Genomic DNA, 206,475 nt, shown 5'->3' on the forward strand with positions numbered 1-206,475 from the left:
CAGATTTCATTTCATGAATATGATTTTAAATACAAAGTAGCCTTTTGACTTATCATTAGAAAATTTGAGTTTGTTAAAAATGGAGGGACTAGAAATTTACAATTATTATTAAACATTTAGTAACTATCTCTCGTGATTTAAGAATTTTTTCTCACGCGATTATTTTCGAATTTAGGCGTAACAAATGTCGCTAAACCTGAACAGTGGCTTGTGAAAATGTACCGTTCAACGTTTCGACGATCCTCGGTGGAAAATAATGCTCGCAGCTAACGTGGAATATTTATTTGTTTCCATAGTCGAGCAGCTACAATGCCCTTTGAATTTCAAGGAGTACTTTGAACAAATTACAGCTGCAAACCCCGGTGAGTGTATGAAATTAATGTTGCAACGACAGAAAACAATTCTCTAAAAGCCCCGGCCGGGCTCCTAAAAATCGTTTAACGGGCGTTTGCAAATGTTTACGCACGGTAAAAGACCGCGTTAATAACCGATGGTTTCTCTTTGACGCTTTTCTCGGTGGAAACTCGTGGCACCGCCATATTGTTCGCTAAACTTTCGAAAAAAAAAAAAAAAATAAACGAAACTAATTTCGTTTCGTAGGTGTTTAAAATTTCAACCGAAATCGACACGTTCGAAAGTTATTAACGTTTCTGTGAAACTACTTCGCCGGGTCTCGTTAAATATAGAATTCTGTTTCGAACTTGGGAAAATGGCTGACCGTACGCACAATAGAAATATTTAAAGGTTATGGACGCTTCAAAGACGGCTAAGAGGATTTAAACTACCAGCTATCGATTCGATCGTGATTATGCGATCCATACAGGGTGTTCTGCCACCCCTGGGAAACATTTTAATGGAAGATTCTAGAGGCCAAAATAAGACGAAAATCAAGAATATCAATTTCTTGATTGAGGCTTCGTTAAAAAGTTATTAAGAAATTAATTGAAAAAATTTCAAATCACTATGGAAAAATTATTTTTGGTTGCGGGGATCAATCACAACCATTTTTGGTGAATAGACATACCCTCGAAATCCGAACCATTTTCGAGAAAAAAATTTGAGTAAGTGGACCAATTTTTCAACAAAATTAAAAAATTTCAAATCTTTCTGGAAAAGTTATTTTCCGTCGAGGGTGTCAATTACAATCATTTTTGGTGAATAGACATACTCCCGAATTCCTACGCACTTTCGAGAAAAAAATTCTTTACCGAAAATATACTGTGTGGCCAGAAATGTTTTCTACAGAAATGTCTGTAAGGGAACCTTACACGTTAACAACTGGTTAACAGAGTCCCAATCACCAAATCGGTATCCTTGACTTTCGTCTTATTTTGGCCTCTAGAAATTCTCATTTAAGTTTTTCCCAGTAGTGGCCAAACACCCTGTATGTATAAGCGATGGTGTTGGCAAAAATAGATTACAGAATCGTTGAAGAGATTAACAAAATTTTCAATCAAAATTATCCGTGTGTGTTGACTTTTTTAATCTGTTAAGAAATTTCAGAAATTAATGTCCAAAAACGTAACGAATTTAAAAAAAGGAGACGATTTATAGCGGGTCGTTGTTTCGTTTATTTTTTCCTGTCTAACGTACGGTTTTTTTATTAGACAGATGATGTGTATCGAGCAGGAAGTCGAAGGATCGAAACGTGGGCGTCGCGACGACACCGAGGCCACTCGACGCCCGGCCGTCAAAAGAGAATACTCGAGAATTTCTCGAGAAGGGTTGTTCTTTGAGGGAAGAATTCCTTCGAGATCGCTTCGCCGTTTGTCTTTGACAATAATCAACGGTCCCATGACCTCGACTGTCCCGTTTTCCGAACGCTACTCGCCCTCTCGACACGACGCTTGCCTTCTCGCTTCGATAACTTTTTCACCTCTGCCACGAACGCTCCACCATTTGGAACTTCGAAACTCGCGTTAATCGTTCGGTGGTTCCAGACTCCAGTTTCTGGTTAAAGGGTAAACGAACCTATTTCTAAATTGGATTCATTCCGGGACGATGGTTTTCATTCTATATACAGTTAGTGTTCTTTTTATTCAAGTGATATGTTAATTTTTCTATTTCGAAATTTTTTAGGCTATTCGTGCGGTGGTGGTTCGTACAATATTATTTATTAATCCCAATGTTTCGATCCTTCGTAAAGAAAATAGTATCTTGCAATTACTAAATTTATAAATCACTTCTTCAGTTTGAATAACTATAAAAAATTAAACGATTCAACTAAGAAAATGTTCCGAGAAAAGAATCTGTCAAAATTGTTTCCGGCGAAGCGAAAGGCTCACATAAAAGTTCGCGTTTCGAAAATCAAAGGTACATTTTTCCAATTTTTCACTCGAAAAGCTATAAAAACTGTTTTATGTGAAAAATATCGGAATCGTTCTACCGAAAGAAAACCGATATAAAATCCAGCCGCGTAAAAGAAAGATCAACGCGAGGAGATACTAATCTCGGCAAAAGTTTCAGAAAAATGCCAACGATATAAAAGATATACGCGTATGAAATTGCATCGCTTGAAACGTAGAACCACAATAAAAGGAGAAATTCCCAACGAAAGAGCATGAAAAGACGCGTTCATAAAATTCTTCGTAAAAGTCCAAGGACGGGATCTCCCTTCCCTCGACCGACCCTCGAGAGCTGCAATTGGTTCGCGTCCTTGTTTACATTATTTCGGAGACCAGCGCGGTCGAGGACGACCGTCGACCGCCGACCCCTCAGTCTTTCGCGGCTATTCAGACGGAAACGAACGCGTCGACGTGTCAGTGTTTAACGTCTACGAGCCTCGCGAAACGGTCACAAATGGTTTATCGAGTGCTTTTCTCGAATAGTTCGTCCTTTGCGACGGTAAAAACAATTGGGACAGTGTTTAGAAGACTACGAACCTGGCAACTTTTGCCAGAAAGGCCTTCGTTTCAGTAGGAATCTGTTCTTAGTTGTTCTTTGAGATTTTCGAGTTTCGTTATTCTTTTCAAAAAATTGTAATAACTAAACTTTTAATTATTCTTATTTCAGATATATTTTCATTAAAATCTCGTTAGATCAGGTTATACAGGGTGTTCGGCCATCCCTGGCAAAAATTTTAATGAGGGATTCTAGAGGCCAAAATAAGTTGAAAATCAAGAATACCAATTTGTTGATGGAGGCTTTGTTAAAAAGTTATTAACACTTAAAGTTCCGCCCGTACTGAATTTTTTTCTCAAAAATGCGCAGGATTTCGGGGGTATGTCTATTCACCAAAAATAATTGTAATTGACCCCCGCAACCAAAAATAATTTTTCCAAAACGATTTAAAATTTTTTAATTTAATTGTTAATAACTTTTTAACGAAGCCTCCATCAACAAATTGCTATTCCTGTTTTTCGTCTTATTTTGTCCTCTGGAATCCCTCATTAAAATTTTTCCCAGGGGTGGCCGAACACCGTGTATCAGTTTCGAAAGATATTCTCGAAATTTATTGTAATGTCTCTTACCTTCGTTCCATTCGTTGAATAATATTTTTAGTCTCATTATCTCTAGTTGGGGTTATTAATTTTCCATTCAGGAGTTATAGAAATTAGTATTCAGATTTTGATTAGTGTCCAGTCTAAAACGAAATAACCGATCTCGTAGAAAGAATCTCTGGTCCGACATGACATTTTCCGGCCCCGTTTTGTTTCTGTTCCTCGATCAAACGCGTCTTTCGCAGTCCCCGGGGCGAAGGCCGCGCGAAAAGCAAATTTAACTCCCGTCCTTGACCCAGTGACGCGTTTAACGATCTCCCGGCGAGCCAGATTAATGCGAAACACCCTCGTTTCAGCCAGGACTCGGCCGAAACGGACCGAAGAAGGCGCGACAGTGGGGGGGAAGCACGAACAGGCTGAAAAAGGATATCGAAACCTGTTCGAATCGCGTGGTATCGAGGAGACATGACCGGCGAGGAACGATAGGTCGATGATAATCTCGAGTTAGAAAAGAATCGAAGGGGCGGTGAACGGTCGAAGAATGAAAAGTGACCAGTAACAGACTTTTCTTCCGGTTTCACTTCGGTTTTCGATCGCGAGCGATGACGTTGTGCCGTGTGGTTTTGTGACGTGCTTGTTTCTCAACGAGTGTCCTCCGGGAGAAGAGATCCTGTTCCCCTGGAGTCTTCACAGGTGAGTTGTGTCCTCAAAAACGCTTTAAAGTCGACGAAGCTTCGATTAGAACCGACCAAAGTAACCGTAAGAAAAGCTTGTCGTTTTCATGTCTCTGTCAAAGAAGTTTTCTCGTTTTTTAAGAGGTCGCCTTTCAAGGGGTTTGAAAACCACTGGTTTAAACGAACTCGTCAAACCCGAGGAAGAGTCCACGTTTCAACTAAAGGCTCTTTGCTCGGATTGTAGATTCTGTTAACGGGGTCGCTATGAGCTTCTGTACATTGTTGCTCTGAATAAAAGAGAAGATCCAACTAACGTCGTGCATTCATAGGAATCCTGAACCGCGGGCAGACGATACAGCCAGTTAAAATTTTTAATTGAAAAATTAACTCTAGATATTGTGAACAATTTCATAGTTTATGATGAATATTAAAATTTTGTTATTTAATAAATCCAAACAAGGATTATTTCCGTACTCGTAAGACAAAAGGAATCGTTGTCGTAATGTGGAGGTCGCGAGATCAAAACCCCAAAGTTCGGTTTTTCTTCTCTATTCTTTACGTAAATGTTGAAAGAACTTTTCCTAAGATTCTCGTGTCGAGTTTTCACGAAAAACAGTAAAAAATAATAAATATAAGTCAAATGTCACAAAAGTCGTAGATAGTTAGTTTCTCTAGGAAATAAAATTGGAGAATGTTGGGTGTAGCACGGATGATATATAATAATACCCCAGAGACCAGGAAAAATACAGTTTCCTCGACTGCTATCCACGGGGTTCCATTTTCCTCGGGGAATTTAAAAAATTAATACCGAAATCCCCCCCGGCATGCATACTGCGACAGGGTCCCAACGTTTCTACGTTTTTTAAAGTCGATCCGTGTTCTCGAAACGCGTACGAAGTTCCTCCGGACTTGGAAAGAGCTTAAAGCACACCCGGAAGGAAACATCGTGCCACCTACTTACGGTTCCCGTTCTTCGCGTCTCCTCCAGGTATTTTTAATATCAGAACGTTTCGAATTGCAACGAAAATGGAGATCGAGATAACTCTTTCTTGTAGAATGTGGCGCGTGTAGTCTGCTCGAGATACCGGAATAAATACACAAAATTGTTGCGAACCCCAAAGGTACGCGATTTTATGGGGCTCCTATTTTATTTTTTATTTCGTTCGCCAAATATCTGAGATTCGTATAAAGATCGATGCTTGGATTAAAACAATTCGAATGTTTAATATTTATAATGATTTCTGAAATACTTCTATCGTAACAGTAACGTACGAGTTTCAGGGTTGCAGATGTTAATTTTGAAGAAGGCACGATTTTTTAAAATAACCTTTGCAAGCCTTTTCTTTTTAGACGATTTCAGGAATATTGTGGAGACGTTGTATAGTTCCTTGCTAAAAAAAATGATAAAAATGTCGTCTTACGGCTTACCCTTTAAAAAAATCGTTTCAGGGGATCGTCGATTAACGTGTTCGTCGAAGTTGTTTCGCGGCTGAATGTATTTAAACATCGAGGAGTAGGAGGGGGAGGAAAAGACTGGGATTATAATTTAATCGCACCGGAAACAGGGACTCGTGAAACGAGTTTTTTTTTATCTAATTACACGCCACCGTGTAGATTTTTGCAAAACAAACGGGGAAAAGAGCGGCCGGCAACGCTGTAGATAAACATAATTGTAACTCTGAGTAGAAACTATGGTAATCTTGATAATAGGTTTTCCCTTCGCGCCTCGAAATTCAGCCGCGAATGTGAAACGGAAAAAAAAGCTCGGGCACGGGTCCGTACTTGGCAATTTTAATTGTACCGCCGAGTAGATTACCAAAGCAATCTACCAAATGGGCTTTCTTTCCAATTAAAAAAAAATATACTTCTTAAGAGTGTATCGCGAAAAGACTTGGTCACTTTTTTGTATTTTATAAAAGGGAAACCTCTTTTCTTGAGGTTAGGAACTTTGTTCTGTAGATAATATATATGTATTTTGGTTAATTATTTAGATTCTTTAAGTAAACATATTAAAATTAAACATTGTATTTTGTGCAATTTCCTAGAATTTGTTTGAATCAGATAATAGACGAAGATATTGTATATTAAAATTGTTAGAAGAAATTGATGTAAATCTCAGATACATGGTGCACTCTATCGAACATTCGAGAAATTATGGCGTGACGACGAAAACCGTTGACGACTAATTAGTGTGCTCGGCGGGATCGTAATGGAAGGATTATTTTAAATATATCAGTTATTTTCGTAATCATTAAAGAACATGCCCGATTATTTTATTCTTCCAATTGTTTGACAAAAGTGTAGCTAACGTGTAAAAAGAGATCTGAGGTTTCGCAAATACATATATCCGTTTAGGTTAGTCCGAATAAAAATGCTATTATATTTAGAAGCACCGTGAGATATAACGCGGGCAAGTATGCAAATTTTGGTGGTTTAGTAGGTAAAGAATGGCCACGGTGGTCTGGGAAAAACTACACCAGCTGGTGGATTGACAAATCACCGTCATTAGCAAACGAAGCGGGAGGAAAATGGGTCCGAAAATTGCTAGTAAATTAAATAGCCAGCGTGCATTTGAGCTTAGGGTTTCCACGGTAAATGGGAGACTACAAGAACCAGGCTAGCTTCGCCATTTCTACGGACACGAAATAAAGGGTAACGTACGTTATAAAGTTGACAAATCGACCATATTTACGGGACAAGTACAGCCAATGGAACGGGAATTTTGTGAATTATAATATAATGAATTACTTAAACGTGGAATTATTTTTTCTTTTTCGTAGACATTGTGTTTCGTAGTGGTTCTAACCTCAATTGTAAACGATTTTGCGATACGTAGCGTCGGTCACCGGTGACCGGTAGTCCAGCAATCGAAATTTTCGTATCGTTTAGTAAATTTGTAACTTTCGGTTGTTCGCAGAAGTGTTTGGTGTTCCTGAAGCATCTGGCCGATCAATAGTGCGCGAAACGGGATCGCCAGTGATCGTGTAGTTTCGGAAGTTGTTCCTCGAACGCGTGGACGGTGGTGCGAGCACGATCGACGGGAAATCGATCGCGGAAAAGTGTCCTCCAACAGAGAAAGTTGCTAGTCCTCGGCATGAAGGGTAAGTCCTTTGAAATTCTATCTGCATGCTGTTCTCTTCAGTCTAGATTTTCGCAAACAGTCCTCGAACCTCGTCCCGCGGGCTTGACGAATCAATTGGCGCGAGAATTTCGCCCATAACCTAAATTGCTCGACATCGGTGCTTCAATCGTATTCCTTAATATTTCATAAACTTTTATTTCTTTCTATCTCGAACTCCTCGATTCTCAATATTTTTCATTCGTTATTCAATATTTATTTGTATACCGTTTATATTATACCTTCCTAACGGTTTTGTAATGGGATATTACTGTTAATATTACAACAAGAATCGCAGTTATTTCAAGCGTATCGAAGTATCGAGTTTCGTCAAATTCCTTGAGCATTGTTATTTATATTTACAATTAATTTTCAATGTTCTTCTTCGGTTCAGCGATCCAACAATCTTTCTATCGTAATTACTATAATGTATTAGTCAGTTTCTGCACTATTTGTTGTATCTGCTAATCCTGTAGACGGTTACATAACCTCAAAAAAAAAAAAAAAAAAAAAGAGTTCGCCTTGAAAGGTGTTCCCGCGAAACGAATAACTTTCTCGAAGCCAAAACGATCGAAAGGTCGAGATTCGAAGGATTTCAATTGCAATTTTAATTCCGACGTGGAGGCGAGGGTGGCTGGCTAAATAGGTTATGCAAAGCAGCTGTTACGCGCGGACCGGAAGTAGGTTGGTAACTGGCGCTATCATTCGCCCAGAGATTCCGGAAATTTTCGCCGGACCCGGGCGATTCTACCTGCTGAGTTTTCGCGGCTACCTACGAAACTCCGTTCCCTCGATTTGCATTTTCAATTTCGCCCCGCGCGCTTTATTACTCCCCTTCCCCCTTTCCCTCTTCGACAACTCAACTTCCGGGAGAACATTTCGAGTGCAACGCAGCGTTTCGCGATTTGTTTTCACGCGCAATTTGTTCCTGAAATTCGCAGACATATTCAAACTCTTCCAATGTTATTATTATTATTATTGAAATAGGAGGCAATTATTGGTGATTTAAGTGTACGAATACTTGCTTAATTCTTGGATCAATTTAAAAAATATTTTTCTCAGTTTTCATTTTGAAAAACATTCCTATCGAACATAGGTATATTGTGTCCGACCAATATTTGCTATTTCCACTTACGACGAACGTTAAAAACAAAAACATCCTCCAACGCATAAATATTACTATTTTAGTATTTTGTATTGTATTTTAGCTGTAAAAGTTTGTAACAAAGGTCACTGCCTGTTAAAATGTATTATTTAATAATAATAATAATAAATATAATAATGATTCGTCGTATCGAATTCGAGACGAAATTCCACAAATTCCAATAATAAATAATACATTGAAATTCGGAATAACGCTGAATATTTACATTATTCCGACTCTTTGTTATTTCATCAAATTGAAATAATGAATGATGGCCAGACACCATTAGTATATAACTCGATACCGCGGAATTAATATTATTGATAATGATGATAACAAGTAATAGTAATGTCATTATTGTTATCAGAATAATTGTATGCTTGGTAAATGCTGCAATTAAATCGTAAATGTTGGCCAATGCAAGCGATCGTTTTTTCCTTTAAAAACTGAAAGTCCCATTTCGAAACAAGGAGCTTTCCTTGAACGGACCTTGTCTATGAAGCTTGCCGAACGAAGATTCCTCCAAGTTCCCGAACATTCTACAGCGATCCTACCGTTCTCGGGGTTCCCGAGAAGTTTCGAATTCATTAAACGCCATAAAATTATAGCTCGCTTAATAAGCGTGGCGCAAAGGCCCTGTTGCGTAGCAGACCCTCGAGCGTCCCGTCGCGACTCAATATAATACGTAGGGTAGGCCCAAGTGTTAGGGCCCAACCACTTGCTCGCCTGTTCATTAGGCAGTTTTCGTCGCCTGGGCAAGTGGTACCCTCAAGGCCAGACGTCGGCTAGGTGGTTGGAGGCGCCGCTCGACCACCCATATTTCCCACATGTTTTCACTTACCCTGGTGTCCTCTTAACCGACTTTCCTTTTCCAGAACAGCCCTATGCATACCTCCACTCCTTTTCCTAGGTCCCAGCCTACATTTTTCCCAATTAGCCAATCCTGATAAACCACTCCCAATTTTCTATTCCGACTCCGGCGTCTCCACCCACCAAAATTAGGTATATAAGGTAGCCCGCGAGCTACGACCACAGCACACTAAAAAATCCGAAAAGGATTACTTCACGCAATAAAGAATTTAAAAAACCAACCAGCAAAACTTCTTCGTCGTGAGCCAACCACAACAGTGTTGTCGCGACGATCACGACAGGCCCAACGAAAGCCACGTACGAACGCGCGACTAAGATCGTAAAATGTAATATTTATGATCCTCCGTCGACCCCGGGAAAAATCAGAGTGCTTTTTCCCCCGTTGCGGGAGAGGCGAGATTAATAACTCGATGGCCACCGGAGACTATCTTTGCACCCTAAATCGATCGCCTGCACCTTTTCGTCGCACTGAAATATTCTCCCTTTCGTTTTAATTCTCACATCGAAATTAAAAGTAACGATTCATAAAATCGTGTTAAAGCGTTCGAGAAATAATTAACGCTTGGTCCACCAGGGCGCTCAACGGTAGCACCTCTCGGGCACCGCTCATACAAAGATGCGCTCAAGACCGAGATTGGGCATCTGCACATGATTGACGTGCGCGCGCATTGATCGTGGGCCTGTGGTCGATGCATCGTGGTGGCCAAGTTCACGGCCATCTTCCCAGTCTCATTCGAATCGTGTTAAAGTGATCCTGGCAGTGAATTGTATTATCGTGCTTTCTCTCATTATCCCTTATGTAACGTTTTCGCGTTTCTCAAACATAAAGGAAACCGTGTAATTTGTAAAAACAGTCGATTTATTGCAAACGCCAACGTTTCCTTTTTTCCAATACGGCGGAACGAGATGAAAGTTATTCGGTTTGCCTAATGCGTTAACATATTTAATTTTAATTCAATTATATAGGCTTTGCTTGTTTCCGCCCCTTCGTAAATATGTGAATAATTAAATGGGCTGGAGAAACTTTCGTCGAGAAATGCGAGATATAAGAACGGCGCGAGTCGGAAAAGTGAAATGGAAAAGGAAAGAGAGTGGGAAATTTTATGTGGAAGTAACAGCCGATGAGAGGACGGAAACAGAAGTGCGAAGATGAAGTTCACGCTTCCTCGAGCGCTCAACATCGGATACTCGTCTCGAGTGGCGTTCATTATTAACAAAGAGTCCCGGTCGAAGTTACGCAATAATTACCGCGTGGTTTCCGGCGGCAAACTTTTCACCAGCGAGTTCAAGTTCCCGCAAACTCTGACGGCTCTCTCCTCTCGCGAACGCTTCGCTCGAAATCCGCGAGAAAGCGAGATTTCACGCTAATTTTCGCGTCATTTTCCATCGAGGTTCACTCGGTGATTCACCCGACCATCTTCGCGAAACTTCCGAGGGCCTTCTCTGTCTCGCGACGCCATTTTCTCACGGGCCTCGAGCCGCGAACAATCGCCAACCTCGTTTCTTTCGCGTTCGATTTACGAACTAAGGGGGCCGAGAAAGTTAATGAGATTAAAAATTTATTAATAAACGGAAACTATCGGTCCCAAAAAATAATTCTCCGCATTTTAAAAGTATCTGCTCGTAAGAATAAAAATTCGCCAAACACTATAATATAAGTAGTCTTTATTATATATGGAAGGTATATGTTTTCCTACTTATCTACGAAGATTGATTTCTGTATACGTGAAATTCAACACAATATTTTTAAAGGTTAGATTACAAATATAAATAATTCTTCGAACGACGAACGAAAACCGTCGAATGAATAAATAAATGAAGTCTCCCGGAGCGTCGAATGTATAATTTAGAGCCGGAAGTTTCGTAGCTGGCAGCAATTTTCGTAAAATAGTCCTCTTTGGACGCTCGGAGACGGCGTCTCCGTCGCTAATTGCCTGGTCCCGCTTCTATTTTCCGGGCGCAGGGAGGGGGTGAAAAAACGTGTCGCGAGAAAAGCGAACCGGTGAATTTTTCCCCGGCAAGGTCAGCGGCCGTCTCACGAGAGATGGAATTTTCATTTCGTCCCGGCGCGTGTGGAGGCAAATATAAAAAAAAAGGAGCCGCGGGAGGAGTGGTTGCCAGGTTAAACAGCCACTTTTCTGCTTTCAAAGAGCCCGCTAGAGGGGGTGGAACAGAGCTGGAGTGGGGGGGAGGGTGACGGGACAAATATTTGCGCGACCGCCGCTTCGGCCACGTCGTTGGAAAATAAATTCCAAACCTCCTACAATTAACTTCCTATTAATTCAACGTAGCCCGATCCTCGCTGCTAATTAACGAACCCACCGACGCCGTTAATTAACAATTAATCGTTTGCTGGGAGGAAAGGGGGAGGGGAGAATTTGGCCCGGGATCCCGGTGTCTGAAAGAATTTTTTCTGGAATTTCTTGTCGAATTTAATCTTGATTTAATTAATCCACGACCCCCGCGATGGAAATTATTTTATTCGTAATGAAGAGAAATTCTTCATTGTTACGGGCCTGTGGCATTTTAAACAATTTTTGCATAATTTTTTACCAACGCTCAACGGTTCATAGAAAATATATTCTCGGTTGTATCGTTCTTGGAAGATTGGAGGATCGAAATGAACTGTCAACTATGAATTTATAAAGTCGAATCGCAAACCGGTGCTAAAAAAGAAATATAAAAAAATTAAAGTTCCCGGTGAAAAGAAAAATTTATGAACAAAGACTAGGTTGCTGTTAACCAACCTTGAATATTGAAAAAGATCAGATTATTTGGAGAATGAAATAATCGGTTATAAATTTCGTTTATCCGCCAAAAATTTTGCCCAATTATCTCGACGCCATTCTGGCGGGGCTAATTAAGGGGATGGTTACGATCTCGTCAGAAGCGATGGCGACCTATTTATCGTGGCCGCGACAGAAAACGATACATTAAACGGTCCCCGGTGATAATCCATTATCAGGGCTGCGATCTCGATGCTTGTTTTCGACTGAACGCACGGTTACTCGCAAGATCAATCTCCGGCCTGCCGATTTTATTGGGCTATTTAGCCGCGCAAAAACCGTCAGTTAACCGAGAGTCGCCATGGCAACGGGATGATTAAAAACGAGACGTTTCGTTAATGGACGCGTACGGTACTTGAAACCTCGCAATAAAATAACCAAAATTTCGATCGATTCCATATTTCGTTATTCGCGATAAATAATTCCCACGCCCCGTTATTCCCTTTACAAATAATAGAAACGAAAATAGTTAATAAGTTAATAGTTAATAAGTTATTCGGCGTTCTCAAATTTTAAGTAGTCGAGCTAAATATGTAGCCGATCAGCTGACGGTCTCACCGGCGGCCATCTTGATGACGAAAGCGTCTTGAAAGCTGGCGGAACGTCTGATTGTAAATACATCGAGAATAGGGAAAATTATCCATTTCACATACTTTTAATTACAATGTCACTGATAAAATTGTTAATATAAAATTCACGCACAAAATTATAGAAAGAGTAATTCTAAACCTGGACGACATTGTTAAATAACTGTACGCAAAGATTGTAATCATCCAGTCGTAAGGAACGTGTAGTTTTCCTATATAAACGTAACAACATGTTGTTTATACTGATTAAAGAAACGACGGATCTTGTTTGTATGGCATCGTGTAAACATCGTAGCTCGTAGTTTCCTCTCGAGAACTTCACGTTTCAACAATAGATACTTATTGTTCGCGACATCGATACGGTTGCAATTGGGTGCTTGTATTTCATTCGATTCTTTTCCAGATAGAAATTCTTGTCCCTTACGATCCAATATCGACATAGATTGGTCGTTTGGCTTCGCATTTTTCCTCCGAATAATAAGTGGATTAATCGAACAATCGAAGTTAATTAAACCTTATGTTTGAAAACCAATCTGAACTTTACGATGTTTTCGTATCCGATTTTCAGGAGTATTTTTATCAATAAAGAAACAACGAATACGCATCAGAAAATACATTCTAATATCATGATAGACCGTCTCACTAAATTTATCGATTGAAAATTTAAGGACATATCCGTGTTGTGAAAACTATTATCGTCAAGCGTAGGAAAACATTTTCGTTCGTTATCGATTAGCGTCCGGCACGAACGTGTCTTTCTCACGAACCTATTGATTCAAAACACACGATGCTTTATTAAATTTAACCAATTATTTACCGGGGCCACCTATTTTATCTCCTGCACGAACGCGATTACGAGGCCAGGTCATTTATTAGAGTTTAACACCTTTTTCCCCCCTCCTTTTGGAATCAAATTATCACACGCTTCGAAATTAAAAGACTAACGTTAGAAAACGTAATGTAAGCGATCGTTGGGGCGATCGCCGCAATTGGGCGACGAATGTGTAGGTTTAAGAAATAAGAGGTGTCGAGTTCGGAAATGGGAGGAGAGCGAGCGGAACGTTCTCGAGGAGGAGCGAGCGTTCTGCTGAAGGCAGTCGTATAAAAACCTTTACGAAAGAAGCAGCTCACCGCCTTTAGTTTTTTACCCTTTTGTCCGCTATAATAAAATTATTTTTCAACCAAAAACCAGATAATATTTTACTCTTCCGAGAGCTGCGATTTATTACTAAACTTTAAATTAAGGAAGAATAAAATAAGTATTACGCGAGTGAAAATATTATTGCTTGTAAAATTTCGTAAAATAATAAACGTGCAATTCTTGAGGATCGTTCGATCGTATCTGTTTTCGTTGAAATAGAAATGAGTTTGGCGCGTGGTAGGAGGATAATTGGCGGCGTTGCGTGTTCGTAGCGATTCGTGGCGTTTCGATTCCGTCGGTAAGGTGTTGCATAACTCGCGCTGGCCGCGATTAGGCACGTATCGTGGATCGTCGAATCTCGGCGCTGCCCCCCCTCCAACCCCCGCGAACGAGAATCGATATCGATCGATCGATTGTTTACCGACTCGCGTTCGACTCGGTTCGCCAAGAACCGCGATGCATTACGCGAAACGTTCCTCGGTTTCCCGGCATGCATCATCGTTCCCGGGATTTTCATCGGGTTTATCGATCCGACAAGCTCGAAAATGGAGCGCGAAAAAACACGTGCGCGAAATCTGCCAACCGGTAATTCCCGAACAATCGCAAATTATTTCCTATTCACCGACGTTCGACGGTTCAACGATAATAATATTTATTTATTCGTTTATAATCGTAGAATCGTGGTTTTCAGAGCTCAACATTTTTTTTTTATAGCGGTTTTTCGAAAACTTATAAACGTAAATTTATAAAATAATTGTATAATCTAAACGTTTCATGCTTTATATTTCTCTGCACAATTAACTGTTGCTTTTGTTTTATTTTAACGCAGTTTCAGCCTCCAACTTGTACGAAGAGTTTAGAAATAAATAATAATCGATTAACTTTTTCTTTATATACAGGTTGTTCGACCACCACTGGGAAAAATTTTATTGGGTGATTCTAGAGGCCAAAATAATACAAAAATCAAGAATACCAATTTGTTGATGGAGGCTTCATTAAAAAGTTATTAATGTTTAAAGTTCCGCCTGTAGAATGGCAATCTGCAAACTGTGATAATGATCCTCACTCAGAAAATTATAAGACTGTCGATACGTCACGAAGTAGAGTTTCTCATGCTAGGTGAGAACCACTATTGCGCGCATGCAGCTGTACGTAGATTGCCGGTCTACAGGCGCAACTTTAAACGTTAATAACTGTTTAACGAAGCCTCAATCAACAAATTGCTATTCTTGATTTTCGCCTTATTTTGGCTTCTAGAATCTCCCATTAAAATTTTTCCCAGGGGTGGCCGAACAGCCTGTATATATGTATATAAGATAATTTAATCGTAAGTTGTCGATTTTGGAACGGTTTTAATATTCGTCGGTGAACGTAATTATATTGTTTCATTATTTTTCAATTTATTTTTTCTCGGTTATTCGTCGATTAAATTTCGAGCGTGGATCGTGAGACGGAATTATATTTCTCGTCGGGATGAGCGAAGTATAGAACCAATCGAATCAATGTCGGAAATTAACTATTTTTTTCTATCCTTTGTTCGCTATTTTTGTGCAATTTTTCCTGGCTGCGCGATTTTCGCGAGTAACAGACGCACGAACGTTATACAAAAAAGAAAGGTTAACAAAGCTCTATTCATTCAGAAAACGTCCGTCGATGACGAGCACAATCGACCAATCCATACGACCAATTGCGCATCGTTTCCCCTTTATGTCAAATTAATTTTACGCGAGTCGCCCTTTTTTTTATTGTCTTTGAATTTTTCCCGTTTTTAAATCGCGGCAAAATGGTGGATCGTTCGGTTATAAAAATTACCGATTTTCTAAAATTTCTAAACAGTTGTTAACACGGAGTAAATAAATATTTTATTTACAATTCGTGAGGGTTGAGAGTCTGAAAACTAAAATGGTGGAAAGCGGGTCCGAAATTATTAGGAAATTGTGCCAGAAACGATTAGCCGCGTCCAGACCAATTGATCCGTCGATGTTAATTAATCGAACTTATTTGGTAGGGCAGGGATCGACAGTTCCCGGGGTAATTTCTCAAACGTCAGGCTCGGTCTTTCCGCGAGCGACTACGTTCCAGTTCATCGCGATAGATTAACGAGGGTTCGAGTGGCTGGGAGCGTTTTAACGCGATTATCCCGCAAGTTCTGGGTCCGTGACCAGTCCCGAACTAGTTCTAACGGTTATGGCCTCGGGCCATTAGATATCGTGACATTGTCGCAAATTTCGGACCATAATATCACCTGGATTCCCCTCCAAAGGGGCAGGAACTCTACGCCAACTATTTCGAATTTCCCCGCCCAAATAACGACACAATTTTTGTCTATCAGTAATTTAGAAAGCAATAGAAAATTTCTGGGTATTTTTCTTTATTTAAATATGCAGTATTTTCTCTTCTATACAGAGTGTTCGGCCACCACCGGGAAAAATTTTAATGGGGGCTCCTAGAGGGCAAAATAAGACGAAAATCGTTGATGAAGGCTTCGTTAAAAAGTTATTAATGTGTAAAGTTCCCTCACAGACATTTCTGGCCACGCAATATATTTTCGGTAAAGAATTTTTTTTCTCGAAAGTACGTAGGATTTCAGGGGTGTGTCTATTCACAAAAAATGATTGCAATTGATCCACACAACCAAAAATAATTTTTTCAGAATGATTTGAAATTTTTTTTTCGACGAAAAATTTAGGCACCTGTCAATTTCTCTTAAAAATTCGTTTTTCATTTTTAGTAATTTTGTTTGAAAATTGGACACTTTTTATGGGGGCTTTCTCATTTTACGTGGTTAAGTAACAATTTTTCGAATATTTCTGGAATATCTACATATTCTTCACCAAAATACGCGTTGTTTGCAGTTTGAAACATTAAAATCGTCCAATCTGTTCTGGAATTATGTTGTTTTAAACTTTCCCATGAAATTTGGGGGTAACATTTCTGGCCACTCATATTTTTGGTAAGGAATTTTTTTCTCGAAAGTACGTAGGATTTCGAGGATATGTCTATTCACCAAAAATGATTGTAATTGACTCCTGGAACTGCAAATAATTTTTTTCGAACGATCTGAAATTTTTTAATTTCGCTGAAAATATCAGCATCTACTTGAATTTTTTTCTCGAATTTGCGTAAATTTTCAGGGGTTTATTGATTCACCAAAAATGATTGTAATTGATCCCCACAATCGAAAATAATTTTTTCAGAACGATTTGTACATGTACTAATTTCAGTCTCCCAGTTAACGACACGATTTATAAAATAATAGGATATTGGTATTTCTCTGTGTCTAGAATTGTAGTATGAAGAAGATGGAGGCTTTATTGACTATAAACTATACTAGGGACTTAGGAAAAATCCCTGGGACATGTATCTTCTTATATGAGGGATTTATCGAGTGAAGCGTCTTTATATAAATTTCTATACGACACGAAAGTCGTAAAAGACTGCACGGGAAGATCGAGTCGGAGAATTCACATAAAATATGAAACGTAAGCCAGAATAACCACGGTATTCCATATGGCAAATCAGTTACAGTAAACTATAATACTACAATGATTCTTTTCTTTATCGATGGGGATATCTACCGTTCTATTTTATATTTAAAGTTGTATGTTTAAAATAATACTATGTATCACGTTTTCCAATTGGACAATTTTACATCATCCAGTCTACTGAAAATAGAAAATAACACTTCTGTCGGTTCGTTAATTATCACAGTAATGAAACAAACGGAAAGACGTTGCAATTAGGTGCACCGTTGTTACGGGGCACGTAAAATAACGACGATTTATCGCAAGAACGAAGCATCTAAATTGCTCAATTTAATACGTTTGTTATTAAATTAGCTTATAGATTTACTCAACAAGGATCTCGTTGAGTTCGGTTGGAACCGTGATACTGAGCTGACGTGTTTGTCAACACCGAGCGTGCTGTGAACGCGAGTGCCAAGTACAGTGCCAATCAAATCTTATAGGTATTCATGATAGTCTGTGTTACTGTTGATTAGTGAATATTACTAAATTGTTATAAACCAACTTCTTAACCCATTTCTACGCCATTCTCGGTGCAACCTATTCACCGAAATGGCTTCTGACCACGGAAATTTGGTACCCCAAACTGTTAATAATGATTCTAACGCACCACGACGAAGCTACAATAAGGTAGTACAAAGTGATTGCTTCCCCAAAAAAGATCAAGCGATCATAATCGAAGCCAAAGATGGAATTCAACTAAGAGATTACGCTCATGCATTAGGCAGAATTACCAATCCAGCGAATATTAGATTTATGTCAAGAGTATCCAACGGTAGAATTTGTGTCTTTTTGGCGAGTAAGAAAATCGCGGACGACCTCACCGATAAATATAAACACATTAAAGTTAACGGTATCGATGTAACCATAAGGCTGTTAATCAGCAAAGCTCAACGTATAATACTTTCAAACGTTTGCCCAACAATCCCTCACTCAATAATTGAAGGAATACTTGATGAAATTGGAGTAAAAAGAGAATCAGCTGTATCATTCCTAAGAGTTGGCATGGCAGAAGAGGGTTTTACGCACATCCTCAGTTTTCGTCGTCAATTATATGTCCATCCAGATGACACACACAAAATCCCAGACTCAATCAAAATTGAATATGAACAAACCACATACTGGATTTATCCTTCCACAGATACATTAAAATGCTTCATATGTAATAAAGAGGGTCACGTCGCAAAAAACTGCAAAACCGAAAAAAACCAACCCTTGCTATCTGAATCTCCACAAACAAGTGTCTTTATAAAACCTCAAGACCCCAAAATAGCGCCAATAGTATCAAATATTGATAGTACAAACATGGCAAAAGAATCAGAAAACCCTAGGGACAATACGGCAACAGAAACCATGGACATAGATCCATTGATCAGAACCTCAAAACGCACAAGATCCGAAATGACCGACGATTCAAGCCTCACCACAGAAGGAACCAACGATTCAAACCATGCCACAGAAAAATCAATCAGTCTTCAACAAATCCTGGAAACTGAATCGAAATGCAAGCAGCCAAAGAAAAAACCAAATGTTGCAACAAAGAGCGATAAAAGCATAGATGACATGTTGCAACCAGTTAAACACGTACTAGAAGAACCTGGTAAAATGTTAAACTTCTACCAACTTAAAAGCTTTATTGAAAACACACTTGGATCTCCCAACACTAGAGAGATTGCAACAGAATACACAGACGACGTAGAAGCTCTAGCGAATTTTATGAAAGAGATATACCCTTACCTCACAGACCGTTGCATCAAAAACAGATTCACAAGAATCACGAGAAAGCTAGTTAAATCTACCAAGGCTGATCACTCAATGAGCTCTCCTACTCCTTCGGATTGCTCAGATACTCCTCAGTGCTCCGAAGACGAACACACCAATTAAATATCAAACAAAAAATACCGTTAAATAAGTATAAATGCTAAGGAAGATTATACAATGGAATCTTAATAGTTTCAAAGCACGTTTTGAATTCTTACAAAAATTGCTCCAGGATCATCGGCCATGTGTATTATGCCTGCAGGAAACCAATTTCAAAGCAAATGAAACTATCAGTATTAAAGGTTTTAAAGTAGTCCAAAAAAATAGAAGGAATGCCTTGATCGCGAGCGGCGGAGTAGCAATCTACATGAAACAAAGCCTAAATTACACAGAAATACCGCTAAACACTAATATTGAAGCAATTGCGGTCTCAATCATTCTATATCAAAAAGAAATATGTATATGCAACGTCTATATTCCAAATAACCACCAATTTCAAGAAGCCGAATTAATCAACATTATAAAGCAACTCCCCAAACCTTTCTTATTAATGGGAGATTTCAACAGCCATAATACAATGTGGGGATCTGCAAACACAGACACTAGAGGAAAACTAATTGGAAATATAATACTCAAATCAGATATCATCTTGTTGAATAATTCCGAACCCACTCATTTCAACATGTCAAATGGCTCTTACAGCTCAATAGACCTAACCTTTTGCAGCCCCAACATTTTCAACAGCACTAAATACGAAATTTCAACCGAGTTATATAACAGCGACCACTTTCCCATTATCATTGAACTAATAGACAATAATGCTGATAACCATATAATACAACCTAGATGGAAATTCAAAAAAGCCGACTGGCCGCTATACCGCCACGAAATAAATCAAAACCTTCCATCATTACAAACGCCTGATGCCTCAAACTGTTCGGAAATAAACCAAATATTAAAAGAGTTTGAAGAATTAATCATCCATGCTGCCACAAAATCCATACCTAAAACATCAAATAATACAGAGAAAAAAAATATCCCTTGGTGGAATGATGAATGCTGCAATGTAATTAAAGAAAAGAAACATGCCTTCAACGTATACAAAAAACATAAAACCGATTTCAATTTAATAGAGTTCAAGCGGGCAAGGGCCAAAGCAAGAAAAGTCCTTAAACAAGCAAAAAAGAATTCGTGGATAAATTACATCGCATCCTTAACAAAGACCACTCCATGTGAACAAATATGGAATAAACTGAAGAAAATTAATGGCCAGAAAGTAAGTTCCCAAATTACTGCAATCAAGAGTTCTGAAAACTCAATTACCATAGACGCTAAAGAAATTGCCAACCTTCTAGCTACTACTTTTGCAAATAATTCGAGTAATAAAAATTTCGACCCAAACTTTCTCAAAATTAAAGCTAGAGTTGAAGAGAATTCAAGACACGAGCATATCATCTCTCAGACGAGAAACCACCCCCTTAACATGAAAATTCTGCCTACAGAATTAAAATCGGCGCTAAAATCTGTTAAAAATTCCAGTCCAGGACCCGACAACATTCCAAATATTTTTATACAACAACTACCAAAAGCAGGAATAAATTATTTATTAGATATCTACAACTGCATATGGCTGAATGGTGTCTTCCCTACCAAGTGGCAAGAAGCAATAGTAGTGCCCATTCTAAAACCTGGAAAAAACAAGCTTCGAATCGACAGCTACAGACCTATCGCCCTGACATGTTGCCTATGCAAACTGCTAGAGAAAGTAATCTGCAAAAGACTGCGATGGTATTTGGAGACCAATAACCTACTAGGAAAAAATCAAAATGGGTTTAGACAGTATCGTTCGACGATGGACAACCTTGCAATGTTAGATATAAACATTTGCGAAGCCTTCCTTAGAAAACAACATCTAATAGCAATATGCTTAGACATTGAGAAGGCTTACGACATGCTTTGGAGACACCGAATAATACAACAACTTATAAAGTGGAACATAAGTGGAAGCATGATACAATTTATATACAATTTCCTAAAAAGCAGATCTATATATGTCCGTGTCAACGGCAATTTATCCAAGAAAGTTGAAATCTTAAATGGGGTACCGCAGGGATCTGTACTAAGCGTAATTTTATTCTTGATTGCAATAAACGATATCGCTGAAGTCTTCTCTAAACCAGTTAAATACACCATATTCGCTGACGACTGTACCTTCTTTATAACCGGGAAAAGTCTAAGCACCAGTCAGCAAATCCTTCAAGACAATTTAGATAGACTCCAAAAATACGCCCTACAAACTGGATTTAAATTCTCAAAAAACAAAACCACCGTTACAGTTTTTTCAAAACAAAGAACAACACAAAACCACCAACTACAGCTACACTTAGGCCAGCACCAACTCTTGATAACAAGCACTCCAAAAATCCTCGGTCTAATTTTTGATAACAAATACACTTGGACGCCATTCCTTAAAAAGCTCAAAGAAAAATGTGTCAAGAGATTAAATATATTGAAGGTCATCGCTTCGAAAAACTGGGGGGCTGAATTCCAAATTCTAATTAATACATATAAGGCCTTAGTTCTGTCTAAACTAGATTATGGATCAATCGTCTACGATTCTGCAAAACCACGCGTTCTAAAATTATTAGCACCTATACATAATGCCGGAGCTAGAATAGTCACTGGAGCTTTCCGAACGAGTCCGGTAAATGCAATTCTATGTGAAGCTGGTCTAATACCACTGGAAACTCGAAGAAAACAACTGAGCTTATCGTATGCAGCAACCAGATTATCAACGCCTTCAAATCCTATCTACGAGAAATTAACTAACATCGCCCATTTCAATGAATTTAAGGAAAAACCCAAACTTCCGGAACCGTTAAATAGTAGAGTCAAAACATACTGGCAAGAACTAAATATGGATACACCAAAAATCATATCAAGAATACAGTATCAAATTCCACCATGGACGATAGATCCTCCTTCCATACTCGATAAAATTCTGAAAGCAGGCAAACAAATTAACCCAAACGTTCTCAAAAGTCTATATACTGAATTATCGAATGAATACCCGTACCATACGCAAATTTTCACTGATGCTTCAAAATCAGGACAGGGGACTGGATGTGCGGTATGCACTCCCGAACATGAGATCCTATTCAGGCTCCCGGAAACATTCACAATATTCACTAGTGAAGCGTTAGCTGTTCTACAAGCCTTGAAGTACATAGAAGAAACAACACACAATAAATCCATCATTCTAACTGATTCTAAAAGCGTCCTACTCGCCCTACAAAATTTGGAAACAAACAACACTGTAATCCAAAACATTATTGAATTAAATGAAACACTTAAGCGAGACAAAAGAGAAGTGTTATATTCCTGGATCCCCTCCCATATTGGTATTGAAGGTAATGAAAAGGCTGATACAGCAGCAAAACTGGCTAGCTCCAGTACAGCTATAACGAAATGTGAACAGGCAACTCATCAAGACATCCAAAAGCATTGCACCAAGGCGCAAACGGAAGTGTGGAATGAAGAATGGAGAAATAGCAGACCAACTAAGCTACATAAAGTTCGAAATAATATACATGACTTCAATCCGGCGCTACTACTAAATAGAAAAGACCAAGTGAAAATAACCCGACTAAGAATAGGACACTCGAACTGGACACACTCATACCTTATCACAAAAACCGAACCAAATTCCTGCGACACCTGTAACGTACGAAATAGTATTGAACACATCTTGACAATCTGCCCTAAATACAATATGAAGAGGATCCAACACAAGTTACAAAACTCACTAACGATCTTACGAGAAACAGATTCCTGCAGAAAAGTTTTAAACTTCTTAAAAGACATCAATGTATACCAATTGCTCTAAATATGATTAGCCCCACTAAGTAACCCAACTGTGGTCACTAATAACCTAAAAGGTGCATGTGACCTAAAACGCTCAATAAAAAAAAAAAAAAAAAAAAAGGATCTCGTTAAACACTTTCATAATTCCCTCGATCATTGATCCAAAATATTCCCTGTAAACAAAATTGATACTAACCATATTAACTCTGTGCGGACGACGACTTTTTCAGCCGGTTTCTGCAAATATGTCGAGTGTCTTACATGGTACAAAACGTTATATTTCTGTTGAGAATAGATATATTTTCAATGTCTAGCATTGCGATTTTTCTCTGCTCGACGTCGACCCAGGTCGGGTCATAAAACCCATAGGTCTGCCGATCATTTGGCGACGCCTATAAAGCCGGGCTTTTTTTACGTTTGGAGTTAGTTGTGCGACAACCCTGACCGCGGAGAAAGTCTTTCACTTAGTTTTTCGCCTCCGTGTCTTGTAATATCCATTATTATACTTTTCAATAAACCATTTTTTCTTCTGCATGTAAGCGGTTGAGTTCAATCTTTCATAACGATAGATCCTCAACAGGTTATGGGCCCAGCACGCTTCCACTGCGCCCGCTAGAAAGAATTTGTTTGTTGATAAGCCACGCTGTCTAAGTGAATAAAGGTATATTTTTACTGAGTACCAATTGTGTAAGTGATTTCTTCGCAATGTCCGACAAAGAAGTTGGAATGGAAATCGTGAAACTGGACGGCACCAACTACTCCATGTAGTGATTGCGCTAGAAGCAAAAGGTTTGCTTGGTTTCGTAGATGGTACGATAGTAAAACCTGCAGAAGACAAGGCAACGGAGCTCAAAGTGCACGGTCAAAAATCAGCGCAGGTAAAAATGATTATACAGTGAAAACTCGATAAATGTCGCTACTCCGGGTCCGGTCAGCAACACTTACGGAATAGGAGAATCGTCTTTCGAATTTGATTGTAGTTTGCCGACGCTTCGAACGTAGAAAGAGTCAGTAGCTAAAGAAGAAAGAGGGACTGAAACTCGGATTTATCGCCCCAGTTTAAATATCCGCGTCAGTGTGACCACACTACTGCACAGAAGAAAGTTTTTTATTTTTTACTTTTTGTTAATAAAAATTTCACTATCATGTTGGGGAGATTTCTCTGATTAAAATGAGGCTAAACACGATATAAATCGGTCAATATTTGGTAGCATAATATTGAATTAAATATTGTACTTGCGAGTCTTTCTCTCTTTATTTATCCTTCTTGTGCTGTCCTTTTCTATGTTCGGAAATATCAAAGAACGACGCATCGAGGTGCTGGCTACATTTATCGAACGGGAGGTAGCTATTTTCAAACGGAACAGTTCCACCGTTTCGTAAGTGATCAAAAACTGCAACACTTATGAAATAGGGGGTTTCGTTAGCTACCACTGTTCGATAAATGTACCAATCCACTGACCTTGCGAAGATACGAGTACACAATATTTAATTCAATATTATGGTAACAAATATTGGCCGATTTATATCGTGTTTAGTCTCATTTTAATTAGAAAAATCTTCCCCACATGATAGTAAAATTTTTATTAAAAAAAAGTAAAAAATAAAAAACTTTCTTCTTGTACAGTAGTGTGGTCACACTGACAGGGACATTTAAACTAAGCTGACGAAGGCAATAAAGATTTTTAAAGAAAACCGCTACGTCTCCGGTTACACTTCGCCTCACTGGTTCAAGGGGGATCCCCCTAGTGGTGGGGATAAAAATGTATCATTTATGGAACAGCTCTTGAGGACATTTATCGAGTTTTCACTGTACTGAGTACAAGCGCCCCAAATCTTCGCCGTAATTTGTACAACTGCTCCACTGCGAAGGAAATGTGGAACAAGCTGAGGGACCTGTACGGAGATGCAAGTGAAGACGCTGCACAAACTGCCTGGGAGCAGTTTTATAACTTCCGCGTTAATGAAGAGGAGCCAATTGCAGATCAATTGGAGATACTGGAGAGCATCTGTAGACGCTTGCAAGATGCGAGTGAGGAACCGTCGGACAAAGCTGTCATGACAAAACTGCTGCGCAGTTTACCCGCGAAGTTCTCCATTTTCCGCCACACGTGGGAATGCATTCCTGCTACGGGAAAAACAAAAATGAACTTGATCAGCAGACTGATTAAGGAAGACAGGCGTTTTGCTGAGGATGAATTGTCGACGCTCGCACTTCATGTCCAAAAGACGTCTCTGAACGACGCAAAGAAAAAGAAACGCTCCAAGAAGGATATCGAGGAGCTGAAAAAAACGAACGCGGTGTGGAATCTGCAAAGAAAAAGGCCACTGGGCACGTGAATGTCCGAAAAATCAAGCTGGAAAATCATCGGACAGTTCAGCGAGAAATGCGCCGGCGTTGGTGTGTGACATTGTTGCAACATATAAATGCACCCGCGAAAGTGACAGTGACGTGTGGATTGCGGATTCGGGTGCGGGAATGCATATGTCTTTCCGCAAAGACTATTTTTCGGCATTGCAGCCGAATTCAAATGGTCATGCGGTTAAGGTAGCGGATGATCGCATCATCTTAGCGGCCGGTATCGGAACAATTAAAATCCAAGAAGTGTTTGAGGGAGTGCTATACGAACGCGAATTACAAGATGTGCTCTATGTTCCAGAATTAAAGTGTAGTTTGTTTTCTATAGGGTCAGTAAATAAAAAACGGTACTCTTTTCATTCGTTTGAAAACAAATGTGAAGTTCGTGATAGTAAAGGAAAACTCGCCGCACGTGGAATACCGCACGGAAAACTGTTTAAAATGTGTTTTAAAGTGAAAGTGCCCATTGACTGTAAAGTGTTGAAATTAGCAGATGGTCAAGAAAAATTAAAACTTTGGCATGAGCGGATGGGGCACGTAAATGTGCGCGCCGTAAAACACACGTGTGAACAACTCGGCATCGACGGAATTGAAAAGGACAATTTGACAAAGTTTTTTTGTGAAGGATGCATTATGGGCAAGCAGTCCCGAAGGCCGCACCCAAGCATTGGAGTTGAAGGCAATTACGAGCCAGGGGAGAAAATTCATACCGATGTCTGTGGCCCTGTAAACATAAACTCACCAAGCAACACGCGGTTCTTTTTACTGTTTAAGGACGAGAGCACCAGCTATAGGAAGGTATACTTCATGAGCAATAAATCAGAAGTGTTCAGCAAATTTAAGGAGTTCGAGGCATTCGTATCGACCCAAACAGGAACGAAAATTAAAGTCCTGCGCTCGGACAATGGGACGGAGTATACCTGCAGCCAACTCCGGGCCTTTTTAGAGGAAAAGGGTATAATCCACGAATGCTCGTCACCATACATTCATCAGCAGAATGGTCGCGCTGAACGCGAAATTCGTACGCTCATTGAAAGTGCACGTTCTATGATTCACGCAAAGAACATGGATCAAAAATTATGGACAGAAGCAGTAAACACCGCGTGCTACCTGCTGAACCGGACCATCCTAAAGCCAGGGGAGACAATTACTCCGTTCGAGAAGTGGTTTAAACGCAAACCTGAAATAAAACATGTAAAGGTTTTTGGATCCGTAGCCTACCTGAACGTACCGAAGGAAAGACGGCAAAAATTCGACCCAAAAAGCAGGCAGGTCATATTCGTCGGTTACGATGGAGAGTCTACTAATTATAGACTCTGGGACAATAGAATGAAGAAAATTTCTATAAGCAGTGACGTAACCTTCAACGAAAGTGCCCTACCAAGTGCCGAAACGCATGCCGAAACCGATATAATCATCAAATTCGGAATTGAAAACGAAGCAGAGACGACTCCTACTCCAGAAGATGCAGCCGAACACCAAGCTCCAGTTGTGGAAGATGTCGCCGAAACACGAGACCTGGAAAACAATAGAAATGAAGAAAACGCAGTTTTGCCAGAAATAGAGCAGGTAGCCGCCAATGAAAATACTCGGGAAGGTAGAAAATTGCGCAATAGAAGCACGTTACAAGCACTTGACCGATACGGCGTACCTATCGCTTTTTTGGCTGATACGGTGCCTATGACCTACACCGAGGCAATATCCAGTGACGACACCAGCAAGTGGAAGGAAGCCATGGACGAAGAGATGCTGGCTCTTGAAGAAAATCGCACATGGACCATATGTGCATTGCCGCAAGGAAAACGTGCAATCGGGTGCAAATGGGTTTTCTCAATTAAAAATGATACAGCTGGAAATCTGAAGAGATACAAGGCGAGACTTGTAGCGAAAGGATTCCGACAACGAGAAGGAATCGATTATTTTGACACATTCGCACCTGTTGTTCGCTACGAGTCCATCAGAATTCTTCTTGCAATAGCTGCGAAAGAAGATCATGAAATAATGAAGTTCGACGTGAAAACCGCTTTTCTATATGGCGATCTTCAAGAAGAAATTTACTTGGAGCAGCCTCCAGGATACGAAATTGAGAGCAAACCGGATGCAGTCTTCAAGCTACATCGGAGTCTGTATGGATTGAAGCAGTCACCCAAATGCTGGAACGAGAAGTTCACGAGGTTTCTGAACGAATTTAATCTCGTGAACATCGCAAGTGATAAGTGCGTGTTCGTCGGTGTAGTGAAAAATTCAAAGGTGTGTTTAGCCCTGTATGTGGATGATGGTTTGATTATGAGCAAAAGCGAGAATGCAATTAAGAGCGTCTTAGATTATTTGAAAGGTAATCTTAAAATCACGGTAGATCGGGCCGATGAATTTCTCGGTTTCGAAATTAAACGCGATCGCGAACGTCGACTCTTAAAAATTTCTCAATCGGGCTATATTAAGAAAATATTAAAGACTTTTAACATGCTTGAAGCAAATCCGTCAAGTGTACCTGCGGAGCCAGGTATGCTCTTGCAAAAACAAACACCTGCGATTGACAGTAAAATACCGTTTCGTGAGGCAATAGGCTCTTTATTGTTCGCTGCACGAGTTTCTCGCCCTGATATCGAATTCGCGGTCAATTACGCAAGTCAATTTTTGAGCTGTTACGATGACACTAATTGGCAATCGGTAAAGAAAATAATGCGTTATTTAAATGGAACACGTGATCACGGAATAGTTTACGGAAACAGTGGGAGTTCGCTTGATATTGCGGGATTCACGGATGCAGACTATGCCGGATGCACAGAGACTCGGAGATCTAGGAGTGGATTTGTCTACATTTTGAATCGTGGACCAATTTCGTGGTCCAGTCAATTGCAAAAGGTTGTTGCCCTTTCGACTGCTGAGTCTGAATATATCGCATTAGCTCACGGCGTGAAAGAAGCGGTTTGGTTACGTCGTATGTTGAATGAGTTGGATATTGTGTGCAATATTGTCCCTGTTTTTGTTGATACCCAAGCGGGAATAAAAATTGCTAATAGTTCCGAAAACCATAAGCGCTCGAAACACATTGACATAAAGTACCATTTTACTCGTGATGTCGTTAATCGTGGAGAAGTAGAAATTAGGTATGTTCAATCGAAAGAACAATTGGCTGATATCTTCACTAAGCCTTTGCAAAAACAGCTATTTGGCTATCTGAGAGAAAAATTAAATGTTAGCGGACATTCAAAATAAGTGGAAGTGTTGAGAATAGATATATTTTCAATGTCTAGCATTGCGATTTTTCTCTGCTCGACGTCGACCCAGGTCGGGTCATAAAACCCATAGGTCTGCCGATCATTTGGCGACGCCTATAAAGCCGGGCTTTTTCTCTGTTTGGAGTTAGTTGTGCGACAACCCTGACCGCGGAGAAAGTCTTTCACTTAGTTTTTCGCCTCCGTGTCTTGGAATATCCATTATTATACTTTTCAATAAACCATTTTTTCTTCTACATGTAAGCGGTTGAGTTCAATCTTTCATAACGATAGATCCTCAACAATTTCAATAGTTTATATATATACACACCTTTATGAATATAATTTTCGCTTGGTACTGTGGGATCGGGAAGATAATGACTCCGCTCTGTTCCGTTCCGCACAATTGTATAGTTGCTGTCGTACAACGACGTGACTCGTGATGCGGGTTACGCTCGACTCTCTGGTACGATCATCGCCACCGTACCAAGAGGCCTTCAAAAACAAAAGACGGTCAGAGACGACGACAACGGCTTTTCGGCTCACGCGGCTCTGGTCGTCTCGTGTGCAACCATCGTCTCGTGTGCAACCATACATTGTAGCGGCTTCGAACGGCTAAGGCGTATGTGGTGCCTTGGCCGCCACACTACCCCCCTGCCAGTAATTGGCACAATTACGAAAAATTGAACGACTACATTACCACTACCATTTACTCTATTATATAAAATACGTTATCCTAACTAAGATTTACATTACAGTATTTGAACACAGTTGAAAAAAAAAAGGAATTTACATGGAGTTTAATATATAATACGTAATACCTAAAAATACATGAAAGTACATAAAAGTGATGGATAAAAATAAATGGTATATGATACTTATTATAATAATGCGCAAGCCTTAAGTACTACCGCGTAATTTGAAATCGATCGGGAAAACGTACGCGTCTACCTGAACGCGTGACACGTTGCTGTATAACCGGCGCATTGTCAGGTACGTTTGTTTGTGTGACCGGCTGATTTTCTATGCTCACGGGATCCGGTCTGTTTTCTGCTAGCATATAAGCAGGCTTTAGCCTTTCAATTGATATATTTATTTCCTTACCTCTAATGTTTATTGTAAATGTTTTTTCGCCTCGGCGCACTACGGCGTATGGACCTTCATAAGCGGGTTGTAAAATAATTTTGGCTGAATCTGTTCGGATGAAAACATGTGTTGAACTGCTAAGATCTTTGAAAACGAATGTACGATTAACGGAATGGCGTGATGCATTAGAGGGACTCAATTTAGAAAAATGGTTGCGTAGTCTATTAGTAAAATCGGAAGCATTTTCTGTGCCTTCCGCTGAATGCGAAGACAAGAACTCTCCCGGTAATCTTAATGGCTCGCCATAAACTAATTCCGCTGAGGTAGCGCCGAGGTCTTCTTTCCAGGCGGAACGAATACCGAGTAGAACCGTCGGAAGTATTTCTGTCCACCTGTCGGATCCGTGGCACCTTATAGCCGACTTGAGCTGTCGGTGAAAACGCTCTACCATCCCATTGGCCGCTGGGTGATACGCCGTTGTGCGAAGGCGTGTGGATCCAATTCAATTGTTCAGCGCAAAAAATAATTTGGATTCGAACTGCCTACCCTGATCGGTGGTAATCCGTACGGGAGCACCAAACCGCGCTACCCAACCGTCATAAAAGGTTCGAGCTACGGTTTGGGCCTCCTGATCGACCATGGGGAAGGCTTCCGGCCACCGCGTATATCTGTCTACACAGGTCAGACAATACCTGAAACCTTCGGACACCGGTAAAATTACTATGTCTAAATGAATGTGTTCGAATCGCGCAGAAGGTTTAACAAATGTAGCCAATGGTGCAGTCACATGACGGGAAATTTTTGATCTTTGGCACGGTATACAGCAACGTGTCCACGTGCGAACATCTCTTTTAATCGACGGCCAAACATAACGTTGCGTTATGAGCTTGATCGTCGCGTTAATACCTGGATGTGATAATACATGTAACATATTAAAAACTGCACGTCGGAAAGGAGGGGTGACATAAGGTCTTACATTCTTAGTCGAAATATCGCAAAAAATTTCGGAAGACGTGCCAGGCAACGAGACTTTGCGTAATTGCAGGCTAGATTCGCTATTCAACAACCGCTGCAACTCCTCATCCTGGGCTTGCGATTTTGCCAATTCTTCGAAATTAATCGAGTGGTTAACCGTTTCCACTCTGGACAGTGCATCGGCAACGACGTTGTCTTTACCGGAAATATGTTGAATATCTGTAGAGAATTGCGCAATGTAATCTAGGTATCGGAATTGTCGAGGAGAGCATTTATCTAATTTCTGTTTGAAAGCGAAAGTTATGGGTTTATGGTCTGTAAAAATCGTGAAATGTCTGCCTTCGAGCATATGTTTGAAATGTTTTATTGCTAAATAGATAGAAAGTAGTTCCCGGTCGTAAGCTGAATACTTCTTTTCGGCAGATCCTAATTTCTTAGAAAAGAATGCTAATGGTTGTCGTTCGTTGCCGACGCACTGATGTAAAACAGCTCCTACGGTGTAATCAGAAGCATCGCAGGTAACCGACAATGGAGCGTTGACCGCAGGATGAGAAAGCAGGGTTGCGTTTGCTAAACTATTTTTGGTATTTTCGAAAGCCTGACGCGCTTCCGAAGTCCAGGCTATCAGGGTCTTGCCCTTTAAATTGCCGGCTAGAAGGTCGTTCAAGGGTGCTTGAAAGCGAGCGGCATCTGGGATAAAACGGCGGTCAAAATTAAGCATTCCCAAGTACTGCCTCAAATCCTTCGCGTTTTTCGGAAGGGGAAATGACTTTATGGCTTGTACCTTGCCGGGCAAAGGTTGAGTGCCGCTTTCATTTACCCGATAGCCTAGAAATTTAACTTCTTCCTGTCCGAACGTGCATTTATTCGGATTAACAACAATGCCATAATCTTTTAATCGTTTAAATAATAATTCTAAATGGCGCAGGTGATCGGCTTGGGATTCTGAGGCGACCAAAATGTCGTCTATATACGCGTAACAAAAATCGAAACCGCGTAAAATTTCGTCGATAAAGCGCTGAAATGTTTGCGCGGCATTTCGTAACCCGAACGACATGTACGGGAATTCAAAAAGCCCGAACGGCGTTGTAATGGCCGTTTTTCCGACGTCTTCCGACGCAACCGGAATCTGATTATAAGCTCGGACGAGATCTATTGTGGAAAATACCTTTTTGCCACTCAGTTGTTGCGCAAAATCCTCAATGTGACGCACGGGGTATCGGTCGGGAATTGTCCGTGCGTTTAACGCTCTATAGTCACCGCAAGGCCTCCAAGCTTCTTCGCCCTTCTTCGGAACCATATGAAGGGGTGCTGACCACGCGCTCTTCGAAGGACAAGCGATGCCCATCTTCACCATCGCGTCGAACTCCTTCTGGGCAGCCCTGAGCCGGTCCGGTGCAAGCCGCCGCGGCTTGCTGGAAACGGGTGGTCCAGGGGTTGTCTCGATGTAATGCACCGTTTGGTGCGTAGTCCTCATCGGGGTGCCGCTAGGCCGTGTAAGTTCCGGCATCTGCATCAGGAGCTGGTGGTAAACGGTAGTCCCTGCTACTGTCTTCACCGACGGCGTTTCATCCTCGGCTCGTGTTCCGCGGACCGTTAACGACGTGGTCCGATCGACGAGGCGACGATTGCGGATGTCCACCATAAGATCGAAGTGATCGAGAAAGTCTACCCCGATTATGGGTTTTGTAACATCCGCAACCACGAATCGCCACACGAAATCCCGTCGTAGGCCGAGGTGCAGGTTTAACGACACTGTCCCGTAGGTGTTAATTACACTCCCATTCGCCGCCGCCAGCTGGTACTCCGATCTTTCTCGCAATCCGCCTAGCAGGCGGCGCGGAAAAACGCACAAATCGGCCCCGGTATCTACTAAAAATTCCGTCTTCGAGCTGTTGTCTAAGATGAAGAGGCGGCGTGATGCTGGATTTGTGTCGCTGGCCGCCATCAACGACTCCCCAGGTCGTTTCCCTGATCCGTGGCGTTCCAATTGCACGGTGCAACGCACCTCTGCGCGACCGGACCGAGCCGCCAATGGTACCAGCATTCCCCTTGATGATCCATTTGTCCTCCCGCGGGCCGCTCTCGCGATCGCGATAGAGATCGTCTGCGGTAGCGCGAGTTTGGATGATTTCGGTGGGTCCACCTGCGACGGGAAGATTGCCCCTGGTCCACCAAGGATTCACGGATGGCAGAAATTTCCTACCTCAAGGAAAGAGCCAATTGTGACATCTTAATGTTTAACATGGCCTCGATGCTCGGGCCCGGCGGGGGTATTTGGCAGGATGAAGATACGCTCGTAATCGCGGCCTCCGTGACGTGTACCCGCGGTGTCATCGTATCCGCAACAGCGTCTGCCAACTCTGCCACCTTATCCAGCGGGGTGTCCCGCTGCGTGGCTAAAATCACCTGCATATTAGCAGGTAGTCGGCCCATCCAAAGCGTCCGCAATACACCGTCCGAAAAAGCCGTACCGGCCAATCCGCGCAGGTGACGAAGAAATTGGGACGGTTTTCTGTCCCCGATTTCCTCGTGTTCCAATAACCGCCGCGTTTTCTGTTCCTGCGACGCACTAAGCCGGCGAATGAACTCATTTTTTAGCGTCGTGTACGGATCCACGGCCGGGGGATTCATGATAATGTCTCTTACTTCCGCGGCGTGTCGCGCACTTAACGCGCCGAGAATGTACCCGAATTTCGTGGTCTCCGACGTTACATTGGATACCTCAAAACTTCTCTCTACCATTGAAAACCACATCTCCGGGTCTCCCGGACAAAACTCGGGTATCCGTACAGCGACGCGATCAACTGCCAACGGCACACCCGCGGATGTCCCTGCGTTAACGTTAGGGTCAGTCATTTTACCAGTCTTGGTCACAAAAAAAAAAATAGTTTCACCGCACACACACACCGCGCATACTATTTGTCAGACCGTGTGCTTTTCTTATGTCCTTAACACTATACACTTATTTCTCTATCCTAACTAATATTGTCCGTATACGAAAAATGTCCAAATTTTCTTTAAAAAACTTTACTTGCGCGGCGAGATCACGTCGGGGTCACCAATGTGGGATCGGGAAGATAATGACTCCGCTCTGTTCCGTTCCGCACAATTGTATAGTTGCTGTCGTACAACGACGTGACTCGTGGTGCGGGTTACGCTCGACTCTCTGGTACGATCATCGCCACCGTACCAAGAGGCCTTCAAAAACAAAAGACGGTCAGAGACGACGACAACGGCTTTTCGGCTCACGCGGCTCTGGTCGTCTCGTGTGCAACCATCGTCTCGTGTGCAACCATACATTGTAGCGGCTTCGAACGGCTAAGGCGTATGTGGTGCCTTGGCCGCCACAGTACGATAATTTATAAAATATTGACCAAGATGCATTCTTGGGTTATCTGGATATGTATCGCAGAAATAGGTCGTCTCATGTCTTCCCCCTGGTTTATTTCAACTAGAACAAACTTTGCAATCCTTTGTGCCAGTAAGAATTACATGAAGCTTTCCGTTTAGACGAATTTCTTCAGAGTTGGACTTGAAGATCTATCTCGTGGTTGACGAAAATCTCCTCTCAATTTCTTGACCAAAATTTAGCGAAAGTTCGAATGTGTAACTGGCTGTTCGTTTCTCTGCCTTTTTACATGTTTGTAGAGAATGTACGAATTAATTAAACAGATTTCCAGTCCCCAGAAAAACAATTTTCTCTCACTCGCCACTCGTCCTGCCGCGCGAAACGTCGTGGCGACCGAGAGTCGCCTCTCGCCCGCAAAGGGTTAAATTCTTCGATACCATTAATAATATTTCAATGAAAAACATACAACCAAAAATGTATATTCTCGAAACTAGAATTTTATTCAAAGACGAAATTAAATCGAAACGTCGACAAAGGAATAAAAATAGGTTTGTAATTATTTCTGATACTCGATTCCTGCGAATGGATTTTGTTAAATAATTACTGGTAATTTGAAAGAAATTTCTATCGAGAGGGCTGAAGAGAAGAATTATATTCTTGGAATCGCGAAATGGTGATTTGGTTTCGGCCAATCGGCTCGAGCGATTTTCTTCCGGCGGGCATCCAATCGGCACTCGAATCTCCTTCATGGGACATTAATTAGCCGAACGATCGATGCTCGAGCGGAAAAACTCGCGCGTTTTTCTTTCGTTCGTCGGTCGACGCTCCATCGTGTCCCGTCGTCGTCGTCGTCGTCGTCGTTGTGTTTTCCCCATCGGCGGTCCTTTTATTAAGCCCCGTTGTCCGAGAGTGGCTTTCATTCCTCCGCCATCGTCCCCTCCGTGAGTGCTTTTTCCACGGAGATCCTCTCACGGCTGGAAAATGCGCCTCGTGGAAATTTTCGAGAAAATCTGCGCTCGACTTGACCGCCTTAAATCGCTCGTTAACCATTTATTCTGCGAAAAGAACGCCACCCAACCGTCGAACGCGCCTCAAAAGAACGCAGAAAGTACACAGAAACCGCGGAAAACATACCAAAAGTTAGGAAAATATTTTTGGATTTACCAAGAGATCGATACAAATTTTTTCCCGTGACTTCTGGACGAAATAAGCGTAAATATATTTTACAAATTTTTTTACTCGGTATGTTTGAAAGAAATATGTGTATTAAATTTATAGCTTTATTTTTCTCATAACTTTGGTCAATTTTGTTTTTCTGTGTATCTTTGTTATGTAACTATCTTCTATACTTGTATTCTTAAATAAATAAATAAAGTATCAAATTTGATCTATTGAGGACAGAAAAATTTATTTGAAAGGATCTGAAGGGGATCTCGAGGATGAAGAGCAAGCTCTCGATCCTGGAGTCTCGAGAAAAAAAGGAAACGTAGGTTTTGTGGTCTTTGACGGACGTATTTAATCGTCGAATGGCTGCTCGAAACCACAATCGATCGTTCGAAAAATTCAATTCGAGGACCTAAATATCCCCCAGTTTCTTTGGTCGTTTGCAAGGAAAGAGATCAGCGATTTCGTCGAGCCTGTTTCCTTCGTGAAACAGTAACGAGTTGCCGATGTTGCGTGTATGAAATTTTTAATCAAAAATTAATCCGTCGGACGCAGCCACGTTGATGGAATCACCGAGCAAAGTGAATGCGGCGACGAAAATACACCAGAGGGCAGAAAATGCAGGACGAGTCACGTAACTGACACCCGACTTCGATAACTATACGGGGTGTTCGGCCACCCCTGGGAAAAATTTTAATGGGAGATTCTAGAGGCCAAAATAAGACGAAAATCAAGAATATCAATTTCTTGGCTGAGGCTTAGTTAAAAAATTATTAACAATTAAATTACAAAATTTCAAATCGTTTTGACAAAATTATTTTTGGTTGCGGGAGTCAATTACAATCATTTTTGGTGAACACACATACTTCCGAAATCCTATCCATTTTCGAGGAAACAAAATCGGGCAGGGGCAGAAATTTTTCGAAAAAAAAAAAAATTCAAATCGTTCTAGAAAAATTATTTTCGGTTGCGGGAGTCAATTACAATTATTTTTAGTGAATAGACATACCCCCGAAATCCTACCCACTTTCTAGAAAAAAATTCGAGGTGCGAATGTTTACGATGAAAAAATAAAATTTCAAATCGTTCTGGAAAAATTATTTTCGGTTGCGGGAGTCAATTACAATTATTTTTAGTGAATAGACATACCCCCGAAATCCTACCCACTTTCTAGAAAAAAATTCGAGGTGTGAATGTTTACGATGAAAAAATAAAATTTCAAATCGTTCTGGAAAAATTATTTTCGGTTGCGGGGGTCAATTACAATCATTTTTGGTGAATAGACATACCCCTGAAATTGTGAGCGAGGTTCTTGGCAGGTTCGTCAGCGTATACCAAATAAAGAATCTCGCATCTGTTATAACCGTTTTATTATATGTAGTTTAATTTACAACGAAGCAACGCGTGAACAAGCAAACTACGTGAACGAAGGGATAGACAATCGTGACAAAAGATAAGAGGATGCGCCCCACGCCGGTGGCGCGTTAGAAGTCCGCGTATCATTTATCCTAACAGAAATCCTGCGCATTTTCGAGAAAAAAATTCAGTACGGATGAAACTTTAAACGTTAATAACCTTTTAATGAAGCCTCCATCAACAAATTGGTATTCTTGATTCTCGTCAAATTTTGGTCTCTAGAATACCCCATTAAAATTTTTCCCAGGGATGGTCGAACACCCTGTATAAATAATAACTTTAGCGAAAATTGATTCGGTAGAATTTTCCATGATTTGTCAGTTTTCTTGTCGGCGAATTGTTTTTTCTACTCGTTATTTGTTCTAAATAAATTATAAATGTCAAATAGTCATTATTTTATAGGCACAATGTTCATCTTTCAATTTACAACATTACGAAATTTGAAAAGGTCGAAACAACGATTTTCTATATCACGAATTAGTAAATTCGAAGGAAAAATTAAACCTATTGTTGGGTTTTGTAATAAGCTGACACATTCGATATAAATGTTCAATATAAATTTATATTTAGAAGTAAGTTAAAGGAACACGTGTGCGTACTCTCCGGGAGACATATTCGGACTGAACAAAAGAAAAACAAAACAATACATACACTGCATCGCGACACCTCTGGACATCGAATGCTGTCGGATCGATAACGGCCATCATCGATTCTCTGACACCTATAAAAAGTGTCGTTATAATTCAATAAAGTTTCCGGTTGGTAAAATAGTCGAAGTAACGTTCGAAATAATGTACGATCCACCGAATCGCGATGTTAATTGCGTTAGATGACGCGACGGTGGCGCTGCGAGAGAATTCGTTAGTTCGGAGAAAATGACGGCCAAGAAATGCGTAATCTGGTCGGGCGCACCGTAAATCGGTCCAACGAGCGCTCGATTAAAACGATCGTCGATGAAAAGTGTCGTCCACTCGATGCGGTCCATTCGCCCCGCGTCACCATTTTTTCCAATTTCCTTTTTCGCTTTTCCGCGATACATCCGCGGAATTATGGATCTCCTGACCCCGGATTAAACGCCCTCTGCATAGTAATTGCCGCTTAACGGACAGATCCGATATCCTTCCGACCGAATTGTCGTGTTCGTTTTAAAACGAAAACAGTTTCCTTCGATTTCACCCGATTCGATTACTAATTATTTTGCTATAAATTTCCAAATTGCGTGAGAAATGGACCCAGAGCCTTTTAAACGAGGATCGATAATAAAAATTTAATAAAAAAACCCATCCTTCGCCTCTCCTGATGGAAGAAGCCCACCATCTTCCCGTGGTTTCCATCGAGCAATGATACTTCATTTAAAAATAAGCATGAAACGATCAAACTGGTACTTAAAAATGGGTTTATTAGAAAAAAGTATCATTGGCAGAGAGTGGGTTAATAGATTTGGCGTAGAATGGCCCTTACATGTCTACGTTAGATACTGAAGCCGTAGCAAACATTCATATTTATCACAGAAAGAGAAAAAGAAGGAAAGATCTGCTTGATCGAAGGGCGAGAAGAAGTAATAGTAAGCCAATATACAATCTTCTGCGCCGATCCATTCACAATAGTCAAAGGTAAGAGATTTGAAAACTAACATTTCACATTAATTTCAGTGTAAGAGATGTTAAACAATAATCGTGGTTGACAAAAAAAATAAAAACGCAAAAAACACTCCAAAACTATATTTATACATATTTCAGTTTAAAATATTTGTAAAATGCTTTCAGAACATTTATAAATAAATATAAAGCATTGTTATATAGTTAGAATTTGAAAAAAAAAATACTAAGTCCAGAAGAGAGACTCGAACCTACGGTAAAAAAACTTCCAGCGGTTCAGCAGTCGGAAACTCTAACGCTTTTAACGAACGTTTATTGTGCCAAGAAAACAGTTATAAATATATATACAAAGGGGTACAGTAAACCTAAACGTACAAACGGCTAACTTATAACTAGGACTACTATTTAGACTAATGGCTGAACATAGAGCTCGCGTAATCTTAACATTAAATAATGTCCGTCGCACTTAATGCTACTTTCAGGATATTTTTAAGAATAGTTCCTTATACTAGGGGCAAGATTTAATATTTTGTATAGAAAAATGGCACCAAAAAAACTATACAAAGCGAAATTAAATCCAGTTACATCCAGAGGGAGAGAATGTTTACGATTAAATAAAAGATAATATACTTAAGATACTGGGATCATTTAAGTTCCCTGCAACCACCAGTACTTGCCAATGTTGAGTCTATGTTTATCTTTTTCGTCGATGCTTGAGAGTCTGTAGTGGTGACGTATGTTTGCGTTATCTTGTGATAAGTTTCTGTCGTAGAGTATTGTCTTGTCGTTTTTGTTTCGTCTGGCGTGGTATATTAGTGGGATGTTGTCTTTATTCTGTATATAGCCTTCGCTGTCTAGGTGGATGAATGATTCTGGGGGAGTGTAGCCTGTCAATCTTGTTTTGTCGAGGTATATTCGGTTTGGGTATGTAGAGCCAAAGATTAAACTATTTAAATGGATTTTGCGGGTGTTTGCCCAGTGGTTTCTAATTAATTTTAATATAAACATGTCAATTCGTTTGATTTTAGCGTCTTCGTAGAGTTTGTAGTTACTGTATAGTTTTATGAAGTTCGATTCGGGAGTTCTATATTTGTTTAAGCATGCTCTTAGGCATTTTCGCTCAAAAAGTCGTAGTTTTTCCATCGTTCCGGCACTGATATTAAACCAAATTGGGCATGCATATGTTAAAATAGGTCTAACTACGGATTTATAGCAAAGGATTTTAACAGACGAGTTTAGATCCTTTGAATAGAAGAGACGTTTGTGGGCGAAAAATGCTTTTCGAGCTTTGTCTAACTGTATCTGTACATGGTGGTTGTAGTTTAGCTTAAAATCTAGATGTATGCCTAAATAGCGAACAACGTCTTTGTATGGGATTTTTCGATTCTGGTCGTTATTGTCGTGCAGATGAAATTTCGTCCTGTGCTTCCGTACGTCTTGGTTTGCATCTGAGATTTTAGAAATATACGGTCTGAACAGAATTGTCTCGCATTTATTTACGTTGATTTTCAATTTCCAAGTATGAAAGTAATCCTGAATTTTGCTAAATGTCGTTTGGAGTTCTGTCTGGATTTTAGATGGTTTGTTGTGTCTGCTGTATATTAATAAGTCGTCTGCAAATGCTATTGCTGATTTCACGTTGCCGCTATTTAGGTCATACATTTGTAGGAGATCGCTTAGAAGGATATTAAATAAGATTGGTGAGTTGACTGTTCCCTGCTGGAGTCCGTTGTGAATGTTGTAGCTTCTTGTGGAGGTAATTTCGCCATCTACGACAACAAATTTTTTCTCGCGTAGCATGTCCCATACCATCTTGACGAGTTGTTTTGGGAATTTGTTTTTTAGGAGTTTGAAAAATAGTCCATCCAACCAAACTGTATCGAATGCTTTCTCTAGGTCGATGAAAATCGCACCTACACATTCACCTGCGTTTCTCGCCCAGCAGATATCGGAAGTGAATTTCGATATTGCGTGGACGGTCGAATGCTTGTGTTTAAAACCGAACTGGGTCTCTGGAATAATGTCTCTGGAGATGCAGAATGCGTTTATCGCGTTATTGATTGTTGTTTCGAAGACTTTACTTATGTTAGGGAGAAGGCTGATAGGACGGTAGCTAGAGGGATCGCTGCAGTCCTTTCCTTTTTTCTTAATCGTTATTAGTTTCGCGGTTTTCCATATCATAGGGAAATATGCAGAATTTAAACAGTTATTGAACAGAATTGAATAATAATGAAAGTATTGACATGGTAAGTTTTTTAGCGCGATATTTGGAATGCCGTCGAAGCTGGACGATTTCTTATTATTTAGACTTTTGAAAGTGATTTTTAGTTTGTTGTATGAAGTGAAATAGTTGGATGGGATAGATTCTGGGTTTGGATTGTCTGCGGTGTTCGTGTCTGTAAAGTTGCACGTTGTTCTACCGTCGAGTCTGTCGTGTTCTATTTCTTGTTTTAGTGTCTCGATTTTACGTTTGATTATGTTTGAATGTTGTTCTTTTCCCATGTGACTGTTTTGTGTATGGACCGTTTCAAAATGGGCTCCTAGTATGTTTAATTTGTCTTGTGTCTCGTAAATGAGGGCATTGTTCTGTGTGTCTGTTTGTAAGATGTTGGGGTTTATGTTTGCTTTGTGGAAAATGTCTCTGTTAGTTGTCGGAATTTTGAGGGTTTTGATGGTGTTGTATTCTTTAGGGCGGAATATGCTATTGATGGATGGGAAGAGTTCTTTGGGTTTGTTTTGTGAAATGTTGGTAATTTTGTTTTTCCAAAAGGTGTTGACCGATTCTTGGAAAGCTTTTCGAATTTCTTGTCTGGTTGTTTTAAGGGCTTGTTTGAGAGTTTTTATTAACGTGTCGTTTGCCGGGGTGTAATTTTGTAAACGAAGTAGGTTGTTTAGATGAGTTAGAAAATGACTTTTTTGTTTGCGGAGTTTCTTTATTTTTGGGTTAATGTATCTGTCCGTGGAATTGAAATTGTTGTTTACGCGTGGTACTGCGAAGTCTATTGCTTTTGTTATATTTTGATTCAACTTGTCAATATGATCGTCAATTTCGGTTTTCGTAAGGTTTCTGTTGTTTGGAATATCGGTGTCGTCATTTTCAGTCAGAGAAGTTTTATATTTTGTCCAGTCTGCTTTATTAAAGTTGTATTTTACGGTAGTATGCGGTTCGTCTATTTCTAAATGATCGAATGTCGGGATCGATATTTTCAAAATGGCTGCTCTATGGTCGCTGTCGTATTTGAAGGAGTCGAGAGCTTTGGGAGCACATAGGTCATGGAATTTGATTCTGTTATCCGCGAGGCAGAGGTCTATAAACGCTCCGCTGGACGGAAAGGATGGGACTGCTGTTCTGAGTAGTGAGATTCTGAAGGTTATTTGGTTCTCTGAGTACCATTTGTTTAGGTAGATGCCCCGTTCGTTATTCGAGACATTACCCCAAGAGGTGTGTTTCGCGTTAAGGTCGCCAGCTAAGAGATAATAGTTATTTGATTTGTCGAGTTCTAGTGTTGTGAATAAGTTTTTCAGTTCTGATATGAATCCTCTCTTTTTAGCTGCGTATGCAGCTACAATGTAGATTTTACAATTATTCTGTGTTTTGATTTTTATGATTGTTGTTTCTAAGCAGATGTTGTTATTGATACTGTTTGGTTGTATGGACTCGGAGGATATGGGTTTGCGGATTAATATGCCGGTTCCTCCGGCTTGTTTTGCTCCCGGTCTATCGGTTCTAAGGATATGATAATCTTGGAAATTGATGCGGTGGGTATGGTTTAATTTTGTTTCGGAGAGTAAAACTATGTCTGGGTTGTGTTTGTTTAGGGTGTCCAGGAGAGTGACTCTTCTTTCGTTTGTTACTATTGAGTTTACATTTATCTGTATTATTTTGAGTGAATCTAAGATTATTTTTCTACTTGTGTTGTTAAGTGTGTTAGCCATTTGCGGTTTTAGAAATCTATGTCCAGAGCTGCTGCAATGATGTTAATTTTATTAGAGTTGGATTCTATGTTCTCTGATATACGTGTGAATTGAGCGTCTAGTGAAATTTGTATGATTTTTTTCACTTCCTCTAGGAAGGAAGTCTGCGTGTTGTGTGGTTTTGGTTCTTGAATTTGTGTGATTATGGGGTTAGTGACTTTAGGAGCTTGGGTATGGGTTTTTTTGTTTGAGGTTATCGCGCTGTATGAAATGTCTGGGTTCACAAGTTTATTAACTAACTGTGCTTTTCTTTCTTTTTCTAATTTTATTTCCGTGTTTCTAGCTTCTATTTTGGCCTTGATTTCTTTCAATTTCGGGCAACCTCTGTACGAGGCAGGGTGTCCGAAATTTTTGCAGTTCACGCAGAAGGAACGCGATTTCTCGTCACCTTCCGTGCTGCTTGTTGTTGTTGGAAGAGTACACTCTCCTGGGTTGTGCTGGTTGTTGCACTTAACACATCTGCAGTTTAAGTTGCAGTTAAGTGCAACGTGGCCAATTCGTTGGCACCTCTTGCATTGAATCCTATCCTTTTTTATTAATTTTTCCCACTGTATTAGGGAGTGTAGCAAGATTCTAATGTCTTTTAAGTTTTCAGTTTTACTGTCAGGAGACAGTTGAACCAGGTATATAGGAAGGCTTTTGCCTTCTCTTTTGGAACGCTGTGTTGTGAATTTCTTCACTGCAAGGAATTTAACATTTTCTAACTTTTTTTGTTGTAATTCATATAAAACGGCCTCGGGTTCGTAGTCCCCCTCGAGGTTTTTCAATAAAATCGTTAAGCCTCTATCTTGTTTAGGTGTGTAAGTGAAATATTCAATAAGGTTTTCTTTTAGTATATTACATGCTATTTTGAAATTATCTATTGTGTTCAGATGCAAGAGGTGTTTCGAGTTGTTTATTTTTTTAATATAAAAGTCTGCTATTTTGTTTGAAATTATATCTATTGTTTTTTTACTGTTATTACTGTAGACTACTATTGGGGGTGGTCTCGGGTGTTTGTTATTTGTGCTGTTGTGGTCTGATACAGTTACCTCTTCAGATATTTTCGCCTTTTTCTTCGGCATTGTGGTCTGAATGTCCATTGGGGGCTGTCCGTGCGATGACGTCGGTTGGGGTTTTCCGACCTTCGTTTCTGTGGCCGCTCGTGGGCCACTCTTCCTCTTTGACGAGGCCTTGTTCCATCCGCCATCTTCGTCTAATTCCTCGTTGGGGCTAGCGCTAGCCGTTGCAGGTAGCGTTGGTGACGTCACCGGTTTTTCCGTCGCTGTCTTCGGTTCCGGTATCGACAATGGCGGCCTTTGGCTTTCTTCTTGCTTGCGGGCATTTCTCTCGTCTTGTAGTTGGTTGGAGAGATCTTCAATTGTTTTATTCAGACTTTTTATCATTTGTATAAGGTCGTCGTAGCTGGGTGTGTTTTTTGCTGATTTTGCCTTCATTTTTAAGGGAGTAAATAACAGTTCCGGTTTTAGGGTTCTCTTTCGGAGAGTTAGGTTGGGTGTCGGATTTAGTCTTTTCACATTTGGCGATTGTTTCACTGACTCCCTGGTATGTGATTTTAATATCGTGTTGTTGAGAATATCTACACTTTCATTCGTTAGAATGCACACACTCGCGTTTGCACGTTTTTTTTCCGTCGCGTCGTTTATATCGTCTTTGGCTACATGAGTAGCCTTATCCGGGGGTAGGCCCCCCCTTCGTTTACACTCCGTATCTATTTTCCGCGGTTTTCTGAATTTTGTTTTGTTATAATAATTGCTAATATATAACTATCGTTATTCCGGTTGAACTGGTAATACGGCTCCGGTAGCGTCTACGTTTAGCTGCACTGTCACGGCACTATTTATTGCACTCAGGTAAGAGCTCGTTAAAAATACGTCCGTCGCCTTCGAAGGTCGAGGGACGAATCGGGGAAACTCTAACGCTGCGCCATCGACGCCGTTGAAAATATTGTTGATTTTCTAGGATATATTCCGCTCAACGGTTGGCTTTATTTTATTTGTTTCAATTGTTATGTAATTCTGCTTAGTGTAGAAACATTAAACAGTCTACAAAACACTTATATATTGAAGGATGCATAAAAATTCAACGTGTAAGTTACTCTAATACGCAGAAAATGAGGAAAAACTCTGTTTTTATTTTTTTTCACTGCGGCGCACCAAAATGAAAAATCTGAAAAAAATTGAGAATAATAGTAATAGTAATACCTGTTTACTGTAAAAGTATAAAAGTAGTTCCGGGCCTCCTTCAATACGTAATCGGCATTTTTCGGCATTTTTTGCTGTTTTTTATTTTTCACTACCTGGTTCTTCAATCAAAAAATCTGAAAATCTCCCAAAGTATGTGCCCCGGTACCCGAAATGTCTCTGAATTTTTTTACATTTTTTTACTCAATAGGTCAAGAGAAATTGTACAAAAACATGATTTTCGTTTTCACCCCATTACTACCCCCACGGTCGAGATTTCAAGTTAAAAATTTGCACACAGGGGTTTTTTTTTTTGCTATCGAATGACCCGTGGCTCGTTCCATTCGGTCTGGGGGCACATTTGACCCCCTTATTCGGCTATACCCTTTGTTTCAGTACGTATTTTTGTGACCTTGTTGAAATTCACAAATTCTGTCTAAATTTATTTTTTTCAACGTCTTAACTTGAGAATTAATATTTCTAGTATCATAATCGTAAATCCTGTCACCCATATACGGGTGACGTGACAGTGAAAGTGTTAAAGGACGCCAAAAAATATCCAACGATCGTTTGGTGCTCGATTCCAGTGACCCAGTGTCTATCGTGGCTCTTCGTCTCTCTATCGAAAATCAACGAACGTTCGACGATCGATGAAATTAGTTGGTGGATTTCATTGTTCAGCGGGCCGCAGGCTTCAATCCGATAAATTCAACACAAAATTCGACGGTGCCATAGTGTACGGTTAATCGCCGGAACGGCGTTTTAGCCTATTGTTCCCGCAAAGTGGCCATCGATCGTCGAATATTTTGCGACCGTTTCCACCGCTGTCCCCGTTACCCATTAACGACAATTTTATAACGCACGTCGATATTAACATAACCCGCTCGAGCGTGTTTCCACGCGTGATCGAGCCACATGGAAAATTCAACAGCCCAGTATATCTGATTAAAGAACGAAACGCGAGCGACGGAATTATCGCGTGCAACGTTACAGAATTCGATATAATCGCTTCGCCGCCGTCCCTGTTGACAGTGTGCAGCCGTTCCGTGTATATCGCGTGAATCGCAAGTCGTTGTTCCACGAATAAGATTGATATAAACGATAAATCGAAAAGGCTCGTAACAGGAATTTCCTGACCCAAGATAACCCTCGACCAATTATTCCCGCAATTTTTTACATTTTTTATGAATTATTCTTGATGGGAGGTAATTTTTTCACCGGTTCAATTTGAATACCTACCATTAGCTCTACGTTTTGAGGGTGACCACAATTTTTTCGCGAGGAAATATTAAAAGTCATGGGAGTTACGATTTTAATTATCGTTAAAGAAATTTTTGGTAACGTAACCTACATGTCTAAGAACCTAAAATCAAAATTGCTTGGACGATGGATCTGTTCCGTTAGAAAATCGTTGGTGCAAGAACTGGCTACTTGGCCGAAATGGGACCGCGCACCGTCATGCATAAATTACTTGCAATTTATTATACGTCCGAGCAATTAATTGCCTACTCGAGAAACGGTTGTTAGGTTAACCCGTTAATCTTCTAACGACGCTCTGTGGGCATTATTTCTGATCCACATTGATCCCGGCGACGAGCATAAACAAATTCGGTAATTATTTACTTCAGGGGACGTGCGGCGGTTATATGTATATGAAAAAGTTATTCAGAATCTTATTTTCTATAACATATTTCAAAATCATTAAAATCGAGGTGCAGGTCTCCTAAAGTAAATAATTACCTTTTTATTTTTATATAAATTCTAGGAATCCTGACCAATCATTAATGGTTGTTTTTGCTTGTAGGTCGGTACATACAACCGTGTTCGTGAATTGTAGCCCGTTTATAAGTGACTTTCGTGCTGTCCAAACGCGTAATAACGTTAATATTTCTCCGCTGGAAGATTACTCGACCGAAAGCCCCGAGATATTCTCCCGTGGTGGTTTCTTTGTCTGAAACAAGTACAAGTACGGGAGTGGCGGGGGCGGCCGGGACAAATTGGCCGCAGTTGCGACAAACACGCGCCGCCGCTCGGGCCGGGGTATGTAGGTCGACAAACAAAATAAGCGTCGCAGCTTAGGTTGGCCAGTCAGTCAGCGCGGAAAGATAAAGGGAAACCGTCGGTCTGGCCGGCTCGAGTCGATCGGTGAAACGTAACGCGAATCCATAAGTCATGAGGCGGATCACATTCAAACGCCCCTCGACACGTCGAACAAGAGTAGACCAAGAAGAAACCGCGAGAAGAGAAGTGTTTGCTTCCACCGACGAACACCCCTCTCTCGCTCTCTTTCTCTGGCCACACGGCACACCCCTTGGGTTATCCACTTCTGCACCTTCAATTACCGTGATCACTTAACCCCCTTTTTGCCCTCTGGGATTCTTCGACTCCACACACCGGGCCAAATGTCCCGCGGGAATTCGGACGAGTTTCGCTCGAAACCTCCTGGAACCGAAGCATTCTTCTATCGAGTTCTTGTTAGGGTTGAAAAGCGGGGAAAAACATATAACAACTGATATCATATATTTTTCTCGTATTTTCTCATTTTATTTACTTATTTTATATATCAAATTTAATTCAGGATAACAACATCGATACCGAAATTTTACAAATTACAATTGTGAAAATTTGTACGTTTGTAGCATCGGAGATTTCATAGAAAAGGAATCCCTAATATTTCTGTGGTAGCGGTACAGAGATGGCGCGGTTGGTAGGACAGATGGCCAGTCGATCTTAAAAGTGAAGGCGCGTGGCGTGTCACGTCCACGGCGAGATGGGTGACACCGGGTTTTTTTCTCTCGAGTTTACGCATTATTTACGGGGATAAAGTAATTTATTCTTAATCTTAGTGTGTTTATGGAATTTTACGGTTGAAATATATAATATTTCTGAGTATAAAAATTTAATACAATAACTTTAATAACTAAAGTTAAGAAATAACAATGAAATATACTATGTATGGTCGGTCTAAGTATGTGTAAGTGTTACAAAAAAATTTGTTGAAGGACACAAGTTTGCTATTCGAAGAATCCTCCTCCTTCTCCATACCTAACATTAAGAAATGAAATTACTTATAAATAATATCTCTATAAATATTCTATGGCAAGTAGAATGTGGGAGTCCGCGGCATGACGTACAATTTAGGCAAATTAGCAACGAGCTGGGGTTTTGGACATAGTGGGGAACTATTTCGCGGGAAATTTAAGCGCTTTAATAGTAAGATTTTAACCTGAAGGGTGTGAAAAGGGGGTCGAGATAAGTGTCCCCATGAAAACGGGTTTAATATAACTGGGGGTCTAAAGCCTGCCCTGTAACTTAAACCAAGAATTATCTAGACCTAAGATAATTTAAACTTCGGTTAAACCCAGGTCTCTTGAAGCTTCCTCGTAGCCTGGGTGTTGAGATCCTTAAGTTGAGGATGAGCCCTAGATCTAGGGTTATTCCGTGGCTTATATTACACGTTTGAGGAGTCCCCTTAGGTGTTTAGTATAGTTTTTATCTGCGTTTAAATTTTGAATTATTTTCCAGAAACTATCCACCATCATTTTCGTTATCTTCGTATGTTTAAAATGTCGCTTTAAATTCTAGTACAAAGATCGACACGAACCAGGTTGTACAATTTCCAGTTTGACGCGGAATACTTGCACGCGACCTCGTGTGACGTAACTCCATTGTAGTCTAAATTGCAGTTAATTGTTGGGTCCTTTCATCCCTTAAAATGTCCATAGCGCGACAAATCGTACATTCGCCTTAGACTCCCTGTTCTAACGCGACGCTTTTACTTACCATGGCGTCTACCTTCCACAGCTGGCTAATTGGAAATTATGTAACATCATAACCACGACACGGTGTTCCCGGGGCAACGAAACGGGCAGAAATAATGTCGCGGTCGTTTCGCTTCGTCCACTGTTTTCTCCGTCCACATTCTTTTGTTTCTCCCGTTTCACCGTCGTCGCTCGACTCGCCCGCGAGTTACTACACGGCGTATAATTAACTTTCCCAACGAAACCTCTTATTCATCTTTTACCGCGACGTTCGACGATCGAAGTTCTCTCGCGAAACAAATTCTCGATCTTACGCACTTTCGAAACGCGCCCGGAGAAGAGCAATTAATTATCGGTACACCCGCCTCAGTGTCGCTTCAACTCGACTTCGTTAGAACTTTAGCCAATACTTGGTCTCGGCAAATTAAAATTATTCCTTAGAGTTATATACCGTTCACAAACTTTTCCACTGACTCGATACATTGTCGGTCCTTAACACGTTAACTGCTATGTCAGTTTTTCATGTCCAAATTTGTTCAAATTACAGCGTGAAATGTAGAAATATTCGATAATTTATTTACAATTTTACAACATTGCAAACACGTATCAAAGTTGTCGGTCACCGCAGTGACCAACCGTTGCCAATCAACATGTTAAGAAATAACTATATTTCAATTATAATTGTACCAGGATACACATGTGACTAACTCTGTATTGCGGATCAAGTTTAAGGATAATTACTGTGTCTCTGTAAATAATGCGTAAGCCTCGAGAAAAGAGCCCGGCCACCCATCCCGCCGCGGACGTGACGCCATGAACCTATACTTTTAAGATCGACGGTCAGCCGTCCCACCAACTGCACTATCGTCGTGCTGCTACTTAACCAATGTTAGCGATTCCTTTTCATCAATTTGCAATTTTATCAGGCTGTTGCATTTGTTACAAAAGAGTCGACACATTCTTACAAGGCAATAATAATAATTTAATTCCACGTTCAATGAGTTTCTGAAAACGAATTCCCGACACCGAGATAATCAATTTCATAGGTTGTCGCGGACCAGCTGGTGGATATACGGAACACTGGAATTTCCATCAAACGTCGAGTCTCTCCTGAACCTAGTTCGCCTCTGGTTTTTGGGGGGAGGTCCCTGTTTCTGATCGAAGCTTGTCCGTCATGTTTTCGGTTCGGTGATTTACCATCGTTCAGGGTGGGTGTTTTCCATCGTCCTACCTGGCGGCTACTGGTAATCCAGCGTTGCGCAAAATGTACACACGGGCCGAGAGGGAACGCGTACGAGCACCGCCGATACCCCGTTATCGATCTCGATATTCGAGGGGCGAGTCGAGTGGCCCGCTGGCCAACAAGTATTCGACAGGATATCGGGACATGAGTCACCGGTATTCGAACCGATCGGCTCTATTTGCGAGTGCAATAAATACACCGACCTTCTACGCTGTGTTTGGCCTTCTTCGTGGCCAAAATGGATTATCGATGTGCACCGGGAATATCGAGCAACCCGACGGGAAAGCTCGGCTTAACGCCGTCAAACTTCGACCTCGGCGTTATCTTCGCTTTACAAAAAGCTAAACCCCCAACTTGCCGCGAAATTATCGTCCATATTTCTTCCATAGATTAATTACGGTACAGCAAACTCTCGTATAATACAGTAGTAATCTTTTATTTATTTATTTTATTTTATATATGTTATACACACACATTTAAGCAGAAATTAAAAGTTTTATAACAAAGGTCCCTAGAATGAAATACTAATGTAAATATATGTATAATAATAAAATGAAGGATGACGACTATATGGCGTATAATGACAAAGGGTTAAATTAAGAACATAAAATAGTTTTATTTTCTTAATAACAGTCGTTTTACAAGTAAAAAAGTTGGTAATTTGAAATTGGTTAAATTAAATCTTTCTGTCCACCCGTTACATTCGCTTGCCTAACGGTCAGCTCGATGTAAACAGAAGACGATCGGAGACCCCTCACAGACACAACACGCGCTTACGGACACGTACAACCGGAGGGAATGTGCAGTGTCGACGATTTCAATGTAGTAGTTATCTTTCCTGGAAAGAAGTCGAGGTCTTCGGAGGCTCGAGAAAGCAAAAACGTGCGAACATTTCTCGAGCCCCGATATTGTTAGAGGAGTCGAGACCGTACGGATACAACGCGTGAAACTTGAGGGTTCGACGAGAGCGCGAAAGGCGACGCGATTATTTCCAGCAGCGTTCAATTACCGATCACGAACCGACGCGTGCAAGGGAGGAGGGGAGAGAGGGGGGATCCTATCATCTTTCCCGATAGCAATCAGCCACCTTTGTCCCCTTGATACGTTCCATTCGCCGAAAAGCGAGGAGATCCCGTGGACGACTTTAATCCGGTCGCCGACGAGCGGATTATTGGAACGCAGACGTTTCGGCTCAGCTGGCGCTGTCGTCGCATCGTTCGTTTAATCTATTCGACCGGCAAAAAATAAGAAATCACGGGAGGAAGACGGGAAAGAACCGACACAAACTCACCGACAACCCCGAAAACAAATAACGTTCTCCGTATGATGGCCGTCGATTCTAATATTTTCAACGATTCGTATTACATTTACGCGTTCGAAGTTATACGAGCGTTTTATTTAAGACGTTTTAAAAATATTACATTTTGAATTGGTTAAATCTAAAAATTCTATATATCTAGGAATGCAAAAATTCTGCATTAAAAAATGATTAACTGTACAATTTCAAATTCCATAAATTTATTAGCTGAATTTTTGCGTAACCACGCCCCGCAGAGATGGAGGGAGGTTAACGTTTCAATGATTTATCGGCGACTTATTTCTCTGTGGAGAATCGGAGCGTCCACGGAGGATACGGCAGCCATTTTGGCTCGGTTCCTTCGGATCCTCCGCAGAGCAATATTTCCAAATGCTGGGAGAATAAAGGAGCAAAATGACAGACCATTACCGCCACCGTGGCTTCCGGGGGCCCAGACAAGCAGATATGAAAAGGTCTTTCTAAATGCGGCGGACATTACGGGCGATAATTAATGAAACTGTACACCATTTTACTGGCATTAACTCGTTAGGGAGAAGCCTGGAAATTGTGTCTGCTTTGCGGAGAGTTAGGGCGTAAATGGTAATGAGCGACCAGGGGAAGGTTAGTGTAAGTTACATTCCCTTGGGCCGTGTATTTATGGCTGTTCTTGTTAACTTTGACGAGGGTGTAAACGACTTGCGCGATAGAACTTGGCCTTAGGACGAATTTAGGCGCGAACCCGGGCTCCGCCGATACGAATTATAGAAATTTCAATCGGAAACATTATGGTCGTTGCGTCTTGAATAATAATAGTTTCCATATAAAATAATCTAAAATAGCCACCGAAGGGCAAAATTTGTTGGACAAATTAATTAAAAAAAAAGGGAGGCAGATAGTCGATATTTCTATTTTTGAAAAAAATAAACAACTTGTGCCACTTCGTAACCATTGCATTTGCTAAGGCTTAAATAAGATTTAACATTTGTTTCTGTCAATCTTTTGTATTTTTAAAGAGATTTATGTCAGTTTCTAGAATCACCCTGTATACGGGATGTAGTAAAGTTTTTTTGAACAAAGAAGATGCTGACGACGTATCGATCGTGAAATAGGATCAGTTAAATATTGCACGAACCCATTATTCGTCACGCTTTAAATATTAATGAACTTGCTTCGCTTTTTACCGGTTTTAATTCTCTCCGCCAGATGTATTCTTCTCGTTCTAACAAGGATATTACGACGGCAGAGTAGACCATACGGAGCGTAGCAGCGGCAGCGCGATATTATATCGGAACAAAGAACGGGGAAGGAAAAAAGGGAACGCAACAACGGACCGGATGAACCGCCATCTTTGCGTCTTCGCGAACGTTGGACGTTTCACAGAACGCGGAGGAATTGTTAAATTTGTTTTCCGTTGCTTTGAATCGCGTTACTGTTTGAAAATAATTTTCTATCACTACGGCATCGAAAATATATTTCCCAAATAATTAAATAAGTTCATGGTTGGCTAGTAAAACTTTAATTATTTTAAAATACCAAAGTGTCCAATCGTTCTTCTCCTTCGATTTCCGCACCATTTCTATTTCGCTAAATATTACAAATACTACATTACACGTATTGGGCGGTATCAATTGCATTTAATTTGCTGTTTGGAAGTCTAAGGGTCTTAGACTAAATTGGCCCGAACCGTGACTATAGTTAGTCTGTTCGCGACAGTCGTACCAGCGTTGTAAAGCAATCGTCGTCTCCCGCGTCTCTTAATTGTCCCGTAATCTTCCAGCACAGTTTCAGCGAACGAGGAATCAAGCCGCGCGTATCGAGGCAGCCATCGACTTCCGATACTCGATAAAAGCGGCCCAGTTTTCCAGCGTGATTATTCGCGGCGGCGGGCTAATATCGTTTCTAGCTTCCCTCGAAACTAGTTTAATTTCCGTCGATGATAAACTGGATACGCGGTATCAGCTCGCATTGTCACTTTGCAGGATAGATTGCGCTAGCGAGCGCGCATGCGCGCGTGCCCCGGAAACGCGCCGAAACCGCACGAACCACCGCCAGAGCCTGGCCAGGAAATTTAGATTGGTTTTCCCTCGCCTCCTCCTCTTTGCATTCGTCTTGACGTTATTAAACCGAAATTTTCGTCCGTTTATAGTCGTTTATCAAGCACTCGTGTCCTGCAAACAAATCATCGAACGAAATTTATAATTCGTATTTGTTAAAAGCCAGTAATACTTGCGATTGAAATATTTTTGTTATTTTTTAATGATATTAACAGGCAAATAATATGTAATCAAGAGACTAGGAAAAGAGTTTTGATAGTTATTTAACAAAATCTCGCACTTTAAATAAGAATTTCCCCGTGAACGAAACGTTATTCGCGAAGAATGAAGCAACCTGTTGTTGGTCGCCATCTTGAAAGTAACCCGAACGTCGGAAAATTGAAGAACGCGTGACCCTTTGCCTCAGAACATTGGAGCCCGGTTACTTTGAGACGAGTGCCTCTGTTTTTCCTATGGTCGCAACAACGGGTACGCTGGCACAGGAGCGGACGAGTTAAATGGGACACCTTGTATAGCCCGGGCAACAAGGACAAACGGAACAAAGACTACTAGACGCAGAAGAAAAAAAATATTGTAAGAATAGTGTCTCTTCCTATGCGCCCGGTTCTCGTCAAAACGGCTAACGTTTCGTTTAAATAAGACAGAAACAGAGAGAGTCTTTCGCAGACGCGAAGAAAGGGGAGGAATTGAAAAAACGGGAACCATTTTACGAAGACGAACCGTACGCGGGACAATGTTTTGCTTGAATGCGAACGCCAGAGACACTTTTTCCGTGCACAAACGGGAGAAAAAAAATTCCGAGGGGTGGAAGATCGAAAAGGGGTGGACCGCCGAAGACCACCAGAGTCTAGCTTTTGTCGTGTACAACTTTCTTTAGCGATTCGAAACGGTCGACGATCGATGCACAGTGGGGTATTCGTACCGGAAAAGCGGTAAAAAACATAACAACCGAAATCATATATTTTTCTCGTATTTTCTCATTTTATTTAGTTATTTTACATGTTTGAGATTACTTTAGTATAGGGCACTAAAAACAATATTATGGTTTTTTAAGTTTCGTTTACAAAAATTACAATTTTCGTTTAAATATTTAATTCCATTCTTCGTCGCGTATTTCTTTATCTGCTTCGTGAGTATTTCGAAGAAAACGAAGAAGGAACGCTCGTCGACTTGGCGTCACGACATAGCAGGCGTAACCCGATACCAAGCGTGGCCGTGATACAACACAATGCTCTCGTCGAATAACTTGCCCAGTAGCAGCTAGTAAGTAGCAGCCAATTCTTTCTTTATAATACGGCCAAAATGGAATATATTCATTTAGGTAAAACTCAAATGGTATCAGATATATAAAATTAAATAATGCCCTGCATGTTCATTTAGATATTTGTGAATAAATTTTTCATTATAAGGATATTTTGTAAGGATTGTCGAGGATGGTCAGAGGCGTATGGTCGGATTCAAACACGTGGACAATAAACGTAACTATATAAACTGTATAATTTAATATTTACTAAAACTATTTAACATAAAGAACATAAAACGTAAGGACATAAAGCGTGAACATAAAAAACCATAAATATAAAACTGAGACTGCTCTTGACTAACGTTCGATACAGAGTGCCGTTCCTGCAGTCAAAGTCGACCCTTCCTTATTTCTATCTTATAATAATGATCTAAACAAAACGCACGTTCGAGGCGCAGCCCCCCGAACATATTTCAGCTTAAACCTAAACACCTCACTCGATACCTACTCTAGCTTAGACTAAACATGATCGATGCCAACGGTCCCACAGTCCAAACACATACACTTCTTACAATTTTCATAAAATGACTTTTTTCCGCTTTTTCGGTGAGAATACTCCACTGTGCGACGGCGTCGCTTTCAAGTCGGCAACGTCCACTGGAAGACTCATCGTTCGCAGAAGTCACGCAAGTTTCTACGCTTCACGAGTAAACAGAGACGTATTTTTAAACTGTCGCGTTCAGACTACGGGCTCTATAAGAGAAACCGACAGATGAATTATTCAGAATTATGTTCCGTTTTAAGACGAGAGAGGACGGTTTCTTTTTATAGACCGCGACGCGTCTGGTATTTTGTCGGTGACTTCTCCGGAATTTCTCGAGAAGAGACTATCGAACGAACATTAAATTTATTTCGATTTATGATTTTGTCGTACCTTTAAGTATATTTGGTAATTTTTTTGTTGATTTTTCTCGCATTGGTGTGAAGATGGAGAATCTTTTACAGAAGATTTTTTTTTTAGACCCAAGATCCGTTTCTTCGTACTTATCCGAACTTTGACCGTTTAAAAACACAATGGCGTACTATGGTGAAATTCGAAAAGTTTGCAGAGTTATAGGATTTTGAACTGACCTTCTATGTACTTAAAAACTGTTGATTTATTAACAAAAATTATCGACCGGATATCCTGGTATGTATTCGACTCTCAAGTTTCGAGTCGAGAGCATGCAGCTGTGTTTCTTTGATCACAGTTGCTGTTTAGTCTAAGCGAGATAGGGCCCAAGAGGGTCTACGAATGCGTGACGAATTTTCGTTCACGACGTTCAGTCTTTTAGTTTCTCTCGTTGAGTAAAGACACAATCTCTGTCTGCTTGAAATAAAACCAATCATAAAGTTTTAAATAATAATAGTTTTACTTCATTTCTCCCACCATATCCAACAAAAACTGCACGGCAAACTTTAAAGCCGTTCTCCGAGAACAAGCGTACCGATTGGCTTTAAATTTTACACACCCTTAAAACGAGTCGCTCCACCATGCTGGCCAAAATCAACTTATTATATACAATATAATAAGGCAACATATAAGATCGAAAATGAAACAAATGAAACGCAATAATTTATAATATTTTCCCAAATATAAATAACATTTTACTTTTGCGAATCATTGAACGATGAAAGAGTCGATATCTCGATTACTATCCATCCTATCGACAATTTGTGTACCGGCGAAAAGTTTAGAAATTCAATTTCCAATCGCATCGGTTATACGCGTTTTCCCTGTAAAGTCAACGGTTCGCGAGATATCGTCGAAGAGAAGGAGAAGCGTCCGACGACGCGAAAAGTCGAAAGTCGTCGGAATGGCGGCGATCCTCTTTTTCCCGATTTTTCTTCAACTTACGCGTTCGAGAAACTTCGACGTTGAAGTTCCCGAGTGGAAAGTTGTAATTGAATCGACGGTGACGCGAGGTAAAGTTGCTCCTTTGTTTAAATTTTAATCGATTTCCCGGCGAGGCTCGCACCGTCGCGAATCTTCCTCGATGTTCCGCGTCGGCGAACGAATTATTAATAGTTTCTGAAGCTTAATGGACTCGATTGTCCTGTGCATAAATCGAAAAACGGAGGCACCGTTCGCCGGTCTATACCCGTTGCATAATAAAACGATCACATAATTTTTTTTTCCACTATGCCGAGATTCCAATTTTTGCGTTCAACACCCCACCATTTCAGGGGCGTTCAGGTCCTCTGGCGACCGTTTTAACGAGACCGTTCGCGGCTAACGGGCCAGAAGTTAATTCTTCGACGAGGGAAAGCCCCTACGCGGCCCTTCTGGGAGCTTCTCGAGCTTTTCTCTTCGAGTTTTCTTCCTCTTGTCCGTTCGACCCCTTTTTTTGCCCTGTTTCGATGGCACTCTCGTGGCCTAGACACGTGCCCATCGCGAGATAACTCCGTTGGCCCTTTTGCAGGCTCACAAAGATGGCGGATGATGACTCTTTGCATGATTATTTTCTTCGTTCGCCAGTATTATTCCGTTTCTGTAACTATTATTCCAAACCGAAACACCCCCATTACAGGGACATTTTTCGATGATCTGTAGTTTCTAGAACTCTCGTTATTTTTAGTCGAAAAAAATATAGTGCATGCTCGAAACGTCAGTTAATATTTGTGCAGAATTCCAATAGGAAATATTCTACGGTTTTCTTTTTGAAAACTAACAAAGAAGATGTAAAAATAAAAATCGTACCGTATAATGCTGAAGGTGTCGATTCCGCAATAATTGCTCGAAGAAAAAGTTAAAAATAGATTTCAAATAAACGAAAGTCTTGTCGTTCCGTTCTGAAACGGCCGCTCGTTAAATATGGAGGCTCGAGTTTTTGCCGCATCGAAGCTGCGGATCTCCGTCGTCGAATAATTCATTCGGGAGCATTCGAAGCTGGATGGACTGCGTTTCGTAGATATAATTGCGAAGCCTATGAAATATTCAGACATTTATGAAACTATTTATAAACCGGTGGGGGAACGAGTAACTCCCGAATGCACTGGCGTTTCTTTTCGCAGGGCGAAGTCAAAAAGAGGACGACGAAAGTTTCGCGACTCCGAGAAGCCTCTCCGACGAATTCTCTCCCGCCATATTTCTTTCCACCCCCGCCCTCTCGACCATTGTTTCGCGCGAGATAAAATAGCGAAAGGGACCGGAAAAAGAGTGGCACGGAAATAACGCGGAAAAATTTCTGGCGCAATGTTTTTCCGAGTGGCAAAAAAAATAAAAAATTACAGTCGATCAAAAACGTCAAGAAATTTGGATTTTTGCCTGTTTTGTGATCGTTTAACGTGTTTTCTTTCGCTTTCGAAATAGTTCTTGTTTTTCTTAAAATATTCTCCGGTTAAAATATCGAGATACATTTTTGTTCGCTCGGGGCACCGTATTTTATTTTTCCAGTTTTCTGCAAAATATTTCCGGTTTCATTTTTAGATTGTTCACTTAATAATTGTTAATTCTCGACTCTGTTTATAAAATTGTTGCTCGATGCAAAAATAATACCGAATTAGATGATATTAAATCGACGATCGTACGGACGTTGGCGAAGGCAGGCTCTCGTCCGATCTCTGAGGTGGCAGCATCAATCGAGCGAGATGCAGCGTAGGATGGGTGACCGCGGTTTTTTTATCTCGTCGTGAATAAAATTCAGAAAAAAAATACTCAATATCTCTACCTATCTTTTTCTATGGTGACGTTTCTTACAAACCCGTGTTAAATTATATTATCTAATAACAATGTCCAGTTCACACCTATAAATAACAATGGATAAAAAATTCCCAAATGTCTCCAGAGAGTGAGGGACGCCCTAGGAATTCTCTTGACGAGTTCGACCGATTGGAAAAAAAAGGATGGAGGTTTCCGGAACACTGTGGCAGAGAGTGGAAGGGGAGGGGGGGGGGACGAGGACAGGGGAAGCTTGTCCCGAGACAAAAAGGAAAATGGGGGTTGGCTCTGGAAGCTGGGAGAGCGGATCGTTCGCTGATAATGCGCGATAAGCGGTGACACGGGACGTTATGAGGACGGAAACGATAACGCCCGGCACATTTCCAGAGAACCTCGGGCTTCCTCTTCGCTCTTTTCGAGCCTAGAAACCGGATACGGGGTAATTGAATGTGTCCGCGTTCGCGCTCGGATTAATCCTTTGCTCCGGGCTTGTTTGGTTCGTCCTTCGCTACGAATAGACGCTCGAGCTACTAGCTTTACCAACTTTAAAGACCCCGAAGACCTGGGAAAAGGCCGAGTCAAGTACAGTCGGGGACAAAAGTAAGTGGACAGATGCTTGTAAACAGCCTATCGGTGGAGATTAATCGAAATAGTATTATACTAAATTTACGTATGGTATTATTTGATAAAGAATTGAGTAAATAATTAATATTCTTTATTAATTTCGATATTGAAATTGTTACGTTGCAAAATGGTTCGTCGAGAATCCTTCTAGAATCCCTATCGACCGACCACGGTAATAAACGTGGATTAAAGAGATACGAACAATGTGTATCGAACAACCAAACGTCAGCATTTTTAATGTTACTGCTAATTATGCGTTTTATTCATAAGAATACAAATATAGCGTGTATTTATTTCGAATCGCAGAAGTTGTCGTATTATACGAAACGCCGACTTCGAATGGTACCTCCTTAAAACATAATATCAATAACCTTGTATACCATATTCATTAAGCTTTCTATCGATATAACACGTTTTAAAAATGATGCAATTTAATTTGAACTACGAGGACAGTGAAAAAATTAACAGCGAATTACTTTTTGTATTTGCACGTGTGAATCCAAATCGAAAATTATTTGGATTTGTAATTTTCGATAGACGATCTTCGTGTTAAAAATTGCACGATTTAAAATACGCACACGTATCCGCGAGACATAGTCATTTAGCTCGAACGGTCTCTAATGCGACTTAATAGACGGCTATCGAGCTCTGACGGAATTTTAATTTCGAGCCGCATCTTCGATGCACCGTTCGTTATTAATTAAAATGTGAGAGGCTGCGTGCGAAACCATGAATATTTTATCAGTCGTTTGCAAGCAAATTTAGACGTTTAATGCTGCCAACCCTCGAATTTCAGGGTGTTTTTCTGTGAACCACTACACGTTACAACTAACGACAAATTAATGTCCCGCCGTGAAAATTAACACGAAAGCATCACGGTACATGACGGTGAAATTTAATTCTTTCTGACGCCCGTTCGGAACGTTATTCACAGTTTTTACGAATATCTAATATAGGGATTTTTTAGACGGAATAAAAAAATAATTGTTTCTCGTCGAATTTCACGTGTTTGTATCCACTGTGTCGCGTTAGAAACGAAATATTCTATTGTGTCCAAAAAGTAAGGTGACTTTTCAATTTAAACTTCGTGGCTTTATCCAAACTGATAAACTTTTTTTCTGTAGCTTGGTAGCTCTGTTACTGTCATCTATTTCAAATTTCACCTCATTATCTTCAGTTGTTTTGAATATTTTAGTTGAGCAAAGAGTTTGCATTAAATTTTGTTTGTGGAATGAATATTCTACCGCGGATACTTTGGAAATGCTGCGAAAAGCCTTCGGCGGCCAGGCTATGCCGAAAAAAAATGTTTACAAGTGGTACAAAGAGTTCCAAGCTGGACGAGAAAGCGTTGAAGACAAAGAGCGCCAAGGACGGCCATCAACGTCTACTGATCAAAGCCACGTCGATGATGTTACATATCATTCATGCATGGGGCTGAAACGTTTGGTGACTTGGGCGTTGGCTCGAGCATCTAGCGAGCAACCCTTTGAACGGGGTTGACTCATGCCGTATGCGCACACCCGGCCCAATTTTCATTGCCTTTTATGGTAATGCCCCGCCTTAGTACTGAGCATTTTCAACTATATAAGGGCCGCGGTTTCTTACTCGGGGAGCTCAGTTTTACCTAAACTCTTGGCACTCGATTACTGTGACACTCAGGGCAAGATCGGGCTATAATCCCCTTCAAGCAACTATCTACGACTATCTACCTTAGCGGTTTATCAGTGAGTGTCCATTAATCGAGTAGAGCTCCCGCGAACGCGCCGCGTAAAAGCCGATAACAAATCTTTCGCCTTCGAGGCAATTTAGCAATTGTACAACTTCTTGTAAATCCATAGCTGTACTTGAGCATCGTCAAAAATATATATTCAAGTTATTATTCCTTACGTGTGTTATTCACTCAAAGCAACCCTGAACCATATTAACCGTAAGGCTAGGGGTATCTCACGAACCCGGTACACCTTTACCGCTCGAGGTGTACCATCACGACAGAGAGCAAGATCCTAAAACATCCTAAAAACCTACGTGGCTCCCAGGGTATAAAGCCTCTGGTTCGTCCACTCCTACTAGCGGCTCCCAGGGTATAGAGCCCCTGGTTTGTCCGTGAAACCATTCATTTTCCCTATAAATCTAACCCCGTGGCTCCCAGGGTATAGAGCCCCTGGTTCGTCCACGTAACCTCCACCTACGGCTCCCAGGGTATAGAGCCCCTGGTTCGTCCACGTAACCTCCACCTACGGCTCCCAGGGTATAGAGCCCCTGGTTCGTCCGGACCTCCTTTCTTTTCCTAACCATACCCAAAACCACCGGTCGAGTACTGCCCCTCGACCGAATCCAGGATCTCGCGCTCCCGCTCGTAACAATGAAATCAAAAAACAAGTGCTACAAAATCGTCGACTGGCAATAAGAGACCTTTCAGACACTGTTGGCATTTTAAAAGGGTCAGTGAATACCATTCTGAAAGATGTTTTGGGCTTGAAACGTGTCAAGTCTCGATTGGTACCGAAAGCACTGAATTTGTTCGAAAAAGAGCGTCGTATTAACATCTGTCAAGAGATGATTTCCGGCTATGAACCAGTCATGAAACGAATCATTACGGGAGATGAGACTTGGATCTATGCCTACGACCCGGAAACAACTGACCAATCGAGCGAATATCCTGCTAAAGGTGAAGAAAGACCGAAAAAATCGCACCAAAATCGTTCAAAAATCAAAGTAATGCTAATAGTTTTTTTCGATTATCGTGGTGTGGTGCACCATGAATTCCTCCCGCCGTGCCAAACTGTTAATAAGGAATGCTATTTAAGTGTTATGCATCGTTTGCATGAAGCTATTCGCAAAAAGAGGCCGGAATTATGGCGAAGCAACTGTTGGTTTTTGCACCACGATAACGCGCCGTCTCACACTGCGTTGATTATTCGTGATCATTTGGCCAAAAATTCAACTCATATCGTTCTACAGGCAGCGTATTCGCCTGATTTAGCACCATGCGACATCTGGCTATTCAGTGAACTCAAAAGACCACTCCGGGGACACCGGTTTGAAACTATTGAAGAGATTCAACGTGAATCACTGCGCGCTTTGAAGGCCATTCCAGAAGAAGACTTCTTCAGTTGTTTCGAGGAATGGAAAAAACGTTGGCATAAGTGCATTATGTCGAATGGGGATTACTTTGAAGGGGACGAAATTGATTTTAAAGAATGAATAAAGATTTTTCATTTTATAACAAATGTCACCTTATTTTTTGGACAGAGTAGTACAACGTTGCAATGAATGAAATCGTGGATCTGGTATACTGTGACATTGGGGGATGACCTTGGAATGATATTGGAATGACTCAGAGTCCATCATCCCCAGGCAGAATTCCAGCCACCTAGCCTGGTATTTCGCCCCGTAACGTCGACTGGTCTCCATTTGGGCGAAAACAAACGAACGTAAACATTATGAATGCCCGTCTATGCAACCGTCGCCCTGTTATTATTATCGTCTTCGTCTGAATGGGAGGCGTCGATGCTATGTATAGTCGAATTAGGTCGAATGTCGCGGCAATCGATTCGTTACGTCTCTGAATTCAAGGTCGTCTGAAGATCATAGTATACTGGGTCATTGAATTCGTCTTAATTCGCGTTAATATAGAAAAATAATTTGTTAACGTACGTTCAAAAATAAATTAAAGCAACCGGCCAGCTATCTTGGTTATTTTAATCGATATAAAACTCAATAGTTAACGTATGAAAAATATATTTGAGATTTTATTGTTTCTTTTTTTTTATATCGGTCAAGTTTCTGGCATTGTATTGCATAGAAATCATTTGCAATTAACCTTGATGCAATGTTTGTTAGATTCGGGACGAGAGACGTCGATGATTTTTATTCCCTATCGTGTATCAAATTAATGGTTACACTAATGAGTTCTATACTAATTAAAATTACCGGTGCTATAAACAACAGCGCCGTATACATAATTTGAATAGCCGTGCCTATTCATGCTCGTGCCACCTGACCTCCTTTTACATTTCAACAAGGCCTCACAACACTAGCGATGGTAGTTGTTAATTAAATGCTGCTTCGAAGAGGAACACGAAACCGAAATGTTCCCAACGTTGAATCACTATTTTTGTGAAACGTTCGCGAATCATGGTGTACATTATTAATTTCTAAATTTAATACAAAAATAAAATAAATTCTGAATTATCGTTCTCCGTCTGTGTAAATAATAGTAACAATAAGTCTTTGTTGCATAGAGGATTACAATAAAATTGAAATAAATTAGCGGGAGGGATTCAGTCATAAATTGTTATTAAATTTATTCCAATATTATCAATTAAATTAGTGACTACTGAATATGTAACGATACGTACCGATACCGAGACTTATTAATTAAAATCGACGGTAATTATTTTATCCATCGACCCAGCTGTGAATCGATACACTCGAGCCCAGAAGAGCCAGCCCCTAATATCCTTATTTAAAATTTCAAACGGGAAGATCATTGTCCCGAGTCGCTTGAGAGAATTTCTATAAATGCATCGTCGAGATAAGTGGAATTCGCCGTATTTTATTTTCTTTGTATCAATTAGCGTCGTTAGTTTGTGAACAAATTGAAAAATAAAAATATATTTTGCGTGGAAAGCTTCCTCGTATCTCTAGTGGTACTTAAGATAGTCTCGAACGAGTAGAACTTGGAAGGGTAGTTTCACCCCTTAAACTTGACTTATGGCAGCTTCCGAGGATACTGTCTTTTACTCTTACTCTAGAAACTAGGAAACTTTTAAAAAAAAAAAGCCAACTTTTTGTACGTTTTGCAGATGTTCCAGTAAGAATTATATTACGTTACAGCGAACCCTCGTATATCACGGCGTTTCCATTTTAATATCTTTATAATTTAAGTTCAATTGTAGTTTTAATTTAGTCACCGTTTTAGCAATTTTCAATCCTGACATTTTTTTTCGAAATGCGTCGGAAGAAAGATATTTATTTCGTTGTTAATTCGAAACTGGCTACGTTTTCGCGCGATTTTACCAACGAGAACCATCGAAGGCTCGATTTATGCCAGCGGTCGGACCCCCATGAATTAACCTCGCGACTGGACAGGGTCGAACGAATTGGCCCGGGCAATTTGCAGAGCGAGGCCTCCGAGAACGAAGGGCCAAGAACGCCTGAAACTGCTGGCCATAAATCGGACGGTCGAAGGCACCGCGATACGCGGAGTCGATTTCTACGCTCCCAAAGGGATCCTTGAACGTTCCGTCGGAATACATTACTCGCTTCCGGGCCAGGGAATCCGGAAGTCGACTGTCACCGCGGCCCGTTCGCATATTTCACGCCCGATCGGAACCACCGACCGTCGCTAGAATACCAACGAAAGCCTCGCAACTTGGACCAACCTTACGCAAACGTTTGCAAATCGACGCCAATATTTCCTCTGCCCTCGCCACCCCCCCCCCTTCCCCCGCACTTTTCGGTGCTTTTCAAAATCCGGCGAATTTGTCAGCGAGAAAAACTCCATTTTTAATCGAAAGATCGATCGAGGCATTTATTGAATATGTGGCGTCGCCTCCCATGTTCGCCTATACATATAACAAGTCCGAGAGCAAGTAACCGAGGGATCGGTCGAGCGCTTGTGAGAGCGCGACCCCTCTGGTGACGAGCATGGGAGACGACTCCACTAAATAAAATTGGGAGTGCTGACGGGTGTATGTGAAAAATAAAACAGTACAAATATGAGATGATTCAGTCACGCTTTATTAAAATGAAGCACTTAAGATGCAGTTGCGTTACGTATTTTTAACGAAAATACTTGGCCATCGATGCGCATGCACGTCAGTTATGAGCAGATGCCCAGTTTCGATGTTGTGCGTATCTCTGTTTGAGTGCACAAAGCGTGCGTGACAGGTGCTGCCATTGAACGTTGTGCTGAGCCAAATCTCAATCGTTTCTTAGACACTATTCTGTTGAAGTCCGGGTTGAAGAAATTAGTACGCGGGTGAAATATGAATATACATATATATTTCAAGCGAACAATGGCGGATATTAAAACGAGCCTGACAGTCAGACAGTCAAGAATGTAATGCTGCTTTTTGCATACTTTCTAAATCTTATGTACGAAAACTAAAGAAAGGAAAAAGGGGCATGGTATGACGAACTTTAGGTGAACTCTACCCTTGTTGACAAAATGAACAAGGGTTTGTCATCTAGGCGACTAAGAGGCGATGTGCCAGAATACATTGATAAGGAGGTTGGTCATCCAACAATTCTCTCGACAGGATTTATTTTATTTTAAAATATCAATTATAAACAATTAAATGAATCAGTGTCTTCGAAACTATGCCTAATTTTAACATTCGATAATAATTAAAACGCTCGAGAGTAAAGGCTGAAGAAACATCGTCGCGAAACAACAATTTTAACCCTTTTTTTGAAGTCGTAATAATCCAGAATCGTCTGGATGGAGTAAAAATCGTTTTCAGGCGACGATCGAAGGAAAGCCCAATTTCCCGTCGATTCGTCCGCACAAAAGCCGATCTTGGCACAAAAGCGTCTCGAGGTTGGTATTGTTGTCAGCCCTGGAGGCCCTCTAATGATTCTGGATCACTGTCGGTCGATGATATTGGTTGTCTAACGACCAGGAGACGGCGGTTCCCACGTCGCTCGCGATCCCCCATCAGTCTACATCATTTTCCGGGGGATGTGTATCGCCAGAAACGTCGTTGCGGCGCCGTGGAACTGGCAAGTTTCTGCCTCGTTAATTATGGCAGCCTGGCGCTCGTCTTATCGCGAATTGGAGGCGATGGACGATAGACGGGCCGTAATTAGCGCGGCGTCAATTAAGACACGGGTTGCGTGCTCGTGAAAATTTCATTCCTCCGGGGTGGTGAAGAGGTTAGGTCTGGGTTTATGGGTCGTCCTGAAACCGCGCCAAGGCGATTCTTTTCCCGACGCAAATTGGGTCGAAAATTTCGAGTTGGCCCCGGTCGGAAGGAAATCGAGATTTCTGGGACACCGGGAATTCTGGGTTACCACCACCCTTAGGGTATTTTTCGAACCTTAGAGGAAAGCTAGAAAAGATCCGTTTAAAACCAGAACCGAGGGAACTCCTTACCCCCACTTCGACGTTTCACGGTCCCCCACCACTTCTAGTGATCTAATAATGTTCTTTCGGTTTAGCTAGTCTCACTTTGATGGCACCATTGGGCATTGTGTATTTACGTGTCTGGAAGACATTTAACATGGCGGTCGAGGAGTGTACATGTAGCGTCAGCGCCTTTTGAAAAAGTAACGCACGTGGCGTGACCGACTTATCTAACGGCGTAGGCCTTTTCTTTGGAATCCTTTATCGCGAGGAGACGGAAATATAAACGTGTCATCGAGGTTAGGTTCGACAACGGCCCAAGTGGCGCTACGATAAGCCTTGTCCGTAATATGTAGTACGCATTGCTTGTATTTTGAAAGTTTCCAATCCTCCAATCCGTTCAAAAGTTATGATGTTTTAAATATACCCATGAAATTTCAGGGGAATATTTCTAACCTCAATTTATGTTTTCAGTAAAGAACTTTTTTCTCGAAAGTGAGTAAGATTTCGGGGATATGTGTATTGACCAAAAATGATTGCAATTAACCCGTGCAACTAAAAATAATTTTTTTAGAACGATTTGAAATTTTTTAATTATGTCGAATTTGTCCACCTTCTATTATAGTTATTCGGATAACCGGGTGCCGGATAATCCGAACAGTACTGTATACTAGTTTTCTTGATTTCCCGATAAACTGTTCCTGGCATATAATGCGATACAGAGGTCGACATTCGTACGTTCTGTACTATGTATGGGAATAGGTGGTCGCTTGAGCGCTTGTGAGAGAGAAAGGTGAACGTAACCCTCTGTCAGCGAGTCCAGGAGGGTCTCTTTAGTGTATACATATAGTGTAGATAATATTTTTAGTAATTGGTAGACGACAATGAGTTATACAGTTACATTGGTCATTATTGGGTGCGGTGAAATTCCTAAAATTAATTCAAATTTATAAACGTTCGCGATTTTAATTTCGTTCGGTCTTCGTTTTTTTTTCGAATCAACGGAAGAAAATTGCGGTCCCCCTCCTAGCGGGCGCGCAATTACCGGAGCAATTTTGCAAACTAGGGGAAAAAAGGGCGGAGAAAGAGCTCGAGAGAAGGTGGAATTCGCGTCCAATCGGACGGGCGACGTTCCCGGGGTGAAAACGGAACGTTAATAATCGCACTTCGTTCCCGTGGGGTCTCTGACAGAGGGGGGAAGGAATCCTCCCGCGCGAGCGATATTTTCATCCCTCTTGATACTCGAAGCTATCTCGGATCGGAAGTAAACCGAGCCCGAGGGCTTGTAAACGAGCACGAACAGGGAACCGCGGAGCGTGGACGAACGTCTGTTCGCCGAACGCTCGACGAACGTGCAAGCAACGGACGAGAATCGAAAAATGATTCGCTGTCGATATGTTTATGTCCTATTGACACTCTTCTTGTAGCGACTTGAAACGCTATTTCTCGCGAGATTTCATCCACCAGTTCTCCAGTTCAGTCTGCGGAGCTTTAACGCGTTCACTGTCAAAAGCATGGCGCTATGACCCATATACAGGTCATAGACAGTAAACGTGTTAAGAAAAAATTTATATTCCTTTTCAAGATGGCGACCCTCTAACCTGTTTGGTTCGTTTGTTACAGAGAGCGTTCTATGTTCCTGCGTGTATTCCTGATCGAAGTAGACCCTACGAGTGATCCCGGACATTCGAGGTTGTTTCTCGAGCGTATCGATAGCGCGAGCCGGCGAACGACCAAGGACCAAGCACAAGGAAAGTGTCCTCGACTGGAGGAGAGCGCAAGTACTCGGTATGAAGGGTGAGTCCTTTGAAAGTTCGCTTGCATGCTGTTGAAACTATCCCCGGAATCGATGACCAACCCTCTCGATTCACTTTTTCCGGGACTACCCTAACGAATCCACCCCAAAGCGAATTATTTTCTAAATTCAATCTCTGGGAACCTTTGGACTTTTTTTTTTTAATTATTGAATCTATTAATCTCAGAGAAATAGTTTTTCTAAGCTAGTTTTTTGTATTTTGAAGCGCAAAAAATTCCCTTTGGAAAAATATTTTTAGTATTTTAACTTTGCAAATTACGGTGACAGGAATATTTGACGATAAATTGCTCGTAAAGTATTTGTTAAAATGGTGTATTTTTAAATATACCATTCTATCCACTTTAATATTTAATCCGCTTTCGGAACCGAAAGATTTTAAGCCGAAACACTGAAAATTCGATTCGTTTAGCGTGGAATTTAATTTATTCGGTGTACGATCGAGCCACGTTAAATTTCTGAAAGAGAAATGAACCGTGGAACGCGCGAAACAAAAGCAAAATATTCCCTGTTCGTTACTTTTTTTTTTTTTTTAACCAAGCACCAACGTATTTTAATTTGTTAGTGAATATGTATCGATGACGGCATGGTTAAGACAACGACATAACGCAGCGTGTCGATTGTCGCTTGTCTTGCATTGTGTCCGGTGTGCGAGTCGAGTCGCATCCATGCGTTGGTGTTATGTTCTTGCATTATTATACGTATCAAGTAATACAGATACTACTTTACAAACCCACTTGAATTTTGCCGCGTAACTTGTCGGTAATAGAGACCACATAAGACAATTGTAAGAAAACCGAGTCGGGATTAAGAGGAGAAACACGTGCACGAAGATAAGTGAGAATTCGAGACAGGAAAGTTATTAATTAGTATAAGAAGGAAAGATCGGGAAGAATAAGCTGTAAATGCCGTTTCTCTATTTATAGGTAAGGGATCTGTAAATAATGTAAATAATGTAAAGAAACTTTAATTATTGCTTAATAAATATCATCTCTATTTATAGTGAAACCCAGTTTGGTTTATTCACCCACAACACATTATACAGGGTGTTCGGCCACCCCTGGGAAAAATTTTAATGGGAAATTTTACAGGCAAAAATAAGACGAAAATCAAGAATACCAATTTGTTGATGGAAGCTTCGTTAAAAAATTATTAACAATTAAATTCAAAAACTTCAAATCGGTCTGGAAAAATTATTTTCGGTTGCGGGGGTCAATTACAATCATTTTTGGTGAATAGACATACCCCCGAAATCTTGCGCATTTTCAAGAAAAAAATTCAGTACGGGCGGAACTTTAAACGTTAATAACTTTTTAACAAAGCCTCCATCAAGAAATTGGTATTCTTGATTTTCGTCTTATTTTGGCCTCTAGAATCCCCTATTAAAATTTTTCCCAGGGGTGGCCGAACACCCTGTATACGTGTATAAATACATATACATAGCTATTCTTATTCTATGAGTGTGTTAGTGGTTGCATAATGTATTAACATCCCGAGCTAGAAGCAATCTGACACAATTTAATCACACGACGTTACATTACTCAAATTAAAAAAAAAAAACAAAAAATTCAATTATTTTTAAAAAAACATTGTTGTCGAACGTAAGATCTTTTGGATAAAATTCGAGAGTCCAAGTTCTTTGAAATATTACGATTCGATTTAAAGGAAAACAATGGCTCTCTTAAATTTCTCTACTCTATTTCGGGGGAATAAAGTTGATGAAAGGACCGGATTACCCTCGGGCTAGACTTTGTGTATCCGTGTCTTATATGGTATCGCTAGCACAGGACCTTCGGGGTTACGAGTTCAGCATTCTTGACCTACAGCTACTCTTGATATTGGAAATCACTTGTATTCTAACATAGTCAAAAATACGCAAGACCTCAGGAAATTTGATTTCCATACGAAAGTGCTTCGGGAGAAATTGGACTCTTTCTTCCGGACTTGTCGTGGGCAAAATTGAGGAATTAAATTTAAAATTCAAATTTAATTCGAAACGTTTCCACTATAGCAGCCATCTTCGTCGTAACGGAATAAAAAAAATATTTACGATGTAGAAAACCGAGAATAAATTCGAAACTAAATTATTTCCTCTAAAAATGTTAGTGTAAATAGGTACTGTATATTAGAATATAAAGGGTGTTCTGCCACCCCAGGGAAAAATTTTAATGGGAGATTCTAGAGGCCAAAATAAGACGAAAATCAAGAATACCAATTTGTTGATGGAGGCTTTGTTAAAAGTTATTAACAATTAAATTAAAAAATTTGTCAATTACAATCATTTTTGGTAAATACACGTATTCGAGGAAAAAAATCGGGTAAGTGCTGAAATTTTTCGGCAATAAAAAATTTTTCAAATCGTTCTGGAAAAATTATTTTCGATTGCGGGGGTTAATTACAATAATTTTTGGTGAATAGACACACCCCTGAAATCTTGCGCATTTTCAAGAAAAAAATTCAGGACGGGCGGAACTTTATACGCCAATAACTTTTTTACGAAGCCTCCATCAACAAATTGGTATTCTTGATTTTCACCTTATTTTGGCCTCTAAAACTCCCCATTAAAATTTTTCCCAGGGGTGGCCGTACACCCCTGTATACTACAGTAATAGTAAGAAACATCACGGACAAAACAATTCCGCCTTTTCTGTTCGTTTCGAAGAGGCAAACTAGATCGTTGAAAAGATGTTTGACGAAAACTGGTGAAACGAGCGAAACTCTCTGGTAAAGTCACCTTGAAGCGACCAGTATCTCGCGACAGCAATCTCCAAGACGCTGATCCACCTTTTATTAAAAACTCCCATCGACCCTTTATCTCCTCCAACCGGTGGACGCGTTATTTTTTAATCGGTCGACCCAGATAGCGAGAAACGAAAATCTGTGTCCAATCTATCCAAACGCGGAAGCTCGTTCGGTTAACTGTAATGAAATATTTCCGCCATAACGGTTATCTTCCGCGACGTTCGGGCGTCCGATTCGTTTCCATTTCAATTCTCGCCCCGAAACGACCCACTTTTCGACAACTTTCGAACTTACGAAAAGTAGCGAAGGTGTTGATACGATTTATTCAACAGGACGCAGAGGGTGTCCAGTAACCGTGTAAATAAATTGAAAATATGAAACGGTTTCAAGAAAATTGATATCGATAATTCGCGAAGCGAAATACAACGTGTCTAACGCGTCGGACCGATACTCGTTATTTCCACTCGCCTTCGGTGTTTTTAAATGTTACCGTCGTATATTATAGTATTATTTATTTTTCATCGATGGCTTTTCAAGTAATTGGAACCAGTTTGGTAAATAAATAATACCGTTTCCACGTGGAAGCTTTAAAAGTTTCGATCCAGTAGAAATAACCAGTAATGGTCAGACGCTTTAATCGTATCGAATTCCAAACGAATTATCGAAGTTACATTTGTACGGGAGTCTGTTTTGTGCTTAATAAACAATTAACGTACAGTAAATATTCTATAAAAATACTTACACTTGACGTGAAGTATTAAAAAAAAAAATAAAAAACCGAATCGAATAAAATTTGCTTTTTGCAACATTTTTATTTTGTGCACCGTAGCGCATAAGTAAATATTCTATAAAATATTTAAACTTGACATGAAATGTTTAAAAATAAAAAATAAAAAATTCCCATTTGAACTCTTTTGTGGGTGAAAAATCGAATCGAATGGAATTTGTTCGGTGCAATATTTTTATTTTAAAATTTATTTTTATAAGTAAATATTCTGTGAAACACCTACACTTGACGCGAAGCATTGAAAAACAAAAAATTTGTATTTGTAGGATTTTGGGGGACAAAAATTGATTCGAGTGTTGCGATATTTTTCGTTTGGGCACCGCTGTGCCCGAAGGAGCAGTCGCGGGCTTATCGCGAGCTTCGGGGCAGCGGAGGGGCGTCGCGAGTATTCTCATTTCCCGAGGCTTGCACACCGACCCGCCCACGCGTGCACGGACGGCCGACGCGTAATGTATGCGGTGACGCGAAATACGGTCGCACGATCCGCATGAATTTTCAAATTCCACCGACGCGGCGTTCCGTAGTCGCACGCGTTCTATTTCGCGCAGAATAGCGAGCTCGCGCGAATTACTCTGATACCCCCGTACGCTATTATAGCGGGACTTCCATTATCCTTTGTTTATCACAAAATTCCATATACTCCATACACTGTATTTTCGGGAATGGAAGACCCGTGTTGTAGTACAATTTCCCAGATATAACCCATCGAACTTTTACTATTGTAAAAATGCGTCGAAACTCGCGAAACGCAATATACAGTCGGGGACAAAAGTAAATGGACAGAATAGTACTATTGTCGTACAAACTAACTTTATTCATTACGTATGGTAAGTACGTAGATTATTTGATAAAGAATTGAGAGAAATATTTTCATTTTTGTGCAGCCGAACTTTTTTTAATTACTGCTAATATAATCTTTAAAATTCGCACCATATTGCAAACGTCACAAATATGGCGGACGTGTCTCGAACCACTGCGTAACCAAGACGACAATTAAAACGATTCCAACCTACTCTGAAGCTCGGATGATTTATTTTTATTTTATTTAGACAAATTAACTTGCAAACATATTAAGAGATTCAATTTTTTCAAAGAGAAACAATAGCGGCTGACTAAACTGTTCGATCCAATGTCGCCCGGCTGTTTCTATCCATCGGAGCCTTTCTTCTATCCAGTAAACCGATCCCTCTATTTCGAACGTAAACAGGCGACAAGCACCGCTATCTGACGCTTCTCTGGGAAACATAGACTGCGAGTATCGCGAGAAGACGTGTCGGGTTTCATCGCGTCTCGACCAGTCTGAATCGAAAGAGTCTTCCAGCGTGGAATAATTGGAAAGGAACGGTAGCGAAAATGTGGAACGAGCCGGTTGATGGTTGCGTGCAAGCAATCTGCGTGGTAGGCCGATCTGGGTCGCTGAAATCACTGGAAACGTAATTCCAGGATACGCGTTCGACGCCCTTTTCTCGCGCAATTTTCGCGACCCCCTTTTTTCGCAATCGTTGTTGAAACGCGACAACTGGTCGCGGTTTGTCTCCAATCAAAGCCAGCATTTTCCATCGTACTTTGACACGTCTTACCATCCGATATCCATTATTTATTTTCACTCCATTAGTCCATTTGTCGATTTTAAACGAGGTCTTCCGGTTCATCAACTCTTGGGGCGATCAGAAAAATTCTCACATTTATTTATTTTCACTTCCCCCCTCCCCAAAATTTGGAAAAAGGGATGGATTTCGTTGATTTTAAACGAAGTCTTTCGGTTCATCAACTTTTGGGGCGATCAGAAAAGTACTCAAATTTATTTATTTTCACACCCCCCTCCTCCAAATTATGGAGAAAAGGGGGGATTTCGCCGATTTCAAATGAGGTCTTTCGGTTCATTAACTCTTGGGGCGATCAGAAAAATTCTCAAATTTTTTTATTTTCAGTTTCACCCCCTCCTTTCTCATTGGTCTATCCCTATAGACTCCGAAGAAAATTAATACTGGAAATATACAATATTAAAAGCAAGTTAATACGGGAAAAAGGGGGGGATTTTGTCGATTTTAAATGAGGTTATAAAAAATTTTAAAAATTTTGGAGCTCATTTATTTCCGAAATTGAAAGTGAGGGGGGGGGGGGGGAATGATTTCGAATAAATTCGATGAAGGACGAGGTCTCGTTTTTCTCGAAAAATGGCGGAGGAGGATACCGTAAACCTCTGTGCCAGTTTGGCGTAAAACGCGCGTTGGAAAATCGACTTTTTCCCCGAGTCTCGGTTGTTTCCGTGGTCGGTGACACAAAAAAAAAGGGGAAAAAGTAACGAGAGTACGTTCGTACGATTCAGTGGGGGAATAAAAGGTGCGCGAATTTTTATTTAAACGCGGGCCAGATTAAGAGGAGTTGTAATGGGTTTCGATCGATAGAACGTCGAATATAATCATCGTTTTGATCCTTTTTGGAAATTACACCGGTGTATTATCTCGTTATTGAATTTAACGTTACAATTAAAACAGGCTGAAAAGGGTTCGTTCGAGTGGCGAGGAGCGGCGGAGGGGTAGGAATGGGGTAGTCGAGGGAAATGAAACGCGAGAGATGTCTTTCGCCCCGGTGTTACTCTTACCCTTAGGAAAATTGGATTCCTTTCATGATCGATTCCGGTTAACGACAGATTCGATCTGTCCGGGGTTTAAGGACGTCTGAGGGAGTCGCTGACAAAAAAATAATCGGTGGAAAGAGACGGGCTGGTCGGATTTAGAACCCCGGACCGAATAATCTATTCTTAGAAACGATGGGAACGCGGTCCAGACCCAATCGAATTCACTCTAATCTATCATCGTCAAGATTTACGGGAAACCCAGGACTGTCTGGACGGCGGAGAATTTTAGAATTGGTAAAACACTTCGTAATATAGAGATATAAATGTACTTTAGGATTGTTAATAATGCGATAATAGCGAAATAATTATTATAAATTTTTATGGAGGTTGGCCTTGCAATAGCTGTTATCTAATAGATAGATAGGGGTAGTTAGTAATCGACGTAAGGGTCGAATAAAAATTTTAGTCCCATAGGAGATATGTACAATAGTTCAAACTTAAAAGAGAAAAGCTATACAGCCACGTTTCTACCAGAAAAGTGCAAATTTTTGTACAAAATACAGATATAAGGATAGCTGGCGTAAGGGTTGAATAAAAATGAGCTTTCAATAGCTCAAATTAAAGAAAGAAAAGCTTCCATAATGATTCTACCAAAAATTGCAAATTTTTAAAAGAAATATATATAAGGGTAGTTGGTAATCGACGTAAGGGTTGAATAAAAAGTCTGGTCCCATGGAGAACTCAACATGTCAAATTAAAAAGAGAAAAGCGACTCGGCCACATTACTGTCGGAAAATTGTACGTCTTTAAACGAAATATAGATGTAAGGGTAGCTGGTAATCGTCGTAAGGGTTGAATAAATGTCCCAGTCCCATAGAGGATTCAATGATTCAAATTAAAAGGAAAAAAGCAATAATCTATTGTTTCTATCAGAAAATTCCACGTTTTTTAACGAAATATAGATATAGGAATAGTTGGTAGTTGATGTAAGGGTTGAGTAAAACGTAACTTTGATCAAAAAAACCAAATCAGCGACGTGACGAGCAGAAAATTGCACATTTTTGGAGAAAATACAGATAAGGGTGGTTGGTGATCGACGTGTAAGGGTTGAATAAAAAAGGGCTAACAAGGGAGGGGAACGATGGAGAGTGGGGATTTGGTCCGGCTGGATATCGGAGCGATTTTCCAGGCACGCCGGGAAGCAGAATTGGGGTTGGCCAGGGGGCTGGCGGGCGTAGAGCAAGGAGTAGCACTGACACCACGACCCAGATACGGGCCATTGTGCACCCCTATACTGTATACTCGGATTGCGTCATAGCTCGAGCAGAGCCGCAACGTCGGCTCCGGATTCCGGCCGAGTCTGGCCGAACCCCCGATCGTTTTCGAGCGACGCCAGTTCGCCGCGCTCGGCGTTTTTCAACCCTCCTGTCTCGTGCACCCTATTTCCCCTCTCGGTCAATTCTTGACCTACTTGGCGGACCCGGTTCTCCCGATAACCGCGACCCTTCGGGAACCGCGAGCTTGTTCTCGGTTTAACGACTACGATTTCCGGCGTATTTCGCGGAGCTGAGGGAGAGGGAGGGAGGGTGGGCTCGATTCGCGAAAAGTTTTCAGGTTAGGGGTTCGATTATCCGCGAACCGTTTGTTGTCCGTCCAACGGATAGCGGGAGGCAGGCAACGGGGACAAAGAAGCTTTTTATTTTACGTCAGTTCCAGAGTTTTTGTCCGGGAGTTTCTATAATACACCCTCCGTCCCGGTCAAAAAATCGGGTCTCTTTCGTGTTTTCCGAAATGCGTCGATTTTTATTTGTCGTTGAAGTCGCAACAGCGTATGGAACACCGTTATCTCAAACAGTGCTAAAATTGTATATTTTATTACCAAATTACCTTGTACCAATTTTTTATTTCCGGGTCGATCCGCCATTTTATCGATAGGATCCGAAGAAACGAGAAAAATTAACGATGATAATAACCACGGAATTTACGAATACGGCGACGCGAGAATTCGATTAGAAAGCTGGTATCGCGAGGGGATGAAAATGGACTCGTCGGAGGGTTGATTATATCGCCGTGGAAATTAACGTATTAAATCGAGTACCGTTTCCCGCCGTTATTGTACCGTAAAAATGAAACCGTAGTAATTATGATAATAATAATAATTTGCAACGAATCGAAAACTCCCAAGCCAAAGCAAATTTCCGCATTTATCATCCCCCCCCCCTCGGCCCCTTACGGAGTGCATTGTCGGGGGTCCAGCCGGTATTTAGGCAGCGGTCCAAAACCCGGGCGAGGAAACGACCTACCTAAAAGCATTCACGGCCTCCGTGCAGTCGTTTAACCGGCCGAAAACTGGAGGTTTCTCTGAGAAAAGCGTAGTCCCGAGCTCTCCATAACCCTCGGCCACGTTCCAACCTGACCGCGGCCATTAGTGAACTTGAAATTGAGTCGATTTACGCCGATGCTCGCTAAAACCCCGACTTCGTCGACGTTGAAGACGAACTGCGGGGCTGGAAAATAGACAAACTAGCCAGAGTCAGGGACCACCTCGAACTTCCTGCCTTTCCGGAAACGTTTCGACAAAATGGCACCCGACGTTCCCCGACACCGCGTTTCCCAGTTTCGAGAAACCACGACCTGGGAAATACAGGCCGCGTCACCTAAACTTCGAAACTTCGGAAATAATACTCGATCTCAATTTTTTACCCACGCGTAATGGCCTTTTATTAGCTTATCAAATTTTCGTAAACGTTCTAATATTATTGCAAATATTCTTTTTCGTATCACCAAATATTCACATGTTTTAAGGGCTACATTATTATTTTAGGTCTTTCTCGGCAAGAAGCTATAAAATTTTATAATATAAATTTATTTATTTAGCAATTTATGTTCTAATTTAAACAAAAACCGCATTTTAATGTAACCGTGACCGTTTAAAAAATATGTGCGTAAATCTAGCGTTAATAAAATACGTAGAAATTCTGTCTACCGCGTAATAAAAAGCAAGACGTGTCTCCTGGATTCCCCTGGTTATTTTTGTTATAAAAGCGAAGGGCGTGAAACTTTCGTTGTATTTACTACTGTCGTCGCGGTCGAGCAAACAGAGAGGCCAGGGGGATGAAAACGAACGCTCGAATTCGCGGGAACGATTTAAACAGACCGAAAACTCCTTCCCCCCTCCCCCCACCACCCTAGTCGTCCCTTAACTTTCCCCATTCTTTCGACGGCCCCTTTGCAATTCTTCTTATTGTCTACTTTTTCTTTGCCCCAACCCTCCCCGGTGTTCCTCTTTCTCTCGAGATCCTGTCTTTATTTCGTTCCTCCGGTTTCTCCGTTTCTTCTTTCCCTCTGCGATTCCTCGACTCCAACCCCCTTCTCCTCCAGTCTCGACACGCTTTAACGCAGAAAGCTGGAAACTCGTGTTCCCCTTAAGCGCTCCCTCCGCTCGGAAGCCAGTGTTTCCACGGGCGTTCTCGTTGTACTTTCAATGGAATGGTCCCGTTTTCCCCGCCCCCAACCCTTCTCGTTCGCGTCGATATCGCTGGACCACCGCGTCCAGGATCGCTCCGAGCTTTCTTATTTACGAGATCCTCGAACACGGCGAACCTCCTCCGGCTGTTGTTTCGTTTGATCGTCCGGAGTGTTTGGCCACCCTGTTCCTTTTCCGTCTTCGTTCGAGGATCCTACGATCCTCAGAAGCGTCGACGCTGCCAGGACTTCGGTAAATTGTGTTTTCAACGTCCCTGTCCAGGATAACTTGGTCGTCCGTCGCGGAACATGACTTTTAAAACATTCTACACAGACGGAAAGCACATCGTTGTTCGTATAAAACACAGAGTCGAACAATATTACGTGTTGGAATTAATTCGTAGCGTTTTATAAGAGATGGCACAGGTAGTACACTATTTGGTTGTTACCTACACTAATGTATACATCGTAAACAGCTATCGTAGGACGTCGTCCTTGCGGGGGACAACAAAGTGTTCTTGCGGGGAGTTTTGCTTCATTATTTTAATATGAACAAAAGTGCAGCTGAGTTGTTAGTGGAAGTGTAGTGGAAGTGAACATGCTCTAGCTGAGCAAACGTGTCGGAAGTGGTTTATACGTTTTAAAGTTGGTGATTTCGACTTGGATGACAAGGAGCGACCTGGTCAGCCGAAAAATTTGAAGATAATGATTTGGAAGCTTTGCTCAATGAAGACTCATGTCAAACACTTATCCCTCCGTATCCGGAGCCTGAGTCAATTTTGACCCACCGTTTTAGAGCGCTCACGCTCACAGTGACAGAGATGTTAATATTATTCGCAGCCAAGCGGGCATTTGGTTGTCCTCAAGGAGGGCCTCGCGCTTGGGGGTGTCATAAACCGGGGTTTTCCAGGGCCTAAAGAGTCGGAAGCTCGAAGCGACTGCGTTGCCTTGGGGCATTCGCGAATGTATAGCCGACAACGACGCTTCGCTGCTTTCTCGTGTTTTTTTCTAGGATTTTTGTTAGCTTTGTTGTTTTTATTATTATCATTGTTATTAGTGTTATCGTAGTGGTGTCGTTTTGTTTGAATTGATATAATGTCTCTACTACCAAACGACGAGCAATCTCTTTTTGCGGAAGACGACGAAGACGTTCACAACTGCGAACAGTCATCGGATGGTAGAAGTGCTTCAAATAGCGATTCACAAACGTGGTAGATGTTGTTTCTGTATAGGGAACAACAACAAATATCATACTGTATGCGATTCCTGTAAAAAACATGTTTGTAAAAACCACTTTACCGAAAACCGCACACTTTTATGTAATACATGTAGTAGGTAATATAAATGTTGAATAAACATAATTTTTTTATAATTCACAAATCGCAACCCTATTATTGTTTCGTATAAGTACACCAAATATCCAAACGTAATCCGAAACCCCTTCCACCACTTTGCATAGTATTTCGGCGAGGATCTCGAGCTCGAGCGACCGTCCCTACCTGAGTACAGTATCGTTGATGGTCTCGAGCCATCGTGAATATATATTAGTGAACTATCGGTGTGGGGTCTGCAAGGACCCAGGCTCAGAACTCGAAGTCCCGTACTGGGAGGGTTAAAGAGTTGTCTACGTCATTGGGAGTTGACTTATCAATAGTAGGAAAACGTCTTAAAAGTTTGGGCATGATCCAGAAGGAAGGACATTGGGTCCCACATAAATTGAAACCATATTGAGAGACGTCTTTTCGCGTGCGAACTGCTGCTTCAACGGCAGAAAAGAAAAGGTTTTTTGCATCAAATTGTTACCATGGATCCATTATGACAATCGGAAGCTCAGAAAGTGATGGGTTAAGCCCGGCAAACCATCAACATCAGTGGCAAAGCTCAATATCCATGGATCAAAGCTTCTGCTCTGTATTTGGTGGGATCAGAGGGGTGTCATTTACTATGAACTGCTAGAACCGCATGAAACCATAACTGAGGACCTCTACTGACAGCAACTGATGCGCTTGTGCCGTGCATTGAAGGAAACACGGTTGGAATACTCCGAAAGACACGAAAAAGTCATTTTGCTGCACAACACTGCACGCCCACACGTTGCAAAACCGGTAAAAACATACCTGGAAACTCTTAAATGGGAAGTGCTACCGCATCCGCCGTATTCTCCAGATATTGCTCCTATCGATTACCACTTGTTTCGATCAATGGCTCATAGCTTGTGTGAGCAGAAGTTCACATCTTATGAAGATTGTAAAAAATGGGTTGATTCGTAGATTTCATCTAAAGACGAAGAGTTCTTCCGACGTGGTATTCGCTCACTGCCCGAAAGATGGTCAAACGTAGTAGAAAGCGATGGGCAATACTTTAATTAATGTATTTTTTGATTTTCATATGAAATAAATAATATTTTTTCATTAAAAAATCGCTAGAACTACCGAAGCAAGAAAATAATAAAATGAGTTTAGTATGGTCATTTATTTCTAACGGAAACACGTGAATACTTTAGCGGTTAGAATGAGACGCGTCGTAGTATTTTTAATCGAAAGATTCTTCGATCGAGGTATTTATTAAATAAGATTGGGAATGCTGGTTGGGTGTTGAGCCCGTGAACAATAAAACAGTACAAGTATGAGATGATTCAATAATGCTTTATTAAAATGAAGCACTTGAGATGGTACAGAAAAAAGGAAAAAAAAGGAGTTATTTCTAACGGAAACACGTGAAGACGTTCGAAGTTAGAATGAGATTGGAAAGATGGCCGTGATCTTGGCCATCGATGCGCGCGCATGTCAATTATGAACAGATGCCCAGTTTCCGTGTTGAGTGCATCTCTCTTTGAGTGCATAAAGCGTGCCTGACAGGTGCTGCCATTGAGCGACGTGGTGAGCCAAATGATAATTATTACTTAAACGAGCATAGGTTTCTTCGACTATCTATCGTGTTAATTTCTTTGGTGCAAATAAATGTCGGTAGTTCTAGCGTTAAGAAGTCTAAAACTATTGCAACGTATTGTATATTAATTATTCTATCAACTTTGGTGACTTCGTTCTGCGCTATTTTGTACAAAATTCTCTATCGTTGGAGGAATATAAATTACCTCGTTTCGACAAGTGTCTATAATATGGGAACGCGTTCTTATTACATATTTGGCTTTTAAAACGATTTCGCGCGGCTTCGATCGTCGACGAAAGTGCAACATCCGGCGCGTTTCGACGACAATCGTTCCTTCTTGGCGTCGTTAATGCCCCGGGAAAATACGAAGCGACAGATCGCGCCACCGTAAACGCCATTAGACAAATGAAGGCGAAGAACAAAGACCGCGAAACGCCGAGGAAATAATGCTCTGTTTTCATTTATCGAATGCTTCTGCTTGCGCGGTCATTAAACGCTACGTACCGGGTAGCCTGGAATTATGCATACCAGAAATTCGCGATTGTAATCTGCTTAGGCTGACAATATCACTCTTCTGGAATTTGATACGTTGTTTAAATATATCTAATTGTAAATTAGGTTACACAAAATTAAAATAAATTTAAAGCATAATATGTACTCGATCAGGGTGAAAAATAAAATTTAACATTAATATAAATTGATATGAATTAAAATTATCTGTATTCTCTGATAGAATTTTAATTTGCTATTTTTCTAAGTTGCTTAAAATTTAATGTTTTTTCACCGCAACCTCTCCGAATGCTCTCGTGCACAATACTTAATATTGTTATTTATTCTCCCCGGGTAGGAATTTATTGATATTCGATGCACGGTAAGGGCTGATTCCAGAAACGGGGTTGGTACTGTACAATGGTAGCTCGATACTTGCATAGCATTGACAAGTGGAAGGGATCGTTACTTAGCAACAAATGAGATTGGTACGCGACGTGTCTTCCGTTTGAAACAAAAGCATATCGTTGACGAGAAATCGACGATTACACGAGAGGTCAAGCTCGGGTCACGCGTAGCAGGTGGTGAGGGGGGGGAGGGATATAAAGTGTAAGTTAAACGCATTATCGGATTAGTTAGCTCGGTAATCGCACGAATCTCGGCTGTGGAAAGTTTCGAGTCGCGTTATTCCGCCATCGAGGATCCACCCCTGAGCTTTGGCTCCCGTAATCCGTAGATCACGGACCCTCGCAGAGATTACGATTATATTTACTGAACATTTCAAAAGTTTAAATGCTTTTTCTTTAAATGAAATACAAGTTGATCGAACTGGGGAGGAAAACAGAATCGTAATAAATAATGAAATAATTATCCAAGGACCCGACACCTGTTACACAAATTTTCCGTTGGCTCGAGGAAATTTCTCGGCGCAGACAGCGGCTGGATTCAAGAGTCCAGGAAAAGGCTGGAACTCGATTCGAGATAAAAGGGACTCCGTCGAAAAGAAGGGGGGGGGGGGGTTAAAGCGTCCGCGAAGGAATTCCATGCTAAATGAAACATTTTTCCCCGCCAGGCGATCCTCTTTTCCCTTTCGACCGTCAGTCAACGAGAAATGCCTGGCATTTTCGATCGAGCCTCGCCGAGGGACATCGAAATGGATAAATAAACGAACAAATGGCGCGCGAGGAGATTCAGCCCGCGGCTGGCCGCGACTCAAAGGACCGACAGGGGGCTAGCATTCCACGGGGATGCAAAGAGCATCGAACGAGCCCTCGGTCGTTGCGTTTCAATGGGTTGCTACGCTCCTGGATAACGAACAGCTCCCGAGACGTTATTCTCAAAGCGGCCGTGGAATCCCTTTGAGCCGCGTCGAGTAGTCGTTGGTTCCTGCCATAATCGCGTCACGAACGCTATCCTCGATCCTTGACCGTCTTCCCAACCCCCAGGTACCTTCGAATTTTCGAATGCTTCCGGACGAGAACATTCTTTCTTGACAACAAGAATTTTTTCCCGGTATTGTTTTACTCAAAATTTTTGATACCCTTTCACCGTCTATGCTTCTTTGTCTGAAATAGCAGACTACGCTACTGATACACTACGCGACTGATTCTTTTATTTAAAAATATGGGAAAAACGATCCACATACGAAAAGTTTTCTGACAAAATGTATTTCGGTTATACGGTTATACGAAAAGATTCTCTGATTAATATTTTTCGAAATATTCGTCTTTAACACGTTGACTGCCAAACCTTTCAAATGGACCACGAAAACTTTCTGTTTAAATAATTGGAAACTAGCATGCCCATAATTTGTCATAGAATTCAAACTCGTTAAAATTCAAGAGTCCTATCCAGATTTATTTTCTTCGACACCTAATCTTGAGAATTAATTTTTATAACTTCATAGCGAAAATTCATGTCACCCAAGTATGGGTAACGTGGCAGTGAATATGTTAAATAGCCGTGTCGACGTTTTCTTGTGTCGACGACCAGATGACTGTGAGCGTAGACACGTTCTTGTCAGCGGTTAGGATAGGTGATCGCAGTTTTTTCTCGTTGCCAAATAAAATCTAGAAAAAAAATAATTCCACGATACCCAATAAATCCCTGCTACACGTATATTTTAAGACGTTTCTTACAAGCCCGTTAACCGCTTCCCGTGCTTTAACGAGTCTGACTCGTGATGAAGATGTTGGTCCAACATGAATATCACGAACCAGACTCGCGAACAGAAAGTCGGCCCAAACGTAAACATCACGAGCCAGGCTCGCGGACAGCAAATCACGATCGTGATTGAGTTTTAGTTCCTATCAGTACGCCACAAGAGTCGGTCACGATTCTTATAATCTCTGTTACAAAGAAGTTTAGTATCAGTCTGGTCTGTTTACCGCGCGTTGACGCCTATAGTTTGGGCCCGGATTTCGTCGAGGTAAATGGCACGGGAAGGGGTAAAATTGTATTTTTCAATAATAATAGTAATAATAATAGTGCCAGAGTTCGCCTATAAATATCGATGGGATAAAAAATTCCTGAGTACCATCAGTGAAGAGAGACTTATAGGAATTCTCTGACTGGGTTTCGACCGATTGAAAAAAAAAAGAAAATGCAAGTTTTTCGGTTATGTCTCAAGTTACTCCGTCATCAAATAAAATCCACAAACAAAAAATCTACTACCTATCTTCCAATGTGACCGGCGAATTTCACAACTCCCAGCATTTTAAATTATGAAAAACTCCCCTTTCGTATATTTATTCTCCTTGTTTGATCTATAGAGAATCAACGAGCGGAAGCGGAAGAGCCCAGGCGACGCCGGTAAAAAGACGCGCGCAGCCTTTCCCCGTAACTAAAAGAAACATACGCTTGTTGGAGCGGTGAGGGGGAAGGAGGTGTGGGAAGAAGAGAAAAAGGTTTTCGATCCCGTTCGTTAACGAAGCCGTCGGAAATTCGCCGGTTTTTCCTCCGGGCTGCGAGTCGCCGGGTGTTCGTTACAGCACCGACAGTCGGATGAGCTTGCAAAAAGCGTTCACCTTTGATTTCTCGATGCGCCGCGCGCTTCGATGTACTCGCAAACGAGACACACACCCGGAGAGTCGATACTAAACGCTTTGTGCGGGCACGATGGCAGCACGCGTTGCGCGACAAACGAACATACAAAGGCAAAACGGACGAAATAAAAATGGTATCGCCTTCAGTCGACGCCCCAAGAAGCTTCACGACCGTTTCTGAGAATTTCTCGTAAATGTTTCGGCCTGATTTCAGCAAACTTTTCAACGCTTGTAATTACCGACTTTCGTTATAAAAAAAAATTCCGTCCAACCGTCACTGAACGTAGTTATTTTTATAATTTATCCTAATCGTCAACAAAGTTGTTCTCTAATACGTTCTTAATATTTATTATCGGTGATGTAAAAATTGTATTTGTTCAAGAAATAATTAACACTTTACCCACCACGACGCTCAATGACAGCACTTTCAAGCCGTTGCTCAAAGATGCGATGCTTATGATTGACGTGCGCGCGCATCGATCGTGGGCCTGGCAATCGATGCCTCGTGGTGGCTAAATTCACGGCCACCGCCACAGTCGTCTTCAAACCGCCAACGGTTACGGTGTTCAGTTACGACTATTCTTGCGTTTAGACGTTCTTCTCGGTCACGTTTTACCGAAAAGAAAAAATTTACCCGGCGCGAATAATGATTATTTTCGAAAGTGTCGTCCCTCTCGTTGGACGATTATTCGCGTGTTTGGACAGCCGGTAATCGGAGCCGGAATCACGACGCGTAAACAGACGCGAAGGGCCGGACCTGCACGAACCGTTTTCGACAATGGCGTCCACTTTTCCGAGTTGTTTGAGCGTGACGCGGTTTCGAGTAAATTAAGGTGGGCCTTTCGCGAAATTACGAGGCCGTCTCACGGTACGCAAACACTCGACGGCAATGATTCCTCGCCGGCGATATGTTTAATTCGAGTGTAATTAACGCGGCTTAATTGCATGCAATATGTGTTCGTTCTCGACGAAATCTGTTTCCGACTTTCGAGGAACCGTTGCCATCCAGGATTCGCGGCATTCTCGTCCTTTGAAGCCACTCCGATGTTCTGTTTCGTCGATTACTATTTATTCCCACGCGTTCCGAAACGTGTTACCTCAAAGTTGCATAACCTCTTGACGTACGAGTTAATTTCAAATTATTTTTCAAACGTACGCTGTTTAATTTTGTTCGACTTTGTTCGTACAAGGAATGGCCATGAGAAAGAATAGATTTGTTTTACGAATACCTTGTGAATGTAAAAATGTCTTGATTTTAGTATACAAGACTCGATGACGAATGAGTAGCTTCGCGACAATTTAAGAGGTTGGGTAGATGAAATTTTCTGTTCGTTATTCCTTCGAAGAGTTTAATTTTTTTTTACGTTGGAAAGGAAAGCGACATAACAACAGGACCATTTTACTTTTCGTATCATTTTTTTTTAAATTGTTTAAAAATTTTTGAATTAATTTAGGTCGAAACAAAATCTAAACGAGATTTCATGGAAAGATATTTTTGAGATGTATTATTCGTACAAATTATCTATTTGGCGAGGTAAATGCGTTAATTTAGAATCCAATTGCAATGTTTCCAATAGCCGGTTACAAAGTCCGGTTACGCCACTTTCCACGTTTAATTATCGATCCATTTCGAACGTTTCTCCGGTGGACTGAAACAGCGTATATCTCGTTGCTATCGTTCTGGCATCGTAATAGTTATTTGCACGGACGAATAAAGCCCTTTTCGATGAAACGCGATATTTATTGGCCCCCGCTGTCGACAGCCTTTAAATATGTAAATGGTACACGGCGCTGACTCGGTCGTGGTACAGAAGAACGATCGACGTCCCGAACGCTTTTTCCAATTAAAATCTATTCTTTCGTCGGCGAAAGAGCAAAACGGTATTTATCATTGTCAGCGAGTATTTCTAACAGAAAAACTGACCGCCCTAGAAAAATAAAATAAATTGCTTGAAGAAGATAATTTGATCTAATAATTTCAATAAGAATCGTTTATAATTACGATCATTATTGATTGAACTGTTTCAAAGCTTATTAAATTTAAATAATTTTCTTTAAAACGTTGGAATATTATTTTAGGTTCACAGAAAATACCCAACAGAATCATATGATATACAGGGTGTTCGGCCACCGCAGGGAAAAATTTTAATGGGGGATTTGACAGGTCAAAATAAGACGAAAATCAAGGATACCAATTTGTTGATGGAGGCTTCGTTAAAAAATTATTAACAATTAAATTTAAAAATTTCAAATCGTTCTGAAAAAATTATTTTTGGTTGCGAGGGTCAATTACAATCATTTTTGGTGAATACATATACCTCCAAAATCCTATCCACTTTTGGGGGAAAAAATCGAGTAGGTGCTGAAATTTTTCGGCGAAAAAAACATTTCTCAAATCGTTCTAAAAAAATTATTTTCGGCTGTGGGAGTTAATTACAGTCATTTTTGGTCATTACACATATCCTCGAAATTCTACGCACTTTCGAGAAAAAAACTCCTTACCGAAAATTTAATTAGGTGCTTAAATTTGTCGACCAAAAAGAAAATTTCAAATCGTTCTGGAAAAATTATTTTCGGTTGCGGGGGTCAATTACAATCATTTTTGGTGAATAGACGTACCCCCGAAATCCTACCCACTTTCTAGAAAAAAATTCGAGGTGAAATTTTTCGACGAAAAAAAAAAATTTCAAATCGTTCTGGAAAAATTATTTTCGGTTGTAGGGGTCAATTACAATCATTTTTGGTGAATAGACATACCCCTGAAATCCTGCGCATTTTCAAGAAAAAAATTCAATACGGGCGGAACTTTAAACGTTAATAACTTTTTAACAAAGCCTCCATCAACAAATTGGCATTCTTGATTTTCGTCTTATTATGACTTCTAGAATCACCCATTAAAATTTTTCCCAGGGTTGGCCGAACACCCTGAATAGAAAAAGATTTAAGTTGAATAATAATATTTTATATAATCTTCGTCGTCGTGTATTGGTTACGAGTTTGGAAGGGGCAAAATTATAAGCATCCAAACTGAAAGAGTTTAGCTTATCAACACTCGGTGTTTTGCAAGGATCCAATTTGCTCCGTTGATCTTCTCGTTTATTAATGATATATCCGTTGCTATTGTAAATAGTGATTTTCCATTATATCCCGACAGTAAGAATATTTGTCATCGTTCCATTGAAATTGGATCTCGTTATATTTAAGTTATAGCGAGTTCTATGTCGGAATAATTCTTTCGAAAAATGAGGATGGTTAAACCAATTCCTTGTAATACATCATTGTGAGAAGAAAGTGACGAGTCAAAAGTGACTCCGGCACAGTACTTGTAGATTTAATTAAACTGAAACGACATTAGAGTTGATATATTCGGATATCGACACCCGGTCTCGATGATTTTTCGTTTCCCTCGTAGCGCACGATCTCCGAAAACAACTCGTGAACAAACGGAGGAGGGGGAAATAATATACTTCTCTTCGTAAGAAAAGAAAAACACGAAGAATCCTGAGCCAAAAGAAGATTGAAATCACCTACGGAAGGGGTTGGAAGGGAAAACAGAGCTTCTAGAGTCTCTCCCGTGGGAGGGTACCGAAAATCTGTTGGGTGGGGGTTGGAACAACCTTCTCTGGTACTTCGAAAAGTAACCGAGCGTGGTCGTTTCACAAAGAGCCCGGCCCCGGGATCGCGTGTAATTTAATTCGCGGCTTGCTGGAAACGGCGTCAAGGCACAGGGGTGGAAACAACGGAGAAAGAGGGACGAAGGGGGTCGGGGAGGAGACTGTCGGAGGTTGGAGGTGGTTAAAGGTAGATGTCGTTGTCAAAGTGCACCTAGCCGAAAGACACACAACCACCATTCTCGCGTGGCTGCTGAATCCTCTGCATCGTCGCGATTTCGTTGATGGTGGTGGTGTGTATTGATCCACCCCCGGAGCCGTGACCGGGGTTGCTCTCTCCTCCGCTTATCCTCGCCCCCCTCCTCCCTCCCCCCTGTATATTTGTGTCTCTGCGTATATGCGTCGCTCCTTCTTCGACGCCTCTCCTTCGATGGGGTTGTTTGTCTACCTTCTTGTTCCACGGATTTCAACCCCCACCCTCGCTTTCGCGTTTCTCGTTTCTCGTTTCTCGTTTCTCGTTTCTCGTGCTTTTTCCTTTAACCGTGTCTCTCGTTGTTTGCTCGACTTTCTCGATCTGTTCGAGACGCGTTCCCTGTTTTTCTCAGCGATCGACATCTTTTTACCGGTGACCTTGAAACTTTAGAATCGCGGATCCAAGACTATTCGCGCAGTTTTTTTGTAAAATTTTCACCGTGATAAAAATATAGACTATTAAGATTCTTTTTATAGTTTGTCAAGGTCATACAAGGTCATACGTAGTGTCCGCCATAACTTGATTTCAAACTTACGTAGGATGACAGAAATTTGATTAACGAAACAACAGAAATTTTAAGTTACAGGCATTTATAAATTTTTTTGGGGAAGAAAGACAATTTTAATTTCCCAAAATGGCGTCACAAAGTTAAACATACTATAAGTTTCCAAATAATTTGCAAAACATTGGCGTAAAAATATCTTCCCCGAATATCGGGGATTGTTTTCACCCTTCCAACATGGCCGATCGTCGATAGAAACTAAAAACTCGTGGAATAAAAGTGGAATATGGATTTCAGGATTGTCTAAAAATTTTAACAGCGAATATCTATAAATTTGTATCCGGAAGGATGACTAACTGGGGCATCGGAGGTTAGGGGATGTTTATACGCGTTCCGATATTCACGATCGAGAGGAGGCGAACGTCGAATCACTGGAGTCGGACGATTTTGGCCAGACCGCGTGCAGACGCTTGCTCGACAAAGTAGTTTCGAAACTTTGCGGCCAGACATGCTGATGCGGTCGCTCGTTTAGGTCGAACGGCGATGACTTTTTGATCGGTCGGTTAATGGACGCTTTGGAAATCCTAATTTCCCCAGCGACTGCGGATATTTAACAAATTTATCAGCCATTCGCGTCGAACGAACGAGATTTCCACGAGATCGAAGAAAATATTTAAAAAATAATAACGTGGCTTAAAATTTAATCAAAACGATAATTCTCTCGACAACGGGAATATAATTTGTTAATATCGCTTAATAATTAATTTTGGAAACGGTGAGATTCTCGACAACGGAGATAATTTTTAAGTGTTAAAGAAAATTTTGAAAAATTTTTCTTTTCCTTCGTTATATTTTTGAGGTTGTAATTCGGAATTTCCGGCGCGTTTCAATAAGCGAATATTACAGAAATTTAATCGGGTTGCTACTGATTTAATGGACACCGAGTAAATGTCAATTCGATAAATATTGACTGTAGCGAATGAGAGACGAGTGTATCGAACTCGTTCGAATGTACAGAGTGACTCTAAAAACACCTACATTTTTAGAGATCCAAAGGCTCTGGCTTTCGAGGCGCTATTTTGTAAAATACTTCGAAGTAACCGTTCGAGACTAAATTTTTCTTTGTAAAAAAAAGGTATATTTCTTTTGAAAAATTATCAGATCGTTAACCCTCGAGTACCAACGTTGGTTCTATATTTATATTTCTTCGATTTTCTAACCCCACTGTACTTTGTCAAAGTCCCGGATTCCCGCGAGTCGAGATCGCGAAAAAAGACAAGACTGAGAAATCAGAGATGTAAATTATGCCACGTTTGTTATTCAAACGAGTACGGTGAAAATTGCATATGCATGTATTATGTGCCAACAACTCGTTTGCTTACAGTGCTCTGAAGTGGTACTCCCGCGTTGCGTTGAAACTGTGCCAAATACATACGATCGGGAGTAGCCATTGTTAATTTCCGATGCTTTGGTTCGACGTTTAATGTTTGTTTTCATTCGTCACCGTGACCCATTATCATTATTTTTCCAGGTAATTTTGCCCCCCACCCCCTCCCTCGCGATAAGATACAAGATAAACGAAACTAGTCGACGTAAATTTCGCTTTGCGTCGCGTTTACTCACGAACAGATATTATTATGACATTATCCTTTTCGATATCGCGAGGCTGGATTAAGTCTTCGTTCCGCAAACGCGATTGCAATTTAACCGGCGGCTTATTATGCGCTCGCATCGGTAATTAATACCGATGATAAGGCGACGGGTAGCCCTAATTAATGGCTCGTTGCATAAAGGAGCATAGGAGACAAAGAATCGCTCAGACGGGATTTACGTGCTCGCACCCGATAATCGCTTTTCCGACCTCGCGTTTCAACCTGCTTCTGCGTTTCTCCAACCTTCCTCTCTTGTTTCTTTTACTTCAACATGTTTCGTGGAGCGCTTCTTCAAAGAATCGTGCTATACATATTAATTCCCAACGTAAGGCAGTAAAGAAAATAAAATTTAAATCGAGTAGTTTGCAATTGTTTGAGAACGAAGTATCGACTGGCGCAGCTTCGTGGAGCACTTCATTACAGAATCGTGCTATACAAGCTATACATATTAATTCAAAACGTAAGGCATTAAAACATATAAATTTTAATCGAGTAGTTTGCAATTGTTTGAGAACGAAGTATCGACTAGGAGGGTTCGTAGATCACTGTCTTAAAGAATCGTGCTGTACATGTCGAGGACTTTGCACTAAGGAACTCTAGATACTAATTCCCCACGTGAGACATCAAAGGAAAATTGTAAATTCTGAATTTTGGATCCAATGAATTTTAAAATGAATGCTTTGCAATCAAATGGGAGGGCAGGTGGGGGGAGTCGTGGACCACCTTTTTGAAGAATAACGCTATACAGGGTGTTCGGCCACCTTTGGAAAACATTTTAATGCAAGATTTTAGAGGCCAAAATAAGACGAAAATCAAGAATATCAATTTCTTGACTGAGGCTTCATTAAAAAGCTATTAAAAAATTAAATTAAAAAATTTCAAATCATTCTGAAAAAATTATTCTTGATTGCGGGGCTCAATTACAATCATTTTTGGTGAATAAACATACCACCAAAATCCTACGCACTTTAGAGAAAAAAAATTCCTTACCGAAAATGTAATGGCTGACCATACATGGATATGTTTCCCTGAAATTTTTCGGCGAAAAAAATTTCAAATCATTCTGGAAAAATGATTTTTGGTTGCGGAGGCCAATTACAATAATTTTTGGTGAATAGACATACCCCCAATTTCTACGCACTTTCGAGAAAAAAATTCGAGTAGGTGCTGAAATTTTTCGATGAAATTAAAAAATTTCAAATCGTTCTAAAAAAATTATTATTGGTTGCAGGAGTCAAATACAATCATTTTTGATCAATAGACATACCATCGAAATCCTACGCACTTTCGAGAAAAAAATTCCTTACCGAAAATGTAATGTCTGACCATAGATTGACATGTTTCCCTGAAAATTTTCGGCGAGAAAAAAATTTCAAATCATTCTGGAAAAATTATTTTCTGTTGCGGGGGTTAATTACAATCATTTTTTATCATTAGACATACCCTCGAAATCCTACCCACTTTCGAGAAAAACATTCGAGAAGGTTTGAAAATCGACAAAATTAAAAAATTTCTAATCGTTCTGGAAAAATTATTTTCGGTTGTGGAGACCAGTTACAATAATTTTTAGTGAATAGACCGACCCCCGAAATTCTACCCACTTTCTAGAAAAAAATTCAGTACGGGCGGAACTTTAAACGTTAATAACTTTTAAACGAAGCCTCAATCAACAAATTGGTATTCTTGATTTTCGTTTTATTTTGGCCTCTAGAATCTCCCACTAAAATTTTTCCCAGAGGTGGCCGAACACTCTGTATATGACGGGTACTTTTTACCATAAAAGGAATTCGTAAGTTTCAGAAAATTTGCAGACATTTTTTTTCTTTTTTAAATAATAATGGTAGAAAAATATTGAGATTGTAGTCGAATTTCCTTCCGATTTCGTTTCGTAGTCTTTGGTATTGGAAATGTGTCCAGCTGCGGTGATCAATACTTTGAAGGAGATGGACCATCGTCAGAAATGAAGCCGATAGCCGAGATTTTGCCATTCGGGGGCAATGTTTCAGAAGCAACAAATATTTTCCGAAAGCAACGTTTGCCCCAGAAGAAATATTAGGGTGTTCCAAGAAATGTATCGGTGCTCTCGAAATGGCCGCTGTTCCGAGGACAATTTTATTCCAATATTTCTCAGCTTTCAAAGAATAAATATTTCTTTCGAGGTTCGCCCAATTTATTTAGATATTTGCGAAAATTTTCGACGAGAAGAAACGATAAGTTTATAAAGAGATCGAAGCTACGAAATATTTAAGAGGGATAAAAAAATTCATAAGAGGTCCCTTTAGACCGTATTATATCGCACACAACAAATTTCAATCAATCTCCCGACATCCGAATAATCTACACTATGCGAAAAGAAAAAGTAAACTTAAAATTAAAAACAATTTTCCAATGAGCATTGATCTATTTATAAATTCAAAGTAAAGGCTTGTAAAATTAATGTTAATTACAAATTTAAGAACCCTTTATAGTATATGATTTAAAAAAGAAGATATAATTCCAGAGAAAAAAAATTTGAAAAAGGGAGTATTTTATGAAGCAGAACATATGTTACTTATATTTATCGAGTATATTGAGAAAGTTTGGTTTTTGAACCCTGTGAGAGCTTGCATGGCGTTACAGTTACAAGATTTCTGTGGCACACATTATACAGAGTGTTTGGAAAGAAACTAATTCGCTGGCCACGGATAAATATGAATAGGTTATCCAGAGTAACGAGCGGGCTAATTCAAACAGGATCACAGAGTGTCTTGGCCACGCGATCGAGCGTACAATCGCATAAATCACGCGTGGAATCGCGTGGCTGTTAACCCAGCCAAACACACTATCGCAAGACCGCTTCTAATTTACACCGTATACCGGCAAACGGAATCCCGCTAATCCCTTAATTATCCGGCTCGATATCACCGGCAATTAATGGTAATAACTCTATATGGTATTAGTTTTAACCCGTCTAGAATACGCGAGCGTTTAGACGTCGCTACAATTACCTAGAAACATTACAAATCTAAAACTAATTTAAATTTTATTGCAATTCAAATAATAATTTATTGCTCCTATAATTTTCGTTATTTTCACTCGAAAAAATTATTGTGAATACTCGAAACATTGATAAGTATATGTGAAAAATTCCAATGTAGAACAGTGTTGGAAATGTTTCCAATTCCCACGTTGGCAAACATGCGCATGTTGGAGGTATTTCCTTTTACCTCGTTGGCAGGCGTGCGCGCCGTCTTTTTGTTTTAGTATAACAGAACGCAACAGTAGTACGATGTATGCAACGATACGTATCATATGCATTAAACGTCACCTAAAATATATGTGTCGTTTATTGTCCATTTCTATAACATCTGCTACAAGCAGTCTACGATTCTCACTCTAAAAAATCGCAATCAATACCTAAAGATTCTGTGTCTTCCTGTAATTGTAGAGGATGACCCGGTGATTCGAGGAACGAATAAAATAAATGGTAAAATGTATTTATAGTTTGGCCTCGTGTCCCTTGTCTCGTCTCCTCTGAAATACGGCACCATCTCGAAGGTTCGAGACCATTCCAGAATGCGATTAATTACAATTGTGTTGGTGGTCCTCGCTGAAGCCAGTGCGCCGCTTACAATGTCGCGTCGACAGATAACCCAGCAGCGAGGTGACATTAAAAATATTCGCAGAGTCCTACATAATAATTTATAGCTCCTATAATTTTCGTTATTTTAGCTCGAAAAAATTCCTGTGAATACTCGAAACATTGATAAATATATATGAAAAATTCCAATATAGAGCAGTGTTCGGTTCTCTTTTTAAAAAATCACAAAGACGGAATTAAATACGTAAATAATTGGAGCATACTTACGTCGACGAACATAACGGGGCAGAGATTCGGGCACGGAGTTAGGCGAGCGAAGTTGTTGGGACCGAATAATGTCGGGAACGCCTCACGGGTGGAAATTCCAACCACCGAGGAGGGCAGGGTTGGAAATTACTTAATTTCAAAAGTTGCCCACGGTGGGGAATAGCGCTACAAACGACTGGGAAATTTGTACCTCCGGGCCTGGGACTATAATGTTCGTTGACTAGAAAATTAGGTCACCAGTTGAAAACAACTCTTACGATTATTATAATGAAACATAAGAGGCCCATTACCAGACTTATAACGATAACTATTCTAATTAATTGTCCAATACCTAAGTTTGCGAAATTGATTATCCATCGTTGTTACATGTGTATAAATTTTTTTGATTGTTTCAAAGTATGAAATAAACCCCATTCACCCTAATTCTATATACGTTATTATATTTAACTTCGTATACATTAATTTTAAAGTCTTGAATTTTCTTTCAAAAATGTTTATAATTTAATTACTTCGCCATTGGGTCTTCTCACCCCTTTTTTCCATTTTATTTCCGACGACAGATCGACGCTAGAATAAATTGCGGACGCCGCTTGTGCACGCGTCGATGTCTATCATCGAGTGTCACGGAAGACAGGGCTCGTGGAATATTCATGCGAGTCGCATTATGGCCGCTCGTTGGCAATAATGTGACGCAACTGCGCCGCGGGTGCCGGTGACAGCCGATCGACTGCACACGCGTATGCACAGGGTGGGCAGATTCGACGGAACCCGCGAAAAAAAATATCTTTTCGTTAAACAAAAATTCTCCAACCACCGATCGACTATCGTTTTTGCGAATTTTTTTTTAGCGAACGGTACGCTGTTTCACGTTGAGATTTTCCAGGCACGTTCGTCCATCTTACCACTGTCTAGAGTATTTTTTTTTATCCAAAAATATTGAAAATTGCGGCAGTTATAATTTCTTTTTGTTCAGAGCGTCACGTTTTTAAAAAGTGGAGGACGGAGATTTGAAAGACGACAAGCGCGAATTTTGAAAATTTGTAAATTTGAATATTCATAAACGAGAGATATTAATGTACACGAGTCCACTGGGAGGAAAATGGTGGTAAAGGTCTCACAATGGCGCTTTGAATGCGAAGACGGATAGGGTGCACGTTCGTTCGATAAAATTCCTCGATCAGGGTGCAAGCGCGGAAAAATTAATTGAACTTTCGAAGAGTTCGCGGCACCTAGGAGATCCCCGGGTCTCTTTAATTTCACCTAAGTGGAATAACCGTACGACTGGCCGGACAGGGAGGATTTATGGCCGTGAAACTCGTTTCAATATTCTCGGTTCCGAGGGCGCCACCCCACTCTTCTACCTAAACTTTCTTCGATAAATATTAGCTAGCGAGTACAACTCTTAGAACTTTTTGGAACTACCTTCTACAGCCTAGATGAAAATTAGCAAAATAAATTTTTCCACTCGAATTTCTTATTTCCATTTTAGAATTTATTTCGTTCAAATTTTTCGGATTAATTTTATTGCTGGAATTTGAGTTACCATAACCGAAAAGAAAAATATGTTCCTTTTTGTTGAATATTTCCTCCATAAAAATTGGAATCCGACATTTCGAAGATTTAGAAATTTAAAATTTTGCGCACCATTTACGAAACGCAGCTTTATTTATTTATCGACAGTCGCGCGAACAATCTAACGATTATTTACGCAACGCGTGTTTCAATATACGCTTGCAAATATCTGGATGCAGGTTGCTATCAAAAAAATGAAACAAACACTGGTTTCTAGCCAATTCATCCAATATAAATGTTACGGTATTGGATTCTATTTTAGGTCCATAGCAGTAAAAATTCTATTGTCGATCAAAAGTATTATAAAACACGTTTTTGGATTCGCGTCTTCGAAAAACTGTCGAGATACAATTCTGCTCGATATTTGTGTCGTTGATAAAATTGTATTCTCTTGCTGTTTTTATAAAATTTCGAAACGAACTCGACGGTCACCGGTGACTACCATCGATAATCGACATTTTAAGGAATTTCTAGAGATTTTGTAGGGTATTTAATACGCAATATTATACCCTTCTTTATTTTAGTCACTGTACAGGGTGTTCGGCCACCCTTGGCAAAAATGTCTAAATTTTTCGGCGAAAAAAACAAAATTTTCAAATCGTTTTGGAAAAATTATTTTCGGTTGCGGGGGTCAATTACAATAATTTTTGGTCGTTAGACATACCCCCGAAATCCTACCCACTTTCTAGAATAAAATTCAGAACGGGCGGAACTTTATACGTTAATAACTTTTTAACAAATTAGTATTCTTGATTTTCATCTTATCTTGGTCTCTAAAATCTCTCATTAAAATTGTTCCTAGGGGTGACCGAACACCCTGTAGATGCTATATTTACGTACGTTTGTTTTTAAATTCAAAAAAAAAAAAATGTTTGACAAAGACTCATCTACGATGAAATTACGTAGAACGCGAACAGGTAATTTCTGGCATTGAATTTTAGTTAGAGAGGCTGGGAGAGGGTAATGGCAAGTAACACGGGTGGATGTAATTGATTCATGCATCGTGGAACGCTCGGAGTCGCGTCTACGGTTACGCAATCTTTAGCGTTGGGTTGTCAAGCGTGCGACTCGAAAGGCATCCTGTGAAACGCGACTCTGTTATATCCGAACGCGAACTCGAGTTATGTATACTTCCGGGTCTCCCCAGGCTGTTTGAAAAGGATTACGCAACGCGCATAAATTACATTTAGCATCTCCCTGACAACCGGAACAGCAATGGCGGATCGCTTCCGATCGACTGAAAAATACCTTTCTTCTATACTAATCGAATAAGATGATATCACGAAATATGGAGTCTATACCTTCCACCGTGAAAAACAAAATGGCCGAAAACGGTCTTCGAACTTTCGTCTTTTTAATAGATTTAAATTTTATAATTATCAAATTTATTAAGACGTAAATTTCAAAAACGTTAATTGTCAAAATTCTTCCCATCGTAAGTCGATCAATCGATGCTAAATTTTACTTTTGCTAAAATCTCCCCTTCCCCACTATTTCGAAAAATCTTTTGTTTTATCAGAGATAGACCATTTACAGCGTCTAAAAGAGATTCGCGAAAACAGTGTGTTTTTATATCGACAGAAAAGGAAACCAGTGTATTAAATATTTTTAAATTTATTTTTGAAAAAATCGCAAGTAATTTTACCGTCCCCCAAATGCTGGGAACAAGCGTATAAATAAAATTTACAAACTTCAGGGGTAGATAATAGTGACAATTATTAATTTTAATCGAAGACAGTAATGGCAGAGTTGGTTTTCCCGCGGTTGAAAATCTTCGCTTCCGGTGGATTTCTCACGCGACACCGCCGGTACCGCGCACTTTGAATCTTAATGGCTCGATTTGTATTCACAGCGAGGGGATGAATTTTTCATCGGCTCGCGCGAAGGGAGGCTGGGTCCGTCGCGACGCCCACGACGAGCTTCGACAACCAAAATGACCGATGACGAGCTCGCTGGCGCGTTCTTTGGTTCCGTGTCGGTCGACCTTGATTCGATTTCGCGACTCCCCACTTCACGCCGGGAGAATCGACGCCCGGAAACCCCACCCGGAAGTTGAGGAAATTCGACGCGATTCGAACTCGTTTCCATACCAGGATACATTTATTTATTTATCTGACCACCATCGAACTCTCGAAACTCAATTCAACATCGAAAATTAACTCTAGTTACTATCTCTTTTTTTTAATATTAAAAATATTTTGCTTCTCCCCCTTTGTTTCTTTGGTCGATTAATTTCACTTGGAAACAGTATAATCGGTGTATTTGTATTCGTGGGGACTCTGCGCGGGAGTTTCTTGCATTCCCATCGGCGCATAGTGCTTTGGAATTTATGGAAATCAGCCGTGCAACAACTAATTACTCCACACAGACTGTCCAAGTCGCCCAGTTTATGGCGTCCTAGATAATATTCCAATTTCCAAAGTGCAAGATTATTCGTCGTCCCTTGTATTATACTTTCATAATTCTAACAGGATTACGAACACCTGAAATTCGTTGGAACGTTTTCCAGTAACTTGTAAGTAAAGAAACTTTATTTTTACCGAGTATAGATATATAGAGAAATAGATTTATTTTACGAATTTCACAATTTTCGATCGTCAATCCTATAAATAATTAGAAGAAAGTCCGAACGAGACGGACATATTTCACTGTTTTAATCGAGATCACCAAATTCGTAATTGTTTATTGCATCGCGGTTATTCGATTCGACCCGCGGGATAATCCACAGAGACGACTATAATTATTCGAAACGATGCGTTCCACTTCGATCGAGGCCACTTTGTTTGATTACGTTTAACGCGACCGCGGGATCAAAATATCCGAATTTCAGCCAAGTTTCATCGAACTGTAGCCCCGTTCGGTTAATTAAATTTATAATTCGGCTACGTTTCGTCGAACAGTATGAAATTAAACGTCGATCCGTCGCGATCCGGATCCTCTAAATGTTTTTAATTGTGAAAGTGATTATCGTATCCTCTATCCCTTTAAAGCAACTTTCCTTAATAATTTATAGTTCCTGCAATTTTGACTATTTTCACTTGAAAAAAATAATGTGAATACATGACACATTGATAAATATATTTATGGAAAATCCCAATATAGAGCAGTCTACGGTTTTCTGTTAAAAAAATAACAAAGAATACCTAAAGAATCTCCATACCAAATCATCCCCTTAGAAGGTCTATCTTTAGGTATTTATAGCTCCCACAATTTTCGTTATTTTCCATAGAAAAAAAATTTCACGAATACTCGAGACAATCATAAATATTCGTGGAAAATCTCAATATAGAGCAGTCTACGGTTTTCTGTTAAAAAAAATAATGCCTGAACATTGCAAATCCAATGTTCCTTTAGAAACGCTGAAACCGTTGTTCTCGACTAATCAATACTCGGAACGGATTAAAACGGAGACAAGGCATTTGTAACGGCTGAAACGGCAAAAGTTTGAGTTCTCCATGGAAATCTTTTACAAGTTTTCTCTTATCCCGCCCGGGAATCGATCCTGGTTTATTAGGTTTCTAGTAATTAGCCGATAAAGCAGTTTTCCAAGGGTTGGTTCGGGGCTCCATGCTATAGCCAAGAGTTTATCGAACGGCATTATCGTGGATGGCGAGGATTCGTACGGAAGAAGCATCTTTCGGCACGCATGCGAAAATATGCGGACGTACAATTTGAATAATCGCATATTCATGCCTCGAGTTGGCGAATCTTTTGATCACGGGAGACGAGCCATTCAATGTCAGACGATCCTGCGAATAATTTCCGTGAGTTTTACCGTTGTTACGCGCAGAACGAGCTTAATCGCCGGGCTTGCTGTTTGAATTGCACGAAACAATGTTAAACTTGAACCTGACGCAACGTTCTACGGATCGTTTGTAATTTTTATTCGATAAATACAGTTGCAATTCTTAGAGAAAAATAGCTAATAACGCTTAAAAATACAACCAAAGGACCCCGCACAGATGTTATGGAAAATGGGCCCCGGTTAAATTAGCTGAACTTTTGATATGATGTAGTTCATGATGTCTTGATGAAAAGTTCCAATGGATCCAAGCTCGTAAATTGAACAGTTTCCGAGATACGGGGGATCAATAGTCAATAATAGTGCGTCTTATTCTAGACTACCACGTTCGAGCATATTTGAGTGTAAGAAGCACTGTTGTGACCCTGTGGGCCCTTAACACTATTCCTACCACGACCGGTCAAATGACCGTTTTTAAAATGTCGTTTAGAATTTCCTATATACAACGTAATTGCATCGTCTTTAAACTTCACGACATTTCTTAAAATATACGTATAATACTTTTTTCAATATTCACTTCTTTTTTTATTGTTTATTTTCTGAGAAAAATTTGTAGTCTGTCTTACCTACCACGACCGGTCATTTTGCCGGTTGAACGATTTATATTTTTTTGTAACAGTATTATCTCGAAGACTCAATTCAGAAACAATAAAGTCGTTACAAACGAAAGATAATGCAGTTGTGGCATGATTTTAGCTGAAAAGTGCCTTTCAGAGACTGCTTTAGACACTTCCAAGTGTTTATAATTCTCACTCGTCTATCGGCCTTACGGTGTTTATTTGCCAGACTGGTATTTGAAGTGGTCCAAAACCTCGGATTTTCTTACACCATCTTATCTATTATAACTGTAAAATAAATAAAATCATAACTGAATGGAATGCCTAGACGAATTCAAATCAGTAAAGTCTTGTGATTCGAACAGAGAGCATCAAAACGTGAAAGTTGCCTGGAGCCTATTCGGTAGTCATTTATTATTTTATATTTTTATTCTATCATTATTCTACTTTTATTTTATCTGAATAAAAGAAATTATATTTTTATACTGTAAAATTGGCTATTATCTTCATTCTATATTAAAAAATGTAAGTTGTGCTGAAAACCGGTCATATGACCGGTCGCAGTAGGAATAGGTATTCGTGAAGTGTCGGTAGGAATATTATTAAGTATTACCCCTTGACCCCCTGACCCTCTGACTCCCCTTCAGAAGTCAAAATAAAAAAACGCCAAAAAGGTAAAAAATGGTTCTCTTTTTCATTGTACAAACATGAAGCACCGTCGACATTAGCATTACGCAGTGTGCGCCATGAAAAGGTTGCTCGATCGGATTTTGCACACCATGTGGCCCTGAAGAGGGCCGTTTTTATAGTTCTCTCTATTTGTCCATAACAATCTCAACATTCATATTGTCTTGATGCCCTGTATTAGCGCAGATTGACACTTCGCTGGTAGATAACAGCCTTAGAAGACTAAAAGTTTATTCACGATTTCGGAATCGTACCAAACATCAAGTTCTTACTTCTCACATTCCCAAAAATGAACTGGAACTAGAAAAGGAAGTAAGAAATGGTTACTACTGCATCTATCAATTCGGTGCCAAAACATTGGGTACATGCGCACATATTGCAAGTGTTTTAAGGTTTTTAGGATTTGCTCGTCATCAGAGGCATGTCAAATATTCGGATGGCAATCTTGTAAATATGACCAGAGATGCCGCTAATAGAGACCATCAAGACAATATGAATGTTGAGATTCTTATGGTCGAACAGAGAGAACTATAAAAACGGCCCTCTTCAGAGCCACATGGTGTACAAAATCCGATCAAGCAACCTTTTCGTGGTGCACACCGGGTAATGCTAATGTCGACGGTGTTGCATGTTTGTACAATGAAAAAGAGAACCATTTTTTACCTTTTTGGCGTTTTTTTATTTTAGCTCCTGAATGGGAGTCAGAGGGTCAGGGGGTCAAGGTGTAATATTGAAGAACCCTGTCGTGTACGTCGCGACAACGTTGAAATTGTTGGCTCGCGACAAAGTATAAAATGCTGGTTGTTTTAATAAAATAATTTATTAATGAAGTGCGATTGATGTAGTCCACGGCGAGGACCTTTATAATATTCTGTGGTCGGATTTGTACAATGTTCTATCCCGGATTTTTACAATAATCTCCCGTCATTGCTTGCAGTCCACCCTATATATATAATTTTAGTGGGTGGAGACGTCGGAATCGGAAAGGAAAATTGGGAGTGGTTTTATCAGGCATTGGCTAGTTGGGAAAAATGTAGGCTGGGTTAGGTCTGGATTAGGTCTGGGTTAGGAGTGGAGGTATGCATAAGGCCATTTTGGAAAAGGAAAGTCGGTTAAGAGGACACCAGGATGAATATAAACATATTAGAAATATGGGTGGTCGAGCGGCGCCTTCAACCACCTAGCTGACGTTTGGCCTTAAGAATACCACTTGTCCAGGCGACGAAAAATGCCTAAAGCTGCGTCCCCACTGGATCGGCACGGCTCGGCATTTGCCGATAGCTGCGTCCCCACTGGGTCGGCACGGCTCGGCATTTGCCGATCGGCACAGCGTTCGGCAAAAGGCGGCACGGCCGTGCCACTGCTATGCACCGCGGCAAAGCCATTTCAGTACACAAAAAATGTACAGTGACGACGAAGTAATAACTGGTGCTGCTGCAGTTATAGTAATAGCAAATGCAAAAAAAATGCCTAAAAAACGAAGATTTTGGATGCGTCCGAGTTTACGTAGCAGAAGAATATACAGGGTGTTCGGCCACCTCTAGCAAAAATTTTAATGAGCGATAGTAGAGGCCAAAATAAGACGAAAATCAAGAATACTAATTTGTTGATGGAAGCTTTGTTAAAAAGTTATTAACAATTAAATTCAAAAATTTCAAATCGTTCTGGAAAAATTATTTTCGGTTGCGGGGGTCAACTACAATCATTTTTGGTGAGTACACATACCTCCGAAATCCTATCTACTTTCGAGAAAAAAAATCGAGTAGGTGCTGAAATTTTTCGGCGAAAAAAAATTTTTCAAATCGTTCTAAAAAAATTATTTTCGGTTGCGGGGATCAATTACAATCATTTTTTATCATTACACATACCTCCAAAATCGTACGCACTTTCGAGAAAAAAATTCCTTACTGAAAATCCAATTAGGTGTCTAAATTTTTCAACGGAGAAAAAAAATTGCAAATCGTTGTGTATAGCCATAAAACAGCTGTCAAACACGCGCGGCCACTCGTCGCGTCCTAATCCGGAGTCCCGTTTTTTCTTCGATAAATTAACGTAGCCTTCGACTTGGGGAGAAAACCTCGGGCACCCTCGTTCTGGGGGTGACCTGGAAGTCTTCCTCCACCACGTTCAGGTATGAGGAAAGAGTTTTCCTCCCAAACGGGGTGTGAAAATGGGTCCTCCTTCCCTTAGTCGATGACCAATCGGTCGAGCTAAAAGTTAATACCAAATTCGGTTGACACCCCCAAAATCGCGTATCGGAGGAAGAAACGGGCTCCGGAAACATCGACTATGCAAAAATATGGGCACGAGGAAAAAATCTTTCGCCTATGACCATATTTGGTTACAAGACGGGGCTTTATGGCCCTGCCTGGGCCTTTCAGAACTGGAGGTAGCAATCGTCGCGCTGTGAAATTTTCCGTTCGATCGCGAAAGAATACCAATTTGTTGATGGAGGCTTTGTTAAAAAGTTATTAACGTTTAAAGTTCCTGTATCTTTGTATCTCGATGATGGTTTTGGAACGAAATTGACATGAAACTTTCGTGCTCTCGTGTCTTGGCACGATCTCTTTTGATGGTTACCGACATCGTGCCGATCGACTCGTCGGCATGCCGGTCGGCTTTTCAAGCCATGCTATCCAAGACGATGCAGTGTTTGGCTTTGCCGAGAAGTACTTAGGGTGCCGATCGGCCGTGCTAGATGACAGATGCGGACGCAGTGTAGACGCAATTCTCGGCTTTTGCCGATCGGCCGTGCCGAACGGCAAAAGCCGACCCAGTGGGGACGCGGCTTAATAAAGAAGCGAGCAAGTGGTTGGGTCTACCCTAACACTTGGGCCTACCCTAAGTGTTATATTGCGTCGCGACGGGACACTCCAGAGTCTGCGACGCAACAGGCCCACAGTACAACTACTGAGTTTTAAGGGGTCAAATAAATGGACAATGTACAACAGTGCTTCTTACACTGAAATATGCTCAAACGTGGTAGTCTAGAATAAGGCGTACTATATTGACTTCTGATCCCCCGTATCTTGGAAACTGTTCAATTTACGGGCTTGGGCCCCATTGAAATTTTTTATCAAGACATAATGAACTACATCATATCAAAAGTTCAACTAATTTAACCGGGGACCATTTTCCATAAGATCTGTGCGAGGTCCTTTCATCGGGCAATATTAAACCATCCATAAAGGTATTTTGTTTGTCCGTTTAGTAAATCAATAAATATTTATCAATGCCCAGGAATCAAGCACATTTGCATTATATATTTTCGGATAGGTCGATTAGATTATCGTAATTAATCCGATTACAATCCATTTAATATTAAAATAACGCTTTGTGCGTAATACCTTATTTATCGTGCAATTTGCTGAATAATCCAACAGATAACACTTCGATTATTGCGATTTAAATAATTGATTAGGTTATGTACGTGCTAAGGTTAAAACCGTTGGAGCGTTTAATGGATTATGTGTCGAAATAAATACATTTGTATAAAATATCTTTAATCAAAAGAAAATTCAAGAAAGAACTTATTCTTTTCTCTGTGTCTTTCTATAAGTCGGAAAACGTTTGACAAGGGAAAGTGGGGGATTCTATTGGACGATAGAAACGCGTCGCGTCGGTTCAATGGCCGGAATGTTTCCATCAAAATTCCACACCAATCGATTCCCGTCGTGGAGGGTTTCAAATTCGACGCCCACCAAGAATAATTGCGGTTTGCCAATTAAATTAATTGGCAGTCCCGAAGGGATGGATTCGATCGTGGGGTAAATAAAGTTTCGAACGAAAAGGGATGCCGACCGCAAACGTAAATCCCCTGATTTAAAAAGCCTCGTCGAACGTTTAACTTCGCGCTAAATTTCGAAAAATCTCGCTTTCCAATTCGTGGAAGCGTTCGCTGTTTTTATTTTGTAGCAAATCACGCGATCGCTTGTAGGTTAGTGTCACGAAAATTCCTGTCTCTTTCTCTTGCGCATCCGTTTCGCACAGCCACGGCAGCGCTACCTGGCGTTCCGTTCGAGAAACAGCCGAAAGAAACAACGACGAACAAATAGTTTATTCTGTTCTTATTATTATCCAGAGAAGAATATTGTCGATTTTTCATCCAGAATAACCTGTATTTTCTCCAGGCGAGAGCAGACCGAACTTTTATTCGCACGATCGACGCGAGCTTTAAGTGGATAACAGGAGTAGCGTCGAAAAGCTAGCGACTCGAAGTGCTAGATAAATCTTGCCCAACTCCGAGCACCGTGCCAGCCAAATGGCTGGTCCACGCTTGTAAACGAATCGGTAAACTGCCAATTATGGATATAGTTTCTAGTCAAATCCAACTAGGTTCTTTTAGATTTCCAAATTATATAACGACTACGAAAAACTTTGCGATTATACATTCTTTTCAAATTTCAAATTTCAAATTTATATAATAAAATTATACTAACGGGCAATATAGCTCCTACTTTCGGTTTTAAAGCACATTTTAAGCAGTAATCTTTTATAGACGAGAACGTAGGCTGATATTACATTTCGTGTATTTCGTTTTTATCGAGAATCGAGCGTAACGCTTTGTATTCGTCGCTTTCTGATTAACCTCTCTGTGAAAATACAACGCGTCGTGGCTGGTAACAAATAAATTGTAGCGAGGTTTAGAGTGCACCGGGGCACTAGCAGTTGCCACGGGCGCTTAATACGAGCCTCACAATTTCCTGCTTTCCCTCGGCTGGCCACGTATTTGCCCGAACGAGCGGCGTCGTCGTTGTCGTTGCGAGACAACAAGAATCCTCCGCGCGGGAAATTAGAGACTTGGAGCGGTCCCTTGAATAAAACATTCCATTTACAAAAATTATCGAGAAAGGAAACCCACGACGAAAATCAATTTTCTCACACGGATTTTGTTATCGTGAAAAATATCTTTCGAGCAATACCGTTACTTTGTATTATGTAATGTTATTCGTCTCCCGATCCACAGAAAAGGGATTGCTTACACGATGTTCGTAGCAGCAGGAGGACGGCCGAGTCGGTAGAGGTTAGTCAACGCGGTAAATAAAGTGAAGCCGTGCGACCAATCGCGTTCAAGGCAGGATGATGGGTGACCGCTGTTTTTTCCTTCTTTTTCGATTTCTACATATCCGTGACGATCTATCCTAACCCTCCTATCTCATGAGTTTTACGAAGACGATATATTGTAGGTTTTAGTCTTAACAAATGGGAACACTATAAATATACACGGTGTGCTGAAAAAAATCAACAACAAAAATAGTGTAATTAATTCGAAAACCCCGGTTTTCAAGCCGTCCCCGTTTCTTCCCAATCTCCATATGTGCCTACGTTGTCGAGCCTCCTCGAAATCGAAACTCGCAACTGGCAAAACTCTCGCTCTAGTCTCGGCGTCGACTTCAAACACAGAGCACAGCCGGAGACCGGGGTTTTGGATTACAACTCAAACGCGCGCGGCGAAACTCGAGACACGAACGGAGGTTTATCGCGGCAGGCGAATAAGTTTAAGTTTCGCCTTTGTATCGGGAACACGGCACGCCGAAAATTTCGTGACTCTGTTTGCACGAGCTCGGGGCCAGACTTTCGCCTGTGGAGAGAGACCGGGGAGCAGCACGCCTCGAAAGCAATTTCCCGCGGCTTTCGCGTCTTTGTTTGCTCGTTGCATCGCTCACGGACTCGCGCCCGCTCTTCGCTTTTACCTTTTCGGAACGGATCGAATCGAACACGCGTGCGGCAACTATTCCTCGATGGACTCCGACGCCTCGTAATTGAAGCAAATATCTGGTAGCGGTGATTCCTGCCTCGAAAGAGGAGAACAGTAGCGGTAGATAGATAAATAGAGAGAAGTCAACCAGCTTCTAGGAAACGCAATACAGTATTTTCTCTATATGTGTAAGCTCAGAACTCGTCCGCGATATAGACAAATATCGTATCCCCTCTACTTATCCCCACTGCGTATCGTTAGAACTCAGCACTCAGCACTCGTACCGGCGAGTGTGCGTTCCTATGGGCGGTTCTCCACGATGGCGGCGCGCTTGACGGTCGGTCGTCGAACATTGTCATACGATACGGGTTCAAATTACTCAGGCAACACTAGTGCAATAATACAATTTTTTTATTTTTCAATTTCTTGTTTTGAAACTTTTAACATGTCTGTGACAGTTTTCTGATTTAACTAAGATCAAGTATAACATAATTTTTATTATTCTTTTTCATAAATTATAATATACGTTTGTCCTTTCTTTAAAGTGTATCCTCATTTGAAAAAAGGAATTGTAATTTAATTGACCTATCATTTATTTGCTGAAATCGCGAGACAACTCAGAGTAAAATAAGTTGGTTAAACAGTTCAAATTCGCAAGTTGTATCTTTTTGAATCATATCACTATTGCAGTAAACGAGCGATACATACATATATGTATGTACTGAAGTTATGACACGATTTAACTAGTACATATACAATATTAACCCTTTGCGGTCGGTGCCGCCACTGTGGCGGCATTTCAAAACTGTCGTAGAAGTCGGTGTCGCCGCTGTGGCGGCATGATCAAGAATCCAGAAAAACTGAGATTAACAGAATTCTAGCCATTTCGGACGTCTCACGCGTTATTTTACCATCGAGAAATATATGATAAGTAAATAGAAATCAATTTATAAATAAATAAAAATATAATAAATTATAAATTGAATTTCAAAGTTTAGTAAGAAATAAACATTCCAATTGTTCTGGATTTCCAGGTAGATTCATTGGCGATATTAATATATTTTTACTAAAAAAGATTGTGCAGTATGTTCCGACAGGAAAACCCCCGGCAAAAGGCGAGAAACACGAACATATTGTGATACATGTATTCGGAAGCCAGGGCTTCATATCGGCGATTGTTTTGAAATATATCACACGTTGTCAAATTACAAAAGCTAAATCTTTCCGTTTTTATGTAGTTTAAGCCCTATTAACCCTTTTAGTGCCAGGCATTTTACGGAGTACATGCGAAGAATGCCACGGGCCGATTTGATATGCGCGCTTATAAAATTCACTTTCGGATGACAATATTCTTCGTCTTCTTGATGAAGTAAGTCCAACAGGATGGATGAGCGAGTCATCACTATTCGATGATGCATTGCCGTTGTCAAAATGTGATGGCATCAAACTTTCTGCAGTATCTTTCTGAACTTGCTCTGCCATTATTGACCGAGGTATTATTTCAAAATAATATATGAACTGACTACAACCAAATATTGGAATAGAAGAAATCAGGAAAACGCTTCGACTTTCACTAACAGACGCCAGAGAAAGACTGAAGAAAAACCAAATGAACTGAAGCATGGTGTGGTGTGGTCTATACTATTGGCATCGGAGATAAAGATCAAGTGTAAACGAATGCCACTTGACACTCAGAGAAATAATGATCTGAACGTAAACAAGCGAGGGCCTCCAAACGAGGCACAGAAAAAGTCCCTCAGCATGTAAGCGCGCTGGGCGGTCGGTCCGCCACAACGCATCGGCCCGCTGGCACTAAAAGGGTTAAACATTACAAATCAGCATCAACATAGTGTGTGCTTTTAAATGTAGATATATCCACCTTAAATTGCTTAGGGAACAATGAATCCGAAAAGCTAAATTCGCCCCGACTTGCTGGTAGTCCCAGCCGAAAAATCTGCCGACCGCAAAGGGTTAAATCAACAAGGAAATTTATCTTTATTTTTGTTCTTTCTTTTTTCAAACTTCATCAACATATTCGTGACACTTTTCTAATTAAAATGACACCAAATACGACATACAATTTAGATCATATTTACTTACGCAATAAGCGATCAAAGGCATACATCTTTCAGGTGACTCCACGTTGGCTCTATTGAAACACAGGCGATGTTTACGGGAGCCTATACAGAATCAGTATTTCTTTCTGCGACCTCTACCAAGAGAGGTAGAGGTCGGAATTAGAACACCGATTTCGTATAGGCTCGCGTAAACATCGCCTGTATTTCGTTACAGCCGACCCGAAGCGAAGGAAGCGATAGCAAATTCGGCGATGCTCGGGCGCTCAGTCCCTCTTTGTCATATGCTCGCTGTTCTTTTCTACACTCGCCGCCTCCAGTAGGCGTCAACAAAATCAAGAATCGTTTCTCGTCCACGCTATAGCCGAGCGTTGAGCCCCGAGAGCGTCGCTTCTATGGAGACAATACTGTATTCGTATCCGTCAAAACAACTGCTATAATTGTATAAATCGCATGATAATTCGTGAATGAGTGGAGATACTTGTCACTTTTTCAAAAACAAGTTCATTAAATTGTTCAAACGTCTTACAACTGTAAAAAGGAAAATCCCCTGGTGTACAAAGATTTAATTCAAATTAAATTAAATGGATTAGTTCTTTGTAAATATTTATTACAATATTGTAAATATCGTGAACCAACATTGTTGTTAATTAGAAAATCGAAAATGGACGAAGTTAAAGTAGAGTCAGATTAAATTACGAAATGGTGTCCTGTGCGTGAATTTCTATCGGCGAGCATCGATTCGGTAACGCAAAATGGACTCTCGAGCAAACGCAGGAGAGATTGGACAGCGACCGGGAACAAAGGACCGTCGAAACTAACACCTGTTCCCCAAACACTCGACCCTTTCCCGGTTCCCAAGCAACTCGGACGTTCGAAATATTTCGATATTTCGTTCGTCGAGCCGGTTGAGCAATTACGCATTTAAACGGTTGTATTTTATCGAACACTCGATGCCCTCCGCCCGGTAGGAATACGCCCTCGACGTTCTCCAAATATTGATGTACACTAAACGCTTTCAACGGAACAGGACGATCCCCGATGGCGTTTCTGCTTTTACCTTTTCTGAAGCCCCCTTTGGCCTCTGTGTATTCGATTTTTCAATTCTCGTCGATTTTCGACGGCCGTATCCGTTCATGGACTTCTTTTATTCATTTTATCTAATTTTATTTATTATTCTAAAAGATGCAGTCATGATGTCTTGTTGGCAATTTTGCAGTTTAGTGACTTAACTAAATATGCTTATTTTTACATTAAAAAGAAACGTAAATGGTGGGAGCTTAACAAAGTAATGTGCTTTTGCTATTTTTGAGTACGTTATAGAGGACGAGATTCTGAGCAACTGGTATTTGAACAATAATTGCCGTTCGGCCTTAATTCTCAAAATATTTGCAGAAATAGTTTATATTATCGTATTCGCTTCGCCTGCACGTGTGCCGTAGACGCGTTGCGCCTGCAAGGTCATACTGCGTCGTCGTTCGTCTTCTGTTTACATCGCGGTGACCGACTGGCAAGCGTATTACAGGGTATTCACCCCTGGGAAAAAATTTTAATGGAAGATTCTAGAGGCCAAAATAAGACGAAAATCAAAAATATCAATTTCTTGACTGAGGCCTTATTAAAAAGTTATTAAAAAATTAAATTAAAAAATTTCAAATCATTCTGAAAAAAATTATATTTAGTTACAAGGATCAATTACAATAATTTTTGGTGAATAGACATACCCCTGAAATCCTACTCACTTTCGAGAAAAAAATTCAGAACGGGCGGAACTTTAAATGTTAATAACTTTTTAACGAAGCCTTCATCAACAAATTGGTATTCTTGATTTTCGTCTTATTTTGGCCTCTAGAATCTCCAATTAAAATTTTTCCCAGGGGTGGCCAAACACCCTGAATAAGAGGTGGGCAAAAAGTTTTAATTTAACCAAGTTGAATAATATACTAGCCCAGTATATGAAAGTCAGTCTTAGTAATCGGGTGATTATTATTAAATCCATTCCTTTTTTGAAGAGAGAACTCTGACCGAGAATATACAATAAAAATATTTATACGCGGAAATTAGGAAGGAAAGAAATATAATAGTAAATATTGGATATAAAAGCGATCGAAATAAATTCCCCGCGGTGTACAGGCTGAAGAATCGCGAATAATCTCCGGGTAAACGCACGGAACGGTTCAACGACGCCTCTAGACCGGGTCTGATCGATGGTCTAATTTCTATTCAATTAAATCCGGCCACGGTACAAACTACCATTGTTCAAAGTCTGTCGGCGCATGCTGGCTCGAAAGTCTCGCGAGTCAGCAAACTTGTAGGGGTGTGTGCCTTTCGATTCCCGAGAAAAAGTCGTGCATGTCACCGTCGGCCCGTGGAAAACCATCCCCGCAAATCCGTCCAACACTCGCATCGTCGAGTGGACCGAAGAAACGCGCCAATAAACAGTCAGGGCGTTCGATTTGCCCTGAAATCCCTCGAGATACTCGATATCTTTAATTGGACGTGCATTCTTTCCTTTGGAAACTTCTCTCGCCGAATTCGAGAGGAAAGCGAGTAATCGAAACGCGACGAGGATCCGAGTCACGAAGTATTATATAATCGAGAACCCCAGGAATCGTTTAATTCGTTTCCGTCTTGACACTGTTTCGTGGTTTTCGAAGGTTAATATTTATTTTTATTATTTAAATTTGTAATATTTATATATTTTAAATAATGCATAATTATAAAATCTATAGTGAGATATATAATATAAATAATTAATGCCAACAATGATAACATGATATTCGCAAACGGGTCACCCACCCCAGTCTGCACGTGGCCAACCGTTGCTTAACCTCGTTGACCGTACAAAAACTGATGTTTTCGATGCGCCATGATCGTTGACGAAATTTTTTTAATCGAGCTCAATACATATTTTGAGATTCTCATAGCGTCGAGCGAACGTACAAGCACGAATTTTATTAATTCGATCGATAAAATCACACAACCCTCGTACAACACGGTATCACCGAAACGAAATTATAGTCTTATTATTCGGTGTCAACCGTCGTTTCTAGAAGAAATTTCTTAATATTGCATATAACAACTTTTTCCAACCGTGTTATATGAGGGTTCGCTGTGTTCATTGTCCAGAAAAAACGAGTCTCGTTCGACGTGAATTTGAAACACGATCGTGGAATTCCCCAGTTCTGTCGTTACTGTTTACTTATTTAACGAAAGAGGAAATGTCGTGTTTGATATTTTGTATAGAAAGGGGGAGGGGGGTGTCAAGAGGGGCACAGCCATTGTCCCCGCGGCTCCGATAACTTTGCCAGTCAGCAGAATTCCTTTAATTGCTCCGGAAGCCACGCTCGTCGCGTCGCGCGGGAAAGCTCGAAAGCTTGAAAGTTCGGACCGATCGGCCGTGGAAAATAGCCGAAAGCAGCTGGATCGAGAACTGGCAAGTATTAGATATCGATTGCGCCCCGAGCCGACCACCCTCGGAACACCAAGAGTGTGCAACCATCCCCCAATGGGAACGATGAAATTGTTCTGTCAGCAACCACCGGGCTATACCCTGCCTTCGACCCCCTTTATCGCCGCTACCCTCCCCACTTTCTTGCATCATTTTCATCCCTTACTTGCTATCCGTTCTTTCGAATATACGGGGTGTCTTCGTCGAAGAAACTATCCTCAAAGAATCAACATCGCCAAAAAAACTCCCACATTTCTCTTTACTCGATAAATAGAAATGCAAATCGAAAAAATTGAATCCGAGGTCGAAGGAAAAGCGGAGACTTTGCCCTTTAAAATGAGCCCAGAAAGACGTTCGTACGATTTTTTTTTCGCCAAGTTACAGCGGTTCGAAGATCGACAATTTTTCGGGCCTCGAAAATGATTCCATAATTTCACGAATCGATACTTCCCCGTTTATTTCTCCATTTTTGTCCCATTTGTGGCATTCCTCTCGTTCTTCTCTACGAGACAGAGCGGTCGTTTTCTCTTCTGCGTTGAATTTCGCCGCCGGACCGATGCTGCTGGACCCAGCGGACGCCGAACCGATCGTTCGGAATGTTTTTCGTGATTATCTCGGAAATCAGCACGCTTACCTATATTTTCACGTATCACCATTTTTGTTCGTTTTAATTTTCTCTACAAGATATACCCGTTGTTTTTTCTTCTGCATAAATTTTAAGTTCGAGTTCATTTTTTCGAAAATCACCACGACGTTTTCCGGTTTGTAATATCGTAATATATATTTGTCTCTTATCAATTTTGACGAAGTCGAATGGAAACGAAGATCAAAGATCGGTTTTCCAATGACGGAAGGTTACAGAGACCCGTTGCAGGTTTTATTTCACGGTTTAGTTTTTCGACGGTTCCGCCGTTGGCCTTTTTCCGCCTCGGTTCAGCTCTGTTCTTTCATCCACTTATCTGTCTGTGTACTTCGCGACTTCGCGTCGCGGGGATCGATCGACTTCCGGGTAAAGCTAATTACCGTTCACGCCGGGATCGATCCTTTCAGATTCCTCCTTCCTTTTCAGCTTTTGTTGCCAACCCTTCCGGTGTTTCTCCGCTGTATCGGGGGTCGGTTCAGCCGCATCATCGATACCAGTTCTTTTGTCTTCCTTTATCGCGGCTTTTTTTCCGGCTCTGGCCGCCATTCGATATCCGTCGCGTCGCCCTTTGAGCCTCGCCATTCTCGCGTTAATCTACTACGGAACGTTACATTTTTAGCAATATCGCGCAATTAAATCGCTAATTCGATTAAATTAAAAAATATGATGGACGAAAGTATTTTTTGATAAGTTAAATTCGATAAGTGATAATTAAATTTGAATATTTATTAATTGCCGTTTCTACTCGCATCTTGTATAAAAATATTAAATTTTGCAATTTTGCATGAAATAACTCCTTGTCTAGTATTTCAAATTCAATAATGTGCTTGCACGTAAAAGGAGATATTGCGCATTATATCCGTAAATCGAGAGGAAATAGGGTCGGAAGGGGTTCGATCGAGAAAGGAATAAAGTTTCAACGTAGGTGGGGGAAATATTTGCTCGAGTCCTGGGGAATTTTTCCCCCGTACGTTTCGATGGTATCGAGCGTTTCGAAGCGAATCTCCACGAAATAAACTTCTGCCGGGCCGATAATTCACTCCTCTGGACGTCCGCCATTGTCCGGGACTCATTAAATGTTCCCTTTCGAGCGACTCGAAAATTCCATCTCGATAATGGGACGTCGCTGTCCCGTCGATTTTCCTCGGCGCTGCGTCGGAAGAAAAGCCCCCGATCGTCTAAGGTGAGCGCTCCCGGCTTCTAATTTCTCCTCGTAAACTTCGAAATTTAATCTCCGGGAAAACTCCCGTCGCGAAGAATCGAACGGCCCTCGAAACTCGCCAACTTTCGAACTTTGCCCTTTATTACCGGGCTACATTAATTATATTACACCCGCTATTATATTACGCGATGATTCGAGCGCTTCCTTTAGACCATAGTCTTCCTTTTTGATTAAAACAAAATTTCATCACGGGTAGTTTCCAATATTTAAGTCTTGTGGTTTCGCAAAATAGTTTCGTATCGTGGAAAGTGTTGAATTCTCTTTGTTTATAATAAAATATATTTATTATATTAGAATACAAATTAGGAGAAAGCAAAACATTTCGACCGTAACATACGTACATACTAGATCGCCACGCAACAACAAAAAAAAAAAAGACTCGCACGCACACTGTTCGCCACGCCATCCAGCGGATACATTTCCAACGTATTATACAGGGTGTTCGGCCTCCCCTGGGAAAAATTTACATGAGCGATTCTGGAGGCCAAAATAAGACGAAAATCTAGTATACCAATTAGTTGATGGAGGCTTCATTACAAAGTTATTAACGTTTAAAGTTCCGCCTGTAGAATGGCAACCTGCGCACAGCTGCGTTCGTGCGGAAGGTTGCGGCAGGCCAGTGCTAGTGGTTCTCACGCAACATGAAAAATTCCACTTACCGACATTATCGACAGCCTTAGATTTTTGTCCACTTATGGAAATGCGAACACCTTACGTTGAATGAGATTCAACCTGTCTTATGAAAATCCAGAAGGGCATATCAAAACTCGCGCGACGAGATTTTCACAGAGAAAGGGCGAATGCCAGTTCCAATACACAATGTTGTGAACAAAAATCACCCACACGCGATTATACACGCCCCGCGATTATCCACAGTGTTCGCAAGTGTCCACAAATAATCCTTTCAGGCACTAACCACTATGCAATTAAATAAGCACGCAACGCGATTATGTATTCGAGAGTGTCTATGTGTACGTGTATCACGATTCTTCCGAGTTACTTACGAATACAACTGTTATTAATTTTAAAATATACTTTAATTTAAAAATGTAAAAAGGAATCGTAGGATAAATGAAATTTTCGCATCGATTTGCGTTCACGTCGAAGAATATAGCGATACTAGCAGCTGACTGTGCCATTGATCGACGAGATTTTAAAAAAACAAATGCCGAACAGGACCCCGACTCAACGTCACTCGCCTCGCTTATCTCACTCGCAGCGCACGCACACATACACACACATGCACTCAAACTCAGCGGAGACAAAGGGCAGCATCGGCACGTGTTCGGCCAGCTAGTCAGTCCTAAAGAAGTACCAGTCAAGACAGTTCACGCGACACATTTTAGACATATTTGATTCAGTTATGTATTAAGTAGCATGTAAGAAATACAATGACACAAACAATCAGCGAATACTTATTAAATTCCGTTTTACATTTTTAAATTAAAGTGTATTTGAAAAATTAATAACAGTTCTATTCGTAAGTAACTCGGGAGAATCGTGGTGCACGTACACATAGCCACTCATGAATAACATAATTTATTTAATTGCATAGTGGTTAGTGCCTGAAAGGATTATTTGTGGACACTTGCGAACACTGTGGATAATCGCGGGGCGTGCATAATCGCGTGTGGGTGATTTTTGTTCACAACATTGTGTATTGGAACTGGCATTCGCCCTTTCTCTGTGAAAATCTCGTCGCGCGAGTTTTGATATGCCCTTCTGGATTTTCATAAGACAGGTTGAATCTCATTCAACGTAAGGTGTTCGCATTTCCATAAGTGGACAAAAATCTAAGGCTGTCGATAATGTCGGTAAGTGGAATTTTTCATGCTGCGTGAGAACCACTAGCAGTGGCCTGTCGCAACCTTCCGCACAACCGCAGCTGTACGCAGGTTGCCATTCTACAGGCGGAACTTTAAACGTTAATAACTTTGTAATGAAGCCTCCATCAACTAATTGGTATACTTGATTTTCGTCTTATTCTGGTCTCTAGAATTGCTGATGTAAATTTTTCCCAGGGGTAGCCGAACATCCTGTATAAGGTTAATACAGTGGGTTCTCGCGTATACAGCGATATAACATTTGACTCCGCACGTGGTGTTGTTCTACGGCTCGAGCGGAACGAACTGACGAAAAAAGAAAATGAAAGGCTGTGCAACGCTTCGTCGCAGATCGATAACTACGTCACTCCACGTGCCTCTACCACACACACACACACAAAACACTCACTCATTCTCAAAGATATCGTTGCCCTCCAACAGAAGGATATATTATTTTATTTGATTATTTTCGAAATCTCGCTGCTTTGAAAGCATTTTAAAAATATATTTATTCTGTAATGTTCAAACGGGGTAAGATATATTCTCGATAAAAATTGACGCAATAATCTTTGGACAGTCTTGAACTTTTTTTTCTTTAATTTCCACACTTTTTGCATCTTTTCCCCTGCTTTTGACCATGTTAATGCAATGTATAATGCATTTGCAGCTTCGAGGCTTTGCGATACCCTGAAATAAATATTCAAATATTCTGTCTTCAGGCTCCAAAGCCATTGGGTCACTTAATATTAGTAAAGGGCCCGGAGATGATGGCATTCCTATGATTTTTATTGAAAACTTTCGATATACTTTAGCTAACGCTTTATGGTGGATTTTAATAAATTCGATCCGTTTCTATCCTTAACACGTTCACTGTCCATGACCCGTATACGGGTCATAGCGCCATGCTTTTGGGTACGCCGCTAAGAGACCGGACAGTGAACGTGTTAATATATTTCCTGAATTCAGACAGTTTATAATTAGAAGTCTTCTCAACGACACAGATTCTTATTTAGATACAAATTTCGAATAACGAATAATAGATAAACAGCTTTCCACTCGAAGCTTGCAGAATTTAAATAAGAATTTGTATTTTATTTACGCGTCGAAGAAACGTACAATGTTCGCTCGAATCGCGAGTTACACGTTCTTCCGGAAACTTTGGCGAAGTATTCCCGGGTTTCATCTTCCATACATCTATTTCACCCTTTCGGTCGTCCCAAGTCTGATCGGAAACAACCCTTCCAAACACCGTGAAACCGTGTCGCGTCGAGTTTGAAGAACTCCGAAGAGGAAGGATAAGTTCGGAAGGAAGGAAATCGAATTCAGAGTTGCAAGGAGGGAGTTAACAAAATCGAGAACAGCCAAACTTTCGCCACGCTGGACAGCCTTACTCGATTTTTTCGTTGGAAGAAGCCAGAAACCTAATTACAAACTTATTCTTTTAAAAAGCCACCAAGTTTCCATCTAATAATACTTTTTATTTTAAAATGGGTGACGTTCCACGTTTAAATAAGCAAATTGTCATTAAATATTAGCCAATTTCCGGTGTCAAAAATCGTACTTGTCGACTCTCGAGGACGACTTCTAGAGATTCCGGACAACGCGTCAGGAATTCTAAGCGATTCTGATACTTGCCGAGAGAACCCGTCCATAATTTGCTAGTGTGGCCGCCAGAGGCGTCCGTGACGAGGCTTGCAGCGAGTTTCCTGCCGGATAGAGAGAGCCTGTCAAACAGAACTTGCGTCCTATCTCGGTCCTTCGGTTGATCCCCATCTCGATGACGTCAGGTTAAATTAGTCCGAGAAGTCAGAGTCAGTCAAGTCAGGGCTTGGTTAATCGAATCAATTTCCTTCCGGCCGGGCTTAGACGCGACGCTCTCCCGGCAGCCGATGATCATCTCTACTCGACGGGGGAGATTCCTCCAGGAGGTTTCAAAGTCGTCGGAAGTCCTCGACGGAGCCTAAGTTCCGCGCGTTAGAACCTCGGGCCTAACCGACAAGACCAGCCTCCGGCTCGATCTAATTGCTCGCCGAACAATGCTCGCTGATAAGACGAGAGGGTTGGGTTAGCCATTAACCTAAAACGATTGATTATTCCATTCCGATCCCTCGGAATCGATAACCATCGATCGAAACTCTCTTGTCTATTATAGCAATTCGTCAATCCTTCCGCTATAGTTTGTGGTGTTACACCCCCTTTTCATTGGAATAAGTGAATCTTTTTTAATGATGTAGAAATCGAGGAAAAAACCAGGACACGGACATTGAGGATTCGAACCCGCGATGATCTTTGGGATTACTGGTCAGTCGTTCTACTCGCACAGCCAACGATGCACTGTTACTTTCTTGGTTTCACTTAACACATTAATGACGGAGTATTTTTTATTAAAACTTTTCTATACGACGAGTGATATTAATGTTATAGAATTCCTTTAACATGTGTATACTAAAAATGTGTTAAGTATTTTTGTAATTAACCCCTTGACGTACGATTTAATTCCATATCATTTTTCAAATGTACGTTATTTAATTTTGTTTAAATTTGTTCGTAAGAGGAATGACCACAAAAGAGAACAGATTTGTTTTACGAATACCTCGCTAATATAAGAATGTAATGATTTTAATGTATGAGACTCGATGATGAGTGTAGCCTCATCATTGTGAAACTTGGTATCGAGAACATGTGACGAGTCAGACTCGTCATTGTAGGGCAAAGGGTTAATATATTTTATTGAAATTTTCGGGAGTTATATGTGGATAATATTGGAACTTTTTTCTTGTGTTATGAAATTACTAGAAAAACACACACTTGTGAGAATACTCGTTTCCCGTCGGTAATGTGTGTTCCGTCCGGTCAGCTCGGGTTTTTCCTCTCTTTATGGTGCCAGATGCGGAAACTTGACTTTGTCGAAAAAGTTTTCGAATATTCCGCATCTGGCAAATTTCATTGTAAAACATTTAAACACTTTAGCGTTCCGAAAGTGCTAGGCTCGAGTTGACCGACGAAGGGCTGTATTGTTCCGCGGGTGGCACGGTCCTCACGTGTAGCGACGCGTCTCAATCGGAGTCCCGTTTTTTCCTCGGCAAAATTAACGGGGCCTTCGATTTGGGGGAAAAACCTCGTTCACCCTCGTCCAGGGTGACCTGGGACTTGTCCTCGACCACGATCGGTTGAGGGAGGAGTTTCCTGCTCAACGGGGCAGGAAAATCGATCCTCCTCCCCCAAGTCGATGGCCAATCGATAAACCCGAAAAAATCAACGCGATTCGGTTGACAAACCCCCGAAATCGCGCTTCGGAGGGGGTTCGCGCTGAAGAGGAAACGGGCTCCGGAAACTTCGGACACTCGTCTTTCAATTCTCGTCTTTCGACTCTCGTCATTCGACATTCTAAGCAATCATATCGCAAAAAACCGCTACCGGCAAAACAAACTATGTAGTCGTTCAATATTAATTTGGCGAGCGACGGCCTAGGAACCCGCGTACCACGGCGGTTAAGAGGGCCTTACAATCCCTTCGAATTTAAAAGAAATTCACGCGGCTACCTGGTCAGTACCCGACGCGACGGTACGTTTCAGTGTGTTAATAATGGATTTCATGTATGCATTAATAACCCGTAATTCTTGTGTCGATATACATGTTCGATTTAGCAATAATAAAAATTAAGTAGAGCCAATCGTAAAATAGAGAAACGTTACGATCTTCCGTCTCGTAGCATTGTAGTCGTGGGCCTTTTCCCCACTCTTCTGTTCCGCGCAGGCGTAGAACTGCCTCCACAGCTACACAGAGTCTCGACGAAGGCTCGCAGCAGAGCAGCACTAGTCTGAAATCTAATGGTGGGAGGATCGGTTGTTTCGTATTGAGTTCCCCGTGGCCCTCCGTGTAGTTCGTAACCTGTTCTAATCGCACAAACTGCATAATACGAAACCTAAGGTAAAGGAAATATTATGTTAAATAAATTAATAAATTGGTTACACTTTGGTTCGGGGAAGAAATTGAATCGATAATCTTTCACCGCTTGCAACGTATCGTGGTGTACTTTGGGAGATGTCTGATTAAAAATTTTACTTGGAAGCGTCTAATTTGCCTAAGCCCGATCGTAACTTTAACCCAGAATGGAATAGGTACGGAACATCTCTCGGGGAAGATTCTTTCTCGTTTATCGGTAACCGGAAGATTTTCCCATTACCCTTAAAACGTCCGAACCGCAATTTTGCCCCTCCAGAAAGCGTCGATGAATCGCCATTCAGAACTAGGTGTAATCTGGAATCTTCCTCGAATCTCGATTAAATCGACCTTCCCTTATTTTTCTCCCCAGAGGTAACAGACTCCCCTGCTTTTCGACTTTCATTTTCGCGCACGATCGCGCGTAACAAAGTACTCGGCCAGATAATGAAATCCTGGCTTCGACTGCGCTTGGAATCACGGACGACACTTGCATTATTAACGAACTGATTTAAAGGCCCGCCCGGGGACGAAAATGGAACCGGTTAAGTCGGTGGTGTCCATTATACGCGAGACGGTCGTTTACGAAATTAGGCACCAATAATTTTCTACGTGATATTTCCTTTAAGAACAAATTCTTCAACTCCAGAACGGGGAAATCGTAATATTTCGAGAAAGAAAAAATTGATCGTTCTAAAATATACGAAACGAAGAATCAATAAGTGTTCTGCGATCCATAAATGCAAAAATTTTAAGCGACTCGATACCTTGATATTTTTTAACTCAATATCAGTTTTTTTTATGTAGACTATATATTTATATATTTTTGTAGTATATACGTAACTTTTATATTTGCAATGTTATTGAATTTTGTTGGAAATACTACGAATGAAGTTTCTATTTTTCGCAACAAATTTGCCTTCGACGAGAGAGACAATTTGACAAGTTTTACCATCGTTTTTTATATTTTTTCCCTTTTTTTTGTGCTTCCCGACATTCCAGCGATGGTGATTTATTCCCCGGTCGTCGAGGAAGTTTTGTAATAAAGAACCACTTTGTCCTCGCTAATGTTACGAGAGACCAAGCCCGTAGCTGATTATTGGAATTTGTTTTATTAGAGTACGTATCGCCCGGCGCAATTTATTCATTATCTATGCAACTCTCTCCGCCCGTAGTCATCCACGGAGCATTGTTTCAACTTTGGAACTCGAGACTGTAATAAAATTCCAGAAGATGGCCCTCCCGGTTTTCCGTGGGGACAATTCCGCGACGATGGCCCCTCGAAGTTAATGACAGTAATTAAAACCTGGTTTGCTTGAAGAGCAGAATCCGATGCAGCCCGGAGACCGAACGGCTAATCGAAACGCTCATAAGCGCGGAATATTTCGATGAACCTCGAAATTCTAAATCTCTCGGTCGAAATTTAAAATAGTCTTCGTTTCTATACTCAACGAGCTATACGATTTAATATTTTTTTTTTTGATAATAATGAAACATACAAAAGAAGAATAATTATAAAATAATTTTTATAAGTTTTAAAAAGTAAACAAGCTGCAAGAAAAATTGATTTGAATAACATTGTTTCTAGAAATTTCCACCAAAAAAATATATCATTGTAATTTAATTTAAATACAAAAATATTTTTTGTTAGTCAAATGATCCGTTTTGAACGAAACACCTATTTCATATCCGGTGTGCAGTATCAGGAAAGTCAGAATTGCAAAATCGTGAAACAGAATGTAATAAAACACTATAATTCGCGGAATCTAGATGTTCCAATATAAGCATTACTGGACAACGCGATGTAAACGAGCAAAATTTTGCAAAGCCGACGCGCTTTATTGGCAGCCAGGAAATGGAGAGTCTCTCTTGCGAGCTTAATTGCCCGGGGCACAGTCAATATGCAATTTCAGAATTAATTAATGTCAGAGAGGCACCGTTCGATTCGCGAGAATGGTTCATCAACGGAATATTATTGTAAAGTGCTCGTTGATAATTCCCGATTTTAACAAACTGTCCGAAACTCTAGGTCGAGAATTTCTTCCGATTTGTGCGAATACGATACAATTTCGTCTTTCATTTCTCGATTCTGGAACACCCAATTCGCCTGCGTTCGATTTACGAAATATTGCTATCGAGTTTCCATCGAAAAACATGAGAATAAAATCTGTGATCTTAATTATACTCGCTATTTATATTTGGTTCAATTCTATTATGTGATTAAAAACATATCTTTGAGAAAGAATATTGTTGGAACGAATGCTTGAAATGTAACGATGATGTTAGACGTGTGACAGACAGCGCTAGCCGTTAGCTGGTGTCAGTTTCAAGAGGTTTGTTTGGGTTGGATCAGAGGGATCGTCCGCCTAGAGGACAACGGTTCGTTTCTTGCCAGTTCGGTTCAGTGTTCAGTTACAAAGCGTGAGCCGCGAAGAATACACAGCACTGTCGTTATACAGACATATTCTTAGTCGTCTCATATTACATTTAGAACTATGTATATTATTGGATACGCGAGATCTCTGTGTGACAATAAACGTTTGTATTTATTGTAAACCTATATTTTAAACTGTTTTGTAACAACAGAAATTATAAGAATTGATAGAAGTGAACAGGAATGGTCGGGGATCAACAGGATCAGACAGGAATGGGCGGGAATCAACAGGAACGGACATGAATCGACAGGAACAGACAGGAATTGTCGGGAATTGACAAGAATGGACAGGAATAGACAGTAATTAACGGGAATCGGCCAGAATTTGAAAATAACAGCGATTGAAAGTTTATAAAAATGACAAAATTGTCAGAAATGGACAGGAACAGACAGGAATCAACAGGAATGGTCAAGAATAGATCGAAATGGACGGTAATAGACAGGAACAGACAAGAATCGACAGGAATGAATAGGAATAGAAAGGAATTAACAAAAACGGACAGGAATGGACGGGGACGAGCGGGAACGAGCGGGAACGGACTGGAATGGACGGGAATTGACAAGAATTTAAGAATAACAAACAAGTAGCTTGTATAACAACAAAAATGTGCAATATGTGAAGGTGTCTTCTCGTTTGTGCGGTAAAGGAACGAAGAATAAAAATATTGTCAAGATAGCGAAAGATTGTGAATGCTAGTGGATTATCGATAAATGATCGAAAAGGAATGATTTGCCGTGTTTTGGGGCCCGCGCTAGACAATTAACTCTCGCTTGGATTTTCCAGCAATTTCCCGATTCGATTAATCACCGCTGGTCGTATCAACGCTCATCGCTCGGAATTCAGAACGGCGCCGGTTAAACGCGAGAATAGATTCGGCGACGTAATTGCCGCAAACCGGCTCAGCGAATAGATTATGCGCCCACCCTGTATATACTCGTGTATCCCGCTTTATTACCCGCCCACGCCACTGTGTACATTGATTTTATTGCACAACGAACCCGAATACTGTTGGCCTTATCTCGCTATAAACTATCCTACGGAGGAAACAGGCTTCCAATTTAGGCTACTTTCGCTCCTTGCGTCGCCATAATCGCACGTCGAGGTAATCATCGTAGCCTCTGTTCGTTAACGCTACGTTTGTGGAATTTTAATTTCTTATTTAAAGTTACAGAATTCGTAAATATTATTCGTTAGTAATTTATATCGAATTTGAATTTTAAATATTAAGTCTAAAGATTCTTGGTCTTTTATGCAAAAGAAAATAATACGTTTCTATACCGTTTAATAATCATCTATATTTAAGATGGTATTCCCACGATTACTCGTCACTGAATAATAGAGAAGAGAGTTGACTGCATAATTGAGAATCACCTTCAATCAACAGGTTACATAGTTGTAAATATATTTCAATAGACGTTTGTAGGACTTCATGATAGATATAACGTTCGTCGACTATTTATAAACTATAATAATATAGCTCATTAGTGTTTTAGTATCTAAGGTTGGCTATTTTTATAGACTACCAACCCCCCAAGATACATATTATTGTATATACAGGGTATCCGGCCACCCCTGAGCAAAATTTTAATGGGGTATTCTAGAGGCCAAAATAAGACGAAAATCAAGAATACCAATTTGTTGATGGAGGCTTCGTTAAAAAGTTATTAACGTTTAAAGTTCCGCCCGTACTGAATTTTTTTCTCGAAAATGCGCAGGATTTCGAGGGTATGTCTATTCACCAAAAATGATTATAATTGACCACCGCAACCGAAAATAATTTTTCCAGATCGATTTGAAATTTTTTTTTCCGTTGAAAAATTTCACGCCTTCTCGAATTTTTCTCTAGAAAATGCGCAGGATTTCGGGGGTATGTCTACTCACCAAAAATGATTGTAATTGACCCCCGGAACCGAAAATAATTGTTCCAGAACGATTTAAAATTTTTGAATTTAATTGTTAATAACTTTTTAACAAAGCCTCCATTAACAAAAAGTATTCTTGATTTTCGTCTTATTTTGGCCTCAAAAATATCCCATTACAATTTTTCCCAGGTGTAGCTGAACACCCTGTATATTCTCTATTTATGGTTAGGAAAAATATGGAATTCACCCCTAAGCTTGGGGTGAAAAATGTATCGTTTACACGATAATATCGAACGGAAACGCAAGTTATAGGGTGGAGTCGTAATTATTTGGTAATTTCCAAAACATTATCCATGACACCGGCGGTGGTATCCATTTAGCGGCAGGTGTATAGCAATAATTAATGATTATTTTTCATATTACGGGCCAGCGAGCGTGTAATTGGAGCGTGTGCCGTGTTCTGAATCATTTTGATCCGTGATTTTCCAACGCGCAAACACTTCCTCCGGAATTTTCGATCCTAGGAACTTTGAATGTTAGTAAAAATCTTTCTTCTTACTCTTATCAATTTTTATTATTCAAATATTCATTCAATCGATTGGTTTATAATCGAACCTAGTGAAATTACAGTAACATTTAAAATTTTGTTTAACATTTGAATATTTCTTTTTTTCGCTTAGCAAGACATATACTTTGCAATGATTAAAAAATTATTATCGTCATATTATAACTTGCTCGACACCGGACGAATTTTACAAATAAGGATTTTTCGAGTCTCGAAAAATAATAGGGATATTTAAGGCGTGGAAAGTTCTCGGGCCCACCCTGTATACTGCGATGGTGGACAGAGGATTTGGTGAAAAGGGATTGGATGGATAACGATTCGGTGTCGAGTAGGGGAGCTGGTGCACCTATTATTAAAATTATTTCTTGCTTTTAAAATTTCTCGTCGAACGCTATTATTGTACCACGACGTCGAGGCGTCGCTCGATCTATTATACTTTCCGACGCGGAGGCAACACCAATATTTCCTCTACGAAAACTTCCGGTTTGGCCCAATTTACCGGCGATCCGAGACCGCGACTATCGGCGAAAACTCTTGCAAATTATTTCCGGTATTATTAGTTATCCATTTGTTCACGGATGCGTAATTACGATTTACGATCGCGGGAAATGTTCGACGATCTAGAGAGAGATTAAATCGACGTTGTGGGGACGGAACAGAGCTATTATAATATAGTGTTCGTGGACAGTGCATTCGTTAGATTATGGCCGCATAACGAAGCCTTTTTCGCGGCCAAAACCGGCGAAAATCAGCCTCATCCAAGGGGTCCAGTCGATGTATTTTCCATGTCGTAGCCCCATTTCCACGATGGAGACACGATCGTTCGGTTAATGGTTGCTCCCTTGTTAACGTTATCGCGTCATAATCGATAACGAGTCTTCGAATTCACGGTCCGAATACACGCAGTTAGGCTAATCGTAACGCGTTCGCCGATATTACGTGACGCCGACATAGCGATCGATAATTGAGGGGCCACACGATTCAGCCTGGACTCGAACAAAGGGTATAGCCGACTAAGGGGGTCAAATGTGCCCCCAAACCGAATGGAACGAGCCACGGGTCATTCGATAGCAAAAAAAAAAAAAACCCTGTGTGCAAATTTTTAACTTGAAATCTCGACCGTGGGGGTAGTAATGGGGTGAAAACGAAAATCATGTTTTTGTACAATTTCTCTTGACCTATTGAGTAAAAAAATGTAAAAAAATTCAGAGACATTTCGGGTACCGGGGCACATACTTTGGGAGATTTTCAGATTTTTTGATTGAAGAACCAGATAGTGAAAAATAAAAAACAGCAAAAAATGCCGAAAAATGCCGATTACGTATTGAAGGAGGCCCGGAACTACTTTTATACTTTTACAGTAAACAAGTATTACTATTACTATTATTCTCAATTTTTTTCAGATTTTTCATTTTGGTGCGCCGCAGTGAAAAAAAATAAAAACCGAGTTTTTCCTCATTTTCTGCGTATTAGAGTAACTTACACGTTGAATTTTTATGCATCCTTCAATATATAAGTGTTTTGTAGACTGTTTAATGTTTCTACACTAAGCAGAATTACATAACAATTGAAACAAATAAAATAAAGCCAACCGTTGAGCGCAATATATCCTAGAAAATCAACGATATTTTCAACAGCGTCGATGGCGCAGCGTTAGAGTGTCCCCCATTCAGCTTCGTACCCTCGGAGGGGTAGGTCGTTTTTCGGCAGAGCTCTCCGATTAGGCCGCAAGCAGGAAAAAGAGAAAGTGAAAGTGAAAGTGCAAGCGGAGACAGAAAAGCGAGTTGCTTGTGAGCTAGCCAGAGTCAAGTGGTGTCGAAGTGTTAATATTAACTAGTTAGTAGTTATTAGCCACACGTGGTAAAGTGCAGAAAAATAAATAAAAATAAACAACCGCGAGTTCGATACCCCAGCTGGGGCTCGGCCTCGCGTTGAGTGCGTACCAAGTGCACCAAAATCCCACAGCGTGGGAAAAACAATCACAAATGACGAATCACCAACGTCCTGCACAGTAAAAGGAATATGCAGTGACAACCAAGCGAAGAAAAACATCCTAATCCTTTAGGCAATTGAAGAGGATGCTTTCAACCCGGAAAAATTGGCAAAACAGCTGACCGGAACCAGAACGGTCAAAAGACTTAGCCCAACGCCGAATTTAGCGCGTAGAAAATCCCTCGTACTAAAAAATACCCACATAGACGCAATGCAAAAAACCAAAAATCAGAAGAACGTGACGGAAAACACAATGGATTGTGACCGACCACTGGAAGCAGAAAAACCAAAGACATCACACGAAGATCTACTAAAAATTATAAGCAGCCTAAATAGTACGATAGAGGATTTAAAAAAACAATTAGAAGAGGCACGAAAAACCAAACAGAAAAAACCAAGCCAACCCCCGTCCGCTGTGCCGACGGGCAACAGATTCGAAATCCTGCAAGCAGAGGACAAAGGATCCGACTCTCCGACCGTGGACAAGAAAGAGAGTACGACAGGAAGAAATACCGAAAATATATCCAACAATGACGACCACACTGGGAAGAGAAAGGAACCTGTAGCAGAAACGGCAGCGACCCAGGTCAGGCCAGCAAAAAGGAGAGACTTCGGGACCCCTTCAACCCCGAGCGCAGCGGACAATGGCGGCATCAAACCAGCGAGGCAACCCCCGATCAACATCTTCGACCACTCACCAAAAGAGACAATAGAGATAATTAAAAAAGCAGGTATTAACAATAACTTCTACGTCAAAAAAATCAGTTCTAATAAACACCTCCTGTACATCGAAAATACAACAGACTTCAAGAAAGCCTGTTTAACTTTAAAAAATAAGAACGTGCAATATTACACATATACCCCAAAAAACGAAAGGCTAATCACATTCTTACTTAAAAACTTAGACGGAGATTTTGAAGCTGAGGAAGTTCTCTCAGAACTAAAAAACAAAAAGATAGAGGGGCTGAACTTCCTCAGTGTCATTAAATTCCAAATTAAACGCTCCATTCAAGAAAATAGGAATCTACCAATATTCTTGGTCAAGCTTTCTCCTGAAAGCAAAATAGAAAAACTAAGCTCAATAAAAATTCTGTTATACTCGTCAATAAGATGGGAAAAACTAAATAAAAAAGATCAAGTACAATGCAGGAGATGTCAACGGATAGGACACGCAGCGATCAACTGCAACCTAAATTACCGTTGCGTCAAATGCGAGGAAAGCCACGAACCAGGAGAGTGTAAGCTGCTCCCACTTAACCATAACGATAGATCAGGGAACTTAGACAAACCATATTGCCTTCACTGCAAAAATTACGGTCAGCCGGCATCGTATAGAGGATGCCCTAAGCTTGTAGAAATTAGAAACAAATTAGCAGAGAAACGGGAACAATTAATCACCTTAAAAGAGAAACGCCTTAGAAGCGTTAACAACACAGTAAACCCAAAAATATCCTATAGTGCGATGGTCACGGGAAATAAGACCCCTAATCCGCCCCAGGTAAACGACGCAAGAACCGACCACCCGTTGACCCAGGCATCAAGCGAAAACTCAAACGCGTCATTACTAGAAGAAGTCAAGAAAGCAATAAACGAGACGCTAAATATTCACATTGAAAAGATTGCAGAGCAAGTTCGGGCAAATGCAAGAAAAATCAACGCAATTTTAGAAATTCTGGACATTGACATTTAACAAAATTCGATCAGCTTGAAAACAACAAAATCTCAGTCAAAACCCTAAAAGTAATAGCCATAAACGTCAATTCAATAATAATGAACGAAAGAAGAGCCACGCTTACTGAGTTCCTTAACCTCAACAATCCAAACATTATGCTTCTATGCGAAACAAAGCTAAATCCATTCCATAAACTTTCGTTCAAAAACTATAATTTAATAAGAAACGACAGACCAGGTGCTAGACAGGGTGGGGGAACTGCCGTCCTTATCAGAGAAGACATTAATTTTAAAGTCAGACACGTAGATACACAACAAACAAACCCATGCCTGGAATACACTATAATCGAAACAAACCTACCAGACAATAAAAAATTCTTTTTTATAGCAGCGTATGCAGCGGGCAATCATAAGAAAGAATTCATTCAATACCTCAGAAACTTGTTCGAAAAATTAAAATTAGACCACCTAAACAATTATTATATTCTAGCAGGGGACTTGAACGCCAAACACACAGCTTGGAACAACCAAGTAAATAACAAAAGAGGCACTGCCCTGCGTCTATGGTACCAGCAAAACCAAATCCCATACAAAGTCACAATACGCAGAACAGCAACTCCATCGTTCCCGAAAAGCAGCGCCTACATTGACTTATGTTTAGCCGACAACCGACTAACATTTCACAACCTGTCTTTCGGAAATATTAGCTGCATTGATTATAATAGCGACCATAAGGCAATGCAAATGCAGATCTCGATCGACCCCGCACCGCTACTGACGTTCGACAGGAACATCCCCATAAAGACGAGGAACCTTAACAGAGCAGACTGGACGAAATATAAAAACTTCCTATGCACAGAAAACACCGACATATTAATTCCTAACGACAGAGACCTCTCAATACAAGAAATAGACACACACTTAGAAACACTAAACAACAACATTCTCAAAGCAATAGATCACGCGGCCCCTTCAAGCGACAAAAAACAAAACTCCACTGACAAATACATTACGCCCCGTATCAAAAAACTGAGGAAAATAAAAAGCCACATACTAACTCAATTAAACAACCTCTCCAGACAAAACAATAAAACAGACTTAATTAAACAACTAACCATAATACACAAAAGACTGCTTAAGGACATCAGATATAATATAAAGACTGCATTCCAAGAGTCAGTTAGCAATCACTGGAGACAAAAAATAACAAGCATTTCGATCCATAACACAAAAGACACTTTCCCTAAAATAAATAATATCTTCAGACAAAGAAAATGCAATAGTATAGAGTCATTAAAAATTCCTAATAGCGCAAATAATATAATCCATGAAGCTAACATAGACATCAACTCACTTAAAAAGGACAACAACGACAACTTCATCATCAGTAATCCCACAGACAAACTAGACATCTTAGGTATCCATTTCCAAACAGTACACACGCAAAATGACCACCTCGGCAAACCACAACTCACCAACATTATTAACCAAAAAATAGACGATCTAAAAAACGAAATAAATACCGATAAGCGTTGTGACGCTTTGATCTGGAATTTCTCAACGACAAACCCAGCAGACAACCCGAACGAAACCGCTATACCACCAAGATATTTCACTAATTTTAACAAACTCACTACCATATTCCAAAAACTAAACAACAAAAAATCGGCCAGTTTCGATAAAATTCCCAACATCACTTTGAAAAAACTACCCCCCCGCTATATTTATCTTTATACAATATTATTTAACAATTGCCTAAACAGGATGTACTTCCCAACAAGCTGGAAAACGGCTAAACTGATCACAATAAAAAAAAAAGATAAAGATGGGAGCAACCCAGTTAGTTACCGACCTATCAGTCTGCTACCTAACATAAGCAAAGTGTTTGAAGTTTTAATCAATAAAGCCATACTAACCCATTGCGAAGTAAACAACATAATTCCCGACTACCAGTTTTGATTCAGATACAGACACTCCACAATTCACGCGGTGACAAAATTCATATCGGACATTTGCTGGGCCAGGAATGCAGGTGACTGTGTTGGTGCTTGTTTCGTTGATCTGGAAAAAGCTTTTGACACGGTATGGCTTGACGGTCTATTCTTCAAGTTAATTAAAAAAGGCTTCCCGAAACACCTGATCAAAATGATCTGGAATATGCTCCATGACAAACGCTTCTACACAGTGGATCAGGATAGCAGATCTTCTAGGGCATTTGAAATTAAAAACGGGTTACAGCAAGGAACGGTAAACTCCCCCATCCTGTTCAATATTTACACTAGTGACCTCCTCCAAATGTACGGGCTGAACACCAAGTCAAATAAATTCGCATTAGCTTTCGCAGACGATCTGCTAGTATACATAAGAGGCAATAAACCCTCCGAAATAAAAATTGAACTGCAAGAACTATTTAATAAAATTCAGGACTACTTCAAGGTCTGGAAATTAAAAATTAATGCACAAAAATGTGAATCGATTCTGTTCAGACCATACATTTCGAAAATCTCAGAGGCAAACACAGATGTTCGTCAAAAATCCAAACTCTTTTCATTACACGTTGCAGACAACATTAATCTCAAGATACCCCACAAACAAACAGTTCGATACTTAGGAATTCATCTTGATTTCAAATTAAATTACACCAATCACGTCAACATCCAGTTAGACAAAGCTAGAAAAGCCTTTCTAGCACACAAGAGGCTGTTTTACTCTAAAGACCTTCATGGGTACAGTAAAAATTCTTTGCTACAAAACACTAGTTAGACCGATCATAACTTATGGCTGCCAAACATGGTTTAACATTAGTGCAGGAACCATGGAAAAAATTAGAGTTTTTGAGCGAAAGTGCATCAGGGCATGTCTTGGTAAATACAGAACGGCTCAATCAAATTTTACCAGAATGATCAGCACTTACAAACTGTATGAGGAAGCTAAAATAGTTCGCATAGATTTGTTCATCCTAAAATTAAACAGAAATCACTGGGCTAATATTGACAGAAGATCACCAAACTCATTAATAGCACACTCCCTTTACCCAAACCCACTCTATTTCGAACAAACAAGATATACAGGCTATACCCCTCCTGAGTCATTCACCTACATGGATGGAGAGGGTTTGATACAGAACCAGGATAATATCCCATTAATTTACCATATTAATAGGAAAGCGTACAACAAAAAACTAGTCTACGATAGAAATATAGCCCCTGACGACGTAAACCTAAGATTCATGTACAGGTTATCTAGTATTGATAGAAACGATAAACATAGAAATAACGTTAGAAAGTACTGGTGGTTACAATAAGTAGTGCAAAATAAGACCAAAGTTATATGTCCACCGTATCAACAAGTACAAATGTTAGTAGGGTAAATACATATATAACAATAGTAGTCATTTGTTCACTTCACTATCGTTTAATGATATTATTTGTTATCGCGCATAGGACTTTTTTTTTCGTGACTTATTTTTGCTTTTCTTCTTGTATACACTGTTCTACTCAACATAGAAATGTTTAAAACCATACAATATAGTTATCTATTAAAGAGAATACAAAAATTTAAAGTATAAGATGCTTTTTCACGTGAAAAACGTCGAAAAAGTCGGTTTTTGATTTTTGCTACTACGGTGCACCCTACCAAAAAATCTGAAAAAATTCAGGGAGATAACCAATGACAATACGCATTTACAGTAATTATAGAAATCTAGTGTCTCGAAAGCTTCAATACGAAATCCGTATTTTTCTGTGTTTTTTCGTGTTTTCAATTTTTCACACCTAGGATTTGGAATCGAAAAATCGGAAAAAATTCTCAAACACGTATCTCAATAACCACAATGCACCAGATTTTTTTCATAATTTTTGTACTCGATTAAATAGGGAAAATAGGCACAAATTCGTTAATCCGAATTTTCTCAATAACTACCCTTCCAAACAAGATAGAGGGTTAACATTTGGCACAGAACGTTTTTTCTTGATTCTCTATCGATGGATCCATCGTATGTCACATTTGGTTCAAGGGCACATTTGACCCCCTTATTCGGCTATACCCTTTAATAAATCTAGTAAATTTTTGAAACATAATACCTGGGCTTCCCCGATAATGTTTTGTTTACGTTGTTATGACGTCGTGATTCAGTTAAAAAATGTCTAACAATCATTTAGCAACAATGAGTGCTTCTAGGGGAGAAACAAGCGTTGAAATGCAGGAATTAATTGTTAAATTGTATGAGAAGAAATCTTTACGTGAAATTACTAACATTATGGGGAGAAAACATTCTACTATTCAGTACATAATAAAAGAATTTAAAATAACTGGTAAATATAAAAATAAAACACGTAGTGGTCGTCCTAAAATCCTAAGTAATAGAGATGTTCGATCTGTACTGGAAATTATTCGCCAAGATCAAAAAGTAAGTGCTCCAAAAATAGCCGCAGATGTAGAAAATGATTTTGGAAAAACAGTACACCCTGAAAATATTCGAAAAATTTTAAGAAAATCTGGATATCATGGTCACGTGTCGCGGAGGAAACCCTTAGTCAGTGATATTCAACCGTTCTAAAAGAATTGAATTCGCAAAAAAAACATGAAAACGAGAATATACAATTTTGGGAAAGAGTATTATTCACTGACGAAAGTAAGTATAATATTTTTGGAGCAGATGGAAGAGGCAAAATATGGAGAAAAATCGGTACATCATTTGATTTGAAAAATCTGGTACCAACTTTAAAGCATGATGGCAGATTCGTTATGGTTTAGGGCTCAATGGTAACCTCGGGAGTTAGAAGATTAGTATTTATAGATTCTGTTATGGATCGATGGGTATATTTAGATATACATACTTAAAAGCCACTTAAAAAATGATGTGGCAAAATTGGGACTGGAAAACAACTGGATTTTCCAAGACCCAGGTCCTAAGCATACAGCTCGTATTATTCGGGAATGGATACTGTACAATGTCCTGTAACTACTTTTTTCACCACCTCAGTCACCAGATTTGAATGCTATAGAGCACGTATGGGATTATGTGGAGCGCAAAATTAGGAAGCATAAGATAATAAATAAACAAAAGCCTTAAAACTGCATTGGAAGCGAAATGGAAAAAACTCCGTCTGATTTTACAACTAAATTAGTCCATTCTATGCCAAGAAGATTAAAAGCAGTTTTTGAGGCAAAAGAAGGATCAACAAAATATTAATGTAACAAAAATTTACTAGATTTACTAGATTTACTAGATGTACTAACCTCATATTTTAGTGTACGAACACTTGTGTGACATACATATTTCGTTTTTTTCTTATTGCATAAAACATTCTTAAAAAATAATACATTTTTATATAGGTTAATTAATAATATCGTACATATTAATAAATAAACATAGTATTATGTAAAATTGTTGCTTATTTTTTTTAAAACGATCGTTTTAAGGGGTGTACGAAGACTTTCGTGACTGACTGTATATTATTATCCAAAGCAGCGATGGTTAATAAAGTGTAATTTACTGGGCAAGTTGTGCGTCTGTTTCTTATTGAAATTCTCACGATACGTGGGGATATCAAAGTGATTCTTCGTTCGTGAATGTGTTACGATGAAAAATCTCTGAGTGCAAATATTTCACGCATTCTTCGAGAAAAGTTTGATCCCATAAATTCATGATTCGCGTGATTTTGGAGATGAGAGTCGTCCGCTTTACAGCGTCTGGCAGCCCGTTTAAACGATACACCCGCAAGATCGTCGGTGTCCCTTTGTCGTTTCGAGTAACGCGGTCTCGCGGTAACTGTCGTATCGTGAATCGGATTAATCGAATTCATTTTCGTCCCGACCTCGAGGCTCCGCGGTTGTCTGCAGCCAGCTTCCGGCACGGCACGACCGCGGAGGGCTCGTTTACGGATGTGCCCCAAAATCCCCGGTTCGTTCCAATTCTCGTGAAAGGAACCTCTCGACGCCCAGGGAATTCCCCCATTAAACAAAATAATACACCAAGGTACGAGAAAGTCGCGGCTTCGATGCTATTATTCGATGGAAATTGGAAGTTCGTTCGTATTATTTGATTCATTTATAATTCCTATTTATTTTATTTTGATAAATTGCTAAATAATTATGTATCTCGAGCAACATCGGTTCGGTTGGTCGTCTTGGAAGTATTTCCGCGCGAATCAATCTCCGGTGCTCACAGGAGACGAGCATTTTCTTCTGGAATATGTCCATCAAGAGTATCTGCTTTAGCTTCGCTTAGATACGGCTTTCAGCCTCCTATTTTCTTCGGGAGTCTTTTCCACCTCGCCAATCTGTCTTTATCGCGACGAAGAAAATTCCTCCCTAGATTACACGACACAGAGCCCATCTTCTGTCGCGGTATAGAAAACTTTTCTCGGAGGGTGGACCCATTCGTAGCACCGGAGAATCTCCTTTCTTTCGCCAGAAGGTCTCGATCAATTTCAACCATTCTCCATTAAAGTCCCGGGAGGTTTGAATTTTCGATATCCGCCCGCCCTCCGGTGTTTAATCACTTTACGTTACCCAAACATATCTTTTCCCGCTAGTTTTTTTCTCGACAATCGCTTTATTCAAGATTTTAATATTCTTAATTATTATTAATTTTTATTGTTAAATGATTTATTATTATTATTAATTTTTAGGATTAAATCTTACATTCTGTATAGCATTTCGAGAATCGAACCCTGTTAAAAGGGATTTTTTTATTTTCCATCGTCTCTGGCGACACGGTTTCTCGATGGACCGAAGTGGAAAAAGTTTTGTGTGCGTCGTGGGAAGATTCCAGCGGGTGTATGCTCCGGGCTAGAGTATCGGGAACCCCGCGTCGCGACGCCACGCGTCTTTTCTCTATATCGGCTCTAAACCGCCCACGGGACTGCGTTTCTCACCCCCTTTTATTTTTACGCTCTTTCTATTACTGTTCCATGCTTTCAAACCCCTGTTCGCGGGGAAACACTCTTTCGACGAGAACGACAGATACATATTTGTTTCTTTTTCAAAATAAAGAAATGAACAAAAAATTCTAAAATAACAAATAAAATTATTCTAAATGTTATTATACTTAATTCTTCTAGTGCCGAACGACGATATGTCGTCGTTTGCTACACTTGCGAAAAGTGCCAACGACGATATATCGTGGCGTATGCGATGGTGCCTTATTCTTCGCATTGGGAGAAAACTCTGTCTTAAAAAAAATTTATAAAACATTATAAAGGATCTAATTTAATTGCACAAGTATTTAAAAAATTATTTTTGGGTTTAACCCTTTGCACCAGAGACGTTTTTCGCCCGGGCGAACCAGTAACTCAACACTACTTTGTCGTAGAAACGTATATTCTGGAGTCGTCATATTATACAGAGTGTTCGGCCAACCCTGGGAAAAATTTTAATAGGAGATTATTTTCATTTTATTTCTTACTTTCTTATTTTTATTTTAATAGGAGAAAAATTATTTTCGGTTGCGGGGGTCAATTACAATCATTTTTGGTGAATACACATACTTCCGAAATCCTACCCACTTTCGAGAAAAATATTCGACTAGGTACAGAAATTTTTAGACAAAATTAAAATATTTAAAATCATACTAAAAAAATTATATTTAGTTACAGGGGTCAATTACAATCATTTTTGGTCATTACACATATTCCTGAATTCCTATGCACTTTCGAGAAAAAAATTCCTTACTGAAAATCTAATGTGAGGCAAGAAATGCTTCCCTGAAAATACGAATTTTAAAATGTCATAACTCCAGAACGGATTGGAGGATTTTAATTTTTCAAAATGCAAACAACGCGTATTTTAGTCGAGAATACGGACAAATTCTAACGGTATTGAAAAAGTTGTTCCTTGACACCGTAAAGTGAGAAAAACCCCCTAAAACTGTTCCAATATTCAAACGGCCATAACTCTTACAGTAGTAAAGGTATCTCATTGAAATTTTTTTCTGAAGCAGAGCCCATGGGCACCTACAAAAAAAGGATTAGACAACTTTTCTGTAGAGCGTCAAATAAATTTATTAAAAATGAAAAACAAACTGTTAAGAAAAATCGACAGGGGTTGGTGTCTAAATTTTTCGGCGAAAAAAACAAAATTTCAAATCGTTCTGGAAAAATTATTTTCGATTGCGGGGGTCAATCACAATCATTTTTGATGAATAAACATACACCCGAAATCCTGCGCATTTTCAAGAAAAAAATTCAGTACGGGCGGAACTTTAAACGTTAATAACTTTTTAACGAAGCCTCCATCAACAAATTGGTATTCTTGATTTTCGTCTTATTTTGACCTCCAGAATCTCCCATTAAAATTTTTCCCAGGGTTGGCCGAACACTCTGTATAGTATAACTTTGGAGCTAAGTAAGCTATTGTAATGATTTTTGGTTTATCTGAATTTGTGGACATCGAGAAACATATATTTGCAAAAAAAATCTAAATTTATATCTTAAAATTGTTTACAGAGTAATAAACTCTGAAACAATCCCTAATATACATTGCTTGTTATATTTTCATATATCTTTGTAATTATATCATATTTTGAATTGATTATTTATTAAAAAATCATTGAAAATCAAATACTTATACTTTATAGTACGTGACCTACATAAAACTGTGATCAAACAATGATTATTGTTATGTGTAAATATTGTTTGTAGAAGTTTATTCTTTCTTTATTTCGTAATATGCTGCTTTTTGAATTTTGTAAATATCATATTTAGTTTGGCTTTTATGAGCTTTTTCTCTAACCATAGCAAATTCGTCAAATTGGCTCGGTATTCTTCGCATAGGCACCCGTTTTTCGCTCGGCACTGAAAGGGTTAATACTGTTGATGTATGACATCCTGGATATGTTCTTTCACGTATAATATCTCGCCATCATAAAAATATAAATATTAATAAATTCGATTAATTAGTCGATAAAAAAATTAACTTATTTAATGCAAGCGTACCATCTTCCTAGCTCTGGCGTTTTATCACCTGTAAAAAGGGTCGAATTAAACGCGGCTGTTCTTTCCATCTTTCGAAATACCAATTCGCATTTTCGAAAATGAATTATTTATATCGATGTTTATTAATTCAATACGAATTATTCGCACGATCTGCCGTAAGAATCCTTTTTGCTCGTCCTTTTGATTCCCCCGTCGTCACGTGGAAACACTCTATCGCGACAGACTCAGCGGCGTGACAGCGTTCCCGGTTACGTGTGCCACGAACAATGCAGTAATTAAGATCTCTCGCCGACTCTGGCGAATATGCGGCGGACACGAAAATTGTACGCAGATTTCATAATGGATCCGGGAGAGACGTTAAGGGCCGCCGGATCAGATTATTACATTAATCGTCGTCGTTTCTGAATGAATGAATCCTAGGAAGCGCCCCCTCCTTCTTCTTGAGCTTCCTTTCCAATTATTTCTGTTCCGTGATTTTCCTCGACGCGATCGACACTTTGACCCTCGAATGGCGGATCGTCATATCGAGCAATTATAGAATCTTAATTTTATGCAGGTTTTCAAATTGAATCGTGAAATTTGGTAAATGCTTTCTATTTTTTCTGTAAAGTGATGGACATATGTATCCAGAGTATAGATAAAAAAATAAAAGATAAATTTCCATTGGGATTTTTTAATAGCAACATATATAGTTAATAGACGCAGAGTAATTTTTGTTGTAACTTAAACTTCGAATAAGATCGCAGCGACATGTTTGATCCAAAATATATTAACAGGGAAATTGGATAATGAGTTTCCAACCGATGGATCGAAACCTAACCTAGTTTCGCGACCGTGGCGCCATTGGCGACCGTACGGGTGAACTTAAAGTTTCCGCGTCGTGCCTGGAACACGATCGAACTTCGAACCGCGACGTTACGCTTGCAGGAAAATACGGGGAAACTTGGAGGCGTGGGTGGGAACCTTCGGCCATTATGATGCTCGTGACATTCAGATTCAAATGACGTTCGAGTTGCCCGGGAAGCTGCATTATGGGGCTCGTAACGACTTCGAACAACGAACAACTGCGTCCCGGTGGCCGTTCTCGAAGAGTTCTAGAGTCAGCATTACTCGGTTTTCCACGGATTTCCATCGGAAGCGGCGAGAAAACGTATTTCCGTTGCGAATAAAATAATTGGCACCCCGTTTCAAGGGAAATTTGGTTCGTAACAGTCCGAATTTCGTGCGTTTGAGATACTTTGAAACGGTTTGAAGCGATTATTTTCGAAACTAAACGAAACCCAAGCATCCACCGACAGAGGGAGACCCAATTGAGACCCGAACGAACGCTCACAGATCGTAGCAACTTCTCGAAACGCGAATCTTCGATTTAATTTCCTCCTGGTCTCGCACGAAACTCGATATTACTTCCGATTAGACGATAAAAATTTTTTATTGCCCTAAGAAACGATTTACGCGAGAAGATTTCTACTTTGGATATTGCCTGAGCAATCCTCGTCGAGATGTCTTCCGGATGGATCGATCCTCGCGCGGAGTCGTACCGGTTGGCAGCCGTGCGACGAAAATTTATGCCTGGTTCTATCCGTCTCTTTCCCGGCCGAGTTCTCGTGTTCGAAGACGCGTGGGGGGAAGTCGCGATAAAAGCGTCAGGACGCTTTTCGTCACGGACCACGGGACAAAAAGGGCCACGGAAGCTGGTGCTGTATCTCCTCCAAAGCCCCGACGGTCGGCATTCTTTATCGTGGAAACGATGACAAAAGCTGGCCAGAGGCTCGAGCAGCGTGGAAAAAGTCGTCGTGAAAAAGTACCCGCGGAGAAAAGGAGCCGGGGAACCACCGTCGCGGACCGATTCTGATCTCGAACGCGTGTATACGGGGTGGAACGGTTAAACTGGATCGTTAAAACCTGCCTCAAATCGAATTGTCAGAACGCTATTTTCCACGAGGTTTCTTCGTTCCCGTCTTCGGTGACTCAGAATAAAAATAAAAGGAAAATGGTGGAGGGTAGTTCCACCAACCGAATGCGAATTATTTCAAGGCCCCTGTTGGATGTGGAAAGGTGCGGGATTAGTTAATACACACATATGTTTATTCTCTACTAGCTTTTGCCCGCGGCTTCGCTCGCACAGGAAACCGTTTAGTTCCCTCGGAAATAAATATAGTTTCTCCATAAAACCTTTTAAACCCCCATTCATCTCTATAGAGTTTTAATTTTATGTCATCTCGTCATCTTACATTTCAAAATTGATACCATTTTCGTAATTAACGCCCCAAAAGACCTTCATAACGACACTCATACCGATATTTAGGCGTATTTACACCATTGCAACGGTTTAGTGATAAGATAATAATTACGTACTTACATGTTAAATTTGAAGTTTCTAGATCCATTTATTGAAATAAGGCAACTTTAATGCGAAATAAGTGTATCAATGAGCATTCAGACCAAGTATCAGGTAAATCCGACCACGAACAAAATATGTCCCATACAAACGTTGCAACCCCTTTTCACCCCTTCAGAGGTTGAATTTTTTAAACAACCGGAATAAGAGTTTGATTAATTATATCAAAGAGTATTAAGACCAAGTATGAAGCAAATTCGACAACGAACAGAATATGTCCCATACCAACGTTGCAACCCACTTTCACCCCTCTAGGGGTAGAATTTCTTAAACTGCCGAAACAGGTGTTTGATTAATTATGTCAAAGAGCATTAAGACCAAGTTTCAAGTAAATCCGACCGCAAATAAAATATTTCTCATAAAAACGTTGCAACCCCTTTCCACCCTATTAGGGGTTGAATTTCGGAATATCCTTTCTTATTCCTTATATACATCATGAAGGAAGCCTCTGTGCAAAACTTGAGCTTTTTATGTCCAAGGGCTTAGCCTGGGCGGTGATGAGTCAGTGAATCAGGCCTTTCAATTTATATATATCAAAAATAATATAGAATAGATAACCTCTTACATTCCATCATAATCGCGTGGCTCGTAGTACGACGAACCGATTGTCATGCGGTCGGCGCACGCATGTGCGTTTGCAGCGCCTTCTGGTGATACTTACTGTACCCAACAATCCCTGATTTGGAGGGTCAGTTTTTTTCAGTACTTTTAATCGATTAATTTTAAGCATTTTAGAAAGGGAATTATTTTGGCGTTGCGATTGAAACGTCCCACCCTGTGAGTTGCGTAGGAAGAACGACCGTACATGCAACCTTTTTTCCCCCGGAGTACGGCTTCGTTTCCTTCCGTTGTCTCCGATTTATGGCCTTCTTCTCGATGAAACTGTAGCCCGTAACTCGCGATCATTCAGAAACAAGATACTCGTCATTTTCCCTAGTTTCTGTTTGTATTTGGCACGGGCGAGCGAAACTTTTGGAACAATATGTTTAAATTGAATAAACAAACTGCACGTTAGGAGGGGGCATTGTTTGACGCAGACAGAAACGTGTTCTTTTCTATTGTGTTTTTAAAGTCGAATTAAATCCTTAAGCGTTGTACCGTTCATGATTTTTTATTATTAAGCTACGACTATTTCTGACATTACGTTTCCTTTGTTATTTTGTTCCAAACCGGTGAGCAGAAACTTTGCGAACTTTTCCCCTGGGGAATTCCTGTGTCACTTTCTATCCAACAAATTTGTCTCTCTGAGTAAGGTGTTAATAGGATTCGGTAGGCCACAATGTGGTCCCGGGAAAAGTTCACTAATAAATGTACAGAAACGTGAAATCCCGGTTCGCCAGTATTTCTCAACCTCTTTTGGCTCGTGGCCCATTTTCAACCACTATTTATCTCTACAGGGTGGTAAACCTAAAAGTCTACTCTTTCATCGATAGATAATATATATGTACAATATACAACGAGATTTTTCGTAGATCTCTAGAAACATGGCGGAGCTACAGGGCCCTACACGGCCGTCATTGAGAATCCCTGACCGATAGACTGGTTGCTCGGAACTTGAAATGAAATCACCGGGGACCGGAAATAAGAGCGACCTATTTCTTTACGCGGATATTGATCAGCAGGGGAGGGGGGCATTAGAGGACGTCTGAGAATCGACGACGTCGCGTTAAGTACTCTCGTGTCCACAGACGTTTCACGATTTCGTCGAATCTCGAAACTCGACAATAAAATCGAGGTGCGACTGCGAATTTCAAACGATACATCAATTTCTTGCACGCGATCCCAACGCAATACGGACTTACTATTATTTACATTTCCCCACCACTAAGCTGCTTGGATCAAATTTTTTAATACAATTCGGGTAAAATATACGAGTATTCGACAATGAATGGGGTGTACCAACGGTGTTGAAACGATACATACTCGAAGGAACGTATAATGCAATGGAAATAAATATTTGTGAAATAAAAATGTAGACTCGACAGAAGTGGAGAGGAACAGATAGGAATCAGCGGAAATGGATAAAACGCGAGTAGACGCGAGTATACACGAATCGTCAGAAACGGACAAAAATCAACAAAAACAGGGAATGGACTTGAATAAATAGGAACAGACAGGAATGGTCTAGCTAGAACAGCCGATAATGATGATGTACCTAACAAATTAAAAGCGATAAATAGTCGAAGAAACTTATAATGGAATGGACTCGAATATATGCAAAAATCCAGTCGAGTAAATTTTTTTTGCAATTTTTATTAGAAATTATAAATGCGTCCCGGCCACTTAGGTAGATCCAGGCGTTAAATACCGGCCGTCCGTCGAAAGTTGAAGTATTTCGCGATATGATACGCCAGAAGCAAGTTGGAAACTTGAGAAAATCCACATGGTAGTTCGAACGAATTTATAATAGCCGGCGGGTAATGAACGTTAGAGTATAATCACCGACGCCGCGTCGAGGTATCGATTGCCAAACGATTCCTTCATCCGCACCGTTAATCCCGGCGCACACCGATCGGGATCCTTTTGTCCCGCGATCGTTCGGCGAGGAAGAGTAACAGAGAGAGAACTGGCAGGAGGTAGCCCAGCTTAACCGGGGAATAAACTCGAAGCCGCGGCGCTCTGTGCTTCCGAATATGAAAATTGGCAGGCTTCCACGAATGGCGGCTCGCACGGACATATCGATTCATATCGGGTTAACACCCGGCCACGATAAATCCGCCGGCTCGGTTATTACCGAACTCGGTAATAAGTCACGACACCGAATGGTAATAAACGTTGTCACCTGTGTCGGGACGATCTCTCTCGGAAACGACGAGCCAGCGAATTCGCTAGTTATTGCGCGACATTTTCATCGTATTTCGTTCCGCGACTCGACAAGATTCTATAATCAACCGGCCCGCGCGCAACCAACCGATGCGTCGCGACCGCTGGTCTCGATAATTCAGCCTCCACGGCTCGATATTAGCTTGGCCTGCACTCTCAGACGCTCGCGTAAACTAACTTTACGAAATTTACGAATTCGGTTTTACCGTATGGAAGAAAATTTCATGGAAAAGTGTCTCCGCAATATTGTTCGAGGAAACTCGAACAAGCAGGCACGAAGATTTCTCGACCGTCAGGCAAAAACACGCGGCTTCGAGAGAAACGCGAAAGAAGTTTTAGGATAACATTTTTCTTGGGTGAAACAAGATTTTTAAAATTTTATCTCGAGTCAGCTGTTCCGGCTTGGAGCAGTAATCCCTCTGCCCGAGGAAAACTGTCGGCTCTAAGCAGTTATCGTGCTGTTTTAGTATACTCTTCGTCTTTACTGCAGGCTTGCTCAGCAGTTGCCCGTCCGTTATTTCACGGAAACTGTAACTGTTCGTTCCGAAACTTAAACACTAATAGTTGCATCGTTGGTACTCTATTTGTTTCAGTACTTAAATGCGAATATTTGTATTCTTAACACTTGGATTATTCGAAGCTCTCGTTAAACTTTCGAGTAAATTAAACCGGGCATTTTTTTAACGTCTCATCGAGTATTCTCGTCCCGAATTCTCCGACAGACACAGTCGTACCGCATCAAAACCTACTGCAACCCGATGAAGCAGTTCGCGTTACGCGGGTAATTGGGTCGCTCGACGTTACGTCACCTCCGGACTTCGAAGACATATAGTATTACGTTTCCGTTTGTGCCGTCGTGCCGTTACCGACGTCACGCTATTCCTGAACTGACAACCGTGATGTTTCTCAGCAGAAACGACGATTTTAACGACAACCTTCAACTTTAAAGGATTTGTATTTCTCCCCATTTTTAAATCCGAAAGAATGATCATTAACTTTCCAGTTATACCCATTAACACGTTCACTGTCAGATCAAAACAGTATAATATTCTGCGAAAGTACAATTTTAGACCATTGTAAGCTACATAATCTAAAATTTGTTTCAATACTTAACACATTAACGACGGGGCATTTTTATTAAAACTTTCCTATACGACGGGTGATTTTAATGATACAGAATTCCTTCAACATGTATACTAAAAATGTGATAAGTATTTTTGTAATCAATATATTTCATTGATATTTTCAGGAGTTATATATAGATAATATTGAAATTTTTTTTCTTGTATTATTGGAGAAAGTACTAGAAAGACATACACTTATCATAAAACGAGAATACTCGTTTCCCGTCGGTAATGTGTTAATTCTATCTAAATTTATTTCCCTCATCGTCTTAACTTGAGAATTAATTTTTCTAGTATCATAGCGGTAAATCCTGTCACCCATATACGGGTGACATGGCAGTGAAAGTGTAAAGAGTCCAAGTTAATAAGAATTACAACTCTTAGAATATCACATTTTTCTCTTTTGTTAATAACTTTTCACCGTCGAGTATACAAATGTTACTGGCGTGCTTGTTAGACGTTGGAAAACGTTCGAACGAATAGATTTTAAACTTGCCAATCTGACCGTTACTTTCGTAACTTTTGTTTGCGTTAAAGGTCAATCGCCAGACAGTACGGCGGGCGGGGGTGTCCCGTTTTTTCGACGTCTGGTCGAGGCACGAGTCTCGACAGCCGAGCGTATTAAATTTCCAGTTCCGAGAAACCAACGGTGGTCTGGAAATAGAATAAAACGTTATCTGGTTGAACGACTCACGCATTCGGCTCCCATAAGGCAAGAAACAAATGGTAATACGAGCGGTGGAGGACGTTCCCGCGGGGTCCTCACCGACATACATTACGAATGCGCTCTTTAAACCGGCTGCTCGGAACGTTTGCTCGTCACGGGAAGCTGGTAATTGAATCTCGCGAGCTGGTCGAGGGAATGAAAATTTCAGCGATCACTTTCCCCGAACCGTATGCCTTTTTCGGTGCTGCAAACCGTCTGGAACGTGGCTCGATGAATTTTTTAACAAAAGGGGATTGACAACACGGAAACCTTACTCGATTCTTTGCAAGGATTGTGGGTGCTCTCCATTTTGCTGGCCACTTTTATCATTCTAAGCATATTCTTAATATAGAATATTGATTAATAAGAACCAAAAATCGGCATTACATAATTGTTAGGAATAGATAGGTGTCGACAAAATTGAATAGGAATGGCCATTTGAGTTCGTTGGTCCATACGTAATACTATGTACGTTGGCTTCTATTTTGCTTCGTATTTCAAGAGTGACTTGTCAAGAAATTATGATATTCCAATCTCTACGGAATATTTTTAAATTAAAAAGGAAGGAAAATGGAAAATTAAAAATATCTATTTCCCAATTTTTCGTTCATCTAAAATTAACAATACATTTTATAATAGAAAAATTACGTTTTTGCGTTTTCGGGAACAGAATCAATCTTCCATATTTTTCCTCTGGAGCATTACAATTTTTAGTTGAAAATATTCGCAATTAAAAACGACAAAAATTGGAACGATGTTAGTTTTTTTATTTTTTTTTAATTCTATTCAGCGACGAAATGATTTTTAATAGCTATGGCCGGTGCGTCAACCGTAACAATAACGCATTATTGAGCCTGAAAACTTCTGGTTAAAATTGTTAACTATTAAAAAAGGATCCGGATTCGATTGGTTTTATACTCTAATCGGGAAAATATTGCAAAACCCCCTCTCCCTGCCAATTTTTTTTTTGTAAAGAGTTCTATTCAACGACAGAACGATTTTTAAGAGCAATGGCCGCATCAACCTTAACAACAATGCATTATCGAACTGAAAATAAGCCACCCTGGACGATGCAAGTAGGTCGACAAAGAGTTTGAAGTCTCATTGTTAGATGCGGAATTGTAGACAATCGGATTATTGGTCCATATTTTTTCGGATGGCCTGTTTTACGAATTGAGCCAGCGATTGTTTTAAAACTGACAGAATTAACACACAGTATATGCTTAAATAAGTAATATATTTAATACAACAGGAAATATATAAATATGAACGAGCGCATGTTAGCTGTTGCAGCTCGAGATGCCAACCAAACAACAACCGAGTAACGTCGTGTGAACGCATCTCAAAGACGAAAGAAACAAAACATTCAACGACATGAACAACGCCCATCTCGACGGTCTATTTAAATTAAACACATATAGATCGCTTTCTCACACCCCCTCTATCGATATGTGTTCTAAATTAACTAAAACTAAACTTTATTTTTAACATAAGCTCAACATTTCAATACAACGTTCGTGTTTCGCTCTACTTAACGCCTTGGTAAGGATATCGGCTAACATAGAATCTGTGCTTAAATAGTGTATGATTATTTCGTTATTTTCCACCAACTCACGCGTAAAATGAAATCTAATATCAATATGTTTACTTCTCTTATGGAAAACAGCATTTTTTGACAGTTCAATAGCGCTTTGGTTATCGCAATAAACATCAACGGGATCACTTATTAGTTTTTTAAAAACCATGTGATTTAGCAATCTTTTAATGTAGACAATTTCTCGCGACACTTCAGCAAGAGCAGCGTATTCAGCCTCCATCGTAGATAGAGCGACTGACGATTGCTTTACGCTTTTCCAACTTATTGGACCGCTAGATAGCACTAGTAGATTTCCCGTGCACGACCTTCGATCGTCGGTGTCTCCTGCCCAGTCTGAGTCCGAATATGCTTTTAATCTTTCGTTACTTTTTACGTAAGTAATGCAATATTTCGATGTCGCTTTAAGATAGCGAAGTACACGTTTCGCGAGGATCCAGTGCATTTTTCCTGGGTTGAGGCAAAAACGACTTAATGTCGCGGCTGCAAAGGCGATATCAGGACGCGTGGCATTTGCGAGATAAATTAGCGCTCCAATCAATTCCCGGTACGGTGTATGTTTCATCTCGTGTATTTCTTCAGGCGTCTGAGGGCACATCTCCATTGTAATTTTTGTATTTGATTCGATTGGCGTTGACACACTTTTTGCTTCTTGCATACCGAATCTTTCAATCGTCTCTTCAATGTATCGCTCCTGGGATAGCCGAATTTTTCCTACTTCTCCATCGCGTTTAATGCTAATCCCTAATACATTCCTCGCTGGTCCTAGATCTTCCATTTTAAACATTAATTTCAACTTAGACTTAATTGCTTCGAGTTCTTCTATTTTTCTAGACGACAAAATTAAATCGTCGACGTAAATAATAAGAATTACACGGTTTTCTCCCGCTCCGAACACATATACGCATGGATCTGCAATTGTGCGCCTACCTCCACTACTTAATATAAAATTATCTAACTTTTTATACCACTGGCGCCCGGATTGTTTCAAACCATATAATGGTCTTAATAATTTACACACTTTCTCTTCACGTCCTTGACTAACAAACAATTCCGGCTGCTCCATATATACTTCTTCAATTAGTTCGCCCTGTATATATGCTGCCACAACATCCATTTGATGAACGTGCATTTCCTCTTGCACAGATGCAGCGAGCAGGGTGCGAATAGTCTCATACCTAGCCACCGGAGCAAATACTTCAGTATAATCAATACCAAATTTTTGTGTGTGTCCACGCGCAACAAGTCTGGCCTTGTATTTTTCAATTTCCCCTTCTGGAGTCATTTTCTTTTTAAAAACCCATCTGCTCGTCAAGACTTTTTTATCTGTTGGTCTGGGTACGAGTTCCCATGTTTTATTTCTTAGCAAATTTTCATACTCACTTTCCATTGCTTCTAGTCACGCTTTTTTGTCTGACCGACTTAAAACGTCTGACACAAATATCGGGTCGAAATCTTCAACGTTGCTTTGTTGATATATTTTTCTAGGTCTTCCTGGTTGGCCCGTTCTCTCAATCTTTGGGCGACCTGGCCCATGTTTTGCCACACGATTCTGTGTTTCATCCATCTTACCATCATCCAATGGTTGGTTAGATTCTAGGTTTTCATCATCTTTTTCTGGCGACTCAGGATTCTTATCATCTCGTTCCTCGATAGTAGGATCGGGAATAATAAATAATTCGTTTTGCTGTCTTTTACCTGTAAGTATTTCAAAAAATTTAATATCTCGAGCTTTAATTACCTTCCTCGTACCTCTTTGCCACAAACGGTATGCCTTTGACTCTTCTGAGTATCCTACTAATATGTACTCATCGCCCTTTGGCTGAAATTTACCCCTATTTGGTCCCTTATATAATGCAATTGCTTTGCTTCCAATAATTCGTAAAAACCCTACGTACGGTTTCCGTCGTGTCCATGCCTCATATGGAGTTATTCCATCAAGCGCCTTTGTTGCACTTCTATTCCTTAAATATGTCGCTGTATTAATGGCTTCGGCCCACAGAGAGTCAGGTAAACTAGCTTGTGTCATAATACACCTCGCCATCTCCACTAGCGTGCGGTTAGCGCGTTCCGCCACGCCGTTTTGCTGTGGCGTGTACTCGACACTTAATTGATGGACGATTCCCTCTTCTTTAAGAAAGTTTTTAAAATCCTTTGAAAGATACTCTTTCGCATTATCCGTGCGAATTTTCTTGATTTTACGACCCGTTAGTCTTTCAGCTTTTCTTTTAAAATCTTTAAACGCTTGGAGTATGTCCGATCGGTTCCTAAGCACTACTGTTTGAGTATATCGCGAATAGTCATCAATGAACGTTAAAAAATATCTCGCGCCCCCGAGAGATTCGCATTTCATAGGCCCGCAAATGTCTGAGTGAACTAAATCGAGTGGCCCTTTCTCGCGATTTTCGGATCTTTTAAACGGTAGTACATGAATTTTACATTTCGCGCAAATTTCACAATTTAAATTAGTAGATAGTGTCGCAAAATTCATACCATCGACCATTTTGCCATCTTTCATATTTTTCAGATCGTTAAAATTAATATGTCCGTATCTTTCATGCCATCTTATTAATTTTTCATTAATATCAGAGCTTGTTTGCATCGCACGCTCATTTTTTTCGTCTACGATATATAACTGATCACGCTTTATGGCTGTCAACACCTTTACATTATTTTTATTTCTAACCGTCGCGCGATCTTTTTCGAACGTCACTGTATAGCCGCGATCTGTGGCACGAGAAACTGACAAAAGGTTATTCCGTAAACTCGGTACATACAACGTGTCCTCTAACTTAATAGATTTTGGCGAGTATCTACCTGTTTTCGCATTTAAATTTACATTACCTATACCGGTTGATTCTACCCATTGATCGGCGGCTGTATACACCTTGTATTGCTCATCATTGTTTACAGTCTCGAATTTATTTCGCTCGTTACACATATGCCTTGTCGCGCCACTATCTAGGCACCATACACTCGACCTTTTAACCGGTTCCGTATTGTACGCAATCGCAGTCATCGCTTCGCTTAAATAATACGAATTTTCACGTTTCTCGATTGATTTTGATCTACATTCTATAGTTTTATGTCCGTATCGCCCGCAACTGAAACACTTACCATTAAACTTTCGCGGCTTCGCTTTATAGTCTTTCGCGTACGCTCGTGTATATTTTTTCCGATCGAAATTGTCCTTTACATGTAACGCATCACTTTTGTTTTCTCTCTCACCTGACTTCACATCGCGTTCATTCTGTCTAGCCTCTTCTTCCTTTATCTTCGCCATAAGATTATCCAATGTAGGTATATCGTCCCGCGATTCAATTGCGATGCTGAAGTTTTCAAATTCCCTCGGTAACGAAATCAGCAGCATTATGGACAATAATTCGTCCGAAATTTGAATACCGGCTTCCCTGACTTGATCTGCTTTTTCAGAAAACTCGTTTAAATATTGAACAATAGTCGTACCTGGTTTTCTTTCCATTCGTAGAAGTTCTTTGCAGAGAGTCGCCTTCCTCACTGGCCCACGAGATTCAAAGACAATTTTCAACTTGTCCCATGCTTCCTTTGATGTATTCGTTTTTTTTATGTGAAGAAGCTGACCATGCATAACACTTAAATTTATCAACGCCAAAGCCTTTCCGTCCTTTCTTAACCATTCTTGAGGGTTTTCAACAGGTTTTACTTCACTACCGTCGACGTATTGCCATAAGTCGTTATACGTTAATATGCTTCTCATCTGTATCTTCCACAAATCATAATTGTGCTCCTTTAACTTCTCGATGCTCGAGAACATACTAGATGCAGCCATATTCCAGTACGAATTTTTACGTATTAAACACTTCGACACTTATTTTTTCCTTTATATTACTTAAGAGGCATGTCTGGGCCCATAACCTGACAGAATTAACACACAGTATATGCTTAAATAAGTAATATATTTAATACAACAGGAAATATATAAATATGAACGAGCGCATGTTAGCTGTTGCAGCTCGAGATGCCAACCAAACAACAACCGAGTAACGTCGTGTGAACGCATCTCAAAGACGAAAGAAACAAAACATTCAACGACATGAACAACGCCCATCTCGACGGTCTATTTAAATTAAACACATATAGATCGCTTTCTCACAAAAACAAATAACTTTTACATTTCATTATATTCGACAAGCATCTAATTATGTCATATGTACTTTAAGTATTTTGTATTGTCTCTCGAGGTCCACTATTGTTTACGAGAAAATTAGATTCGATAATAAATTTAATTTACTTTGAAAAAAATCTGGGGGTTCCGATATCATTTCTTTGCCATTTATAATTCCAGAATTATGGTACCATATCATATACATATAATAGTATACCGATAGTGAGAAAACAGCTTGATGATAAGTTTTCCAATTGATGGGTCGAACATAATGCAGGGCAATGGCCGGAAGGATCTTGGGATATCGTCTCTTACCGCCATTAAATTACTTTTTGCGAGGATACATAAAAGGCATCGTTTATCAAACTGCCTTTCTAGGAAACGGAGTCGTCCATTCTAATCGCCAATTCTATAGCAGATCACAACACCGTTTACGAGCAAAAAAAAAACAAATGCAGTGCAAAGATATTTTTATTTTATTTTCTTGGACTAAAAAGGTACATTTCCCAAATCATATTCTTCGAGAAAATGTAGAGAAAATATCAATTTTAAAGGACTAGAATATAATAAATAACACGATAGAACAGTTCCATAAATTTTCAAACCAAAATTACTTTGATCGAAAGGTACAATTTTCAACTATAATATCTTTGACAATAAATCCACTGGAAAAGTTAAATGGGACGCCCTTCCGCGGATCGATCTTCGGCGACTGCAAAGGGGACAGAAGCGGCGAAAACGTTTCTTTTCCTTCTTTTTCGAGCCTCCCGATACTCGTAATTTCCCAGCACCCTCGAGGAGACGTAGGTGGTGCGAACCAAGTATTTATTTCTAGGGCCCTCGAACCGTTTAATTTTTTCGCGTACCGTTCGAGTAGACCGAATAATTGGCCTCCGAACTCTCGATTTTCATCTCTCGTTTTCTCTTTTTATTATATTTTCTTTTCTCCCCAGCCTCTCGATTCCTCTCGTTTCCCTTCGTGACTTCGTCTGAACGTTGAGAAATCGCTTTCTATTTGCTCGAGGGTCCCATACAAATTCCCATCAAAGCGAACATTAACATAATAATCGAAGTCGAACATATATGTATCTCGATCAATGGTAGGAAGTAAAAGAATAATGTTAATCGGACATTCCGAACGATTTTCGCTATAAGACGTAAGTAGACACGACTTCAGTTGTCCTCGAGAACGAGACGACAAAGGCTGACATCATTCGCCTTCTCTCTCGAATCCTCGAAGTTACACGAAGCGTCGAATTTCACGGATCTACGCGTGGCTCGTGGATTAGTGTGCGTAACTGGGGAGGCAGTTCCCCCGTGGCATCGGCCTGTACAGGCTGGTATACAGGATGTTCGGCCACCCCTGGCAAAAATTTCAATGGGATATTCTGGAGGTCAAAATAAGACGAAAATCAAGAATATCAATTTGTTGATGGAGGCTTTGTTAAAGAGTTATTAACGTTTAAAGTTCCGTCCTTGCTGAATTTTTTTCTCGAAAATGCGCAGGATTTCGGAGGTATGTGTATTCATAAAAAATGATTGTAATTGACCCCCGCAACCGAAAATAATTTTTCCAGAACGATTTGAAATTTTTAAATTTAATTGTTAATAACTTTTTAACGAAGGCTCAATCAGCAAATTGGCATTCTTGATTTTCGTCTTATTTTGACCTCCAGAATCTTCCATTAAAATTTTTCCCAGGGGTGGCCGAACACCCTGTATAACACTGGCCGAGACTCGAAATCGAAGCTGGGAAATTGAGAGTCTCCGCGGGCGAAATTTTCATGCAAAGTCCGCCTAAGTAGCTGAAATGCTGAGAGGATCGGGAAGAATGGCGCGTTTCTCTCCGGCGAGTTTCGCGTTTTCCGGATTTCCCCGTCTTGAGAACGCTTTCGCGCGCCTCCTCGCTGAAACTTATCCGCTCGGGGAAGAATAGCGACGCCAGACGAGAGAGTTGGGAATCGTATCGTTTCACGTGTACGTTTCGTTTCCTAGCTTCCTTCCACGCGTTTCGCATTCCCCCACGCACTCCAGTCGACGACGATCGTTCCTCGACTCGACATTTTCTTTCTTTACGCTAGAAAACCGGGACAAAATTACTCATTCTCGTTATTTTACTGGCTGAGAATTGTTACAACAAAAGTGACAGCTTCGAGATTTATCGGTCGATTGAATTCCGAAACGATGTACCGCCGAAGAATGGAGATTCCTTAAGGAATAAATCACACTAGGATCCTCGGTACGCCATCGATCAAAGGATGAAATCGTTTATCTTATTCTTTGCCAACTCCCTCTAGTTTGTGCAAATACTACTACAGACGGGTTAAATCAATCGCGATCCGAGAGGAGAGATATTCGTCCGTGGCGTTGGGAAACGAATGATAAATTTTACGCGTTTTCTCGCAAAACTATGAAGACGAATGCGTTGTTTGCTTCCTGGACGGCTGAACTGCCGCCCTGACCCGCAACCACGCGTAAATAATACTTGTATGTTTTCATGGAAGTTTGCGAAGATTCGAATGCTTGTATGTTGGGCGCAAACATTCCTCAAATTTCTACGAGAATCGAGAAAAACACGATAAACTTGGGGAATTCGATGAAAATACATTGGCTCGATCCTCTTATCTAATGGAACGTTGAAATAAGTTACTTTTTAGATCAACTTCCTAACCTGCAATTTATTATATTTTGAAGACAAAGAGTTAATTCAATAAAACTTGTAAATTTGTTAATATATTTCTTGCTCGTCTTCGTACGAGAAATTATTTTGGTAGTATCTTTTCGGGAAGAGTAACGTTTAAAAACGTGAATAAAATACAAAAGAACTTGGTCCAAGAGGGATAGAACGGCTTGCAATGGTGAAAAATGGCTCCTTTATGGTACTGTTCCGACAAATAAAACTGGTACGCGACACGTATGTGTATTTGGGCTTTACGAGTAACTAGAAATGTTTATATATACAGAGCTTACAGATACTGGGACAAGCTGTATCTCTTTTTCAAGCGAAGATACGAACAATCGACGTGGGGAAAAGTTGAATCCCGCGATGAGGTACTATCTTTTTGACGATATAAGTTTTTGTTTCGATACAACGGTGCAATCACAACACGCATTTAGTTCTTTTGTACAAAACCATGCTTCTCTTTTCCTTTTATACATACATATTCCCAATAGGATAGATAAATACAAAATACTAACTTCAAAATTGTACTATTTTTCGTCTATAACATTATCTACGTATTATTGTTTTCCCTCGATGTTCTACACTTGGCTTCCATATTGGGACGGCCATATTGGAATTATCAAAATGACCGTTGGGAAATATAAACGGCGCAAAACAACACGATTCAAATCGAGAACATTCGTGGAAATAATTGTAGTCGATGTATATATGTATATACAGTATATATAGACTTTAACGCTTTTATTTCGTTAATAGAATAAAATAATGTATACGGGGCTAGGATTTAAACGCTCGATTCTGAACCTTTGTAGAAACGTGGAAGGACGGTGGTTACTGTTTACGTTGTCACCGTCTCACTCTGTCGTTGACCTTGCTGCTACATATTGAATTTCGTCGACGTGACGTGAGAATTTTGTTGCTTTTGGTTTCAGACACGCATTGGCCGGTTCTCATCTGCGTTCTCATGGCGACGACGGTGCTTTCCTGCCGGCAGAGCGAGTTCCAGTGCAGCAACGGGCGCTGCGTCGCCCTGAACAAGGTGTGCAACGTCGTCGACGACTGCGGCGACGGCAGCGACGAGCCACGCCAGTGCTCGCGTGAGTACAACTTTTCCATTCTATCGTTCCTTACCCCCGCGGTAATTTCGTCTAAAGGGCCACTCAGAATTTCGATCGACTTCGTTGAAACGCGACCGTCTCCGCATCGGCGAAAAAGAGGTTAGGTTACATTTCTCTTGGCGCTTTTTATTTTCGCGGCGTTCAAATCGAGGCGAATTCAGGACGATTCGTCCACGTTGGACTTTTGGTATCGATCTGGTTCGATGCCATTCGATGATTTTAGATACAAGCGTTTAGGGACTCCAATAGTTACTACTTGTCCGATATTTGGAGAGTTACTGGATTCCTGTCTCGTCTTTCACGTTTGCTATGAATTAATAAAATTAAGTATTTTCTAAATAAAATTAATCGGCGATTGTACCACGTTTGAAAGAGCGACTGTCGTCCGATCACCGAAGTGAAGTCACCGATCGGCCGCGTGCAGTACAGGATGGGGTGACCGCTTGGAGAACACCCACGTATCGTTAATTTGTGTATCGTTTATATTGTTTATACCTCCCTATCGGTTTTGTAATAGAGCATTACTTGCCCCGTTAATATTGTTATTTGATAGTGTTCGGATACTGAGGGATGTGGTTGATAAATAATACTTGTCACTTTTTATGAAACTAATATATATACATATATTGTAGGAAATAAACAAACTTAATTATGTGGGATTTAGTATTAAAAGGATGCGGTGATACAAGAAACTCTATTCCGTCGGTAAACGATATAATTAAACTCTTTATTACTCTGTGATACACTCTTGAAAAGACTCTGTGTCTCGTCAGCTGTTTCGCTTCTTATATGCTATTGTCGCGTTCCCCGGGGTTATCGCACCTTCCGCTCTCTCACTCACTCATTCACTCTCTCTCTCTCACTCTTATCCTCGCGATCGTTCACTCGTCATTTGGCCAGTATTTTGAAAACGCGACGCTCGCCTTTGTTATTGCCGGGCCGTCGCGCAACCGTCTTACAAAAACGTGTAAAAACATTTGTCGACTCTTCTAAAAGAGTTCAAGCGCCGATCAGCCGCGATGATTATTTTATGATTATTTTACTCCTACAATTATAACACTATCATTATCGCTACGCATATTCTATCCATCATGGTCATCTTTCTCACACACTTCCTTTCTCATACATTCATATTCACAGATGGCGCATAGATCGAGACTATGTGGTGGATAGGTTCGCGCTGGGAGAGTCTTCAGTTATAAAATTCAATTCTGTTGTTGTATTAAAAAAAAGACTTTATTTAAGCACACATCTGCTTTCTTACTTCTTGCTTTGCGTAGGCATCGAACAGAACTGGCCCCTAAAAATCTCTGGGCCAAGAAAAAGGGGGTGCGCCAACTTAAATCTAATACTACCAACTAGTGACTTACAAGGGGAGGTCACGATCTGCCAACCTGGGATTTGAATCAAAGGCAGAGTTAGTGGCTGATGTCCAAATGGAATCTGTAAAATACTAGACGTTTATGGCCAGCCATTTTTGAAAAAATGACTTTAAAGTTTAAAATTTCAAAGTTGTCGGATCGAAATCGTTTTTTTTTTAAGTTTCAGGTCTCGATGAGAGGAACACAAAAGTTCAATACATTTTTGCCGTACCATCAATAGTTTAGCCAAAGATTTGAGTATTTTGTAACGGGATAGATGCATATGTATCGTGTAGTTTGAAGGTGTTTTCAACAGCCGTGGTAGCCGTGGAATTAACGTCAAAGAATTCGGCCCAGAAGACTGGAATTCGTATTCCCGGAATTAGAGCATTTTGTTTTTTTTTCTTTTTTTCGCTTATTTTGTAATTTTTATTTATTTTTAATATTATGAAAGTAGTTGGCGGTTACAAATAAATAAAATACTGTTATGTTTATTTTATTTATGTATATAAATGTTTATTTTCACACATATTTACACACATATTTACACACATATTCTCACATATATTTACATCTCACGTATAAATAAATACAAAAAGTAGATAATTATTTCATACGAGTTTCACAATGCATTGTATGATTTTTATCATAAAAGCAAGAAAAATAAAATGGTTTCACATACCAAGCGCATGTTTTAAATGCTTGTTCTCTACAGCATTTTCTATTCTTTAGGTCGTGTGAAAAACATATTTCATTCACATTGCAAAATATTTCTTTTGTATTATATACAGCGCAGTATGCGTTAACTTATTCGGGAAAACTTTTGCCAAAAATATTTTCGTGCCTGCAAGAAGTTGGAGGATCTTTTAGACTACGGGTGGCTGCAGATGTTCAAAGACAAGAAGAGGAATTAGGCAATGTACACATTACTTGCACAAAGTCAGGGAAATTGCAATCTGATACCTATCAATTATTTTTGAAAAATGTAGTTTATTTATTTGTAACAGCCAACTATTTTCATAATATTAAAAATTTAGTTAAAAATAAATAAAAATTAAAAAATAAACGAAAAAGAGAAAAAAACAAAATGCACTAATTCCGAGGATACGAACCCTAGTCTTCCGGGCCGAATTCTTCGACGTTAACTCCACGGCAACCGATGTTAGATCTTACTTAAACTAACTAAAACTAATTAGAAACTAACTAAAACTAGGGACTTAACTAGATAGCGCTTGCTACGCCTGTGACGTTAGCCGCCACAACTATAATATTTACATACATTCCAACAGATAGATACAGAATTTTAAAATTAGTCCAGCTTTTAGGTACAGTGCCAGCGAATTATAAGTCAGCGTTCGTTGTTTTCGATCGAAAAAACGTGACCGTCTCGCGATTGCCGCGCGACAAAAGGATTTCCACTTCGTTTAGAAGCCCCTTTCTGTTCCTTCCTCTATTTGTTTGTCTTGCTGGCGTCTCGAGCCTTGCTCGGCTGTGCAATTAATCCTCGAAAAACACGGCCCCTCCGTTTAATACGCGATCCATGACGGACTCGTTCCGTCGGCCAAAGACAGGGGATGTTTCCCTCGCTCGGACGAGTCTGCTATCGACAGACCGTGATAAAATAGGGCTGTTCACCCCCTCCGAGGAGGGGGAGAGATCTGCGAACAAAAACCCCCGGAGTCTTGATATCCCCCCCCCGATGCCTTCGTTCCTTCTCGATCCTCTAATTTTCGTGATTTATCCCCGTCGGTCCCGAACGGATCCTTTAAAGAACGTCGAGAGGGCGGGATTTATCGTGTCTCGCGTCGATCATTCCGAGAAGCTCCGAAGGATTCGATCATCGAAAGGAAAGCCAAGCCCCCGGACGATTGATTCTTTCGAAACGCGTCCGGGTCTAAATCGAAAAGTAAACTGGAATTTAACCCCCGGGGCGGACGTTTCTCGAATTCCTTTTCCGCGGAAAGTAAGTCGACGGGCTTTGCAACCCCTTCAATTATACGTACAACTTTTATTCCGTGCTTCGAAGAGAGAGCTCTCGAGGTAAGTTTTGTTTCCGCGTCGCGCTAGGAAAAATATTTGCCCGTTTAGGATGGTGGATGGAATAATTAATGGCGCGCCCCGTCTCTTTCGAGAGCTTTGATAAAAGAAAAAAACTTTACGCGGGAAATTCGATCGTAAATAAAATATCGAAGATGAGAAATCGTGTAAACGAAGCTTTTGGTATTTTAAGGGGGGGACTGAAACTGCCTTTTGAAGACGTTTTCAAGGTCGTTTCAAGGTCGTATATTTTTTTTAGAGATAGTGACTTTTTAAATATATTTACATTCAATGTTATGTCTCTTTATTACTATTTGTCGTATCGTAGAATTTGTTTCGGAAATATTTAGTTTGCGCTACAGAGGGTTATGTTTAAATTTATTACAAATAAAAATCAAGTGGTTTATCGATTGTTATTTAAATAAATATCAAAATTTTGAGAATCGACTCTGTTATTAAACGCAGCCTGTTAGGTTTAGGAGTTTCCACGCGGCGAATCCACGAGGAAACGCTAAGACGCCAACCCCTTTGGTTATCCAGTATTGTCTACGACGCAACCCCCTAACTGTCGCTCGTTGGCAACCGCAGAAAATGTCGCGCGATTATAAACGAGGAGCTTAGAGGCTTAATATTCGCGACTCGTGGTCTGGCTGGATTAAACGAAGCGGACCCTCGAGTAAAATTCACGGTTCGCGGAGGAGGCGCCCTGAGGAATCGAGTCTCTCCCTTTCCCATTCTCTGTTACGCCATTTCTGCGGCGAAACAGAACGTTCGTCAAATAAATCTGGCAGTTTCCTGCGGCGTGTCGTTCGCCACTCAATCTTAGATCGAACGATTCTATTTACGCGAAATCTATTCGAACGATCGAATCAAACGCCACACCGTGGAAGATCGTTTTCTCAGGAGCTGACTCCGGGCGGCTACGCGTCCGCCATTTTTATACGGGACCGATCGTAATTCAACCGCGAGTCGTAAAACGCGACGCGTTGCACGATTCGAATGTTAACGGTGCGCCGTTTTTATTACTTAATGCGCCCGGGGGCGGGCAGAAAGGGTGGAGGGCTGATAAAACGATGGAAGACTCGCCTGGATCCGATAAACCAACGAACGAGCGTCCCAGCGGTGTAGCAAATGGGCGCAAAAATAAATAAAACTGATAGTTTGGTGAAAAGTTTGATAAACAAAAACCTGAATCTTAAATATAAACAAAGAATCTTTTGTGTCAAGTTCGTTGTAATTATATGAAAAATAAATATATACTTATTTTTACAGCTTTTTTATTTGAATAGCGTTATAATTTTACAAGTATCAACAATTTTCTAATATTAAAGGATTTACAAGTTATAACCTGTCGGTCATCGGTCACCGTCGCACAAATCGTGTTAAACCTAACTCACCGGATGCCTTCTTCCGAGGGTTGGTGTCAATTATAGCAGTAGAGTTTTACCAGTATCAAGAATTTTTTAATATTAAGGGATTTGCAAGTTATAATCTGTCGGTCACCGGTGACCGTCGCGCAAGTCGTGTTAAACCTAACTCTCCGGATGTCTTCTTCCAAGGGTTGATGTCGGTTATGAAAATTATAAATCTCCGAGATTCTTGTGAAGATTGTCGAAGAGTGCATCAAGATAATTGAGTTCCGCGAAACGCGTAAGCTGAACGAATATTAACGAGAAAACGTTGCTTTGAAGATTACGGGCGGGCTATCTTCTTTAAAGGAAGACGACCCCGATTGCAGCGCTAGGTCCTCCATTTTTCATCGGGGGACGGTAGAGCGCGGAATTATGAATTTTCTTGAGCCTTCTATGCCCCCTCGCTCGGTTTTCTCTCTTCTTTTTATTAAATTCTCCGATTTATTTTTATCGGGGGTGGGGAGGAGGTTTCTTCCCCCTCCAGAAAGTTCGAAAGCGAGCCAGACGGTTGGCAATATATCGCTAGAGCTTGCGAGTCGAACACGACCACTTTCATAAACTGCATTCATAACTAAAAGTTGCCCTCAGGGTGGGGGGTGGGGGTGGGGCGAGGTGGGGGGCGGGATAGGGTAGAGGGGTAGGGAGTTACGATAGGTAATAACAAACTTTCGTATTCTTCCGGCGTTGCACGAACGATATTCTCCCTTTCCCCGCGAGTCGAGTTAATTTATATCAATTATACCCGGTTAAAGTAATTAAACGCGAGAAGGAAAAGTGCGCAGGGGTGGTGGGACGACGGGGGCTGGAGTGCATCAACTTTTATTAAGAAGTTGCCTATTACGTTTCGAGCCGCATTCCCCGCGCGTCTTCCTCCGGACAAGTTCTCGAAGGAGAAAGACCAGGACGAAGGAAATTTATTTTCAGCTCTGTTACGGAATTATCGCGTTTTCCCGGAACTTTCCACCTTGCTTCGATGGTTTCGTTTAAAACAGCTTAACGATCCCCCATTGCCGGGTCTTTTGCAAACGGCAAAGTGGTTGTTTCGAAAAGCCACCGTCAAGAATGGGAGGAAAATTTTCATCCAGACTCGCTCGAATCTTCGAATTAAACATAAAAATTACAATTTTGCCATCGAAAGGCCCCGGTATTTCAACAATTAATATTTCTCTCGATAACTATACAGGGTGTTCGGCCATACCTGGGAAAAATTTTAATGGGTGATTCTAGAGGTCAAAATAAGACGAAAATCAAGATCAAAGAAAATCAAAATTTTCGTTTTATTTTGGCCTTTAAAATCTCCCATTAAAACTTTTCCCATGGGTGGCTAAACACCCTGTATAAGTACAAATAATAGTTCACATAAATAGATCCTTCATTCTTGCCAAATAAACTAGATTTTTAGAACCTATTTATACTCGTTTGTCGTTATTAATATTCAACCCTATATATAACACCGTGTTACAGGTGGGTTAACTGTACCAGAATCCAGTACGTTCGTAAATTAATACACAAATTGAAACCAAATATTCAACGTCCGCAATGGAACCGGAAGTCCCAGCAAGAAAACGCGTCAGAACACGGCCGACTTTATCCGTGGGGGGTTAATTCGAGCGAGTAACAATTACGCCACCCTAACGAACGAGCAACGTTATTTTCTTCCCTACCGGGATTCGATCGTCCCGTCTTCCGCCGTCCCACGCAATCTCTTAAATAATTCATAAACATCCAGACGAAGATTAAATGTCGGTGGCAATGGTCTTTAAAGAGTGGCTCACAAAGGGGCGCTTTAAAGGACCTACTTTCCCAGTCGTCGGGCTGAGTGCTCTTTCTGTCTCTGTCCGTCGGTGACGACTAGGATCTCCCCCGTCCCCGCTGCTTCTGTTCCGCCTCCATTTTTTTTCTCCGTCCTGCGTCTTTCATGTTTCCTTTTCCCGGGCTCCTCGGGGCGGAAGCGAGCGGCCCAACTTCCAACCCCCTTCCCCTCTGGGCGCTTTTCACCAGACGGAGGGTAGAAATTACGGTGCTCCGCGAGCTTTCACGCGAAGTACGCGTAATTTCGCTCGAATATTATTTAGCGGCCGCCCCGCCCAGAAACGAACGTCTTCCAAGTCCCGTTGCTTGGCCGGGGAAAAGAAATTCGGCTCCCTCAATTTTATCGCGAAACAAGTCGTTTTCGAGAAGAAACTGGCTAGAAGAGATGCTTTCGCTCCGCGTTCTTCTTCATTATGTTGCTGAAGTCGAATTCTATAACGAGGAAACCGTAACGAGATTTGTAAAAATTTATTTAACGTGGTTTTGTGGAAAATAATAATATCAAACGAGACCAGAAAAAAAGTAAAGTAGTCTCTGAGAAATAACAAAAAAATAAATTAAAAATACTATAATTACGTGGGAAATTTTGTTCGCTGTTTAGAGGTGGTAATTTTGCGGCATTCTTCACTTCTGGGTCCATCGGAGTGTTCTCCCGAGGCGTCGCTATGTTCGAACACTCGCAGTAGTCGCGAACCGATTCCTCGTATAATGATATTTGATCACCTGACAGCATGGAAAAGAACAGAAAACATTATGTCGCTATTCGTCAGGAATTTGATATTTATTTAACCGTAGAATAATCCCTCTTAATTACTCGTTATCTTGTGTAATTTAAACAATAGCGTAAGATCTGTTCTATTTTGTTTACTAATTATGCGTCTATTCCATTTGTTTGTATAAGCTGTGAATACATTAGTGCCATAAGAGGGATTACGAGGAGTTTAACGGTACCTTTCAGATCCGGTAAATTATTGTTGACGAAAAAGCTGATATTGCTATTATCAGAGTATTCGAAGTGGCCCGTAGTGAACATAGAGAGATTAGAATTGGCCAAATTCGGCTTGGTCGTCGGAGACGCGTAACGATCCGGTCCGATCTTCGCGATCATTTGGCTCGAAGATCCAGCCCGTTCAGCCAAACCACCTTTCGGAACAGATGCATTGTTATTCGCGCGGAAACCGGAGTTGGTCTTATCGGGAACCATAATTGAGAACCTACCGGACGGATTGCGATTGTTCGGCGCTATCTTCGTCAGTGGCGACACGTTGTAACGAAGCTTCGCCATATTCTCAACGCTGGGACTCGGAGATGGAAGGTCCAAGCGACTACCTTTTAGAACAGATAGGCATTATTATTCGCGTCGGAAACTCGAGTCGTCTCTATCTGGGAGCTGTCCGAGTACTTGGAACGTTCGTACTAAGACAAAACTCGTTTCTTCGAGCCGAAAACAGCTTGAACATTTGAGAAGGAATTGACTACTCAAATATAATACTGTACTTAAGTAAGAATACAACCAAGATTGTTTGAACGATTCAAATTAAGCTCGCCTCTGGCTTGTATTTTCCAAATACTTGGGACCAGTGTGGCCAGATCAGGCATAATTGAGTGCATCGACGTCGACGTTAGAAACGACGAACTTCTTTAGCGTCTAACGGAGTGGTGGGGATGGCAGACATATACTACCGCAAGAGTCACATGTACGTGAACAACTTCGTGTAACTTTATACAACTTCGGGAAATCGAGAAAGAAGGCGAGTGTCTGCCTTTCCTTTTTGCTCTTCTAACGGCTAAAATTCGACCCCACGGCAGTTGGCATACGATTCCAAGTCAGATTGCCCCAGCATTTTTACTTTCTGGTCTATGTAAGCATACAAGGAAAGTTATTTACGCACTGAATTATTTCGATACATAAGGAAGTTCGTCGTTTCTCACTCTCAATTATGCAAAATCTGGCCGTTCTTTATCTAATCGAGCGTACTCGAAGGAGCAGGATCGTCCAGATCCATCATCATCTTCTTCCTTTGCAATACGTTGCAACGAACCGACTCGATCTTCGAGATTCTCGGACCAGACGATGCTAATTCGACCAATCTACTGCCTTTCGGACCAGATACGTTGTTGTTTGCGCGGAAGTTATAGTTGGACGAACGTGGGACATTAAAACTGCCCTGTCTCTTGGGCATCGGTGATACGCTGCAACGTATTTCGACCGTCTTCTTTTCCATTTGCCTTTCTCTCGAAGTCGAGGCCGGTAACACATCCTCGATCAGCTTCATCCTCTTCAACGTCGAAACGTCTTCCTCTTCCGCGCGGGATTTGTTCTCGTTCGCCGAACGTTTATCTTTGCTCGACGACATGGATTGCTTAGTATTTCCTGGCTGGACCTCCTCCTCTTGGTGGTCCATTCGATGATCCCGTTCTTCGATCGTGTCGATCGCTTCCTGTTCCGCGTTTCCGTCCGTCTCGCTAGTAGTGCTTGCATTCTCGCGTTCCGGTTTCTCCTCGTGGGCTGGATAAGGACTCGCGGCGTCGCTACTACCACCACTCTTGCTGCTGCTTTGAATGTGCGACCGTCGAATGGGGAGCATGGAGGAGTCACTCTCGTCGTGTAGGCACATCTCTTCTAGCATCACCGTGTCCACCGACATAGAATCTGGAATCGATGGACAAATTTTTTTTTACTATATCTAATTCATTCTGTATTCAAATTGTTCTCGAATGAAATTTGAAAAAGTTTATCCTCGTATTTTTCGAATAATTATAATAGTTTTGAATTCATAAAGTATTAATGATTATTAGAAATCCAGAAAAAACTGGCGCACGGAGGATTACTGGGGTTTCAAACTCGCGATCTTCGGATTACTAGTTAGTCGTCCTACTCGCTCAGCCAACGTCTCACCATACTCTTATGGTGTTAATAATTCCTTTTTGTCTTATGGGTATAAAAGATCTACATTCTTTTCTGTGGTTTTTCGAAGTTTCCAATACCACATAACACAAAATGTGATTAATATTTGGAAACGTCGGTTTTAAACGAATTTTAAAACAAATTATTATTATAAAGGGTGTTTCGGATTTAAATGGCGAGCATTAAGGTACGAATGTAGAATCATAACTCGTCTGGAAGTAAGTTCGTAAATGTTTTTGATAAATTACAAAAATTGAAGACTATTATAACCAAAATTGTCCAAATTCCGTTTCCAACCGTCCGCGAAGCTAGTCTTCAATCTGTCCTCGTAAATCGTCCGCATCTGGGCGAAGTGAACAGTTGGGGGTGGCATTTCCAGCAGTTTCATGGCACGAACCTTCCTCTCTTCTTCTGCCATCTTCGTACGCACAGCGATCTGGAATCGTTGATAGAAAATTCAAGATCTGTGTGTTTGTGACCCTGTAGCTCGTACTATCTTTATCCGATCAAGATAAAATTTTGTTCGATTAGTCATTGTGTTTAGATGGAAAGTATAAAGTACATAATTTTCGAAAATATTAATTATAGACCAAGTTGTAAGGCTTAGGACTATTGGTTGCAAGGGTGAAAAATAAAAGTGTAAACCTCGTTGTTTATGGCATTTAGATCCTCTTTGCGATCACTGACACATTTCTCCAAATCTGTTAATTGTTGTTCGAGCTGTCTATAATTGACAATCGTACTGGCAAGTTCGACTATCCTCCCGCGCATTCTCAACCACGTGATGCGGTCGCGTTGACTCGACATTTTCTTTATCTCGTTAATTTTGTAGTCGACTACCATCTTCTGGATGGAAAGCTTCTCCAGTTTGACCTTTTCTTCCATTCTGACCTTCGCTAGTGGAAACTGTTCGTACTTTGCCTGGATAACGGTCATTGCAATCAAAGTATAAAAATTAGAGGGGAAAGGGGATCTTTGGAAAAATTCAGAATATCGAATAAAAGAAAATCAAATAAAATTTATGCACTTGATACATCTGCCACGTATTTTCGTACTCCTTGAGAATATTATCGTATCGTTCGGTCTCTAACATCATGATCTTGTAATCACTGTCCAAGTTACCCGACATTAGCTGCATTCTACTGGAAATTTCGCTGATAGTCTTGTTTTCTCTGTCATGAATATTGAAAGTAGATCAGAAAATGTAATAAATATTGGTAAAGGAGCTATCGTTTAATGTGAATTCGTATGAAAGTGATTGAGAACCACTGTTCTGCGCGTACTTGTTCAAAGAGGCAGTAAGACTCGTTATGTTTTCCTGCGCATTTTGCACCGCCTCCTTTAGCTCCTTCCTCGTTTTCAATTGCGACTGCACCTTTGACTTGAAATCCTTTACATCGTTCTGGAGACCTAGATTTATTATTTCTCTACGCATTAAACATATATTTTGCACACTATTTATTAATATTTTAAACTTTTCTTACCTAATAACGTCTGCTTGGCTGCCTTAACCTCCGCGAGTAGGCAGGATTCCAACATATTCATAAACTGCGGATCGTCGCAGCTGATTTCGTCCTGCATATTTAATTCACGACCGAGTTTCAACTCAAAATCACTTTCTCGCAAACTTTATTACCGTTACACGGAAAAGACAATCGTTTCGATGACAGACTTTCGCTTCGACTTGTCGATCGAAGCTATTCTAATCGGCGTTTCGAAAAACTTCTCCGATTGGCTGACGCCGTGCTTTGCGATTTTGCGCGGTAAATTTGAATCGGTTCTGCACGCTTGCTACACAATAATCGTAACAGAGAACTTTAAAGCTCCCTACATTTGTCGATTGTAAAATTATAAAACAGAAATCTACATTAAAATTATTTTATTTTTCTTCAACCAACCACAGTTTCTGGGCTACGAATAAGCTAAATATAAATATATATAAATTGATTCGCGACCAGTGTTCAACCCCCAGTAATTTATCGGCTCATTTTTCACGTTTACACAGTATCCCCGTAAAATAAATAAATTTATAAATGGATACTGTCGCGTACGATCGTCTCTGATGGGTCGTCCCAGCGGCTAGGTTGTAATACCACGATTTCTGTCATTAATTTCAACGGCAAACCCTCGTATAAAAGCAAATTTAATTCCCCATCAGCGATGTTTACGCGCCCTTCGGAGAGCCTGACAACGAATAGGCGCGACGCAACCGACTGGCAACCGATTAATTCATCGGTGAATGGAAATTGATATCGTCCTGGTTCGCGATCCGCCCCCGTTCATTTCCTCGCGCGCCATCGAAGGGGTGGAAAAAAAATATAAGTAAAAGGCCTCGATGCTGAGTGTGCAGACACAGAGAACTGGCTGAAAGCCAACCGGCCAGGCATTTGGGTCAAACCAACCTGCCGTTCCGTTCTGGCATTCACGAATTCCTTCGCAGCAGCCACCCTCCGCTGCGTTCATCCCTCTTCCTCAGCGCTTCTGTCCCGCTACAGTGGTGCACAACTTTTTTACCCTACTGGGGTAAATAAAATAGAAACTTTCCGCGGGTTCGAATCTTGGATCGCAGCGGGGCTAAAATTTATGTAATTCCTTTCAACCCTTTGGTAGGGTGTTTAAGAACTACTCCCAAACGTTTCAATTTTTTCCATTTTCTTACATTCAACGTAATCGAAAGCTTCTAGAATTTTGCAGAAAATTTGATTTTGCTTTTAATATCGGACGCTTTCGTTATCGTCGCCATGTTGAATTTTTTTTATCAATCCTCGAACAGTTTACTCTGTTGATAAAATTTAAGTTCCATTTGTGTTTGGTTTTATTGGATTGTTAATAAAAAACAACTGTTTCAAAATTCATTCCCTACCCTTTTTTTTCTTGCTCTAATCGTTAAAACTTTTTGTACACATTTGTAAAGTTTTGTTAAATTTAATTTATAAATTATTTACACCGGTACTGTTTTATAAAATTTCGAATTTGTTTCTTTATTTTCCCAGAATTTCTACGCCGCTGGGTTACAGATACTCCCTGAATTGACGATACTCTGTCTCCTTCATATTTTTTCTCGCGAATATTAAAACGTGGTCTATTAACGACCTATTTATACTGGCACTTTTAGGTAACAGGCATTCTTTACTGCAATAGAAAAATCTTAATACCAAATAATAATAATAGTAGCGTCTTTATTATAAGTAGCGTCCCACTTAACTTAAAATTTATTTCAAATAATAATTTCAAAACAGTCGTTTCGAATAATATTAATCGGTACTTCTAGTAATCTTGGATATTAATTCGTTTATTATATATCTTCTTGAAAATAGTAAAGTGGTTTGTTTGTCACAGACCACCCTGTACGCGAGGGATGAGAACATTTCCAATCGGGATTGAGAAGATATCAGGGATTTGAGGCGAAGCGAATCTTTTATCGACCGTTGCGTCACGGACTTGAAGTTGCACGGAACGTTTCGAAAAATATACATTTCCATGGAAATGCATTTAAATTCATACGCGTCAGCTTACCCCTGCAACGGGAGACTCGTGATCCGTTTACCCGGACAACGAGCGGTTTAAAGCCGAACGTGCGCCTGAATTCGATGGATCGAACGATTTAAATGAAAATTAATACTATTCGAGCTATCGTGCGGTCGATCGATAGTCGAAATGTTCCACCAATGGTCATTAAGACGCCGTAAAATCGTCCGAATTCTCCTCCCATTGCTTTATCATTACAAAAAATAATTAATAGAATTCGAATTCGTTTTGATTCCGTAAAAAAAATATTAAACTTCCGGGAGTAATTTGAATTAGAAAAATTTTTCTTAAATCAGTCTCGTTTTTCATAATTCTACGAGAAAAAATTATGCATCAATTTTAAAGGGTTCGTTGCAAAGAGAAAGCTTGTGGTGATTTTATAGTCCCAAAAGCAACAAAAGAAATTCCCTAGACCCGAGAAACTACGGTCAACGAAATCTCGGCTCCCGAGATTCGGTTTTATCGAGAACGTTCGGTCGGGAGCAGAATTGGGGTCTACGACGGGAGAGAAAAGGGTGGAAAAGGAAACGACGGCAGACGAAAAGGGGGGAAAAGAGCGTGTGTGCGTGGCGAAGAGGAGGGGGATGTGGGTTTTCGCGTCCCCCGATGGCGGCATCTGCGCACAATTTGCAACGTGTCGGCGTCGTCGACGAGTGCTCGACGCCTTTCAGCCCGCGCAGACAAACGGACGAGGACGAGCTGCGAAGGAGAACGCATCGTTGTCAATGGGAATGCGCCCACGGGGTTGCTTCGCCCCCTCCACGCCTCGATTCCTGGTTCATTAACCGCCAACCCCTTATTCCTCGTCGCGAAGGAACTAAATATTCCGCGACTTTACAATTTCTTTACTTACATCGATTATTACGAAGGTTTCTGTAGACATAAAAGATTGCAAGAATCAATGTTGTACCAAACGATGCAGAGTTTTATTTCCACGTGTATATTACGCGTTAGTGACTGTTCCGAGAATTAATTAGCGTCTTGTCCACTATGACGCTCAATGGCAGCATCGATCCTGGGGCCAGTTGATCGATGCCTCATGGTGGCCAAGATCACGGCCATTGTCCTAATAGTGTTCGAACCGTCCGCATTGCGATGTGTCGTTGAATACAATGTTGTTCAATTGTTCAGAGATCATTTTTTATTGCACGTTAACGTTCTTCTCATCAGTAAATTTCTCATTTTAAAATAAACTGTGATCACTTTGATTAAAATATTTGCACAATTTTCATTTTCCGCGAACCTTCCACCTAACCTCATTATGTACAGTTCATTAATTATGTGTTTCCGTGCTCTCAAACAGTGACTAAGAAATGGTACAAAATGTCGTTTCGAATTGCATTCAAGTCGTTGGTAACCTAACTGTAGCGTAGCGGTGGGTCGTTTGTTTTTCTGTTCGAACGACGTCGAAAGACGACGGAGCCGAGTTTTGAACTCGGCAGTTTTGGAAAACGTCAGGTTGTTTCGTTTAAACGCTGCAGTCGGACGGCAGTTGCCAAGTAGAGCCGATTCGCGATTGGCGACACGCCAGGTAGAACGACGCTCGGAAGTTCTGTTTCGGGTTCAATACCCATTTCCAACTACGTTTTCCTAATTTCTCCGTTGCTCCGGCGTCGACTCAGGCGCGCCATCTAGCCGACAGATCCGCGTATTTAATTTTAAACGCAAACCGATTTCGCGAAACTGCGCGGCGAGACGACCACGAAACAGAACAATTTCGCGTTTATAATCATCCCCGTAAAAGTCTGGACCGCGTAAAAGCGTAATTTGAATTGAAACGAATCGAGAAGGAAGATAGGTGGGGGAAATTCGAAATGGAAATTTTCTTAACGAATCTCCGCGGATATACAGAGGTTTAAAAACCAGGGACGGTTGGAATCGTTCGACCGATGTATTGAAAACGAGAAATCAATCGCGCGACAAGAACGGAAGCCAAACGATCGTAGATATATTTCGCGAGGAGTTCTATCACGATCAAACGCCCCTTGAATGATTTTCTTTCTCTATTCTGCGGAGAAGCCGCAAAACCACTCCGTTTGATAGGCCACTGATCGCACGCCCGGCTTCTATTGGCTTCCCTCGTGACATCCGTACATCTCTCTTGCAAATGGATCTTCGGAGGAACCGGATTCGCGGCGGTCGTCGCCGAGAAAAGAGACCGGATGCGCTCAACAGGCTTCCAGAGGGTGTCGAAAAGATTCAAGAGGACTTTTTAAGAATCCATTTTTTTTTTACATTTTTCGTCCCTTCGATAGTCAAAAAGCATCGAACAAATAGGAAATTTCAAAATTCTGAGAGCCAACAAAGTTAAATTTTTAATTAAAATCCCTATGCAAATTTACTGATGGAGTCAGCACCGAACTTTCTATGGTTTAGTCGTATGGTTAGAGTCGTGATGGTCACTGATGATCGATGCTTTCAAACGTATAACGTTTCTTTAAAATAAAAATGTTACAAAGGAAACAAGTGGTTAGATTGAACCGTTAAATATTCCTGTTTGTAAATAACAACTATTCTTAATTCTCGAGAAGGTCGAGAAATCGAGAAGTATCGATTTTTTGAGAATACTCACCCTTGTAATGGCGACGAGTCGATCGATAGTCGAACCTCGGAACGTTTCCAACGGACGATCGATCGTGAGTTTCGATAAGTCGAAGACAGGTTCGAAGGAGATTCAGGATAGAGTTTAAATATAATTCCCGAACGAAGTGTGTTTTAATATCGGTGCGTTCCGTGACTCGACCAATCAGAATCGAGGCCTTGGAAGCCCCGGGTGTGGTGGAAACAGTTAAAGTTCGCATGTTTCGTAAGCAGAAACGTGGCTTTACGAGGCGCGGGGACGAGTCTGCACCCTTACATCGGCGTAACGAACCGAGCAGCGCTGAATACGAGCTGCGACACGATTTATTCAGTCGCTACACGTTCTTCTTTATCTCCACTTATCTACCCATTCGTCTCCGGCGTCCTCCATTGGCCTGTCGAGCTCTCGCAATCGCAAGATACGTGTTTCTGGTTGGATAAGCGGCGTTTATTTTTCGCGACCCGCGGCGCGCAATAAAACCTCGTTTCTTCCCTTCGTTCGATCTCTTATCTCCACCTCCGCATCCTGAAATCGGTAACAATATATATATATATATATTTTGAATAGAAAGTTGGAAAGCTTTCCTGTTTCCTTCTTTTACCCTTCGTGATCGATAATATATAGGAGAGAAAAATAGATTTTCGAAATAGGAGGTTTAAAATAATTATTTTTATCGGGCTTGAAACAATACAGGAAATTACAAATAGGCTATTCTGTTTGATTTATCGAGTTCTTTGCGACAGATATCATTTTTAGACATCTTAACTGTGTTTTTCTGTTTCCTCCTTCTGACCCTATAGAGAAAATTCTTCGTAAGTTATAAATAATTATTTTTATTGGACTTTACATAGAAAATTGCAGTTAGATTGTTGTTTGAATATCACCATTGGATATTGTCTGAATAAGATTATAAAAACGTACAGTTTAGAGAAAGTATGACAAAGAAACGATTCATGGGATCCCCCTAATGGGATGTCGATAATTCATGGGCGGTTTCTTTATCCAGCCTAAGCTGGAATCTACCGAGTCTAGAGGAAGAAATACGATGGCCAGGTTGGAGGTTATGGTTGCAGTGGCACAAACGTGACACGAAATACTTGGCTTTCTGCCTCGAGTTTAACGTCGATGGCGGCGATCCGTGATTTAAGCTCGCGCGTCTCGCGGGCGTCGTAATCGTCCACGCGATAAATGGAAAACCACTCGGCGCTGGGACTTCATATTTTATTAGATACTAAAATATTAGCCGCGGAAGTAGCCCCGGAGACCGAGTCACCTGTCGAGGATTTATCGCGACGACGCCGTGAAAACCGGGTCGAAAGGTCCGAATTCTCCCGTATAATATCTTCCTCCACTGTGTTTCGCGCGGTTAATTTTAAATACTACTTACATTTCATTAGGGGGAAAAATACTACGATGCTTAATATTTCTAAAAATAACAAGTATTTCAAACATATTTTACAACTTGAATTTTTAACTATTTTCTATCATAGTCGAAACAAATATGTCCTTACGTTTATTTCCACAATTTTGCGTCCTCCATTTTGACGATTAATTTTATAATAATAAAATGGAAAATAAAATTATTAGAAATTAAGAATCGTTTGATTCCGTTAACCCATAAAAATAGAAAAGAGTAAAAATATACGTTTAAATAAATCTCACTAAAATTTGAAATAATCGAGAGCGAAGAATAATAGAAATACACCATTATGGAGAGCTGTACCAAAGTTGCAATTAATTTTCATACCCAGTGTGGATCTTACAAACGTGCTTTGTGAAGTCATGCTTGGTAATAATGTGGCCCCTCCGTTGAAACAAAGGAAACACGGAGGTTTCACAACAATGGACGGATAGTACAGAACGTCTATTGAATCCTGTGACGTTACAACTAAATCTATATAAGTACGTATTAACATAATAATACGAGAACGAGCACGGAACAATCGCATTCTACGAGGTTAACCTAAAACGTTTACGGTACAAAACATTTCTGATATTTTCAACAATCATGCTATTTTCTCTTATTCCCAACGGTTCACGACCGTTTATTACAGTAACGAACCTACTTCTAATTTACAATCATGCAATTAATCCATCGACGTCTACTTTGCTTTGTGTTTGTATTTCTGTAAATTGTGCATCGATGCAATTTAATTAAACGTATTCTATCACTCGAGTACTCTAATTATATAGTTTCTGAACCTAATTGACCGTCAAAGACGGTCGAGAGACGTCGACGAAAACCCAAAGCGAGGGAATTATTAACGACGGGATCCTCCATTTTTGTTTTTCGCGCGCGCGCCGGTCGGAAGACGATCGACTCGCCGGGAATGACAAAGCTCCGCCATTCGTCAGAATCCTCGCGGACCGCGGGGATTGGTCCGTACGCGTCGCGAAACGCGGCGAAGTAGTTGATGCTAGTCATTAGTCAGCCCCGGGGGTGGGAACTTTCGTAATTTGACGTAACAGATGCACCTGCTGAATTCGTAATACTTCGGGAGCCGCGTATCGGTTTCCGATACCGAATCCTGTCATTAAACCTAACGACGACGTATATTGAATTACACCCGCCGGCCCGATTAGTTCCGGAAAGGCCTCGGTCGCACTTCATTCTCGCGCCTTTTCACATTCGAAGCCTCCACACATTTTTCCCGCGCCTCTTCTTCGACAAAATTCGTTGTAGAGATCGAGAAACTCTCGACAGAATGGAATCTTGGTTCGTTCAAAGGCCCACACAGTCGTTTCCAGTTCTAACCTAAAAATAATTTCACTTGGACTTTTCACAATATAATTGTGGCGCTGCTTCTTCTGCTAGTGGAGTAAGTGAGAAAAGTCGTAAGAAGGCAGAAAGGAAGCTAGTGAATTCCTGCCTTAGACGACGGGATATTGGATAGCCGGTGACAAGGGGTAGGTGCAGAAACTTCTTGGCGAAATTAAAAAATTTCAAATTCTTCTGGAAAAATTATCTTTGGTTGCGGGGGTCAATTACAATCACTTTTGGTAAATAGACATACCCCCAAATTCCTACACACTTTCGAGAAAAAATTCGAATAGGTGCTGAAATCTTTCGGCAAAATTGAAAGGTTTCAAATCATTCTGGAAAAATTATTTTCAGTTCTGAGGGTCAGATACAATCATTTTTCGTTAATAGACATACCCTCGAAATTCTACGTAGTTTCGAGAACAAAATTCGAGTAGGTACTCAAATTTTTCGACGAAAAAAAAAAATTTCATATCGTTCTGAAAAAATTATTTTCGGTTGTGGGGGTCAATTACAATCATTTTTAGTGAATACATATACTCCGGAAATCCTACGGACTTTCGAGAAAAAAATTCGTTACCGAAAATACCGATACTAAATACAAAGTTTACTTAGATAGAGTCACCCAATTTTCGATTATACTCTGTATAAATTATTTATTATATAAACTTTGCTATTGGTAAATAAAAAAATGTTTTATGAAGCATTCGACGACGAAGATAGTCGCGTTGAATGGTCAGGAATGGAGAGTTTGTTTAATTAATTAGAAAGTGAAATAGGATTGATGTTGGACAGGGACAAGGAGTAACGGGACCGATTATTCCCTTGGTGGAATCGATTTACGAGCAAAATTGTTCGACTATCGAGTTACATCGGCGTATTGCGGGCACAGTGGAAGGCAAGGCGGCCAGATTTCAGGCGCGCTATTAGTCGGGCAAACTGGGATTCTGATTAGGAGTGAGACCCGATGGCTGGAAATGGCGGGCATTGTGTTCCCGATCCATTCACCCCGCCGTCGGTGTGCGTTGGCCCACCAACGTAGCCCCCGATCTCCATCCTACACGTCTATGATGAGCCCTTGAAGCCCCACAATGAACCGGTATTGTAATCAACCCGTCCTGTACAATGTGATTCTGCACGGAGAGCATGCGATACGAAGCCACAGCAACTTGATCGTCGAGTGCGTTTCGGTTTCCTTTCAAACACCACCGGAGATTCCGATAGGCCTCGTAGAAAAAAAACAAGTTTATAATTGGCGACAGATAGGCCAACTTCGATTCACAGGGGGCTGATTTAGCGTTTAGGAATCTTCAAACTACACGAAATCACGAAATTCTTCTAATACGTGAATCTTAAGAGCACCGATCTATAAAATCTATGATATCTCATTTACTATTAGATTTGGGGTAATAGTATGTTAACAAAAATTATTGGAAATTGAATTACGAAACTTTTATGTGGGACAGAAATTTTCGTTAGGGTGAATAGTAATCGAGATACCGATCCACCAATTCTGGGCCTTTACTGTCTCACAAGACGTAAATGTTAAAAGAAGCACCAGTCCATAAAATCTATGATATCTCATTCACTATTGAATTTAGGGTAATAACGTGTATAACAAAAATTATTGCAAATTGAATTACGAAACTTTTTCGAGTAGCATAAATTTTCGTTACAACGAATAGAAATCGAGATAATGACCTCCATTTCTCAGTTTTTCGGGACCCCTCGAGACCAAAGCAGAGGATGGGAAACGATCCAGTCTTAAAATTAAAATAGCGTATATAGGTGGTTTGTTCGAACTTGGACACCCCGTGTGCGAGCCAGGGAAGGTTGCTGTAAAATTTTCGTCGACCCGAAATCGTGTTTTCGAGTGAGTCGAGTACACACAGCAATCCTGGTGAGGGGGGGGGGGGGGCTATCGGCATCCTCAGTTGGACAGGTTTCAAAAACGATACGGGTATTTACCGTGAATTAGCGACGGGCCTTTCGAAAGCCTCGGTATCTGCGACGCGATGATTACCCTCGATAAACACGCGATCGATAATCGAACCGAACACAATGCCGGCCGCGAAATGCGCCCGTCGCGCCCGGAAACTCTCGTCCAACCCGGACTTTGATCGAGAAACCATTTTTTTTTTCCTGCCTGCTAGTGTTCCCGTTAAACTCATTACAGCGGATTTGGACGACAGCTCGATCCCTTCTCCAAGAGCCAACAATAATACAATATTATCTAAATTTAATATTAATCGAATTACTCAACACTATAAATTCATCATAAATTGTTAATAAATAATAATTACGAATTCCGTAACGTTAAATCCAGCCTTACAAAAAAATAATTAAAATAAATTGTTTTGATAGAGGTCGGATGAACAGTGTTCTTAGAAGTAATAGATGTCACTTGCAATGTTATAATCGATCGATACAAAAGTTGATAAAGTCGTTCGACACGACCAGAGGGGATCGTGTTATTTATTTTCCCGACGCGGAAGCATAACCATAGACGAGGTATACGAGTAGACCTTTCACTTTATGGACTTTCGTGGCTCAATCTGACTGCCATACCGACCTGAAAATTCGGAGTTGATTTTAGCGTCCTCTTCTCATGGATGGCGGTCAGTTGAGAAACTATTCACTGAATTAGTATTGATAGGCAAACAGCTGTAGTGTTGCGTAAATACTTGTGAGTTGACTATGGAAGGGATTAAAATTCATTTCTAAATCTGTTGGTAATATTGCGAGTGACACGAATATGGTAATGGGGCTCTAGAGCCTCAGAAAAATGAGCCGGAAAAATACATTGGGTGAAAGGTCTGCTCGTATACGTCGTCTATGGCATAACTAAGAAAAATAACGTATCGGTTATTAATAACTCGGGCGCTGATAAAAAGCGCAATAGAAGGTGGTTGTCTTTTTGCGCCCGATGCTTTTATCCCGGAGCGAGATACTTTCATAAAGAACCGTCTGTCCCTCCGGAGACTGAGACTGAAAGACTTTTCTTTCTCTGCTGTTGCAGCTTGCAACAAAACGTACTACGGCGACGTGGGCAAAACCTACAATCTGGAGCTTCATCGACCCAAGGAAGACAAGGTGCCTTACTTCTGCAAGCTCACCTTCAGCGCACCGGGTGGCGATTTCGGAGACATCGTTCAGGTCGGTCTGCCAGGAATCAACATTTTATATTCCATTTCTCTATAGCTCGTCCTAGCTTTCTCTCCTCTATGATAAATTGACAGATTTCTACTGCCTCTCAACTACAATTCTTGGAAGCCAAGCGGCTTCGAACAGCGACCGTGTCGAGCGTAACTTGACGCCGGTCGTTGTCGATATATTGTACATATGTAGGTATGTATATGGTTTCGGGTGCCAGCTATTGTATCTCACTCGCACTTATCCTCTTTTCTTATCTCAGTTGAATTCTGCGAAGTAACCATGGCCACTTAAGTGTCCGCGGCCGGTCCTGAGCGCATACAGAGTGTTCGACTACCTCTGGGAAAAATTTTAATGGGAGATTCTAGAAGTCAAAATAAAACGAAAATCAAGAGTATCAATTTGTTGATTGAGGATTCATCAAAAAGTTATTAACGTTTAAAATTGCGCCTGTAGAACGGCGATCTGCGAACAGCTACGTGCATGCGATAGTGGTTCTCACTCAGCATGAGAAACTTTACTTACTGGCGTATCGATAGCCTTACAGTTTTGTGAGTGAGAACCGTTATCATGCGTACGCAGCTGTTCGCAGATTACCGTTCTACAGGCGGATCTTTAAAAATTAATAACTTTTTAACGGAACTTCAATCAACAAATTGGTATTTTTATTTTTGTCTCTAGAATCTTCCATTAAAATTTTTCACAGAGGTGGCTGAACACCCTGTATATTCCTCGAACGAGTTGAAATCGGTTATAATGTCTGTTTAAACAGTTACAAAGATTAGAAAACAAACTTTAATCGTATAACATTTCATATAATAATTAAAATATTTTCGACCAGCGATACCAAACGCAAGGAAATCGAACTCTGACGAAAAGGGTCAGCGAGAAAAGGGGAAGAAAAAAATTGTTTCCTGGGGGAAGGGGGGGGGGCAAGGGACGGTCGGACGAGGAAGAATCAACGGTGGAATTTTTAATAACGCAAATTGCTAGACTCAACGCGAGTCCGAGCCCGTTGGCCGAAAAGTTTCGCCGCGAATGAAACTTCCCCGTCCGTTGCCAAATTATTTATACGTTGCAACAGCTACTAGCCACCCCCCTGTTTGCCGTTTCTATCAAAGGAGCCACATTTCGAGGAATTAGACGAGAACGTCCCGGTGTTTAACACGTTGCGGCGACTTTTTCCCCCTCCCCTCTTTTTGGACTTTCATATTTCCCGGGTTTGGGTCAGTTAGGGATCCTCGGGCTCTCGTACCGGGGTTGGTGAAAGGAAAAGGAAACTTTTTCGCTCGCGGAATTTTTATGAAAATAGTTGCAAATTTTTACAATAACGCTACCTCGAGTAAAAATTACGAATCTTAACACTATACAGATATACAGGGTGTTCATCACCCTTGGGAAAAATTTTAATAGGTGATTCTAGGGACCAAAATAAAACGAAAATTAAGAATACCAATTTGCTGATGGAGGCTTCGTTAAAAAGTTATTAACGTTTAAAGTTCCGCCCGTACTGAATTTTTTTCTCGAAAATGCGTAAGATTTCGGGGGTATGTCTATTCACCAAAAATGATTGTAATTGGACCCCACAACCGAAAATAATTTTTCCAAAACGATTTGAAATTTTTTTTCCCGTCGAAAAATTTCACACATTTTCGAATTTTTTTCTAGAAAGTGCGTAGGATCTCGGGTGTATGTCTATTTACCAAAAATGATTATAATTGACCCTCGTAACCGAAAATAATTTTTCCAGAACGATTTGTAATTTTTGAATTTAATTGTTAATAACGTTTTAATGAAGGCTCCATCAACAAATTGGTATTCTTGATTTTCGTCTTATTTTGGCTTCTAGAATCCCCCCTTAAAATTTTTCCCAGGGGTGACCAAACACCCTGTATAGAGAGAATTAATTAGAATTCAAATTTTACAATTTCTTATAGCCAATAGGGACTGTATATCAATTTTGCATAATTTTTCGAAGAGTGATCCTCGATTTTTTAAATGGAATGCCACATATTTTTTCACGTTATAAATAATATTTGAAAAAATTCCGTTTCAAAAACTGAAGGTTTTCGTTTCTCGAAAAATAATGCAAATATGCAAAATTAATATACGCTGTCCTACTGATCATAAAAAACTGTAAAACTTTTTCCTCTTTCATTTTTGTCTAATTATAACACTTTTCGAAACAATCACTAATTAGTGATAGCGATTTTGTGAACACCCTATATAACTTAATTCCAATGAGTGAAAAGAGTAAACATTGCAAGATGATCCGTTATGGCGGTTGATTTCTAGCAGCCGAGCGACGTCCACGTTCTCCTGATTTCAGTTGACGTTCGACAGCTTCACCCTGGGGAAATTCGTGTCCTTCACGGAGAAGGGCTGCCCGGACGGTTCGCTGCAAATTTCGGAGGCCGAACGGCCGGACGTCGGCGGCCTCTGGTGCGGGACGTCCATGAGCCCCGCGATTTATTACAGCGAGACGACCAACGTCTCCATATCGCTGAAGCTCCTCAGACTCAGCAAGGGTCAGAGGGGATTCAATTTCGACTTCAGGATGGCGTACAAAATGATCAGAAAGGAGGACGCCGTGGTGCGCTACGGGAATTCTGTCGTCGGTGCGTACTCGATTCCTCAGATTCTCATCAGAGCTTTTTCGGTCCTTGGTTATATGTATACTCGCGTTACTAATATACATATAATCGTGGACACTCGTACAGCATAGAACGAGGCCGATTCTCCGTCCGATCCACCAAGTGCAGCGGCGGTCGACGCGACCAAACTGGTGTATGGGTGACCGGTTTAGACAATTGTTATTATACCGTGTTTATATGTTATCTTTCTATCGATTTCGTAATTAGGCATTGTTTACTCGGTGAATGTTATAAAAATAAAAAATAATAATGTTACATAATATAAAAAAATAATAAAAATACTAATCTTTGGAATCCAATCTAAATTCTAGCTAGCAACAAAGTAATTAGAAAATATAATATTCAGTAGCAACGATATATAAACGTTACTCTAGCTCCGATAAAGCCAGCAAAAAGCCAAGTTGTGGTTAGGTTAGGTTAGGTTAAAATTGAACGCAGTTTACAGCAAAGAATAAAATTGGTTAAAATAGTAAAAAGATGTCTTCCTCGAAAATTGAACAAAGGTTAAAATTTTGACTCCAGGTGTAACGCAAGCGACGGCGACGCCGGCGTCCACCGAGGCAACAACGACGCTGTCGTCGTCGAGCGACTACGCGAACAGCTCGATAGCGATGCCCGCGCAAATGGTGGAGCAGCCGGCGACTCCTCCTGGGAAGCCGAGCAGCGAACAGTACCTCGGTGACCTGATATCCGGGACCTACTGTTCCCGAATATTCAGCGACTGCGACCGGAGGAAGTGCAGACTCCAGTCGCCCAACTTCCCCGGATTGTATCCGCGCAATCTCACCTGCTACTACGCGGTAAGTCCCTAGGGAGTTTCCCGCCCGAAAACTTGCCAGCCTGACGCATCGTGAACGCACGGAACGTCGGAACGGAACTAACGCTCGGCTCGTTGCGAATTTAAACACAATTTTTCGAGGTGAATGGAAAGATTTCAATTTTGAGGTTACGTTTGCACCAGAAATTAAAGCACATCGGAGTTAGACGTATTAGTAGATACCTAAAAGAATATTCCAAGTTATTGAAAACAACAAAGGTTATCGAATATTAGTTATCGAATTTTTGTTGAGTTTCCGTGAATAAATATTAAGCGGACCTATGTTTATTTTCGTAAAAATTGTTATGGACGTTGATTATATGTATACCTCATACTTTGTATTAAATTGTTTCAAAAAGACTAGAACGAACGAAACAAGAAATATTACATACTTGAAATTGTAATAAAAAAAAGGAATGTATTATTAATAGGGTGAAAAGATTACTTTGGGTCACGGTAAAAGGAGAGAACGGTTTCCAAGGAAGCTGCTTGTCTCCGACCAGCGACGGGCCTCTCATAATTTTCCAATTTTTCCCAGCGCGGATTTGGCGCGTCAGTTTTCTGGAAAACGACCGGTCCGGTCGAGCATCCCTCGCGACGCCATTAGTTTCCCTTTGCTCGAGAACTCGGATACACACCGCAGAACCATAAATCGTCGACGGCGAGCGTTCCGCGACGATTCTCTTTCTTACCGGACTGTTTGACAATTTATGTACCTGTCCCGAGGAAGAATGAAGTTCGTTGTGGGTAACGACGTCGCAGGGAACGGGGGTGGACGTTTGGGAATGACGTGGAAGCGATCAGAATACAAGTCGCGTCTTGAAATTTCACGAGTACTCGCGTTTCTCTTTACAAGCGTGTCCCAGAAATGACGGGACAAGCCGGCTGGATTCCCGACACCGGGCGAAATTGAAAAGTCCTTTTCTCGACCATTTGTTATTTTAGAAGCGACGAAAAGAGGGCGATGGCACCAAAAATAATACATCTTCTACTTCCAAAGCGTGCCTTGTAACAGAAAATATTCGGTAAAGTAAAACTTACTATATCATATGACGAAAGTAGTCAACGAGTTGTTGGAAACGCCGGTTCTCGTCCGAACGTCGAGTACAGTACTTCGGGATGGATGACCGCTGTATTGTTTATTTTATATAATGTTTAATATTCTTCTCTATCGGTTTTTGTAATTAGATATTACTTGTTCGGTTAATATTATACAAAAGAATTCCTTGTGGAGTAAATGCGAGAGTATCGATATAAAATCCTCACAGTGGAGACCTCTACGCAGCTTAAGAAACTAGTTGATCACGTGACGTCTTTCGCAAGCCGAGCAGCAGTCTTCCCAGGATCGTTCTTCCAGTAGCACGTGGTTATACTTTTCGATCTACTTGTTGTACGCATTAATTTATAATAAAGTCTATTTTATTCTTTGCACTTGTGCTCTATCGGTTAATTCTCTGCCCCACAGTAAATGTAAGTGTCCATGTCGACGCCCCCCGGTTCGAAGAGACCATAAACTGACAGAACAATAGGATCGACAGGCTTTCCAGTACGCTGCAGTTTACAAATGGCGCATACCCTTGGTACCCTAGACTGACCTTCTGGTCCCGTATTTAGCAATTCGGCCGGAAACGGGACGTGCAGATATTTTCGGGGTTCGACATGGACGCGTATTTAGTGGAAAGTCGAGTTACAGGCCGAGCGGAGAATAATGGTTCACGCCCCGCGCGATCGCGACGTTGCGTCGTAAATTTTCGTCGGAATGCCGACGTTGTTTCGGGCCTCCTCCCCCGTACCCCTCTTCATTTCGATACGACTGCACATCGGGGCCGTTCAATTTGCTCGGAGTCGCGATTTCGAAACCGGTGATGTATCGCTCCTCGGATTACCGGCTGTGTTTCGACGAGCGCTTTAACTTCGTTAATATTCATTACTGGGAACAACGATTTGCACTCGCCCGGCGCTCCAAGGAAGGGTTGTGCAATTGATATCGCGATAATCCACGGAAGAAAGGGCGGTTCCCGCCATTTTGGGGATTTGCGTCGGAGGTTTATGAACAACTTCGTAAATCGGTGCTCTTATTATACCCCAATGAATTATTCCAGAGTTATTATCGAAAAATATAATTCGTAGTTATACGTCCCCCATATATGTAAAACACCGTGCAAACCGAGACCAGAACATAGAAATAGCATGTGGCTATGACAGAGAATTAAGGATATTAAAAAGCTAGTATTAATTAGAGTGGCAAGTGTTGATTCAATTAAGGCAATGAGTTTTTTACAAAGTAACGAGGTTGAGGTCCCTGGTGAACCCCACGCGGTCTCCTAAGGCCATACTCCCCCAACAGGTGTGCCACGAGAACATTTGTAATAAACTAATGAAAAGACTCTATTTACAACATGTAAATTAAACGTGAAACGATACGGATATTAACACGATAATTAAGTGTTCTCTCTAACCTCCCCTCTAAGTACGTGACAATGTAATGAAAGTTGAGATGCACTGGTCCAAGAGTTAAACTAGAATCTAAGGGGGACAACAGCCCCATCGTATTATCGATCGAGCCAAAGAAAGAAGAGGGTGGAATTCTAAATGCAATTCCATAGGTGTAAAACGCGGCATCGTTCCATTTTAATCGCTGTGTGGGTGTGTGTGAGACGCAGGTGAGGCAGCACGACGTACCGGCGGGAAAACACGCCTTAATTTCGGTGAAACAGCCCCGGGGGCAATTGGTGGCCATAAGGGTACGGCCAGCCACCCAAGTGGAATCCTCCCCTCGCGAGCTCCGGCTGTGGAAGGACTGCGACGTGGTTCAGGTACGTAAAAAGTCGACGTGAAAATTGGATTAACCGGTATAAATTGGAGACAGCCGCGGAAACGGCCGAACGTGACCGTCCTACCGATAAAACAGGGCACGCCCGTTAATACTTTGCATGGTAATTTCGGGCCAGCCCCGCCCGGGCGCTTCTTAAATCATCGAATCCTCCCGCGACTCGCAAATTTCCCGATCCGCACGCACCGCAACTAAATTCGAATCGGGGGATGAAGCCCCTGCGCCGAGTGGGCTAGCTTGATAAGGGCGATTTATTGGCTGACTATGGGAACCCCCTCCTCAACGTTAGTTAACGTGGATAATGTGGAGAATGTACCGGGGGTGTTTGCGGAGTCACGGGGAAATTTGCTAGCGGCTGCAAATCGGAAATACCCAGCCTCGTAACGTCCGCCATTTTTTCAATATGGCGGTGGGTTGGAAGTTGAAACACTTTATCTACCGTTTAAGACTAAAATAACCTTAAAACTTCTTTCAAAACATTATTATTACATCGTGATTTGTAATTGTTAAAATAAATAAAAATGGAAAACAAATTTTTAAGAAAAATCGACAGGAAGGTAGGTGAACCAATTTTTCGACGAAATTAAAAAATTTCAAATCATTCTGGAAAAATTGTTTTCTGTTGCGGGGGTCAATTACAATCATTTTTGGTGAATAGACATACCCCCGAAATCCTACGCACTTGCGAGAAAAAAATTCTTTTCCGAAAATATAACATGAAGTTAGAAATTCTGAAATTTCATTCTCTGTCTCATTTCTTCTTATTCATTTTTGTAACCTGTTGGTAATGTTGCGAGTGACACTTGTATATCTCGTCTGTGAGCCGATTAACCGGCTAGCGATCGATAGAGCTTCACTTCATGCGGCACTCTACTTTAAATTTAGTATCGAACGATTTACAATTTACCGATAGTTTCTGTTTCGTTTCGCGCGGCGTGAAAATTAGAAAGAGGATTTTGCATTTCCCGCAGGATTACGTGACGGTGTACGACGGATACACGACCAGGGATCCGGTGATACTGAAATTCTGCGGGGGCGGAGAACCGGTGCCGGAGGCCACCAGCAGCGGAATGGAGATCCTCGTCGAGTTTACTACGTCTCCTTACGGCACGTTTCTGCACCCCACGCCTCCGCACTCTCTCCACGGCTTTCAATTAGAAGTGCAAGTACGTGGTAATTCTCTTCAAACATTCAGAGGGAGAAAGAGAGCCGGAACAGCATGCTTTACGCCTTTCAGGGTAAAGTACGGCCTGTTCATGGATCGCATTTAAATGGATAGCCCGAGTCCTGCTGCCATTTTTCAGCACGAACTCGCCCCGGTAACCGTAACAGCTCCGCGGCGAAAATTTCTCTTCGTACGAGAAATTTCGCAATCACGGTGTTCAACTTCATTCTCTGGCCGTCACAGAGGAGAGTTGTCCCGACGTCTATTCTCTCGCTGTCTTCTTTCGATTCTATTAATGTTTCCTGGTCGCTCGCGCGAATTACAGTCGGGGACAAAAGTAAGTGGACAGACAGTGGAAATAGTTACGAGTGGTTGCGTGTTTCCATTAAACGCAATTTATTTGTATAAAAATGAAATTCTTTATTACATAACCTATATACCGTTATTGATAAAGGACAATGTTAAGTCATAGAGGGGTTTACTGACCCAAGAGCGTACAGCATATGCTATACACCGTTGGAAAGGTCTCGCCAAGGCGAATCGACTGATACCATTTTTAACTTCGATATCAGATGGGATAATGTCGAAAAATGGCCTCAAAGTTCGAGATTTTGCGGTTTTGAGCAAAAGAAACCGGTAGTAAAAGCCCATCCGGCCCGAGGGACCTCGAGTAGGCACCTGAGGAAAAACCGAGGGGTGTAAGCGATACTCTAGCAGATTGGGACGGCAAATGTGCCCCACCACCTTCAGTTGTTTTTCATGAACATAATATATTCATGGTAGACAATTCGCAGGTATAAGTTGGGAATGTGCAGGTTAGTATTCAGACTAATGCGTCACTTACAATAGTGAATGGAGTGACATTTTATTGATTGAACGAAACATAATGATGTGAATACTGAATACTAACCGTATCAGTCGATTCGTCTTGGCGAGACCTTTCCAACGGTGTATAGCATATGCTGTACGCTCTTGGGTCAGTAAACCCCTCTATGACTTAACATTGTCCTTTATACTAAACTTCTCAGCTGTTTACTAGTCTTCCTTTCTTTGGCTCTTCTTTATTCTCTCCCTTTCCTATCTTACCGACCGATTCTTACACGATGTGGTTACCGTTTTTCTCGTAGCGTTCCTTTCTTCATTTCCCGCCATTTTTTTTTTTTTTTTTTGTACGTGGGAAAATTCTCATGGACACCCGCGGGCCCACCCGAAGGGAGGGCTGGCGGGTAGTGCCGGACTCTTACCGGCTAAAACCCCACGGTGACCATCCTCAGACGCCTCGCGAGGGGCCGGAAACTCTAGTGAAACATCACAGAGTCCCCTGCCGCGCCGTGCCTTTTCAGGCCCTCCCGGTGAGAGGCACACCTCCCACCGCATTCCCACTCAACCGCAAGCGCCTGGTCACCAGCGCCCGCGGCCCCGTGACATAGGGCCACGCCGCTGGCCGCGAGGCCACGTTGGTCGCAACCAACTGACCAACTTGCGGGCTTGGGTAAAACCCGCGACAAGTATCCCATGCCTCAGTCCACTCACACACACATTCACACACACAGCACATTCATACCGGTGTTTGGTCCGCGGGAGCTTTCGCTCCGACCTCCGGGATGTCATGCGAGGACGCGGCCACCAGCCTTCTTAGGCTGATGACCTCATCCCCGCATCCCATCCCAGCAGCTGCCCCTATTCGCCACCTGGGGATGCGCCACGTAGGGGCTCACCTCCCCTGCCGTCTGGACAAACAAACGGGTGCGTGGTCTTCATTTTCCGCCAGAGTCGTTTCTAACCTGGACTTCTTTGGCGTACCTTTTATGCCTCTCTTTTCCCTCTCCTAGCTTCGCCAATAATTTCCTGTCGGTCACGAAAGAAGAAAATGATTGGATTCCAGGTGAGGTTCGTCGACGTGGACTCGCCGACGTACACGAAAAACAAGCACTGCGAGTTCTGGCTGCAGGGCAGTGGGGGTGGAGTGCTCTCTTCGCCCAGTCACACGCTGCCCCGAAACAGCACCTGCCTGTACCATCTTCGTGGCGCGGGCCCCACGATGCCCAGTCCGACGCCACCGCGACCTCTACCGAAATTCCCTGAACAGAGGCCGGGGACCGTGTGGAGGAGGCCAGCGGCGAAACCTGCGCAGCCGCAGTTTCGCGTTTGGCTCTCCATCCTCAAGTTCCACGTAGGCACCAGCTTGTCCAGCACCAACGAGGACTGCTCAACGACCCTGATGGTGTGGGACGGCGAAATGATGCCGCTGGCCGAATGCAACGACCAGGCCTGGTCCGTAACCTAACCCCCTTTAATCCTAACCTAACCCACTTTGATTAATTCCTACCCAACAGACGCCCCCCTCGAGTTTCCCCATTGTCGTTTCTTAAATAGACAACTCGAGACTTCGAAGATTCATATTCCCTTAGTTTCTGTCTCAAAGAATAATTTGTCCCCAGTTTATAATAATTTTGGAAATATCACTCTGGTTAGGTATTTAGGTTAGGAATTCTGGTTAGGAATATTTCGTTTTTTAATTTTGAAGGGACGATGCGTGACAAATTTATTTCTGTAACAGCGAGAAGGAGCACCAACAACACGGGAAGAGGGTGATCGAGACCTCGCGGCCATTGATCGCTCGACCTTCTGGAAACACCACCCTCCTGGCACGCTATTGTAAGGACAAGGTTCCGAGGACCTGCGACCACGCGATCCTGCAGAACACCAGCCGTCCCTGTTCCCTGGTGGAGAGCTTCGTTTCCAGCGGGAACAGTCTGACCATCGAGATGCGAATGATCGAGTCCACGGCTCTCAGGCGAGTGAAACTCGGTCGCTAGGAAGAGAAAACTGGTTTCCGTTTCGATCACAGACCCTCTCGAACTCGCTTCTCGCGCCATTTTACTCGTGCCATTTTACCCTTGGTTTACATGATGAAACGTGCATTGTCCCTCTTGAGGATTCACCTTGAACTCTGTCCAATATGGCGGTAAAAATTAGAAATGTGTTAATTCGTTCCTCCGACGGTCGTACAGTAATAAATCATTTCGTTCCGCCACGAATCGAGCAGAGGAATTTTTTGCGAACTTTACGTTCGTTTCTGTCCGAAAGTAAAACAGAGAAATCGGGAAGGAACGAAGAATTACTATGTTTTTCGCGCACGCTGCATCGCATTGTTGACAGCATGGTTCACGTAATCGATGCATCGACCCATTTATCGCGATTCTTTACGAATTTCGCCGGGTCGTAAATCTCGCCCATGCACCAACGCAACGGTACGCAAATAAATTGTGTATTGTTTCGAGCGGAGTTTCTGTGTTTCGTTAACGCTACGTCATACGGGTGACCCGAGCACGGTCCATCCTCGAGCATTGGTTTTCTCGTTCGAATTAATCCTCCTGTTCGGATACGAATTATTCTGTTCGACGCGAAACAAAATTTTCAATTGACCTCGACCTTTATGTCCGACAAAAAAAATCTGAAATATCTTGTATCTTCAGTTTTCAAGCGATCGAAAGCCGAGAGTTATTCCGAAATTGCTAAACTGTATTTGGTGGTTGCGCGTAGGCGTTTGAGTTTGACACCACCGTGTGTGGACAGGTTCAGGAATCCCCCAGTATTTCCCTAGCCCCACAGGGGATGCGTGGTCCCTGGAGTAGACGAGGTTTGAGTATCGTGGTGGCAGTTGGTTGCCCCATATCACGGGATAGAGTTTCAGCTCGTCGAGCGAGCTGCGGTTAATCAACTCTGGCACTACCTAACCATGCAGAGGCAGCAGACGTTTAGAATGGGTTCGTGGCAACCAGTGCGGATGCATGGAGAATCCAGTATCGTCCTAGCAGTTCCTACTTTGTGTGGACGCCGGTGATTAGGTGTACCTCGATCCCAGACCCGAGTTTGCGCGGAGATAGTCAAGGTGGAAACGGACGCGTTAAAGACAAATAGAGGAAACGTTTCTAGCAATTGCTTGGAAATCAACCCTTTCCGGAAACCATGTACATTTTGTAGAGATTAGGAACTAGCCAGGAAGTTTAATTATTTATGGTCCAATCGCTTTTCTATAGATTCTGGATTTATATGTAGAAAGAAAGGGGGTATTCTGGCTTCGACCTGCAATTTTTGTTATTTTTTAGAAAGAGAACCGTAGCTTGCTTTGTATTGGGATTTTGCAAGTATATTAAGCGATATTTGAGTATATACGGTATTTTTTTCAAGCGAAAATAACGAAAATTGTACGAGCTGTAGATTATTAAAGAAAGTCCCTTTAAGAGGATGTCTGTTTTGTTTTAGGGTTGGCTGAAGGGCGAAGAGGATTAGAAAATTAGAAGTATGCATTACCGAATAATCTGAAAGATGAACTAAATTATGAAATTACTAGGTCACGATTAATAATAATGTCTGAAATAAGAGTGTGGAGAGTGGGTAGAAACGTGGCGGGTGTTTGACGTGGCTGGGTGTAAATGGTACCACCGAGACCCGGGGTATTCCCCAGCCTGTCCCGGGGCTGAAAGTTCCTTTGAATATAAATTCCAACGAAATTTCCTCGTGACAGCGGCCCCGTGGAATCGATACAGAAACACGACGCTAGAATGCCAAAGGTTTTACTGGCGTCGCGGTGCAATATCTGCCGTACTCGCGCGCCTTTTCTTCCGTTTCCTCTGCCTCCTGATATCGGTTACCCTAGAACTCCATTTACGCGAACCTAAACGTGGGACGGGTGGTTCACACAACTAAGCTGGAACAAACAATAGGAGTCCATGGCTCATCCCGACTAGTTTTAACCTTCTGATTACTGTTATAGTTGTAAAACTCTTGTTTTTAGAAACAGCTAGCGATGATATTGAAAAATCTCGTTAACTTTCATGACTGACAGAGTTTATAAAAAATTATTGTTATAGAAATTAAATTGTAAATTAAATCTTCTAGGGTCTAACTAAAATTAAAACGCCTAGAATAGTTGATCACCGTTCCATAAGGATTTATCCAGCAGCGTTGGCGAGCTTCCCCTCCCCCCGTTCGATATTTCCGTAATTATCCGAGCGGGTTGTCGACGTTCCTTCAACCCGGTCGCGCTAAGGGGCAGCAAAGGGGTTATTTACATTTTATTTTTCACGGAGGCCCGAGACCGGGGCGCGTGTTCAAGCGTGATATCCGACACGAGAGCACACGGAACCGCGGATGCGTCGCACGGTCTAGTTAATCCTTCTTCCACTTGAAACAACCCTGTCCCTCTCTGCCTTTATCAACCCCTTTCAACGGATAATTTCTTGATCGTCCCTTGCGCGGTAGGAATTAATAAAACGGACGCTGCCTCGATCGAATCAATTGCGACAAATTTATTATATATAAGTAGGCTTAAAAATTACGAGTCCAAACCGAAGATACACACCCTCGGAAGAACTTTATTCTGTCATCTATAGCTCGTACAATTTTCGTTGTTTTTACTTGTAAGAAATACCGTATATGCTCCGAACGTTGGTAAATATATGTACAAAATCTCAATGCAAAATATTATACGGTTTTCTGTTAAAAAATTACAAAAGCGGAATAGGTAATCGCCTGTTGAATAATTGTAATATTGAATATTGCCAAAGTTTAATGGACGAGGAACCGTGGCAACAATCTAGACGTATTTGGGGCAGCGAAATAACTCGTTCTTCGCGCCGGACAGGCTAACGAGTTGCGGAATGACACTGAACGATGACCGTGGAATTTGTCTCTGTCCCGCAGGCCGGTGAATTTCCGCGCCCTGTACGAGTTCGTCGATCTCCATCAGGACGGGGATCCATACGGAAGCGGACCCTGTTCGAGGATCTTCTATAGCCGCAACAGGGATCATTATCCCGATCGTAGGTTCCAGGCGCCGCGCGAAATTTTCCTTTACGGCCGCGGCGGAGCGAAAAATATAAGGTGAGAGAGAAACCTCCCTTCCGACCGTACTCTTATCGGCCACCGACAATAGGGTTGTTTACACGCTGCTGTTCGCACTTTACGATCGACCGAAAGCTCGTCAACCAAACGTTTTCCAGTGGACTCGAACACCGTCCATTGTCACTGTAACTTTCAACCGTTCGATGGGTTGTACTTTAGAATTTTCAAAATCATTATTTTATTACGTTTGTTCTGTTACGTTTATAAAAACATAATCCATTCGTCAGTTCGTACAATCGACGCCACGAAAGAAAAATATTTTTATGGCAAAGAAATAAGATCGATAGAAATAACAGGAGGAAAAAAAAAATTTCATCGACCGAAAAACGACTCGATGGAGGTCGACAGGGTGGATCGAAGCGATTCAGAAATCGCGTCCGCTTGAAACGGCGAGGCCTCTAAGAAAATAAAGACCGACCTAACGGGGACAAACTCTTTCTCTTACCGCGCCCTATCTGCCGGGGCTTCAACGGTGTCCATTTATGCGCGAGCGATTTCGCGATTTCGAATGAGACGCGCGTCAGCAACGCGTCCCTTTGTTCAACCTGCAAAGCGATAACGCCCCGTAAACAGTCTCTTTGTGTGTACGTCGTCGCGAAAGTGCGCATTTTTTCTTTTCTTTTTTTTTTAACTTTCTCTCTATTCCACAATCGCCCCCCCTCATCTCCCCCTTCCAAGCTCCAACAGACAAAAATGAACCGCTGTAGACGGAATTGTATATTTTATATACAGGGTGCATCGTTTACATTTTCATTAAAAATTTTAATCCACAGGAAATAATACTTTTATCGTAAAAATATTCCACGTGTATTTTTTTTCATCGCCTCGAATCAATTATTACGTAGTAAATAATATAAAGTCATGTTGTCGAGCAAAAATCGTTGCCAAAATCCCCCGATTGTCCGAGATGCGTCGCGAATGGTCGCTTTAAAGTAACCGAGCTCTGCAGTGTCCGATAGACGGCATATTTAACGCGTAAATTGGACCGTTAAAGCCTGAAAAAGAGCTGATACGGCGGCCATGTTGGAATAAAAGCATCGTGTCCTGTAGGATTAGTGTTAATTGGAAATGGTTCGGGGTAAACGGGAAACGGGGATGGACACCACGCCGTCCGCTTAGGAGGCACCATAATCCGGTGTCGTAGAGACGCGTTAGGCGAAGTGGCAAAGCGAGGCGAGACCAGACGAACCGATTTCCCTGATGGTCTGACATCGAAATCGCTTTGGCTGGTCGCTGATTAACGAACCGGCGGTCGTTCGATGCGCCTTGCGTAATATCCTCGGTGCGGGTATCGATCGGCGGTGCGATTCCTTTGCGCGACCGGCCAGCCATGTAGATTCGATTAAGTCCTGAAAGTGCAGCCCAGAACGGATTTTCCAGCTGCATGTACCGATTCGAAGGCGAGCACGATGAGATCGTCAAGCTGAGGTTCAACAAGCTGCTCAACGGGAACCGAAGCTGCCGCAGCGTTTCCAGCCAGGACTTCCATCGACTGATCTGCGTGGGCTCTGACAACTTCTCTGTGAAGGTACGCGAACCGGTTCCTGTAAATAATTTAAGAGGTTAGGTCTGGGTTAGGGAATTTTGTTTCGTAGGAAGTTAGGGAATTTTTAATACGAATTTCTCAGGAATAAAATTGCGTAGGGGGCGCCACGCGATCGTCCGAGTAATTGTAAGATAAAAATGGCGTCTACCGAGAATTATATCGGTAAACTTTAACCGCTCGTATCTCGAGAACGGAGTATCGGATTGTAAAATGGTACAGGACTTTTCGGTTCCACATTCGGATCTGAAATATCCTGTACATGGGGATCGATCCTTTATCGTAGATATTTAGAAATAGTAAAGCAAATTTGATGGCAGCGTTTTTCGAAAAATCTTAGCTTTTCTACTTTTGTTCGTTGGGTGTTGTACGAAACATGGAAACAAATTCCTCCAAATAATAAAATCGTTTTAGCTTTAGAGTCTTTCAAAAAATCGTATTTGGTCCATTGTACAATAAGGTATTTTGTGGTATTTGAGCATGCGTGAGTTGGTACTGGCCGTGGTAACGTTGCTGTGAATGGTACACAATTCGTAACTATGTACAATCGTCGGTGAATGTACACAGTTGCTAAATTAGCCGGTAGGTGTGCGAATAATATTCAAATTACGGAATATACACCGATGGTTGTACACAATCCCTTAAGAATCATGAATGTATAGATACATGATATTCGGTGGAATATATTCGGTAGAAAAATATATCCATTAACAGATTTTGTGAAAACAATTCGATAAATTTGAGAGCCATAAAATTCTGTCGATTCCCTTGCAGCCGAGCCTTTTGTTACGAAACACGCTTTATACAAAGACATACCTTCGCCAAATATAATTGGAGATTCGATATAATCGCCAATGAAAATAAACAAAATTTCGAAAACAACGAATATTTCGAACATACTTCGGCTAATTGGCGAGATGTGTAAATTCATCGATTATTGCATGCAATCGCTTAATTTTATACATTCACGATAACATTAATAACAAATTGGTAATACTCCTACTTGTTTATGTGTTTTAATAAACATTTAAATTCGACTATTGAAGCGAACAAATATCGATTGATAAATAAATATTATTATTTATACGCATGCACGTTTTCGATGGTTAAATCGGTAATTTTCGGATGTATGTATAATATAAATATAAATATCGTCAAACTTTATCGGCGATTAACGAATGAAAATTGAAAATACATTTGTAAATCCTTAAATTAGGTTAGGATATTATAGGCTAAAATTGATCAGGTACACTCATCCATCGCATCCATAGGTGTTGGACCAACCGTGGCCGAACGCTCCTCCGGTTCAACGCGACTGTTTCTGTTCGAACCGTTCCCTGCCAATGAACGTTAAATCGACGTCGAACATCGTCGAGGTCCACTTCACGGTGCAGACCATGGACGCCCTCGACGACTACAATAACCTGTTCTTCGAGGGCAGCTGGGACTTCGTCAAGAGCACTCCCTGTCTGCAGAAACGCAGAGTGAGAGGACCGTCGGGGGAAATCAAGTATAAGTCGTTCAACATGGACGAGGACGAGGTAGAGGCACTATTTTGATAACACCAAATGCCATAGTGCACACGAAAAACTATAATTTACCGATTAGTCCTATAATAACAGCACATCTTTATAATTTTGGGTAGCAGTAAATGTTATTATACCTGTGGCGTTACCTCCCATACTCGCCACCAGAGGGGTCGCGCTCTCGCAAGTGCTCGACCGATCTCTTCGTTACTATACATGTGTATATACATATACTCCTCACCGACTTTCCACTGTAACCAGGCCCTGGACAAAATGCTCCCCTCTCATTTCCTTTTCTACTCTCTTACGACCTTTGTCGATTTCCCATACTCACTGTACTAATTGCATAGTAAATTAAGAAGGGAATTATCGCCTGCAATAGGATTAACATTAAAAACTTTGATATATTTTATATTCAGACCTAAGGATTGTATTGTATTGGAATTTTAGGAACTCAATCTATTTTCAGAAAAACTGTGAGAAACACCCGTGGCTGATCGACCCGGGTCCTAACCAGTACCTCTACGTGAAGACGCACGGCACGATAATGTCGAACACGAGCAAATGCACGACAAAGAATCGGATCGTGGTGCACACCGGAGGCGCAATCCACGTTTCTGTGTGCCCGAAACCGCCGTCGGAGTCGAGGCACCACGTGGTGGAGGTGTTCAGCGACGGCTGGGCCGTCAGCAGCAACGCCATGATCCTGGCGCCGGGTCAGGACCCCCTCAGGACCATCGCTGTGGAGTTCATTGTCAAGGAACCGGACGACTACTACACGGTCACGTGGCTCGAGCTCACTAGAAGGTATTTAAAAGGCTCCAAAACGATATTAGGAAACATTTATAAAATCAATTGTCTGTATAGAGACGGTCACGATAATTGGGTCACTTGCCCTAGAGTTGGTGCCGTTAAAAATGAGAAAATCTGACTATAAATTGCGTTTGCAGGCCCTCGGTGACGTCGACGGCCGGTCTGCAAATGTCTCGGGACTGCGAGCAGCGTTGTCCGGAGCTCGACGCCTGCATAAACGCGTCTCTGTGGTGCGACGGCATCTCCCACTGCCCGTCGGGCTACGACGAGGCTCTGACGCACTGCTCCGTGCTCCTCCAGCTGCCCCCGCTTCATCTCGGTCTCGGAATCCTCGCCATAGTCACGATCCTAGGTGTGATAGTGTTCGTGATCTGGCGGATCTGCAGGCAGCGGGCAAACCGTTCGATATCCCAGCACAGGCTGAAGAGCATCTCCTCGGTGACGGCGATCATCGACGGGAAGGAAGTGATCTGTTGACACAGCGACAGTTCTGTGCGATACGTCGAGGTAGACCGCGTGACCACCGTGTGACGATCACCGTGGTCGGTCATACTAACTGGTCGTCGTGGATTCAGGCTCCGGTTGGCGTCCTCCTGAACGGGACGCCCCCGCGGCGACCACCGCCTCCATGTAACGCGCAGAACTGCCATTCTGCAAGAATACGCCGCTCGAGCGGCGAACTCCGCTCTAATTGATCGTTCGCTGCTCGATCACTCGGACAAGATTATCCCGGTTTCTTCTACCGCGAGGGGATCGACGATTTTCGGTGACTTCTCGGACCTCTTGCTCCGTCGGGACTCCCCCTGTCGGGAGGACCGAGGTTCTAGGGGAATGCCCATAGAATTCGTAGAAATTCCTAGAATTCTAGAATACCCTAGAACACTTGGCCATTTTGCTTTTGTTCCTGTTTGCTACGGGCCCGGATATTCTTTGAGACCCCTCGATACTAGATTCACCGGCATCGATTAATACAAATTTTCTATCGAAATCCTTCTTGACGGTTACGTTAAAATACAATGTTTCTTTTAATTAGAACATATGTATCAATACACCGATAGCATTCCACCGTGAATTGCTAATAAATAATGTTTACGTGTTTCGTAACTTTAAATATGAAATCTGAAACTTGTCGAATTTACGGATTTTGTAAGTCAAGTATTAATGGTGTCTTGGGGCTCGGACCGCGCGCAGATAATATTTTGAATCATCTTCTTCCTTTCGTTGAAACTAGTCAAACGCGAGGGGAGATTTCAGAGCGTGACCCTCGCTCTTCGATCAGTTAACAGCTACTACTGGTATGAAAAGTGGTCAAAAAATGAGGATCACCTGGGACCTCTCCCCTTGTCAGCTTAGATGGCTTCGAGTCGGACATCAACCATAACCTCTCAAAGATGCTCAAACTTAATAGATCTAACAAATATTTAAACGATACGTTCAAATAATACATTTATTCAACAACGTGAAATGTGTTCGACCGACATGGAAGCCAAATAAATCCCAAATAAGGTTAGGTTAGGTAGGCTGCCTTACATTGGAATTCTGTGCATATATTTGCCAATGTTTTGAATATACATGATATTTTGTTTAAACGACAACAATGAAATATGTATAAGTTACAGATTACCGAAGAAAGTCCCTTTAAGAAAAAGTTCTGGCAATTTGAAGAAAGGGGTAAAAGTGTGAAGTTAAGGGAAGAACTAGGGGAAAACAGAAAGTTCTATCGATTAAAAGTAATTATACCTGAACGTTTAAAACTTTTGCATACTTCTAATATTATTATTTATTAAAAACCAAAGCTTCGAGACTCTGAAAGAAACAGTTTGAGGGTAAATCGGTCAGAGATGGTAACAACTTTCGCCTCCTTCCGACTCGAGGTCTCCGGCAACCCTCATTTCGACTTTCGTCGCTTTGCGGGGGCGTAGCGTCGACTCGCTATTTGGCCATTAGCCAGGGACCCTCTAGGTATATTTTAGGTAGATTTGGCGTTACAAAGTTCGACAAAGTTTAGACAGCGCCGTAGTCGAAGTTTCGGTGAAGATTTTGCGCGATTGCATCCGTTCACCGAACAACTTTCAGCCTGGTAACGCGTTTACCGGTGCGTGAGAGAGTATCGAATTGCTTTAACGAGGACAATAAGTAATGAAATTCTAGATAATATCGTTTCGCTGGTAGCGTAGCTTAGCATCGACCTTTAGTCGCGATGAGGTCCTGGTCGATCGTTTCAAGCTCTAAGCTAAATTAACTCTTTCAACGTTGATTAAAATTTACCGCGAGAAAATGTTCTTTTTAGTTTGAAATTAACTCGGGAATTATTATACAATGAAATTGATTGTACGTGGATTCATTTTATATCAAATTTATCGATTCCAAAAGTCAGAGTTAATGCGATGTTTTCTGTACTGTAAAATCGTTAGAACAGATAAGAGAAACGTAGAATTTGATACTTTGAACGCTGAAAGGGTTGAGATCGATCGATCGGGCAATGGCGATGGATTTAAGCGCCATGGATTGGCTGAGAAGCCTGAAATTCTGTCGAACCACGTGCTAGACCGAAAGCTGGAAAGTAAAGGGATGCTTCGAAGAACGGAAATCCGAGGCATCGAGCAGAGAACGAGCAAGACACTCGCACTGGGTCGTTCAACCGTTCGTCGAGCCTCTCGACGGGATGGCGAAGACAAGATTTTAAGCACTAGTCGACTCCGCCGTTGGCTCCATACTCTCCTTCAGTCTATCCTTCTCCATTTTTTGGTAAACCGTGCGAAATGATCCTCCGTACGATGGTCGATCGAAGGATCGACGAGTCGCGCGACGTTGTTCAGGTGAACCGTGGCGTTTCCTCGAGGAGAGCACGGATCGACGGCCATCTTTGAACTCTCGCCGAGTCACCAAGCTACTTAACCGTTTTATAAATTGATAAAATTCTTAAAGAGGCTTTTCAAGAAATCATTGGGTAGGACTAACTCGAAAAGCATTTAGTTTCCGATTCTGTAATATTATACTTTTTCAAAGAGGTCGTCGAAGTATACAAAGTTACAGTAAAATCTTTTGATTTGTTTCTAGCCTTTGACGAAAGCGAGAAACGAAGTCGTCGATCGCGCTGGTCTCGATGGAACCAGCCAGGAGAACTTCAAACTAGAGATACTGACCAAAACTGTTTCGAGTGATTACCGTTTAGGCGACATAATTATAATTACATACACTAACGATAAGACTTCGGGAAGAACGAGTACGAAAGGTAGAACCTATGGTAGCCTGAAATTATGTGATATATATAAATGCTGTTTTCCGCGGAGCTGTGCTCCGTTTAAGAATTGTTACACCCGGCTGAGGGTGTAGTCGACGAGAATCGACGAGGTGACTTTGGCGGATCCAAGGATCGACGCGGCACACCCGACGCCATCACTTGTACACCTTGTTCATACTTGTACATAATTGATTATTTATCTATTTGTATCGGGATAACGATGTTTGAGCACGCGTCTCCGTTCGCACGCAATGATTCTAGGACAGTTTAACGTTTACTAACTGAATTTATTTCTTTTCAAGGCGCCGTTGCGAACGGAGGCCCTGCACAGAACCGCTTTACTACTAGCCGATAAGCATAGGACGCGAAGAATAAAGGCGAACCTTCGGAAGCAGGATGCGAAACGAATCGAACGGGGAAGAAGGTACAAAACGAAGGCGAATAGGAACTGGGAAATAAGAAGAAAAATAAATAAATAAATAAAATACACAGCGCGCGATCGAAAACGTCGCTGTCAGCTAGCCGGAAGCACCGCCATCGTTATTTCTCGCTGTTTTCGCCGTGCACGCAACAATAATTAAGAAAACAGCGACAAACGAAAGCCACAGTCGAACACCGATGAAAAAAATATTGTGTACCGACCCTCCATTATTATACGTTCACGAAAGACAATCGTTATAATGTATTCAGAATTTTTTCACTTGATTAATTAACCGTATAATTTAAGTAGTGCCAAAAGGGCAACAGTCGTTACCGGAAACGCTCGCTGGATCACGGCCCGGTCCCGTTCGCATGATTAATGCCAAATTTACGGACATTGATTGCACGTAGATTGTTTTATTTAAATCTGTTAACAGAGATTCGTATCGTTACGTTAATGAAATTCGACGTGAATCGCTGAAAAATAATATTTATAAGTATGGAATACGGGATATTCCGTAAATCTAACGTCAAGTTAATTCTTCGACAAAATTGCTTTGGGGATTACGGTTGATCGCGGGCGTTTCTTAACGAATACTCGAGAGCACAATTTCGCGACGAGAGGGAGAAAAGGAGTTCTCGTCGAGATTCAAAGCGTATACGATTGACGTCCTTAACGGGAATGCTCGTTACTGTTTCTTGTTTATCGCGTAACGTTAATTCGCTCGATACGAATCGGTATGATCCTCCTTTTGTACGAAAGGTGTCGCTCGCTCGTGCAACGAAACCCCACACCTCCTTTTCGACGATGTCTGTTTGCGTTCCGAGGACCAATGCGCCCGCTGAACATTTCAGTTTTCCTGGTTCGATCGACGTGACAAATCAAAATCTCTCCGTGCGATTACGCGACGATCCGGAGAATCGAAGACTGAATCATTTTCGCGTCCCCCCAAATCTCGCTGCTCTTGCTCCGGGGATCCCCGTGAAATCCGGACGACGATCGTACCAGGCTCTTTCTGAAACCGAGGCTCGAGTTCACTGCCATTTTTTCTTTTACTTTGCACACACACTGTACCGATTCGTTTGCGATCAAAGCTCCCGGGGCACGCTGGCGTTGGCAATACCATGTAACAAGGTGCAGCCTCCCGGTTGCGTACAAATAAACAGTTTTTTCGTGCTGGTTTGTACCGTTTCCTTTGAACCGCTAATATCGTAACTCGTTCGTATTAAAACAATCGTGCGTCGTTTCAACGCTTGCGTGCACCGAGTCCAATGTGTACAGGACGCACGCGTGCATCGGGTTTCAACGTTTGCTTGCTAAAAGGATCGTTTCGTGTAACCATAGAGTGAAAAAAAAAGAATAGGTACCAAACGAAAACTATCATTCGTGCCTCGGAAGAATCTGAAGGTTGTACGAACAAAATCGTGGTGTCTAACCGTAGATAGGATTCTTCCCGGCCGCGAATGATAACTATCTCGAAGACTTAATAATTAAAAACGTTCAACGACTAATTGTAAGTTAGTTCGACTCGCCGTAAAACGAGAAAAGTTGCTTGATTTGCTACTCGAGTGGCCGAATCGACGTTATATTTGGCTGGAACTTTCGTCTGCTCGCTAACGATAAACCGTTCGATTTCCACGGAATAATTTTTCCTGTTTCGCGTCGGAAACTAGCAAGCTAACCCGCGAATTAAGGTAAATTTTAATTTGTGCAAAGTGTCACAGTTTCCTGCGACACGTCGGCCATTTTGTACGTGAAACCGGGACTCGAACGGTCGAATCGAAATTTCTATATTCCACTGTACGATCCACGAGCGCGGTTCTCTTTCCTCGAGTGTGACTTTCAATGAAAAAGCGACGAGTTTCTGCGAATTGCCATAAATCGCTGTACAGGCCATGTTTAGAGACAGCCAGCCGCGGGGGCCATCGGCCAGAGAATCGCGTGGACAATAAACGAACTTGTTATTGTACTCTTCTTTATTTATTCGAGCGAGAAAACAAGCCATGCAGGTCACGGTGAATTGTGGTCCCAGCGAGTCGCAAATTACGACGATATTTATAGTAATTCCGGAGGGAATCGTGAACTAGCGAACCGAACGATTTTACGATTAACCCGCGATCGTACGTCTGTCTTCGTTTTTCTTTTTCTATTGAAAAAACAAGGAACGTACGATCGTGGATAAAAAAAAAAAAAGAAAAGAAAGAAATCTCGTCCGCACGAGGCCTAAAAGTCGTTCAAAGTTTAAAGTTTTAAACGACTTTTAGCTACGAATGAAATTGGTCCCAGTTGCGAGTTCGGGCCGACGGCCATCGCGGACACCGCGCGTGTAAATAAATAACGAAATCGATGAGCGACTCGATTTGTAAATAAACGATAAGGTGTACACGTATGAATTTTAAACTAATTCTAGATCACGATCTAAGTTACCGAATAACTAATGTAGACGATTAGAACGTTAACTAATTACGATGTAAACCATATCCATGAGCGCGCTGGGATTAATGGTCGAAACGTTTACTCGTCGATTCGTTGGAAGCCTAACTTTCTCGCGAAACGTCGAAAGAACGAAAAGGAAAGGAAAGTTTTTAAACTGTTTAAACATCGTCTGTTCCAAAGGCGATAATTGGACGAGACAGCTAAAAATCGAAAAGAAAGGGTTCCCTTCGGCAGTTTCGCGAGCAATCATGGCGATCCGCTGTCTCGAACGAGACGCTAGCGAACGGGAAAGAAAAAAGAATACGAGGACGGAACGTCTGTAATTCTTCCGCCAGTCGAATCGACGAAGCTCGCGCGGTTCTATTGTACATAATTAAGCGCGTCATGATCGTGAACACCGATGAAACTGCACAAGACGATTAAGTTAATTCCTCGACGAACCGTTACGTATAAAGAAAAGAATTAAAAAAACAAGAAAAAAAAACCAAACAAACAGTGAGAAGAAAGACGTAACGTAAAGCAGGGAGTTTAGAACTCATCGACTGACTCGTGTATCATTTATCTCAGGCCTGTGCACGCCTAGGAGAGATCCTTGGGTCGTCGCCCCCGCCCTCGATCACTGCATTCGATGGTTTCGTTGCTGAAACGCGCAATTTCCTATAAAGAACCATATCGTGTCGTGTCGATACCTTGGAAGGTAAATCTACAGTATAAAAAGAAACCATTTCTCCGAGTTATGACGGATTAAAGATTTTTAAAACTGAGTCTGGGAGGTTTGACTAGTTGGACTATTTGAAGAGTCCTAAGAATTGGAGAAAGAAACTATTAGACATATCAATTTTAATAATTTATGTATATGGACACAAAAACTTATGTTCACGGTTGATTTGATAATTCTCGTTCTGACACTCCCGTGTAAAAAATAAAAAATATTATTTCGTATAACTATACACTATCGTTCATAAGTTGTCGCATTGGTTGGGCATTTATCTTATGTGAAAATTATATAACGCAGGTTTTACAAACGATAGTCCTTTCACCATATTTTAATTAAAATCTAAAGCTTAAGACAAAACATGAACAAAAATTGATTTCTTTTTGTCTTTAAACTAGCCAGACCTCTTGATTCGAACTAAACATTCCACAAAATCCGTTATATCGGTTAATTGTCTAATCGTTAGAAAAAAAATCGTATTCGTTCGATAGAAATAATTATGGAAATACAATCGTATCGACTGCATTGCTCATTAAAAAACTGACGTTAATTAAAAATGATCAGTAAATTTGTGCGCCATGATAATGGAATGAGGACGGAGGAGGCAACCCGCGGGATTGACCGGTAAGCAGACCTGGTTTATCTAGTCGCACAGAACTTTTTTGGGTTATGAACTCTTCCCGAAGACTGCCGAAAACGCTTATTGTCTCGAACGCTTCGGCGCTCCGCAATAATCATCATTACGATCGATAAAAAAAAAAGTAACAAGTAAGCCATTAAGTATCGTTTTCTCCAACCGTCGACGTTTTTCGCATTGGATTGAATTGCCGTTAACAGCGGTTGCTAAAGTTCAGTGTTACCAACTACTGGCACGCGAAGTTACTCTCGAAAGAGAAATTCCCGCGCGAAAGTGCACCACGGTCGGCGTTCCCACAATTCGTTGTTCCCCATCTGCAGCCTCGAATCGAAAGAATCATCCTTAGTTTCATCTCCTCGAATCGTCCCGATCATTTGGTATTTTGTACAAATCAAGGACACGGTTCGCGTACCGTGAAATGTTTTAATGATTTCTTCGAATATTTTCAATAGCTTCAAAATGAACGAAAATTGCGAAAGAGAAGAAATAGTCGATACCTCGAGACCCTGAAATTCTCTCGATTCCTGACGCTAAGTTATACCGATGAAATGATCGCGAACGGATGCACGAAAAATATGAAGCATTTCATTGTAAGAAGAGATTATCTGGTTTGCGGCGAGAGTAAAGTCAGGAACAGACCCGACAATAACACACGTTACACACGTTGCGTAACACACACACACATACACACACACACACATACTACACGTATACAAGTACACAACGTACACAAAATTTGGTTGTGATTGTGTCTGTCAGGTCGACGGTACCGATCGAACGTCAGAGCGACTAGAAACAAATGAGTAAAACTGATTACGTATCTCAGTGACTCATCGTCGTTGATTCGTAACTAATTAACGAACGTGAAACCTATCGAGACGTCATTGATACGCAACAATGAAATACTTGAATGACACAAATGAATTGAGTAACTGAGAAAACAACTTAAATTAATGATTATAATTTAATCACTACTATTTATAGAAACGTAATAACGTTAACGAGATCGTGTCGCGCGACCTGAAGGACACTTTTGTGGGATGATTGATGAGAAAAATAGGGGATCGATCACCGCCAGACGTAAACATTTGAACAAAACCTCCGGAGACATGCTCACACGACATGCATATAGTTACTAATTATACCATTATTGATTACCGATTCGAATATCGAGTATGCGACATTTTTAATAAATTATTTTGAAGATTGCTTGACTCATTTGTCTGTGCCACCTCGCCTCTTTCTATGGTTTTCCCTATTTGTCGCTTGACAAAATAATTTACAGTATTCGATTCCTTTCCTTAGCTCGATAAGAGAAGTCTTTTGAGAAGAGAAGTAACGGCGATCTTTTTGATGAAAAATCTCGGAAACTAAGGCCGAGCGGCGGTTATATGTATAGGAAAAAGTTGTTCAAAATGTTGATTTCTACAACATATTCAAAAATCATCAAAATCGGTGAGACCCGACCTTTTCTAAATAATTACCAATTTTTTTTACATAAAATTTAATTCGTCCTAAGATTTATATGAAACATTTAAAAGGTTTTTTATACATTATGCCTATACATCGGAACAACTATGAAACAAGAGGTATAATCATTATTATCCATGGACTGATTATAGTCAAAGTCTAACCGGACTTTGAAATGAGAACATGAAACTTAAATGTAAAGTTTCATTTAAATTCATTCAGCTATTTATACTCAATCGTATTAATAATATACATATGTGCGCTCATACATAGGACTAATAAAAAAATTTCTTCTTTTTCAATAATTAAAATATGATCAGGGGGTCTTAAAACGTGTATTTCCGTAAAATAAATTTTACACAATTTTTTTTTCATTATGGGTACTTTGCTTATGTGCGCCTACATATGTAGGTCGGAAAGTAAAAATGCCTGGGCAGTCGAGAATCTCGGCTCGAGAATCCAAATCGTATGCCGTTGACGAGAGGTCGGATTTCAGTTGTTAAGAGCGAGAAGGCAAATGTGAGCCTTTCTCTCTCGACTCCCACAAGGCGGTCCGAAATTACTTCGGGGAGCTTCGGAGAATCGAGAAAGAGGGCATGCGTCAGTTTACCTTTGTCGACTTTCCGAAACTCCACGAGCTCACGTACGCGTGATCTGGCATGTGTGAGTATTGCACCGTGGATGCTTTCTGGCACCTCTGCCCGACGGTGCTTTTCTGGCATCTCTGTTATTGCATAGCAAATAGGAGTATTCGATAGCTTAATGGAACACTTGTTATTTAGGAACGTATCTATTCTAGATGCGAATGATTGTGTTCATTGGAATTAAAAGAAAAATAACTATGACACTTTTGTATCGGATTTCGTTGCATAATTTTTTCAATTTCCCAATTTCCAACGCAAATGGTTAAGACGCCATTAGTATAATATTTCTCTTTAGCACGTTGTTAGCAGATTTTAGTTTTCCCGCTTACCAGAGCTAGACATTTTACATATATATTTACAATAGTATATGTAAATATCTATATTTAAAATAGTTTGTTGACTGTTGAAACGTCACTGTTTTTCTCAGTACCCATGACGTCAACAGCTGGTAAACGATAGCTTTACTCTCCCACTACAGCTTCCGCTGAAACGACGTTTCTATTAAATTTGTGTAAGAAACTGTTTTGTCACGGTAAACGTAGTCAAACGTAGCCACGTACACGACACGAGTACCAAGTATTTAGTACTTATATAAAAGAATTCGGTGAAAGCTTAGGTAAGCTCTAAATCTCATCAGTTGAGATAACAGTTTGTGTATAAAGCTTAGCTGACCGTGATTTTGTTTGTCAGTATTTCGTAACAAACTATACGGACTGATTTCTATTGTCCTCGGTGGGCGTTACCAACCTTCTACTTCCTTCATCCGTGTTTCGTTTGCAAAATCGTAAATACAGAGTCGCGATTGTTTATTCTTAATCGTTATCTCTTATTTAATTAAGCACTCGATTTCTTTTTATTACAGATTCCACTTCACTAGCAGTTTACTTTGATAAAATAAAAAAATGAGTTACGGATATCAAGTGAGTACGATTTGCTCGATTGGTAGATTAGATATTGCAATATTTTAGTGGTTTTTATGCACGTTTATATATAAATTTTGCAATAATTCTTTAATCAAACATCCACAACATTGTATATAATCAAAAAATTATTTTAAATCCTCTCTATATTTCCACAGTATATACTAAACAGCTGTGTACTTTGGTCAACGAACAGTTTGTATTTTTTTTGCTGACTCACCTCGTTGACCAGAGTATAGAAGGCACACATGAAAAAGTAAATGTGTTGTTTTAATTTGCACCTTAATATCAAAGGGACCACCGGTGATTCAGTTTCCGGGACACATGCCACCACCAACATCGTTCGGGGCTCCGCCTGGTACGCCCTCTGCCCCCAGTGCTCCGCCGTATCCCCAAAGTGGCAATGTAGGCTTCTCAAATGCTCCCCCGATGTCTTTCGGAATGCCACAACCTTATTCTCCCTACCCTCAGACTGCGTATCCACCGCAACCTAATCATCCTGTACCTGGACAGTGTCCACCTCCCCTAGCACCAGGAGGCCCTACACAGCAAACACCGTATCCTATGCCTAGTTCTATGCCTTATTCGTCTCAACAACCCCAGCAACCTTATCCTGCTCAACCTTCTGCATATCCACAGCAGCAAAACTGTGGCATGTATCCGAATCTTCAAGGAGCACCAGATGCCCGAGAATATTTCAACCAACCTTCTCCTTACCCCGCTCCTACTACTTATACAAATAACGCAAGCATGTACCAAGGCGGAAGCTATTCTGGGGGGCAGGGCGCAGGAACATATTCTCCTTACGGAGGTAAATCTGCTCCACCCCAGCATTCTCACCCAGCCCCAGCCCCCCGGAGAAATCAGTTTACGCCTAAGGTGAGACCGATGGAATATGTGTGAAAAGCTGCGCTAATAAAAAACTAATTGCTTTTGAACTCTTCGTTATGGGTAATGTAACTTACATACGATCGTCGATTTATGTTACAGTTATCCCCAACCGTCGTGCCCTACAGCGATTTCGATGCCAGGGCTGACGCGGAAGCTTTGAGAAAAGCCATGAAGGGATTCGGTACGGACGAAAAGACAATCATTAACGTACTTGCCAATCGCAGTAATCTGCAACGCCAAGAAATTGCCGTCCAATTCAAGACTCTCTATGGAAAAGTAAGATTTGAAAATTTTAATTCAATGTAGATGAGCTCAACTGATACATGTCGTATTTAAACAGGATCTTATAAAGGACTTGAAATCAGAATTGTCCGGTAATTTCGAAAAACTGATTCTTGATATGATGATGCCACTACCCCAGTATTATGCCAAAGAACTACACGATGCGATGTCTGGTGTCGGTACTGATGAATGCGTACTGATCGAAGTACTATGCACTATGTCTAATCACGAGATTCGTGTTATTAAACAGGCTTACGAAGCAAGTAAGTTCCACGGGCAATAATTTTCAAACAGTTACCGTTGCAAGTTACTGATTGTGAATTGCATTGTTTTTAGTGTACGGAAGATCGTTGGAGGATGACCTAACAGGCGATACATCCGGTAACTTCAAACGTTTAATGGTATCGTTGTGTTGTGCCAACAGAGATGAGTCATTCGACGTGAATCCATCTGCCGCGATGGAAGATGCCAAGGAACTTCTCCGAGCCGGTAGCTAACTTATTAATACGACGTGATCTCTGAGGAAAGTTCCTCGACAAGTCGAATTTCTCATTTTTCGTTGCTTTCGCAGGCGAGCTTCGTTTCGGGACCGATGAGTCAATATTCAATGCAATTCTCGTTCAAAGGAACGTTCCTCAACTGAAACAGATATTCATAGAATACGAAAACATAACCGGCCACGACATCGAAAGCGCTATCGAGAACGAGTTCTCGGGCGACGTTAAGAAAGGCCTTCTTGCGATTGGTACGTACTCGACGTATGGAACTGCCTTTTAATCGAAAGATACATATGTATACAATATACATGATTTTATTATTTATTTTCCACGATAGTGAAATGTGTAAAAAACAGAGCCGGTTTCTTCGCCGAACAGTTGTACAAGAGTATGAAGGGTCTCGGCACGGACGACAATCGTTTGATCAGATTAATCGTCACGCGTTGCGAGGTAGACATGGGAGACATAAAAGAAATGTTCAGGCATCAGTATAACGAGTCTTTGGAGAATTTCATTTCCGTTAGTATACCTAAACACTTGGATCTGAAATCAGATCGTCAAAAAGACGGACGTTCAATTGTCTCTGTTTTTTTCTTCTCGATTGAAAAGGAAAAGAGAGGTATAAGAACGTTCGCCTAAATAGAATCATTTAAATTTCTAATATTTGAATCTTATTTCAGGGCGACTGTTCCGGTCATTATAAGAAGTGTCTACTGGCTCTCATTTCTTAAAATCTGCATAACCAGAGTAAAAGATAAATTTTGTCTGCATTTAAAGTAAATTTTCAAGTTTGAACGTGTGTACCTATATTTATTGTTGACTTATTCGTCCTTCGATACGTTACAAATTCGAATGATACGCGCTTCACGTTGAAATGAATCTATAAATGCTACTGTTCCTATACAAAGATGTTCACATGCCAATATTTACGAACAATCTATAGCTTTATACATGTTTTACATTAAATTTATTACTTATTCCGCATGTTCCAGACATGTTTAAACATTAGAAAGTATTCAGAGTATACGAGTCTCGTAAAAACTAGAAATTGACTGGTTCGCGATGATAAGAAAAATATTCTTAAACGGTACTAGGTATTTCTATTAGATGATACTGTTTTTAATACTATATATTTACTGTTTCTTACTTATATCTATATATACTATATTGATACAAACAGATACGAATATGAATTCTATTTTAATAATACTTGATGTATGTATTGTTACGATTCTTACCTTTACTGTACTATGCGTCTTTGATCTTGTTCCTCTGTGAACATAGCTAGGTTAAATTGTGTAACTGTCTGACATACTTCGTGTAATTGTGATATTGTTTATTATAAAATCAATAATATTCAAACCCATGTAATTATGCACCCGCTATAAAACAAAATTGTATTATTTATCTACAATTTCTAGAAATCTGTAATTAGAGTTCTAATTTCCTTGAATCTGTTTATTTCTGCTTTAAGACTTTAATTTACTGGAAACCCACGCAACAGTATACTTTCATGATGGAAAATAAATCTGAACATTTTATCTTTGAAACGTATAGATTTTTCTGTTAGATGATGCTTCTATTCAACAATTTCAATACCCATCTCTTATTACTTAAGTTCTTTACTCGTTTTGAGAAAACTTTTAAATAGTTTTCTAAAGCTTCCATACGATACTTGTTCGATCAAGAGATCGTATACACGATACATATGGTCATTTTTTATCAGTGATATCAACAAAACGCGACCTAATATAACAGTACAATAAATTGTATACACTGTTACAACAGCGAGAAGGCAAATGTGAGCCTTCCTCTCTCGACTCCCATAAGACGGTCCGAAATTACTTCGGGCAGCTTGGGTGAAGCGAGAAAGAGGGCATGTGTCAGTTTGCCTTTGCCGACTCTCCGAAACTCTACGAGTTCACGTACGCGTGATCTGGCATGGGTGAGAAAGTGGAATGAGGTGTCCCCGGCAGTGTGGCCAGATCTGGCATCAGTGTGGCCACTGTCACTGGTCCCCGGTGCATCCGGTGCTTCGTCTGGCATCTCTGGCGCCACTTGTACGTACGATGCTAAAGGTGGGGTGCGTCCCTTGCGCTGTTTGTTTATTAACAAATATTTCAATTTTTTGACATAATAGTTTAGATAAAAATGGACAACGAGAAAACTACCATGCTTGCGGTTCTGCAGCTACTTCGGAAGTATAATCTGAAGGTATGTCAGAAAGTATTTCGTTATCGAGCGATTTTTAACCTCAAAAACTAATATAAACATTGAACGTTAACCCGTAATTGACTGGTCAACTATGGTATTTTCATGTAAAATAAAGATGTTACCCTTTTTTAATTATGTATGTATCATACTTGTAGGGAACGGAAGAACTATTTCGAAAAGAAGCGAATCTAACAGATATCTCTCCGGATGAAGCTCAGCAAACTGATTCCGAAGTAAACAGTGTACTCTCTGCATACAAAAGCGAGGGAGACCCTGCACTCTACGAAAAAGCATACAGCGAACTAAAAAATTTGTAGAGGGTTTCTCTAGATATATACAAGGTAAATCATGGTGTACTATATATAGATTAAAGGCTACAAAATGCTTTAATCAAATACAGTTTTATCGTTTATATGGTTGTTACAAAATATGAAACATAGATTTGTTATAAAACAGCATGAATTGGGCACAATATTATACCCAGTCTTGGTACACATGTATCTCGAATTGGTTTATAATAATCATTCGGAGGAAGCAAAACAACTTCGCGATGAGTGCGGGTGTGCATTATGGTCTCGCGTTAGATGTCTGTACAGGAAATTCTGCTCGAACGTGCGTAGGTGTCAGATGTTATTTACCAAAATGAGGTAACTGACCATCCGCAACTAAAATAATTTTATGTGTGCTAGAATACGATTCGAAATTTTTGTGTAATCAACTTATAACGGAGCTCATCAAAAAATTGATATTCTTGATTTTCGTATTATTTTGGCCTTTAGAATCTCACATTAAAATTTTTCCCAGGGGCGGCCGTACATCCTGTATAACATTTGATTCTGTGTAACAAATTGATACGG

General features: G+C 40.9%; 2 protein-coding genes across 5 annotated transcripts; both read left to right on the forward strand.

Annotated features, from left to right (window-relative positions):
- Positions 1–3,417: 3,417 nt before the first annotated feature.
- Positions 3,418–192,067, forward strand: LOC122397583. Its single transcript, XM_043396840.1, has 16 exons — positions 3,418–4,133; positions 7,032–7,215; positions 66,853–67,026; positions 152,248–152,412; positions 173,853–173,989; positions 176,316–176,604; positions 177,163–177,440; positions 180,121–180,273; positions 181,262–181,456; positions 183,341–183,729; positions 184,016–184,252; positions 187,165–187,344; positions 188,746–188,893; positions 190,180–190,449; positions 190,904–191,241; positions 191,385–192,067. Exons 3-16 carry the CDS (start codon positions 67,020–67,022, stop codon positions 191,722–191,724), a joined length of 3,126 nt encoding a protein of 1,041 aa, XP_043252775.1. The 5' UTR covers positions 3,418–4,133; positions 7,032–7,215; positions 66,853–67,019; the 3' UTR covers positions 191,725–192,067.
- A 9,214-nt stretch (positions 192,068–201,281) lies between these two features.
- Positions 201,282–204,918, forward strand: LOC122397520 (annexin B11-like). Of its 4 annotated transcripts, none has more exons than XM_043396729.1 (9): positions 201,282–201,430; positions 201,677–201,734; positions 202,029–202,613; positions 202,725–202,901; positions 202,966–203,170; positions 203,244–203,396; positions 203,479–203,652; positions 203,742–203,923; positions 204,085–204,918. In XM_043396729.1, the coding sequence occupies exons 2-9, from the start codon at positions 201,717–201,719 to the stop codon at positions 204,133–204,135; spliced, it is 1,545 nt and encodes a 514-aa protein (XP_043252664.1). In that variant the 5' UTR covers positions 201,282–201,430; positions 201,677–201,716; the 3' UTR covers positions 204,136–204,918. The 4 variants fall into 4 exon arrangements, with proteins under 4 accessions (XP_043252664.1, XP_043252666.1, XP_043252665.1 ...); XM_043396730.1 differs by lacking the exon at positions 201,282–201,430 and adding an exon at positions 201,476–201,598; XM_043396731.1 differs by lacking the exon at positions 202,029–202,613.
- Positions 204,919–206,475: the final 1,557 nt, after the last annotated feature.

The sequence above is a fragment of the Colletes gigas genome, unplaced genomic scaffold (genome assembly GCF_013123115.1).
Source record: "Colletes gigas isolate AHSC1104 unplaced genomic scaffold, ASM1312311v1 Colletes_gigas_Sc00009, whole genome shotgun sequence".
NCBI classification, from domain to species: Eukaryota; Metazoa; Arthropoda; class Insecta; order Hymenoptera; family Colletidae; genus Colletes; species Colletes gigas.

What these genes read in the sequence shown, in the direction of transcription:
- LOC122397583 (XM_043396840.1), top strand. An exon ending in ATCTCACCTGCTACTACGCG is followed by an intron (nt 177,441 to 180,120) that starts GTAAGTCCCTAG and finishes TGTGAGACGCAG; the next exon opens with GTGAGGCAGCACGACGTACC. An exon ending in TGGCTCGAGCTCACTAGAAG is followed by an intron (nt 191,242 to 191,384) that starts GTATTTAAAAGG and finishes TTGCGTTTGCAG; the next exon opens with GCCCTCGGTGACGTCGACGG.
- LOC122397520 (XM_043396729.1), top strand. An exon ending in GAAATCAGTTTACGCCTAAG is followed by an intron (nt 202,614 to 202,724) that starts GTGAGACCGATG and finishes TTTATGTTACAG; the next exon opens with TTATCCCCAACCGTCGTGCC. An exon ending in TAAACAGGCTTACGAAGCAA is followed by an intron (nt 203,171 to 203,243) that starts GTAAGTTCCACG and finishes CATTGTTTTTAG; the next exon opens with TGTACGGAAGATCGTTGGAG.